Source organism: Vipera berus (assembly GCF_964194415.1).
Source record: "Vipera berus genome assembly, chromosome: 8".
In the NCBI taxonomy this organism is placed as follows: Eukaryota; Metazoa; Chordata; class Lepidosauria; order Squamata; family Viperidae; genus Vipera; species Vipera berus.
In genome coordinates this window covers 18,250,544-18,529,037 of record NC_138211.1, presented here as the reverse complement: position 1 = coordinate 18,529,037, position 278,494 = coordinate 18,250,544, and the positions used below count along the sequence as shown (strand labels likewise).

Sequence of the window (278,494 nt, the reverse complement as noted above, 5' to 3'; positions counted from 1 at the left end):
TCACCACTTCGTGCAGGTGCTCAAATCCAAGCCAATCTGGGCTTTGACGCAACGAATGGCTGTGCGGATCAGGACCGTGGGGCTTGTAGCTGGGTCAGGACCATCCAGAGAGGGGGACCACTCTCCTCCCAGAAGCACCAGCTCATCTGCCTTCTTTTCCAGCAGGAACTGAGGAAAGAGAAAACTGTTCAGGAAAAAGACCAACCAGCCCTCTGCTTTAGATTTCAAGTGGGGGGGTTGGGGGGAGCTCCCAGGGAAGACAGAACTGCAAAGATAACACTGCTCTGCCTATTAAACCCTGAGACAGGGAAGTGACTGGAAGACACTGCTTTTCACAAGGATGGTCTTGATATCCACCCGTCCCAATGCAAAACGTGGATCCGGTGAAAAAGTTGGCCAACAAAACAATTCTGCGTGGAAGACCACCCCAAGGTGATTCTACATCCTTGCTTTTTTTAGACTGAAGGATGCGCTTGTATGATATCCTAGGGTCACACTCCAAACATGGAAGGGTCCCCTGGTTGACACCCATACTACTGATCGCTTTTTGGAAACGTATCTGGAATGAATTCTTGGTAGATGAACTTAAGAACTACTGAATTATGGACAGCAATGTCCTTCTCTAATGAAGAGACCTTCAACTTGATAGCTTAAGACTTCTTAGCTGCCTAAACTAAAGGACACGAAGGTGAACCCTACAAAACAAGAATGAAACTTAACTTCCAAACAACTGTAGTTCCCAGGAACACCCCCCCCCCGTTCTATCGATAACCGAGGTTTGGAGGTAACGCTGCATCTGGATACAAACGCAACTCATTGACGTTACATCCAGCTCATGTTGCTTACCTTAATTTGCTTTGTGGGATGTTCAGGAATTTCCCTCTGATCACTGGGCTCCTCAATATAAAGCAGACAATTGCGGTAGAATTCTTCAATGCCCGGAGAAGAAAGCAGCAGAGCCTATATCGGAGACGAGTTCCAGAGCAGTGTGAGTGCAGCTGCAACGCAGGCACAAAATTCCCAATAATCTATTACCAAAGCCTCAGACAAAAGAAGACGTCAGTGCCCCAGATCTCAGAGGGGCTTCCCAAGTTACAAAGGATGATGGGTGGATTTAATTATGACATTTTTTAAAAAAATACCATGTCTTTTGTTTCATCTGCAAAAGAGTAGGACCCAACAGTGAGTCTGCCTAGCCAAGTTAGATTGTCCACATTCTAGGTCTGTATTAAGGAGGTAATAAAACTCTTTCATACAACCATTTTCCTCGAATGATTCTATTCTTTGATTCTGAGATATTTTAAAAAATAGGCCTGCCTTGTTATCTAGAAGGGAGGGAGGGAGGGAGGGAGGGAGGGAGGGAGGAAGGAAGGAAGGAAGGAAGGAAGGAAGGAAGGAAGGAAGGAAGGAAGGAAGGAAGGAAGGAAGGAAGGACTTATAATCAATAAAATAGGCAAGATTTCACTAATCCAGGCTTCTGAACATTTTATTGGTGCTCCCTAAAAGGAATCTGGCAGAATTGTTTGCAAACAACATATAAAGCACCTACCCATTTATTTCCTCGCTATTGTACTTTGAATATTTTAAAAGGAAGGCTAAACAGAAAGGGATTTTAAATGGATTTAAACAAATAAAATGAAGAACCACTATAGCAGAGGCCTTGATCACCCAACAAACTCAACCACAGGATAAATTTATACAGCAGAATTTGTTGAGAAGAGGGTACGAAGCATCAAGAGAAACTACAGTGATTTCACGTGCTTCTAATTCCTGCCCAACACCCCTGCAGAATTCAGCTCAGCTCAGCTCACTGAAACCATATGCACCTCCTCTCGGTCAGCTGTTAACACCCTGCGGTTGAGCAGCAGAGGGTCCCAACTGTTCACCTTGGCACTGAAGGCAGGATTTGCATCCTCCGGCTCAGCCTCCTGCCTTGTATCCTCTTCGGTCTGAGACAATTCTTCAGCAGGACTGGTCACTTGGATACGACTAGGATGCTTCAGAGTCAACGGCTGGCTAAGAGGGAAGGTGTCCAGCCAGCTGAGGCGGACATGGTAGAATTCTTTGGGCAGCTGGATGCTGCAGTAGCGCCTCAAGATTTCCATGGCATCACAGAAGGGGCTGGCGAGACACAAGAGACCAAAACAAAAGATCCCCTTTTGTAGGACATCAACACTCCTAGGGCGTCTTATTCGGAGCCGGAGGAAGCGCGAGTTTGCTCATTCATTCCAGCACTAAATCAACACACATAAGTCAATGTTGACTAGGCTTTATGTATTTGTTCTCCGTATCTAAACCAAACAGATCCCAAGCATTTAACAAGCATCTGCCCAACAACAGCACCATTTCCTCTCTTTTATAAGAGGCCAAACCAGACATCTGCTTTGTTACCTATCTTCAAAAAAAACTTGACCTTAAGGCCTAACAGCGAAATAATGCATTGCTCTCATCTTGACCAATGTTGAACTTTCCTCAATTTAGCTCCTCCAAAGTTCTGATCCTGAGGATTGTGGGAGTTGCGGGCCCTTCCTGTCCGGCAGTGGGGATATTGGGGGAAAGAGTGTCTGGGGTAGACGCTTGTCCTCATATATGTCACTGAAAGCAGCAATATCTTTCTTTCTGCCTCACCTTTGTGGCAAGTCACACGGCTCCTGTTGGCTCTTACCTATTCACAGTATAGCAGGCCAACTGGACTCGGTACTGGGGTGGCTCGTGACGAGGCTTCTTGGCCCCCCAGGGCTCATTACCCTTCTGCTTCCTCTTCTTGGAGTCAAAGTCATCCCTACAAGGAAGAACAACTCAGTCGCATCAGCCACAGTTACACGCTGCACTGAAATCTTAGGTTTTTCCAGCTTGGTTCTCGCCAAACACAACCTCCACTACAACTCGGAAGAGAGCCGACACAGTGGAACTAGCAACTAGTTTGCTATAAAGTAAACACTCTCTCTTTTTTGGGGAAAGCAATCATGCAGGAGCTGTACCAACCACACACACACACACACACACACACCGAAAGTGTCATTTTTGGTCAGAATGCACGCTTTTTCTGGGCTTGAGATTCCCCCCCACCCCCGCGAATGGCTTTTCTGAGACTTGTTTCCTATTGGAGGGGTCTCCCACTCAGCATTGAGCCAAAGGGAGCTTTTGCTCAGTTGCCGAGGCAGTTTCAAAGAAGATGAGAACCAAAGCCCAACCCTGGTGGACCGTTCCACGAAGTCTAGCTTGTGCAGCATGATGTGTTAGCTGTGGCCATCTGTAAAGCTGGCAGGTAGACGTGGATTTCAACAGGCCCTCCTTAAGTCTTTGTCGCCCTACCCATCCCCTTTGTGGAATCCGCTCGTCCACTGCCTGGGGAGCCTGTGTGGCAATCATCGCTGTGTGGCAGGGGTCCTCAAACTTAGCCACTTTTAAGTCTTGTGAACTTTAGCTCCCAGAATTCCCCAAGTCTTAAAGTGGCCAGGTTGGAGGACCCCCTGCTAGTATGGGGAAAAACAAGGAATGTACAGAACCCCAGGTGAAGCAGGGAAAGCATGGGGAAATCTTACAAGGAGCCTTCTGCTCCTCCTGCACCACCACAAAGCGGGTGGAAAGGAGCAGAGAAACGCCACGGAGAAAAAGAGAAGCTTGGGCCATGCGAAACAAGGAACCTGAGCCCAGGAGCCAAGAATATGCACTGTATATATAAAAGAGCCCAGGCCGGGCCTCTTACATTTCCATTCAAATGCACGGGGTCAGCAACGCGACAAGGCAGACAGGACTGCCAGAGCGCCTGGATTGCCGCTAAGAAAAGCAGACCGCCTTGCCCTCACGACGGACAAAGATTCTCCCCCTGGAAATAGGGAAGGTGGCTAGATTTGGATGGAGAGATTTTCTGCTCAGTAGCAAAGGTCAGCTGAGTAAGAGAAAGCCGAGACCCTTAACACTAGATTGAGAGACTAGCCGAAAAGGGAAACCATGCTCCTGAATTGGGGGGGAAGGGGGGGGACCAACAAATGCTCCTTGGGAAAGTGGGAGCTCACACTATTTGGTGCAACTGGAAGGATGCTGTGGCCACACAAAATGATCCGTTGCGATTCTTACCATCTGCCTGACTCCTGCCTGCCTTTAGGACCTCGACCAGCGTATCTCCCAAGGTGGCCCAAGTGGAGTGATGGAGATGTCTGGAAGAGGCTCATTGCTGGAGAAGAAAAATATTGATTTTTTTTTCCTCCCGAGGACAACCCATTTGCTTCTTGAACTAGGCCTTACATCAATCCAGATCAGCTACAGCTAGTTCCAGGTTAAACCAGGGTGACAAAATCACACATGTCCCAAAATGCCATTTGATTTCTTCTTTCTTTCTCTCTTTCTCTCTTTCTCTCTTTCTCTCTTTCTTTCTCTTTCTTTCTTTCTTTCTTTTCTTTCTTTCTTTCTTTCTTTCCTACTATGACGCCCAAATAACACCACAGCCCCATCTAGATAATTTACCAGGATTACAGATTTTTCTCATGGCCTAGAAAAGCTGTTTACATTATTCCCTTCCATAAATCAAAATGAATAGGGGGAGAAAAACTATTTCCCTCTGGTTTCCAAAAGAGTTTGTCTCTCTAGCTTCCTCAGAGTGTAATGAATCTCAGGTTCAAGATTTTTAACAATGCTCCACCTACGATCGGATTTCTTCCCCATCAGATCCTGTCTCGCTAGCACAACACGAAGTAATACTTACGTTTCTGGGGAAAGAGAGGTGGGATCCGGTGTGGCTGGAAGAGCAGCTGGGGCTGAGCTCCCAAAATGCCTTGCTTCTGTCCCAAAGAAGCTACATGGAGCAGAGGAGTGGGGGGCTTCAGAAGGGGCTGGAAAAAATATATATATATTAATGAGGAATTCATAACAAAAGTAACTTTTCTTACTGAAAAACGTCTAAATCACAAGAGAACAAAGTTCATAAATAAAAAGATGGTGTTGGACTTGCCACAACTTACAAGCTCTAAATAGAAATGATCCTTGGCTCCACTTGTTGAGAAAAGTGTACTAGAGATCCAAGTGTATTGCAGAATTGCATAGCCAGAACTGAGAATCATGCGCCAAACTCTCTAACTTCTACTTTCCCCTCTCTTAACTGTCTCTCATTGCCCACCCTGGTGTAACCAATCAGCTTCCGGCAAGTTGATTTCATAACAGATGGTCCAGGCACCGTTTGGTATGTGGCCCCCTCCTCCTTCCAGTTGGGTGACTTTGAGGCAGCCTCTCAAGAAGGCATAGCATTTACTTTCAATTTCCCAAGCATTCCCCCCCTTCATTCCCCCTCCCAATTCATGGCAGTCTGTCACCACATGGCAGCGAAGCACAAGAAAGTGTATGGTGGCAGCTGACATGTGGGTTTATTAGACTACTCTGTCTTACCCACAATAACATTCCCCCTCCCATCTGATTTCTCTGCCATATTAACTATGGTAACTTCCACTGCTTTGCCCCAAGTCACGGCAAAATGCTAAATAAAGGTGTGATGCACAATGTAATAGATTAGCCCCATGACAGAAATCAAAGCCCAAGTATCAAGAATGATACATGGAGAGCAAAACTAACCGCTACCTGATTTGATAATGTCTGGACCTTCAAAGCATTCCAGGGCACGGACTGACTGGGGTTGTAAACAGCTTTCACCAGCACTTTCTCACCAATTTGTGGAATCCGGCCTTTAACAACGCTTAAAGAAAGACAAGACAGCAGGGAAAGTTCATCACTTCTGTGGGCACAGTCTCCGAGAAGCATCACAGTACTACTTCATAAGAAACTGCTTAGGCTTCAGTATTGATTTGCCTTCTCCAACTGGCGCTAGTCCTGCATTAGGTATGCTTCCTTCACAAACACACAAGGAAGTGGGGAAAAAAATCACATTTCAATGTCCGAAAGCTTTGCAAGTAGAAGCTGGCACAGGAAAAGCTTAGCTAAAAAACGTTTTTCCAAGTAAGACTGCCATTTTTCTAGCAGGATATAGAACGATCTGTAGTGTAACAGATTATACAACCCTAATGCTTATACAAATTCTGCTGCCTTCCAACAGCAGAAGCAGCAGCTATAAGCGGCCAGGTTTGGCTGATCTACAAACCTGAGAAGCATCCCCTTTACTGCTCTTCCAGGGCACGCCAAAGGTTGAAGAGTGGCAAAATCTATACTGTCCTCAAGCAGCCGTTTGCTGCCCACTGCAGTCTCTGCTGCAGCTCGGCAACCCTCTACTCACCTTAATTGGAAAAAAACTTCATCATCCACCACGCCAAAATAATCGTGAAGACTGGTGACAATGCCAGTAAAAACGCGCTGCTTCTCTCCTCCCTAAAAGCAAGGAAAAATCACTGTAATTACTTTGCGCAGGGTAAGCTCAAACGACTCTCATCTGATAATTACCATACTGTCCGCAGTCAACAAGTACATTCATTAATGCTGCAGATGTTACCTTTGTATGAGCCTAGTTCACTTTATCGTTCTTTGGAACTCTGAACCATCCAGCGGGCTATTTTAGGTGGAGACTACCCCAGGCAACTTACCCACTTGCTATGTAATGATCACTACCTAATGCACTCTGCATCTTCTCTTTTAATACTGGATCTAAATGCTATGGACAATTAAATGCTAAGTCACTACTGAGATATACAACTGTTCCTTTTAGGGTTGAATGACCCAACTTCTAACTTCCTTTTTCTGTCACGCTTGAAGAAAATTAAGCAGGTTAAGCGTAAACATGCACCTTCTCCAACAATGTGCATGAAGATCTGCACAATGAGTCTTGCAAAAGCCTTGGGAGAGAAATAAAACACACAAAATGAAGAGCTCAGTTCATATATTTGGGCCGCTTCACCTTTGCTGTTGCTGCAGCTTCTCCCTAAAGCTAAAATCCTCCTGCATCATCTGTGGCTCCACTTTTATCAAAGCCAGCAGGCATTAAAGCCACGTGCCTGAAATATCAGATGAGCTATGGCGATTTCCAGTGGGTTTTCACCTCACCTCTGGTTGAGATTCAGAACAGAACAGGAATTGCTGTCCTGTTTCCAAAATATAGAGTTCTTGACACATTATCAGAAGTGATCAGAATCACTTTGCAACTTGAATAGTTTATAAAATCCTTTTGTTGACGTACAAGTCCCAAATTGTCCCATATCAAGAGAAGGAAGAACATAGGAATATCACCACCAGGCAACTAACCATAAGAGAAAACCAATAATTCTCTACCTGAAGATGGCGTGCTGCTTGAATGATATCTGCTGAAATAGGAGGATTTAATAGGCCTGGTGCAGGCCCCAGAAGAGAGGCTGGCTGTGTTCCTAGGAAAAAGGACCAGGTGTCAACATCATTCAGATCCAGTTGAAAGGAAGTATTAGGAGGCAATGGATACATTCTATTTACCAACAAACAGTACTCTGTAACTATTCTAGCCACATTCTTTTCGATACAACTACAACTTCATCCTTGTTATATTTCTTTCCCAGGGAAGTAACAGAAGCCTGGATATAGGGATCAGCCTACATAACTTTCAAATATCTGACCACAGATCCAACTCTATGTAGTAATTGCTGACTCCACATTGGTAGTTGCAGTCACATGAAATAAGTCCCTGCTTATAGTGCAGTTTAGCAAACATATGTTAGACTACTCCTCACAATGTATTTTATTTTATTTTTTATTTTTTTATTACATTTATATCCCGCCCTTCTCCGAAGACTCAGGGCGGCTTACAAGCTTAGCAGTAGCCTTCATTCTATGTATATGCCTGCTTGTTAGGGCTTTCACACACACACCCAAGCGGCATTATTACAAAGTCAGCTTATTGCCCCCAAAAATCTGGGTCCTCATTTTACCTACCTCGGAAGGATGGAAGACTGAGTCAACCTTGAGCCTGGTGGGATGCGAACCTGCACTAATTGCAGGCAGCTGGTGTTACTTAAGGAGGCATTAGCCCTCTGCTACACCAATTGTCTCATTTGTAGGAGTTTGACTCACAAATGATAGCCAGCTTGGTCTAGTAGTTAAAGCATCAGGCTAAAAAGCAAAAGATCGTGAGTTCAAGTCCCACCTTACCCATGAAAGCCAGCAGGGTAACCTTGGGCCACTGGCTCTCTCTCAGCCCAACTCATTTCACAGGGTTGTTGTTGTGGGGAAAACAGGAGGAGGAAGGTGTGTTGGATATTTTCACCAGCTTGAGTTACAGGTAGTCCTCACAACCATTCATTAATGACCATTCTAAGTGACTTATGATCAGTTTTTACATTTACAATCTTTGCAGCATCCCCAAGGTCATGTGATCAAAATTCAGGTACTTGCAACTGGCATGTATTTATGACAATTTCACTCTCCCAGGATCATGTGGCTTCCAACAAGCAAAGTCAATGGGCAAAGCCAAATTCACTTAACAACTACAGTGATTAACAACTATGGAAAAAAACATCCTAAAATGGGGCAAAACTCACTTAACTGTCTTGCTTAGCAACAGAAATTTTGGGGTCACTGTGGTCATAAGTCAAGAACTATCTGCATTTGTAAAAATAACAAAGGTGGAATAATCAAATAAATAAAAATAAAAAGCATACTTTAAACCACTCTTCCCAATATATTGCCTCATTTGGGAATCCTAAGAGTTGACATTCATATCTGAAGGGCAGCAGTAAAAGAAGTGCTTTAGACAATGAGTGTCTTGAATTCCTGTTTCTTTTAGCTCCATGTCACCTCTTAATCACAGTTCATAGGAATTGCTGGAGTTATGTTTTGTTACTTCAATATGAGAAACACAGTATAAATTCACACCACTAAAACAAACTTAAAGAACGCTTCTAAAACTCCAATCCAAACGCCCAGGAAGTAGAACAGAATGTCCATTTCACCGACTATGCATATCTCTGGCCTCCACTAAGAAGACCTCAAAAGGTTGCTCACCCTGCTTTACTGGTTGCAAACTAAAGGAAACGAAAGAAAAAGCACCAGGCATTCTTTAAAAAGAAGGCAACTTCTATAATTTTGCACAGCAGCTTGAGCAGAACCTACAACTGGCAGCTTAAAAACCAACAAAGCATCAGTACTTAAATAGGAGGAGAGGAGGAGGAGGAGGAGGAGGAGAGGAAGAGGAAGAGGAAGGCCGATCAGCAACTAGGAAGTGATGAAACAAATGCTGCCCTACAGGTGGGGGAAAAGGTGCTTCTTTTGGCTCCGAATCGGACCAACCTGAAAACGACCGGGCTCCCTGAAGGCTACTGGTTCGCAATGGCTTCTGGCGCTTGAACTGTGCCATTCTGAGAGTGTGATCTGTTTGTTGAACACATTTTCAAAAAGTTACACAAAGATTCCTCCTCCCCGCCCATTCCCCCATATCAGCTCCACAAGCTCTGCCCAAGAGGAGGAGGGGAGGGAGCTGAGCCCGTCTAGATGTCCTCAAGCACCCACCCACCCACCCTGCCCAGGTGCTGCAAGGGGGGGGGGGCTCTTCCTGCTCCCAAGGCCAGCCGGGCAGACGACCCAGCGAGCCCGATGCTGCTGGAGGGAGGAGGAGGAGAAGCAGAAGAGCAGGAAGCTCGGGAGAGCGACGTGTCTTTAACCGGGACTCCTTAATCCCCTTGCCTTGCCCGGGGGACGGGGAGGGGCGGGCAGGCTGGCCTACACTGCGGGGTCGTCGTCACCCTTCCGCCACCTCGGTCCCTGCCACGCACAGACACAGACACCCTGGCGGTACTGGCCGGGAGGGCTTCACCCTTCGCCTCCGACGGCTTAACGGGCTAGGAAGGCGGCGGCGGCGGCGGCCAACGGACGCTGAGGGGGCGGAGAGGCGGGTTCCGAGCGCTCGAGAGAGCCAGGCCGCGGGGGGGAGGGGCGAGGGGGCGAGGGGCCGTTGGAGGGCGCCGGCGAGGCCGCTCGCGAGGCGGCTTCCAACCCACCTGAGGGGAGCGGAGAGCGCCCGGCTGCGACGCCAGCAGGGACAAAGGAACCCGGAAAAGCCTACCGGATGTGCGCCTGGCCGGAAGCTGCCCCCGAGCTGAGGGAGAGCGGAAAGGCGCTCTGCCCGGAGTAAAGCGCCACCGGAAGTGAATGCCAAAGCGCCGAGGGAGGCTCGGTCCTCCCAGCGGGGAAAGAGCGTCGCTGGCCGAAGTGGCGATCCTTTCGCGGGGGGGGGGGGGGAGGGAGGGAGGATGGCTCTCCAAGGTGTGGCTGCGGGCTGCTCGGGGCGGGAGTTGAGCGCCGCCGGGCAGGACGGAGACTCCCCGCGGGCTGGCTGAAGCCCCTCGCAGCGACAGAGCGCCTCCCAGAAGTCCCAGCTCCTGGGCGACCTCGCTAGGGATTCTGGGAGTTGTGGTCCAAGCCCTCTGGATGCACCTGCTAGCCCAGGGGTAGGCAACCTTGGCTCTTTTGTGACTCGTGGACTTCAACTCCCAGAATTCCTGAGCCAGCTTGGCTCAGCTTGGAAACCTCTCTCTTTCCCCTCAGCATGGCTGGCTCAGGAATTCTGGGAGTTGAAGTCCACGAGTCATAAAAGAGCCAAGGTTGTCTAGGGTCGCGCTAGATGTGATTTGGGGAGGTTTAGGGCGGGGGGGAAGCGTCAAGCTTTGTGAAATACTCCAGAATTTAGTATTTGTTGAAACTATATGGACAAAATCCCGTATTTTAAGGAAGTGGAGAATAAATCGCAGGCTCCCAACTCTGGACATAAGAAGCTGACAAATTCCAAGCAGCTGGCACAGTTCACTTAATTCCGTTTAAAAGGGTGTGTTTTGCCGCCCAGTGGCAAGTTTGAGAACTATTTTGAGCATTTTTCTTTTCCGGCCCCAGGTTTGTACACTTGCAGGCGTACTTTGCTGACTTTTTTATATGCTGCTTCTCAGCATGCAGTTGAAAGTGATCAGAGGCGAGTGGATCACTTTGATTGTTTAATGTAGGAATCACTAAGCCACAGTAAATTAAGAGCTGCTGGGCATCCTGGTTACTTAGACTTTCTCTATCCTCTGCATTATTCATTGACCTGCTCTTGGTTTTGATGAAAGTTGGTAGTTCAGCTGGCTGCCCAAGATGGGCAGCCTACATCCTTCCCCGTTGCACTCTTTTGTCCCAGGCTTCTTAGATCATGCACAGCTCTTGAAATAAATACACACACCGATACTTCCTCTCACAAACTCCCATCCTCATTACAGGGAGAATAGAAATCCATGTACTCCCTTTTCCACTTCACAATGTATATCTTAAATCACACTCTCAGTACAAAGGCTATTTTAAATCCCTGGGTTTTTTAATCAGAGTTGCAATCCAGCCTCATTTGGATTACAGCTTTCTAGTTTTAAGAAGCACGTTCTCTTTCTCTGCAGAATGTGATGCGCAGCCAAAAGGGAGCACGGCAGACACTTTTCCAGCTACACAAACTATCACCTGCGCCCACCAGCAAAAACTAATTATTTTTCCATCTTGAATTCATTGATCCATTACTCCTAAAACTCCTATGGATGCATCCACAATCGTTTGTTCTCCACTCTAAATCCCAAGGCGTGAAGGGGAAGCATCCCAATTACAAGCAGAAACAGGATTACATTCTAAATGTTTGGGACTCTGGATTTTCCTAAAGACCTTCTACCTTAGCAGGCTGTCATAACAGAGCTGCTCCCCAAATCCGGGGCTTGCCTTGACTAGACGGATGGCCATACCCCAGCAACTGACTTTATTTTATTTAGGAATCAGAATGCTGGTCTTCATGGCACCAAGGAGCTCAGGGTTTGCCCTTCCAACATTTAAGCCATGGTAAATTAGGTTTTCAGGATAGCCAAGGGGATCTGTCATACACTGGAGTCAGGTCCTTCAGCACTAATGACTGAGAATTCCAATGTATCTTGAGCAGCATCAGATTCTGGGAAGCTCTATCGCTTTTCTCAATTTATGCAATTAAAAACATTGATACAAGCTTCCTAGTTTATGCAATTGAAAGTTTTAAAAGGTAAAGGTTCCCCCGCACATGCGTGCTAGTTGTTTCCGACTCTAGGGGCCGGCGCTCATCTCCATTTCAAAGCCGAAGACCCAGCGCTTGTCCGAGGACATCTCCGTAGTCATGTGGCCGGCATGACTAGATGCCAAAGGCGCACGGAACGCTGTTACCTTCCCACCGTAGTGGTCCCTATTTTTCTACTTGCATTTTTACGTGCTTTCGAACTGCTAGATTGGCACTCACTGTGCTACGCGGCACTTGGGATTTGACCTGCCAAACTGCCGACCTTCTGATTGACAAGCTCAGCATCCTAACCCACTGAGCCACCGCGTCCCTCAAATTGGAAGTTAGCTGCTCCCAAATTCAACCACTGGAAAAAGGGGTGGGAGGTTAGATGGATCCCTGGTATGATCCAACAGGTCTCTGTTTGACTGATGACATGCTACTTCTCTACAGCAAAGGATTCCATGTATTTCCAGAAGTGGTTTTTCAAACATGCATCCTTCCTTGTGGCATGAAATAATACATCCCTGGAAAGCTCTGGTACCACGTTCCACTGAATTTAGCTTTTACAAACAATTTTTATCTACTATCAGGTTCAGATTTTTAAAAGCCTGCAAAATGTTTTATTTTACTTCTTTAAATACATTAAATACATTAAATACATTTAACCCCCCCAGCCCTCTATATAGTTAACTGTTAAATCATATAAAAATACAGTTTCATCTGTGAAATTATACAGTTGCATGCACCAAAGGGGGGAGGGGAAAGGGAAGGGGAAAGGGGGAAAAACCCAAGAAAGCATCAGATTTAATTTAAACAATTGAACAATTAAACACACTAAAAAGAAGACCAACAAGACATTTCATAGTCTGCAATGCATGGATTTCCCTATGGACACAAGGGAACGGAAGAGAATTCTCTTTGCACCATTTTCTCTTCCTGCAAAATACTGAATTATTTTAACTGTCCTAAGCAACCAATGAAGCCATAGCCTCAGACCTCAAGAGAAAGGCCATTATGGAGAGACACACAGTAACAGAGTGCCAAGTGAATTTTGGAGATCAGTGTGCCTGTTACAGCATAAAATTAGTTTTCTCCAGAGGACCAGCCCCGAACACAGAACACTAAAACCAGTTTTCTTTGGAGAATCAGCCAGTGTGTGCAAAAAAGTGAAACTGGTGAGGACTGCAAAAAAAGGAAAAAAAACAACCCTGTGCTAATCTAATACTGCTATTTCTTTCAAAAACAGTGAACTCAACTGAAGATACTGCTAAGCCTATAAACTCTAATCATTAACAAGCCATTTTCTGGCATAACAACTGTGGTTGGCAATCCAGTTTGAACTATGGTTTGCATTACTGCATTGCTCCATTGTGTGAAATCTCTGTTAATATTAGGAAGGAACAGGGAAAATTATTTCATAAATAAGAAAGTTCCCATCTTGCAAGGGCTAATTTGTGCAAGATGGCAGCACTGCGCTCACAAAAGGATCAAAAAAGATTCATGGGAATGAATATGTTAGCAATATCTGGCTTTTTTTTCCTACCCTCCTTTTTGCTAGGAAGAATCCCAAGGCCTTTCATTTCAGTTCGATTCCAAGAAAACAAAAGCAGGTCTCATTTGCCTCGCTTCGTCCCTGAACATCTCTTGCGCCTCGGCAATGTTCTGCTGAAGAACATTCAGATCCCATGACTCTTAGTGAACCTGGTGGTGACGTTGGTGGACTCAGACAAACATGTGAGGAAGGGGACAAACAGTTATTGGCACGACAGTATCAAATCCGAACTTGCAGATCCGCCGTGCCTCCAGAAGGACCTCTAGTTCATCCCATGGAAACGTGTTTTGACCGATGTATCTTCACCATCAGATTGGGCAGAAAACGCCGCCTTGGGCACGATCCTTCTTGGTCTAATTCAGTGTCTGCTCTGTAAAGGGGAAAGTAAAGAAGGACATTCAGTCTGGGGCCTTTTCAATTCAGTGGCTGCACCATCCCATGCATCGGAAGTGTTTCCAGCGTGTTTGAGTGAAGCTACTGTAAGGTTTTACGCTTAGCCTCACAATTGCCCCAGCATTACTCAGCAATTTAAAAGAGCCAAAAGAAACTCCAGAGCCGAGGTTTCAGCAAGCAAACATCTTTTATTTTGATCAAAATAGAGTTGGGTGGCCACATCTCTCTTCGTGGCTGGTAGAGAGATGAAGGCAACAACCAGGAAAGATGTCTTCCACCTTTTATACCTTTCCAGAACAAAGAGATCTGGTCTCGGTACTGGGAACCAAAAGGTACAGAAAAATAATTCCTAGATGATGACTCATACACAACAACCTAAGCTCCACCATAACTCCTTCTCCCCCTCCCCTCACCATGCTCTTTTCATGTAAGCAATCCCCTGTACCTAAAGCATGAAACATTTGCTTTTATAGAACTAATTTCCCAATATAAAGCACCTACAAAGCTGCTTGCACATAAACAAAGATGATTACAAAGTGCCACTACTAATATCAATATTACTAACATCAACCTTAAGCATAATAAAATCCCTTCACTACAAACCCAGACTACATATCCCACCCACCCCACCCAAATATAATATAATGTTTCCAAGCCTCGGAAGAACAATCTGCTATTTCTCCCTCCTGATGAATTTTTTTTTCCCGGAGGGGGAGGGGAAGTGACAGTGCTGGAAGAAAGACTGGGCTGCAAACTATTGCTTTTAGGGACTTTGAACTGATCAAACCCCCTCAAACTTTAAAGAGCTGCACAGGCAGCCTTCCATTGCTGAATGAAATAAGTACCCCTTTCAATTCTGCTGTAAGAAGCAGCAAGCCTTGAACAATTTTCGTGGTGCCTTCATGTCAGCGTTAACCCCCGGCAATTGCCCTGAAGTTTTCTGGGCAAGATTTTTTTTTCAAAGTGCTTTGCCATTGCTCCGTCCTAAGGCTGAGGGGGAAGTGACTGGCCCAAGGTCATCCAGCCGGCTTTTCTTCCTAAGGCAGGGAACAAACCTCATGGGCTCCTGATTTCTAGGTTGATGTTAGAAGCTGTGCACCAAACTTAGGCCGAAACCTTTATTTTTCATTGCATCGGTCAACTGCAAAGAGAAGCATCCTCGAATCCTTTCAGCAACGCATGCTGGGGAAAAAACCTTAAAATGCTTACAGCATAAAAAGGGGGAGGGAAGGAAGGACTTCTGGTTCTCATGTTATAAAATTAACCACCAAAAGAGCCTCTTTCCAGCTGCTCTTGTTTACTTCTTCTCCTATCTAGGCCAAGGAGAACAAGCAAACCCAAAAGGGGAGAAGCGAGGCCACGTAGCCTTTCAAGGTTGACTAGCTGACTTTTCTTCCCAAACAATCAGCTCCCACATTGAAAATCCTTGGTCCTTCTTTCACGACCGGTGGGAGCATCTGCACGGATAATTGTTGAACAATTCCATCTCGGAATGAAATCAGCTCGCCTGCTTTATAAACAGACTTCCAAGATAGTTATATTTCTTTTCCTTCATTAGTGCTTTTGATGGTATGTTTTTGTCGCATTTTGCTACTTCTTGTCTATTTACAGTTCAAAACTGCTTTTTTTTTGCTGTTATCGTTTGTACTGACTCTCAGCAAAACACAAAGCCACCTTTACATCCGAGAGGAAAAGCAGATGTGAGAAAGAGAAGTAACAGATACAAAACTGTATCATACAAGGTCTATTTTTCAGAACGTTGCAACAATCACCTAGATCGGTGACGACTGAGCAAAATTGTGCAACCTCCTTGGATATAAAGTGATTACCCCCCCCACACACACACACACAATATATGCACTTATTGTGCTTTTTTAATGTAGCAATGAGCAGCTGTATTAAACCAAAGGCTTGGCTCTACCGTTTCTATTTCCTTTAATTGTCACAACCGCACACTCTTAACCCAGTGTTTCAATTTTGGCAACTTTAAGATGCACGGACTTCAATTTTCAGAATTCCCCAGCCAGCAAGTTGGGTAATAATAATAATAATAATAATAATAATAATAATAATAATAATAATAATAATAATAATAACAACAACAACAACAACAACAACAACAATAACAACAACAACAACAACAATAACAATAATAATAACAACAACAATAATGAAGTAGTAGTAGTAGTAGTTGGAAGGGACCTTGGAGGTCATCTAGTCCAACCCCCTGCTCAGGCAGGAAACCCTACACCATTTCAGGCAAATGGCTGTCCAGTCTCTTCTTAAAAACTTCCAGTGTTGGAACATTCGCCACTTCTGGAGGCAGGTTGTTCCACTGGTTAATTGTTCTAACTGTCAGGAAGTTTCTCCTTAGTTCTAGGTTGCTTCTCTCCTTGACTAGTTTCCATCCGTTGCTTCTTGTCCTGCTTTCAGGTGCTTTGGAGAATAGCTTGACTCCCTCTTCTTTGGGGCAGCCCCTGAGATATTGGAACACTGCTATCATGTCACCCCTCACCCTTCTCTTCGTTAAAATAGACATACCCAATTCCAGCAACCGTTCCTCATATGTTTTAGCCTCCAGTCCCCCAATCATCTTCGTTGCTCTTCTCTGTACTCTTTCTAGAGTCTCGACATCTAGATAGATAGTGGCTAAGGTACCAGGTAGATCCCAGGAGACTGGAAAATCTAGTCCCGCCCTTGGCATGAAAGCCAACTGAGTGGCATCCTCCCTCATCCCAAACCCTCACAGGTTGTTGTTGTGGGGAGGAGGACAAAGACGTATTAGGTATATGTCTGCCACCTTGACTTATTCATAAAAATAATAAAGGCAGGATATAAGTAAATAAATACACAAATAAGCAAGCAAGCTTTTTTTTTCCCCCTGCAGTAACAGGTAGAGCCATGCGGTTAGATTGTCTAGGACAGGGATGTCAAGCTCACAATGTCACGTGACGTGTGATGACGTATCGCAACTTTTTTTTTCCATTGCCAGCAATGGGGTGGGCACGGTTTCAGCATGACGCATCCGGCCAGCGGGCCGGCAGTTTGATACCCCTGGTCTAGAAAGATGATTCCTATTGTATTCATTCATATTGTACCTGAACTGAGATTGTAGAGATAAAAGGACTCTCATTGATCTCACATCTATGAGGACCAGGAACAGACCCCCCCACATTCCTTCGGTGGTCAGTATCCAAGGCTCAACGCTCCGTCCTGTATCTGAATAATCCCAGCATCATGTTCCTAAAGCCGAAACTTACCGACGGTGCCTGCTTCTGGTTGTGGTATCACTAGAAGGGATCACTTCACTGGTCTTTGAAGACCTCCTTCTAATCCTGTTCAACAGCCCCTTCACTCTACCCCAGCGGGATCGGTCAGTCTGGAGGAGAGAGAGAGAGAGAGACAGTGAGAGAGGATGCAGCTGCGAGGAAATGACAGCTGGGACACAATTTTCCCCTTAGTCACTAAGGTCTCATCTCAGAACAGCCTCCTCCAACTTGGTGATCCTCAGAGGGGCTGTGACTTTGAGACGCAGAATTCCAAGCCTGCCAATTGGGAATTCCGAGACTGGCGGTCAAATCCCAGAAAGAAAACCAGCACTAGTCTTAACGGAAAGTCAAGCACAAACAGAAAGTACTTGGTCCAGCACAACACGCAAGATTCATTTCAGACATTCTCTCTCTGCCTGTTGCTATGGAACCAATAGCTGCTTCCCCAGCCCTACTTTGAGGTCTTCGGAAAGCGAAGCAGTGATGGGAATCAAGTTTATGAAATAATACATGGCCTTCCTATCTGTCTCAAAAAGTTGAAACTCTCTGAACCCTCCAATATTTACATTAAAAACCTCTGTACATATTTGCGGGATCAGATCCGAGCTCCTTTCCGTGGGTAATTCACCAGCCACAAACATCGTCTTCTGGGCCTCATTCAGTCCAGAAGTCACACACACACCCCGGCCCCCCAGCACTTGTATCTGGTTTAGGCTACAACTCTCATCATCTCTTCCCACTGATCACACTAGCTGGAGCAAATACAGGTAGGTAGTCCTTGACTTACAAGCACAATTGAGCCCAAAAGGTCTGTGGTTAAGTGAGAAATGTGTTAAGGAAGTTTTTCCCCATTTTATTTATTTATTTATTTATTTAGATTTATATACCGCCCTTTCCCGAAGGACTCAGGGCGGTTTACAGGGCATTTAAAAGAAAGTCAATACAAACGTTAAAACAAATTAAAAAAGATTAAATAGAACCCTGAGAAAATTAAAACCCAGTTAAAATTAAGATTAAAAAATTCTCAGCCTGGGCCAGAGAGCTCGAAGAGCCAGGTCTTCAGGTCCCGGCAGAATGAACGGAGGTTGGGGGCAGTCCTAAGCTCCGCAGGCAGCTGGTTCCACAGGGCAGGCGCACCCACTGAGAAGGCCCTACCCCTGGGTGTTACCCGCCGGCAGTCTTTAACCGGCGGCACCCTGAGGAGACCCTCCCTGTGGGAGCGCACTGGACGAAGGGAACTTGATGCTGGCAGCAGGTGTTCCCTCAAATATCCCGGACCCTCGCCATTTAGGGCTTTATAGGTCATCACCAGCACCTTGAATCTCACCTTTCTTGCCACAGTCCCTTACAGTTGTTAAGCTAGCAATGCGGTTAAGTGGATCTGGCTTCCCCCACTGACTTTGCTTGCCAGAAGATGGCTAAAGCTGATCACGTGACCCTGGGACACTGCACCCGTCGTAAATATGAACCAGTTGCCAAGCACTGGAATTTTGATCCATGTGACCGTGGGGATGCCACAACGGTCGTGTGAAAAACGGTCATAAGTCACTTTTTTCAGCGCCGTTGTAACTTTGAACAGTCTCTAAAGAGACTGTTGAAGACTACTTGTATAAATTAGTCCAGTTTATTGGGACAGCACCCCAATTGTACAGTTTTTCCAAACAGAAGTGGCTGAAGGACATAGATCAACGCACTGACTGTTCACAGTAAACCAAAATTCTTTCAGGTCTGGCTTAAAGGATTGTATGAATATCTTCCTCTTAAAGCAGGGGTCCCCAACCCCGGGTCCGTGGACCGGTACCAGGCCACAGCATGCCAGCAACCAGTCCACACAAACAAGCAAAGCCCCATCCGCAGGATGCAGGCAGCAAACAAAACCACGCACTTTCCAGTCTATGGAAAAACCTCTCTCCGCGGAACCGGTCCCTGGTGCCCAACAGGTTGGGGGCCTGTGTCTTAAAGCATCATAACTTCTCTTTCCAGACTGAGCTCTAATTTGCCCTCAGTCTCGGTACCGACACCCTGCTAACTTCCAGCTCACCTTCACCTTCTGACCGGATGGCCAAGTATGAAAGCCGCTGTCTAGTCGTTCCACTAAGCTGGGTGAACTGGCAGAGTGAATGGCTGACATCATAGAACGATCAATCTTGTTTCCTGCAAAGATGAAAGAGCTTGCAGAAATCCACTTTTTTTAGGAACAATAGAAATCATCTTATTCACAAATCCAGGCTATTTGTAAAGCTAGCCAATTCTAGCGGGAAAATCAGTGGAGCCTGTTTAATGTGGCTTCTACATGACAATCAAACCCAAGAAATGGGGGCTACGGTTAGCACAGGGTGACCACCAGGTACTCACCCAGATGATGGGTTTGTCTCTGCAACATGTGTGTGTCTGAAGCAGAACGAGCCCGGAAGCTATGCGGATGCCAAGAGTCCACTAAATCGGGATATTTGTCTTCATTTGCGGGATTTCCTTCTTCCTCTTTTTCAGTCTCCATGGCTTCTGGATCACCCGGCTGGGGATCCATTTGAGACTGCTTAGGCTCCTCTGTGATTTGTTCAAAAAAGCACTTCTGCCAGACGGAGAGAATTTGCGTTGGAGAACAATCACAGCCAAAATCCCATTTGGGGGGTTTAATTTTCATAGAGGGACAGGATAAGCAGGTGAAACATTCTCTGATTTCAAAGGTCTGGTTTACTAGCCTCTCTCAATCCCCCCACCTCAACTCTATTCTGTCCTTCCAATGGTGACCATTGTCTATAAATTACAATTCATTAGCTATAGCCTTTTCCTACCTTCTCCTGTTGAAGCGTGCAGACCTGGCACTCCAAGGCCCGGACTCGGCACTCCAGTATTTGACGCTCATGCTGGAGTTGCGTGTTGGCTTTCTGCAGTTGGCTAACTTTCTCCATCAGTTGGCAGAGGTTCTCCAGGCAGCGTATACCCGGTCCTGGTATGGGGAGGGATGCTGGCTGTTGTGCCTAGCAAATGAACGTCAGGCACAATTGTAGAATCAGCACGCTCCACAAATAATATTTTGTCTGACCCTCACATAATGTGCAGGAAAACCAATTAAACTGTCCAGCTTCTTCCGCATCTCCAGAGATGGGAAACTCACAACCTTATTTGGCAGACTTCTGCCCTGTTGGAAAACTCACCATCTTGGTTGGTAGACTCTTGCCTTGTTGCACAGATCTTACCACTGCAAATATTTGCTTTTATTTAAGCCAGGTTTAGGTAGCTGCCACTTAGGCTATTATTCCCGTGGCAATGGAAAATCATTCTTGTTGTACCTTTTGGGGGGTTTTCCTGTCTGTTCTTGAACATGGCCATTATCCATCATACATACATCATACGTAGAGTGAACATGAAGCCTGGATGAACAGTTCAGCCTCTGCAAATATCCCATGAACATCTAAGGAGCTTAGCTGGATTCATGCATTGCAGTAAGACATGGTTTACTGAACAAGCCATTAATGGCCTGCTTTGCACAATGGTAACCAGGATTGGCAATGTAGAAATTGGACTATAAACTCTTAACAAAGTAACCAAAAATAAGAGAGATAGAATTACTGTGGAAAGAAAACAAGACTTGAAATACTCTATCTGAAGCTATTTACGACAGTGAACTTTATCAGTCGTGTTCGAACAGCAAATTTAAACCCAATGCTTTACAAGTATAAGAAGCAGCACTTATTGTAGAATCAAAAACTCCACTTTTTAAGTACGAAAATCAAAAGCAATTATTTGCTAAATACTTGCAGGATTTCGTCAGCAAATAACCAGGATTCCCCAAGAAACCTGAAGTTATATTTCCTTCCTAGCCCAAGGAATCTTTTGCTTATGACTAATTAATCAACCTTTTATCCTGCCGCTCCCCCATCAATTCAAAATATGGCCAGAGATGGGAGGAAATTCAGTTTGTGACACACGCAGATGAAATATGAGGATGCAGCTCAACAGCTACGCAGAACAGGAACACACATTCCAACGCAGAGCTTGCATTTCTCCATACCGTGTTTCCCCCCAAATAAGAGCCACTCTTATTATTTTTTGCCTCCAAAAAAGGCACCAGGTCTCAATTTGGTGGTGGTGGGTGTCTTTTCCACTCACCTCCAGCACCGACAGCCTTGCCCAGCAGGCCCACTTCTTCTGCGGCTGAATGAGCAGCTTCAACCTGCGGCTAGGAATGGAGCTCCGGCTGGCATTTTGCAGTGAGGCCTTTCCGGAAGGCCTCTGCAGCCAAGAACCATTGTCGGCTTTAGAGGCCTTGTAGAACCTTCCGGAAAGGCCTCTGACTGTGAAATGGCAGCCTGGGGACGCCGCCGAAGAAAAGCTGGGCTTGCTGGGTGAGGCAGGTGTCGATTCATGGGAGACCTGACTGCAACGGTAAGTGGGTGCAGGGGCGGGCAGATCCACACCCCCACCCCTGCCTGAGTTTAGGCATGCACCTCGCCTCAAAACTAGCGCTTATTTTTGCAGTAGGGCTTATATTAGGTCCACCCTCATAAATCAAGCCAGGGCTTATTTCCGGGGTAGGCCTTACTTTCAGGGGAAATGCTGGTGTGTAATTTTGGATCAGGCTGGAATTTAGCTCCCCACATTTAATATTACTTTGAGCGTTTCATTCTCTCTCCAGCACTTTCCTGACTGCCAAATATTAAGTCGCTCCTGGAACTTTGCGTTGCATTTTGCTACGGACAAATACTTTAGTTTGGACAGGAGCTGCTGGCTGCGTTTAGTCGATCGATTCCTGTTCCAGGCAGCTGAGAGTAACCAAAGCAGAGCAACAGACTTTGAGGAAGGCAAGCAAAGATCCCCATGACGGCTGCACTCTTCTTTTTTGTGACCTTCTGACAAGCAAAGTTAATGGGGAAGCCAGATTCACTTAACAACCCTGATAGTAACTTAGCTGGAGTGGTTCACTTAACAGCTGTGGCAAGAAAGGTCGTCAAATGCTGCAAAACTCACTTAACAACTGTCTCACTTAGCAACAGAAATTTTGGGCTCAGTCACTACCTGGAGATTTTTCAGGGAATCAAGCCTTTTAAGGACGTGCCAATTCATTCGCACTCTTAAGCAGTGATGTTTTTGCACATCTCTTTTGGAAAGAAACTATGCTAATTTAATTAGGTTTATTGTGTAATTACAAATTATGGGTGTGGCCTTTTAGCCGGTGTAGTGCAGCAATAATGATATAATGACGTTTTCATAGGCTTCACAAGCTGCAGTGCTGAACCTGCAATCACAGGCCTGTTAAAAAAAGAAAAGCAGTCACACACAAAGCAGAATGAGATTTCGTTGGGGTACAAAGGACGACCGACTCCAACATCGGTATAAATCAGGGTTAGGTGTAAAGCAGCCCATTCCGTTTGCTTAGCCCACTGGGGCGAAAACAAATCACAATTTGCCTTCCGTGTTGTCTGTGGGGACTCCTGAGCCCCTATTCTGAATAACAGTGACCAGGTAGATTAATAAAAAGCAAAGCCCAGGTGAGTCAGGTGCCAGAGGAAGATCAGCTCCTCCCTGCTGCAAACTAGGTCAGCAGAGAAAGAGTCGCTTACCTGCAGGGATTATGAAAGGTGAAGACATGGGGACATTCTAGCAAGAGGCAATTATGCAAGACATCAACCCAGGGTGGAATCTAAGAGCATTTCCCTACGAAACTAACCTACGTAGCTACTGGATGGAAGCCATAGCTAATAATGATCCTTGGCTCTCTGATCACATCACCAAGAATGCACCTGCAAAGCCCCTCCATTTTCAGTCCCTCTGCCAGCAGCTGCCCCTGCTCGATCACAGCAGTTTCAGAAGATTCCTCAGGTCAACTTGGACCAACCGGCATCTTTCCAACACTCACCTTTTTTTCTGTTTTCTCCTCCTCAAGGGTGCTGCGGCCTGATGTAGTTTGACTGTATCCTCCAGAAGCCTCATCCAGAAGCCCGTCAACACTCACTGGCCGGTGGGGATAGCGAGATTTCAACTCCTCCAAATCTACCAGACTTTGACGCCTCTGGATGAGCTTGTTGGGTGTACGGACATACAAGTGGTTCTTCTGGGACCTCTGACCCATCTCGGTGAACTTCCTTTTGACACAAAGATCCTGCCAGTAGGCATGATCCAGAACAGGCAGCAGTTCTTGTGGCCTATCGTCTTTGGAGCAACCCTCCCGAGGGGCCGGAGCAGATTCATCTTCTCCTGCCATCTGGAAACCATCTTGGTAATCCAAAGAAAAGCTTTTTTCGGATTCCACCGGAGTCAAAGGGGCGTGATCGCCACTGGCCATCTCCACGCCAGAATCTTCCGATTCAGATTTCATAAGCCGTCCACTCATGGGCAAGAAACCCAGATGATGGGGAACAAGATCAGTTGGAGATCCAGCCTCAGCCCATCTATCACTCTCTATGGTCATTTGGTCTTCAAGAACCAGGCTGAGCCGAGACTGGGGTTGAGGGATCTGCAGCTTCCAGCCGCGGGACATGACTGATGTTAACACCACACGGTTCTCAGCTGGTCTCCAGACACTATCTGCAAATTGAGAATGAAGTGTAATGAGTAGAAGCCACTCCCAAGAATGGACTGAAACTATGTAAATCAGGCGGCTGGCCAGGTAATGGCTCCGCCCCAGCTCCTTCCCTCGCTAATGATCCCCAAGAGCTTTGGATCAGCACCTGAAGAAACCTCCTTGCAACATTTGCATTCCAAAAATATTCCTCACAGGTACATGACTCAGGCAGCAGCCAGGTCTGGCCAGAAGAGTGGAGAAGGCAACCTGGAGAGGCTCCCGAGAAATTATCTCTGGGAAAGTGCTTGTTCGCAAAGATAATTGCATCAGATCCCAAGAGTGCAAAGGATTCTAGCTCTCCTCTTTCCACATGACCATTTGGCCTCTCAAACAGGGATGAAGGGAAAAAAGGCGGGGAAAATATAGGGAAAATAGCTTCTTTCTTTCTGGCTGTTCGGGCATTTTGATAAGGAAACTGCAGCGTGGCTTAGTAGATACAGGTAGTCCTCGAGTTACGAATGGAATGGAGCCTGCCCATTCCATTCGTAACTCGAAAACTCGTGGGAGTGAATCTCGTAGCTCGAAAGAGATCACTTCCTTGCTCGTTAAGATGCACGTGGCTCGTTAAGTGAACATGAGGTACTTCAGGGTGGGGAAGGCCATGGAGGGCCTATTATTGGAACAAGCTCCTAAGGCCTCCCTGACCCATGCTTCTCCCTCACTTCCTGCTGCATCGGACTCACTTTGAAAGGATCCATCTCCTCTCTGCCGTCCGGATCTGAGGCTGGGGAACGCTTCCGCGGGCCTCCGGAGGCCAGTTTTGGGCGTCTTGAGTCCTTTTCCAGGCTGCTGCCGCCCGGAAGCAAGGCTGGGGGATGCTTCCGTGGCCCTCCAGAGGCTAGACCCAGCCTCTGGAGGCCTTTTCCAGGCTGCTGCCACCCGTGTCTGAGGCTGGAAGATGCTTCTGCAGCCCTCTGAAGGCTGGATCCGGTCGGGTGATCTTGCGTTACTTTAGGCCTCCATTCTCCATTCTCCATTCTCATCGAAGGCCTGGAGCAGCCAAGCAAGCGAAGGATCACGATCTTCACAGGGTGATTATTGGAGGCCTGGTACTTAGGGGAACCCGGGCTGGGGGTGGGGAGGGAGGGAATAACCAGGGTGAATGTTGCAGTGTCATTGCGGTCGCTCATAAGGGTGAACAACTGCAGTGACGCAGCAACGTTCGTAATTTCAGGACTTGCTTGTAAAAACTAAGGAGACGCTTAACACGAACTTTGAACATTCGCTAAGCAAACTTGCGCAACTCGGGGATTACCTGTATTGTGTGAGCCCTGCTGATGGTGGCTTATTAAATAAGTCGATGAAACCCATGATTTAAGTACAATATGCTTCTTAAATCTTTCTTCCGCTCCGTTTTTCCCCCCTTCTACTCTGCAGAATGGGTTATTAAGGAGGAACAGAATTCTTCATTCAGTCTCTGCCTACAGGATGTTTTCTAAATTAGGACTAGGAATTAAGGGCTGTGGGCTGCTGAGTGTTTAAAATATAGATGTGATGGTTATGAGAAGATGGGTCCTGTACAAACTTTCCAGTGCAACAATCCCAGTGAAATATTGAGACTTCTCTCCTAGACACACACTCAATTTAAGGCATTCCCCCTACCCAATTATTTCAGTCTACTGGTGTTATCTTTTTTAGCTCCTTGGAAATCACGCATTACTGTTAACCTGCAGATGCTATCATTCAAAACATTTTCAAGGTCTTGAAACTTGGAAGCAGGCCTTGAAATAAACCCAGTTAGAAATACCCTACGATCTTTAAGAGCTGTTTCACAACCTTGGCAATGGCTAGCTGGGGAATTCTGGGAGTTGAATTCCACACATCCTCAAGTTGAGAATCACTGCTCTAAACTATCCTAGTCCACCTTCCACCTCCCCTGCTTTAAAATTATTTCAATCCTTTTTCTACTCAGCTCAGTTTTAGACACTTCTGCCTGTTTCTTTTGTTCTTGAATACTTCCTTTCTGGCAATCCAGATCTGGGAGTCATTTCTAAGATAAACGATGTGAATCATAAAGTCCCATCAGACTAGAGCACAGTCTGTTCTACAAATGTTATCTAAATGATCCTCAAAACTACTTAGATATTTCCCAGGTATGACAGATAAATTGAGAACAGAATCTCCTAGAAAGGTGAGGAAGCCCCTTTACCACACAAACATCTTTAGACTGGATCTAAAATAAGTGCCCTCACTGAGAAAGCAGGCAGAAAAGTCAACCTCCCCCCTCCCCCCAAAAAAATCCTTTTCACTATGACTTTAGAATTCTTCATAAATTCAAATTCTGCAAGAGTTAGAACAAAATCAAGATCATGAGCAAAGAGTATAATTCTTCTGATTACAAGAATTATCCTACAGCAGTGTTTCTCAACCTTGGCAACTTTAAGAAGTGTGGACTTCAAATCCCAAAATTCCCCAGCCAGCCTGCTGGTTAGGGAATTCTGGGAGTTGAAGTCCACACATTTAATGTTGTCACAGTTGAGAAGATGGCCTTACAGCAGAGGTCTCCAAAGTTGGTAACTTTAAGATGCCTGGACTTCAACTCACACCATTTCATGCTGGCTGGGGAATTCTGGGAGTTGAAGTCCACAAGTCTTAAAAGTTGCCAACTTTGGAGAACCCTGCTTTATAGTATTAGCCAGCCTGCAAGATAGGAGAGGTGGAAGGACAATGGCTTTGGAAGTCCCCCTTGGCTTCCCATCTGAACTTGGAGCCAGATTTATCCAGATTTCTTGACAGCACCGCAGGCTGCAGGTCCCATGGCTGGAGATCCAGTCACAAGGGTCTTCTCAAAACTTCGGTTACCTCCCACCACTTTTTCCTCTTCCCACAAACTGTTTTGAAAAGGGTGCTTCTTTCCATGCTAGATAATGAAGCAAATGTTTAGATTCCAGTTTAAAAAAACAAAACAAAACCAGATGTAATTTTCCAGCAAAAAAAAAACTGGCAGGAAAAATATGCCATTAATTTATTTATTTTTATTTATTTATTTAGTTATATTTATATACCGCCCTTTCCCTGAGGACTCAGGGCGGTTTACAGGGAATTAAAAAATCCAACATACAAAAGTTAAAACCGAATAAAAAAATATTAAATTGACCCTGTACACAATTAAAACCCCAATTAAAATTTCTCCTCAGCCTTGGCCCGAGAGCTCAAAGAGCCAGGTCTTCAGGCCCCGGCGGAATGATCAGAGGTCGGGGGCAGTTCTCAGCTCCACCGGCAGCTGGTTCCAGAGGGCAGGCGCTCCCACTGAGAAGGCCCTATCCCTGGGTGTCACCCGCCGGCAATCTCTCACCGGCGGAACCCTGAGCAGACCCTCCCTGTGGGAGCGCACTGGACGAAGGGCATTTGATGCCGGCAGCAGGTGTTCCCTCAAGTAACCCGGACCCAGGCCATGTAGGGCTTTATAGGTAATAACCAGCACCTTGAATTTCACCCGGAGGGCAACCGGAAGCCAATGCAGCTCGCGGAGTAGAGGTGTTACATGGGAGTATCGGGAGACTCCCATTACAACTCGCGCGGCCGCATTCTGCACCAGTTGAAGCCTCCGTGTGGTCTTCAAGGGCAGCCCCATGTAGAGAGCATTGCAGTAGTCCAAGCGGGAGGTCACAAGCGCATGAGTAACTGTGCGTAGGGCGTCTCGGTCCAGATAGGGACGCAACTGGCGCACCAGGCAAACCTGTGCAAAAGCCCCCCTGGTCACGGCTCCTATATGGTCTTCAAAATTGAGCCGTGAATCCAGGAGAACGCCCAGGTTGCGAGCCCTATCAACGGGGGGTAACACCTCACCCCCCATCATTAAGGATGGAATAACTTGGTTAACCCGAGATGCCGATATGCACAGCCACTCAGTCTTGGCAGGATTGAGACGAAGCCTGTTTCTCCCCATCCAGACCTGAACCGCATCCAGGCACCGGGACATCACGGAGAGGGCATCACTGGGTTGGTCCGGGGTGGAAAGAAAAAGTTGGGTATCATCAGCGTACTGGTGATACCCCACCCCAAAACCACGAATGATCTCGCCCAGCGGCTTCATATAGATGTTGAACAGGAGGGGCGAGAGAACCGACCCCTGAGGAACTCCACAAATGAGAGACCTCGGGGCGGATCTCTGCCCTCCTGTCAACACCGACTGCGAGCGGCCCTGGAGGTAGGAGGAGAACCACCGTAAAACGGTGCCTCCCACTCCCAGCCCCCTGAGACGCCGCAGCAAGATACCATGGTCGATGGTATCGAACGCCGCTGAGAGATCTAATAGGACCAGGACAGAGGAGCAACCCCTGTCCCTGGCCCTCCAGAGATCATTCACCAGCGCGACCAATGCCGTCTCCGTGCTGTGTCCGGGCCTGAAGCCCGATTGGTACGGGTCCAGATAATCAGTTTCCTCCAGGAACAGAGGGAGCTGATGCGCCACCACACTCTCAACAACCTTCGCCAGAAAGCGAAGGTTGGAGACTGGACGATAGTTGTTTAAAACAGCCGGGTCCAAAGCAGGCTTCTTGAGAAGGGGTCTCACCACCGCCTCCTTCAAGGCGGCAGGAAAGACACCCTCCTTCAAAGAAGCAGTTATTACTGCATGGAACCAGCCTCGTGTTCCCTCCCGAGCCGCATAAGCTAGCCAGGAGGGGCACGGATCCAACAAACAGGTGGTGGTGCTCAGTCTCCCCATGATCCTGTCCACATCATCAGGGGAAACAGGGTCGAACTCAGTCCAGATAACGTGCTCAAGACCGCCTGATTCCTCCACCTCAGACTCTGCCCAGTCAGAGTCCAAGCCGGTCCGGATCCGAGCGATTTTGTCCGCCAGATGATGACTAAACTCCTCGGCTCGTCCCTGCAAGGGATCCTCTCTCACCTCCTGGTTAAGGAGGGAGCGAGTCACCCTAAACAGGGCGGCCGGGCGATTATCTGCGGACGCGATAAGGGCGGCAAAGTAGTTAGACTTCGCCGTCCTTATCGCCGCAAGATAAGACCTTATAAAGGTTCTTAACTGCAATCGGTCGGATTCGGATCGGCTGGACCTCCAACCGCTCTCTAGACCTCGTCTCCGACGCTTCATCTCCCGGAGCTCCACAGAGAACCATGGGGCCCAGCAGGATCTGCGACGGGTCAGAGGTCGCATGGGTACAACACAGTCGAGTGCCCTGGCGGCAGCCGTTTCCCAGGCCTCCACCAGAGCATCGACTGGGCTGTGGGTAAGGGTGATAGGTATAGGCCCAAGCGCCCTCTGGAACCGGTCCGGGTCCATTAATCCGGGTCCATTAATCCTACCTGTCAAAGAGATACAGGAAAAGAACCAACCACATTTGACACCTATGATTTGATCTCAAGGTAATCCTTTTGCACGCCATTCTTGGAAGGTCATCTACCAAGACTTCCACAAATCTCCATTCCAGAACATCTGACCCGCTGATGTTTTAAACTAGGCTGTATTCTTAATTTTGTTAGCCGCTGGGGCAAAAAAAGAAAAAAACCAAAAAAAAAACACTTTTTAACTAATCCACTTGAAGATTGCCAAGGCCGGCAGCCCAGGTGCCTCAATCTGCTTTTCCCGACCCCTATTATTATCCCACCCAATAATTTGCTGCTGATTGAAAATGGAAACAGTTGCAAGCCAAGGTCTCCGGAAGAGGCACATTTGCGCCGTTGCCTTAGCCGTCTCTCCCCCGCTTCTTGCACCGGTCTGCACGTAACGGCCTTCCCACAAGAGCATGACTTTACAGTATTCGGTTATTAAATATTCCGTGCGGCTCTCGGCAAGAGAAAAGCAGGCAAAAAACGGACACGAAAACGTTAAGAAAAGACTAGCGGTCCACTTTACAGAGAAATCGGGTCCCTTAGGAACCAGACACGGGGTTGCAACCCGGGTGGGCAGGCAACACTTTCCCTCCACGGGGACCGACGGTTTAAAGCGCCTGGGCGGGAAGGGAGCCGCCCCGGGCGCGCTGCACGGACCGATCCCAGGGCGCCCGGCTCCGAGGGAGGCAGGAGAGCCGGGCTCCTGCAGGCAAGGGAGGAAAAGACGCCCCCCACCCCCCACCCCAAGACAAACCCGAACTCACCTCCGGGCTTGTAAAGAGGCAACGAGAAGGCTCCTCGTTTGCGGTACATCTCCGAAACGAGGCACGCGCCGCCACCAACGCGCCTCGGCGACCGCTCCGACTCCACCACCAATGCGCCTCGGCGACCGCTTCCACTCCGCTACCAATGCGCCTCGGCGAGCGCTCCGACTCCGCCACCAATGCGCCTCGGCGAGCGCTCCGACTCCGCCACCAATGCGCCTCGGCGAGCGCTTCCTTCCACTCCTCTACCAATGCGCCTCGGCGAGCGCTCCGACTCCGCCACCCATGCGCCTCGGCGAGCGCTTCCTTCCACTCCTCTACCAATGCGCCTCGGCGAGCGCTCCGACTCCGCCACCCATGCGCCTCGGCGAGCGCTCCGACTCCGCCACCAATGCGCCTCGGCGAGCGCTTCCTTCCACTCCTCTACCAATGCGCCTCGGCGAGCGCTCCGACTCCGCCACCCATGCGCCTCGGCGACCGCTTCCAAGTCGGAAACGAGCCACGCGCCGCCCCGCTCAGCCGCCTCCTCGCCGCGCGGAACGCGGAGCCTTTTATACAGGGAGGGGCTCCGATGACGCCGCGGAGGCTGCTCCGGGGGCTGCGGGAAGCCGCCCCCCCCGCCCTGGCGGAATCCAAGCCGGGCGGGGCGGGGGGGCGGGAGCTCGGGCAGGACGCCCCCGCCGCGGTCCGGGACCTCCTCTCCTCCGGCGCTGAGCCAAGCCCGAGAGTGCTTCTTCCCTCCGCCGCTTTGCCTGGCCTTGACCCCCCCCATTTTTTTTTCCTTGTGTCGGGAAAGTATCCCAAGCCGCCGCCGCCGCCCGGAGCGAAGACGCCCCACCTTGCGAGGCTTTGGAGAGGAGAGCCCGGCAGGCATTTGCAAAGGAGGAGAAGTGCTAAGCTGGAGTATCTGTTGGAAGTTTCAATCAGAGTAAAGCTGGAAAGGGACCTCGAAAGGTCGTCTAGTCCAACCCCCGCGCTCAAGCAGGAGACCCTACCATTTCAGACGAGTGGCCGTCCAGGCTCTTTTTAAAAAACCCTCCGGTGATGAAGCGCCCACAACGTCTGAAGGCGACGCCTTCCGCTTTCTGAAGATGGCAGCGTCCTTTGCAAAGGATACACTCACTTAAAAATATTCTTAGGTTATTTGGCGTTCCCGTGTTCCACATTTCCTGCCTCATTCTGCCTTTCCCCGAAAGTAGCTTTGACGCAATCCGACATCCTCCGGTTTTGCTGACTATAATCTCCATTGTCCGCAGCTAAAGTTGGGAAGTGAAAGGCGGTGATTGAGACACGTAGCCTTCCGTACTGGGGGAAGGAACTACAGCCCTTCTTCCTGTCCACCTTCAGCAGAACTGGTGGAACTCCAACTCCCATTCCAAGGCAGTTAACCAGGCTAGAAACTAGGAAACTGAGTTCTAATCCTGCCTTAGGCATGAAAGCTGGCTGCGTGACTTTGGGCCACTCGTTCTTTCTCAGCTCAATTCATCTTATGGGGTGGTTGTGGGGAAAATGGGAGAAAAGAGGAGCATTAGGTATGTTTGCCACCTGGGGTTATTTATAAAAATAATAAAGGCAAGATTCTTTCTCTCTCACCCCCCCCCCCCAAACAGACCATCTTTAAGCTTGAGTTGTTCTACTTCCCTCTCCATCTGGTAAGTTTAGCATTAATGTGCCCTGCACATCCAACAATTCATGGATAAGCCTGTTGTGTGAACATTGCCAATGTTTTCATTACTATTAAGTCAAAGGAAAGCACTCATATGCAACCCACTCTTCTTCCACTCAATTAAGCCCAACATTACACTACACACAAAGCCCAATCCTTAAAGTAAAATGCCAGTGAACTTACTCTAAGAGTATTATACTCCTTAAATTTGCTCAACGGAGCCGATCATCCCCCTTTGCAAAGCGCTGCCCCTCTCTTTCCAACAGAACCATCCCTATTTTAATGCAGACAAGCAGGAAGACTGCACGCACGCCTCAGTTACAGGGATGAAGTCAAGTAAAACTGGGTCTTTGTGATTCTGCAGCACCCATTTGGGATCAGATATTTCCATCTGGGAAGATTTCTCTGTAGCTGATCTACAAAAGTTGAACCTATGTTTCCATTAATGCTTTTACCTGCTGATTTCCAAGCTTTGGGACTGCTTTAAAGGGATCAGAACCCACCAGATCCTTTTAATAGGATTGCTCCTAAAAATGCTCCTTGGCTGCTTTTTTGCAGAAAAAGCCTATTGGTTTTCCTGATCTGACTCCTGTGTAATTTATTTGGCCTTGTTCTGTAGCGACAGGCAGGATCTGAATACAAAGGAGACTAGCTTCAAAAGTCTGCTTGGTTACAGAGCTTTCCTTGACTAAGTCCATACACAAAAATGAGGCTTGTTTGGAGTTTAGTGTCTTGAGAAAACCCAGAGAAATGGGGAGATTGTAACAGCCCCATCTGTGAAATCCGACAATGAGAATCAGAGGGTAATATACTACTGCTGATTAATTTCCTCTACACAATTATTACCAGATTAAAAATGGGAAGGAAAGTGATAAGGGCCATAAATATGCATATTTAGTTCCTGCTGCCCTATAACAGGACAACTGGATGACCTTTGCCAAGCACAAAGGAGGAAAAAAGAGTTTTCTTCATGAGGGCCTCGGAAGATTAACATGAAAATGCCAAATAAAAGGGCCCAGAGCTCTGTATGAGCTCTTCCTTTGCAGTCTTGAGTTCAACATCTGTCTCCAGGAAAGACTGGGTTGCAAGACACCAGATGTGGCCAAAAATATCTTTTTGTTTCTCCTGGAATGTTAGCAATCCAGTCCTCCAAGGAAAGGCTCCCATTTTAAAGCCACAGCAGCCAATTCTGACCTGGATCGAATGGCAACCTGATGTAGTATAAGGAAGCAACCCACCCCACAAAGTCAACAGCAGTTACGGGATAATAAGTGAAATTAAAATCCTTTACTGCATGTTGTGCAGTGGTGGCGCAGTGGTTAGAATGCAGTATGGCAGGCTAACTGCCGACTGCCAGCTGTTCGATTCTAACCAGCTCAAAGCTGACACAGCCTTCCATCCTTCCGAGGTCGGTAAAATGAGGACCCAGATTGTTGGGGGCAAAGATGCTGACTCTGTAAACTGCTTAGAGAGGGGCTGTAAAACACCACGAAGTGGTATGCAAGTCTAAGTGCTATTGCTTTTGAGATGGTAGACAAGTCAGAGATTGTCCAAAGGTGCTTCCCCCCCCCCCCCCAAAGGTAACTGCACTTCCTTGGTTTTTATTTTTTCTTTGAAAACATTTCGCTTCTCATCCAAAAAGCTCCTTCAGTTCAAAAACAAACAAACAAACAAGGAAGTCCACTTGCCCTTTGGAAAAAAGCACCTTTGGGACAACCATGACCTGAATGATTGAGAATCTCCATGGACATAGATTAAGAGAGTTTCTGTCTTTGCAAAGGCACCTGTCTTGTCTACCTGCCTGCATGGCTCAATTAGCTGGGCCTGTGGCACAGTATAAGCAAGAATTAGCACTGCAAATATTTTAATAGTTGGCATGGCTGATTTAGAGCCAGTTTATGCAGTGGTTAAGGCATCCAGTTAGTAACTGGAAGACTGTGAGGCCTACTCCTGCTTCAGGCTCAAAGCCAGCTGTGACCTTCAGCCAGCCCTTCTCTCTCAGCCCTAGGAAGGAGGCAATGGCAAACTACTTCCGAAAAATCTTACTAAGAAAACTGCAGGGTTTTTTTTTCCAGCTAATCACTAGGAATCAACACTCCAAGGCAAACACAAAAAGGGCTTACGTTCAGGATTGTACAAGAGCCATTTTTCAGCAAAACAATTCTGTGAGGTAGATTGGACTGAGAGTCAGTGCAAAATCATCCAGACATGCTGTGCAAATCCCACTGGGATTTTCTTCTTGCCAAATAAGAGAATTGCAAACATAAGCTGTTGAAGGAGATACAGGACAGGAAAGACAGGACTGAGCAGAGAGTTGATTGGGATCCAGTGTTTCTTTTCTGCTCTTACGGGTTTCTGAGACCTAAAAGTGTTACAGAAAAAGAATGCTTGAGGGTGAACTAAGGATGATTCTTATCCCCCCCAAAAAATACATAGTAGTACATACAGGTAGGCCTCGACTTAGAACACTTCGTTTAGTGACTGTTCAAAGTTATAACAGCACACTGAAAAAAGTGACCTATGATTAATTGCTCACAGTTATGACCAGGGCAGCATTCCCATGGTCATGTGATCAAAATTCAGATGCTTGGCAACTGACTTGTATTTGGGACGGTTGCAGTGTCCCAGGGTCACGTGATCACCTTTTGCGTAGTAGTATATGTATTGCTAGTCCATGTGTATACTATGCCATACGCTAAATAAATAAATAACATAGTTCCATTATCAACCACAATCCCTGAACACAGGATGCCCGCAGAGGCACGTAAGCTCTGCTTCCCTACTTCACCCTCTATTTTGCCCTGGGTGTTAGTTGCTGATTTACTTGGTCTAATCAAAGACAAAGTACATCTTGCAAGTCTGAAGTCTATTTGCTCCTAGCCCATAAATGCAAGTCTGTATGGCTGAGATCTCCTAATGCAATCTGTACACAAGACTGTTTAGCCTTGCCTGGTGAACTGAAGGAAAGGGGCGACGACGGGGCAGAAGTTGGAAGTGATTGTACCTGGGGAAAAAAAGATATTCTAAATGAACGTAGGGACATCCGCTCTTCCTTTGAAGGGCAGGAAGTCAGAGCATCTGACACCTGGCCATGTGGAGATAAAAGGGGATTAGAAATTTAAATTATCTCTAGCAAACCTGCCACCTTAACATTGCTCCTCCCCCGCCTCCCAGCTTAATCCTCTGCCCAACAGAGATGAGCACATTCAAACGGAGAAAATCAATTGTGTTCCCTGGCCAAAAAAATCTACACTTGATTATACTATAGGTCCAGTTTGTGGGCCTCCTGCAAGGAAGTAGATCCTCCTCAGATCAGTTGTTTTATTGCTCTACAGAATTATCTCTCTTCTTTCCTCAGCCACCCACCCATTCATTGCATTACTTTACATGTGACTCTGTGCCCTCACCCTGAACCCTCATTCTTGTATTTCAGTAGAATTATCTGCAAGTTGTTAAGGTCCCTTGATTTTTATTTTTTATTTTTTTTTAAAAAAAATCAGGTTTGTTTTTCCCCTCGTGGCTAGGGAAAATAGTCAGCAAGGAAGCAAACCTGTGATTATCCACCATCTGCATTCTTTCTTCCAACCCTGCTATTTTAACTTGAAGAATACCGTGTCACAGGCAGTCTCTTTTAATAGCAACCTCCAGACATCCGTAAGCGAGACAAACTTGCTGGAATTATTTGGCCTGCCATGTTTGGTTAGCTGCAGCACCAAATGTAAGATGAGGCCTGTTTAATACCATTTGTTGATGAGTAGAAAGGACTTTCCAAATTGTACCACATTGGTTTGAAAAAGCCGTTTGGAGGTAAGAAAAAATAATTAAAATCTATGAGCTTGGGAATGGCCTACTTTGCAAGCTTTTGGATGCTCTTGAACTCTTCGCCAGGTGATATGTTACGAAAAGGAGGAGATGGAGAAGAAGCAAGAAAGCAAAACGACAAAAAAAGTCCAGGTATCTCCAGCATGAAGCGGCAATTTAAAGTGAATCTCAAGGTGCATCTAGGTCAGGGGTAGGCAACCTTGACTCTCTTATGACTCGTGGACTTCAACTCCCAGAATTCCTGAGCCAGCATGGCTCAGCTTGGAAACCTCTCCCTTTTCCCTCAGTATGGGTGGCTCAGGAATTCTGGGAGTTGAAGTCCACGAGTCATAAAAGAGCCAAGGTTGCCTACCCCTGGACTAGACCAGGGGTGTCAAACTGATGGCCCGTGGGCCGAATGCATCACGTGCAGGCCATGCCCACCCCTGTTCCGCAAGGGCAAAAAACGTCACGATGCATCACGTGACACGATCGAGTTTGACACCCGTGACCTAGACTGAATGAATTTGTTAATGGCAGATGATCTCTGTTGAAGAATTCTTCTAAGCATCACAAATTCTTTTGTATGGATCGCTATCCTCTTAAACCTATCCATAGATTGTACAGGTAGTCCTCAATTTAACGACAATTGCGCCCAACATTTCTGTTGCTAAGTCAATCGTTTGTTAAGTGAGTTTTGCCCCATTTTATGATTTTTCTTGCCGCAGTTGTTAAGTGGATCACTGCATTTTTCAGTTACTAACCCAGTTGTTATGTGAATCTGGCCTCCCCATTGGCTTTTCTTGTCAGAAGGTCTCAAGAGATGATCAGATGACCCCGGGACCCTGCAACCGTCATAAGTATGAGTCAGTTGCCAAGCGTTTGAATTTTGATCATGTGACCATGAGGATGCTGCAACAGTCGTAAGTGTGAAAAACGGTCTTAAGTTACTTTTTTTTAGTGACATCGTATCTTTGAGCCGTTACTAAATGAGCTATTGTAAGTCAATCAATTGATTCCTAGACTGCAGCCTTCTCAGATTGTGTACCAATCTGGCATTCAACCTCCAGACCTTGAGTGACTGGAAGATGTCAAGTGGAGAAAGTGGAGGCCACGTTATAAAGTGGTTTGATGCAATATGATATTCATTCAATCTGGATGCTCCATTTTTTTAGTTTGGCTTGGCTGGCTCACAGAACATCTTGTAAGCATGCTCACTGTGAAGTCTCTCTTAATTCACTTGTACTTCCTCTTTCCTGAAAGCCAGCCGAACAATTCATCAACGTTCATTACATGCCTTTCACCCAGAAGCAAGCCCATGGCTGGATTCACACAACATAAAGAGCCACACTTTTTTTTAATTTAGCACTGTGGACCTACATAACCTTTCAGTTACTAGTTAGAGTCATCATACTTGCCTACGGCCTGTAGGCTTCCATACCTAAATTTAACTTCTCCCATTAAGCCCCAGAGCAGGAACATGATTTGAAGGCTAGAACAGAAAGAAAAAGAACTGACCATCCTGCCTGGTCACTTAACTGCCCAAAATTTCAATGCCAAAAGATAATCCATTTCTACACACATTGTACTTTTAAAGTCATTTTAATCCCCAGGTTTAACACCCAAAGAGCAGATGGAGATAAGAACTTGTGGTTGAGCTAAAAACATTTTAGTTAAATGTTCTTAATTAGTTAAGTAGCCCCCATAAACCATTTATCAGGAAATACTGATAGTTTTTGACTCTTTCAGGGTCTCCTGCTTGAGCATGGGGTTGGACTAGAAGACCTCCAAGGTCCCTTCCGGCTCTAACACCAATTGATCCCTTGAAGTTACAACAGCACTGGGAAAAGGGACTTATGACCATTTTTCACCCACACGATCGTTGCAGAGCGTTACGGTTATTTCCCACGATCACGTAACCAAAATTCAGACACTTGCCAACTGACTCATATTGATGACGTTTATACCGTCCCGGGATCACATGATCCCCTTTTGCGACCTTCTGACAAGCAAAGTCAATGGGGAAACCAGATTCACTTAACAAACTGTGTTACTAACTTAACAACTGCAGCAATTCCCTCGACAACTGTGGGAAGACAGATCGTAAAATGGGGCAAGACTCACTTAGCAAATGTTTCGCTAGGAACAGAAATTGTGGTCGTAAGTTGAGGACTACCTGCTATAACCCACTAAAGCCGTTTCGGCATCCAGAAGGCCTTTTTAAGCATTTCTCTAGCCTGTTGAACATTTCAGTGGATACACAATATTTTCATAATGGACTCAGGGAACATCCTAAGAATATCCAGGTTGTTGTTGTTAGTTGCAAAGTCGTGTCTGACCCATCACAACCCCATGGACAACGTTCCTGAAGGCCTTCCTGTCCTCTACCATCTTCTGGAATCCATTTAGGTTCACACCTCCTGCTTCAGTGACTCCATCCAGCCACCTCCTTCTCTGTCGTCCCCTTCTTCTCTTGCCCTCCACCTTTCCCAGCATGAGGCTCTTCTCCAGCGAGTCCTTCCTTCTCATTAGGTGGCCAAAGGATTTGAGTTTCCACTTCAGGATCTGGCCTTCTAAAGAGCAGTCAGGATTGATCTCCTCTAGGACTGACCGGTTTGATCGCCTTGCAGTCCAATTTTGCTGAAGAAGGGATCAAAGCTATGAGAAAGAGTAGCTCAGATTGGACCAAAAATTTAATAATAATAAATGAGTGACAATCTCATTCTCTTTTGCTTTGACAAACAGCCTGAAACTCTGACATCATGTCTGAAGCAGCCCAAAGTTTAAGGACGGTCCAAAGTTTAAGGTTTTTTTTTTAAAAAAAGACATGATGGACTGAATTCTTAACTACATACCTAAAGAAACGAAACTTGCAGGGCTGCAAAAGGACTTGTAAATAAATCAAGGCAGGGATTAACCTGTCAAGAAGATGCAAACAAGGCATGTATCATAAGCAGAGGGGGAGGACCACAAAGAAAAGGTTGAACTCCTTTTGCCATGATTTCCTGAATCCTTTTTGAATGGAACCTGCAAATGTGGCTTAATCTCAACTCGGTTCTGCCACATTTGATGCATTAGACCAGCAGTGTCCAACCTTGACAACTTTAACACTTCTGGACTTCAACTTCCAGAATTTTTGAAGTCTAAGAGTCTTGAAGTTGCTAAGGTTAGACATCCCTTCATTACAGATTTCTGACTTCTAAATGATTGAAGGAGATTGGTTGCCTAGAAACATGGAAGATAGATGATAGATAGATAGATAGATAGATAGATAGATAGATAGATAGATAGATAGATAGATAGATAGATAGATAGATATAGACAGACAGACAGACAGATATACAGATAATAAAATTAATGAGTCAGTCAGCTGAACAAGTGACTTCAACATGTAATCAAAAATTAGGTATTTTTTCAACTTACTGTAATCAGTCCTTTGTGCCCAGAAAAAGTGGGGAGCAGAGGGAGGGAAAGATTCCACTCTTATAAACAATAATTAAAAATCAGATTTGCGCATTAGGGCCCAAAAGTTAAAAATAAAACTTGGGATGACTATTGCCACAAACTGGATTAACTAATGGTTAAAATGTCCAGGAAGCCAGTGGTTTTAAACCTTCTCCCCCGCCCTACCTCAATAGCTTTAATCACTTTCTAAAACCTACTGAACTAGTAACCGTAACCACCTTTTGCCCCAGCAAATTATAGATTGTGGTCAAAACTGAGCTTTGGCCAATACTTTCAAGAGTGGCCTCTGATTATCCACACCGCATTTACTTCCTTCCTTTTTCCATTCCTGCTGTTCTATTTATACGGGCATTGTTTTTCTGCTTAGACTTTTACAAGGGCTATGCAATTTGGAATTGTTGAGCGCAGCCTCTGGCCCTGGGGACAGAGCAGGGTATTTACGTAAAGCAACTACTATAGGGCATCTCTGGATCTTCAAACATTGCTAACCTAGGACTGCAAGCAGCATAGTCAGATGGATGACATGCCAGGCCTTGGGAGTGGGGGGTGGGGTGGGTTGTTGCAACACTACCCAAGCATCTGGAGGGCCACCAGAGACCCCCTCCTTGAAAGGACACAATCACGAGAAGAGGCACACGCAACTTTTTCCAGTCTTGCATTTTGGTATTTGAAGGGAGACCCAAAGTTCTGAAGAAGCTTCTTGGATGAGAAGCGAAATGTTTTCAAGGGGAAGAATAAAAACCCCAAGAAAGTCCAGTTGCCTTTTGAAAAACACCTTTGGGACAACCGTGACCTGGATGGTTGAGAATCTCCATAAAATATTTGCAGGGAGAATTTAAGGATAGGAATGGGACAAACTCAGGGAGAGACTCCCTTGCTCCCTTTTCTCTCCTCAAAAAAATATGCTGGGCGAAGGAGCTCCTTCAGTCTGGCCATTCTGCCCCCACATTCAACAGCTTCAAATTTTAGGATTTGAGCGAGCGCCCTATCGTCCATCTGCTGTTAAAAAGAAAGGAGACACACACACTGACAGACACACACCGCCCCCAGAAATCCACCCTAATAAAACTGCAGGACAGTTGCTCCATTCTGAAAAGGAAACCCAGGATGTCTATCCTGAAATAGGCTTAAAAGCATGTTTTTTTAAAAAAAAAATCTCTCCCCTCCCCACAAAACAAAAGAAAAACCCACAAACAAAAAAAGAACTAAACCAGAAAATCCTGTTCTCTCCTTAAGTAGGACCTCACCGATTTGGTATCTCTGCTTTGAATTCTCCAGCCCCTGACTGTCTCCCTGCACATGTTAAATATGACTGCCCAAGGGGTACCTGAGAGCCAATTTGGTCTAGTGCAGGGATAGGCAACCTTGGCTCTTTTATGACTCGTGGGCTTCAACTCCCAGAATTCCTGAGCCAGCTTGGCTGGCTCAGGAATTCTGGGAGTTGAAGTCCACGAGTCATAAAAGAGCCAAGGTTGCCTACCCCTGGTCTAGTGCTTAAGCTCTAGGCTAGAAAACAGGAGGCCATGAGTTCAAGTCCTGCCTTAGCCACGAAAGCCAGCTGGGTGACCTTGGGCCAGTTGTCGTGTCTCAGCCCAACTCGCCTCAGCGCGTTCTTGTTGTGGAGAAAATAGGAGAAGGAAGAGGTGTGGATGTGTCCTCTGCCTTGAATTATTTGTGAAAGTAATAAAGGTGGGAAATGAATGAATGAATGAATGATCATATCCAATACCCATTCACTCTGGGACCTTGGGCAGGGCACTGTGGTAGTGTGCCTTAATTCCCCATCTGTAAAAGGTAAAGACTAACATTCAGTAATGTAGAACCAAGATAAAGACAATCCTTTCTTTGCTTGATCTACCCAAACTTTCCACTATAACTTCTCGAACAGTTTCACTCAGCTAGATGTGAAAGAAGACAGCATAATTTTCTGTCCCACCAGAACTGCAAACTGACTCAGGAATGCCACACACACACACACACCCTTTGCTTCACAATTCACACCCTTGAGGGGTCGTATTGCAATTTAAGTGCTATCTATCTTGCTACAGGCAGCATCTTGGTTTCTTTCCTTTTATTAGGGTTCCTCACACAGTCAGCCAGATGTTCAGACTGGATTTGGCATTTCTATCCACCTATCAAGTCCTTCCGAAGGACCTAGGCTAGGCAAATGTTTTGTGGTGCTAGAGGTATTGTTGCAGGATGTAAGCTATTATGTCGTATGACGTGGGCTCTGATGAGCAGGAACGAGAACACACAGATGAGTACAGACAAACTCATACTTTATTTAAGCAGAAACTATACTGAGAGTCACCCTGCTTCAATATATAGCCAGGCCCTATGGTATCAACCAATCGGATTAAAGCTATACTTGCCACCCAAAGTTGACCAATGGCAGGACCAGAGACATCCTGTCTGAGCTGCTGGAGAACCGTTAGTTCTCCAGCCATGCACGCGGTGATATTCCAAAAGCCCAGTACATAACATAAGCTGTTCCGAGTAAAATTGCCTTTTGCAATTGACTGCTCAATTATTTAAGATTTAATATTCAATTCGATTCATAGCCTGGGACTGGTGCCAGTTCAAGGACCTAAGAGCTGTTAAAGTAACATCTGAGTATACAGGCAATTCTGAGTAAAAAGGTGGTGGTTTTTTTGGGCAAAGTCAGAATACGAATGAGGATAATATGAATATGATGAATTATCATTGTTTATTTCGGTATTCTATTCCTTCCTAACCGTACACCAAGCTAAACCCTCAATAGAGACCAGCTTTAAAAATCAGGCAGAAAACCATAAAGAGCAAAAAAAAAAGGTCAAAGGAGTTAAGGAGAGAAAGCACAGGGGAAAAAAAGAACTCAAGATTAACAAATTTCTCAGCTGTTCCAATGGAGGCCTATTTTTGATGGTGGTTTGCTTATTTATATTTTAAGCAACATGGAGCTCTTTCGGGAGCCTGGAAAGGGCCAGGAGGAGCCCTGGATTTTTTCAGTCTTCTGTTTAGCAAATGTTTCAAAGAAAGATAGTGGGGAGGGGAGACAGACCGGCAGATAAGATAAGGGGGGGAAGACGTGCTGGAATCCACCTGCTTTGCCTTCTCTGGCCAGCTCTGACAAACAGGAATCTGCTCCAGGCAGAAAAAGAGGCTGAGATAGAGAAGAAGATCTGGAAGCTTCATTTTTTAGCTACTTGGAGTAAAGTTTCAGGATTCAAAAGCCATCCTCCACCTCTGGAGCACTGCCTGGATTAAACCTTTCCTTCTGTCATGCTGACCCAACCACCAGGCTTTCTAAACCATGGTTTGTGTTGTGCAAAGGAAACCAATGCTGGTGTATTCAACGTCTGAGGTTCACAACCAGTGTTTCCATTAAAGACCACGGGGAAAGAACCGAACCACTGGCTTTTAATTTATTTTTATTTAAGGATCTCTTTCCTTTTCCTTTCAAAGGCAATAAAAGAGAATATTTGTAGCCAAAATGAGGGGTCCTTGGTGCTCTCTTGAGCTTGGTTGTTTTCTCACAGACGTTTTAATGCACAAACTAGGCAACACTATCAATGGTATGGCAAACCCCACTCCTTACTAGCACTGATGATGTTACCTAGTTTGGGTAACGAAATATCAGCAAGCAAACAACGAAGCTCAAAGAGCAGCAAAAAACTCCCGGAACAAGAGGGATTTAGGCAAAGAAGTCAGCTGGGCTTCAGCTATGAAAGCCCTCTGCACACTGGTGGGGATTTTCTGCTGCTACACAGTTAGGCACTCCTGCTCTAAAAAGAACCCTATTTTTTTTTTTAAAAAAGGGAGTTCCAGGTACCCAATGCAATCACCTATATGCCCTCTTCCCCTTTCTGGTGATCTGGGTTGATTGCATTTGCATTTCTAAAGATTGCCTTAACGCTTCTTCACAATGGCTTAGATCAGTATTGAGATTATAAATGACAATAACAAGGAACACCTCAGCTCCTTGAGTACCTTTACATTAGAATGATTTCAAGATGTTGGAAGTAAACCAGTTGGGATTACTTTTGAAGCTTTCATTATTTTGCAGTGCCCTGAAAGAAGGCACGTCTCACACACACTCTTCCTTTTGTTTTTGGCAATTAATAAATCCTCTCTTCCATCCCTCGTTATACTACCTACTCCTACACCATGGCTATTGTGGGATGATCCTGCACCAATCTTAGCCATATCATCATCTGTATCTGTGTTGCAGCAGCTCAAGGAAGCTGATATTAAGTAGAATATTAAGTGGAAGAAATGCTCCTCAGTTTTTAACATCATGGTTACATCTTCCTATTGTTTTCCTCTAAGTGCAGGATCCACCTTTTTTGGGGATTAACTGAGTGTTGTTGATCCATTGGTTTAGACAGGAATTGACCAACCAGGTTGCCTAAAGCAGGATTAGAACTCACAATCTCCTGTCTCAAAGGAACTTTTCAAAAGGCAACTGGACTTAGTTTTTTCCCTTGAAAACATTTTGCTTCTCATGTGAGAAGCTTCTTCAGTTCTAGTTCCGAACTGAAGGAGCTTTGGATGAGAGAAGCTAAATGTTTTTTAAGGAAAAAAAAATTAAAAAGTCCAGTTGTTTTTTGAAATGCACCTTTGGAACAACCATGACCTGGATGATTGAGAATCATAGACAGAATAGACAGTCACAATATCCTTTATTTCTAGCCTGCTGCATTAACCACTAGGCCAGAGGTCCCCAACCTTTTGGGCACCAGGGACGGGTTCCGTGGAGAGGTTTTTCCACGGACCGGAGGGGGCCTGGTTTTGTGTGCTGTCTGCATCCCTCGGATGGGGCTTTGCTTGTTTGTGTAAACCGGTTGCTGGCATGCTGCGGCCCAGTACTGGTCCACGGACTGGGGGTTGGGGACTCCTGCACTAGACCAAACTAGCTCTCATACCATGGCTAGATACATTTACTGTTGGTAAACATGTCACCTAGAAGTTTGTCTAAGTGAGTTTGTCTTTCTGCAAATGGGAAAGATGGACTTCATTCCATTGAAGTGGCTTAATGCAAACCTAATAAAGCAGTTTGCAAAGGGGGAAGAGTCTCAAGGCCTTAAGGTAAATCGGCAATCCACACTGCGCCTCCTGTGTAAACAGAATGTAGCTACTTTGAAAGCAACACATGATAAAGCATTCTCTTGGGTTGTCAGAAGAGTGCAATTGTCCTTACCTCCTATTCATTACAAAGCCCACCATTCCTCATTAACAGCTCCCCAGGGATAAGGGGCAGTCCAGGAGGAGCCTGGGAATCCTGCCATATAATAACAATCCATCATAAAGGCGGGTCATCACCTCTGAAGAAGCCTCCTATTCTTAACAGCTCCTTGGATTATTGAAAGGCCACCTTTATAACCACCTGCGGTTCCTTCTTGTAGCCTTGATGAAAGAGAGAGCCCCAATCCCCCCACTACCTTTGATTCCATGGAGAGAGGGGAAAAAAAGAGGGAAATGGCTATACTGGTCCAGGGAATGAGGATTAAGCAGTACTGTATTTTTATTAAGCCATTAGAATGGCTCCAAAATGCATCAGATGTCTTTGCTTCACCAGAGTACTAGTTAAAGAGATTCATACTTCTTAAAAGTGGCCAAGATTAAAAACGCTGATCTAACTCAATACCTATAGGTTACAACTTCCACTATATTTTAGGTGGGATAGCAAATCCCAAGTTCCAATTCGCAGGCAGCCCAAAAGCCAGGACTCAGCACACTACTGCTGTATCCCTCAAATTCTGAATTTCCCTCTTTTGCCAAGAGGGAAAATATTTTACATATACCTTCGGCAACAGATCTCAATGGAAGGTAATACAATAAAGGATATTGAATGGTGTGTTAAATGTGATTGGTGGGCATTTGGCAAGCTAAGTGTAATTTTCAAGAACCAACTCTCCCTATTCCTGAAAAGTTTTCAATCAGTGTGTGCTACCTGCTCTAATATGTGCTGGCGAAAGATGGACACACACCTCACAATCTATACAAAAGCTACGAGTAGAAAGAGACAATGTCGGCATCACGAGACAAAATAGAAAGATCTGCATATGGATTAGAGAACAAACGAAAGTATATGATACTATCAAGAGAGTAAAAGAATGGAAATGGACGGCCACAAAGCAAGAAGAGCTGATGGCAGGTGGACCAAGGCAGTAATAGAATGGATCCCACTCGATCAAAAGCATCCATGAAAGAGACCTAAAACATGAGGGGCTGTATCTGAGGAGCTGCCACAAGGCAGAGGGGGTCAGGTTGTTCACCAAAGCACCAGAGGGAAGGATGAGAAACAATGATTGCAAACTGATCAGAGAGAGAGAAGCAACCTGGAATTAAGGAGCAACCTCCTGACAGTGAGAACAATCAACCAGTAAAACAGCTTACCCCCAGAAATCGTGGGTGCTCCATCGCTGGAGATTTTCAAGAAGAGACAGGACGTTCATCTGTCTGAGATGGTATAGGCTCTCCTGCTTGAGCAGAGGGCTGGACTAGAAGACCTCCAAGGTCCCTTCCAACTCAACTCTACTCTACTCTACTCTACTCTACTCTACTCTACTCTACTCTACTCTACTATGGATTGATGACATCAGCAAGTATTGTGGGCCCAATTGGCAAAAGAAAACTCAGGACCATATGCGGAAGAGGCCTTCATTCTGCAGTGGATAGACAATGGCTAGAATGATGATGATGATAAAAAAACTCATTCACATATAATCTTAGGAATGCTCAAAAGCAGCTCTCAAGGAACCAATAAAGTACAGGTGTGCTTAGAAGATCACAGAGGTTTGGGCTATGGGTATTTCACGAGTGGGTTTACTTTGCCCATGTGCTGAAATGTGGCCATGACAACTACCACTGCACACAACAGTGCGTGACAGTAGCCAAGACAGCCAATGCAATTCTAGATTGCATTTAATAGAGGGATAGAATCAAGATCATGGGAAGTACTAGTACCGCTCTACAAAGCACTGGTAAGGCCACACTTAGAATACTGCATCCAGTTTTGGTCACCACCACCACAATACAAAAAAGATGTTGAGGCTTTGGAAAGAGTGCAGAGAAGAGCAACAAAAATGATTAGAGGCCTGGAAGCTAAAACATACGAGGAACGGTTGCAGGAATTGAGGATACCTAGTCTAGTGAAAAGAAGGACCAGGGGTGACATGATGGTAGTCTTCCAGTACTCGAAGGGCTGCCACAAAGAACAGGGGGGCAACTTATTTACTAAAGCAGGGGTCCCCAACCTGTGGGCCACAGCCGTTTGGCCACTGGGCCATGTGAAGGGATGGTCAGTGCACGCACACGCGCACATGCACTCACACCCACCCACACTCATGCTAGCAGCGAGCATCCCGCCGGTGCTACGGCCACCCCTCCCGAGTGGGGCAGTACATGAAACCATATCCCCTCCGGTCCGCAGAAAAAATGCTCTCCATGGAACCGGTCCCTGGTGCTCAAAAGGTTGGGGACCTCTGTACTAAAGCACCTGTAGGCAGGACAAGAAACAATGGATAGAAACTCGCCAAGGAGAGAAGCAACCTAGAACCCAGAAGAAAATTTCCAACAGTGAGAACAATTAACCCGTGGAACAAATTGCCTTCGGAAATTGTGGATGCCCCAACACTGGAGGCTTTTGAGAGAAGTCTGGACAGCCATCTGTCAGAAATAGCAGAGGTCTCCGGCAAAAGCAGGGGGTTGGATTAGATGATCTCCAAGGTTCCTTCCAACTCTGTTACTGTTACCTTCCCTTGATAGGTTGGTTCATCTTGGTTCACGTTGCTTATCACAGATTTTTCCACCCCAGATTTAGTCGGAACTGTAGTTCTTTAAGGACTGAGGCGACATGCACAAAGTCTTAAAACAACAGACTGCACTCACCAACTCCACCTCCTAGGATGGTTTGAGAGCAAGTCATGAGATCAGCCTTGGTACAGATACGGTGGTCTTTCCAAAGGCTATGATTAAACTGTAGTTGTGCAAGCCGAGACAGCTGGTACCATTCACACTGCTGAACTCCGGTCTCTCCCTTTTGCTTGCAAACTTTGAATGCCGTGAATGTGCCGGCTGCATTCCAAAACATGCTGGGCTGCCCGTTTCTGTGGTGACTTCATGGCAGGAATGCTGCTCAGAAGAGGAAGTTGGGCGGTACCCAGGCCTTCCTAGGTTCCAGCCTTTGTTTGTGTGGCTCAGAAAAGGATGGATACCCCTTTTTGTCTTTTCCAGGCAGTGAGGACTCCCACCCACTCCATTTCTGATCCTCCCAAAACATTCCAGACATGCCAAAGACCTCAAAGCAGGGATGAATGGGCTGGGAAAGCAGCCAGGGGCTTGTCAAGATTGTTAGGCCACCTCCAAGAAAAGGCCAGTCTTAAAAGCTTCCACTTCTTACATGAATTCCTCCACCCAGGAATGAAAGGGAGGGGAAGAACAGGAACGAGATAGCCTCGAAAAACAGGACCACAAGTTTGTATCAAGACTTCAGGAAAACGCAACAGCTTATCTTTCCTTCAGAAGTGAGAGTACAGGTCGCCCTCGACTGTTTAGTGACTGTTCAAAGTTACCACGGCACTAGAAAAAAAAAGTGACAGGACCATTTTTTCACTCTTATGACCGTTGCAGCATCCCCAGGGTCACCTGATCAAAATTCGGATGCTTGACAGCTGGTTCATATTTATGACGGTTGTGGTGTCCACGTGTCCAGTTTTTGTGACCTTCTGACAAGCAAAGTCAATGGGGAAGCCAAATTCATTTACAACCAGGTTACTAATTTAACCACTGCAAGGATTTACTTAACAACTGTGGCAAAAAAAGTCGTAACATGAAGCAAAGCTCACTTAACAAATGTCTCGCTTAGCAACAGAAATTTTGGGCCCAGTTGTGGTGGTAAGTCAAGGACTGCCTCTACATACAAGAATATGCTCTTTCAGTAGCATTCATGGGGTGTGCTGTACCCGAAGACTCACCTGGCCTGAGGCTGCTCTCTTCGGGGGCTGGGGGGGGACTTACTCAGTGGCTAGTTCCCTCCCCTCCTGCAGCCTTATCCATCCTGGCTCTTTCCACTGCAGCAAATTTGAAAGGCAAATAGAAACAGGAATTTCCTGCAAACTCACACTCAAGTGTTGCTGTGGGTTTTTATTTGGAAGAAGGGCCTTCAACGGAATGCAGGTAGTCTCGACTTACTGTATAACCACGGGTTTAGCAACTGAAAAAAAAAGTTGACTTTATGACTAGTCTTCAGACCATAGCAGCATCCCCGAAGTCACGGGATCAAAATTCAGGCACCTGGCAAGCCACACACCTTTACGAAGGTTGCAGCTTCCTAGGCCAACTTTCCCCTAAGAGCTTCCAATAAGCCGTGTCAATGGGGAAAGCCAGCTTTGCTCAATGCCCCCATGACTTGTTGAGACTATTGCAGTGATGGCAAAAGAAGTCATAAAACTCAGGCGTCACCGGACAAAACGCCTTGCTTAGCAGTTGAAATTTGGGACCCCAATCGCGGCCATAAGTCAAAGACTATCTGTATATTTCAGACTGACGTGATCTTGTTTCTTGGTAGGATTTAAAAACGGCTGGGTCCTGGACTTCGAATAGAGGTGGTGTCTCCTCAAGGTCCCCTTATCATTTTGCCCCTTCGGAGAGGGGCGGTATATAAATCCAATAAATAATAATAATAATAATAATAATAATAATAATAATAATAATAATAATAATAATAATAATAATAATAATAAATAATAATAATAATAATAATAATAATAATAATAATAATAATAATAATAATAATAATAATACAGGGAAGAAAGAACTTGGAGGGATGCAAGAGACCCGTGATTCAACCCTAATGGAGCCATGTACTCGTCCAAGAGGCCCACTCAGCTGTCTCATGATCTGTAGAGGCAGTCCTCAACTTACAACTGTAGAGGCAGTCCTCAACTTACAACTGTAGAGGCAGTCCTCAACTTACAACTGTTTCATTGACCAAAGCCACGGCGGCACTGAAAAAAAGCCATTTATGACTGCTTCTCATACTTAACGACCTTTGCGGCATTCCCCAGGATCATGTGATCAAAATTCAGATGCTGGGCATCTGACTCATACTTACGACCTGTGCTGTATCCTGGGGTCATGTGATCCCCTTTTGCAACCTTTTGACAAGCCAACGGGGAAGCCAGGTGCATTTAACACCCAGGTTACTAACTTATCAACTGCCATGATTCACTTAACAGCTGTAGCAAGGAAGGTTGTAAAATGGGGCAAAGCTCGCTTGACAAATGTCTCACTTAACAACAGAAAATGTGGGCTCAATTGTGGTCGCAAGTCGTGGGCTACCTGTAGTCCTTTCAGAAAAATGGAATAAGCCGACTAGAGAATCCATGGAATCTGTGCATCAGACTCAGAAAGGGAAAAGTAGTAGATTTTAAAGGCAGTGCTTCCCAATTTTTTTTTCCATTAACCAAAATTGCTTATCAAAAAGTCCTCGTTTAAAGGTCCCTGTTGTGGCTGGGTAATGAGTTCATGGGTCATTACCCCAAGGAAAAAATTACCCAATTTCGGATAATTTACCCAAGTTTAGGAAGTCCTACTTGAAGGTGACTTGCAACCTCATAAAGCACACAGAGAAAGCTTTTTTCTGAGTACCTTGGAAATGCTCGGCATAATAGTGGATGGGATAATGCAAAGGTAATTTTCACCGGCCACAGCCGTGGAGTTCTCCGTCCTGAAACTGTCAGTCACCGTGAGAATTCTCCTTCCAGGGTGTCAGCAGGGCTTGGAATCCAGGATTCAGGCTAACTCTGCTCACACTGCCAGGAGTTCGATTCCTCCGATCCTGACCGGCTGGAGGTTGACTCGGCCTTCCATCCTTCCGAGGTCAGTAAAATGAGGACCCAGATTGTTGGAGGGGGGGTGTCAATATGCTGACTCTGTAAACCGCTAAGAGAGGGCTGTAAAGCACTGTGAAGCGGTATTTAAGTCTTAAGTGCCATTGCTATCAGGAACTCATTCCCAAGTGTGCTACAAAACCAGGTTTATCACTGTCAAGGCCTTAAAGTAGATCTGTATCTAGACCAGGTGAATTAAGCCCTAGTATCTTCTCGGTGCATGCTAAATTCCAGGATATCCCACATGCTCTGTGATGGTGTGCAGCAGGCCAATGAGATTAATAGAAGACCCCTTGGTCCTTCAGATTATGCAAACTGACTCCCGAACCTTGCTGACAATAGAACATCCTAATAGCTCATTCCAAAACACATTCCTAATATTGCTGAATGAGTATTTAAGAGCAAGCCCTCTGTTCTGCATTGATCGACCAGGATCCAAAAGCGAAGCGAAGGAATCTGCTGAAATATTACAGCCATGGGACCTGCAAAAAAAAACAAAAAACCCAACCCAACGCCAAGTGCACGATTCTTGTTTGTGACGAGCGCCCTCTACTGGCTAATTGTATATGCTACGTTGGAAATGAATGTTCTGTAACCAACTTTGCTTAAGGCACTTACTTATTCATCCGCGGTTAAAACCAACTTTCTGATCCTATTCCAGTGCAGATTTTTAAGTTGTTTTTTGGTGTACAAAGCGCCATAGCATACGTGTGGCCCTTTTGATGGTTTTCTTTTCTTTAAAGTATATACATTCTGCAACCTCACCATGACACATTAGTAATGTCATATTTTTTTGTCTTGTTTTTAGATCTAGATGCATAGGAAGCGCTGGGACCCATTGCTACTATTCTGAATTATAATTCGTCAGTCTTTGATTGCTACTGTAGATTCAGGGTGGGTTTCATTGTATGACAAGATCTAGAGCACAGAAAAAAAGCAACAAAGTTGATTAGGAGCCTAGAGACATAAAACACATGAAGCACAGTTGCAGGAACTGGGTATATCTAATCTAGTGAAAAGAAGGTCTAGGGGTGACTTGATAAGAGTGTTCCAATATTTGAGGGGCTACCACAAAGAAGAGGGGGTCAATCTATTCTCCAAAGCACCTGAGGGCAGGACAAGAAGCAACGGATGGAAACTAATCAAGGAGAGAAGCAACCTAGAACTAAGGAGAAACTTCCTGACAGTTAGAACAATTAACCAGTGGAACAACCTGCCTCCAGAAGCTGTGAATGCTCCAACACTGGAGGCTTTTAAAGAGAGACTGGACAACTATTTGAAATGCTATAGGTCTCCTGCTTGAGCAGAGTGTTAGAAGATCTCCAAGTCTCTTACAACTCTATTGTACTGTTACTCTGACCTGGGAGTTGTGCCTGTGGTCTGTCTTGGACCCCTGAATCTGTTAAATTGACTTTTAGCTACAGTCAATTTACGTGGCAATGAAAGAGGCCTCGGAGAAAGCATTAGGAGCAATAACCACCGCTCACAGCACATAGTGCAATTGGCACAACAGAAAATCACGATATGTTTTAACCAGCACAAGAGCAGCTGTTCTCCAAAAACTGCTTGGAATACCTCAATGCCTCTGGAAATGGCATTCGGCCCCACAAGGGAGAGGAAGCATGCCAGCTCTTGGATGTATTAAATCAAAGGAAATACAACCTCAAAGCCCCACTGAACTCCTGTGACGAAAATCTGCACGTCAATGCCAGAAAGTGAACCCTGCAACCCAGCCTGACACAGGTGAGGTTCTCTCACTATTCCAGCAGGTGACAGAAATACAGCAGCACTTACTGTGCTGAGCCTCCAACTGGCTAAGTCAGGGGTAGGCAACCTTGGCTGTGCTGCCACCACGTGGCTGTTTGGGGGAATTACAATGTGGGCAGCCAGACCCCTCCTATCCTGTGATGTATTTCCTCTCCCCTCCCCTTTTCTGGGATGGACTTCCTCCTTCTTCATCCCTGGAGATGTTCATTCTCCGTTACCGGCAAACATGTGATAACCAGCAGACATGTGCTCCAGATCCACGTGCAGACGCTGGGAATTATTACCATCTTCTGACCTTGAAAATACTGTTCAGACATCATCTTAATGCACCCCACCTGCTGTATTCTACTCTACATGCAATAAAGGTATTTCTAGATGATAAAGGTGTTTCCACGAGTTCAGCTATCTGGAAGGAGCAGTTAATGGTAATGGCATCTGCTTATATAGACCATAGAAGTCTTAACATGGGATTAATTACAGTACAACGGCTTTGTTCCAGAATATTGGCTCTTTTATGACTCGTGGACTTCAACTCTCAGAATTCCTGAGCCAGCCATACTGGCTCAGGAATTCTGGGGGTTGAACTCCACGAGTCATAAAAGAACCAAGGTTGCCTACCCCTGGGCTAAGTGTTTTACTGAAACCACACCTCCAATACCATCCCCACAATTATTTTTTAAAAGCCAGCCTCCTCATAACCTCCCACACACACCCTGGGACCTGTATAAATACAGGTAGTCCTTGATTTACGACCAGTCACTTAGCAAGAGTTTGACCCCTCCCCCTAAAAAGGTACTTGCAAATCAAATTCACAGTTCTGACAGTTGTGAGATAGCTTTTGGGGTGCTTGGCAACTGCCCCGCATTTAAGGCCCTTTCCAGAGTTCTGCGGTCATATGACCACAATTTTATGATGGTTTTTGCCCCCAAAATGTCCACTGGGTACACAACAGGCTTGTGTAACCACTACGGGGTTTTAACAGCTGTTGCAAAAAAAAGGTTCTAAAATTGTGTATGGTCATTTGGAGACCTACTAAACAAGTGGCAGAACTTCCTACCATAATTCCTGGCCCAATTTTAGCTGTAAGTCAAAGACGACCTCTGTGCAATTCCCTTTTCTGCCAAGTCTGCTCATCATTGCCTCAAGTGATAGGGGAACAAGTACATGTCTCTCTTGCATGATATCCATGTGAAGCAGTTATTAAAGTAGCTTGCAGCCAAACCTACTTCATACGATTATTAAATAGAAAAGACGGTTTGTTTGTTGTTGTGTTTTTTTTTTAAAAAACCCTGATGGGCCATTTACCTGTGCTAGAAATTCCAAAAACTCTTTCCTAACCTGAGAGAGAAGAGAGCAACATGGTTGCCAGAAGGCAAAGAGCAAAGGCACGCGTGGGGAGATTGTTTTATCCATCCTTATCCATATACACATATATATTATATTTCATTCACATAGAGATCTGGCTTAATATCTTAAGAGAGGCATCACAGGGAAAGGCAGCATTCAAAGCTGAATCCATGCCATCCAGGACCCGGAGATTCCAACTTCCCTTCAGTCTTAGATTTGCGTCGCGGGGTAGGGAGAGGCTGGCCACAGGGGCAAAGCAGAAGTGCTTCAGCCACAGAACCAAATAATTTAAGAGACTCCCATTGCTTCTGGGAGCTGCTGGCTGCAGATCGGGATTAATACGGGCACAGCGATCGCATTCCAAAGTCCAGGCGCCAAGGCCTACTTGGCACGGTGGGAAGCTCAGCCAAGCCATCATTTCTGGAGATGCCAAAAGACAAATGTCCGTGCCAGCAAGCATTTGTTCCTTGAAGAGTGATGCCCCAAACCTGCCTAAACTAGTTTAAAAAAAAAGCCATTTGCCTTGAGGAACCCCATTCCCTCCCTCAACACCTTCCCCAAAGGTCCCTGCATGGCATTCGGAGTTGAGATGGTGGTGGTGGCCCTGGCCGTCTTGCACCAGAGGCCTCCTTTCCTGCAGATGTCTTTAAGAGCTGGATCGTGTTGGGTGAAAAGCAGCTTTGCTTAGATCCCTGGCAGAAACCTCCCTCTGACTGCAGTCCCGTTCAGCTTCCTGTGCTGCCCTCTCATCTAAGACTGGGGATAGACAGCCAGGATGGTGCCGTCCTCTGCTGGGCTCTGGTAGCGCTGGCGGGCGTGTTTCTCGCAGTACATCTCTTCCCCAACCCAGAAATGGCCACGCATCTTCAGGTTGAGCCCACAGTCGGTGCAAACGTAGCAAGACGGGTGGCGGTAGCGGTTCTCTTGGATTTTCACAGCCTGGTATCTGGGGAAGACAGAGCAGAAGAGAGTCTGTGAAAAGGACTAGCATCTACAGCAGGTGGCTCACTGGGTTAGGACGCTGAGCTTGTCGATCAGAAGGTCGGCAGTTTGGCGGGTCGAATCCCGAGTGCCGCGTAACAGAGTGAGCGCCTGTTACTCGTCCCAGCTTCTGCCAACCTAGCAGTTCGAAAGCATGTAAAAAATGCAAGTAGAAAAATAGGGACCACTACGGTGGAAAGGTAACAGCGTTCCATGCACCTTTGGCATCTAGTCATGCCGGCCACATGACCACGGAGACATCCTTGGACAAGCGCTGGCTCTTCAGCTTTGAAACGGAGATGAGCACCAGCCCCTAGAGTCGGAAACAACTAGCACGCATGTGCGGGGGAACCTTTACCTTTACCTTTACCTACAGCAGGGGTGGGTCAAGCTCGGCAAGAGTTGTAGACTTCAACTTCCAGAAATCTCCAGCCAGCAGTCCACAAGTCAAAGTCCACAACTCTTAAATTGGCCAAGGTTGGATACCCCTGATTTACAGCAAGCCAACCACCATCACCCAAGTGTCACCAACCCTCTGACATGCTTGCTTAACCAAGCATTCTCAACGGTAAGCAAAGAGTTGCAGCCTGCGCTAAAGCCCACTGAGAGTCATTATGCTTTTTGCCATCTCAGTCTTTGAAGTGACTCTGCAATGAAACAAAATAAATACATTCCCGCAGATGTAATCCAGATAATCCAGGGTAGCAATTTTCTTTCTGGGCATTCCACTCACTATGCAAACTTCTTTTTGCACAGATTGTTTCTGTTGCCTCCAAGAGTGTTGATGGCCTCTTCAAAGGAGAGTGTGGAGTGATGGCTGGATTCAGCTGCTCCACCTCTTTTTGGAAACAAGCAAGCATTCAACAGTCAAGCTGGTATTTAGGGGCTGTATCGCTCATGTATACCCCAGCTCCAACTATCCAGACAAGTACATTCCAGCTAGTTGGATCTCAACTTCCATAGTTCTCAGCAGTGGCCATGCTGGCTGAGATTTCTGGGAGTTGACATTCTCACACCTGGAAGTTACCCAGGTTGGGAAACATCAATCTAAACACAGGTCTGGGTTTCTGAAGTCAACAGACAGCGCCACGGAGCACCACTCAATGGCCACCACATTTTAGAGGTACAGTATTTCCGCATCAGGCCTCTAAAACTGGATTTCCTTTCTTAAAAATAAGTCCTTTTCAAACATTTTACAAAGAACGTAAGAACTAATACAAACTAATAAAGAGGAAAAGCAGAAAAGGAAAGATAGAAGAAAGCAAAAGTCCAGAAAGAAAGAATAAAAAGAAATAGAGGAGCCTTCTGATTTCCTTCCCAGCAAATATAAGTACCATTACGAAGTTATTTCAACAATTCAATTTCTTTTCTATTATCCACTTTCTTTTACAATGACAACTTGCCTCCAGAAATTGTGGGTGCTTCAAAACTGGAGGTCTCTAAGAAGAGGTTGGATAGATATTTGTCCGGAATGGTATACAGAATCTCCTGCTTGGGACGGGGGTGGGTCTAGAAGACCTCCAAGGTCCCTTTCAACTCTGTTATTCTCTTATTTTGTTTATTTTTAAAAAGCTTTACTTAAAACTGAAATGCTGATCTGATACCCCCCTACACAGTATCATTCACTGCACTTTTATGTTGAATACTTTGGGGGGACCCATTGCCCCCATCTCAGGCATGCAGAAATGATAAAAGCAGGTGGCCGCTATTCTGCAAACCCAATGGAAATGTTAAAATTTTTTTGAAACTTTGACCATGTTTCCACATTAAGGTAAAGGTTCCCCCGCACATGCGTGTTAGTCGTTTCCGACAAGCTCAGTGTCCTAACCCACTGAGCCACCGCGCCCCTGTTTCCACATTACTATCCTCCAAAGCAAGGGTCTTCAAATTTGGCCACTTTTAAGACTTGTGGACTTCAACTCCCAGAATTCCTCAGCCAGCATGGGAGTTGAAGTCCACAAGTCTTAAAAGTTTCCAGGTTTGAAGACCCCTGCTCCAAACAATCAGCAATGGGCTTTCCTGAGCTAACAAAAGCAAAATGTCGGACATTTTATTATGTGAGGGTTCAAGATGTTCTCAACATACGGCTACAGTTTGGGGCCAGAAATTTCATTGCTAACTAAGCCAGGCGGTTGTTAAGAAAGTCACTTTTCGATTTTATGACCTTTTTTTGGATAAACAAAGAGAAGAACATGGGGCAATTTGGACGGGCTGGACTACAGCACCATGTGGCTGGTCCAATAAAGGTAATCCTCACTTCATGGCCATTCATTTAGCAATCATTTAAGATTTTGACACCATTGAAAGTCATTTACAACCAATTCCTGACCTAGGACCAGTGGTGGGATTTAGCTGGTTCGCTCCGCAGAGCCGGTAGCTAATTTTTGGTTGCCCGGGCCCAGAATGGACTTCCGGAAGCGGCATCCACACAGAGAACCGGCTGTTCCCATGTTTGAATCCCACCACTGCTTAGGACCATAGCTGTGGGGATAAGCACAAGAAGTGGTTGTAAGTCAATTTTTTTCAACACAGCTGTAACTTCGAGTGATCACCAAATGAATGGTCGTTAAGTGGAAGACCACCTGTATTATCGAAGGGACTATGTCCGACTACTCATTGGCTACTCTTAGCACGCTTCATCTTCATCCGCTTCTCTTTCCATTTTCCAGCCTGGCAGGTTGCACCGCCATTTCCAGTTGTGGGTTGCAAAATCACAGCCATGGAACCAGCCCTTTAATCCTGCAATTACCAGCACCATCCCCAGCTCTTATTCAAACAAAAAACAAAACAAACCACCAAGGTTTGGGTGCTCTTCAGGCACAAAGCTGTCCCGAGTGCTTAGCCCTTGCCCCACCTCTGGGGTCAGCCCTTCCCAAGGATTCCTTTGAAGATGAAAAGGATGAGCAACAACTGTCCTGGAGGAAATTAGGTTCATTGTCCTCGCCCTCTTTTTATCTTTTTTTTTTATTGACTTTATCGCAGTTCCTTCCTTGCGAGCTGCCCAAGAGTCTCTCAGTTAGGAGGCATACATGTTTAATAAACTAGCTATGGAGATTCCTAATTGTGCAGGTCACAGTGGTCCCAAAGCTGGGGTGTTTTGTTTTGCTTTTTCCCCAAAAGAAAACTGCACTTTCTTGTTTGTTTGTTTTTCTTTGAAAACATTTCAAAGAAGTGAAGAGGCTTCTTGGATGAAAAATGAAATGTTTTCAAAGAAAAAAACACCAAGAAAGTCCAGTCGCCTTTTGAAAAATAGTTTGTTTAATAAATGATTAATACAAAAAAAAGCCCCAAAGAAAAATGCATGCGTACATCACCACTTCAGGGCCTCAATCACTGCTCCTCTGCTTGCTAGTGCAAAATACACCCTTCCCCTGACCGAACCATCCCTACCCACTTCCTTTCTCTCTGTGTGTGTTTTTTTAAATGAAAGTTTCCTGCTAGAAATTCATTCTACATTGTCAGGGCATGCTGGCACTTCACTCTCTGTAAACAGCCGCTGGGATCTCTACCCACCAGACGGCTATAAATTACAAACCCTTTGCCCCCCTTGAAGGGTGTAAGTAAGTAGCAGGCCCTCCTCCCCAGACTCGAATCCAAACTTCCTGCAACCTGAAATAGCTCCCGTATATACAGGGAGTCCTCAGTTTATGACCACAATAAAGAGGCTGGTAAAATTCACTAAGCGATGTGATCATTAAGTGAGGTGTCCTGTGGTTGCAGCTGATTTTATGGCCCTTTTTGATGTCATTAAGCGAGACATCACACGTCTGTGCCTTGCAACCTCCTGCCAGTTTCCCCTTTGTTTCTCGGAAGCTGACTGGGAAGGTGGCAAAGGATGATCCTGCGAGGGCAGGAGGATGTAATTGTCGTAAGTGTGAGCCCGTGGCCATGCGCCTGGATTGTGATCACATGACCTCAGGGATGTTGTGATGGTCATAAGTAGAGGACCGATCGTAAGTCACTTCTTTCAGTGAAGCCAAAATTTTGAACGGTCTCTAAATGAATGGTTGCTAAGTGAGGACTACCTGCATTGGACCAAGCTAGCATAATGCCCAGCCACATGGTGCTATAATCCAATCCACCAAATTGCCCCATGCCCTTCTCTTTGCTTAGAAGAATAACAGAGTTGGTAGGAACCTTGGAGGTCTTCTAGTCCAACCCCCTGCTCCAGCAGGAGACCCTGTGCCATTCCAGACCAGTGGCTTCCCAGTCTCTTCTTAAAAGCCTCCAGTGATGGAGCACCCACAACGTCTGGAGGCAAGTCAGCCCACTTACTAACTGTTCTGACTGTCAGGAATTTTCTCCTTAGTTCTAGGTTGATAAGTTTCCATCCATTGCTTTTTTCTCCAGCCTTCAGGTGCTTTGGAGAAGAGGCTGACTACCACCCCCTCTTCTACATGGCAGCCCCTTCCCCTCTATTCCCCCCTATTCCAGTGCCTTTGGTACCAACCCGACTTAAGGATTAGCCATACTCACGTGATGGGGCTGTCACATTTCTCACAGATGTGCAGCTTCTGACTGCTCCCTGCCACAGCAGTGCTGACCGGCTTGTGCAAACTGGGGGAGAGCTGGCTGGGGAAATGGGTTGCCATTCCCTCTGTCAAAGCCATAAGCAAACCGTAATTAAAAAACATCACTGGTTTTAAAGAACGTACAATCCTATGTGTGCTAAATTTTTGGATTGTTAACAGAGTTAAAGGGGGACTGGGATAGCTATTTCAAGCTTATTAGCTCTCATCAGCCAGCCACACCCTTCAGAGATTCCAACGGGGCTGCTTGCACTAGGCAGCTGTGTTGACCCCTAGGCCACAGGCTCTCTCTCACTTTGTCAGCTGTCAATCACTTTGTCAATCCTATGTATATTGACCCAGAAATGAAGTGGGGGGTTTTTTCCCCCCCTTCTCAGTGAAAATCACATCTGCAGCCTCAAAAGAATCATTTCATCGAATTAACTTTTCTTCTTTCAATTTCAGTATTAACAGCAATTTCAGGAGTGCACATTTAGCAGGCAAATGTATCTACATAGGTTTAATTTTCTCGTTTATTTCCTTTCCTATGAAGACAAAGTGGCATCCATCAGAAACGTCCGTGCCCTTACCCTCTTAGAATTACCAATTAAAGAAAAATAGGGACCACTACTGTGGGAAGGTGACAGCGTTCCGTGCGCCTTTGGCGTCTAGTCATGCCGGCCACATGACCACGGAGACGTCCTCGGACAAGCGTTGGCTCTTCAGCTTTGAAACTGAGATGAGCACCGGCCCCTAGGAAACGACTAGCACGCATGTGCGGGGGAACCTTTACCTTTTATTTCCATAACCCACGTAATAAAAAAAAATTACTACAACAGAAAATGCTGGATTGGAACACGTTTGGATTAAAATGCAAAGCCAATTTGTACCATCGTCTTCCTTCCTTATATTCATAGATAAAACGCCCTCTCCATATTCTGCCTCTTTCACCTTTTTCATCCAATTCCAGAGCCACCTGGAGCAAGCGAAAAGTGCTGGATTGCCGTGGTGCAGCTCTTGTTTCACGGTTTTCTTGCATCAGCTTGTAGACCTCCGAGTCTCCTTCCAAATGGTACATGGTTGGCTCCGTATCCAAGCTAGAGAGAGACAAAACAGGTACAGTCAGGCTCGGGATGAAGAACAAAATGCCTCAAGGAGGACAGGACAAACTAGTATTTCACCCTTTCACAGTGCCTGAAAGAAAAGGGATGGTTGGGGCAGACCAAAGTAGGGTCTGGGGGCAATCCTTGTAGGCTGCTCTTAAGCTGCAGGTCTCTAGAGGAACAGATGTTATCATGAAGCCACTTCTTTGACAATGGAACTCATGTAGGACTTTCCCTGCTCCAGACAGAACAAGATTTCAGAAAGTGACTGTTCTCTATCCTGGCTTAAAGTCAGAAAAATGTTGCTTCCTGCCCTTTCAATGATAAAGAAAATATCTCCAGTACTTCTGCTCGCTATGGTTTTCCTCTCTGAGAGAGGAGATGAACCGCAACCAGCAGAAGAAGTCAATGAAGATCCAGGACACTCCTTGAGACAGGTCAATGAGATGCTAGCAGAGGGGGTCTCCCATTAGCTGAACCAAAGAGAAAAACTTCTCCCATCCAGATGTGTCCTTCAAAGCTCTTCCAGATACCTCACCCAAAGGAAATGGAACATTCTGTAGAAGCAGCCGTGTAAGGCAGCACCTGTACCGCTTCCTTCTGCCAGAACCAGCCCCCAGAGTGTAACCAGGTTTAGGAAGGCTGAGAGTTAACCCTCCTAGCAATAGCTAATTTGGTTGCCCTCTCACCACAATTCTTTTTTTTTTCTTCCTCCTTTCTTCAGAGTTGCCCAGAGTCGGAGAGTCTTGCTGTCTCTCCCGTTCTGAAAGAACAGGCAGAACACTCCCTCAACACACAATCCTTAAGACCTGCCCCGTCTCGACCTGACCTTCGTCAGCAGCTCTGACGAAGTGTGATTAACCCTCACATTTCCTGGCCCAATAAAGTAACTGATGCTTAGAAAGCGCACTTTGCTGATGTGGAAGGCTTAGACACAGTAATAAAAGAAGAGGATTTCCTAGCAGGAAGGGAATTTTTCCCTAGCACCAAAATGAGTAAAACTCCTGGATGGAAAGAGGTTGTCTTCTTTTGCCCATCTCCAGCAAAAGACCCCGTGGGAGATCCACGGCCAGCCTCCCTGAGCAATTAGCAACATTTCACCTCATCTGTTCTGGTGCTCCAACTGCTTGGTGATTCAGAAATTGTGTTTTAAATCTCTCCTGAAATAACAGTTGGGCTGGGGAGGGGTTTTTTGCGGGGTGTTGGTGGTGGTATTTATTTTGGGGTGGTGGAAATCAATCTAAAATGGAGGCCACGATTTCAGAGATAAGATGCCTATTCTTGGTTCTCAGGTAGCAAAACTGAGGTTTTGAGGGGTTTTTTTTGGGGGGGGGGAGGGGAAATCATCTGAGGTACATTTTCTGTTCAGATAGTCGTGGCTTCCTGTAAATTGTAAGTTTTCTTGAACAATTAAGAGCCAGCATGTCATAGCTAAGAAAGATCATCAGCAGAACAGAAACAAAGCACGGGGCACTATCAAGGGTGCTCAGCTTTTCCTGCTGCTATAAAGACTTTTAGAATAATAATAATAATAATAATAATAATAATAATAATAATAATAATAATAATAATAATAATAATGATGATGATGATGATGATGATGGTGATGATGATGGTGGTGGTGGTGGTGGTGGTGGTGGAAGGGACCTTGGAGGTCATCTAGTCCAACCCCTGTTCAGGCAGGAAACCCTATACCATTTCGGACAAATAGCTGTCCAGTCTCTTCTTAAAAGAGAAGAAGGTTTTAAAAAGTATAAGTGGAATTGTCACCTTCCTTTTTCCTTCTTTAGGAGTCTAATTAAAAGAAAAACACATCCGTATAACTGCTAGTGCAAACTGCAGATGTAAAACGAGGCAAATGTTTCAATGCAACCTCCAATGATCCACTGGCTCTTTTTGTTTTCCCAGTAATTTTGCTAAGGTTTTTTTTTTAGAAAGAATAAAAAATAAGCAAGTAAGCAAGCAGGTAAAGAATGAAGGAAAGAAGGAAGGAAAGGAAATAAGAGAGAGGGAGGAGAGGGAGGAAGGTAAAGGAGGAAGGAAGGAAGGGAGATAAAAAGAACCCCATTTAAGAAAATAAGATTCGGATTTTTTGCCGTCATTTCATTTTTTTAAAAAATTCCATTTATATCCCGCCCTTCTCCGAAGACTCAGGGCGGCTTTACAAACTTAGCAGTAGCCTTTTAACATGAAAACACCACAATTCATACATATTAGGTAACACAAAATGCGGGAAGCTGCCTTAGACTGGCAGATCATTTGTCTCTATCCCATTGGCACCAGCCTTCCAGTTCCTAAGGCAGATAGTCTTTACTATCATTGTTTGTGAGCAGGTGTTCTATCCCTGAATAATGGCAGGAGTGGGTTGCCACTTTTCTGTTTTGAATGGGTAGTGAGGATTTGGAAAACCCTTCTCTAGAAAAGCCACTGAAACAAGCCAGTGCTGAAGAATGAAACACTGCCCCCCCCCACACACACACCAGGACCTGCATCTTTGGTCATCTGAAAACATACGATATAGACTTAGGTAGAAGCTGAAAAACATTTAACGAAAGACAAGTCACAGTGGACCAGCATGGTAGATCCTGGTCCATAAGCTTCAATGAAAAGGCCTTCATCTTGCGGTGGGCTCACTTGGACTGGGCATATAAGAATACTATTACATCAGTGTACAAACTGCACTCTGACAATGACTACGCTCCTATATTTAGCTCAAGGCAGTCACACCCAAACTCTGTCAATCGTTTTTTATACTGCTTCTTGAAGAGACTTGTATCAATAATAAAAAAAGAGAAAGACACACATGCCCTTCCTTTTATCAATAAGGAAGAGAATACACACACAAAGGAAGGGTGTGGTTTGGTGGTGCAAAGATGGAAGTGGTAAATTCAACAATTCGGTTCAAAGTAGAGTTACCTTGACTGAGAGAATGGAGTGGAGTGGAGTGGAGTGGAGTGGAGTGGAGTGGAGTGGAGTGGAATGGAATGGAATAGAATAGAATAGAATAGAATAGAATAGAATAGAATAGAATAGAATAGAATAGAATAGAATAGAATAGAATAGAATAGAATAGAATAGAATAGAATCTGGAAGGGACCTTGGAGGTCTTCTAGTCCAGCCCCCTGCTCAAGCAGGAGGACCTATACCATCTCAGACAGGTGACTATCTAGCCTCTTCTTAAAAACCTCCAGTGATGGAGCGCCCACGACTTCTGGTGGCAAGCTGTTCCATTGATTGATTGACCTCACTGTTAGGAAGTTTCTCCTTAATTCCAGGTTGCTTCTCTCTCTGGCAAGTTTCCAACCATTGTTTCTCGTCCTTCCCTCTGGTGCTCTGGTGAATAACCTGGCCCCTTCTGCCTTGTGGCAGCCCCTCAGATACTGGAACACTGCTCTCCTATTTCTTCTTTTCTTTAGACTAGCCAAACCCAAGTCCTGTAACCGTTCTTTGTATGTTTTATTCTCCAGGCCTTTGATCATCTTTGTTGCTCTTTTTATCTTTTTTGTGATATGGTGATCAAAATTGGCTGCAGTATTCCAGGTGTGGTCTTACTAGGGGTTTTATAAAGCGATACTAATGCTAGTACTGCTTTATAATACTTGTGGCTAACACTGTCTCTTTAATCTATTGGCTAATAAATGGGGCCAGATAGCTTCCCTTAACCAGGAACACACCCCCCCCCAAAAATATTGGATTCCTACTCTCCAGATCTACCTTGTTGCCAGGGGACAAGGAATGGAAGATGGGAGGGGCCAAATCTGAGCGGTCAGGGGCCACGCCTACAATTCATTTGTGGATTTGGCCTGTGGACAAGTGTTTCATCCATCATACCAGGAGGATGAAACACTTGTCCACAGGCAAAATCCACAAATGAATTGTAGGCACGGACCCCCAAGACCTACATTCTTCTATCGGACAGCAAAGATCTAAAAACAGCCCATGACTTCTGCATCCTCAAGACAATTTCTAGATTTCAAGTTGACCACTTAAGAGTCATTTGTAGAAGAGCTTTTTTTTTGTTGTTGTTTTTACAAATAGACTATTTTCTGAACCCCTGTGAAGCAATTCCTTTTTTCAAAAAAGAATTCTGGCTTGCCAGTACCTGGAAGAAAGTGGATTCACGTGCATGTGTATTCAAGTAGTCCTTGACTTACAATCATTTGTTTAGTGACTGTCCAAGTTACAATGGGACTGAAAAAAATGACTTACAACCAGTCTTCACATCCCCGGCCACGGCAGCATCCCCAGCGTCATGTAATCAAGATGCAGGCGCTTGGCAACCACCGTGTATTCACGATGGTTGCAGCATTCCAGTGTCATGTAATTGCTGGCTTCCGATGTGCAAAGTCAATGGGCGAAGCCAGATTTGTTTAATGACTGCGATATTCGCTTAAGAACTGCAGCCTTTTGCTTAAGAATTGTAGGAGAAAAGGTCACATCAGGTGCAATTCATTTAGCAACCGCCCTGCTTAATCATGGAAATTCTGATCCCAACTGCGGTCATAATTTGAGAACTATTGGCATGGACAAAACTGCCAGTCATTGATCCACTGAATTTGGTCAGAAAAGTCAAGATGGCAATCACAACAGTGTAATTAAAGCTCCACCTGTTTCTCTCTCTGTGTCTCTCCCTCTGTGTACATGTACATTCCTGATTGCTTTGCAGGTCCAGAGTTAATGATGGAGCCTGAATACCTGGCACTAACCATCAGAATGATGAGATTCTTCCTAAGACTTTAGAAGGCTGAATACAATCAGACCAGACAATCAAAGTAAATAAATCACTGGTTTGACTCCAGGAGCAAAATCAGATCCAGATGCGGCTGATCCCCAACTGCATCCCCTCACAACTTGCTCCTACTTCAAAACTAATTTGAAAGCTGGAAAGGGGAAAATCTTTAACCTTTCTTTCACTCCGTCTCTCTGAACATATTCTCTCCTCTGGCTCATCAATAAAGAGACACTGTTGGGAAAAAATTAGTTAAAATAATTCATCCGTTCATTTCTCCCACTTCTCCATGGAACTTGGAAAGGCAATTTAAGTCTTTTTTTTTAAAAAAAACCAACTACTACTACAACTACTTTAAAGTAAAGTAAAAAGTGTTGGAAGATCTACAGACAGAATCTGAATGTCACCTTTGGTGATCCCTTCCTTATCTTAAATAATTATTATGGCCATTCAGTGCTAAGCCAGCATCATTTCTATTCGGCAGAAGAGAGAAAAAAACTTGTTAGGAGCTTCCAAACAAACTACAGTATACTGTGTTTTGAACAAGTACCCCCTAGGGCAGGGGTGTCAAATTCGCAACGTCACCTGACATGTCGCAACGTATTGCGACTTTTTTTCCATTGCAGGCAATGGGGTGGGCGCGGTTTTGCTATGACACATCCGGCCCGCGGGCCGGCAGTCTGACACCCCTGTCCTAGGGCAAAGGTGTCCAAACCTGGTAACTTTAAGACTTGTGGACTTCCAATACCCAGAATTCCCCCAGCCAGTCATGAAAGTCCACGTGTCTTAAAAGTTGCCAAGGTTGGAAATCTCTCTCTTAGATTCTCCTACTTAATCCATTAGAAACCAGGCAAAGCCAGCAGCGTTTGGCTTTGAGTGTTGAAAAATGCTGGAGTGTCACCCAAAATGTCATGGTGTGTCACCTTTGGACGCAAGTCATCACTGTCCTAGACCAGGGGTAGGCAACCTCGGCTCTTTTATGACTCATGGACTTCAATTCCCAGAATTCCTGAGTCAGCTGACTCAGGAATTCTGGGAGTTGAAGTCCATGAGTCATAAAAGAGCCGAGGTTGCCTACCCCTGTCCTAGACCCTAATTAGAAACAAAAGATACTTAAGGCTAGGCTTAAGCAAACAATCCAAATTCTGCATCAAGAAAAGACACGCCCCTGTCCTAGGGCAAAGGTGTCCAACCCTGGCAACTTTAAGACTTGTGGACTTCAATACCCAGAATTCCCCCAGCCAGTCATGAAAGTCCACGAGTCTTAAAAGTTGCCAAGGTTGGAAATCTCTCTCTTAGATTCTCCTACTTTAATCCATTAGAAACCAGGCAAAGCCAGTTACCTGTAACTGCGATTATGGGAAGAGGGACCTCTTTCCTGGTCCTTCCTGATCTCCCACGGGTTGGAGTATGAGTATCCACCAGGAGATGGAGAGCCATTTAATGGAGGCAGCACTGTCACTGGAGACCCCCTGGAATGGGTGGAGTTCCTTTGTTCTTGTATCTGACGTAATGGAAAAGAGACAGTAGTAGGATGACAACACATAGAAAAGGCCACCAAGATGGCCAAGAAAGAGGACGGCCACAATCAATCACAAAAGTACAGTACTTTGCAAATATAACTTTTTATAACAGATAGAGCTAAACTCGTATCATTCATTCATTCATTCATTCATTCATTCATTCATTCATTCATTCATTCATTCATTCATATCCCACCTTTATTATTTTTACAAATAACTCAAGACAGCAAACATACCTACCGCTCTTTCTCCCTGTTTTCCCCACAACAACAACAACAACAACTCTGTGAGGGGGGATTAGGCTGAGAGAGTGACTGGCCCAAAGTCACCCAGCTGGCTTTCATGCCTAAGGCAGGATTTGAACTCAGAGTTGCTCAACTTGCTACAGCATAGAAACTCCCCAATTACAGGTATTCAGTTTTGCAAACTTTCATTATTAACATCCAGGGACCAACCTGTTTTGTCTTTTTTAGGAGGGAGGCTAAACAATGGTGACAAATTCTAGTAATATAGGCACGAGGCTAAAAGGCAGATTGATCCCTGTGCATTTCAGCAGTCAGTCCTACAAAAATATACAATAATCTCACAACCCACATATTCTCCTAGAATCTAGACCAGGGGTAGGCAACCGTGGCTCTTTTATGACTCATGGACTTCAACTCCCAGAATTCCTGGCTCAGGAATTCTGGGAGTTGAAGTCCACAAGTCATAAAAGAGCCACGGTTGCCTACCCTTGGTCTAGACCATGGATAGGCAACCTCGGCTCTTTTATGACTCATGGACTTCAACTCCCAGAATTCCTGAGCCAGCTATGGTCTAGTGCAGGGGTAGGCAACCTTGGCTCTTTTATGACTCGTGGACTTCAACACCCAGAATTCCTGAGCCAGCCATGCTGAGGAGAAAGGGAGAGGTTTCCATGCTGAGCCATGCCGGCTCAGGAATTCTGGGAGTTGGAAGTCCATGAGTCATGAATGGGGCCAAAGTTTCCCTCATGCTGGCTCAGGAATTCTGGGAGTTGAAGTCCATGAGTCATAAAAGAGCCGAGGTTGCCTACCCCTGGTCTAGACCAATGATAGTGAACCTTTACAACCTTTAGAAAATGCCTAATTGATTCTGCTTGCGTGTATGTGTGTGTGTATGTGTGTCTTACACACACATACACACACACACACACACACACACGGACAAAAGAGAAACAATTCTCTATATCTCTCCCATATCTAGGCCACCTGAACAGCAGCATTTGGCTCTGAGTGTTGAAAAATGCTGGAGTGTCACCCAAAATGTCATGGTGTGTCACCTATGAACGGGGACCACCTGCTGCCGGCGTCGACTCCCCTCCGCCCCGTGCGTTCCCACAGAGAGGGCCTCCTCAGGGTGCCTCCAGTCAGAGAATGTCGGCTGGTGGCCCCCAGGGGGAGGGCCTTCTCTGTGGGCGCTCCGGCTTTGTGGAACCAGCTGCCGGCTGAGCTCCGGATGGCACCGGATCTCCGCTCCTTCCGGCGCGGGTTAAAGACCCATTTATTTGAACAAGCTGGCCTGGCCTGATGGGGAATCACTTAGGGTTTTAATATTTATATATATATATATTTATTGTTTTTATTGTGGGCAATAATTTAATTCTTTTTTAACTTTTGTACTTTTGTAGTTTTAAGATATGCCCTGTTCACCGCCCTGAGTCCTTCGGGAGAAGGGCGGTATAAAAATTTAATAAATACAATACAAATACAAATACAAGTCATCACTGTCCTTGACCCTAATTAGAAACAAAAGATACTTAAGGCCAGGCTTAACCAAACAATCCAAATTCTACATCAAGAAGAGACAAGATTTGGCAACCTAAATAAATGATGCCAGGATTAGATAAATAACCACACAGAAGGAAGGAAAACGGGACAATTAAAAGGGATGGGGTAAAATGTCTCACCCCCAAAACCACAGGAATGCAATCTGGCCAACTGGCTGTTTAGATTTCAGCAGGCATTGCCAGCAATCTTTCAAATAAATCTTCTCAACCAGCCACGGAAGCTAGAAATATGTTTTTGCAAAACATTACAAAACCCTGCAAGTCTCAGGAGGCCAAACTGCATATCCAAATATCCCTGGCTTTTCTGCACCCTTGTAACTGTTATGCACACACAACCAACACAGATGGTCAAGTTCTATCAAGTCTAAATGTTCCTCATAGAACCACTACTTCACCCTTACCCTGCAAGCCTCTGATAAGCCAAAGTCTTTCTTGCAGGGCAGAATGCAAACTTGTTATGAGTACAATAGTTATTGGGGGTTTTGGGACGTGAAATCTTTTAAAAAAAAACTTTTATCACAAATCAGAAGGAGATCCTCATCAATGCTGTTTTTAAAACTATTAAAAGTTTTTAAAAGCATGTATTTGAGAAAGAAGGGTACCAAAGATATTGGCTTACACCAGCTTATTATCCATGGTTTATTAAGACTAGCCAAAGGGAAAAATCTTGGGAATTCTGTACACTCCCACCATGGACCTTGCGGGATTCCGAACATTTATTTCACAGCCAAATGCAATCAAGCATATAGGGAAGACTGTCATGCAAGAGACCTCTACCTCAAAGACACATCTTTGCTACAAACTTTGTGTAGACTTTGGAATGTGCTCCTATTTCGGTCTCAGTTCCCTCCTGTAGAATGCCAACTGATGGAAGAGTATCACACAACAATGACTGCTAGACACTGTTCAAAGTTAGAAATGGCAGTCGAGACCCCATCACAGCACCACAAAGTCAACTACAACGAGACTTCCCAGGGGTTCCATCACAGCACCACAAAGTCAACTACAACAAGACTTCCCAGGGGTTCCATCACAGCACCACAAAGTCAACTACAACGAGACTTCCCAGGGGTTCCATCACAGCACCACAAAGTCAACTACAATGAGACTTCCCAGGGGTTCCATCACAGCAACACAAAGTCAACTACAACGAGACTTCCCAGGGGCTTCCATGGGCTTTAGAACGCATGCATTACCTCACCAGAAGAACATGTGGCATTCATTGAGAAGGTCTTTGAAACAAGCTACATTAGATAGTATTATCGGAACAAAGACAGCCACTTGTGCTAGGGAGTATTCAGATTGGCTCTTGAATAGTTCTAAAATTAAACGTGTAACCCACACTGAACTCATTTCCTGAAAGGGTGCATGTGTGTGTGTGTGTGTGTGCAGGGTGGGGGGGAGCACATTCTTGGATAGATACTCATTCTTCAGCTCCAACAGTTAATCCTTGCCCTGAAGCCTTGGGTGGATGATGGGGTAACATTTAGTACAAAAGTCAACCTGCTAGGACTTTCCTTCACTCCTGACCAGAAGAGGGCACTCACATTTTTGAAAGAATTTTTCCAGGGCTGATGAGAACATCATGATAGTCAAATTAGAAAAGGCTGCAGGGGAAGAAGAAAAAGGGAGGGTGAAAAGTCTGACCCACTGAATCTGGGTGGCCACCAAGTATGCTAATCGGAGAAGGTAGCGTAGGCAATATTAAAGACGGTGTTGACAACAGCTTCCAGGAAGATGGTATTTAAGATGGGAAGCATCAGCAGGATTGAGGAAAGTTGGTTAAAGTTTTGCAAGTATGAACCCGGCAAAGGATCTCCCATCATTGTTTGCTGGAGTCCCCAAAATCTGAATGTTGTCTCTCCCTCCACCCTCCAGTTCCTTTTAACCCCTATTTCAATCTCCCATCTTGTATAACTGCAGTCAATTTGCCTTAGCAAGAACTATAAATTACGTTCACTCTCTTAGAAATTTGTATCAAATTGATACCTGAAGCTTTGGTCGGTCGGTCGGTCTGCCTGTCTATCAAAAGCAATTTCCTTAAAATGCACCACTACTAAAAGGAGCTGGTATACTGAATTTCCTGATCGCGTCCCACAAGTCCAACTTATTTTCCTTGGCTAGCCTGGGTGCCACAAAAGATACAATATCCTTTGCGCCAAGTAGCCCAAGGCCATCAACGCGGTCAGCAAGACTGTAGCTCAGTAGCGAAGTTCTGCATGCTGAGCAATCTCAGGTGGGATCCTCAGCATCTTCCAGAGAGCAGATGATGGAAAATATCTTCACTTGAGATCTTGGAGAGTCTAATTTGAGTCATCTATGTTCAATACCAATTTTACTCATCTCTTTCCATTCCATCTTAGAGAAGCTGTAGAGGTTTGGATTCTAATGTCGAAAATATTAAATTGAAAGTAGGCAAGATAAAATCACTCCTGATTAGGCAAATAGCTCATAGCAAAACGAGTAGTTTCACAGTTTCGCTAATGACTCAACATTTTTAAAAGTTCTAACAGGGAAACTAGAATGCTTTGGTGACTGCTGGGTGGCTATAGGTTCCTTGCCTTAATTTGTGCCAACCCCACCCATTTCTAGCAAAAAAAAAGAGGTGGTGCCATAGTTATATCGTGACTGAATTATTAGAAGTTGCTCCGTGTGGAGCTGCCTTTGAAATACATCCAGGAATTCCCAAGGTCCTATAATGCTGCAACCTGATTCTTAACTGGAATGAGTCATTATGGACACGCAACTCCTCTGGCTCAGCGTTCATGATTTACTTTGGGTCCAATAAAGAACGCTTGTCAGGTTCCAATGGCTTAAGGGTGGGGCTACTGAAAGGACGGTCTCCTCCCATGTAAGCTCCTTGGCTCATTAAGATGTTCTGGAAATGCAGAATGAGCATTGTTTTCACAAGACAAAACATCTGGATGGAAGCAGAGAGACCCCCAGAGATCTGACTAAGGCTGGTTGACAAGGCCAGAGGGTTTGCACTATGACTTGCAGTAGGGGGTCCTGCTGGGATATTTTAAAAACATTTCTTTGGTATTGTGCAGAAAATGGCACAACTGTGGTTTTGTTTTTGTTTTTTGATGATAACATCTGCTTAATTTCAGCAACATAATTGGCAAGAGCAGAAAAGAAATCGCTTTGGGGCTACATTTTCCCCTCCCGTCCTGTAAACCATTATGTGCTTGAAGAACTCTGATGAATGAGGATTGTCTGCAAGTGTCTAGGATGGAGCCTTTGAGAAGATAATTCCCTCTCTCCTTTTTAAGCCATAAAGGTCTATCATAGGTATGTGGAAGAGTCACGTTAGTGGACTTGTTTGCAAAGTACACAGGATGGAGTCAGGCCTACATTCCTGCCTTGTGTTTTCACTGCTCCCTAATCCAGTTGGCTAACCCATCCAAGACACCAAGGAATTGCAGCTTATTATTATTCTCCCCTTATTCCTTTCAACTGTCAGAACAGTTTTGGATGGAAAAAAGGGTGAATGATTTGCTAAGTGGGGATCTGATAATCTAGTGTAATTCCATGATACCACACTGGCTCATTTATCTTCTAATATCAGCTTTGGGACTTGAGTTACCCCCAAATCAGACACTCCTCAATTACAGTCACAAAGCTCCAATCTTATTTTCTTCAGTATTTACATTTTTGGGGTTTCAGACCAGCCTGTACTTCTCCCGGCTCCTGATTTGAGCTGTTTCTTAGCTAAATACCCCCCACCAGCAAATTTGCTTGCCAATAGAAGCTAGAAGCATTGTGATCTGGGCCAGCTGGCAGCCAACCACATCCATTTTAACTACCCACATCAGCCTCAACAAAGCTTTCACATATGTTTGAGATTCAGCTGGCTGCTGTAGAGGATTTATTCCAGCATCAAACAAAAGGGACCACTGGAGGCCTACCAGTGAATGCATAATATCCATCGCAGCTCTTAAGGTGATAGCTTATTCTCTCCAGTCCTGTGTTAGCCTTAGTAAAAAGCCTGAAAGGTACTCTTGGAAGAATCCACCTGAATGAAAGTTCTGTACTCAGGTAAACCCAGAATACAGAATAACTGAAGTTGGAAGGGACCTTGGAAGTCTTTTGGTCCGATGCCCTGTTCAAGCAAGAGACCCTGTACCATGCTGGACAATTGGCAGTCCAAGCTCTTCTTTAAAATCTCCAGTGATAGAACATGCACAACATCTGTTACTTCTTGTCCTGCCCTCAGGTGCTTTCGAAAGTAAGTCAACACCCTCTTCTCTGTGAACCCCTTCACATACTGGAAGACTGGTATCTGGTATCAGGTCAGCCCAATCCTTCTCTTAGGTAGGCTAGACATAAGTTTCCTCAGATGCATTTTATATGGTGCTCACCCTTTTCTGACATGCCCCTTTCTGACATGCTTCAGGTCTTATTGGGCTGCTCTGCCCCTTCTCTTTCCAACCTCTAGCAGCTTCTTAATCCAAAGACGTATTTTTTTCGCTAGACAAACAGTAAATCCTCCTCGGCACTCCAGCTGCTCCTGCTTAAAAACCTCGGAGACAGAAGGAAAAGAAGAAAGCCCTTCCTAAACAGAAGCAAATGTTTCTGGGAACGGCAGACGGCAGGAGACTTGACAGAATTGCACTCATCAGCAATGCACGTGATCTCCTTTAGCCGCCTCCACCCAAGAAACAAAGGAATCTGTAAGAATAGACATTTTCAGAAGAGACCGTCTAGTCCAGGGGTAGGCAACCTCGGCTCTTTTATGACTCATGGACTTCAACTCCCAGAATTCCTAAGCCAGCAGCTGGCTCAGGAATTCTGGGAGTTGAAGTTCATGAGTCATAAAAGAGCCGAGGTTGCCTACCCCTGGTCTAGTCTAGCCTTCCCTAACCTGGTACACTCTGATCTGTTAGGTCAGAAATCCCATCAAGCTGTTCCCCCCGAGTGGCCTCCTTTTCCTCTCTAATGAGTACCTCTGAGTCTTTGATCCCAACATACCTACCTCTCTTGCACACCTATAAAGCTAGCTTCAGCTTAACCCTCTTTCATCAAACTTTTCATATCGATCTGTGAGCTTTTGTTAAATCATTTCCATTTTCTTAAGAGACCTGTAGAAAAACTATATCATTCTCTGGAATGCAACACATCTTCCGACTTTTCCACAGCAACTCCTCTAGCAACTGTTTTGGAGACAGTCTTACGTTTGCTGCCCTTTTTATAACCTATTCTGAACTAGAAGATGATAGTTTAACTGGTCAGACAAGGAAAGGACAGGAGAGCTACCAATCTAATAATACTACCATGTTTTGTTGAATTATGCCGGCAAAATTAAGCTGTCAGTAAAGACAATAACCCCCTGGTGTATCCACATTCGAGATACTGTTCAATGAAGGTTATCCCATCTTAGAAAGGGATAAATGTACAGCAATATGGAGCACGGTGGCTCCTATGTTAGGAAGCTCAGTTGACAATAAACAAGCCCATGTTTGGGACCCAAATGCTGCTGTGTGACGGGTGAGCTCTCGTCATTCGCTCCAGCTCCTGCTGACCTAGCAGTTTGAAAGTGAGTAGATAAATAGGTACCAGTTTTATGGGCTCATCAACACAGACATGATGCCGCAACTGGGCATCCCCGGGGCAACAGTGATGTCACAGGCCGATCCTTTCAACCCGGAAGTGCTTGGCTGCTTCTAACCCGAACGCAAGCGACTATACTGGAAGAGATACGCACACTTTCCTTATGAAGAACTGTCAGGGCTTTAGTAGACTTTAGGATCTTTTAACAGCCCAAGGATGCATCTAACATTTTGGGAGACTGAAGATTTCAAAGTAGATGGGGCAACCTTACCCCATATGCAGTCGGGAATGCTTTTGGAGAGGCAGTGATATGCCTATTTTTGAGAATACACTGTAATGTTTCATTTATTTCTCATCCTCAAATGAGAAAGAAATGCTGCCTCCAATTTCAGTAATCCTGGTTAGAACGGCTTTCAAAGACCACATAGAGAGGAATGGACAAGGAATCTGTTTTCCATTTCCCATATTGCTTTAATATATGGTCACTCAAGAAAGCAAATTGGCAATTGATTCAATACAGTCAAAATAAATCTTCACATAAACCTCAAATCATGTATGGAATATTTTGCCACGGAAACAAAACGGCTACTGACTTGGAGGCCTAGTTCTTTTCTTGTTCCCCACCCCCACCCCTCCTTCTTTCTTATTTGCTTTCCTTTAATGTTATTTTTTAAGATCATAAGCCCAACAGTGGGCTTTCTACATTATATTTTCAACCCTTCTTCAGGCTTTCCTTTCGGCTGAAGGGGCTGAAAAAAATGATTCTGAATAAATAACAACAAATTCACAAAGGAAGCATGGTTTCTCACTTGCTACATGGAACCTCATGTTTGCTAAATGTCACTCAGTCAAGACCACCAGCTGTGAATGCCTTTAGTTCAATCCTGGATTAAATGAATCTTACATTCCCCCATGTATCTCTCTAGGCACCCAAACTATCTGAATATTATGAGGAAAAAAAGGGCCATCTATAGCAGGGGTCTTCAAACTCGGCCCTTTTATGACTTGTGGACGTCAGCTCCCAGAATTCCTCAGCCAGGCACACGTGGCTGAAAGAGGTTCCTCCTTGTTCTGAAACTCAAGCTGAACAGACCATTCTAGAAGTAACATCAATTCCCATGATCTCCCTTTCTGCAAAGTTGCCCCGTTAAGGAATTTTCTGGAGAAAGTAAGATAAAGGAGAACCAGCCAGGCCCAAGCATCAGCTCATTAGCCTCCAACCCTCAAAATCTGAGCCCTCAGGAGAAGGCAACTGCTGGGTTGGGAGGTGGTCAACCAAAACAGGGCCAAGAACAAAAGCAAATAAATACTGGAAGGGAAAGAAAATGATGAGGAGAAAGCAAGACCTTGTAGAGCTGGGATGAGTAAGATGCCAGCTGGCAAGCAGTGTGTTTTGGGCCAACGTCTCCTCCCAAAAATTTGGGCTTGAAAAACAGCCCCAGAATATATCAAAAACACAGACAGACCAGTCTCTGGAGCCAAAGCAAGCAAACAAACAAGAGCTCCAGCCCAAGAGCAACAGCTGAGGGAAATGCCAGGACACATGGGCATGGAGACAAGACCTCAAAGACTATAGGAGGAGAGACAGAAAAAGTTCCTTAGGAGGGCAGAAGCATTCCAGAAGATCGCCCTGGGAAGTTGGCTTACAAACTCCGAAAATGCCCAGTACAATTGCAGGGGAAAGTGCAGCCAAGCAGTACATCTGTAGTGTGGAAATAATCATCATGATAATCATAACTACAGTCAACAACAATTAAGAGCTTTCAATGGTTCTGAGAGTTCCACATTCATTAACTCATCATTTTCACAAAAAGACATTTAATGACTTCTCTTATCTTCCCCCTTAGTGCAGGTGAGAGACTGAAGCTGAGAACGTGCCTAAGGCCACCAAAGTCAGTTCACAGCCACGTTAAGATTCAAAATGGAGTTCAAAGCTCAGTCCTGCAGCCATAACACCCCATGAACTTACACTCTCATTTAAATATTGTCCCCTAAACAATCTTCATGTTTCCATTTCTGGACACATTCTGGCAAGAAAAAAGGAGCAGCATTGCAGGATGAACATTCTTGAGAATCCAGATTGAACAACATACAAAAGCATTAAGTCCAACCAGTTTGATGTGTCCTTCAGGGCTCAGGATTACATTGACTAAGGGTGGAGAAAAATGTTGAGTTGAATATTTTTGTAAGATTATAGTTTCACAGGGCAGGGCACTATCTTTAGCTTCTCACATCTGCTTAAAGCCTTCAGGATGTAAGCAATTCATTTATGGATTTAACTGAACTATTGATTTGAATAAACCAATGCAGTAAAATCTGCTTCCCATACCAAAATGCAGCCAATGAAATTGTACAAGTGAAACAGATTTGTTTCAGTGGATTTAAAATGAATACTTCATTTCAGGATTACACAATATCCAATTGTGTTAACCCTTTTGTTTTTCCACCAGTGGAGACTGGAACTGATTTTGATCAAACATAAGAAGTTAGGGGGGGGGGAAGTAAGATAGAGTGACTAAAAGTTTTCTCATGGGAAAACACTTCAGTCTAGTTATCAAAGTGGTCCTGATTTCCAAGAAACTAATAGTAGATATACATTTTTAAAGCTTCATGGCGTCCAGTCTAGAGAATAGGGCTAGGATGACATGATAGTGGTTTCTAAGAAGACACTGGACAGCTGCTTGTCTGGAATATTATAGGGTCTTCTGCTTGAGCAAGGGGTTGGACTAGAAGACCTCCAACGCATCTTCAAACTCTGTCATTCTGTTCCGTTTATCATAGGGGAGCTTAGCAATTTCCATAGAGATAACTTGATTCTCTCTTAGACGTTTAATTCTATTAATTATTACAGCCATGGACACCCCACTCACATCTGCATCAATATCCTTCAAGTCCCATCCCATCCTCATTATCAAATAAAAGCAAACCAATATTGCTTTTAACTGAATAAGAAAGAGAACCTTTTCTTTTCTTTCTTTCCTTTTTTTTAGAAATAAGTGATTGAGAAATACATTCAAACGAAGACAGCAGGATGCAGGGATGGGCAACCTTTGGCCAGTCAAAGGCATTACTTAATATTTCTGATGGCATAAAAAAGCGAAGTGAGCAAGAAAGCAATACGAGATGAGTGGGGCCAGATCATGTATGTGGACAGAAGCAATATTTTCCCTTTATTTTCCAAGATGTTTGGATAGTGATGTAGGTTGCCTCCAATTTGAAAGTGTGCAAAGGCTATTTTAAGAGTTATGGTATAGCCATTGTATTGAATATGGCCACTGAATTTTTCAGAAGGCTCTGAGAATTGTAAAACTGAGGGCAAGGGACCTTGGTCTAGACCAGGGGTAGGCAACCTGGGCTCTTTTATGACTCGTGGACATTGCCTACCCCTGGTCTAGATGATGACAAAGCACGGTTATTTACACTACTTGTAAATAAGAGTGGAGGGGGTGGAGAAGAAATATAACCTGATACAATTCTTGAGAGCTAAGATCTTCTCAGGTGACTGCTAATATCACTGAAAAGCTTAGCTGTTTAACTTCGAGTTCTCTAGACTTTGTGCTGCACTTCGAAGCATCATGAGAGGCTGCAAAGTCGCACCAGGGGTTCCCTCATGAACTACCTGAACAGGTCTCTTTGGCTGAGGCAATTGTGGATTTGCTTGCAGAAGACACTTTAATAGGCCTCAGGAGGAAGGACTTCAACCTGCCCCTTGTGTAAAAGATGCAAGCAGCATCTCCCCAAACTGGTTCTGCCTCCCTGGATCCCATTTGTTGCTTGGAGACATCCGGCAGAAACAAGCAAAAGTCCTCAGCCAGCCAGGTGTGCTGTGGGCTGCAGAGACATGTGCAGGAGAGCATCCAGTTCAAAGCAACAAGATCACAACAGCTGAGACATAGGCCTAAAGGGCCAACAGAGGCTAGAGAAGTCCCTTGGCTAGCTGAGAGCAATGGAGATGAATGACTTGGAAGCCGTCAGCTTAGAGTTGATAATACAAGTTCTATAAAAGGGAAAGAGGATAGCAGGTCGAACCATTGTTAATTTTTTTTCACCTTTGATCACATTACACAAATATTAGCTGACTATGCTTCCGTGGGCATATGGCTCCTGTTATGATGGTCCCTGCTGCTAAAGCTATTAAAGAAACAGAAAATTCAGCCAAGTACGGGGGTTTAACTGCATTTCTTACAAGGTCCCCCCTGTACCGTTTTTTTCCATGCTCCTCCTGGTCTTTCCCCACAGTCAAATTGTTTCCTATAAATCACCTGTGACACAAATATGCTTTTTTCCAGAACAAAGTGCTCAGGGTAGCTATACTTAAGTATCATCTAACCAAGATTCCAGGGAATCCCAAAAATAGTTTGAGCTCCCACACTTTACCTGTCTGTTGCTTGACTCCTGCTGACTCTGAAGTGAAGTCCCCATTGACTGGAAGCTAAAAGAGAGAGAGAGAGAGAGAGAACAGAAACATGGAAACAGGTGTGCTTATTATGGATAAGAAAGAGGAAGAAGTATGTGCTTAGGGCAGTTTTCTCAATCGTAACGATTTTAAGATGTGTGGACTTCAACTTCAGAGTTCCCCAGCCAGCTATGTTGGCTGGGGAATTCTGGAGTTTTAATCCCATTTATATCCCACCCTTCTCCGAAGACTCAGGGCGGCTTACACTCTAAGCACAAATCAACGTGCTTAGCAATAGCCTTCATTCTATGTATATGCCTGCTTATTAGGGCTTTCACACACACCCCAAGCGGCATTATTACAAAGTCAGCTTAATTGCCCCCAACAACCTGGGTCCTCATTTTACCTACCTCGGAAGGATGGAAGGCTGAGTCAACCTTGAGCCTGGTGGGATGCGAACCTGCACTAATTGCAGGCAGCTGGTGTTACTTAAGGAGGCATTAGCCCACTGCTCCACCAAGGTTGATATTCACACATCTTAAAATGACTAAAGTTGAGAAACGCTGGTGTAGAGCATGAAGAGATAATGTTGGGAGACCAACAAAATCCATCAGCTCCAAGTATAATGTCCTGTTAAGGCATCTAAGACAGCTTACTCCTTACCCCAAACACATCTAACCTCCAAGCTTAAAATAATCTATCGGGGCTACCTTCTAAAAACCAGGTAGACAACTAAAAATCGAAAAGCAGGGTCAGAAAATCAAATCTTGCCGAACTGCTATAGCAGAATCCAAATCAAAATGACACTTAGATTAGAAAAGGGAGGACTGGAGACCGTAATGAGTGGCTAGTGAGCATCGTGTCACATTATTTTTAAAAGGCAGGAGAGCTTTTGTTTACAAGTACAGTAGAAGCCTGGCCTGCATGATGAAGAGATGTTTGAAAGGCTGGCCAAACAAAAGGCAAGTTATGGGAAGCAATGCAAAACATTACAGATTAGACTGAAATAATAGCACCTGCTGGTTCATATTAAAACCAGCTCACGTTTCATTTAGGCACACCAGAAAGCAGATACCGGTCCACTGCATTATTTCATGGCAAAATCCTTAAACAGATTACTGTTAAACAAAGTTTATGTGCCTGGATCAGGAGCCTTAAGGCTCTGGCAAGTTATCTCTGCAAAATGTTGGCAAAAGGAGTCATTTGTAGCTTGATCAGCAGCCTACTGAGCCAAGGGGAACGGGAGAGCGAGCGTGAACAAGGAGCAGCAGAACAAGAAAAAAAAAGATGCTTGACACACACCTGGCACCCTCAACCACATTTTCCTTGATTAAAAATAAAGGTTTTTCACTCCCAATTTAGGTAAGAATGAACGTGCGTACACATGGACACACAGATGGTCCTCGACTTTCGAGTAACAATTGTTCAAAGTTACAATGGCTTAGGAGTTGACTTATGGCTCATCCTCAAAGTTGTGTCTGTCACACCGGTCCCACACACACATTATTGCAATTCAGGTCACTGGCAACTGGCTCAAGTTTACGACGGGGGCAACATCCCATGGTTAGCTGATCGCGATTTGGGATGTTTCCAGCCAATTTCTAACAAGCCATGATCATGGGATTCACTTAATGACTATGGCCATAAAATTGAGCTGGATCATATGAGGGCTTGCTTTATGACTGCACTAACGTATGCCAGTCCCAATTGTAGTGTAAGTTAAGGACCATCTGTATACACATTAAATAACAATACAATAGAGACTTTAATGTTAAATAATTAGTTCCAAGGCTGAACCTTATAACTAATATGTATCTTGATGCAAATTGTAATGGTTCTTTTTTAAAAAAAAATCTTATACTCAACTTTGGATGAAAAGTTAAATAATTTTATGCCTGTAACCCTGACATTCTCAATGGCAATTAATTTTTTTAAAAAAAATCTGCTATTTTCAATACTTTAAGCAATGTTTTAAACATAATAGAACAAGTATATTATGGATATACTTCATATACTATTATTTCTGGAAGACCACCATTAACCCCGATTTCCCAGTTAAACATATATTTATTTATTGCATTTACATCCTGCCTTTTCTTCTGAAAATTGAAAGAGGCTTTTTAGGTAGTGGTGGTGGGTGGGTATCCTTCCCTCCCATTCAAGCAATTCTGTAAAAAAGACATGGCTGGTGCAATATGCCTTAGTGAGCAATACTTTCTCTTTCAGCATGGTTCTCATTTCTCATTTCCTCATTTCCAGTCCAGCTCATTCAAAACTACAGTTCTTCATGAATGCATCTTCAACCAAAGGGGTTCATTATAATGAGGTGCGGGATCGGATAAGATATTTACATGCAAGTTCCTCCTGATCTAAGGAAGTGTATTTTTCACCCTATCTTTCAGTGGAAGAATGCCAAAGATGTTGTTCTCCATGTCTTTCTTTTGACATTTCTGTGGGTAGACTCAATAGACTTTTGATCTGATTAAGTTCCTAAAGGTGTCATCTACCTGCGGCTGTTTATCACAGGCTCCCCTCTGACCTCAGTGGACAGACTGGGTCTCATTGGGCTGTATGGGCTGCCAGGTCTATACCCAGGAGAGGAAGGACTGTAGGGGCTGGTGGGCCGTGGACTGATGGAGGCTGGACTTGAGTAGGAAGATCTCACTGAATTCTGACCATTGTCTCTAGTTCTCACCACATCCTGTTGGGAAAGGCAAACATAATTAAAAAAAAACAAGTTCAGAAGAATAGGCTGTATACAGAAAATCAAAGCGACATCAGCCACAGTGGCACAAATTAATGCTAGCTGCTCTTTGATAGCATCCCCACATTGGATGACTAAGATCACTCTTCGTCCCTAACCATAAAAGGAGCCCTACCCTGACTGGCCTCTTCCCACATATTGTTAACTTTGGAAGAAAAGTCATGTTACCAAAAGTCATGTTACCCAGGCAGTACTGGTGGTACCCAGATAGCTCCTCCTCCACACACAGGGAAAACAAAGTTGTTGCGAGCAGCGGCGTAATCTTTGGCTCACTTAATGAAATTGGATTGATTCTCGTCAGCCCCATCTAGCAAGCTGCAATGAAGCAAAGGGATCCTTACCTGAAATCGTATGGCCAACATCTCTGGGGAACTTTCGCCATTAGTCTGGCTGGGAGAAAACTGCTGTGACCTGAGGCAAGACGAGAGGACAAAGGCAGATAGTTAAGAACCAAAGTATCTTAAGCAATCAGTTGACTGACAGGTTCACCGACCCACTTATGAAATAAGGAAACTTCTATTTTTAAAAAAAACGCCACCAAAAATATTGAAATTGATGAGTTCTGCCAATTTCCCCTTCTAGTTCAAGTGAGAAGAAGACAAATAGCATTGTGGAGACTATGAAGGGTGAGAAGGCATAGGTCCAAGGAGGACATTGTCAAGAGAGGGGCTCAGACCTCCCATTGGAAACAAGGTCTCCTCCAAGACCAGCTGATGGAAAATATGAAGTCCTTGATGCCCTCTGAGCTTCAGGAATGAAGGCAAATAGATGTGTCTCAGGATAACGTTGCAAGATCGAATCTGGACCGGTCACTGGGACCAGAGATTTATTCTTCAGAGCTAAAGGTCACTGGGCCCCTTGTCAGTCAACAGAAGTGCTAATTTACCACCAGTTTATGAAGTATTTGGGAGCCAAGGGCTTGGCAGCACAGGGAAAACAGCCAATCGCCAGCCGTCAACACACCAATCAACCAATAGGAACGCACCGCATAAATACAAGTCACAGAATAGCCCAAAGCACATATTGCAGTAGACAAAAGTAGAGCGAAGGTGGGCTTCAGTACAAATCCAAAAGCTTAGAAGACTAAATCTCTCGTTCCAGTGACCGACCCAGATTCGATCTCTCTGAGCTTGGTCGTTTTCTTGTAGACATCTCATTAGCCAACAACTACCCAACTTTCATTACCTAGTTTGGAAACGAAATATCTGTAAGAAAACAAGCAAGTTCAGAGAGTACCAAGGACCTCACAGTTCAAGACAGAGCTACAAATAGTCTCTTCTATTGGGAAAGGAAAAGCAATTGGTGCTTGCTTCCTTGGCACAAGTAAGAGGGATCTAAAGCAAGAGAAGGCACTTGGCCAACATCATTGCCAAAGCCAAACCTGGCCTGGAATCTGCTCAGCCATTCCTCAATCCAGCTTCACTTCCAGCCGGTTTCTGCATGGGAGAAAAACTTGCCACATGGAAGACCCCTTAGGTACTCTTTCATCTCACACCAACACCCCACCATAAATAAATAATCCTTTCTTAACCAAGACAGTTTGCCTTTCCCACAGGGTGTTCACTCTAAGGCCTTTAAATGAGCCACAGATGGCACACTCTTAGTGCTTCCATAACGGCTCTTTGCTCCAGCCAAGATGCAACAGAGACGGGCTTCTTAACCAGGGATTAAAAGAGGGTTCTGCCACTCCCAATTACCTTACATCAGAAGAGATGCTGACTCCAGCCACAGAACAAGGGGAGGTTTGGGATACCTCCCCGCCCCCAACCCCAGACACTAAAATTGGGAGCAGGGAGTGGGTGAGGGGACTGAGTGGTTCCTTTTATATTCTCTCTACAAGAATGCACTTTGATGTAGCTGAGAGCTGGAATTCATTAAAGGGAATTAAATTATGGAGTGGGGGGAAAAGAGAAAGAACCAAAAGGCAGTAAGAAGGAGAAGAGGGCAGACTGGAGAGCCGGGATGTCCAACCTTAAGGCTTGTGGACTTCATTTCTGACTTCAGTTGCTGAGTTGCCCCTTCTCCTAGCACAGGGGTCTTCAAACTTGGTCCTTTGATGACTTGTGGACTTCAACTCCCAGAATTCCTTAGCTAGGCACGCTGACTGAGGAATTCTGGGAGCTGAAGTCCACAAGTCATCAAAGGGCCAAGTTTGAAGACCCCTGTCCTAGCAGAACAGGCTGGGCCAACACCTTGCAGATCAAGCTACCACCTCTCGTTTCATGCAAAGTGATAGAAAGAAGACAAAATCTCACTAGCAAAAGCCAAACCTTTAAGTCAATCATCAATAGAACCTCTACACCACAGGATCCAACCTTGAAAACTTTAAGGCTCGTGGACTTCGACTCCCAGAATTTCCCAACCAGCCTTGCTCCTTAGTCAAAGTCTTAGTCCTTAGTTTAATGCTGTTGATGGGCAGCCTTGAAAGTGTGTAAGCTAAGCCTACTAATCTAAGCATATTCTTGGAGGCGAGTCAGGTTACTACGGTGACTAGGAACAGAGTGGGATAGGGACCAAGCAATGCAATTAGCCTCTTTCATATTGTACTTGTATCAGCCCTGTAGAATGTTCCTTGTGGGGTGTTAGAGGATTCAGACTTTCTCCCTTTGGCATCTGGCACTGCTAGAAATACACAAAGTCAGTCTTCCAAGTCTGAAGCTCTCGCATTCCTTTTTTCTTCTGGAATTAAATTTTGGTGAGGACTCAAGCTGCCCCAAGTGAGGAGGAAGGTGTGGAGGGCAGATTTAGGCTAAATGTTGCCAGATGAGACCCTTGTTTAACAGCAAGGCTTTATAACAGCATAATTATACAAGGATGGGCTCAACTTTATATGGAATAACTGACAAAGCAGGAATGTTACCTCAATTATAGCTACTCTGGCAACCTGAACAAGAGGCTAGACAACCATTGATCTGGGAGATTTAAACTGGCTGATTGGACTTGGAATCCCAACTACCAGAATCTATGAAACAAACAAATCCAAGACCTACACTTTAAAAGGAGATATAATAAAGGGGGGAGGAATGCTCAGCTTGACAAAGAAAAGAAATACAAAAGGAGAATGCTTGTTTTTTCTAAGCTTTGCTTGTTTATAAAAAGCTATATATACAGTGAAAGATATCTCCGAAGGCATAAGGTGCATGTAATCCTAGAAGAAAAATGAAATCTCTGCTAGCAGCTTCAAAACCAACATTTCAGGTGCCAGAACACTCTTGTTTTTGCAGCAAGAGATAATATCACTACCATTTTGAAAAGCGTTGTGTCATTTGTTTATAGAACTGGCATAACGTCAAGTAGTCTGATCAGTTCATATACACCATGCAATCAGTTCAAACATGCTTAAGCTTCCTAAAAAAATAGAGTAAAAATATAAAGGTTGAATTGAAAGGCAGAACATAAACAATTTGAGTGGAATACACAAAGCCAGATGTTAACCTCTAAAAGGTTGTTTAGAAAAGCCAGATCTGAACGGTTTTCTTGAAGATGACAAGAGAAAGGAACCTCTGAACCAGGGGTCTTCAAACTTGGCCCTTTTATGACTTGTGGACTTCAATTCCCAGAATTCCTCAACCAGGCACACATGCCTGGCTAAGGAATTCTGGGAGTTGAAGTCCACAAGTCATAAAAGGGCCATGTTTGAAGAGCCCTGCTCTGAACCTTGAGATGCAGCAAGCTTGTTCCAAAGAGTCAGAACAGCAAAAGTCAAGAGTTGACCCACTGTGGATTTCAGCCTTTCCAAATCCAGATGAGCTGCAATTAAAACTCATGGAATCCCAACTGTCTTGGCTGGGAATTATGGGAATTGTAACCAGAAGAGATTCCAGCTAAGGGAAGACTGCTCTGTTCTATACAGTATCAAATGCTTGTCCAGATAGCCTGTTAGGCAAATAATTGCATTGACTTTGGAAGACACAGGTTATTTTCAGGGTCTTTACGCTTCCTTGTAAAGTGGGCTCTAATAAGGCTGCCAGATAGTTGCTAGTCAATGCAGAAGCAAATTAACAGGGAGAAAACAGCTTTAAAAAAGTGAGATTAAGGCTAAGGACATATCTGAAAAACCAGTAAAATAGTTATACATGAAGAGAAATGGTCAGAAAACATGGTCAGAAAATACATTATTTTTAATCTAAGGGTTGCACAACATATTCATTTCCAGGTTACAAAACTCACAGCCCTGAAAGATAAAAACTAAGTGAAACCAAAGAATTTGAAATCACCATTCCACTTCCTGGTTACCTTTAACCCTATTTCTTCTGCCTGGAACCGACATGAGACATATGCAGAAATGCAGCATTTTATTCTGTGACTGACCATCACCAAAACAAAATCAAAATCATGCTACAACTTAGAAACCCATTGTCTTTACTACCGTCAGATTTGGATGGTGGGGGAACGTGCTTACTCTTAAATCCTGAATTTGTCTTGTTTTCTATATTGCAATTTTTAATTTGCGAGGAGTTCTCCATCTCCATGAGCAACCACCCATCCCTCCAAAGCCAGGTCATCTAGGCAACCTAAGAATTTATTGCTAAGCACAAGTTTAAATTTTTATCTTGCATTTCAAAGTGGCATTTCATAAGAAGTTGGACATAAATAGCAGGAGTCTAAAGAAGAATAGAGCAAAACACGTCAAAAGCGGAGGGGAAGTTATTAATGAAATACCAATGTACATTTTTAAAAATGTGCAGTCCATCCTGTTAGGAGAAAAGATCTAGCCAAGGCCAAGAATTTGATTGCATAACTTCCTTTTTTACCCATAACGCAGACATGACTACTCTAAATGGCAGCTGTTTACTTAATCTATGCCTCACCATATGACAAGTTACCGGTATATTGTTTGCTACTAGTTTTACAATCCTGTTATGGCCTATAGCCAAGATGGAAATAAATGTCACCTAGACCAAATCTCCATACACCCATTTTAGACCCAGCTATAACTAAGCTAATATTATTGAGGTATGTCTGTCGACTAGATAGATAGGTAGGTAGGTAGGTAGGTAGGTACAGACAAGACAGACAGATGTAGATAAACAGATCAATCCATCCACCTATTCTATCTGCTCTATGTATTTACTGCATGTATTTTGTCTATATCATCTATCTATCTATCTATCTATCTATCTATCTATCTATCTATCTATCTATCCATCCATCCATCCATCCATCCATCCATCCATCCATCATCTATCCATCCATCATCTATCTATCTATCTATCTATCTATCTATCTATCTATCTATCTATCTATCTATCTATCTATCATCTAGTACTCTAGGACAGGAGTCGTCAATCTTGGCAACTTTAAGACTTGTGGACCCCTGCTTTAGGAGGATTGGGAAACAAGATAAAATAAGGAAAAGTAGCAGGAAACACTTCATGGACTGGGCATATTAACACATTAAAAATCCTAAGGCCTGGTGTCTATGGGGCTTCTCAATCATCCAGGTTATGATTGTCCCAAAAGGCAACTGGACTTTGTTTTTCCTTTGAAAATGTTTTGCTTCTCATCCAAAAAGCTTCTTCAGTTCTCAAGGGTCTTCAGTTCTAAGGGCTGGTGGTGACTTCTTAGTAAAAGGCAGAACCTAAGACTGTGGTTTTTGTAAAAAAAATCTCAGCTGAGGTCTATTACGTGAAGACTCCTGGAAACCAGTCAAGAATAATAAGTAGAGAACAAGATTGGTGTTCTCCAGCTTAAACTTTGTCTTGGACCTCTTCCACATTTTCTTAATGGATGTGCTAGGTATCCACATGTACAATTTTTAGAATACCATAGCATGTAAAAAAAATTGCTTTTAAAAGAACCTGGTGATATTCTTATCTTATACCAAACCAAGACATGGCATATACTAACTAGTTCAAGAGTGACACACAAGAAATGTGTTAATACAACTTTTTCACCTGGGTGTCCTCCAGATGTATGAAGGGCCACTGCTTGAAGTTTCTCAGGCTGAGGTACTTGATGGGAACCAAAGGTATTCTTGCTAAAATTGTCTAATAATTAAGTAGGATAATCCTCAAGGATTAAGAAGAAAGGTGTATGCACATTAATTAGAATAAAGCACTAAAGTGCGCACAATAAATTCCAATCAGGATTACTGGTATGGAGAATTCTGAACCAGAAAAATCAGCCTCATAACAGCTGAAGAAGTCAACCAACTAAAAACATTGAGCCAACTCACAAAGCTTCAAGTGCCCCAGGACAAGTGTGGGTTGGGAGCAGGAGACAATCAGCATGTTCAAAGGAGGGGAGGAGAGGAAGAGGAGAGGATGAGCTGAAAGTCCCGGAATGAGAGGAATGTTGCTTGTTGAACTGCTCAAGTTCAGTCTGTCAGTTTTGGAATGGTGCCAAGATGCCATTAGGGCTTTCCAAGGTGATCTTGCATCTACCATACAACAGAAGATGACACGAAAAGAAGGCACAGCAATGAACAAAGATGATAGGACCTTGGTTGGCTAGGCAGCTGTGGACAGATGGCAATAACACATCTAGATTTTCCACTACGTACACACAGCACTCCAGTGCACACACAAATACTGCTGCATACCAAACATGCAAGCCAGAGCATGCAATGAAAGAGCGCAACAAGATCCTGCCGAGGCTCACACAGCAGATGCAAAGTAGTACATCTCAGCTCCAATAATTCCAGCAGAAGAGAAAGTTGAGTTAAGGATTTCCCTAGGATTCCCTTCACTGGTCTCATCTCGATCATCTGAGGCATCTGACCAACATCCAGTTGAGGGTGTGGAAAGAGAATTTCTGAATCATGCCAGTAAATGCCACACCCTGCATTGTGAGCTGCTCGTAAAGGCATAGTCCATTTTGCTCAAACCAGAAAAGTCCAGGCCTTGCCTTTCGCTGAAGACAATAACCCTGTTTTCTTCTCCACCTTACATGATTCTGCCAGTCTTTTCTCCTGTCCAATGGCCGATGAGCTACTTCACCAAAGGGTAGCCTTCCCATCCCATTTAGAACATAGAACAATAGAGTCGGAAGGGACCTTGGAGGTCTTCTAGTCCAACCCCTTGATCAAGCAGGAGGCCCTATACCATTTCAGACAAATGTTTGTTTAGACTCATATGGGATCACAGAGCTTATGCAAGAGGCCCAGGAAAACTCAGACCGCAGTCCCAACCGTGTTTTGTTAATCAGAAGTTCTCCTGGCCTACCTCTCCTAAAAAGGCCCCATGAGAAAGAGGGGAAAACTTGGCTCTTTCAGTCCTTTCTCCAAAACAAATACCAACCGCCGTCACGGAGACCTTGAAGGAGGACATTCAGTGTCAGCAACCAGAGCGTTGGCAAGCAGAGATTCGGGTGTTGATTTGGCCTGTGGCTCTACAACCTAGAAGACCTTGCCCAACAACTTCCCAGAAGAATACACCCTGTCCTGGTGAAAGAGGTTCTCACACATCCTTAAAAGAAGAGAAATGGGTTGCATAAGCCAACAATTAGATATTTCTGATTAACTGGGGGAGAAGGGAGGGTAAGTAAGGGGGGGGGGAAAGGGGGCTTCTTTGCTTTTTAAAACTCGGAGCCCACCCTCAACACTATTTCAAGTGTGCATACATGGAAACAAGTTAAGCTTTAGGAATGCCATCCGATCCTTTTGGAAAGTGCACGGATATTCTCACAATGCACAAAAAACAACTGAGATTAGGAAGGAGACTCGAAAGCAAATCATGTTTTGATGAGGATTCCCCCCCCTTTTTTTTTTGCTTTTCTCTTAATAAAAATCATCCAGTACGAACAACTAAGCAGAGCTCAGCGTTATTCTGGATAAAAACACTGAAATAAATACAGCACAGCACACAACATACTGTAGAGTGGCATACAACCATTTCAGGGAACGTATTTGGATTTCTTTGGCACAACAACATCTGTGGACAAGTGTTTGCATATGAAAGATCCTAAACAAGGAGACGAAGCTGTTTCACTGATCTTGTAAGGACCTTTCCCATCTGTAGGCCGTTCCCAGCAACAGTTCCCAAGTCCTCAACCCCCAACAACAACAAGAATAAACAAGAGCACAAGCATTGGAACCAGCTGGAGGGAAAAAAATCTGCAAAATTGCTTCTCCTTCCAGTTAGCCCATCGTGGTTCAGCTGCTTGCTGCTTTCCAAACCGCCAACAGGCTCTCACAGCCAACAAAGCAGCTTAGGAACACTGCGGAAGAGAAACCAACCGTCTGACAAACAACAATGCAAAAAAGATGCTGAGACCCATAGGAAAGAGTGCAGAGAAGAGCAACAAAGAAGATAAAGGGGCTGGAGGCTCAACTGTATGATACAGGGTCGAGGGAGCGAGGTATGTCTAGCTAGCCTATCGAAGAGAAGGACTAGTGGGGACACGATGGCAGTCTTTCAGTCCTTGAGGGGCTATCGCAGAAAAGAGAGGATTGACCAGGGGACAGAACAAGAAGCAATGGATGGAACATAATCAAGGAGAGAAGCAACCTAGAACGAAGAAGGAATTTCCTGACAGTGAGAACAATTAACCAGTGGAATGCTGTTGCCTTCAGAAGTTGTGACTGCTCCATCCGCCGGAGGTTTTTAAGAAGAGACTGGACAACCATTTGTCTGGAATGGTATAGGGCAGGGGTAGGCAACCTCGGCTCTTTTATGACTCGTGGACTTCAACTCCCAGAATTCCTGAGTCGCTGACTCAGGAATTCTGGGAGTTGGAAGTCTACGAGTCATAAAAGAGCCGAGGTTGCCTACCCGTGGTATAGGGTTTCTGCTTGAGCAGAGGGCTGGATTGGAAGACTTCTAAAGTTCTTCCAACCTGTTATTCTATGTCCTAACTCCACTATCCACTTCCACCCTCAGGGCCTTCAAGCCAGGGATCTTCTCTGTCTTTCTCCGGATCTAAATGTGCAAATCATCATGCTATGCTGCCTATTAAAATTGTGGACTTTTTGAATGGAATTTGTTGTCCTGAAACTTTTGATTCTTCCAGTCCTAGCACACAGAAAGCAGTCAATAGCCAGCAACCTTACAGAGAAAGGGGTCTTAAGTGCCCATTGCTTATAAGTCTGGAAATACCTCCCAACTAATGCCAAATAGCAAAACACGGTGCATTAGGTTTTATTATCAGTATTAAAGGTAAAGGTAAAGGTTCCCCCGCACATGCGTGCTAGTCGTTTCCAACTCTAGGGGCTGGTGCTCATCTCCGTTTCAAAGTCGAAGAACCAGCGCTTGTCCGAGGATGACTCCGTGGTCATGTGGCCGGCATGACTAGATGCCAAAGGCGCACGGAACGCTGTTACCTTCCCACCGTAGTGGTCCCTATTTTTCTACTTGCATTTTTACGTGCTTTCAAACTGCTAGGTTGGCAGAAGCTGGGACGAGTAACAGGCACTCACTCTGTTACGCGGCACTCGGGATTCGACCCACCAAACTGCCGACCCACTGAGCCACCGCGTCCCTGTATTAGTATTAGGCAATGCTAAAAACATTGATGCTTTTTAAGATGCTAAAAAAATATGCAAAGATTATGTGCCTGTCACCTCAGGGGTCTCAGAATGTCCTGAACTGGCAATGAGATGACACTTACTCAGTTGGAAAAGAAAATTTAGGAAAAAAATTCCCAAGTCTGTAGACATTTCCTATTACACAAGCTGTGCACTCGCATACACAGAGTTAAATATTCACAATTTCTGCTTCAGTTTGTCACCATCTTTCCATGAGCCTGGCATAAGAGATCTACGCTGTCCCATATTATCTAGCTTTGCACTTCATTGATGCTTTTGTTAAGCGTTCATACCTGAAGCAAGTTTACAGTAAGCTTAAATAAAGAATATTTGTAGCTCAAGGTTGAAATGAGGGTTCCTTGGTGTTCTGTGATCTTGTTTGTTTTCTTACAGATGTTTCATTACCTAAACTAGCTAATATCATCAACACTCATGATGTTACCTAATTTGAGTAGTGAAACATCTGCAAGAAAACAAACCACCTCAGAGGGTACCAAGGACCCCTCAGATCACTAAATTCACTAAAATGAATTCCTCCTCATGGCCTGTGAATAAGGTCCGCCATTTTGGATGTCAAAACACATACAGTTTTCAAGGCAACATTGATGAGACCTTGAGAAGATGAGGTCATGGAGGGTTTTCCCCTCATTTTATTCCCACAATAATTATTTAATAAATTGGGCTGATGGATAAGAACTGCATCCCCCATCCCCCAATTCTAAGATCGTATGAGGACCTAATCAGGGTTTCTCCAACCTTTGTGCAATACTTTAACCACTGAGAGTCTTCCAAGCATAGGGGAAAAAATGTATTTGCTTTAGGAGGTACTTCTGGCACTTGCACGGCTTTACTTGAGAGTATGCCTCAAGCAACCAAACCCTTCAGCTTTACGCTACTGGCATTGCCAAAAACAAAGTTCTTTTCTCTTGTGTCTACCTGCATCAAAAGGGACATGTAGGCCTCCTGACCAGCCATTAGAGAGATGACTCTCCACCATGTCCTATCTCCTAAGTGAAAATAAAAGCAGAGACACCATTGAGTTGCGTTGAGTTGCTCCTGGTGACAAGTTCATTGAGGTTTTTCAGCAAACAGTACCTAAATTATTGGTACTGGCTTTCCTCCAGGATGTCTCTCAATTAATTTCCCAATCTAGCCTCCACCTTTGAGATTCCTTGCTGTCTCTCATCCAAGAACTAATCAAGCCAGATAGCTCAGTTTCCAAGCCCAGAAAACTTCAATGATGTTCTGAAGCCTGCTGAGGCCTGCCTTCCATTCACTGGATTTCAACCACAGCAATGGGAACGCCAGGGAGATCAGCGGGCCAAGTCTGTTTTTCATTGGAAATGGCTACCTAATCATACTATAACATAATATTGCACAAATGATACCTCTGAGGTTGAGTTGCTCCTAAGGTTACCTGTGGGAAAGAGTACCTGAGCACATAGCTAGGTGGATGACTTTGTCTTCACTTAGATAAACTCACCTGTCCACTTGCAACTGCAGCTGCCCAGGGCTCTGCTTTATCTTGTTCTGTGCCTCCACATTAAGCATCTCAGAAGTACTCTCCCCATTGATGGAAATTATGACATCTCCGGTTCGAAGGTCACCTAGAGCTGCTTTGCCATGCTCTATCACCTGTGTGTAGCACAAAGCAAAGCAAAGACATCTGCAACTGAAATGTGTTTGTTGGAAAATACATTCCTATTTTCTTAGCCATACTAAGGCGGAATCTTAGAATGTAAGGACAATATCATATTTTCCAATAGCCCAGTGTTTCTCAACCTTAGCGACTTTAAGCCTTGTGGACTTCAATTCCCAGAATTCCTCATCCAGCTTGCTTGTTGGCTGAGAAATTCTGAGAGTTGAGGTCCACATATAAAGTCATTAAAGTTGACAAACATTATTATAATTAAGAGAAACAGAAAATTCACATTTTTTTTAACCTCTCCACCATCCAAAACAAGGATAGCCTTCCTCCGGTACCCAGACAAAGATCTGCATTAAGTATTTCTCAGGATTAATTAGTAATGTGTGCTAAATTAACTCCTTCAAGGGTCTGTCAATGAACTCAATTGTCCAAGCTCAATCATCCAATCTTGTTAACAAAGATTGGTCCACAGTTGCCACGAATCAACTTTTAGACTCCTTCAAGAATCCCTCCACTTGAACCTATTAATTGGTTCGCAACACTATGTTTAATTATAAACGCTAATTATTTCTGACTGACTCCCTCCAAAAACCTCTAGAATTAAATTTGCAAAAGATAAAACAAGAGCTCCTTTTGAAGGACTACTTATTCCTCCTGGCAATTTTTTTAATGCAAGTTTTTCTTCTCTACATTGCCCAGTAATGTAAGGAGAAACCAGTAGTAGACCACGCATTCATATCTGGAACCGAGAATGTGGTGCCCATATGTGCATGGCCTCTAGCTTGAAATTCTATGAGCTGTGTAGACTATCAAGAGGAGAGTAGATTGGACTTCATACAAAGCTGCTCTGTTCCTTAATATAAAGATCAGCCTTCAAGCCAGAAACAGAAAATTTTAATCGCCAGGTCAAGTAGCCTGGAGTGAGTTAGACCTAACTCACTTGAACCTCTAAGCGACCTCCACACGCAAAAAGCATTTCGGAGACAACAATGAGCAGGAAGTAGAAAAGTTGTGTTGTTTTTTTAAAGTGTGGTCTCCTCTCTCTTTGCTGGTTTCTAGACAAATAAGTGTGTGAGCAGAAGCAGACTGAAACTTTTATGCAAAACTGTTGGTTAAAATGCAGAGTTTCGTCCTCCAAACAACTGTAATTTAAAGCACCACAAGGGAAGGGATGTGGCAAGGAAAGCACAATCTTTGAAATCACCCCAGGCATGTAAAGAAGTCCTTGCCACCATCCCTAATAGAAAAATGAAAAGACTACAGCCAACCATTTCAGAAAGCTTTTTATACTGCCTATGTTTAATTTATAAACTCAAAAGAAAGGGCAGAAAGAATTAGCTTGAAGAAGGAGAGAAAGAGCCGCATCCAAGGAAACGGTCAGATAAAGGAAACCTGCGTTTGGGCCAGGACTGCAACCCAAGAAAGCGTCTCATATAAAACCCTCCCTAGTTCTTACAAAGATAGGGTGGGGGGCAAGGCGCATTCAGACTTAAAAGATTCCATTACTTTTCCTTATAATAAAAGTAGTACTAGCATGCAGAGCTTTGGTTTTCTAATCTTTGAACAGCTGACAAATCAAAGCAGCAGTGAGAGGGTTCCCCAGACAGATGTTGACTTGGACCACAACTTTCCTTCAGCATCTTCTGCCAATAGTTTCTGGCATTATTGTTTTCTGAACTTGATATCTATTTACACTTAAATAGGAATGCTATAAATGAGTCTCCATTTCCCCTATGCTCTACCCAGGAAGTTCAAGATACATGAGTGGAACGAGTAGTATTGCCAGTGGTAAGGGGGCTTAGACCTCCAAGCAAAGTACAGTATTTCCTGCTATGTGTGTGTCTTTCTTCTTTCCTGAGGAAGCATAGGAGCAGAAAGGAGGAAAGAAGAGCCTGCCAATCAGCGAGGGGAAGAGTTTTGCAAACAATAAAAAGGTAAAGGTAAAGGTTCCCCCGCACATGCGTGCTAGTCGTTTCCGACTCTAGGGGCCGGTGCTCATCTCCGTTTCAAAGCCGAAGAGCCAGTGCTTGTCCGAGGACGTCTCCGTGGTCATGTGGCCGGCATGACTAGAAGCCAAAGGCGCACGGAACGCTGTTACCTTCCCACTGTAGTGGTCCCTATTTTTCTACTTGCATTTTTTACGTGCTAGGTTAGCGGAAGCTGGGATGAGTAACAGGCGCTCACTCTGTTACGCGGCACTCGGGATTCGACCCACCAAACTGCCGACCTTCTGATCGACAAGCTCAGCGTCCTAACCCACTGAGCCACCGCGTCCCTATAATAAAAAGGTATACAATATTAAATTTGAGGGTACCTTCAGGTATGGGGCCCTGGGCTTGCACCTAGGTCTTCAGTATTAGTAGACCAACTAGGAGGCACATCTACTCTAGGATCCTTTCAACTGAGCTCCCTGGATCAACCCCAAAGACAAGACTGAGAAAAACATCTCTGAAACTCCTCTTGCCTGCGTACCCACACTCTTGAGTCCATTCCCAGAAGAGGACTTCTCACTTAAAGGAAGGTGAACAGGGTCTGTTCTCTCCATTAGACTGAAAGGTCATGCTTGGCTCAACGCCCAGCAAAACAGACCTCTTTGACAGCCTTTGGCCCAACCAAACCTGGAATCCCTGGAGACACAAGCAATGTGCAGCATTCCAGGATGTCCTGCACAAATCCCACAAACATTCAGTGCAGGAACTGCCAAGCTAGTCAAGCTCTTCTTGTTCACCTCTCGGTAGGAAATTCCATTCAGAGCGCCTAGCAAAAGAATGTTGTTGGTTGGAGAGAATAGGACAGCCCTGTCTTGGATTAAGCTTCACTACAGCTTCAAACTGCAATTTCAACCAAAATCTAGGTCTGTGAGTAATGACACCAAAACATATGCACTCATCAATTCTATCATTTATTTATTTATTTATGCTTTAACCACATACACGTTTGGTTTACGTATCATGATTGTCCATAATGCAACGTATTTAGTTTGGGCTTAACATGTTGCGTAGATCCAGCCATTATAGTTGGAAATCAAGGCTTCTAGCTAGCTTACTGCGATTTCTTAGCCCAGAAATAGCATAGTTGGCTCAGTGTGCAAACTATGATTCCATGGCTTAGCTGATGTGTGAACCCAGCCAACTGTGGCTTACTTAGCAAATCTGGTTTGAAGAAACCTCAGCTGAGAGTGCTATGTCAATGCTGAAACAAATATTCCAGACCTCTTCCATTTCATTTCTGGACCAGATTAGTCATCTATCCTAGCTAGTATAAGTAGCACAAGGTGCAAACCAGCAGGACCATCTTTAATGGTGGAGAAGACCAACTCCCAACCTTTGCTGGATATATAAGAAAAGATGGAATCGCTGTAACTTCTCAATCAGAGCACTAGATGTGCCAGGATTGCAATGTTCAGAATTTTCCAGCAGGAAATTCATGGATCTTCAGTCAAAATATCTGGAAGTCCAGAGGCTGAAGAAGGTTGCCCCAAACCTTATGAGAAACAAGGACTACACTGCAGTAGCAATAGCACTTATATACTTCATAGTGCTTCTCAGCCCTCTCTAATCGGTTTACAGAGTCAGCATCTTGCCCCCCAACAATCTGGGTCCTCATTTTACTGACCTCAGAAGGATGCAAAGCTGAGTCAACCTTGAGCCAGGGAGAATCGAACTGCCAAACTGCTGGCAGCTTGCAGTCAACAGAAGTAGCCTGCAGTTCTGCATTCCAGCCACTGCACCACCACGGCTCATTCTCAAACTTGTCAAATTTCAGATATGTGGACTTCAACTCCTATAATTTCCCAGCCACCACAATTGTATGGCTGGCTGGGGAATTCTGGAGGCTGGTGTCCACACTTCTTATTTTGGCAGGAAGCCAAGGGAGCTGTAGTGTGCTACAGCTGGGTAGAAAGCTTCTTACTTCCTTTTAGTCTGGGGCACGTCATAGAGAGTGGGGGGAACAGACACACTGACTATGGAAGACGTGAATTTTCAGACAAAAGTGCATCGAGTTGAAGAATGAGTCAAAGCCTGGTGCGAACCCAGAAAACGGGTTGATTAAGTTTATGTGGCCAGAATTTCCCCATAAAGGATATTTCTCAGAAAGCTACAATTCTGCCACATAATATGGACGGCCAGCAGGAGAACAGCACGAACCCTCATTAGATTTCTAATGAACATCAGAATTCCATTTGTCCCCCCCAAAATTACATACTCAGACCTTTATGATGTTGACCATAGGGTTGGTTTGCTTACCTTAGACACTATGATGGGTTTTCTGAAGTCTCTTCCTCCTGTAATGCGGAAGCCCCAAGGTGCTGGTCCGGTCAGATTCACACTCACCGACATGGCCGCTCCACTAGAGGCAAGGTGTCCACAGCACCCTGAAGGAAGACAGGAAGAGACAGGAACTTAAGGTAGGAGAATATTTCTATGAAAAGCATGCAATAAAAGAAGTGGACAATTATGAGAGCTGCCCAGGGAAGACCCAGATGTATTTATGCCAAAGCAGTTTCTTTTTTCCATAGGTACAATGTGGTACTGTGTATTGGAGTTGGGAAACCATAGGCCCCCACATCAGGGGTCTTCAAACTTGGCAACTTTAAGACTTGTGGACTTCAAACTCCCAGAATTCCTCAGCCAGCCCTGAGGGCTGGCTGAGGAATTCTGGGAGTTTGAAGTCCACAAGTCTTAAAGTTGCCAAGTCTGAAGACCCCTGCCCTACATAATACATTTTCTCCAAAATCAAAAGACAGCAGAAGCCATGAGCAATTATACTTCTCACGAGATCAAAGCCCTCTCAGAGTGAACAAATTTAGCCAAGAGTACAGATCAAAACTGGATCTACTTTGCAAGCAGTTTGAACAAGCCAAACAGAACAAAAAGAAGTTCAAATCAAATCAATTCTCCCCGCCAGTTTGTTGCATCAAATATTGGAAAAATGCCTTCCAAAACCTCCTTTCTGCTTATAAATTCTTCATTTTTTTCAGATTTTTCCCCTTCTTCCGCAAGACATTAACTCAATGAACAAAATATTGGTTCTGGTAAAAGAAGGAAGCAACGGGCCAAGAGAATTGGAAGAGTTACAGGCAAAGCTCTTTCCTTCGTTTAATTATCAGAAAATTACTTTTTAAGGTTTTAAAAAATGCACCAAAAACTCTCCGTCCTTTGGAAGTATTAAAATTGTGGGATGTGGAAAGGATTTCACAACATATTTTCTAGTGGTGATGAAGTGTTCTAACAATCCAAGAAGAATTTTTCCCCACTCCCCTCCCAAAAAAGAAAAAAAAATCCTTCAGCTGTTTTTTTCTCCCAAAAAATGTTCAGATAGCATTTTTGAAAGCATTATCTAGCTCTTAATAAAATACACAAATCTAATCTTAGATTTAGCCATCATGAAACTCTGCATTTTCTCACAAGGACAGAACCGTTAAATCTATTCAGTCACATTCGGCGGACGGTCTGAGACACCCCCCCCCAAATCCCAGTCTTACCTTTACAATCCCCCCCAAACACTAAGAAGCACAGATATTTCAAGTATCTCTAGAGAATGTTGTGAAGCCTGACTAGCGTCTTGCATGGACTACTTAGAGTGCCTCAAAAAGGGAACTAGAAAATGAGATGGGTCCTATTGAGCCACATGGTGTGACAAACATTTGCCTTCCTGTCATAGATTCACGTCTACCAATCAACAAAGGCTGCAAGTTCCTTTTTGCTAGCCACAATCACCCAACCAGGAAACAAGCTCACTGCAAGTAAGTCCCAAGCTCTCTGCAACCCTAATCAGATTAAAAAAAACACCCTCAGGACCACACCCTTGCGATGTGGTCTGTCCAATTTGCACTGTATCTCATTGGAACCTAACAGATTAGGGGCATGAAAGCAAAGTCGGAAGGTATTTTGGAAAGGTAAGTCAAGACCCACCCTTGATTTAGAGACACTGGAGGTCCAGAGTATCTCATTTGGGAACTCTCGACACCTCATCCAGCTAGGGACCTACCTCAGATTTTCTAACATAGGATCATCTGGATATATTGGGCTCCTAGAATTGTGGAAAGCAAAACTTCGGAGTGTTCTGGAAACTTTTCTTCCCAAAGTCGGCGACGGCTGATGTATATAACAGCTTTAGAGAAAGCACTCCTTATTTTGCAGATTGTGTGAGAAGCCATTGTTCATTTTAATTAGGCTTACTGAATATGCCACTGGCTAGCCACCATGCATGACATGCTGACCCATTGTAGCTAACCACATTTTGGTTTAGCTCAGCCCATGAGGTTGTTTATAGTTCAATATGTCATGCAAATCCAGAAAAGTGGATTGACTTAAACCATGACGGAGTTAATCAGAGATAGCATATTTAATTTAATTTTAATTTAATTTATTAATATTTCTATACCGCCCTTCTCCCGAAGGACTCAGGGCGGTGTACAGGGCAAGAATAAAACACAGAGTTACAAAAATTAAAAGATAATTAAATACATGCCCATAAAAACAGTTGGTACATTAATAAAAACCCCAATAAAATGATAGTAAAAAACCCCACCAATCCCCCCTCAGGCCAGGCCGGCTTGTTCGAACAGGTATGTTTTCAGATCGCGGCGAAAGGAGCGAAGATCGGGCGCCGTCCGGAGCTCAACCGGTAACTGGTTCCATAGCTCCGGGGCGCCCACAGAGAAAGATCTCCCCCTGGGGGCCACCAATCTACATTCTCTGACCGGTGGCACCCTGAGGAGTCCCTCTCTGTGGGAACGCACAGGGCGGAGGGAAGTTGACGCCGGCAGCAGGTGTTCCCTAAGGTACTCCGGACCCCTGCCATGTACTCCGGACCCCTGCCATATCACGTAGCCACAACCATTTAATTCACCCAACGGGCTAAGCCAGTTTGTTTTGACCATGATCTCAACAAACCACAAAGGTCTGGTTCATACATAATGTTTGACTATTACCCTGATTTACAAAGCCACAGAGACTGGGTTCATGTGACCACTGTCAATATTTCAGCCTAAAAAGCTTCGTAGGGCAGCATCAAATATAAGTGCGATGTACACTGCAGCCTTACATTAAGTTTTGCTTTGAGCAATGTTTCTCAAATTTGGCAACTTTAAGATGCATGGACTTCGGTTCCCAGAATTCCCCAACCAGCCAAACCACCATGCAGACTGGGGCATCCTGGATATTGAAGTCCATGCCTCTTAAACATGCTAAGGTGGAGAAACGTTGGCTTAGAGGCACAGAAAAGTTCTCTAAACAACGAGCGACAAAATCTTAGCCAATATACTTTTTCAACATACCATGAGCAGCTTTCACTGACTACAGAAATAAGCAGCAGCATGCTGTGATATTTCACAATGGAATTAGATTTTTGGATGGATTAAGGAACGCTTACCACTCAGGGAACAATTCTTCTGAAATATAACAGTGTTTAGCAAATGTGGGTAGGTGGTTCCGGTCTGCCTCTTTCTCTATATAATATTTAGCTATGCACACATAGGATACTTCGTTATTTCACAGGAAGTCTAAAGCAAAAACCAGCAACCACGATGCCACTCTGCCTTGGAGCAGGGGTCTTCAAACTTGGCCCTTTGATGACATGTGGACTTCAACTCCCAGAATTCCTGAGCAGGGCACATGTGCCCGGCTGAGGAATTCTGGTAATTGAAGTCCACTAGTCATCAAAGGGCCAAGTTTGAAGACCCCTGCCTTGGAGCAACTGTCTTCAGAAGAGGAAGGGGAGATAAGACCTGTACTCCAGCCAGGGTGCTAGAATCCCACCCTTCCTCTCCCGTTGTCTGAATGAGGGTGGTTTATTATCTAAGCTCTGCCTTGGGCAGGATCATCTCCGATTCTGAGCTACCAGGAGGTGGAGAACAACATGGGCATGAGATTTTTAGGAAGATGCATGAGATAGGAAAGCAGAGAAAGGACAACGGTGAGCCCCCCCTTCATTCCAATAATGGCAATCCTAATTGCTCAACTGCAATAAATAGCGTTCCAATCAGAAGCCCAATGGCTGCATAAACAGACACGCCCCTGCCCAACTCATCAAGCAAAAGCGATGGCTACATCATACTGGCTTGGTTAAAAGCCTTGGGCAATGCAAGACATGCCCTTTTTGGAGGTTCATCCATTCAATTTTTCTACAGAACCTTCAGCAACTAGACGTGAACTCATCTCTCCAACATACTTTGAATCTGAAGTCACAGCACCGGTTCCTCCAACGGTATAATACAAAAGCGTTTTTTGTTTTTGTTTTCCAAATTTGCAATTGAAGTTCACACATACCACTCAATGCAGCGATTTAGCAACAAGCATGTAGACCATTCATAAGGCAGCCAAAGCATTCATACAGTCTGCTTCATCAAAAGCAAAGTACTTTTAATTTGGTCTCTAAACTTGACTGATCGTACAGTAAGGGCACCCTGGAGAAGATAAGATTCTTTAAGATTTTAAAACCCGGTTTTGAAAGTTTGTGCCGGGGGGGGGGGGAACGTCTTCATGAACTGATCAACACATGTGCAGTACTAAGCCTACCAAATACTTAATGCAACTGTTAAAACAAAATTGAAGACTATCTGTAAGTTTCATATCCAAAGCAGAAGATCCAGATTCAGTTAATACTGGTCCATACAGAAGAGGTCCCCAACCCCAGGTCTGTGGACCAGCACCAGGCCACGGCATGCCAGAAACTGGTCCGTGCAAACAAGCGAAGCCCCATCCATGGGATGCAGGCAGTACATGAAACCATGTCTCCTCCAGTCCACAGAAAAACCTCTCTCCACGGAACCGGTCCCTTGTGCCCATAAGGTTGGGGACCTTTGCCAGACAGTTTTAACCTTGTGAACTCTAAAGCTTCCTCCTTCCTTTATGTATTCAAGATGGACAGTGATTAATATTTATATGTTACTTATGTGTAAGGGTGTAGGTCTATACCAGGGGTAGGCAACCTCGGCTCTTTTATGACTCATGGACTTCAACTCCCAGAATTCCTGAGTCAGTATAGCTGACTCAGTAGGGCCGAGGTTGCCTACCCCTGGTCTATACATATGTTCTATATAGTAGTTTTAAATGTGTGTTAGGTATGTGTACACTTTGAGAGCAAGCAACTAAATTTCATTTTTAATGTGTGCCATTGTGCCCATAGTAAAAAAATGACAATAAAGGTTCTCTTATCTATCTATACTTGTGAAAAACAAAGATGCCTTCACCAACACCCTCCTTCCATTATGCACCTTAGCAACATTCACTGAGATTCTCAATATCCCAACAGCCAGGCAGGGAGAAACACCCCCCCCCTCAAATAGGCTGAAGTGTAGGGATGGGAAATCACGCCTAAGGATACCCCTCTGCCAAATTTCAATTTCAAGCTTGAATCAAGGGGTTGTCTACTCCCATAGAAAAAGACGCAGCAGGAATTGTCTGGCCAAAAAAAATGCATCTAAGAAGATCCAACATTTTCCAAGAATCTGGAATATCAGCAAAGAGCAAGAATGGTTAAAGATTTTTTTATTTTTTATTTTTAGTTAGAAGAGCAAAGAAGGGACTCATTGAAAGACACAGAAGTTACTGGTTCAGGGAGGGGAAGTGAGGTCTCTAGAGACACGTCAGCACCAGACATTCGGTGCCCTAGGCCATCTCCTAGGATTTCCCGCTCATCAGGAAGATATTTTTTGGGGGGGTTAGGGTTAGAAAAGATAGACAAAAGCTCAAAAGTAGTGCAGGAAGTCCACAGCTACACACTTGATGTCTACATTCGTTTTGCAACTCAGTGTGAAAGATTTGCTCAGCTACCCCATTCTCCCAGGAGACTAGGCTGGGCTGGCACCTTGCAGATCAAGCTACACCTATCCATTTCATGAAAACAAGGTAAAAAAATCTTAAAGCCGGACCTTTTAAGTCAACCATCAATAGAGCCCGGGGTGTCCAACCATGGCAATTGTAAGACTTGTGGACTTCAATTCCCAGAATTCCTCAGAATTCTAGGAGATGGAAGTCCACACGCCTTACAGTGCCCAAGGTTACACATGCCTGCTCTACACCCTGGAGTTGAATCTTAGCGTCCTGAAAGCAAAGCGGAGATTAGCCATTTTACTTTTATTTCTGCATTTATCCTCCAGTGAGTTGTAATGTTTTGACACTAGAAACCACCTGCAGGTAAGTTGATTAGATGGAAATTAAGGACACCAACAGGCAGCTTTAAACAGAGGAAGCCAGATAAGAAAATGCCCAATGTCCTTTAGATATGTGGGAGTTCCTGAATCTGATGAAGTGGAGGACACATTTTCTAAGAAGGGGTCGGTCTTCAAGGTACTGCAAATTGCTTGGTTGTTATTTTTGTTTTGTTTTGGGTTTTTTTTGTTTTTGTTTTTTGGAGAAAAGAGCAACAGAGCAATTTCCACCAAACTGTTTCCAGCTGCAGGATCTCTCCCGTAACAGCCAACCAGAAATAAACTTTACACAAAGACAGCCTTCAAGGGAGAATTTCCTGAAGTTACATGTTTTCTGCCAGCAGGAAACTATCCTCCAGTCCAGCCAAGAATACAAATAACCTCTGTTTCTAATAGACGGGGGGGGGGGGGGGGGGAAGAAAGAGGAATATCTCCCCCACAAACCTGATGGGACTGGGGGGGGACAAAAACAGGAGAGCAAATGATGGACAAAGTACATTTGTGTTCCAGTCTCTGTGGTCATAAAGAACTCCTCCTCCAGTTGAAGACCAAACACTGACTTGAAGACCTCACACTCAAGAGATACACTTGAATTGGTGCGCACACATCTACAATAGCTTATTCATTTAGAAGTATCCCAGCGTTGTTATAAGCAGATTTATGAATAGCACTAAAGTCAAGTAGATGCCTCAGAAAAATCCTGGCAAGGACACCAAGAACTGGTTGCTCACATTTTTCACCGTTACAATGTCACCTTTTGCGCCCTTCTGACAAGCAAAGTCAACGAGGGCACCAGATTCACTTAACAACCATGTTACTAATTTAACGACTGCAGTGATTCACTTAACAAATGGGGCAAGAGCAGTCATAAAATGGGGCAAAACGCACTTAGCAAATTTCTCACTTAACAGAACATAAATTTTGGGCTCAATTGTGGTTGCACTGTAGCATGCGTGAGTGCAGCTAATTTATTTATTTATTTTAATTCCATTTATATCCCGCCCTTCTCCGAAGACTCAGGGCGGCTTACAAGCTTAGCAGTAGCCTTCATTCTATGCATACAGTATGCCTGCTTGTTAGGGCTTTCACACACACCCCCAAGCGGCATTATTACAAAGTCAGCTTAATTGCCCCCAACAATCTGGGTCCTCATTTTACCTACCTCGGAAGGATGGAAGGCTGAGTCAACCTTGTTTGAAAGGAACCATGTTTGAAAGGAAAATGTGTGCCTGCAGTGATTTGAAGTAACACAGAAAGTGGCAGCTCTACTTCCCAATTATGTGCTGCATTCTCATTATCCCAACCAGGAAGGCTAAGAATGGCCATTAAAAAGTTTCTAACTAGAGGTGCATATTCCATTTAAATTTGCTTGGCTTTTTTTACCCACTAGAATAATCAAAGGTGAATGTCTGGTGGGGAGAAGGGTGCCTTTGAGTCAATCTCGATTCTTGGGGGCTACATGAAAACTGCCCCTGCAGTTTTCTTGGCAAGATTTTGGAAGTGATTTGCCATTGCTTTTCTCCCAGGGCTGAAAGCGTGTGACTGGCTCTAAGTCACCCAGATGGCGTCATGCCAAAGACAGGACTAGAATTCAGTCTCCAATTTCTAGCCTGATGCTTTAACCACTACACCAAATTGGCAGGTGAACTGAATTATACTATAGCTGAAAGATGTACCTTGATGCACACCACACATGAACTTGCTTAACCATGGTTATTGAACAAGCCACCATAAGTTAAATTCACACACTGCAAGTCAAACCAACAGTGAACCATGGGGATTAAGCAGAGGTGAGACGAAAGATAGGAACTGGTGAACAAACGGGTGGCAGAGTTGGTTTTTTCCCACCTACTTCCTCTTTACAAAACTAAATGTTAGATGTGTTTGGCTTTATCCCTACAGCATCCTCCAGTTGAATCAAGTCCTGGGAACGGCCCCTCTTTGCTTCACAAAACTCTTTCCTGGCAGAATGAGCACAGACTCCCACCTCACTGATAGGGTTACCTGGAGCTAGTCCCAACTGTGTCTCAAATAGGAAGTTTCCAATTTTTTGAAGACTCTCAGGGTTGCCTAATTAACCTTGTCTGGAAGGAAGTAGGTTTGGTTTTTTTAATCCCATTTATATCCCGCCCTTCTTCGAAGACTCAAGGCGGCTTACAATCTAAGAAGCACAAATCAATGTGCTTAGCAATAGCCTTCATTCTATGTATATGCCTGCTTATTAGGGCTTTCGGGGGGGCCCCAAGCGGCATTTTTACAAAGTCAGCTTATTGCCCCCAACAATCTGGGTCCTCATTTTACCTACCTCGGAAGGATGGAAGGCTGAGTCAACCTTGAGCCTGGTGGGACTCGAACTTTGGTCAATTATGCCACCAATGCAAAACTTGTAATGGATGCTGCAAGAAATTTACTCCTTGTTTGGTAGGGTGGGAGGACTCCCCAAGTCTTAGTCTTAGGCTAAATGAAGCAATAATTAGATTTTGCACTTCCCTTGTTACTTTGGGTCAAAAATGCTGCCTTTGTATCTTCCGTGGTAGCCAGTCCACAGTTAAATTTCTCCCTATTCTGGGGTGTGCCGGGTTTTTTTTTCCAAAGCACAGATAAGGACAAATTGAACAAAGGAGGAGGGTGGATGAAGAGGCACTGGATAGACTCCTGTAATCACTCAGAGAAAGAGAAGAATTCTGAAACTGAAAGTCACAAGAATTTAGGATATCTTTCACTCATCTGCTTATTCTGCATAATTCAGACTGCTTTAACAGCATCCGAGGTGAGACAAAGAATTTTGCAAGGCCTTGAGCACTCATCATTTGATTAAAGTGTGTGTGGGGGGGTGTCTTCAAACATGGCCCTTTTATGACTTGTGGACTTCAACTCCCAGAATTCCTCAGCCAGGAATTCTGGGAGTTGAAGTCCACAAGTCATAAAAGGGCCAAGTTTGAAGACCCCTAGATTAAAGCAACATTTTGGCAACAGGCCACATTTTGGTGGTTAATGATTTTAGACAGTTCTTTGTACCCCTTAAGTTTTTCTAAAAAGCTAAGCCTACAAAGTTCAATTTGCACTGCAGGAGGCATGCAACACCTGGAAGGTATGGTTAAGTCCAAATGGCAGCTGCAAAGTGTTTGGAACTCTGCCACCAGCTTGATCTTTTCAACCGTACCCTGTGGATACTTTCTGTTAGAAGTACAAAACTTTCAGCTCAACTGCCCCACAACTGATGCAAGAGCAGAACTGTCAAAATATATGATCTCTCAGAAGGAAGGGTGGAATTGAATATGGCCTTCAGAGAATAATCATTTAACTATTTAACTTTAATGAGATGCAAATGAAGTCAAATCAAAACTTGCTTTGGCATTGGTGCATTCCATTACTTTTGCTTTACTTTTACCTAGTTCTCATTTAGCAATGCTAGGTTTAAGTTTTTAAGCAAAGCAGGTGCTAAGTGAGACTGCAGCTGTGCCTATAAGCTTATTTCTACTTTCTTTTGCTCTGCAGACTTGCAAAGGCCGAAAATGCGAGGATTGATTGTAAAGTTATATTTTTCAACACAATTGTAACTACCGGTACAATTGATTGCTAAATAAGGACTACTTGGAGTCCTCAATTGCTCCTAAAGCTACACAATCCCACTTTGATAACTGACCTTCACTAGTGTACCTGGAAGAGAGAGACCAGGAACACAAAGGTCTACTTTGGAGCTGACGGACGACTATCCCGAACAAGATGAAGGCACTACAAGCCAATGTTTGCAACAGGAAGTGTTGTGTATGCCACCATAACACCAGGTGGCATTGGTCAGGCGGCCTGATTGGTCAACCTGTCCAGCGGGAAATATAGGACACCGGGTTGGGTGTCACCTGGCCGGCGGGAACACGGAGCAACCGGGTTGGCTGACTTCAGGGGCATCAGTAACATATAAGGGGCACCAGGGGTGGGGGCAGTTTAGTTCCAGCATGTAATCAATAAAGGCATTACGTATTATGCTGTCTCCTCATTGTTTCCACGCGGTTGCCCACGCTACAACAGGAAGAGTTTTAACATTCTTCAGAGCAGGGTTCCTTTCTTGTTAAGTGCAACCTTAGACCGCTTGAGGACAAACCCAAAAGAGAAACAAGGAACAATGAACTAGTGTCCACAAATGGGAGCTTCTTGGAGGCATCAGCCTGGCTGAATTTTTTTACCCAACTGGCAGGAAAAATTTACACCCTTATCTTTAACCAGCCCTGAACTCTGAAGCAGGCAAGTAAACCTGCCGCATACGCTTCTGACTGGAAAAAAACTGGTGGGGTTCCGAGGGCTGCCAGAAACACACCCTGGGTGTGTGTGAACCGAGGCACGTGCAGCAGAATCTTCAACCTCCCCACCCTCGAAGGGAGCTGGCAGCACCCCAAAATGCCGTCTCTCCCAAGCGCACCATGGCTCTAGCCTTTATCCTCCCTTGCCACAATGCCCATCCTGTCAAGCTCCGGACTCCTGTCATTACCTCACAGCATAAAGATCAGTGTGTGATGATCAAGCATGGGGGCTAGTCTCAAAATCAAAGGTAACCGGACTTGGGAACGGTTCCTTAATAGCCTGTTGTCTTTCACAAGAACCCGTACTTATTTCCAAAGTAAGTTTTTTGTTTGGTGATGCAGGCTCTCGTTACCTATCATTAGGCAGGAGGAGAGTGAGAGGGGGTGCTCTCCACATATACTCCAAAGTAGACCTAGGCACAATGAAAACTCCAAAGCAAGAGGAAACCTCACTTACTTAGATTTCTGAAGTCAGCTTTCGCCTAAAATGGTCACTTCTTATGGTCTAGCCCCTTGCTGAAGAAACACGGAGTCTTGTAAGACAAAACATGGCATAACCTCACAGGGTTGTTGTTGGGAGGGGGGGAAATTGGAGGAGGAAGGAGTTTTAGGTATGTTCACTGCCTGACTTATAAAGTAACCAAGGTGGGATAAGTGATTAATTCATTAAATTAAATAAATTAAAATAAAGGACAGAAATCACAAGGGACATTCCTTACCCCAATAGTAACCAGTGAGTAAATCAGAAAGGTGCAGAAAATGGTAAAAAAAGAATCATGAACCTAGGCAAACTTCACCTTTTCTCTCTAAATCGGTATCAACTGGCATGTGTTTTAACTTTCAAGCAAAATCATCGTCTAGTAGTCGTTTGAAGATAATTTGCAGCGGCAGCAGCTCCCTAAAAGATTTGATAGCAAGAAAAACTCACGAGTAAAACACGAGTCTAAATGCAAGCCGAGAAGCGATCGACGAGCAACCAAGAAAAAAGCCTGGCAATTAAAGTCAGAGCATCGGAAGCAGACCAGGTGCAAAAATACAGCTGGCTTCAGCCACGGGCTCCTGAAAGCAAGAGGGAAAAGCTTAAGTTTTCTCCCAAGTTAAAAAGTTTGTTCCTTCCCATCCCCGAGAGATGCTCTGTGTTCCGACGACCAAGAGTTACTATCAAGCGAGAACGCAGAGCCTGAATGAATTTCGTGCGTTTGGAAAGGCGGAGGAAAGGAAGCCAGCCCTACCTGGCCGTTACTCTTTCCTATTGAATGCCACAAGCGGGCTTAAAAAAAACCGCAGGCAGCAGACGCAAGCGGGGTTGGGAGAAGAGAGGAGAAACTTTCTCTTCTCTTTCAAACTTGGAAATACAACCCCTAAAGTGGTCCGGCTGGAGTCAAGCCCCCTACTCCGACAAGTCCCGAAAGAGTAAAAGCCGCTCTGCCCAGACCCAGACGGGCAGATAGCCCTCCCCGTCGCTTCCTTCCAATCCTCCCGCAAAGACAGCGAGAGAAGACACTTACTCCGCCGAAATCCCGAGGCTGCCTCTGGGCTACTCCGAAGTTACTCCTGAGAGGCGGGGGGGGAGGCTCGCAGAGGCGCGCGGAGATTCCGCCGGCAACGCGGAGGACGGAGCTTCTCCGCTGCTTCTCAGCCAGCGCAGCGCTGGTCCTATAAACTTAGTCTTCACCACCCTCACCCTCCTCCTCCTCCTCCTCCTAAGGGGCCGGCGATTCCCTCGTAGGGTTCTTATAGGCTCAGCCTGGGACAGCGAGGCGGCGCCCGAGCGCCCCCTGCAGGCTCAACGGCGCCCCTCCGCAGCCAGAGGGATTCACCGCCGCCTCCTGGTCCCCTCCCCGCACCTGCGGGGCTTTTCGCTGCTGCTCGGGTGGCAAAACAGGGGAGGGGAAGGGGGCGCGTCGCTCGACCCAGCCAGCCCGGAGGGTTAGGGGTGGTTTGGGCGTGTTAGCCAGTGGCGTAGCGTGGGGGGTGCAGGGGGGCCCGGCCGCACCAGGTGCAACATCTGGGGGGGCGCATTAGATGCATTTTACTTTAATTACATCAGTATTTTCATAACAAACAATACATGTGCTTAGGGGGTAAGGGTTTCTTTAACTAATCTAGTGGAAGAGACTCGAGTGCTAAAATCCACGGGTTAGGGGGTGCAAATTCCGTGCCTTGCCCCGGGTGCTGACAACCCACGCTACGCCACTGGTGTTAGGTGCGCCCAGAGAATCGGTCCAGTTAACTGGCTCGCATGGCGAAGGCAGCCAGCGGTTCTCAGCAAAGTTAAGAAGTCTGCGCTTCAACTCAGACGAGGAGGGGAATTCAGCACACCTTACCGTTGCAAGACACTGCTGGAAGGATGCCAGTTTATTGCCGTGCAAGTCCTTCAAAGGGTTTAACAGGGTTTCTTATTTCTCCTAACACGGGCAAGTCCTCCATCTAGGTCCACAGCTGAGCCCAAAATTTCTGTTGTTCAGTGAGACGTTTGTTAAGTGAGTTTCTTTTTTAAAAAATCCCATTTATATCCCGCCCTTCTCCGAAGACTCAGGGCGGCTTACAATCGAAAGCACAAATCAATGTGCTTAGCAATAGTTTTGCCCCCATGGAACAACTTAAGTGAATCCCCGCAGTTATTAAATTAGTAATATAGGAGGGATGCGGTGGCTCAGTGGCTTAGGACGCTGAGCTTGTCGATCAGAAGGTCGGCAGTTTGGCGGGTCGAATCCCGAGTGCCGCGTAGCAGAGTGAGCGCCTGTTACTCGTCCCAGCTTCTGCCAACCTAGCAGTTCGAAAGCACGTAAAAATGCAAGTAGAAAAATAGGGACCACTGCAGTGGGAAGGTAACAGCGTTCCGTGAGCCTTTGGCGTCTAGTCATGCCGGCTACATGACCACGGAGATGTCCTCGGACAAGCGCTGGCTCTTCGGCTTTGAAACAGAGATGAGCACCGGCCCCTAGAGTCGGAAACGACCAGCACGCATGTGCGGGGGAACCTTTACCTTTACCTTATGGCTGTTAAGTGAATCTGGCTTCCCCATTGACTTTGCTTGTCAGGAAGGGGATCACGTGATCCCGGGCCACTGCAACCACCATAAATGTGAGCTGTTCGCCAAGAATCTGAATTTTGATCACATGACCATGGGGATGCTGAAATGGTTGTAAGTGTGAAAAATGGTCATAAGTCACTTTTTTCAGTCTTGTTGTAACTTCAAACAGTCACTAAATGAACTGTTGTAAGTTAGTCAATAAATAAACAGTAACAGCAAAAGGGGGCAGGCGGGGGGGGAGAGAGACAGAGCGAGTGAGAGACCTTCTGATGAAGTGGATCCTATAGATCCGTGGTGGCGAACCTATGGCACACGTGCTACAGGTGGCACGCAGAGCCCTCTCTGTGGGCATGTGCGCCGTCGCCCCAGTCCCAGGCCTTCAGCTGCGTTTTATAAAACCTTTTCACTTTAGGCCTCCGCCGCCATGTGCAAAAAAAAAAAGGTTCAATCAATCAATTTCAATTTCTCATGGGGAAAAAAAGATCTTGCAAAATTGGAATTGATTGATTGAACTTTTTAGTCCCACCCAGTCTGCCGTTACCACTGCAGCCATGCCCCCCCAATGGGCCACGCCCACCCAGAAGGCCACGCCCACTCAGCGGGCCACGCACACCTGGCACCCAATGATACATAACTGAGTTTTGGGTTGCAGTTTGGGCAGTCTCTAAAAGGTTCACCATCACTGCTATAGATTATGATGGAATGGCAGTTTGACCCCAGGATGGAAGCCCATTGCCACTAACCAAGACTTTCACCAACCGGCTGAAGTTACATCTTCCCCAATTCCCAGACAATGCAGGGACTGCATTCACACAATAGAAGAGTGAGTAGACACCCCCACTGTGATCTTGCCTTTTGTGCCCTTTATCAAAGGCTTAGAATGGCCATGACATCAAAATGGCCACCATTTGAGGTTTACACAAACCACAAGGTATAAATGGAAGTACTGTATAACGTCCGGTAGGTGTCTGTAAATCCAACAGAATACCCACTCAGTGTTCATGTAACTGAATAAATGTAAGACTTTAGCTGTGTTGATATATCACGACTAACCCATTTTCAAGTAAAACAAAATTTTCTGACCTCTGTGGTTTATTGAACCTATGGTTTACAACAAGCTCAACTATAAACTAACCATACGGCACCACAAAGTAGCTGACCACACTTTAGCCTGTTGTATGCAACTAATTTTTGTTTAAAGTACAGCTAGACAACCTTTTTAGGCTGTGACCACAATGGTCTTTTCTGCAGAACCAGCTTGATGAGTGAAGCTGAGGAGGACTTTGAAGCAACCCCTCTGGAGTTAGGATACTCTTAAGGGTGGGAGTGGGAGAGCTTGTCTGATGGAGCCTTGTATTTAAATTGTTACCTTAAATTTTATAGTTTTTGACAAGCAAAACCTACAAACTGCACATCTTCCAGATGTATTAGAGCAGGGGTTCTCAACCTTGGCAACTTTAAGACTTGTGGACTTCAACTTCAAAGCTGGGAGTTGAAGTCTACAAGTCTTAAAGTGGCCAAGGTTGGAGATCCCTGTATTAGACTTCAGGTGGTCCTTGAATGACAACCACAACTGAGAACGTTACTGATGTGAAGCAAGGCTGTTCTTTAGCGAATCCTGCCCAATTTTACCACCTTGTTTGCCAGTTAATGGAATCCCCGCAGTTAAATTTCTCATGTGGGCATTAAGCAAATCTGGCTTCCCCCTTTGACTTTGCTCTTTGGAAGCTGGCTGGCGAAGTTGCAAATGGCCATTGTGTGGCTCTGGAACTCTGCAACACTCATAAACCCATGGCAATTATCAAGCACCTGAATTTTGATCATGTGGGGATGCTGTGAAGGTGGTAAGTGCAAGGACCTGTCCTAGGTCACTTTCTTTGTACTGTAAGTGGTCGCTAAATGAATGATAGTCAAGGTTGAATGATACTCAGAATGATACTCTTTTAATTTGTTTTAACGTTTGTATTGACTGTTTTTTAAATGCCCTGTAAACTGCCCTGAGTCCTTTGGGAAAGGGCAGTATATAAATCTAAATAAATAAAATAAATAGAACAACAGGAATTAGAGTCCAACACATCCAAAGGACTGGATGTTGTGAAAGTTGGATGTGATCAGCAAACTTAAGAAGGAGCAATGAAGGTAAGATAATCCAGGAACTGGCAGAGGGCCCTCAGATAGAACAGGTGCCAATTCTGGATACAAGCCCTTTTCCATTAGGTACAGGTAGTTAATAATAATAAAGTTGGAGGGGACCTTGGAGGTCATCTAGTCCAACCCCCTGCTCAGGCAGGAAACCCTATACCACTTCAGACAAGTGGGTATCCAATCTCTTCTTAAAGACTTCCAGTGTTGGAGCATTCAATGCTTCTGGAGGCAGGTTGTTCCACTGGTTAGTTGTTCTAACTGTCAGGAAGTTTCTCCTTAGTTCTAGGTTGCTTCTCTCCTTGACTAGTTTCCATCCGTTGCTTCTTGTCCTGCTTTCAGGCGCTTTGGAGAATAGCTTGACTCCTCTTCTTTGGGGCAGCCCCTGAGATATTGGAACACTGCTATCATGTCACCCCTCACCCTTCTCTTCATTAATTGAAGAGATTGATTGTGCTTAGATTGTAAGCCGCCCTGAGTCTTCGGAGAAGGGCGGGATATAAATGGGATTAAAATAAAATAAAATAAAAAATAAATTAAACCACACATACCCAATTCCAGCAATCGTTCCTTATACATTTTAGCCTCCAATCCCCTAATCATCTTTGTTGCTCTTCTCTGTACTCTTTCTAGAGTCTCAACATCTCTTTTACATCATGGTGACCAAAACTGGTTATAGGTTCTCAACTTATAACCACAATTTAGGCCAAACCTTATCTTGCTAAGTGAGACATTTGTGAAGTGAGTTTTGCCCCATTTTACAGCTTTTCTTACCACAGTTGTTGGTAACACAGTTGTTAGCAAAACTCAATTGGGGAGCCAGATTTACTTACCAGATCGCAAAAGGGGATCACGTGACCCCAGGACACTGCAGCCATGATAAATATGAGCCAGTTGCCAAGCATCTGAATTTTGATCATGTGACCCTGGGGATAGTGCAACAGTCATCAAGTGTGAAAAATCATCATGACTCACTTTTTTCAAGTGCCGTTGTAACTTTGAATGCTCACTAAATGAACGGTCATTAGCTGAGAGTAGTTTCACTTGGTGGAATTTGCTTCCAAAGAAATGCAGAAACTCATACTACAGTTGGCTTGCAAAGTCATCCTTCACCAAGCTTATCCTCCATTAATTTTGTCTTACAAGACTTCTAACACTGTGTAAAGTAAGCAAGAGAAATTAGGTTGCTTGACCTGAAGCATCTTCTCAAAAGATGTGTGTCTTTTGTGAGTCAGTAGGTAGCACTAACCTCAGAGGATCTTAAGGCATCTTAAAGACTAATAATATATTGTTGCTGGTTATTAGTGGTGCTTGCTTCCTTGTACGTTTTCAGCAATGCAGTTTTAGAAATTCCCTGAAAGATTGAAGTAGAGAGAATTAGAGAATGTATTTTGCCTCCTACTAAATTTAATCACTTACTGCAATGTTAAAATGCTTGCCTGTTACAAATTAAGGTGTAAATCTTATTATATGTATTTGATGCCCCCACTTTGAAATCCATTAAGCCTAACAAATAGGATTGTCAAGTTTCAGAGGGTAAAAAGAGTGTGGGTGTTCACTATTAAGAATCACAAGATTTTTAGCACCAGCTGATGTCCCATATTTTCCTTTTGCAAATGCAGGGCTTGAAGTGACATTAATGGTGTCCTTTGCAAAACTGATTTTTATCTACTAAAGAAATATCATTGCAGCATTTTAAGTGTAGGAAAGCAACTGTGTATGGACTTTAACATTTACATGGTTTTGTTTATATATGTTTGGAAATTAACCTGGAATGTACTTCCAGCCAAGAGGGGCCAGAGCTGATGATGGTGAAAGAGCCAAGTTAAAAATTCAATGGATTAAATGGACTTGAAATTTTCAAATGGAAAATGAATCAGGGCTATGCTGATCATATTAACGTTTAAAGAAGACCTGCTCTTCTTAATGGGATTTTCTTCCACGGAAGAATTCTTAAAGTTGCAGCTTTCCATTTAAAAGAAGCAAGGATACAGGATCTGATTCAAAAGGTTGAAGAATGCTAAAATTTTATCCATTGGGTATATGTTAACACAATCGCAGCACGAATATGGGGTTTCTACACATCAAAGCACAGATGTCTCCATTTAAAGATAGCAAGAGAACACGATGGCTTTCACTTTTACAGTCATCTAGAATCAAGTCTGGTTCAAGTTGAACCAGACTTGATTCTAGATGACTGTAAAAGTGTGCCTGACTCAGGATCTTAAATTTTAAAAATTTTAAATTTTAGTATGTGTTTATTGTTTAGGGCTATTTGATTTAATCTCATTTTAATTTTTATACATTATGTGTTGTTTATAGTGTTTTAATTGCCCTGTACACCGCCCCGAGTCCTTTCGGAGAGGAGCGGTATATAAATCCAAATAAATGAAATCAATGAAAAATTCTGGGAGCTGAAGTCCACAAGTCATAAAAGGGCCAGGTTTGAAGACCCCTGGTCTAGTGATTAAGGCACCAGGTTGGAAGCCAGGAGGCTGTGAGTTCTAGTCCCACCTTAGGCATGAAAGCCAGCTGGGTGACTTTGAGCCAGTCAGTCTCAGCCCAACTCACCTCACAGGGTTGTTGTTGTGGGAACAAAGGAGGAAGGTGTGATGGATATGATTGCCACCTTGAGTTATTTGTAAACAGGTTGTTTAAATAAGCTTTTCCTGAGTTGCTTTTCACTAAAAAAAATACAATAGAGAAAAAAAACATTTACACAATAACAAAAAAGCCCAACTTTAAAACATCAGATCCCAATGCAAGAAAAATTCTAGTAAGACTGTCTCAGGTCAGAGAATAAGGGGGGGGGAACCCACATCTACACAATAACAAAAAAAGCTCAACTCTCAAACATTAGATCCCAATGCAAATTTTTTTTTAATACAACTCAGGTGGGAGAAGCAGCTGTCAATAAGATGCCAAAATAACATCATGTACAAGAGGCACATTGTTTATTTATTAAATTGCCAGCATCTCATTATCCAAAGCAACTCCTGGCAGAATTTCCCATTGAGGTACCCTGCTCTCAACCACAGTTTTTCCTTCCCAGGCTTTAAGACAATGAGGGAGGGACCTCTTCCTGGTCTTTACTGGTCAACAGTGAAGGTGATGGGTTCAAAATGATTTGCACCTGAAAGCAGGACAAGAAGCAAGGGATGGAAACTAGTCAAGGAGAGAAGCAACCTAGAACTAAGGAGAAACTTCCTGACAGTTAGAAAAACTAACCAGTGGAACAACCTGCCTCCAGAAGTGGTGAATGCTCCAACACTGGAAGTTTTTAAGAAGAGACTGGACAGCCATTTGTCTGAAATGGTATAGGGTTTCCTGCCTGAGCAGGGGGTTGGACTAGATGACCTCCAAGGTCCCTTCCAACTTCTTCTTCTTCTTCTTCTTCTTCTTCTTCTTCTTCTTCTTCTTCTTCTTCTTCTTCTTCTTCTTCTTCTTCTTCTTCTTCTTCTTCTTCTTCTTCTTCTTCTTCTTCTTCTTATTATTATTATTATTATTATTATTATTATTATTATTATTATTAATTATTATTATTATTATTGCCTTGTCTTTTTTCCATTAGCCATTTTGGCTAGCAGGGCCTTTCCACTGTCATGGTGTTTTCTTGAAAAATTTCCAAAATCAGGCTCTAAGCTGCATTTGTAAGAAACACATGGAGATGATGTTGACTGCGGAAAGGTTGAAAGCAAAATAAAGCCAGGATGGGATTCGCTGACCATTTGTAACTTGTCCCACTCAAACCAAAGAACCTTTTTCTTCCCCCTCCCCATTTAGGGATTTTCTTGCCAATTAAAAAAAAATCTGCCTTATTCTTTGCAAAATGAACATAAAGGTAAAGGTAAAGATTCCCCCACACATGGGTGCTAGTTGTTTCCGACTCTAGGGGCCAGTGCTCATCTCCGTTTCAAAGCCGAAGAGCCAGGGCTTGTCCGAGGATGTCTCCGTGGTCATGTGGCCGGCATGACTAGACGCCAAAGGCGCACGGAACGCTGTTACCTTCCCACCGTAGTGGTCCCTATTTTTCTACTTGCATTTTTACGTGCTTTCGAACTGCTAGGTTGGCAGAAGCTGGGACGAGTAACGCGCTCACTCTGTTACGCGGCACTCAGGATTCGACCCAACAAACTGCCGATCTTCTGATCGACAAGCTCAGCATCCTAACCCACTGAGCCACCGTGTCCCTCATAAAATGAACATACAAGGGCATAAATGGCAAAAGTCAGTTGAGAGGTATATAGCTTAGCGTGTCTTGGGTGCAAAATCCATGAGCAAGGCCAACCGTAAGAACATTTCTGAGAAATAAAGAAATGGACATCTTTATTTATGTGGGGCAGTACTCTCAGAAATAGAGCAGACCACCTTTCCGAATAAGGATTTGAGTGATGGGAGGAGTGGGGCAGGAAAGGACATATATACAACTGAAGGCAAATTGTTTGTGCAGGGCTGAAGTCAAACTCCATCTGTGTCTTAGAGTTGGCCAATCAAGGTCTGTAAAACTCTGCAGTGACAAGAGCTCAGGCACATCGGCTGAAAGGAAGGCAGCCAAGCCCAGGTGTGTTGTTCTGGCTCTTTGTGTGCTAAGCTCTGTGTACATTCTGCTTCTGAAAAACAAGCCTTTGGTTTTGTTTGGGATCAGGGAGGACATCAGATTGATGAAACCTGAAGAGGGTTCTCTTGCTTTGATTCTGGAAAACCACCGTGGAAAAAGAAAACACAACTGAAAAAAGGAAGGCAGCATTTGAGAAAGTCAGCTCAGTTTGCAGCGTATTTGCAGTCCTAATTGCAATTTAATAAGAAACAGGGGAGCTTTTTCCATTCCTTCCAAGGACACATCAGCCTGTCTAAAGGGGCAGGAAAAGAATCGGATGTCAATTATGCCACAACATAAATATAAACACTGATTTTTCCCCCCTTTCCTGATAAAGACTTTGCTCTCTTCACCATGTTTACCTTTCCCTATTTAATTTCTTTCACAGCACAATTTATTTTTCCGGTTTTTTCCCTCTGAGGTACTGTGCACCCGAAACAGGACAAATGGTGAAAAGTCCAAATAAATTGCAGCGATCTGCAATTTTAACTGCCATATTCTTGTACCTTGTGGCAGAATTTCTCCTTCCCTGATCCAACAGCCCTAGGCAGATTGTGTAAAAAGAGATGTTTGGTCATCCTTGGGAGATAATGTGGCAGTTTGATCTTAAAGCTGCAGACAATGTTCAAGGCTTGACAGAGCCTTCCTTGAATGACTTCCAAAGATCCAAGGGCAGAGATTTGGTCTTGTCCCTGTTGATAAGGATATTTCAGCTCTCCTGTTTCAAACCCTAGTGAGAGGTGAAGAGAGATTTCATGCTGGCACCTGACATAGGGAATCCAGCTTATAGGTAGGCTTACAACTTACAACCAATCATTTAGCAACTGTTTGACGTTACAACAGCACAGAAAAAATGACCGCTTACAAAACCCGGCCCTTGGATTTAACGACTGTCACGGCATCCTCAGAGCCACATGGTCAAAATTTGGACTCTTGGCAACTGGCAAGTATTTACGATGGTTGCAATGTTCTGGGGTCATGTGATCACCACTGGCAACTTTCTCAGATGGCTTCCAACAAGCAAAGCCAATGGGGGAAGCCGGATTTGCTTAATGACTGCATGATTTGCTTAACAACTGCAGCCAAAAAAGGCATAAAATCTGGTGTGACTCAATTTACAACGATCTTGCTTACCAATGGAAATTCTGGACCGAGTTATAATTGTATAAGCTGAGCACTGCCTGTACTGTGCTCCAAAAATTAGCACATGCACACCCAATTCCACAGAAGATTTCTACTGTGCCACTGCAATAAACAGGAGCGGCATTGTTGTGTAAGAGAATTCCCTGTGGCTTTGTACATCAGAAGTCTGCCTACCTCCTACCCAGCACAGCCACAATAGGCAACCATTTCTTCAGGATTTGTGGCACCGTCACTCTTTGTGGGCTCTTGAAACTGTGCATGTTCAAGGGCAAGAAAAGTAAATGCCACACTGGATGGCAGCTTTAGCTCGTGAGAATTTTATTGGCAGGACAAATCATATGGACAATTGTAGATACGGACCTCTTTTTTTCCAGAGTTAACACTAAAACACCCTTTTGAACAACTCTAGTGAAGCTAGGCAGTTTCAGAATAACACATCCTGCAAAATATGTCAAGCTAGGGACTCCCAGTTTTTATTGAATAGGCTTAATCAGTAGCTTTCGAACCAGGAAAAACCAATGTCTACTTACAAATATGTTAGTGAATGTGGGCAAGATAAATCTTCCCATAACAAAGCTTGCTTGCCATTTTAATCTCTCCCTCACAAATGAGCAGTCTGAGTGGGTCTGTCATAGAAATGACAGACCCACTCAGGTTTTCCTCCACTCAATCTGAGCAAGCTGACATGGATTCTGGGTGATTGATGCAGCTGAGAAAACACACTTAGCACCATTCACACGGAGTCCAAAGCAAACTTACCTTACCTTTTTATTACTCTGCGTAAGCTGAGGATTGCTGACTATAAAAATGTGGTGAAAAGCAACAGAACCTCGAAGGAAAGGGGTCTACTGAGGTAGGATGCTAAGCCTGAAATGGCAAGATACTCCTAGGCTGTTACCAACAAAGGACAATTTCAACTGTTTACATCAGGAAGAGAAACTGGCTTATATTGGATTGGTTCCAATGTTCACATTTTGACTCCAGGGCATGAGATTGGGTCTATTCACACAACAGCACTGCTATAAGACACTGAGGTTGGAGGAGGCATAAATGTCTCAGTATCCTGACACAGTCCTCCACCCCTTCCTTTTTACCACAACTTTGCATCCTGATGTAATCAGTTTTCTGAGTAATCGGAGCAGAAGGGCTTGGAGAAATATCATCTCTAGATGTTCCTTGGATCTTGGCTGTTCCCTCTGGAGGTGAAAGATAATGCTGGATTTGGAAGAGTTGGGAGTTGAAGACTGAAAATTAGAAATATCTAGGGAGGCCACAATTATCTATGACAGGAGATGCCGCCGCCAACACTGTTTTGGTCCCTTATTTCTGGTTCTGGAGATAGGAACAAGATTTTGGAGAACATGGACCTTAATGCAAAAAGAGAACAAGGAATTGCTGCTACCCTTTTTGATACGAGGTATGATCAGGAACAATAGTTTAAACCCATATAGTGAGTACAGGTAGTCCTCGACTTACAACAGTTCATTTAGTGGCTGTTTGAAGTTACAATGGCACTGAAAAAAATGACTTATGGCTGTTTTTACAGTTACGACCATTGCAACGTCCTCATGATCACATGATCAAAATTCAGATACTTTGTAACTGATTCCTACATATGACCGTTGCGGTGTCCTGACGTCATCTGATCCCTTTTTGTGACCTCCTGAGAAGCAAAGTCAATGGGAAAGCCAGATTCACTTAACAACCGTGTTACTAACTGCAGTGATCCACTTTACAACTTTGGCAAGAAAGGTCATAAATGGGACAAAACTTCACTTAACAACATTTTCTCTCAGCAACAGAAATTTTGGGCTCGTAATTTTGGGGTCATAAATCAAGGACTACCTTTACTCAAATTTTGATTGAACCTTTCAAGCAGGAAGGGAGAGAGCGCTGACTCTGTGGCCCAGACAGGAAGAGCCCGATCCACTCTCTTCACTCTTCAACCGATTGCCCTTAGCTTGCATCACCCAAAACCCACAGAAAGTGCATCTGCCTGCAGGGTTGAGCATGAAAGAGGACGGTGGTTAAGTCATTTAGATCAAAGTTCTACATGAGTCTTTGGATGGTAGAATTATTTAGATCAAAGTTCAGCAACAAAGCTTTTGAGAGAGGTTAAGCAAGATACAAAAACGTTAATTCTGGTAACCCTCCAGCTTATCTGCCTGAATTAAGTAAATTCAGTCAGAACTGAAGAAGCTTCTTGGATGAGAAGCGAAACGTCTTCAAGGAGGAAAAAAAAAAGGAAAGTCCAGTTGCCATTTGAAAAAGCACCTTTGGGACAACCATGACTTGGATGACATTAAGGGCACAATCTCCTGGTGGAAAGGCCCAGATTCCTATGGGGCCACACACTGAGGTTGCGTACTTAGGTAAGCCAGTCAGCTCATCTGTTGTCTGGGATTTTGGGTTGATAGGCCAAGTCTTCAAACAATGGTACTTTCAAGAAAAGTGGATTTTTCTGGAGGGAAGAATTAGTATAGGCTCAGCTGTAGGGACTGATCGTCTCTACCTTCAAATTGCTGTTATGAGAACTGGCAAACATAAGGAGTCCAGGGTTAAGAGAAAACTTAGCTGAAGCACGGACAAGAGTCCAGAACACTCTGTTCAACCAAACCCGCATCTGTCATAGGAATGCTGGAATTAGTGATGCTTCATAAATGCTGGAAAAAGAAGCTAGGTTGTAGCCATCCTTTCCAAGGAAGCCAAGGTGCAGAAGTAAAAGATAACCGTCACGGAATACAGACTCCAGCTGGCAAACAAGATATATCTTGGGGGGCCAATATTAGTTTTTACATCGTGTCTTTTACTCTGTGTCCATTGATTGTGGGCACTTCTCCAGGGAGGCAAGATCCTAGAGCAGATTATGCTGATTCAGTTGCCACATCAGATGGAAGAGACTGCTGGTCACACAGGGGCAACGTAATTGCCAGGGAAAGTGCCAAATTTCTGCGTCCTTCTAGAGACCCCTAGTGCAGAAACAAAAACACAGGAGAGAGCCATGAAGAAACCAGAGGTTTGAGGTTCAAAAGTTACATTTTTTTTCTGGAAGATTCTGGACAAGCCTCTTGAAATAAATAATGGATCTGTAAAAAAATATCTGACTCTGCTACTTCTTATGCCCCAGCTTCAAAGTTTTGGACAATATTCCTCTCTCATCTATATTGCCTACAGACTTTATACGTACATTTGCTTTGCTGGTCTGTGACTGTAATAAAGATTGACTGATATGCTGATGTTTTATTTAAATTTATATTGGGGTTTTTTAATGTATAATGAGTTTTATTAGGGCTGTGTATCGGTGATTGCACGACCTCTGTAGATGACATATATGCTAAATAAATAATAAAATCTGTTTGAGTGGTTTTTCGTGTGGTAAAATTGCTACTCAGGGCATGATCCAGATGACGGGAGATCTTCTCCGTTCATTCAGATCCTGGATCAGAAATAGGCAGCCTAGTAAAGAGGGGCACCAATTAGTTTACAACTATCCCTTTTGGAGACTGCCACCTACTATTACTGACCACACCTACCTTTTAATACTATTCTTAAGATGCCTTCAATTAAAACTAAGTGCAAAATTGGCCAGTGGCCAGCCTTCAAAAGTCTGCTCTAGAACTTCTCCACCGACACTGGAGGTTTTTAAGAACAGATTGGACAACCGCTTGTCTGAAATGGTATAGGGCAGAGGTAGGCAACCTCGGCTCTTTTATGACTCATGGACTTCAACTCCCAGAATTCCTGAGTCAGCTGACTCAGGAATTCTGGGAGTTGAAGTCCACGAGTCATAAAAGAGCCGAGGTTGCCTACCCCTGGACTAGAACATCTCCAAGGTCCCTCCCAGCTTTGTTATTCTGTTAAATAAGGCAGAGGTGCCTCACCTGAAGCTACAGGATATGTGTGGACCTCAAAAGCCTTGGATACAGCCCTAGAAACCCTCAGACGTTACTAAAGTCTTACTGTAAAGAAAACACACCACTGGAGGATAACCATATGCATTACGTCTAATTTTAGTCAAACTGGAATGAAAATCAAATGTAGATTCTATGCCAGTCCTGCCCGCTGCTTTTGGGAGTGCAGTTCTGTCTCCAAAGGCAACTCAAGGTGTGGGGGGAAAAATTGCAAGCTACTAAAATCTGCCACCGCCCTGCTTTGAAGTGTCCGTCTCCACAAATCTAGACATACCCACAAACCAGCCATCATCACACTGTTGCATCACATCCACCCGGTCACCTTCCTGAAGTTCCAATTCGTCTTCATTCTGAGGTCTGTAATGGTAGATAGCCTGGTACCTGGAACATGCAAGCTACGGATGAGGACGTCTCCTTCTCATTTATTTAACAACATACAAGGAGTCCTTAACTTATTAACTTAACTTAGTGACCATTAGAACCGCCCAAAAAGTACAGTGGTACTCAGGTGATTTGAAACTCATCAGATTTGGTACTCAACGCATTTTGATGCAAAGATTTTGTCCCGGTACTCAACACACAACTAGTTTGGTACCCAACGCACAACTAGAATCTGTCGGTGCCGGCTGCCTTGTGACTCACTGCATTATTCTTTATGGGAAAAATTTGTTTGGTGCTCTTCATTTTTGGCACTCGTCGTGCCTCCCGGAACCAATTAACGACGAGTACCAAGGCACCACCATATTTACAACCCAGTTCCGAAGTTCTGATGGCCATCCCCCAACCCCTACGCCCACGTGACTGCATTTTGGTGATTAACATCTGCAGTGTTCGCTTAACGATCACCACAAAAAAAAAAGATCATAAAACGGGGTCAGTCAGGTGATGACCCGCTTTACAACCATCACGACTTACGATATTATGGTCATAAATCGAGGACTCCCTGTACATACATACTAGTTTTTCCCTGTACCTGAATCAAAACATTTTTTTCCCCTCAAGGGAAATAAACTCTAAGTCCCTTCTGCAGGCAAGAGAGATGAGAGGCACTGCACTGTGTTTCATGCGTGGAAATGTGCAGAGGTGAGCAATCTGCCTGCCCTCCTACCCAAATATTCAGAGTGGGGGAAAGAGGTGGACACACACACACACACACACACACACACACACACACACTGCAGCTTGGAAACCTTGATCTTCTCTCAGCCTTTTGAGCAGGCATTTGCAATACTTGGCACCGGTAAAGCAGCCCGCGGCTTCTGTTCCCCTAGGCGCTGAGCAAGCCCCTCTGAAAAAGGGCCCTTGTTTTGAACAATCCAGACACTGTCCAAGCCTGGCACTCCAGGGGGTTGTCTACAGCCAGCCCCCCTCCTTCTCCCCCTCCCTATGGGTCACTTCACAGGGACGGTGGGGCTGGCCAGCTGCCAGCAGGAGCCCAGCTTTCCCTTCCCACCACTGCGAATCTGCTCGACTTACGGAGTCCACTGGATGCCGGAGGGGGAGTCTCTGGCGGCGTGTCGGGGACTCTGTGGCTTTGAAGTCGGGGAAAATACTGTCTCGAGGGCTGAATTCTGCAGTCACAAGAAAGCAAGAAAAAGGAATGAGAACGTGGCACACCAGAGAGTAATAACCAGAGGTGGGAGGAAAGGAAGATTTAACTAAATCCTGGCAGACGTGTCCAAGAAAATTCAATGCAGGATATAGGTAGTCCTCAGGTTAGGACCACAATTGAGCCAGACATTTCTGTTGCTAAGCAAGACAGTTGTTAAGTGAATTTTACCCCATTGTACGACTTTTCTTGCAATGATTCACCTTTGTTAAGTGAATCACTGCAGTTGATGAGTTAGTGACACGGTCGTTAAGCGGATCTGGCCTCCCCTATTGACTTTGCTTGTGGGAAGGTCCCAAAAGGGGATCATATGACCCTGGGGCAGGACAACCGTCATAGATATGAGTTAGTTGCCAAGTGTCCGAATTTTGATCTGGGGGCCATGAGGATGCTTCAACGGTCGTGTGAAAAACGGTCATGTCACTTTTTTTCAGTGCTGTTGCAACTTTGAACCGTCACTAAACAAATTGTTGTAAGTCGAGGACATACCACCTGCATGTAAGTGACTCTAGGTGGCTTCCAATAAAAGGCATTTTTATGCAGATACTCCTCAACTTATGGCCACAACTCAGCCCAATATTTATGTTGCTAAGTGAGAAATGTATTAATTGATTTTTTCCCCATTTTACAACTTTGCTTGCCACCGTTGTTAAGTGAACCACTGCAGTTGTTAAATTAGCAAAAGGGTTGTTAAATGAATCTGGCTTCCCCATTGACTTTGCTGGTCAGAAGGTCGCAAAAGGGGAACACGTGTCATAAATGTGAACCAGGTGTCAAGCATCCAAATGTAAATCATGTGACTATGGGGATGCGGCAATGGTCATAAGTGTGAAAAATGGTCATAAATCGCTTTTCCCCCCAGTGCCGTTGTAACTTTGAACCGTCACTCGAGGAACTGTTGCAAATTGAGAACTACCTATATAAAAGCATAAATAAGAACCAAGGTTAAAAAAAAAACCAAGAATTTAAAGGTAGGGTGAAAAGTGAAAAGTTAATGAGGTGGAGAGAACAACTGTTGCAACGTCCCCGTGGTCACATGATCCAAATTCAGACGCTTGGCAACTGACTCGTATTTATGATGGTTGCAGTCTCCTGGACTCATGAGAAGCAAAGTCAGTGAGGGAGCCAGATTCGCCTAACAAGCGTGTTACCAACTTAACAACTGCAGCTTCACAATGGTGGCAAGAAAAGTTGTACAATGAGGCAAAACTTACTTAACAACTGTCTCACTTAGCAACTGAAATTTTGTGCTCAGTTTTGGTCATCGGTTGAGGATTACCTGTATAGATACTAAGCATGGCTATCCTCCTAATTTCCCTTAGCCATTTCAAGGCAGAACTGGCATCTTTTTCGGATTAGCCGGGGCTTTCCTAGGGCAGAGGCTCACACCCACGTCCACCGAAAGGAATGCAAACTTTATCCCCTGCTAAGGTTTGTTGTTGCTGGTTTTTCTTTTGTTCACTTTTCTCATTGCTTTGGGGTTGCTGCCAAGCCCTGCAACAGGATATCATTTTAATTTCCCGCGTGCTCTAAAGTGATGCTGTATCGAGGATATTCCTACCATTGTAATGAATTAAGCCTGTGGCAGTGGGATCCACCGAGTAGGGAGAAAAGAGAAGCAGACTCCCTCTTTCTATATGCATTGTTATTTTGCATGCACGCCCCACATTACGAAAGCGGCAACTCTGCTTTTGTAATTCAGAGGAGAATGCTAAACGAAAGGAGGGACACATGCTGGCAAGTAGCCCCTTAAGCCTTGGGATAGCAAATTATGCTTGGTCTCTACTTACACCATACATGAGAAATGGGGGGAAACAGCATCTCACCTGCGGCAGGGTGGAAGTCTGTGCTTGGGAAGTCAATACAGGCGGAACAGGTCGTGGTGGGTCCTTCATCTGGAAAGATGTGAGGGGCTGGGGGCTGCCACTGGACATTTTTCCCGGGCTTTGACTCTGGGGACTGAAAGAGCCAGCTTTGGCTGCCTCCTGGATTCTGTGAGTCGTGGTCTCAGGGTTTTCAAATTTGGGAGACACGGGAAATGTGAATCCAGAGGGGGTGGAGGAGGAGGAGGAGGAGGAGGAGGAGAGCAGGTCTGGAGCCAGAGTGTTTGGCAGGCTTGAAGGGGAAGCCTCAGACTGCCCCCTACTGCCCAGACTGGGTGCATGTGCCTGGGGGGATGAGCTGGCAAGGGTTGGGAGGCCTGGAGAGGAAGGATAGTCCTCCGAATTCTTCACCCTTGGCTCTTTCACCACCTGGACATAGTTGGCTGGGAAAATACCCTGGCGGCTTGTGCCAGAGATGCGACCTTCATACCAGTTCTCGTCTACTCTGCGGACAAGGCAGATACGTTCACCCTGGCAACAGAAGGAAGAAAAGTTAGCATGCCGTGGGAGTATGTAAGAGCGCCCCGGGGCTGAAATACACACCCAAGAAGGAATTGTCTGTCCTTCTCAGCAACCACTTTGAAGCTAAAGGCCACCCATCTTGTTCCAGGCACAATAGGTCCATATTGGTGTGTGTGTGTGTGTGTGTGTGTGTGTGTGTGTGTGTGTGTGTGTGTGTGTTTACAGGACCTCCCATATCAGCAGTGGGATATAGGATGTAAGATGGGAACAGCATCTTACAGAAGTAACTCTGGGTGGTGCACAACATTAAAGCAACAACAACTCCATAATTCAAACCACAACATCCTGACATCTGAAAGATCTCTGCACTTGGCCACCTGTTATCCTACCTTACCTGTCCATATGGCTCCTTGCCTGGTAGAGTAACAGCAGCCAGTTTATTTATTTACTTTTTTGCCTTTTCTTTTTTCCAAAAGGTCAACAATTGCCCAGATCCCCAGAGGAAGAGAATGCCCCTCTGAAATATTACTGCTATAATATCCTTAAAGTTTATAAAATTGTAAGTTTTGTGGAGGGGAATATTGGTTCAGCAACCAAACCACCGACTTGACTTTACAAATGTATGTCCTCTTCTTTCTCCAGAAGCCACTATATGTTACGTCTCTCTCTTTATAAATCAACGATGAATTCAGAACAAAGCGTTTAAATTGAGCAAGTGCAATGCCCAATTGAGCTCAAACAAAGCAACAAAAATGAATTGTAATCTCCAGAGGAGTGGAGCTGCCTTGTCTATTATCCCTGTCCACCAAACAGATGGATTAATGCATAGGAGAGCTGAACAGTAATCCAAAACATCTGCAAGGCCCATCTTTCTCTCTTTAGCAAAATAAATATTTCTGGTGCAGACTTTTCCAAGAGCGATGAGATGGTACATAATGATCAACTCAGCAAAGCTGGTTCTCTCTATTGGCTCAGTACAACCCCTCCTCTTTCAGGTGGCACTTTTCAGCACTGCTGTTCAAAAGTGGAAGTACATTATTTTCATCACCACAGGAGGTGCCCTTCGCATTTTTCCTAGAGGGACTAAAATATTATTGGCTGCCTCAGAGCTTCCATTTATGAGAAGCAGACAGCGCCAACCAACCCAACATCTGTTGGAGAGGAATGAACTGGTCTGGAGCCCAGATGGGCCACGGAAGGAGAGGCTGAAGCCTTTGTGTTGCTGGTTCCACTCTGGGCTAGAATGTATGTTTCTGCTAATAAGTGGACTTTGATACCTTTCGAAAAGACAGCTCTACTGCCAAGTCTCCCTTGAAGTTGTACTGGGCCACGGCTTCCCCATACTCCAAGACTTGGATGGAGGGCGTTTTGATGGGCTTGGGAATTTCGGTTGGAGACAGGACCTGTGTTGGAAAGGAAGCAGCAGCATAGCAGGGTTATGGCTTTAACCTGGAATACGGATTCGTAAAGAAAGCGTTTACCTGAACACCAGGCATCTTTACTGGAACACATCCTCGGCAGTGAGGGCATGAAGGAGGGAAATGCTTGGGTTTGCCACACTCTTGTCCTCTGCTCCAATTCTCTCCCTGAACGTCAGAACAATGCCCCTTTTCTTTGTTAGCCAATACTAATCATGGCCTTTAAAGATGCTAGAACACTAGATGTCAGACATTATCTGGGCCCTACAAGTAGTCCTTGACTTGTGACTGCCATTGAGCCCGGAATTACGTGATCACGCCCCTTTTTATAACCATTTTGCAGCACTCATGAAACAAACATGGTGGTCGAAAAGTGAATGCTGTGACCGCTAAGCAAATGCTACAATCCATTTTCTGGAATGGGGTTTTTGTTCCCCCCCCTCCCAGAAATCAGAAGTAAACGTCTCTTTCCTGCAAAAAGCATTGTAAATTGCAGTCACATAACCACAAGATGCTACGAACAGCATAAATCTTGAGGACCCAAAATGTGATCATGTCATCAGAGGACGGGGGCACCCATTAGAACTTCAAATCCAGGTCGTAGGTAGTCTTGCGGAGGTCCATTTTAACTTCATATGGTCACTAAGTGACCGGTCATAAGTCAGGGACTACTTGTGTAAAGAACACTGAAACACACTGCCTACTTGTCATTTCTTCTTTCGGCTTCTCCAGTTTTACAGAATGCACACACTCTGAACACGGCTATCTTTTTTTTAAAACCACAGCTGAAAACATTACTCCTCTTTGAAGCTGTTGGCCACCTCTTAAGAGCTTACCCCATCTAGGTACACCTACTCAGAGAGAGTAGAAATACTGTGTGTGCAAAAGCCCCTGTTTTCAGATGTTCCCTAGTGCAAAAACTTGTCTGAATCCTTGGAGAGAAGCTACTAGTTGCTGTAAACAAGGTGAATCAATGCTCTGACTCAGAAGGAGTTCCCTTTTGCTTTCGTAGTTTTTGGAACAGCATTTGCTCCCATACACCCCTTCTTTCTCTCTCCTTTCTTCAGTCCCTGCTAGGGACGTCTAGAAGGAGACCCATAATCTCTAACATGATTATCCAGCACAAAATAGTGGTGGTACATATGTTGGGAAACTTCCAGCCAGGCTGGAAGGAGTGGTTAAGTGGGGAACTAGCCTTGAGTCCGAGAGACAAAAGCCAGGCCACCCCGCAAGATCCACAAAACCTTATTTGTTTATTGCCAGGGGAAGGCAAGCAGTCTGGGAAGATTCTTGTAGCTTTTGTGCCTGACCACGTTTGCCACCCTCATTGCCAACCTTTAACATGCCTCTAGGCCATCTGGTCTGAGTCACTGCTGGACTCTGCTGACCTGATTTGCCTTATCTCGTTACACGTAAGATTTGGTTGTTTCCATTCCCTTTCATCATCTCTCTAGCCAGGGGTGGGAAAATCAGTCACCAATCAGAGCACTGTAGAAGGAAGGCAGAGTCTGAGTTTGGGACTTTGGTTGGATTTGGTGTTGGCTGGTTTGTCTGCCTTTCCTCCCATATCCATTTAAGCAGCTCCCAAGTTAAAACAATGTATAAGAAAGCAACATATGCAAAGTTACCAGACCTGAAACAGATCCAAAAAGAAGCAAGAGAATAAATAAAATGCTAATGGAGAGGACCAAGGCTGAGAAACACTTGAGCAATACCTAAAGAAGAGGGAAACATCTGTATCTCAAAACACTCGCCACATCTGCTACTGGTGCTCTGCCTTTGTCTCATGCTAATGGTTGATAGAGGGATAATTGAACCATGGTTAAATGCAATTGGGTCAAGGCCCACATTCAAATAGCAAGCCTTAATGAAAGGATCTTTCATTTGCTATGCATATATATGCCAGTGATGCAAAATGAATGAAATCTCCCTAAATTTTTTTGAGTACCATTTGAGGTCACCCAAAGTTTTCACTGAATTGTATTTCAGAAGGAGAAAACTATTTTCAAAACATGGGCTAATCAAAACAATTATTTCATGCCGTTAACTAATTTTATCACGTCTAAATGAAATCACACTTATCATTTGTCCTGTCCCAGCTTATTCAGACTATCGGTGGCCCTTGGCTCTACAATCCATGACACAACAGTGCTACTCATAAAGAGACCGCAACAATGCAAATTAACAGCTCCAGAGTTGATAACAACCCTTCAATTCCAAAGTAACTGCAATATTCATAATGTCTTAAAAAGATCTAGAAAAATAATAGAACTGAAAAATAAAAGTACGTTTGTCAATGTCCAGCATGGCACAATAAAGCAAATTTACTACTAATTTTGCCCTTTAGCAAGTGGGGATCCTGAACTCTTAAAAGTTACCCCCTGCCTCAATTTCTGCTATCTCCTTTCTCTTCAGCATAGGGATACAAAATCTATTTAATTTTTCTTGGGCAGCCAAAAAAATCCCAATGGCACCAGAAGCTTACCTCCACATAATTAGCAGGGAAAATGCCCACCCTGCCATGGTGTTCTCCTTCAAGCCAGTTTTTGTCTACTTCTTTGTGGATGTAAACAATGTCACCTTTCTGCAAAGTCAATTCTCTGAAAAAGAAACAGGTAACATAAGGACCACTGTTAAAAAATTCTTTCAGAGCAAATTCCCTTCAAGGGTCTCTTCAAGTCACTCACTGAGTTTGTACAAGCCACCTCCTGTTCAGGTTAATGGCTTAATGCCACGACTGAGACAAATTGAGCCTTTTGCGTTGATACTTTCGCTGGGTCCAAAGAATGTCGTTGTGGTTTTCAAGCTACGTTGCTGCAGGAAATATTCTGCGGGGGAGAGCGGGTGTGTTCTAGGATACATTCTCCACTCAAGCAGCAAAACTGTGAGATGTGGAGGACCTGGGCTAAGCTTCACACAAGCAGATCATGTGGCCTAGAATGGGGTGAGGAATCTTGTTGCATTTGGAAAGCACACTGGCTTTTTCCATTTGGTTTATTTGGTTTCAATCCTGCCTTTCTATTCTGAGTTGCTAATGCCATTTAAAAAAAACTAAACTTTTAAATATTGCTTCTGTTTTTCAAATCGTGTTATCTGCTTCCAGTACTTGTAGAAAGGCAGGATTCACATTCAAGTCAGGCTAAATTCTTTTGCCAATTAAGAGCCTGTAAAAAAAAAGAGACAGAGGCTGAGAATGCAGGACATAAAGTCTATGGAGATACTCAGTCATCCAGGTCGTGGTCGTGCTTTTTCAAAAGGCAAAAGGATGTCCTGACTGACAGTTCTGGCTCAGTTCTGATCAGTCAGAACTGAAAAAGCTTCTTGGATGAGAAGTGAAACATCTTCTTCCTCAAGGAAAAAACACAGTCCAGTTGCGTTTCGAAAAAGCACCTTTGAAACAGGAATATAAGGACAACTCTCACAGAACGGCATTCTCTAGGATGGAAGCAATCCTACATACTAGATAGATGGACTCTGATAACAAAGCTTCTTCAGAGGAGCTTTCTTGCAAATCCTAATAGCTGCATAATCCATATCAGGAAAGAGTCCTGATTATAACTTTAAAGGACAATAACAAATTGCATTCAGTAGCCAACAGCAACAAGTATAGTTCATTCAGTACAATCATTATAGAGACCTGTAACTCTATGTGGAGTTTGCACTGATTGGCAAGCTAGCTGCTTCAATTTCCACCAGCTTCAACTTCCAAACATTTCTGAAGGGAGCTACAATAATTAAAATGGGATGAAACCAAGCCAGGGTTAAATTCAGTGGATGCAATGGATCAAGAAGGTCACAGCTGGTGAGCCAAGCGTATTTTGGTTGAGCTGCTTTGGAGCAAGTCACTATGACACTACCTAGGTTTTCAATCCATGGTATAACAAGAGTTAACATTCTAAATGGCAAAGCATTCCATATGTAGGTTAGAGGCCGTATGTTCCAATAGTACAGCAGATGTTTTGCATTCTAAAGTTGCTAACTCCATTTATGGCATTTCCAGTGAAAAGGAGATGTCTTGAGACATCCAAAAATTCTGGCACTTGTAATCTGGAAGAGCCAAGTTGGGAAAGGCTAGCAAAGATAATATGAGGCTAAATATATTATCGTATCTGAACATTATCGACAGCACTTGAATTTCCTTTCACGAATATGCACAATACGTGTGTAGACCAGAACATAGTCTAAAGACGCCTGGTGTGGTCATTTTGCTGAAGCAAACTATCTTTGGGTGTAGTCAGTAGTTGTTGGGGAAACTACTGAGGTAATTGGTTGAGTTTCATCATGGAAAAAAAAGATACGGTAGATGTATTGCAAAATCAGTAACAAAATATTTGTATAGGTCTCTACTCACTGTCACCCTGTCAACAAAAGTGCATACAGTCAAGGCTATGGTCTTTCCAGTTGCAATGTGTGGCTGTGAATGTTGAACCATAAGAAAGGCTGAGCGCCAAAGAATTGAGGCCTTTGAACTCTGGTGCTGGAGAAGACTCCTGCGAGTCCCTTGGACTGCAAGGCGATTAAACCGGTCAGTCCTAGAGGAGATCAACCCTGACTGCTCTTTAGAAGGCCAGATCCTGAAGTGGAAACTCAAATACTTTGGCTGCCTAATGAGAAGGAAGGACTCACTGGAGAAAAGCCTAATGCTGGGAAAGGTTGAGGGCAATAGAAGAAGGGGACGACAGAGAATGAGGTGCCTGGATGGAGTCACTGAAGCAGTAGGCGTGAGCCTAAATGGACTCCAGAAGATGGTAGAGGACAGGAAGGCCTGGAAGAACGTTGTCCATGGGGTTGCAATGGGTGGGACACGACTTCGCAGCTAACAACAACTACTACTCACTGTGGGTTAATAGGTTTTACTCTTGAGCAAACAAACAAACAGAAAGTATAGGAGCCGCTGAGTATCTCAATTCCCTTCATCACTCAAAAGACTGCCCTGCCAGGATTTTGATCTCTTTGATGTTGATTCGGGCATATCCAGATGTAGTCACATTTGGAACAAGATACACTAAGTCTAACATGCATGATATTTCTGCTAGATTTCATATAGTAAGTAGGGTGTGCCACTGATGTACCACTACCTGACTGTGAGGAGAGAATGCAGGCTTTGCAGGAGAAGTGTGGTAAGGAGGAGGAACAAGCTCACTTGACACTAACAGAATAACAGAGTGGGAAGGGACCTTGGAGGTCTTCTAGTCCAACCCCCTGCTCAAGCAGGAGACCATTATACCATTCCAGGCAAGGGGCTGTCGACTGTCTTCTTAATTTAAACTTTTCTCAATTTAAAGTCTCTCAGTAGAGGTCACCTCTTCCTCTCTCTGCATCTCAGTTTTCAGAACTCGTATTTTCCTTATGTTAATCCTTACCAGTAAATGAAGCTTTATTGAGGCAAGTATGCTACCTCACACTGCATGAATGTTTTGGACTTCAGCTCCCTTAAGTTCTGGCCAACAGCAAGAACTGGTGAGAGATGGTTTGAGCTGTAACATCAGGAGGACACCAAGTTGCTCAGGCCCACCTTAGTATCACAGCCTACATGTGTTTATATTGACTATTGTTTCTCCCTTTCTTCTTTTTTCTCTCCTCAGATTTGCTATCCCCCATCATTTTTTTAATTGAAAAGTTTTACAGTACATTTTAAGTATACTCCATCCCTCCCCCTCCCCCCCTCCCCCCCCTCCCCCCTCCCCCCCCCCGACTTCCCAGAGCTGAAAGCAGGGTTAGGGTTAGGGTTAGGGTTAGGGTTAGGGTTAGGGTTAGGGTTAGGGTTAGGGTTAACCCTAACCCTAACCCTCTAACAAGCTTAAACTAAAATATGCTAACCAACTGTGAATACACTTTAAATCCTATCGCACTTTAACTCCCCTTATACATAGGTAAATAATAATACATCTTACAATTCTAATATTCATTCATATGCTAAATGAAATTTTTTAGTCCCATATTTATTCTGAATATATTCAATACATCTTCTCCATTCCAAAATATATCTCTGTTGCGATTGTTCTTTCAGCTATGCTGAAATTTTTGCCATTTCTGCCAAGTTTGAAACTTTTAAAGCCCACTCTTCGATAGTAGGCAGTTCCTCCTTCTTCCAATATTGCGAAACCAAAAGTCTTGCTGCCGTTATTAAATTCAACTATCCCCCATCTTTATTTATAGGTTTAAGAACATGTACATAACTCCCCAGTGACGCTGGGCAGCTTACAAAAATAAAAACTGCATCTGCAATGCCCCAAGTAGTTCAATCACTGTGATACAACACAATGCATTTCCTGGCAAAGGGCCATCGTTGACCATAACAAGCATTGCCAGGGGCCACCTTCCAAGAAGCGGTAGGTGGAGCAGAACAAAAGACATTGACTTCATTTACAGGTATTAAATTTCAGTATAATTCATAGTGTTCAGTCCTATATTTAAAAGCTATATCCAATTATATCAAACACTATAATTTAGTGACCACCTTTAGAAATCTCTTGTGGCCATGCCATAGGCCAGGGGTCTTCAAACTTGGCCCTTTTATGACTTTCGGACTTCAACTCCCAGAATTGGGAGGAATTCTGGGAGTTGAAGTCTGCAAGTCATAAAAGGGCCAAGTTTGAAGACCCCGGCCATAGGCTTTCAAGAGCTCAGTGCGACCTTGGGCCTCAATTCTGCGCTACAACAATCACAATTCACCAGCGTGGCGGCAACAGTGCCAAGACACTGAAGTGCTCAAGGCTGCCAAATATTGCTACTTACTTTGGCGATTCTGCTTGGAAATCAAATTTGAGGCGAGCAGCTTTCATCTGGCAGGAGGAAGAAAAATAAGTTAAAAGCGGACACAAAGTCCAAAACCTGATTAAAGGGCGCTCAATTATAAAGAGAAACTGGGCTCTTTGCCAGTATAATAAAACCTAAAAAGAAAATACCAACAATGAACACAACTACAGGTAGTCCTTGACTTATAACCACAACGGAGCCCAAAATTTCCGTTGCTAAGTGGAAGAGTTTGCTCCATTTTACGATCTTTCCTGCCACAGTTGTTAAAAAGTTGTTCAAAAAGTAACAAAAAGTTGTTAAGTGAATCTGGCTTCCTTAATGACTTTGCTAGTAAGACGGTCGCAAAAGGGGATCCCAGGACACTGCAACCGTTATAAATACGAGTCAGTTGCCAAGCACCCAAATTTTGATCATGTGACTATGGGGATGCTGCTATGGTCATAAGTGTGAACAACAGTCATAAGTTACTTTTTTTCAGTGCTGTAACTTCGAACAGTCACTAAATGAACTGTTGTAAATCAAGGACTACCTCTATTAAGCATGCTGGTATGGCCTATACTAGAATACTGGAAGTGAAATAGATACCTTAAGCAATGGAAAATCCAATCTAAGCTCTTTTCTAACGTTTAATTCACACCCTAACCTCACCTATTCTGGATATGCTGACAAACACTCAATGATGCAAGAGAGGTTTTGTGTTTGCCAAATTCCTGCAGAAAGTTTTACAATTCCTCTCCAAGACATAAAGTTATCCTATCAATCAGGGACAGAGAGAAACACTTGTATTCTGGCAAACTGGCAACATATGGAAAGGAAAAAATCTGGACTGGAAGTTTCTCATCAATTTACTTTTCCTTTCAGTGAGAGCAGAAAAATTAAAGCAGATTAACTGGAGGCACGAATATGGCTTATTTATTATTTGGCTCATGATAATAAAACATTCTAGACAAGATTGGAAAATCCGTGGCCTTTCAGATGTTGAACGGTTTTCCACCTCAGATATTAGAAGTTGTTCCAATGTATCTAAAAAAGGGATCTCCAAATTTGGCAACCTTAAGACCTGTGGAGTTCAACTCAACTTCATGCTGGCTGGGGAATTCTGGGAGTTGAAGTCCACAAGTCTTAAGGTTGCCAAGTTTGGAGACGCCTGATCTAGAAGAAGCCAGGTTGAGAAACACTGACAGCCCACAACAATCCAATCCAAAGCAAATCTGCCTCCTTTTGATAGAAATTGCATCTCACCTTCTTCTCATCTCTCTTGGGAGGAGTATCTAGAACGATTTCTGAAGAATCAAGAAAGGGACTTTGCTCAGGAAGTCTCAGAGGATCTGGATGAAGAAAATAAGAGAAAGAGTGAACCTTTTGAATTGAAAGGAAAAAGTAGAGCTAACTTTGAGCCAATCACATAAACCAAATTTCAATAGACTTTGCAAGGAACAGCAAATCCACGTTATGCTGAGTAGAGATATTCATCTCCAACCCTCTACAATACTTCCCTTGGAGCGAATTATTCCTCTTATTTTACATATTTTAATTTGAACTCATACACACACTCAAACAACACAATATCCCAAGTGAGCAAAATTAAGATTGACGGCTGGCTCATTTCTTTCTTTGGAAGTGTATCCATTGGTCCAGAAAAGGGAAAAATCTGGAAGTAAAATGAAACAGAACAGAGCATGTTGGCGGCACCCAAAAGGACCGCTTGCCGGTCGAACTCCGGATGGCCCCCGACCTTCGCTCCTTCCGGCGGGATCTAAAAACTTATTTATTTGAGCAATCCGGCCTGGTTTGATTGGTTAAGGGTTGGGGTTTTAACATGGTTTTTAATTACTGTTTATATCGGGCATAATATTTAATTGTTTTTTAACTTTTGTACTTCGTTTTTAATATTTATTGCCCTGTACACCGCCCTGAGTCCTTCGGGAGAAGGGCGGTATAAAAATTTAATAAATATAAATATAATATATAATTGGGAGCAATTCCACTATATGATTTCTGAAAGATGAGTGACTTGAGATTGGCTACAGCTCCAACAAAAACCAACAGAAAAGGAGTACATATGATTGCCCTTCAAAAAAACCACTTGGTTCACCAGCATCGAAAAGATTATCCATTTGCTCAAAATGTTTCTGTGTCACTACACTCCATCTATATTAAGGAGTAAAGGAAAGCATTTTAGAAGAAGCTTCACTGTTTTCATCTTTCTTAACAAGAATTATCCACAAAGCAACCAAATAGCTGACCACCCACTATATTATGGCAAATTTCCAGAGTTGGATGTTTCAGCCCGTCTGTTTGCTGACTTAGCTGTAATTTGCATCATATTAGCATTAATATGTGAGTCAAACTGTAAGGAGGAGGTGGTGATGGAAGGAACAATTTTCAGCCCAAAAAGGAAAAAAGGGCTTATTCTTACATATATTTAAAGAAATACAGTTCCATATCTATATCTCTAAAGAGATTGCAGCTCGTAGAAAGATGTAAATATATTGTGTTGGTTTTGAATGGAGATGAAGCATACAACTATACATGTGCACAGACTTTTTTTTTTTAAAAAAAACATACAGTAAGAAACCTAGCAAGAAAGATTGTAAAGTCGTTTTCATTGTCCACTTACATAGATGGGGTCTAACTCTCACTGAGTCTTTTTTCTGTCCAGAAAACACGGAGCATCAACCATTCCACCAATCTGGACAATACACTTCCTCTATGAGATCTGAGAAGATCCATTTTACCTGAAGGCTTTTCTAGAGACTCTTTCTTTGAGATTTGCATTTGGTTACAGGAGACAGCAAAGCAAGCTCACTTTCCAGAGAATATATATTCATCCCCTTCAATTGTTGCATTGAATTACATGCCCGCATTGGTCCACGTAAACCCCGAGCCATACCGTTCCTGGGTAGAGAGTTGCTCCTGGTGCTTCTGGTGACACCCGGACTTCCTTTCTCCATTCTTGGGCTGGCTGGTGTGGGGCCCTGGGCTAAAGGATGGACACCAGAGCCAGGCAATGGGCTGCTGAATAAGAGAAGATGAGAGCACAGTGGAAGCGAGCTCAACCCAGCCAATGTAGGCAGTAAAAATCAGACCTGCTTCATGACCAACTCACTGAGACTTGACTTACAAACCGTACCTTGGACACCACCATCTCTCTGCACATTCCATACCACAATCTGACTAGGACCAGCCTCACTTGTGCTCCATACAATCTTATCACACCCTTTCAGTAAAAGGAGAAGCCTGCCGTTTGGAAAAGAGATCTTTGCATCTTGGAGATGGGAATACAATCGATCAATAATTAATCCACGAAGAAGCAGCTGCTCACAGGGATCCTCTTCCGTACTGAAAGATTCCACCTTCCTCTGCTTCCAATCTCCTCTATTTCTAGACTAGCTTCGATCCATCCAAACCACCTTCCCTTATCCTTGAGGAATCAAAGCTCAGACGTTGAGCAGGTTGCATCTCCAGCTCTCCTCCTTTCCACAAATAAGTAGTGGGCCTCTCTGAAATCCTTATCCAAACCAGGGATAAGGAGAGGAATGAGGTATCTTAGCAAGCTAAGGTCAGGCTGAACAGGAAGTGTTGAAGCAACAAGAAAACTTGGCAAGCAGCAACTATTTTGCTGATGTACAACTTCAGCTCTTTCAAATATTTTAATGCAGGGTTGTCCAACCTTGGCAACTTTAAGTCTTGTGGACTTCAACTCCTGGCTGGGAAATTCTGGGAGTTGGAAGTCCACAAGTCTTAAAATTACCAAGTTTGGACAACCCTGTTTTAATACTTAAAGGGACAACATCCCCTTTCCATGCAAAGTAAGCCATGTTTTAGCTAGCATTAGACTAAGCCAACCCTCAATCTTTAAATAGCCTTCCCTCCAAGCTACCCTTAAAAATATATAGAGTTGCTGAAATTGGGAACATCCTAGTCGCCTCAATTGTGAATCCCTTATTTGGCTTAGGACTTTTTCCCAGCGATACTTTTAAGATGCAGATAATGTTGGTCTACTTTATATGACTACCATAGGGATTATTGAGATAATGTCCATGAATACTCTGAACACTCCAAAAGTCTATTTACCTATGAAATTCTTAAAAGGGTAAAAAAACCCTATTTGTCACATACAAATATTTCTGCAGAAACATGACCCTCAGCTACAAAAGAATTAAAGAAACAAAAACTAAATAGATATCAAGAGAAAAGATATCAGGAAGGAAGGAAGGAAGGAAGGAAGGAAGGAAGGAAGGAAGGAAGGAAGGAAGGAAGGAAGGAAGGAAGGAAGGAAGGAAGGTCCTGCAAAAAAAATTTTTTTTGAAAGTTTTGGCTAGAGGATTTAAAAAGCTGTCCCATTTTCCCAAAATGCTGTAGAATAAGGAATGAATGCCAAAATCTACATCTAAGTGAAATCCTAGATGCATCCCATTAATTCCATCTTTCAAGACCCATTTATTCAGTACGTGTGAGCAAGAACAGCAAAATCCTTGTTTTCCACCTCTGATTGATATTGCAACTTTGGAAAGATAAATACACGTCCCTTTTCACTAAGTGGAGGACTTGATTGCTGTTGCCATATACAGGTAGTCTGCCTAGAATCCTAGGGCTGGAAGGAACACTGGAGGCTTTCTAGTTCAATCCCCTGTCCAGACCAAGAGTCCTTAATTTTATTCTAGACAAATAGTTGTCAGATCTTTTCTTGAAAACCTCAGTGATGTATGGACTTTGCATGGGCAAATATAATGAAACAAGGGAGTCATTTATACAAAATAAGGTAAAGGTTCCCCTGCACATGCGTGCTAGTCGTTTCCAACTCTAGGGGCCGGTGCTCATCTCCGTTTCAAAGCCGAAGAGCCAGCGCTTGTCCGAGGACGTCTCCGTGGTCATGTGGCCGGCATGACTAGACGCCAAAGGCGCACGGAACGCTGTTACCTTCCCACCGTAGTGGTCCCTATTTTTCTACTTGCATTTTTACGTGCTTTCAAACTGCTAGGTTGGCAGAAGCTGGGACGAGGAACAGGTGCTCACTCTGTTACGCGGCACTCGGCCCGCCAAAGTGCCGACCTTCTGATCGACAAGCTCAGCGTCTTAACCCACTGAGCCACCGCGTCCCTTTATACAGAATACACTATGTTAAAAAACCATGATAATTATATCAACATACTAGAAATGTATATGTACTTTAATAACAATTAGACAAGCATATAGAATTGTAATTATCTATTGTTAAATATATATACTTGTTTTTCTTTTTCCTTAGTTATATCTTTTTCATTTTCTTTTAAAAACACACTCTATGTGAGTTTTTCTTCCTTTGACAATGTATTTTTAACTTTGTGGGGGGGGGTCCATTTCTTTCTTTTTGTCACTATCTTGAAAGCAATAGAAAGAATAAATACATTTTTAAAAGATCCTTGTTTTTTCCATTTCAGGCATCAGAAATTTCTCCAGAATTTCTCTGCTCATTGCCACTGTTGTTGGATGACTTTATAATGGGTAAACAGGTCATGAAATGTTCTGTATATACAAATAGTATCTCTTATTACTGCTCACTGCTCACTTTGTAAATGTCTCAAAGATTTGAGCCTTGAATGTATTTCAAAACAGGCATCATGTCTAGAACGGAATATTTGGACAGAAAGATACTTTTACTGAGTTTTATATCCTGTGATGAGGCATGCACCAAAATTGCCCATTTTTGGAGGCTGACTTGCTAGTTTTGTGCAAGAGATTAATAAGAATACAACCCGGAAGGAGGGCAGCAGCTGAGCTTCAGTGCTCAGTCATTTTATTTCTGCACCACCATAAAACAATTGCTCACTTCATGCGTCTAAAAAGTACCACAGTCTGATGGTTAAGTTTTGGCTCAGAAAGTTGTATGAATGCCACACTGTGGGTTGCATGTTATGGTGTACATCTGAGTGTTGCTATGTAAACCTGGCCACTAGATTAGTCAACAAGCCATTATTAAAACAAACGTGTAATCCAGCCTATACACACACATACACACACCCAGAGACGATACAGTTTCGACAATGAATTTATCAGTATTTCATCTTTCATAATCGTAAGATGTTATTGAGTTTTCATGGAATGAAACTTGTGGGGGAGGGGAGCACGGAATCTAAAATACAAATCCCTGCTTAACTATGAAACACTTAAAGTGATCTTCTACGGCTTAAGTGGCTTAGTGAAGGAGGCCAGTTGCCTAAGCTTACAAAAAAAATTTTGCAAAGAACTACCCCAGCTGGGTCACATTATAGTTACCAACAGTGCTTTTTTTGTAAAAGAAAAAGATGCCGGAACTCACACATGTTATACAACCCACCTTGCCTACCCTACAAGGTTCCATCCAAAAAAGGTGCCGGAACTCCATTCTGAGCGTTCTATGACAAAAAAAGCCCTGGTTACCAAACCACATTTTAGTCTAGAGCAGAAGTCCCCAACCTTTTGGGCACCAGGGACTGGTTCCGTGGAAAGAGGTTTTTCTATGGACCGGAGAGTCTGTGGTTTTCTGTGCTACCTGCATCCCACAGATGGGGCTTTGCTTGTTTGTGCAGACCAGTTGCTGGCATGCTGCAGCCTGATACCGGTCCACGGACCGGGGTTTGAGGACCCCTGGTCTAAAGCAGCATTTCTCAACCTTGGCACTAGACGATGTGTGGACAACTCCCAGAATTCCCCAGCCAGCAAATGCCAGGGAATTCTGGGAACTGAAGTCCATATATCTTCAAGCAGCCACGGTTGAGAAACACCGCTCAAGAGTGTCCTGTCAACAGCCACTGCCTCTCAACTTGAATTATTTTTCAGGATTATCAGACAGACAAAAAAGGGGTATTCTGTCCTAAAGCCGTCATATGAGAGTTAGTAACTCTCTCAACAACGAATCTGGAAAATATTCAAGATGAAGGAGTTGCAGTAGCAAAATATTAATTTTAGGATATGGTACAAATTGATATAGTAATATTTTATACAGATGGTCCTTGAGTTACAACCATTCATTTAGTGACCATTTGAAGTGAATTGTTGAACAGCGCTGAAAAAAGGGATTTATGACTCTTTTCCTATGATCAACTTTTGCAATCTCCATTGAGCAAAGTCAATGGAGAAGTCAGAATCACTTAACAACCGTGTTACTTACTTAACAACTGCAGTGATTCAACTGCAGTGTGGCAAGAAAGCTTGTAAAATTGGGCAAAATTTACTTAATAACTTTCTCACTCAGCCACTTAGTGGCTGTAAGTCAAGGACTATCAGTGAGAAAATTAATTAGTGAAACGGCTTGCCTCCAGAAGTTGTGGATGCTCCATCACTGGAGGTTTTTAAGAAGAGACTGGACATTCATTTTTCCAGAATGCTAGAGGGTCTCCTGCTCAAGGAGATTGGATTAGAAGACCTCCAAGGTCTTCCAAAATTGTTATTCTGTATTCTGTAATGATATTCCAGTATTCTTTACTGTTAGGTTTGCATGATATTCTGATCCATGTTTTGTTTAATCCTAGTTGGGTGAAAAAAATCACAGTGAGCTACTACATAGAACATGCTAAATCATAGACCCAAGTTTACAAACCATAATGATGGGGTCCATTCAACATGCTGAAGCTAAACCAAAACCAAAGCAACTGCATTATAGTTTAGGGCCATGCCTGAATTAATTTTGGAGCTCCAAGATCTGGTCTGGAACTTTCCCCACTATTCTTTCCATGTCAGAACCAGTTCCAGAAGACAAGATTCAGCCAGCTATCCAAGATGGGCATCAAAAGTTAGAATTTTGACTCACGTTCCCCTAACACATTTCCTCTTCTGCTCTCTCCATAGCCCCAGACAGCCATTTTTCTCTGTCGATGACCCTAAACAGTTCTTGCTTGCTTTCTGTTTGCGTGTGAGAGGCAGGATGTGCAAAACAGGATGAGTCCTGATAAGAACAGCCTTGCTGCTTCAGACCTAAAGGTCCACAGAGTTCTCTGTCTTACCAAATACTTCACTGTTTCTCAACTTTAGCAACTTTAAGAAGTGTGTGAAGTCCACGCTTCTTAAGCTAAAGTTGAGAAACACTGGAATAGTTTTTTTGGACCAGATCCCCACTGCTCTACTCAGCTAATGCAATTAGTCATGCCCTGCACTTCACTGCCACCCTCTGCCACCCCAAACCTTCCCAGATACATTGCTTCAAGACCTGGAAGCTTTTTCTGGCAGGAGTCTGAAAAGCCGCACACAACGGGGAGATGCTTCAGTTCAGCAGGCAAAGAATTCAACTCATCTCTTAACACATACACCCACGGGCACACAAACACACACACACACCCTCCCTCCTTGCCAAGGGAAGGGAGCAACACTTCTGAATGAAACCTTTCTACCCCCTCAAACTTTTTCCTCTTTCAACCCTCCAGTTACAACAAACTTTCTCCAAGGCCGCTGCCTGCAGAAGGGAAATGCAGTCGGACGCATCTGGAGACCACCGCGTCCTGGAGACCACCGCTTAGGGATGGAAAGCTGCCCTCCTCCCCTCTCCCTCCAGCATGCTGCTCCCCCTTGCCGTGCCGTGCCTTGCCTTGCACACACCCCAATTCCTCCCCCCACAACCCCCACCCCCACCCGCAAACTTTTTTCCAGGCAGGCTTGCAACAGATCCACCCGAGATGCTTTTGGGATGACGCTACCCTTGCGAGCCAAGGTGTGGCCGGCTGGCAGCTGCAAGGAAGCAGCAAGCGGCAAGCCGGGCACCCTGCATGCCAGCGCCTAAGAGTTGTGCCAGTCTCTCCCCCCTCCACCCCACCCCCCCACCCAATCCCACATACTCACCAGCCGGCAGGGAAGGCCAGGGAAGAGGCACAGACAGAGGAACCAGCCTGGGGACTCTGTGTAGAGAGAGGGGGGAAAAAAGAGAGCTGACACGGAGAGTGGCGCGGGGAGAGTCTGAATTCGTCTTGCGGGCGGAAACCAGCCAGCAACAAAATAGTTAGCCAGCAGAGAGGGAGGGAGGGAGGAGGGAGGGAGGGAAGCAAGTCCCAGGCAGGGTGCTGGGAAAACCAGGGGGGGGGAGAGCAGGCAGGCGGGCAGGCAGGACACAACAGGGTCCTAAAGGCCAACTGGTCTAGAGCAGAACGGATACCCAGCCAGGCATTTATTTGGAAGAGGCAGACAAACATCTGCAATGTTTTTTTTTAAAAAAAAAACATTAAAAACATGTTGTTTTTAAAAAAACATTAAAAACATGTTGTTGTTTTTTAAAAAAAAAACAACTAATCAGGTCTAATGTCCAGTGACAAAAACCATTTGAAAATAATCTATTGGGAATTTCCTGACCGTGAGAACAATTGATCGGTGGAATGGCTTTGGCTCCGGAAGCTGTGGGTGCTCCATCCCCGGAGGTTTTCGAGAAAGAGACCCACCGGACGGCCATTGGTCCGGAATAAGTAAAGGGGGTTAGACTAGAAGACCTCCAAGGCGCCTTCCTACTCTGTTGTTCTGTTACTGTTATTGAATTCTGTTTCATTTATGGTTCGTGTTTCTAATGTTAATGCTTGACGTTTTAATGTTTCTAACTTGTCCACTTGCCGATATTTTATTGATTTGATTCCCATTTTGTTATTTTTACAAATAACTCGAGGAAGCAAAGATATGCAACGCACATAATACTCCTTCCTCCCCCTATTTTCCCCACAACAACTCTGTGAGGTGGGCTGAGCTGAGAGATTGGCTCAAGGTCACCTCACCTGGCTAACACCGGTCCTTCCTTCCTTCCTTCCTTCCTTCCTTCCTTCCTTCCTTCCTTCCTTCCTTCCTTCCTTCCTTCCTTCCTTCCTCTTCCTTCCTTCCTTCTCTTTCTTTCTTTCTTTCTTTCTTTCTTTCTTTCTTTCTTTCTTTCTTTCTTTCTTTCTTTCTTTCTTCTTTCTTTCTTTCTTTCCTTCCCCCCTCCCTTCCTTCCTTCCTTCCTTTTTCTTTCTTTTCTTTCTTTCTTTCTCTTTCTTTCTTTCTTTCTTTCTTTTTCTTTCTTTCTTTTTCTTTCTTTCTTTCCTTCCTTCCTTCCTTCCTTCCTTCCTTCCTTCCTTCCTTCCTTTTTCTTTCTTTTCTTTCTTTCTTTCTTTCTTTCTTTCTTTCTTTCTTTCTTTCTTTCTTTCTTTCTTTCTTTCTTTCCTTCCCCCCTCCCTCCCTTCCTTCCTTCCTTCCTTTTTCTTTCTTTTCTTTCTTTCTCTTTCTTTCTTTCTTTCTTTCCTTCCTTCCTTCCTTCCTTCCTTTTTCTTTCTTTTCTTTCTTTCTTTCTTTCTTTCTTTCTTTCTTTCTTTCTTTCTTTCTTTCTTTCTTTCTTTCTTTCTTTCTTTCCTTCCTTCCTTTTTCTTTCTTTCTTTCTTTCTTTCTTTCTTTCTTTCTTTCTTTCTCTTTCTTTCTTTCTTTCTTTCTTTTTTTCTTTCTTTCCTTCCTTTTTCTTTTCTTTCTTTCTTTCTTTCTTTCTTTCTTTCTTTCTTTCTTTCTTTCCTTCCTTTTTCTTTTCTTTTCTTTTCTTTCTTTCTTTCTTTCTTTCTTTCTTTCTTTCTTTTTCTTTCTTTCTTTCTTTCTTTCTTTTTCTTTCTTTCTTTCTTTCTTTCTTTCTTTCTTTCTTTCTTTCTTTCTTTCTTTCTTTCTTTCTTTCTTTCTTTCTTTCTTTCTTTCTTTCTTTCTTTCTTTCTTTCTTTCTTTCTTTCTTTTATAATTAATGTAAGATGCCCAGACTTGCTTGATAGTGAGATGGCATATAAATTTAATAAATAAATAAAATAATAAAATCCTATCCATAAATAACAACAACAATCTAGCTTGTTTCCAATCTGCTTTAATTTGGGGGATTTTTTTTTAATTCTGCTTCATTGGATGTCATTTAGAGAGTCTCCTGGGATGGTGAGAAGGCCATTATAGAAATCTAATAGTAAATTAAAAATAAATTAATTTCACATGTGGTAACAAGGGTAAGCAAGCCCCACTGAATACACGTTCACAGTGTGTCAACCAACCACTGATTAATTGTCCTTACGTGACTAAATCGACCCAACTGCTTGGGTTCCCCCTGTACAAATATAGAGAAGTTTTGTTTATTATTTACTCGCTTATTAAATGTACAGGGTTGTCCAGTTCTGTCATAATTCTGGGACAGCATGAAACAATCGAAAACAATAGAATACAAAGCAATATTAAAGCAAACATCTTAGAAAAAGAGTGCCAGTTTGGTCTAGCGGTTAAAGCATCAGGCTTCAAAGCCAGAGACTCTGAGTTCGAGTTCCGTCTTAGCCATGAAAGCCAGCTGGGTGACTTTGGTCCAGTCCCCCTCTCTCAACCCAACCACCTCACAGGGTTGTTGTTGTAGGGAAAATAAGAAGGGGAAGGGGAATTGTGTATGTTTGCTGCCTTGATTTATTGATAAAAATATTAAAGGTGGGATACAAATAAGTATAATATATATACAAATATATTTGCAGAGCAAACGTTCCCTAACCAGTCCATCACCTACTCTGTCCCAAGGCTGGGAGAACAGCCAGTTGTAAGGGTTTGTTTGAAAAGGGTTGTGGGGGGGAGCATACAAACATCAGGGAGGGGGTTGTCCCAGCCACTGAGATCTTGATTAATTGATGGGACTCTGATCTTATAAAATACAACAAATCAGCCAACCACGTTTTTATTGTACTGTGCTGTGCAAACACTACCACTCAGAATTACTTCCCAGCAAACACTACTGGATCTTATTTTATTTTTATTTGTTCAATCTCAATTATAGTGCTAGAAAAGACTGCAGGTATTGCTCAACTTACAACCATTCATTTAGTGGCTGTTTGAAGTTACAACGGCAGCGGGGAAAAGTGGCTTGTTGTGGCTGTTTTTCACACTTAGGACTGTTGCAGCAACCCTGTGGGTCATGTGATCAAAATTCAGACGCTTGGCAACTGGCTCACATTTTATGACCGTTGCAGTGTCCCGGGGTTATGACCGTTGCAGTGTCCCGGGGTCATGCGATCCCCTTTTGCAACCTTCTGACAAACAAAGTCAACGGGGAAGCCAGATTCACTAAACAATCCTGCTACTAATTTAAGAACAGCAGTGATTCACTTAACAACCATGGCAGGAAAGATCTTAAACAAGGCAAAACTCACTTAACAACTGTCTAACTTAGCAATGGAAATGTTGGACTCAATTGTGGTCGTAAATTGAGGACTACCTGTCCTGAGAATACCAATGGATAGCCAATAAAACATACAACATACAGCATGCTGGCTGGAGAATTCTGGGAGTTGAAGTTCACGCATCTGGAAATGGACATGTTTGAAAAATGGTGATATAGAAGCTACTGTGTAAAAATCCATTAATAAAAACAATACACAAGAAACCACAACGGTCTGGTTTCTGTTTATTCCTTCCTTGAATGTTACCACCCCTATGAACTGATTGTTTCTGATCCTTCTCTGCTGTGGCTGTGGAATACTGAAGAAACATCCAGATTTGAATTGCATTACACAAGCGCAAGTGGAGAGACACAAAGAGGAGACTACATCAACGGAAGGCTATAAATACCTACGGCTGTCAACCTTTTACTTCAGGACTATGTTATGCTTATGTGTGTCCTAAAATAACTTCATTTGTTTCCTTTATCCTTTTACATGCAGAGTTAAACCAATCATTTCAGGTACAGGCATGCCAGAATGTGCCCAGGATAAGACTTTTTGGGTAGACTCCAGCACTTAAGACTTACATAATGCTTCACAGTACTGTACAGCTCTCTCTCAGCAGTTTTCAGAGTCAGCCTATTGTCCCCAACAACCCAAATCCTCGTTTTACCGACCGCGGAAGGACGAAAGGCTGAATCAACCTTGAGCTGGTCAGAATCGAACTCCCGGAGTGAGCAGTGAGTTAGCTTGCAGTACTGCGTTCTAACTACGGCTCTTTTAGATGGTGTGATTTTTAGCTTACAACAGTTCATTTAGTGACCGGTCAAAGTTACAACAGGACGGAAAAAAATAACTGATGATCGTTTTTCACACTTAGAGCCGTTGCAGCATTCCCACGGTCATGTGATCAAAAGTTGAATGCTTGGCAACTGGTTCATATTTATGACGGTCGCAGTGTCCCGAGATCATGTGATTCCCCTTTGCGACCTTCTGGCAAGCAAAGTCAACGGGGAAGCCGGATTCACTTAACAACCAGGTTACTAATTTAACAACTGCAGTGATTCACTTAACAACTGTGGCAAGAAGGGTCATAAAATGAGCCAAAAGTCCCTTAACAACTGTCTCACTTAGCAACAGAAATTTTGGGCTCAGCTGTGGTCATAAGTCGAGGACTACCTATATATTTGAGTACTGCGGGTCCTCTAAAGTCAATCATAATCTGAAATGAAACAGATAAATTTGGAAAGTGCTGAGAGCGAGTAGGAAGACTCAAGCGGATCCCTTGCTCAGCACAGGATCACAAGGGAGATGCCATCCTAACCCTGTGTTTGTATTAGTAAGGCCTACACAAACAAAAACTGAATTTTTCAAATTTCAATTATTTAATAAAACATATTGAAAACTAGGATTCCACCCTTGCATTTAATAATGTTCTTTTCTTCTTTTTTTAAAAAAAATTTCAACAATATTTGGGAGAGATCTGAAGGCCACACTGGAGGTTATTGGTTCTGAGGCCAAGCCACCTTAGAAATGCATGCCTGGGCGATGCCAACGGGGGAGGAAGCAAATGGGAAAACAACAGGCTTACCTTGCGGATAAGTTGCTGTTGCTCAAGGTTTCTAATATCGTTGTCCAACTCTTCGCTGAGCTGCTGTAGTTCCTTCTCCAGTTGCTCCTGGCAGAGAAGAAAGAAATAGGCCGCTTTAGGCACAACTGTCGGTGCCGGGCGGCGGAGACCACAGTGAGAGAGCAAAAAAAGCCCAGGGCTGTTTGGTTGAGACAAGAACGTGAAGCTGACTTGTGCCCACTGCAGTGCCAGAGGGCCAGGCTCTGGTCATGCCAGCATGGGTGGAGTCAAGGTGTAGTCACTGCTACCCGAACAGTTCAGTTGCACAATACAATCAACCTGATACCCTGATTACACAAGTCCCCTTTAGGTTGGAAGGGCAACCAGTTAAAGAGCCCACATGAACGCAGGCTCAAGGCTATAATTCAGGGACTGCAAGAGAGGTGTCACTTTCCTTTGGAATGTAAAACTGCAAGTCAGTTCATAGATGTGCAGTCGCAACTAAATGTGTGTGTTTGTAAAAAAAACAACACACCACTCTAGACATTTGTCTGAAGCATACTGTTTTTTACATGTTGGAATCTTTTCCAGTAGGTAAGAGAGAGCTCTTACGTACTGGAAAAGATTCCAACATGTAAAAAACAGTATGCTTCAGACAAATGTCTAGAGTGGTGTGTTTTTTTTACACACACACACACACACACCCTTTCCTGGAATATTTTCTATATGCAGAGTGCTTTTTCATGGAGAAACATTCAGTTAGGGTGCAGCCTAAAGCCTTTATGTTTGTTTATATTTATGGTTTGCTTTTATTAGTTACTGCAACACAAGGCTCTAGTTTCCACAAGGATATTTCCAAAGGAAGGGCAAAAACTGATAAAGGCCACACTTGACCAAATTTTGAGGCACAATATCTATTCCAGGAAATTAAGCTAACTGGATTTTATAAAAATGAACACATTTTATTGAGAATTGTGGGAATTCGCCCAAGGGGAGGGAGGGAGGGAGGGAGGGAGGGAGGGAAGGAAGGAAGGAAGGAAGGAAGGAAGGAAGGAAGGAAGGAAGGAAGGAAGGGAAGGAGAGAAGGAAGAAAGGGAGAAGGAAGGAAGGAAGGAAGGAAGGAAGGAAGGAAGGAAGGAAGGAAGGAAGGAAGGAAGGAAGGAAGGAAGGCAAAGATACCAGTGCACATGCCAGGGACTGAGAGAACAAGAGAGTTGTAGCAGGAAAGTGTCTTGAAATCAATCAGAATAGAGCTGGAAGAGACCATGGAGGTCTTCTAGTCCAGCCCCTTGCTCAAGCAGGAGACCCTATATGTTTCAGACAAATAGTTGTCCGATCTCCTTTTGAAAGTCTCCAGTGATGGAGCACCCACAACTTCTGACAGCAAGCTGTTCCACTAGTTAATTGTCTCATTGTTAGGAAGTTTCTCCTTAATTCCAGGTTGCTTCTCTCCTTGATCAGTTTCCATCCGTTGTTTCTTGTCTGTGGTCCTCCCAAAGGACACCTTGTTTGAGGGCTTCTCTTCCTGGCAGCACCACTTAGGTCACGGGTCTTCAAACTTTGGCCCTTTTATGACTTGTGGACTTCAGTTCCCAGAATTCCTCCCAATTCTGGGTGTTGAAGTCCACAAGTCATAAAAGGGCCAAGGTTTGAAGACCCCTGACTTAGGTTAACTCAGGACTTTCTGGAAATGGCACTGATATCGGAGTTTTGGAATTCGGTGGAAGAGACCTCAGAGAAGCCGAAACATATTTTTTTTTAATGCATTACATACATGCCTTTTCCTTCGGTGGTTCCATTTTGAATTTAATCAGGTTAGGCTGCAGCTGTTCATTATATGAATTACACAATCCTGCTTACTGGTTTATAGTGCAATATGGAGGGGGCTGAGAGCCAGTTGGTGCAGTGGTTAAAGGAAGCAGCCCAAAAACTGGGAGACCTGAATTCTAGCCCTGCCTTGCAAAGCCTGCTGGGTGACCGTGGACCAGTTCTGCTTTATCACTGGAGGTTTTCAAGAAGCGCTTTGACAGCAGGGGGTTGGACTAGAAGACCTCCAAGGTCCCTTCCAATTCTGTTATTTTGCTCTGTGTTCTCTCTCAGCCCTCTCAGGAAGAGGGCTGAGAGAGCAAACCACATCCAAAAATCTGAAGGAAGGAAGGAAGGAAGGAAGGAAGGAAGGAAGGAAGGAAGGAAGGAAGGAAGGAAGGAAGGAAGGAAGGAAGTTAAAGCATTACCTTGATGTGGGAGGCATCAAATATTTTCAAACTAACCTTGGAAAGTATGGGATAATTTGATGAGTCTATAAAAAGATTCATTATTCTGGAATCTGTACTGGCTAGAATTTAAGTTCTCTGGAAGCATTTTAATTTATAACCATTCTTTTAGTCTTTCATAGTCTTTTTTTCCCCCGGCATCAGAAAAATATGAGACCCTACTAGAAATCATTTGTGGAGACACCAATATCATGTCTAGCATCTGTTATTCATTATATTGCAGGCAGGAGTTAGAAAAACAGAGCAGCTGGGGTAAATAAGGGAAAGCTTTATATTTACACTGAAGTTAAGATTACAGTGAAGTTGATAATTTCAGAAACAGAAATTATAACGCTTCAATGGCACAGGGTATTATCATGCATAGTTCAGCGACAGTGCAGCATGATAATGAATACCAAATTCAACTTTTCAAAATCCTATTTAAAAAATTCTAGTCGAAGGTAGATTTTCAAAGTGAAGGATCATAATTAACAATGGAAACTGGCTTTTCCTGAATTGTATGGGCACGGACTATTTTTTTTTTAAAAAGAGAGCGGACACATGATCTTAACCCTAGCATAAAAAGGGCACCTGGCTTTGTTGAATCATAGATAGTACATTATCCCATCCGCTCTAAACCCTGACCCAGTGCATTCTTGACTGCAACTCTGGGCAGCTTACTTGCTTTGTGTAGCACAATTTTTAAGGCAGAGGAGGAGGGGAGAGGAAATAACAAAGAATCCTGCTCCATGGAAGCCAGTAAACACAGCTGCACTTCAGGCGTCTTGGGAGAACCATTCCCTCTCGCTGGCTACATTAACCGCCCAATCCTCAATTTTTTCAAGGAAGTTGATAGCATGTGTTTGGCTGTGTCTACTTACATTGCCAGAGGCCAAGTGCGCTTTTCCCTTGCTTTTCAGAAAGGACTCACCTCAATTGGCAGACAGGGTGATGGGCATCGTGCCGAAGATGGTGTGAAGGACTTCTTAGCCTGTAATGGGCAAATTAAAACGTCAATGAAAAGAATGCTGAGTTAGAAACAATTCATATTTGGGACAATGGTCCTTGGCCTTGGAGTAGGAGGATGCAGAACAGGGTGGGACTTCCCACTCCAGAGGCCAATTTCCCATATGGTGTTACAACTATTGTTCATCTGTTTTCCCTTATATTCAGTTTGAGCTCAGTAACTTGTGAGCATGTGTGGCATCCTTTAATGCCTCTTGAGGTCAAGGGGGTTTACTTGCCAGAAGAATGCACAAGATCACTATTTCCATATTCCACTGTACTGTACTTCCATTAATTGGCAATACACCAAATCTGCTTCAGATATTAGCTGGGCCTACTAATTGTTCTATCAGTGAATATTCCACTCAAAACTAGGGATCTACTTACCAGAGTAGGATTATCAAGGATGGATGACTTTCCAGGTTCGTAATCAAAAATGCTTCTGGGCTCGTTGCTGGAGGCATCTGCAGTTTCCCAACTTCTCCTGCAAAAGAAAGGTAGGAGACCCTCAAGTGCTCTGCATGATGTGCGTTGTCTCCCCTTTGACCCCAATGACTTCCTTCCTTGTATTGGCAAAGATCCACTTTAGCAGGGACCATTCCCAGCATCAAAGGATTGTTTCAATAGTCTACGAGCCATTTTTGAGCGTTGGCCACTACATTCCCTCCCTAAAGTATCTTCAGGTAGTATCAGTGCATCCACATTTCTTGGTAAGTGGTAGACCGAGGTTGATGTTGCATGTTGTGAAATGGCGAAGCTGAAACCATCACACAGGGACCTCCCATTGTCACCTGATAACCCTTCAAACACAAGCAAAGCAATGCACATCTTCAGCTGAAATTGACTGAGACATAAGTCATCGAGATAATAGCAAGGGCACATTTATACAGTACATGTATAAATTTATAGATGAATCCATTTCATGTTGAAATCTCACATCTCCCTCTAGTGTCACAGATGGGCACTGGAGCAGGCATGCATTCAAACTGATGAATTATCCCAATAATGGACCAATTTTGGACAGTCTAATTAGTTTTTCGGTCCGTTGTCCAGAGCCAGCTGTAAAACACTAAGTCAGAAAAGAACACACAGAATCTGGGAACAAGGATGCCTCCAATATCTCAGGAAGCATTTTGTTTACTTTCCTCAAAGCCTGTTGAATGCTTCTTAAATGCTTCCCCAAAATACTTAAGACTCAAATTCACTTGTACTAAAGTCCCACTAACTGAAATGGACCTCTCTTCTGAATAAGTGCATGAGATTGAGTTGCAAATAAGCTTACATTTATAATGTAAATATATCAGGAAAGTGCAGAATCTCATAAGTTTACATTCAACCCCATATTTTTTCTGATGTTCATATGGCTTTGCCACTTCTCTGTATGTTGATTGGTTGTCCTCCTTCACTGGAGAGAACCACATCTTCCACGTTTCTACTCACCAATCCAAGCCATTCTTTTGGCGAGAGGAACTGTTTGAGATCATCCCTGGAGGCTGGTTCTTCATGAGCCCTGGAGGGTCATGATCTGGAGGAGACAAAATGATGACTGTCTGAGGCAGACAATCCTTTTCAAATGGAACCATGGATGATCTCTTTGCTCTCTTCCCAAAACTCCACACACGCACACACACACACACACACACATACACACACTCCGTTTAGAAATTCTCTTAGGCCACCGATGGACAAACTAAAGCCTTAGTGTTGGAACAAGTCAAGAATTGTCTTTTTGCTATCTCAGAAGTCCACGTGACCATTCAGCTGAATTTGGATGGTACAGTTTGTGGTTGATGTTCAGAGATTTGAACATTAACAGTACAGCTAACTGCTATTTTTAATTGGGATTTAAAATAGCTTCGTTTCTTTAAAAGAAACAAAGAAGTCTCTCTCCAAACCTTGCCTTGAATACCAGAAAACCCCAGCATTAATCACACCTGGAACCTGGTTCCTCTTATTCTACCTATAAAAAGGTAAAGGTTCCCCCACACGTGCGTGCTAGTCGTTTCCAACTCTAGGGGCCGGTGCTCATCTTCGTTTCAAAGCCAAAGAGCCAGCGCTTGTCCGAGGACGTCTCCGGGGTCATGTGGCCAGCATGATTAGACACCAAAGGGGCACCTTAGGTTACCTTTCTACTTGCATTTTTACGTGCTTTCGAACTGCTAGGTTGGCAGAAGCTGGGACGAGTAACAGGTGCTCACTCTGTTATGCGGCAATCGGGATTTGACCTGCCAAAGTGCCGACCTTCTGATCGACAAGCTCAGTGTACTAACCCACTGAGCCACCGCATCCCCATATTCTACCTATGCCCTCCTGTAAAAACATTATGGTTCCTACCACTTAAATCTTGCCTACCGTTGTACTAGGCACTTTCCTAGTGGGAGGGAAATCCCTCCGTTACATTTTTCAGGCTGGGAAGACCACCATTTCCTAATATAGCCTATTCACAGGCAGAAGTCCAACCAAATGAGAATTTCTCATTAAGAAGTCTCTGTGAAGCCATGTCTCATGTCTTCAGGCCCTTCATTTGGGTGCTGGGGGCCTTTTAAGCATTGTCCCAGCCAAGCAAGTATTATTCCCACATCAGTCACTTCCACAAAGTCAGGAGAAAATATTACAGGGTCAAGAACAAAGCCCAGGTGTACTATAGTATTTGCTCTTTACGCAGATAGCAGTTTTCAACCCCACACTGTTGCTTCTACAATATAGATCTAACACAAGACGCTCTGAACATTTTATTGGTGTAGTAGAATGACCCCAAGATCCATTCTGGCAGGCTTTTGCTTCCTTCTTGGTACAAATTCTTGTCCCATAAATGAAACATCTTGAACCTCTTCTACTATGCTTTCTCTCAACACTAGAACCCCACAGTTTGCTGTTACTGTGTCATTCCTGGGAAACCAAACATTTCCACACAGCTAGGGAGCATGTTCAAAAGCAGAAAACAATATCTACCTCTTGACTTGTAGGGATCGCAATCCAGGTCTGATTCTGAAAGAGAAGAGAGATGTCCATGGGAAGTGGGCTCTATATGAGAGGACTAAAGCTAACGGATTCCCTACCATACTTCCTTCATGGCTTACAAAGATGCAGTGCTCCGAGCAGTAGGAAATTGCTGGGTTTAAAACCCCTAGGTAAAGGTAAAGGTTCCCCCGCACATGTGTGCTAGTCGTTTCCGACTCTAGGGGCCGGTGCTCATCTCCGTTTCATAGCCGAAGAGCCAGCGTTTGTCCGAGGACGTCTCCGTGGTCATGTGGCCGGCATGACTAGACGCCAAAGGCGCACGGAACGCTGTTACCTTCCCACCGGAGTGGTCCCTATTTTTCTACTTGCATTTTTACGTGCTTTCGAACTGCTAGGTTGGCAGAAGCTGGGACAAGTAACAGGCGCTCACTCTGTTACGCGGCACTCGGGATTCGACCCGCCAAACTGCCGACCTTCCGATCGACAAGCTCAGCGTCCTAACCCACTGAGCCACCGCGTCCCTTTAAAACCCCTATTAAGCTCCAAATTAAATTAATTTCCTAACGTACTGCCAGGTTGGGCAAATCTGGCTGGATCTATTTAGAGTGTTGTCCAGACAAAAAAAAAAGAATCACAAGAGTCCTAAACCTGCTATTAGCTGTGACTCCATCATGGCCTATTAGTTGCTCAAGGATACCAGTTGCTAACACCAGCCCTTATGTTAAGTACAAATCGGAGGATGCAAAAATCAGAACCCAGAATGTTGGTGATTATTGTCAAAGAACATGGAGTAAAAAGCAAAGAAAAGGATGGTCAGCTTTATCAAGATATGAGCTAGGGACATCTGAACCTCCAGGAGATATGTACATCAAGGAATGTAGCAGGCGGATCTCAGATTCTCACCTTACAATTTGAGAGTTATGACTTGCTTTGACTAAAATCAACAGGCATGTTCACGGTTGAGCCAGGTTTGCATCCTGCTTACTACAGACCTTTATTGTTTTTTTCTAAAAAAGTACAGGTAGCCCTTGACTTACAATGGTTTGTTTAGTGACCATTCAAAGTTACAATAACACTGAAAAAGGTGACTTATGACCATTTTTCACAGTTACAGCCTTTGCAGCATTCCCATGATCCTATGATCAAAATTCAGATGCTTGGCAACTAATTCAGATTTTATAACCGTTGCTGTGTCCTGCAGTTATATGATCCCCTTTTGCGACCTTCTGACAAGCAAAGTCAACGGAGAAGCCAGGTGCACTTAACAAGCACCTTACTAACTTAACAGCACCTTACTAACTTAACAACTGCAGTGATTCACTTAACAACAGTGGCAAGAAAGATCGTAAAATGGGGCAAAAGTCACTTAACAAATGTCTCACTTAACAGAAATTTCAGGCTCAATTGGGGTTGTAAATCGAGGACTAAGTTGTAAGTTGAGAACTACCTGTATTGTATATCTCCAACAACACACTACAAGGCTGTTTCTGGCCACAACACAATGCATCTGACTCACTGTTAATAAGAAAATGAAGAGGAAAAGCAGTAGGAGATTGCTACCTTAAGAGTGAGTTGCAGATCATATGAATAGCAGTGTGGCAGGAAACAAAACCATGTTTCAGATGCATAAATAGGGAGGTGACAAGAGTGGGCACCTCTCTTTAGGTCTAAGCTTCATCTGGCAGACAAAATAGATTATGATGTGGGGAAATTCCCAGAAAAGCCATGGCAGTATAGAAACAGAATGGTAATTGCTATCCACTAGAGGACGCTCAAAAATTGTAGTGTTCCTTGCTGTTTTTATCTCTCTCTAGGGCGGTCAATCTCCAGGCTATGGTTTCCAAAGCCACTTTCTCGTTATTGAGTTAAATGCAATCCATATCAATATGTATCAGCAAAAAAAAAGGCATAAGAAAATTAGCTGTACACATTGCACGTTCCTGACCTTTCCTGCCTCTGTTGTGATTCTCTGTCAAATTTTACTGGGATTATTGGCCTGAAATAGATGAAAGAGTGCAGAGAAGAGCAACAACGATGATAAGGGATCTGGAAGTTAATTCGTGTGATGAATGATTGAGGGAATTAGGCATGTCTAGCATATCAAAGAGAAGGATTGGGGGGCACATGATAACTGTCTTCCAGTATTTGAGGGGCTGTCACAAAGAAGAGGAGGTTGACCTACTCTCCAAAGCACCAGAGGGCTGGACAAGAAGTAATGAGTGGAAGTTTGTTAGAGAGAGATCCAACCTAGAATTGAGGAGAAATTTCCTGACAGCGAGAACAATGAATCAGTGGAACAGCTTCCTCCAGAGGTTGAGGCTGCTCCATCACTGGACATCTTCAAGAAGAGACTTCCATTTGACCAAAATGGAAAGTCACCTGCCTTCAGCAGGGGGTTGGACTAGAAGACCTCCAAAAACAAGGTGGAATAATGTGATTCAAGAGGGAAAGACTATTTTTGTCCTGGTATATAACATGAAGAAACCGTGGGGGTTTAATGTGTGAAACAAGAATGAAATGAGGTGAACATCATGCAGGGGAGAAAATTGAAGTAGTCAGGGCATTGCTATGTTGCTTTAAACTGCAAATGGAGAGAGAGTCTGAAATGATTGGGATGGTTTTTGGATCTAAATTGCTGTTTCTCAGCCTTTCAAACGTGTGGACTTCAACTCCCAGAATTCTCCAGCTGCTGTGCTGGCTGGGGAATTCTGGGAATTGAAACACTGATCTAAATTAACACAACGCTCTGAAAAAGTCCATACCTGGAGGTTTACTGTGGATTTGCTGGAACATGCTGCGATACCAGTCCTTAGGGCTGTCTACACTCTGCAATGCAAAACAAACATGTAAACTCAGTAACAGAAAAGGGAAGATGGAACAAAGATACACATACCACGAAGGACTAGGCGACATCTTTGCATGGAATTAGACAATTCTGTAACACAAAAGGAAAGTAAGATTCTCACAGCAGTGCAAGAAGATGTTGCATTCAGTAATACACAATGCATAGACTACTAGGAATCCCGCTTTCTTGTCTCTGTGCACAGAGCAAACAGGCAAGTAAATGATGAACTCTGAGGATGTGTAGAGGGAGGAAGTAAACGTTATACAAATGTAAGGTACCTTGCAAATGGGAAGACCAGCCCTCTTTTAGCTTCCTTCTTTAAAGTTAAATAAGAGAATGTAAGAGAATAAGAGCTCTGATGCAAATACAAAATCTATTATCAAGGCTAAGAGACCTAGAAAGAGATCCCCTGGGCAGTAATGGGTAACTGGCAAAGATCACTTATTCCTAAGATTGGCTTTCAATTTGTAAACTTCAGTTTATATTAACCCAGCATTAGATTTTCACTCTCTTATATTAACCCAGCATTAGATTTGTATGCCAACTCTTGCAAGGAAAGTATTTTCATGTCAGTGACATCACAGAAACCACTCAATGTCAGAACAACATTTGGATAATTTTAAATCCCGGGTGTCAAACCTATAGCTTCCCAGATATCGTTGAACTACAATTCTTAGCAGCTTCAGCCATGGGCCAATGCTAAAAGATGCTTAGAATGGTAATTCATAGACATCTGGAAAGCCACATTTTTTTCCCATTCCTGCACAGATGGCTCTCATTTAACTGCCAAATCAGCCCCAGGTTTTCATGGCTTGGGATTTAATCCAGGAGGTCGCCAGCCTGTGACAGCTTGGCAGTGGATAGTATTTTTAAAAAGAAGAAGGGTGGAATTCTGTATCTGCTTGATTATCTAGAAAGGAATTAAAAAGACCAGAACTCATCCTTTCCAGTAGCCAACACCTAGATAAACAGGGATTAGCACCAGACAAACAATCAAGCAGAAACAGTAGCTTAACCAAAGGAGACATACCATCAAACAAACAATCAGGCAGTAAACAAGGGACTACCAAGCAATACAGCGTACCCCCACCAACACTGGCAGGGCAAGCAACTGTATATAAACAGGGAGCAAACCCCACATTCATTAGCATTGAAGGAGGGCCTTCTCAGGATACCGCCGGTTAGGGAATGCCAGCGGGTTATTCCTAGGGGAAGAGCGTTCTCTGTGGGCGCGCCTGCCCTCTGGAATGACTTGCCCGTGGAACTTAGGACCGCCCCCAATCTGTTCGTTTCGCCGGGACCTGAAAACCTGGTTTTTCAATCTATCAGGCCTGGACTGAAGGGGTTTTAGCTTTTTAAATGTTGTTTTAATTGGGCTTAATTAATTTAATGTATTTTAACTCTATATTATTTTTATATTGTATTTTATGCTGCCCTGTAAACCGCCCTGAGTCCTTCGGGAATAGGGTGGTATAGAAATCTAATAAATAAATAAATAAATAAATAAATAAATAAATAAATAAATAAAATAAATTACCTAGTTGGGTAATGAAATTCTCTTCTATTGGTACCAAAAATTATACGCATTGCACCAATTTTGACCAAATAATAATAATTTTGGCTCAGTGGGTTAGGACGCTGAGCTTGTCGATCAGAAGGTCGGCAGTTTGGCGGGTCAAATCCCGAGTGCCGCGTAACAGAGTGAGCGCCTGTTACTTGTCCCAGCTTCTGCCAACCTAGCAGTTCGAAAGCACGTAAAAATGCAAGTAGAAAAATAGGAACCACTACAGTGGGAAGGTAACAGCGTTCTGTGCGCCTTTGGCGTCTAGTCATGCCGGCCACATGACCACGGAGACGTCCTCGGACAAGCGCTGGCTCTTCGGCTTTGAAACGGAGATGAGCACCGGCCCCTAGAGTTGGAAACAACTAGCACACATGTGCGGGGGAACCTTTACCTTTTTATACTCTTAATTTCAAACAGAAATGTTATCTGTCAAAAACGAAGGGGAAAGCATCACACTAGGGGTTCTGAAGGCACACTCTGAACAGAATGGGACAACCTGCCACCACCAAACTTGTTGCGGGAACAACTCACCGTGGCTAACTTGCCATGGGACAACTCTACGTGGGACAATTTAACAATTTAATTATTTAAAATAAATAAATTATTTTAATTTTTTTGTCATTCACATTTTATTCTGTCCCTCCTTTTGCATCCTTTCTTTAATTATTCCATTTCACCATTTCTTTGATATTAGTGTAACTCTTGTCCCACAGCGAATTGTCCCACAGTGAGTTGACCATGGCAAGTTGTTCCATGGCAAGTTGGCCATGATGATTTGGCCCTGGCGAATTGTCTTAGACCCCGCTATGAATTCATTAACATGATTAACAGTTCAACCCTGAGCTCCATAATGCTCTCTTCTAGAGAAGAAGGATACTGAAAAGGGGACTTTTCCATCCTGCTTACAATTACTTTGAGGACTCACCGATCGAGAAGCAAGAGGCATCCCAGACTCATCTACTGGCCCGATCCCATCGTACTTCACCCAGCGCTTCTCCTTCCTCTTGCCATCTTTCGTCCAAGTCGCTGACCAGCCCGGTTGTGCTAAGCCACTCACAGTTGCGTGATTGACTGAATTAGCCAAGTAAGGAGGAGCAGCAGCTTCAGTTCTCAGTGGTCTAATTTCTTTAGCAGGCCAGGTTGGGTACCAATTATTCGCTGCCAAGAGATACAGTCAGATCATAATGAGAGGAAGATCTAATTGAGCATCGTGTCCTATCCCTGTCTCCACTGACTCTCCCAATGCTACCTTTAGAACAATCAAATTGCTGCACTTCCCAGATAAGATTGCAAAAACATTATTTGGCAATTTTACGTGGGTTGGCTTTAAAAATCATTTAAGATGGCCTGAATTATCATGGAAACAGATTAAGTGGTACTTGGACCAGCCCAAAAGAGGTTCTAGTGACTATTTCCGATGAGGTGGCTGGTTCTGTTCTGCACATCACTGATAAAATATAGGTTATGGTAAGAATTGGTGTCCTGATTTCCAAGCACAGGTGGTCCTCAATGTATGACAATTGAGACCAAAATTTCTGTTGCTAAGTGAGACAATTGTTAAGTGAATTTTGCCACATTTTACAACCTTTCTTGCCACAGTGGTTAAGTGAATCACTGCAGTTGTTAAATTAGTCACATGGTTGTTAAGTGAATTTGGCTTCCCCGTTGAGTTTGCTTGTCAGAATGTCGCAAAAGGTGACCCCAGGACATGGCAACTGTCATAAATATGAACCAGTTGCCATCACATGACCATGGGGATGCCGCAATGGTCATCAGTGTGAAAAATGATCGTAGGGTCACTTTTTTCAGGGCTGTTGCAACTTTCAACAGCTACTAAATGAACTGTTGTAAGTCAAGGACTAACTGTATTGTGTATTTCATGTCCTTTCCATTAAAAAAAACCCAAGGCCAGGATAAGCATTTGCTCTTTTCCATCCACATCAAGGGTGCATTGGAGATATCAATATTTTATCCTATCTAATTACTTCCTAAAAGGGAGGCAGGGATGAAAGAGAGAGAATGGGAGTGTTGGCTTTAGACACGCTGCTGAATTTAAACACTGTCTTTTACTGAAAGATCTGCTGTCAAAAAGGACCATCAAAGGCTCTCAGCTCTTCCCCCAACAGGAGGACCATAAAGCTTGCTGAGCTTTAGAAGTGAGTCTAGTTGTAACTTAAAAGATCAAACACAAGTGGATAACAGGAAGATAAGACAGCAAGGACTACAAAGTGTTCTGTGCAGCTTGCCAAGGAAATCTGTAATCACTTCCATTCTTGGCTGGAGTTACCTGAACTCTGCTGAGTTGTTTTCCATGGCTGGGATATCCCGTTGTACACTCGGCGGGGAGTTGTATCGTGGAATTCAAAATTGAGGGTATTAGACCCACAGTTGCGAATCACAGGAATCTTTATGCAAGACAGATTAAAAAAGAGGATCATCCATTAGTAAGCCAACTTCTGCTCTCTTTCAAAAACCCCTAAGTTGTAAAAAGGGAAACATATTTGTCGTTGCTCAATTGTGCATCACAGGAACATTACTAATCACAATCTGAGGCACGCCTTCTGCCTATATTGTATATACCTTTTACATGAGGAAAGTTCCTCGGGCTGAAGATCGGTAAAATGCTTTTATTCTTATCATTTTGCGAGAGTGAACATTTATTCCATTGCTTTTTCTTTGTTCTTTGTTCATTGAGAACAATAAGACTTTATTTCAAATTTACCAGTGTAAATTCTTTAGTAATTCTTCCTAAAAACATCAATATTATTTTGTAACATTATTTTAACTAGTTTCTCATACTGGATTCTAATGAAGTGAGCTATGCAATAGTGTGGACAAACAGCATGCAAATTTCCAATCTTTTCTGAAGGCAATTTACTCTCTCTCTCTCCCTCCCTCCCTCCCTTTGATCTTTCTGGATAGATTTATATGGTTTGCCTTGAAAATTACTTTCTCAGTCCAGACTGGTGAACACCTAATTATATTGTATAGATTTCTGTGTAATTTTCTCAATAGTTTTCCTTGGAATTGATAAGCAACAGCCACTGAATGTTGCAATCGAGGAACTGAGGAAGGATGAAGGGTGAGCAAATATGCAACTTCTGCACATTTTTATGCTGTGAAGACTAATTTGACCAAGCAGAGAGAGCAGCTTGTTATCACTGGGGGACAATTTTAATGAAACATTGTCCTCAGAGTTGAGTAGAAATATGCAAAAATGTGTGCTTAATTCAATTCACATAATTAACTTAGTCTGACTCTTAAACTTTATCTAATCTGGCCTCTTATTCTATTTTTCTCCCCTTACTTTTGATAGGGAAAAACACCTTGTTTTTATTTTTATCCCGCCTTTTATTATTTTCACAAATAATTCAAGGCAGTGAACATCTCCAACATATCTTCCTCCTCCTATTTTCCCCTCAGCTTGAACTGAGAGTGACTGGCTCCAAGTCACCCAGCTGGCATTCATGGCTGAGGTGGGACTTGAACTCACGGTCTCCTGCTTTCTAGCCTGGTACATTAACCACTAAACCAAACTGGCTCTCATCTTTTCACTTATGAAGAGGAAAAAGAGTCAGCAAATCCAAAGACCTGATATTATAAAGCTGATCGCGTCCTCCCCATCTACCTGTCCTCACCAAAGCTTCCAAAAGTCAGTCTTCACATTAATAAAGAGTCATCAGTAAATTAAATTGAACTGGCTATAAAGTACAGTTTAAGCAAATCCTCTGAATTTATCAGATCCCAGCTCAACCAATATCTCAGGTTTGTTGTCAGGAAAATAAAAGAGTGCAGTGTAGACCTTTACTTCCCAGAAACTAGGCTATGAACCTAAGAGATAAATCGAAGAAGAAAAAATTCATTTACAGAAGACAATTTGGTATAGTTAAACCAGGGGTCTTCAAACACGTGCCTGGCTGAGGAATTCTGGGAGTTGAAGTCCACAAGTCATAAAAGAGCCAAGTTTGAAGACCCCTGAGTTAAACAAATAAAACCAGTCAGTTACTGGGAGGAAATGGGGAGATGACAAAATGTATGTGATGACAGTCACACAGATGATGTGATTTATCTGCGTGCAGTCAGGCTTTACAACATTATTACATAAGCATGGCAATGGCAAGATGACATGCACCTTCGTTTTGACATTGCCACAGCTTGTTTGGAACACCTGGGCATGTTGAGGGCCTGACCTTCTTGGAGAAAAAGCAATCTTCACAAGTAACTCATCAGACCCCAGTCTTCCCATCAGCTTGGTTCAAGGAAGGAACACTCACTCTATAATATGTGGGGTTCCGTTTACTCTGCGGAGTGGACGTGGCCCGTGGAGAGGTGAGACTCCCACTATGGATAGTTGGGCTCTTCTGGAGGTGTGATATGAAAAAGTCATCCTGCCTAAGACCCAGAACTTCTGCAGAGACTCCGGCTCTTGAGTGATGTGGAGGAGATGTGTAACTGGATCCACTTGAGGCAGGTGAAGGATGTTCTCCACCATCATGAAAATGCTGCTCGGCATATGGCAAGCCCTGCAGGGGGTGGGGGGAAAGAAAGGTGTTCAAGCCTCTTGATCTGCAAAATGTTGATGTCCAGGTTTTGTTTTGTATTCCCAGTATTCTCTCTGCCGTCATTCCAGATCTAGATCTAGATCTCCTGGTTATAACTAGAAGGACTTTCCCACCCTCTGCTATTGACCTTTTGGTTGGGAATGCCCCAATTTCTAACTGGGATTTCCTGCATGCAGAAAATTTTTTGTCTGTTGATCATTAGTTCCTATTTCGTAGGCTCTTCCTGGAAATCATGAGCAAGCAGTAGTAGCGCTTCCAACCTGCCCACGCCTTTGTTTTGGAGATCAAATCATCCCAAACATATCAGCGTTCCTTCCGTGGGAAGCTGAGACGGGAATGACTACTTTTGACTCTGGACATGCCTATCTAGAAGGGCCGGTGCTGGATTATAGCAGTGCCATTATTTATCAGAAGCCTCAATGGCTCCTCTGGGATCTATATTCCACATCCCTGACATCAGCTCAGAAAAGATTTCCTGTTATTTTTAAGGATCGCTACGCATTACACACTATCAACACTAATAATACCATGGCAAGTTTAAGCACAGAAACTCACATTTGGGGAACGGAGCATTCCAGATCCGGAGTTGTCAACCACCATCAAAACTTGTTTGGTGCAAATCTTCCACCTTGAACAGGAGGATCAGCTGAGGGTGGTGTCTCCTGAGTAAACAGAGAATGAACCTGTTGTATGAAAAGGGCTTTGACCTACACCAAGAGATCACACTTTCTGCACTCTCGATTCAGAACATCCTCCTCCCTAACTATAAAGGATCTCCCATCAGAAAACCATCGTATGTGAGGATGTTCACTTAGCAAATGTGGAAGACAGAATAACAGAGTTGGAAGGGACCTTGAAGGTCTTCCAGTCTGCTCAAGCAGGAGATCCTATACCATTCAGGACAAATGGCTGTGCAGTCTCTTCTTGAAAAATTCCAGGGATAGAGCACTCATAATTTCTGGAGGCAAGTGGCTCCACTGATTAATTGTTCTCATTGTCAGGAAATTTCTTCTGACTTTTAGGTTGGATCACTCTGTAATAATCTTCCACCCGTTACTTCCCCTCCTGCTTTGGTGCTTTGGAGAACAGGTTGACTCTTTCTTCTCTGTGACAGCCCCTCAAGTACTGGAAGACTGCTATGATATCACCCCTAGTCCTCAAGAATATCAAAGGATATCAAGAATCCTATCCCTGTTCTGTTTTGTTTTCTTGGAACTCAAGGACGGTCTTCAGAACACGAAAGCTGGACAATCTCTCCCTTCCTCTGTCTCATGTAATTACTCGTCAGCTGCTAGCCAACTTTCCAGAACATCACAATAATGAATCGTTACTATTAGCACTTAAAGGAACTTGTGCGTTAGTCACCCTTGCCAAAATCTTTGCTGAACTGTGCATTTAAAGAGTGACTGACATAATGAAACACCAATTAGCCAACCTCATGTAGCTTAATGCATTCTGTGAGCAGTGATTAGTTTACAGCTCAGCTTGCCTTCCAAAAAAAGAAAAATTGGGTTAAATCATTCACTATGGTTAGCTTCAAAACAAATACATGTAGCATGCATAAAGATGGAATCAGACCACTCCCCATGAGGTCCTTTCCTTATCACCACCTGTTATGTACTGGGCTCTTGCTGGAGCAGCTAACGGCTCTCTAGCAACCCAGACTTTAAGTCTCCTGTGCTGCAATTGGCTATCTCCAGGCGGCAAGGCTTAATTCAAACCTATTGGCTGCCGCCTAGACTATATATTGCAGCTAGTTGCAGACATTTCCCCAGTACAGTTCCAGCACGAAATAAACAATGAGTTATCCCGTACTCTGTTCCGCGTCTTCATTCCTGCACCAAAGAACCCGCTATTTAACACCACCCATCTCACCTCAAATGGAAAGTGCAAACAAAAGATGTCCCAGATAAGAGCTAGTTTGAGCAGCAGGAGGAACAGCCAGCATGCACACTATATTCTTTGCAAAGCTTTCGTTCTCTCTGATCCAGGGACTTACTGGAGCAGGGCATCTCGGCTATTCTTGGTTTCTGACACTACTGGGCACTGGGCAAACAAAGCTGCCTTTCTACTGTTGGTCCCATGCCCAGAGCAAGGTCAGTGTCTTGTTCAGTCTGCCAGCACATCCAGGAGGGAAGTGAGGATTGACTTTTGTTGCAACAGTGACTATGCAAATCATTCGATATTAATAATTCAGCCCCAAACAACATGCTACAGTTTGCTTCAGTGCATGCCCAGATTCTTGTGAGGGTGTAAAGAAAATTGGCACAGTGGGACAGGAGGAAGCCAAAGTTTATGAGTGGGAGGCATCTTGCAGAGCTAAAAGCTTGACGTGGTCAGAAGCAGAGGCAGGAAATGGAGGGGTTGTAGTTTGGTGGTAGAACACAGGGATGCTGGGTTGGAACTTAAGAGATTCAATTTGCAGCATCTCCAAGTTGGACTGAGAAACCCCAGGCACGGCACTAGCTGTAGGCCGAAACAAGAGAACAAAACTAAGGAAGGTTTGTTCCAGGCAATACAGGTAGTCCTCGACTTAGAATAGTTCATTTAGTGATTGTTCAAAGTTACAATGGCCCCAAAAAGGGTGACTTATGACCGTTTTTCACACTTATGACCATGGCAGCATCCCCCATGCTCTCATGATCAAAATTCAGATGCCTGGCAACTGGTTCATATTTATGATGGTTGCAGTGTCCCACAAAGGTCCCTTTTTGCGACCTTCTGACAAGCAAAGTCAACGGGGAAGCCCGATTCACTCAACAAACAGGTTACTAACGTATCAACTACCAGGCAAGAAAGGTTGTAAAATGGGGCAAAATTCACTTAACAAATGTCTCACTTAGCAATAGAAATGTTGGGCTCAATTGCGGTCGTAAGTTGGGGACTACCTGTAGCAGATTAGACAGATTTCTGTCTGATTCAGTATACAGGTAATCCTCAATTTACAACCATAGGTTTAGTCACTGATTGAAGTTACAATGGTTTACAATCTTTGCAGCATCCTGGTGTGATGTGATCACCATTTGCGAACTTCCCATCTGGCTCCCAATAAGGAAAGTCAATGGGGCAACCCAGATTGGCTTAACCACACAATTCATTTAACAACCAAGTTAAAAAAGGTAATACAATTAGGTGCAACTTATTTAACAACCACCTTGCTTAGCAACGCAAATTGTCGTTGTAAATTGAGAACTGTCTGTGACGCAGCTTCTTTTAACCTGTTCTGGGCAGAACCCAGTAATATAATATTGCAGAAAGAGGATGGACTAATTTGGAGCTTCATAGCAATTAAGCCTTTGCTGCAAACAAGTTCTTTGTTCAATGTTTATTCATTTTTAAGACAGCATACGAAACCTCATAGACCCACATGTACTCTTCCCCCTCTCCTCCCTGCAGCTGTGGATCAAAGACCCTTTAAAATTGCTCTAAATGCCATTTGAAAAACAACAAAGAATTAAAATTGCTAAGTATGTAGGACTCTGACCATTATAAATCAGAAAATATTCTGGTTTTTGAGAATCAATTGGAGGTTGTTCATAAAAATTATTCTTTATTCCTCTTTTAAATCACACCCATGTGCTGCAATTTTATATGAATTTTGCTAAATCCTACGGTTGCAAATAAAATGTTTCAAAATTAAAATAATCAAGTCAAGATTCCCCAAAAGCTAAAGAAAAACAATTCAATACCAGATTTGGTAGAAATGTAGCACGTACACTGCCTAGGTTACACACAGCAGAACTCTGCGTTTAAAAGAAAATAATTCAGGCCAACTCAACATTCCTGTATGTGGAAAAAGTTTATATTTGTGAAACTACAGGCTACAAGACTGGGTTCCAATAAAGAAGAATATTTGTAGCTCAGGGTTGAAATGAACAGGGGCCCTTGGTGCTCTCTGAGCTTGCTTGTTTTCTTGCAGACATTTCATTACCCAAACTAGGTAACATCATCAGTGCTCAGTGATCAGAAGCACTGATGATGTTACCTAGTTTGGATAATGAGATGTCTGCAAGAAAACAACCAAGCTCAAAGAGTACCGAGGACCTGTCACAGACTAGGTTTTTGCATATTGTACATATGACACTTGATTTACATTTATTGTGATGAGTTGTCTGGTTTCTGCAGTTCCAACACAAGCCTAGAGATCAATCTGATTTGGGGTTGGCAGAAGTCAACTTTGCCCTGGTCGACTCTGCTGGTCGAAAGCCCAAGCAAGGACTTGCTCTTGTTCCTATCCTTGTTGAGTTACCCACATAACAAACAGAAGAATTCTCATGAAATGTGGATATTAATATGGATATCCATCCTTTTCATCAATTTGCTGTAATTGAAATGAGAAGTCCGTAGTCCTATTCTTTAGTTCACTTCACCTTGGCAACTTTAAGACTTGTGGACTTCAACTCCCAGAATTCCCTAGCCAACCATGCACAATTCCCTAGGCTGGCTGGGGAATTCTGGAAGTTGAAGTCCACAAGTCTTAAAGTTGCCAAGGTTGAACAGCACTGCTTTAGTTCAATCAAGAGAGTCTGCCAGAAATCTAAATGCTTACACCTATGAGATTACAGTAGTCTCACATGGAACCAGGTTTACACACTGCACTAAGCCATGGTTTCCTTAACCATGCTTTGTGAGTAAATCCCAATTGTGTGGGCACACCATGCTGAAATCAATACCAAATAATATCAAATAAACCACTTTACAACAGTGCGAAGTTAAAAGAAATTTTGCAAGAGTTTGTCTATATTTATGGCTTAATTTTTGCATAAGCCACAATAGATCTCATACTAAACTGTAAGTGACTGACAATTATTCAATTCATGATGTATTGGAGCCTGCCCATCACAGTTGTAAGTTGTGACAGTCGTTTAACTAGATCGGTCACATTTTATTACCTTTTTTTGCAATGATCATTATGTGGCGGTTGTCAAGTGAAGCAATGGTTTTCTATGGGAGTGGTTTTCCTGAAAACCATAAGTAAATTCCAATTTTTGGCAAAACTGTCATAAACTGAAGTCACATGACTGGGATAAATGGCTTTAAATAAATGCAGCCCAGTTGCCAAAGGCCCGAAATTCAGTCACATGACTGCAGGAGGCGTCCATCGTAATTTCAAATCTGAGTTGTAAGTAATTCCAAAGTACTGGAATTGTTATAAGTCCAAATTCCATCAGAACGGTTGCTAAGTCGAGGACCACCTAAGGCTTAGAGCCTTAGAATAACGTGTGAACCCAGCTGAACAGTTTTGCAAAGAATATCACTAGGCAATACATGTATTTAAACAAAATTATCCTCCCAACCTAACATTTTTCTTGTAATGTGACCCAAAATAGAATATATTATTTTGTTCTCCCCAATTAGATTGGAGAGTGCAGACATATTGTCTGTAGGGTCCTAGAATTACTCAAAGACCAAAGGAGGGCTTTTCCCCCCATCTCTGGAGAAAGCTGTTATTAGAAGAACAGGTCAGCTGAATGAAATAAATCCATAATTTACATGAAATCTAGGGGGGAAGAGGCATGTCAATCAGCTACAGCTAAAAGAAAGATTTTAGAACAGCTTTGAAATACCAGCAAATATATCACAGAACCAGCTTTTACAGTACTCAAAAGCTAAAAACACAGTTAAGTGCGTGATCCTTTGGCAAGATCAAAAATGTTACTATTAGTAAATTGATAAATGTTCATAAAAATACAGAAGAAATGTGATACTCATAGAACAAGAAAATTAAAATATATATGCATATTGCATTTGAAGGGAGAAAAAAAAGAAGCCAAAAAAAATCCCAATTAGATTCTGAGACGTTATTTTTTTTTCATCTAGAATTTAAAAATATGGAGCATAATTAAACAATATTTTCATCCTTCTTCCTTCCCCTGCTGTTTCCTCATTTTAAACCACATTTTCACAAAAGTTGCTACTTGCTATACTGTGTGGAGGGGAAAAAGAACACAGAATACAGAATAATAGGATTGAAAGGAACCTTGGAGATCTTCTGTGTACTAAACCCCCTGCACAAGCAAGAAACCCTACACCAGGGGTAGGCAACCTTGGCTCTTTTATGACTCGTGGACTTCAACTCCCAGAATTCCTGAGCCAGCCACGCTGAGGGGAAAGGGAGAGTTTCCAAGTTGAGCCATGCCGGCTCAGGAATTCTGGGAGTTGAAGTCCACCAGTCATGAGGGGGCCATAGTTCCTTCATGCTGGCTCAGGAATTCTGGGAGTTGACGTCTACCAGTCATGAAGGGGCCATAGTTCCCTCATGCTGGCTCAGGAATTCCAGGAGTTGAAGTCCACGAGTCATAAAAGAGCCAAGGTTGCCTACCGTTGCCCTACACCATTCTAGACAAATGGCTGAGCAGTCTCTTCTTGAAAACCTCCACTGATGAAGCACCTACAACTTCCAGAAGTAAGCTTTTCCACTGTTTAATTGTTCTCACCATCAGGAAATTTCTCCTTAGTTCCAGGTTGGATCTCTCATTAATGATCTTTCACCTATTCTTGTCCTGTTGTCAGGTGCTTTGGGGAACAAGTCAACCCCCTCTTCTCTGTGACAGCCCCTCAAGTACTGGAAAACTGCTATCGTATCACCCCAGTCCTTCTCTTCATTAGACTAGACATATCCAGTTCTCTCAATTGCTCATCGTACGGGTTTAGCCTCCAGAACCCTTATCCTCTTTCTTGCTCTTCTCTGCACTCTTTCTACATTGAATTTGGTGTCCCCATTTTCTCCACAACAGCCGATAATATCTTCTGAAGAAGGAAATTTCATGCAGAAAGGCTACACATAAACTGCACAGCTTAATCCCATTTCTAAACTCAATTTTTCTCTCTATAAAGCTACCTCCATTTCTTTTTTTAAAAAAGAAGAAGAAGGAAAGCCACATATTTTTTTGCCAAGGGTGTGTTTCTCACCCTTGGCAAAGTTATGTGGACTTCATGTGTTTAGCTGAGAAAAATAAGTGATAAACATCAGTCGGTGGTGAAGCTTTTTTTCATTAAAAGATTTTTTTTGTTTTAAAGTTAAAACCTTTTTGTATTTTTCAGCGCTGTAAAGGGATGTTAAGTTTCTTTGATTATATAGTATAAGCCTTTTTTTTCCCCTGCTGCAAATCATTAGAAAATCATGCCTCTCCATTTGCTGCTACGTTTTGATCATCCTCTTTCTTGGGACATTATGAACAGTCAGGACCTGGAAATTGCCTTTTTTTAAAGAAGAAAAAAACTGAAGATACTACTCTGGCCCTGAGTCAGGGATTTCCTGTATAAAACTGATGTTTTTTGCCAAGAAGGTGAAAAATTACAGCACACACATCCCAAGTTACACAATGTGGCTGACAGTGCTTCTTGTACCCAACTTTTTCCAACTTTTCTGACCTTGCTCTTTTTAAAATGCTATCTGGTCCATCTTTCCCTCCTGCTGCATCTAACTTCTTTCCACAAAAATTCTTGGATGAAATTCTGATCATCTGACACCCAAATGGATGGAGATGTTTACAACTGTATGAGGCAGAAATACCTCAGCTGTAGTTAAAACCGCTTCAACACATTTCGAGTCTCACCGGCTCAAGATTGACTCAGCCTTCCATCCTTCTGAGGCTAAAAGGAGGACCCAGATTGTTGGGGGCAATATGCTGACTCTGTAAACTGCTTAGAAAGGGCTGTAAAAGCACTATGAAGCGGTATATAAGTCTGTGCTATTGCTATTTGTGGACTTTTATTTTGCAAGAGCAAAATAACCTTCTTTCTTCCATGAGATTTGAAGTCTAACATGCGTAGAGGGCACCTAGTTGGCGAAGACTGTCCTAACCTATTTACTATTATTGTGAAAAAGTGAGACATGCTCTAAGAAATATACAAAGATTAAACCATGGTCAGATGGAAAGAATGGAATGCATGGAAATTAATCAAGGAGAGATCTAACCTAGAACTAAGAATAAATTTCCTAACAGTGAGAACAATTAACCAGTGGAACGACTTGTCTTCAGAAGATTGGATGCTCCAACCATCGCTGGAGGTTTCTAAGAAGAGGTTGGACAGTCATTTGTCTAGAATGGTCTAGGCCAGGGTCTTCTGCTTGAGCAGGGGGGTTGACTAGAAGACCTCCAAGGTCCCTTCCAATTCTATTATTCTGTATTCTGGTTTGAAAATACTTTGACCTGTATGCATTTGTGTGTCCATGGTGTGTACACGCATGTGCAAACAGCTGTTATACAATTTTCAGCCCTGCAATCAGTTAATGTTTACTGACTAGAAGATAATTACTGCTATGAACAAAGGGAGGCTGTGTTTGCATTTCCATACAACTTTGCTCTGTTTATCAGAAAAATCTTAAACGTTATGAAAATGAAGTGCCTACACTTGTCCTGTGTAATTCCTATGGCCATAGTCCAATAGAGAATATTCAGTATAAGTAAAACAGTAAATTTGGGGGCCAAAATGTAATAGAATCCAGGAACTCCCATTTCTTTTGTTAGGACAACCTGGCCTGTCTTCGCATGTTTAATATTATCTAGACTGTTGGTTACCTGGTAAAGATGAAATGGTCACCCTTCATGGAAAAGTTTGGATTAAATTAAAAGCAGGCAAATGTTACATTGCCAGGTGCTATTTCAACAGAATAACCACTATATTCTAATGTTTAATATTTTCATTAAAAAAAGATAAAGGTTTCCCCTGTCCAGTCATGTCCGACTCTAGGGGATAAATTCATTCATTCATTCATTCATTCATTCATTCATTCATTCCATCCATCCATCCATCCATCCATCCATCCATCCATCTATCTACAGTATGACAGTGCTTTTTTTGTAAAAAAAAAAAAAAAGGTGCCAGAACTCACACATGTCATACAACCGACCTTACCTACCCTACAAGGTTCAATCCAAAAAAGGTGCTGGAACTCCATTCTGGGCATTCTATGACAAAAAAACCATCTATCTATCTATCTATCTATCTATCTATCTATCTATCTATCTATCTATCTACCATTTATAAGCCACCCATCTCACTTTTAAGCAGCTCTGATATATCAACTCTCAACCAAAGATTTTTAGAAAAGGTGTGAAACAGGAGATATTGCTATGTTTAGATATAAAATAAATTTGGTTTAGTATGACAGTTGAGTCATCCTCATGTACTTAATGTTTTTCCCCTCTTCCGTTTCATTAAAATTACAACTTGGTGACAGTTTCTGAAAGAGTTTAGGAGCCTCAAGAGTGTATATGCTCGGTTTAAAATGGATTTCCTATGTAAGCATGAAGACCAGGCATCCAATTAACTGATACGTGTGGACAGAGCACGCATAATTCTGCTGTCTAATCAGAGAACAAGAGGACCCTTCTTTATTCTATGGTAGTGGGCTGGCCGCCAGATCCTACTTCCAAAATGGTGATCATTCCCAAATAGGTATTTCTGCTAGTCTTCTGCAGCAAGAAAAAATAAGTGTGTATTGTTTGAACAGGTTAAACATTCATAGCCTTTCGATTTTTGTGGATGCAGTTCACCGTACCTGAGGTTAGCAAGCTTGTGATGATTAATAAGTTTCCATCATGGATTCTCAGGAATTTTCTCAGAAAAGTACTTAGGGCTTTGCATCCACAGAACCTCGAGTGGTACCAATTGACACGGAATGGTCCTGCTTTCTAGAAAGGTCCATCCTGTGCAATGATTCTGGGGCCAGAAAATCATTCCTGGAAAGGAATCTCTGATGGGCAAAATTTTGAAAACAGTCCGCTATAGGTAACAGTTTGAATGGCTGAAAAAACTACAATTGAGCCCAAAATTTCAGTTGATAAGAAAGCCATTGAGCGAGTGAGTTGAGTTTTGCCCCATTTTATGACCTTTTTTTGCCACAGTTGCTAAGTTGGTAACACAGCTGTTAAATGAATCTAGTTACTCTATTCGGTTTACTTGTCGGAAGGTTGCAAAAGGTGATCACACGACCTCAAGGCACTGCAACTGTCATAAATACATGCCAGTTGCCAAGCATCTGAATTTTGGACACATGACCATGGGGATGCCGCAATGGTTCTAAATGTGAAAAACAATCACAAGCCACTTTTTCAGTGCAGTTGTGACTTCAAAATCACTAAACAAATGGTAGTAAGTCAAGAATTACCCGCAGAAGAAAAAAAAAACTCAAGTACCTTTTTATTTTTAATCTAGGTTGTAAATTCTTTACCAGCCCCAAGAAAAGAAAAAAAGACAGATGGCTTAGCTTTGCCAGCTGAATTGGCACCAAGGCTGACCCATTTTTTTCCTGACTCCCAAAGTGCCACAGAAACAGGGAAGAAATTATCCGGCACCAGCAAACATCTGAAGCGGGCTTAAACATGGCCACAGAATCTCCTGAACATTTTTTGTCACCCATTCACCATCCAGAATTGCCAGAAGCGTGATGAACGACGTGCAACGATGTCTACAGTGAACACTTTGGAAGATTTTCAGCTCAGAAAAGTTTGAGCAGTATTTCCTTTAGTCTCATGACAGGAAAGAGAAAAATTTTTTTAAACGAAGTTAAGTCCAAAGAAGCATAATTCATGATTTATAACTACACATTTTCTTGGCAGGGAAATTGCCTCACTGTATCTAAGAGCAGACATGAGGCTCTAGCAGCCACTCCTCCAGATACTGCCAGACTACAGCACCCAACAGCCCCAGCCAGCCTCGCCCCTGGAGAAAAAAAAAATACTGTGAATGTGTAATTCAACAGCTTTCCTGCAAATTCAGAATCCGTGCTGCAGAGGAGTGATGTCATCCGCTGGTAATTTCAAATGCTAATTGTACAGGAAGGAAAATAGAACTCTTAATTCTAAGTAGCTAGTCCCTTGCAGCTGTTCCAAAAGAAAACAACGTGGCCTTGTTCAGCAGCGTTTTTTCTTGGCCTTAGGGCTTCATGTTTCTTTTTTGAAAAGGCAGGTAGTAAAAGGGATGGCATTAATTAGCACAGGTAGCACAAGAGCTGGCCTTCGTAATAACCCAATGTAAAAAAGAGTGAACTAGGGCGCTTTCCTCCTTTGCAACCTGGCATAGTAGCTGGGAACCCAATTTTTAAGTATGCTCCTGTTCTTTATTTAATGAATGGCATCTGAGAATCATAAGTGCCTATGTGTGCCAACATGCAAACATTTCCACACCCTTAAGGGAACACATGTAATAGGAAGGCAGGTCAGAGAGGGGAAAAAATGGGCTGAGGGTAAGGAGGCTGAAAGGAAGGGAAGGGAAGGGAAGGGAAGGGAAGGGAAGGGAAGGGAAGGGAAGAGAAAGGAAGGGAAGGGAAGAGAAAGGAAGGGAAGGGAAGGGAAGGGAAGGGAAGGGAAGGGAAGGGAAGGGAAGGGAAGGGAAGGGAAGGGAAGGGAAGGGAAGAGAAAGGAAGGGAAGGGAAGGGAAGGGAAGGGAAGGGAAGGGAAGGGAAGGGAAAGGAAGGGAAGGGAAGGGAAGGGAAGGGAAGAGGGAAGGGAAGGGAAGGGAAGAGAAAGGAAGGGAAGGGAAGGGAAGAGAAAGGAAGGGAAGGGAAGGGAAGGGAAGAGAAAGGAAGGGAAGGGAAGGGAAGAGAAAGGAAGGGAAGGGAAGGGAAGGGAAGGGAAGGGAAGGGAAGGGAAGGGAAGGGAAGGGAAGAGAAAGGAAGAAAGGGGCAACGGAAGGGGCACGAGGCAAGGAGACCCACCTGCTTGGAATCTGATCTGGGGGTGCTATTACAAGATGGCAGGGCACAGCACTCAGAAGACTATATGTTATTTATAAACCAAATAAAAAGCAGCGTGTCCTAACAGCACCTTCACTTGCAAGTGTGAGAGGATACCAAACCAAGGGATTGCTGCCCTTTATTTATTTTACTTCTTCACACAACTCTTGGTTAGAGATTTAAATTTCACAGATGACTGTAAATTGGCTGTCTCTGAAACTGAGAGTGTCTAACTTTGCAGAAGTGAATGAAGGCCTGACAGCTTTTTCAGCTACTTTTAAGCCAAAGAACGGGCTGGAAAAATAAGGAAGCTGGCTTGATGCATTCACTATGTTGCATCAGTTTGTTTCGCCACGGTTTAACGAATAAATCACAACTCACGGCATCCACTCAACACACCAAGCTTTAAAGTGAAGTTTACAAGCTGTAATCATTGGAATTGCTCAATGTACTAAGTCAAAAATTAGCCAACTGTAATAGGGACGCGGTGGCTCAGTGGGTTAGGATGCTGAGCTTGTTGATCAGAAGATCTGCAGTTTGGCGGGTCGAATCCCGAGTGCCGCGTAACAGAGTGAGCGCCTGTTACTCATCCCAGCTTCTGCCAACCTAGCAGTTCGAAAGCACGTAAAAATGCAAGTAGAAAAATAGGGACCACTACGGTGGGAAGGTAACAGCATTCCGTGTGCCTTTGGTGTCTAGTCATGCCGGCCACCTGACCACGGAGACGTCCTCGGACAAGCGCTGGCTCTTCGGCTTTGAAACGGAGATGAGCACCGGCCCCTAGAGTTGGAAACGACTAGCACGCATGTGCGGGGAACCTTTACCTTTACCTTTAATATTGTTTACAATAATGTTTGAACCAGACCATTTGGACCAGTCCTACATACAACTGTAACTACAATTAAGGGTCTGTGTTTAGGACCCATACATAGTTATAGACCCAAAATACATAACTAAACTCAGTGTAAATATGGAAGGCAGCTTCTAGGTGCCACTTTCCTCTCCTGAGTTCAAGTTGAGTGAGGAAGTATTACATTCACACAGTTCAGTGATCTGGAGACTAAAGGCTGAAATGCCTCTTTTAAGAGACCAATGACTTCAAAGAGATTAAACCAGAGGTCTCCAACCTTTCTCAGTTGGTGGAACGGAGGGAAAGGGAGGGGGAAGCATTTTATGCACACATGCACATAAACTGGCCCAGAGCACACGTGACACAAACAGGGTGGGTCCTACTGCCCACATGACACTCACTAGCACCGCCTTGTTTTAGCCGTGCAGGTGCTAGTGCCACATTTTTGCCACGTGGTGCCTTGTTTTTGCCATGTGGCACCCCGTATGCATAGCAGCGGCGCTAGCACAAGTGGGGGTGATTGCGGGCACGTGTGTGTGTGCGCACTGGCCAGCCTGTCCCGTGTCCCGGTGGCCAGCAGACCATGGCCCAGTAGTGGACCGCGGCCCTTAAGTTGAGGACCCCTGGATTAAACCATCTACCTAGTTGGGACTTTTGTTGGGATTTCAACTCTCAGGATCCTAGGTCCTTTTAAGCGTTTTAAGCATCTAAGATGGAAAAAGCTGAACTACAGAATGGGGTAAACAAAGATCCTATACTAAAGGGAATGATTCTGAGGCTGAGGCTCTGGATTATTCAAAACAATATAAAGATAGAATGAATATACTGCTTCTTTCATTGCCCTTTGTACTTTTCCGATACTAATTATGTCATATTGCAGACAAAGAACAATGCAGGAGCAGAATGAAAAGTTCCTGCTTAAGAGGAGATAAAAGAGTCTTGTCTGCTGTACAAATTAACCTTTTTTCCTCTGGCTTTTCAGCTGCTGCTACTGAAAAGGAAGTGATCTGAGGCAGCAAATAATAGAATGAGTAGTGAACTAAGATTCAAAGCTCTTCAAAATTCTCTCAGCAGTGGCTCTTTAAGTTGCTGTCATGCCCTACAGACCTATAGTACTGAGGTTGAATTTGCTTCCTGGTGTCATCACTACCCATTCTGACTTCTTCTGTCACTGTCACAAAAGCTGGCTTCTATTTTTTTTGGAACAAGTAAATGTATAAGGATGGTCTTGAAAGTGTGTGTGTGTGTGTGTGTGTGTGTGTGTGTGTGTGTGTGTTCAAGTCAGCCTTGATTTCTAGCAACTACCTGGACATGTCCTGCAATTTTCTTGGCAACATTTTGGAAGTGGTTTGCCATTGCCTGCTTTCTAGGACTGAGAGTGACTGGCCCAAGGTCACTCACTGGTTTTGTGCCTATGGGGAGACTGAATTTGTGATCTCCTGGTTTGCAGTCTGGTACTTTATCAGACTGGTTCTCATAAGGATGCTTAAAGAAAGGTGGCTAACATCTATATTTGATGTCTTTATGTCTGTCTGTCTGTCTGTCTGTCTGTCTGTCTACCTACCTACCTACCTACCTACCTACCTATCTAATCAAAATTGTAAATTTTACAAAAAGTGGACAAAAGGATGTCTGTCTGTCTGTCTGTCTGTCTGTCTGTCTGTCTATCTATCTATCTATCTATCTATCTATCTATCTATCTATCTATCTATCTATCTATCTATCTACCTACCTACCTACCTACCTACCTATCTAATCAAAATTGTAAATTTTACAAAAAGTGGACAAAAGGATGTCTGTCTGTCTGTCTGTCTGTCTGTCTCTATGTCTGTCTATCTATCTATCTATCTATCTATCTATCTATCTATCTATCTATCTATCTATCTATCTATCTATCTATCTACCTACCTACCTACCTATCTAATCAAAATTGTAAATTTTACAAAAAGTGGACAAAAGGCCTAGATGAAGGAATATTCCACAACTTACTTCCTTGACTCAGTTAAACTGATGGCAAAAACTGTTTGGGTCTCTTTCTCAGACATATGTAGGCTTTTGATTTTTGTGTCATTGGCTCAGGTCATCTGGCTCATATCATCCAACATGGGCAAGGTCAGGCAAATTTCTGCCCCCATGAATTGCTTTTATTTTGAACAGAGGTGAATGTGAAAACTACTATCAATGCATCATTACCACCAAACCTTCTACCATGGAGCTCCAGTCCTTTACTGTATAGAAAAATAGGGATTATTTGGGCTGACCACAAATTACTCTCGCTCTCTGGAGGAACATGAGGAAGCCATAGAACTATTGAAGATAAAAGACAATTATTTGACAGCAGGAGCATCACCAGAAGAGTTGCTACAGTTTGTCCTTTCTGCCAAATCCATTTTAGGCAAACAAGGCAAGAAAATTTTACAATTTTGGTTCTCAACCTGTGGTCTGTGGACACTTGGGGGGGGGCTGTGATGTTGTCACAGGAGGTTCATGAAGGCTTGAAAAAAAGCTATGATTTAAATCTCGAGTTAAGTCCTGGGAGTCCATGACCATAGTCCATGGTCACAAACGGTATTTAAAGGGGATCTGTGGTGAAGAAAAGGTCAAGAACCACCTTTTTACAACAGAGTTTCAATCCTGACAACGGCAGAAGAGAAAGCATACAAGGATCTGTTATTTATAAGTATTCCTTAAAAGGAATTGAATTCAAAGGATTTCCTTATGTACTGTGTAAATCTCGCTCCTGGGGGTAGATTCACAAAACCATGATGATGTGTGAATCCAAGTAGGGTCATTTCTCCCAAGCCATCTAATAAGTCAAAGTCAGGGTCACAGCATGATCCCAGACCCCAAGTTTGGTTGTCCACTGTGCCAAACTTTGCTCAGGAGGAGGGGAAAGGGAGGAGAGGAACAGCAGTGTTGACACAGTTTGCTTCTTTTTTTTTTTTTTAGTATTGTGAAGATTTTTATTTGGAAGGACTTTGGCCAGATACTCATGGTATCACTCTGTGCCAAATCCCTGTGCCAAATTCCATGCCGGACTGCCACGTTCTCCTGTCTCTTCAGCTGAGATTCAAAGCTCGTTCTTGGCCTCCCAGAATTGCTTAGTGTTGGGGGTTACAAAGAGAGGGAATTACTCAACAGCGAATGTCAGTAAATATACCACCACCTATTGTTTTCCCTGTTCCTAATCTAATGAAGTTTCTTTCTGGTACGGGACATTTTTAAAGTGGAGGGGGGAATCTGGATTTCATTACCTGGCACAGCCAATTCATTGGTTGTTTCCTTGAACTTTCCATGTAAACATTTCCATTCCCCGCCCAAAGGTTTCTCTCCCTTTGCCAATTTGTAGTGCTCATGTGAATCCTTGGGCAACGGGAACAATTGTCCACGGAGGCTTCATCTGGAAAAAAGGAAGCTTCTTTCTGTACGTTGCCAATTCGAAACAGGCTGAGAGATTTGGGAGGGAGAGGGAGGGAAAGTCTGAGAAACCATCCTGACATTAACAATATCAATGTGTTTAGCCTTGCTGAAGTCACAGGACAGATTTCTTTCCCCAACCCGGTGCTCTTTTAGAATGTCCATTGGATGTCCATTGGGTGGACATGTTGAGAAGAGTTTATTTTATTTATTTATTTTATTTTATTATATTATATTTATATACCGCCCTTTCCCGAAGGACTCAGGGCGGTTTACAGGGTGATTAAAACAAAAAATACAAAAGTTAAAAACAGATTTAAAAAAAAATTATATCCGTCCCTGAACAAATAAAACCCCAGTTAAAATTAAAATTAAAATTCTCAGCCTGGGCCAGAGAGCTCGAAGAGCCAGGTCTTTAGGTCCCGGCGGAACGAACGGAGGTCGGGGGCAGTCCTCAGCTCCACGGGCAGCTGGTTCCAAAGGGCAGGCGCCCCCACTGGGAAGGCCCTATCCCTGGGTGTTGTCCACCGGCAATCTCTTACCGGCGGTACCCTGAGGAGGCCCTCCCTGTGGGAGCGCACTGGACGAAGGGAACTTGATGCTGGCAGCAGGTGTTCCCTCAGATATCCCGGACCCAAGCCATTTAGGGCTTTATAGGTCATCACCAGCACCTTGAATCTCACCCGGAGGGCAACCGGGAGCCAATGCAGCTCGCGGAGTAGAGGTGTTACATGGGAGTATCGGGAAACCTTACGTTCACATTTTCTCCGAGTGTCAAGAAATTCCAGAGGTATGGAACTAGTTCAGCGTAGGTAGGTAGGTAGGTAGGTAGGAAGGACGTGGAAGCCCAAAGCAAACTCTCTCAGAGAAAGCTGAAGTTCATTCACAAGGAAGGTACAAGCCCTCTAAAACTTCAAGGAGGCAGATTGGTCTAGTGGTTAAGGAACCAGGCTAGAAATCAGGAGATGGTGGGTTGTAGCCTCACCTTAGGCATGAAAGCTGGCTGGGTGGCTTTGGGCCAGTCACTCCCTCTCAGCCCAACCCACCTCACAGGGTTGCTGTGGTGGGGCATTGTGTGTATTCACTGCCTTGAGTTATTTATATAAAAAACAAGATATGTATATAAAACAAATAAATAATGATTTGCACCAGCTCTGTCTGAATTTTAAGACTCAAACTTCAGCATATTCTAGGTAGTCCTCAACTTACAATAGTTCATTTGGTGACCATTCAAAGTTACAACGGCACTGGAAAAGTGACATGACTATTTTTCACACTTGGGACCATCGCAACATCCCCATGGTCACGTGAACAAAATTCGGATGCTTGGCAACTGATTCATACTTATGACGGACGGTTGCAGTAACCCAGAGTCATGTGATCAACTTTTATGACCTTCTGACAAGCAGAGTCAAGGGGGGAAGCCAGATTCATTTAACAACTGTGTTGCTAAGTTAACAACTGCAGTGAGTGATTCACTTAACAACTGTGGCAAGATGGGTGGTAAAGTGAGACAAAATTCACTTAACAAATGTTTTGCTTAACAACAGAAATTTCAGGCTCAATTGCATTCCTTTTACATACAAGCCTAGTTCCCCCATTATGCCAAATCATGCTTTCATTAACTATGGTTTGTGGAATAAACTACAATTGCCAGAGTTTACACAAAATGCTAAACTGTAAATTACAGTTTTTGGGTCACAACAGCTCAATTTGTAGAACATTAATCCAGAAACACAGACACAGACACACAGCAAGAAGTGATAGGTGGGTTTATTCAACATGCAAAACTATAGTTTATTTAACCATGATTTGTTGACAGAGCCACAGCTCACTAGACAAATACAATACATTTCATAATCATGATCTATGAAGCATAATGGCCAGATTCATAGAGCATCCTAAGTCAAAATCAAACCAGTCACAATATGGCTAAAGTCAGTCTTTCACACAACTGTTATGTTGGCAACTCTGAGTTCTAAGCCAGTCTTGAGAACCAACCACTTCACACAACAGTGCCTTGAAGAGGGGATGTTAGCGAGTCTTAACAGTGGGATTATCTAAAACCCTGGTAACACTGTGAGTGGAAAACTGAGCAATTAGACCCCCAAAAAACATTATCTGGAAGCAACCCTTTCACATTGCTGATGCTGTTCGGGCTCTATAATTCTGAAAAAGTCAGCATTTGCTGCCTTGGCACAACACTTGGCTTTAAACCATGGTTTTAAAAACCTGAATTCACACAAGCATACTAAGCATCTGCCCAATCCAAAAAACAACAACACACAATGATATTGTAGCACTATGTTGCTCTGAGTTTTAGGGCACTAGCTAAGTGGCACAGAATGAAGATTCAGCTCAAGGATAATTCCCAGCAGTGCAATAAATAGGTAAAATAACAGCCTCCCCAATCTGGTGCTCATCTGATCTTTGGGGATTAGAGCTTTCAGAATCACCTGTTGGCATGGCAACTGGAAATTTAGGAAGTTGTCATCCAAAATCAACTGAAGAATACGGGTGATATATGAGGTGTCTTAAAAATCAATAGGCAATGTTTCTTTTTTTTTAAAGAAGTGAACAGCATATACTGTAACACTTCAAATAAAGCTAATAATGCCAACGCAGTAAGTCCCACAGTCCCACTTCAGTTGTAGGTGCTTTATAGAGCAGTTAAAAGTGCTTAAATTACCATTTAGTTAACAAAAGTATCGGATAGTTCCTGTTTCAGACAGAATAACAGGCAAACCTAAAATTAAACTAGAAGCAAAAACCAGCCAATTTGGGTCTGTAGTATTCTTTCTTCTATACAGGTAATCTTTGACCTACAATAGTTTAGCAACTATTCAAAGTTACACAGCCCTGAAAAAAGGGACTTATGATTGCTCCTTGCAGTTACAACTGTCACAGCATCTCTATATGATCAAAATTTGGGTGCTTGGCAACCAGCATGCATTTATGACGGTTGCACTAACAATCTTGGGATTGTTATTTCCAGCCAGCTTTCAACAAGCAAACTCAATGGAGGAAGCTAGATTTGTTTAATGAGTGCATGATTCGCTTAACAATTGTAGTGATTTGTTTAACAACCTTGGCAAAAAGGTTGTAAAATTGGGCCCAATTCACTTAATAGCTGCCTTAGCAACAGACATTCTAGTCCCAACTGTAGTTCTAATGCAAGGACTCTTTGTAATAGAAAATATAGGGTTCTGTTCATTAGATTCTTTCCCTATCCTTACCACTTTCTACAGAGGGACGATCGAGAGCATCCTGTCATACAGCATCCCTGCTTCAGACAGGAAGGCGAGGCAGAGAGTGGTGAGGATGGCTGAAAAGATCATTGGCAGGTCCCTGCCTTCCATCCAGGACATAGCACAGAAGCGTTGCTTGAGCAGGGTCTGCAAGATTGTCTGGGACACCACACATCCTCTTCACGACCGTTTTCCTTGTTACCTTCTGGGAGGAGGGGGCTCCGTGGTATCCAAAGCAGAACATCCAGATTCAGTCAGTGTTTTGTGCCAAACAGAATTAACCTTGTGAACTCTAAAGCTTCCTCCTTCCATTATGTATTCAAGATGGCAGTGATTAATATTTATATGTTACTTATATGTAAGGGTGTAGGTCTATACATATGTTGCATATAGTATGTTTAAATGTGTTCTGTATGTGTACACTTTGAGAGCAAGCAACTAAATTTCATTTTTAATGTGTGCTGTTGTGCCCACAGTAAAAATGATAATAAAGGTTATCCATCTATCTATCTATCTATCTATCTATCTATCTATCTATCTATCTATCTATCTATCTATCTGTTGTTCAGCCAGTGGGGGTTCCTGATTTTCTCACACTCAACTGTAAACCATTTAAAAGAAAATGGAGGGAGCCACTTCTTTCTTATGGACTGATCAAGATTTCTTGTCCTCTGTCTTCAGAGCAGCCCAGAAAGTCAGGCAGCAAAACACAGACGGCAGAAAACTCCCACCCACAGAGAAGAGTTTGGAAGGAAAAGCGGGACTTGTGACATCTAATCAAAACCAAACTCCCCCAGAAAGCATGAAAATTGCTCCACTTTTAGACAAGTCCCATGACCTTTTCAGCAAACAAGCTGCACTGACAAATTGCAGAAAAATCTGGGAAGGGAGAACCAGAAACACACACACACACACACACACACACACACACACGCCGCTCTTAAGAAAGAAAAAGGAGAAAAGAACATCATTTTAAAGCAGTTCGGGAAGGGAAAAGGACCCAGCTTGGAACATGCTGATAATTTCCAAATACTGAATAGGCACAGCAAGCAGAGAAAACAATTACTCACTGCAATTGCCTAGAGCAAAGTTTCTCAACCTCAATAAATTCAAGATGGGTGGACTTCAACTTCCAGAATTCCCCAGCCAGCATGCTGGCTAGGGAATTCTAGGACTTGAAGTCCACATATCATGAAGTTGTTGAGATTGAGAAACACTGGTCTAGAGAATGAAAGCTATTTTAGAGAAAGAAAGAAAAAAGTATTTCAAGCGTCCTATCCTAGGATACATTTAGGAAGTGTGTGCTTAAATTGTAGAGAATAAGGAAATGTTATCACTACCTGTGTGGACCACCAGATCATCTAGAAATTCAGCACTTGAGAAATCAGCTGCTGGCATTGATTGAAAGGTTGGTGGCGCAGAACAACTTATCACCATCAGAAAAGAGGTCAAGGTGATGTTTGCCCCAGGGAATTCACACTCTCTTACCACTGTACTAGTTAGCAGGGAATTTCCCAGTATGGTGTTCTCCAGATCCACCAGCAAACATTTGTTATTTCAGTGGGGAATAGAAATCCCAGATGTGTTAAGCACACATGGTTAAATCAAACTGTGTTTCCATACTGACTGGGAAATTATAAAAAAATGAAGTCCAACATATCTAGGGAAATAAAACAAATAGAAGATCCTCCAACTAGGTAACACTTTGCGTTGAGATATACTGGTGTCTCTACTGCATGCTCGTCTAATGAACTGCCGGTGGAACTTTGGACTGCCCCGGACCTTTGCTCGTTTTGCCGGGACCTGAAAACTTGGTTATTTGATCTTTCTGGCCTGGACTGAGGGGGTTTTAATTTAATTTTAAATTTTAATTTGTTTTAATCGTGGACTAGTCTTAATTTAATTCTTTTTAATTGTATTTATTTGTATTGTTTAATTCGCCCTGTAAACCGCCCTGAGTCCTTCGGGAATAGGGCAGTATATAAAATAAATAAATAAGTAAGTAAGTAAGTAAATAAATAAATAAATAAAACATAGAAAAATAGAATATTGTTGGCAGACATCTTCCATCTAAATTATCAAGTAGATGGTCTACAATTCTTATGGGACATGTCTGGGATACATGATACTCTAGCAGATTAGATCAGAATGAATGTATTGGTTTTTAAAATATTCCAGAACTAACTTCATATGTTTAATATACAGATATAAATTGATACGGTGCTTAAGTTAAAAAGTTTTTTAAAAGTAAAAATGCAGAGTTGGAAGGGACATAAACCCGTCAGGTCTAACTCTATCTTGTGCAGGAGTCTAAATTAAAGATTTAAGAGCCAGTTTGGTCCAGTGACTAAGGCAGTAGTCTAGAAAGTGAGAGCATTAATTCAAGCCCTGCCTTGGCCTGGAAAGCCAGCTGGGTGACTTTGGGCCAGTCATTCTCTCTCTCTCAGGGCAACCTATCTTAGGAGGCTCTTGCTTGGGGAAAACAGAAGGAGGAGAGTGTGTTGCATATGTTTGCTGCCTTATTTGTAAAAAGAGGAAGAAAAAGGGGAAGGAGAAGGGAAAATTGAAAGGAAAGGAAGCAGTCTATAGGGAGGGAGCTCACCACCTTCCTGGAGGTTTGATTCCATAGTTGAATTATCCCGATTGGATGCTTTTCTCACATTTAACTGAAATCTGCCCTCCTGTAAACTGAATATGTAATTCCATTTTCTGCACTCTAGGACAACGGATAATATACTGCATTGTGATTTTGTCCTTTGTGAAATTCTTCCAGGTATTTGGCAAGTGCTATCCTATCCCTTCTCATGCCTAAACATTTCCATTTCTTTGCTTTCTCTGCCCAGATCCTCCCTGTTCATCTCTGATTCTGCCTCAGCCAATTCCTTCTTTAATGTACTGTCCAGAATTGGTTATTACTTAACTGGGGTCTAAACAATACAGAACAAAGTGATAGAACTCCTGTGATTTATTAAGTATGTTTCAACAGCATAAACTTGTGTTGCCTTTTTGGCAGTTGACTCATATAAAAAGCAACTATGACAATTTGCATGGTTACTTTTGCTAATTGTATTTGTACAAGTATTTAAATACTTTTTTTGTTTGTCTCTGTTGGTCAGCCTGGTTTCAAGCTTCTTTTGAATTTATTCTTAGGGCATTAACTAGCTAGCCATCTATAAAGATTTTCTCTACATTTTCACCCAAGTTACAAACAAAACAGTTGGAAGAATACAGTACAAGGCAGAGGAATTAGTTTCATGAATGAATGAATGAATTTAATTTCACCTAAGTGTGGATCCAAGGTTTGCAAAATAGTTGAAGGAATGAACTGGGTCTTCACAGCTGTCTCCTCATGCCTTCTACTGCCTTGCAAACAGCAAAACCTCTACAGACCCAAGAAATCTAGTTCCAGTCTGTATAGTCTTAGCAACTCAAGCGAAAAAGCATTTTCCCCTAAGTTATGGAAACGGCATGCTGCAATCGTGATTTTTCAATTTATGCCAAGTGCAATCTCTCTTGCTTGCAACCTAAGACTCATCCTCATCTGCTCCACCTCTTAGGATTTACTCCCTTCCGTTATAGAAATGTCAATTGTACAGACCGCGTCTTTCCATTTTCACCCTGCCCAGCCCTTCTCCCTTCCCTTGTCCACACCGTAAAGAATACGGCTGCTTGGCTGATGCCTTCGCCATGCAAGACAGCGCCGAATGGCTGCTCGCTATTTACACAGCGAACGCTAATCTTACGCAGCAAACAAACCTGACAACCGAGTGAAGAGTAGCAGAAGAGGAAAGGCAGAACGGCGGAACACAAATGCACCCACGTACAGAATACAGGATTAGTTGCCAAAATAAATAAATAAATAAATAAATCAGGCTATACTTTTCACACATCGCAGAAAAATAATTTTGCAGCTATCTTATCCACCCACTCATCCCTTCCAACTCAACTTACTCTGAACTTCTGTTTCTAGCCTTGGGGAGCTGTTGGAAGGAAGGAGGGCGAATCTCCATGATTTTTAATTCCCTCCAAATGTGGGCCTTGTAAAAAAAAAAAAAAGAAAAGGGGGGGGGGGGAAGGGAAACCCTCTTTCCTTTTTCCCTGCAGCCAAACGATCGCCCCTTCCCCAGTCTTGCGCAACGCGAGGCGGGTTCAGGTGCCTTCCCAGCCGCCGGGGCCACCCCGTTCAGGGCAGGGAAAGCAGCGCTTACCTTTCTGGGCTCCCGCCTCAGCTCCGGGACGCAGGAAGGCTGCTTCGCAGAAGGACGCCGATGCAGGTCAGGAGGCACCTGACTTGAACGACGCACCTTTCCCACTTCCAAACAGGTGGTTCCCCCCCCCCCGCCGCCCAGCCCGACTGCAAAGGAGTCCCGGAGCAATTGCCACTTCCCAGCGAAGGCCTGATGGCAGCTCCAGGAAGGAAGGAAGGAAGGAAGGAAGGAAGGAAGGAAGGAAGGAAGGAAGGAAGGAAGGAAGGAAGGAAGGAAGGAAGGAAAGCTGCAGGCGACGTTTTTGCGCTCTTTCTTCCCGACGAGCTCCAGAGACCCGGGAGTGGCGCACGCCCCCCCTCTCCTCCAACTCCGAGGGCACCGGGGCTTGCTAGGCGCAGAGAGGCGGAGGAAGACTCCGCCGTTCCGGACGGGAAGCGCCGGTGTGAGCCTGCGGCTACGGTCTTCCCGCTGCCAGCTGCAGGGGGAGCAAATCAGAGGAGCAGCGCGGCGGGGGGAGGAGGAGGAGGAGAAGAACCCCCCCCCAAACCTTAAAATCAGCCAGCCAAAAGCCGCGGGTGTGGGGGAGAGCGGGGAGGGCGAACTGCGGAGCAGGAGTCGTGGATCCCTGCCGCCGCCTCCTCCTCCTCTCGCGGAGCCTGGCCCGGCTGGGCAGCTTTCACACGACCTCCTGGGCGCCTTGGCTTAGGCGAGGGCGAGGCCGCGCGACCCGCAAGGGAAAGGGGGCCACAGATGCCCTTCGCTCCGGAGTCTTCGCCCGGGCAGTTTCCCTCGGAAAGTCGCGTCAGCTGCCCCCGAAACCCCGAAGTTCCCATCCCAAAGACCAGCCCAGCGTAAGCCGAGGAAGAGTTCGAGGCAAAAGAGTAACTAAGGTTAAGGGAAGAGGTTTCTTCCCGATCACTTACGTTTTACTTTTACTTTAAAGGCAAAGACTGGGCGCTGGATTGCGTCCTCGAGTAACCAACAGTGACAACCATCAGCGGGACGTGTCGCCTTCAGAAGTCGTGGGTGCTTCCGTCACTGGAGGTTTTTAAGAAGAGCCCGGACAGCCTTCTTGTCTGAAATGGTATGTTGCTTCAGCAGCGGGGGTTGGACTAGAAGACCTCTAAGGTCCCTTCCAGCCCTATTCGGGTTGGTTGAACTACGGGCAACACATTCGGCAAGTTGCAAATGGGCTTTCCTGGCATTATTCACTTTGGGGGTTAAGAGGAGGGGGGTCCTGACTTCAGAAGCTGCTTAGGGCAAGAGGCTGCATCTCCTGCAGGTTCTCTCACTTCAAGCACGGATAGCCCAACTGCAGTGTGGAATTTCACCAACCGACTCTGCAATCTTCCAAGACAAGCCAACCAGTTGCAACAGTGGAAGGAAGCCGAAAGGCCCAGGGCTGTTCCAATAGAAGCACCCCATGGACGCTAACACCCCAATGCCCTCCAGATGTGAGGGATACTATCTCCAAGCAATGTAGGGTGGCTGGTTAATCTGAGACGTATGATCTCATAACTGTGCCTTGGGATAGAGGAGGCTGCTCCAAAAACAGCTGGACAGCATCTGCTGGGGCTTCTAGCAGCATTTGCCCTTGTGAAGCTGCTTGCTTTGTCAGGGTCCAAGTTTGCAGAGCTTCACACACAGGTTAAAACCAACCCATGGGCTGCGGAAAGTCTCTTGGATTTTCCAGGGACACGGCCAGAGTGGGGGAGCGAGGCCGAGTTCCAGGAACCAAGGCACCAAGCCAAAACATTGAAATCATTAACCGGGGAGTTGCACAAATTCACACTCTCACATACTTCATTCTGCCAGATTACAAAACAGCCGTTTGGGAGGCCTGGCAGTCAGAGAGAGAGAGCAATGGAGTTTGAAAAAGTTGTCCTGGATTTGGACACAAAGAAACAGCTACAGCCATGTGCACAAAGTGATGAAGGCAAACGTGTATGACATAGGGGAGGTAATGCAAGAACTGAGTCACCCGAAGAGGCAAATCTCCAGAGAGAATCACCATTATTTGTAAACACACAGAACCACTCAAGGGTATGGAAAAACAGTGTGCATGTGTACAGGTAGTACTTGAATTATGACCACAACTGAACCCAAAATTTCTGTTGCTAAGTGAGACAGTTAAGTGAATTTTAACCCATATTATGACCTTTCTTGCCATAGTTATTAAGTGAATCCCAGCAGTTGACACGTTAAGTGACTCGGTTGTAAAGTGAATCTGGCTTCCCCATTGACTTTTGATCGTCAGAAGGCCGCAAAAGGTGGTCATATGACCCTGGGACACTGCAACCGTCATAAATACACGTACATTGCATCCCGTACGGCTTGGAATTTTTGATTATCTCAGAGATTCCTTTTTTAAAATGTCAATTTGAGAGGCATTGTCTCAGCTCCAAATGTTGGAAACTGCATTGCTAATGTTCAGCAGTTCTGCTGAGGGATTCCAGAGAAGGGCTATGACAAAGGCTGGGGATTAGAGCCACAGGAGCTCCTGGCTTGCCTGCCCTGATATGTGAGACTCATTCAACGTGAAGGCATGGGCATCAATTATGCAACTCTTGGCAGGCATCTGGTTAGTGCGAGATCCCGTATCTCTCTTGTACAAAAAAGCATCTCCTTCTGCTAATAATGGGCAGGAGTTCTCGCCCTCACTTCTGGATGTGTTCCATCCGGATTGTAATCCAGGCTTTCAGTCAAGCCAGTGGCCCAGGTGGTTACACTGGCTGATTTCAAGGAATCTGTTCCCAGCATACCACCACCCTCCCTGTATAGTTTCGCCCACCCGCTTTGCTGTCCCAGCTAAAAAGTTTGCCAGGTTGTGTGCATGGAACAAATGAAGCAACGGAACAGGAATGGCCCAGCATGACTTTCCAGGGCTATTATACAAGGCTTGTACTCTTTCCCTTCAGTTCTCACTCCAGCTCATCCCTGGCCTTCAAACAGGGAGAGGAAGGAGAAAAGGGGTGACAGCAGACTATCCCACCTAAATACCGTATTTTCCGGCGTATGACTTTTTAACCCCTGAAAATCTTCTCAAAAGTTGGGGGGTCGTCTTATACGCCAGGTCGTCTTATACGCCGGAAAAAAAACAAATCAGTCGAGCGTCCCCGTTCTTGCAAAGCCGGGCCGCCCCGCGCAACTGAGCTAACTCCGGCGCGGCTCCGGGACACGGCTGGGCGGGAGCGTCGGGCGGCTCTCCCCACGCGAAGGTGGCGCTGCCTGTTGGCTCTTGGCCCGAGGGGAGGGCCTCGCGCCCGCCAGACTCACCTGTCACCAGCACCGCTCTCCCCTGTGCGGGGATGCGCTTCCGCCGGGCGGTGCTGTCGGAGACGAGCCAGCCTGGTGGCCGGGATCGGAGCTGCGCGCCGGACTAAGAGGCCGTTTCGTGAGGTGAGAGGGCGGCGGGAGGGGGGAAGGAGGAGGAGGAGTCCCCAGACGTGGCAGCTCTTCCCGCCGCCCGTGGAGCGAGGTCGGTGTCCTCATCAGCCGCCTTTGCCTTGGCCAGAGGGATGCAGGGTGGGCACTTTAAGAGGCAGGCAGGCACGGCGTCCCAGGTGGGGCGTGGGCGCGGCAGTCGCTCTCCCGGTTTGGCAAGTTTCCCGGCGGGTGACCGAAGAGCAGCCTCTGCCAGCGCTTACTCCAATGCGCTGCAACTAGGAGTGAGAGCCGCCGAGGACGGGAGAAGCAGAGCCAGCAGGCAGCCCCCATTAGCGCGGCGCTGAGGGGCAGCGGCAAAACGGCCAGCAGCCCCATGCGCAGCAGCAGCCGCCGGCTCAGCAACAGGTCTGAGCGCAGGAGCCGCACCGCCAGGCTGCCCAGGAAAAGCAGCCACAAACCCGAAGGTAACAGGTTGCGCGCACAGTGGCCGCACAGATCGCTCTGCCAACGTGCCGGTGCTCGCTCGTGTGTCTACGCACGCCCTTGCTGTTGCAGTCGGTTCTTCTCAGGATGCGCGTCCTTCGAGGGCGGCTTGCAATCAGCGCACCGTCGAGCCCATCCTATTTCTCCCCCACCCCCCTTTTTGAAACGAGGCTGCAAAAATAGGCAGCAGGGTGCACATGCGCACGCCCTCTCTTCCCCCTTTCTAAACTCCTCGTCCAAGCGCCTCTTAAGTTGCCGGGCGTGCCCTGGCTTCTTTTTGCGTGGGAAAAGGCTACGGCACTATATCTTTGCAAGCACGCATCTTCAGCCGCGCCAACACGAATTTGCGCCCAGGAAAAGCAGCCACACCGAGAGGCTGCACGCCCAGTCCAGCTCCATGAGGGGCAGGGCGGGAAGCCGGCCGGGAAGAGGGACCGGGAGCCCGGGCCGAGCACGCCTCGGCCGACAGTGAGAGGGAAGCGCACGAGTTCTAAAAAAGAGGCTGTGGGCGGAGCTGCCCCGCCCTGCGCCCAATGGGAGAAGTTCAAGGCCTGGGGGGGGGAAGCAGAAGGGGCGCCGGCCGTGGCGGGGTGGCGGCTGCCCTCCGGCGCTGCCTGCCGCCTGGGAAACGCTGCGCCTCGGGGGATGGCAGAAGCGCGGGAGCAGCGGGAGGGCCGGCGGGGCCAGTCGGGCCTTCGCCTCCTCTGCGACGGGCAGGGCATGTAAGTATTTTCCGGCGTATAAGACAAAACCTTCAAAATCTTCTTAAAAGTAGGGGGTCGTCTTATACGCCGGGTCGTCTTATACGCCGGAAAATACGGTATCTGTGAAGAACTGAGACTTTGTTCAGGCTACACTGCTGTCTGCCATGTATTACTGTCTGCTCTTGGCAAAGTTTCATAGATGGTTCCCGACGGTCTTTAGACATGACTCGTCTCCACAAGTCTTGGAAAGGTTACCTAAACTACCAAGACAGCTTTCCATTGCATCAAGAACGTCAGTTAAAGGGCTAACAGGGAATTGAGACCCGAACAATGAATTTCAATCATGAGTTCCTGGACAAGCTCAAGCCTACAGAGCAGCAACCTGCTTTTACAAGTTATGGCAAAGATTATCGAGGTGATATGAGATGCTTTGAGCATTAACAAACAACACTTCCATAAGCAAAGAAATTTGAATGTCTCGTTACTGAGGTCCGCTGGATATCCACAAACACAGCAGAAAGTGGCAGAACTAAGGTACAAGTTAAAAGCAGGGAGTATGTAAGTTGTCAGAATGCATCAGTGGATTTGCGACTGAGAAGTGATTTTGAAGCAGACAACCTGGCTCACTGCTCTAGCCTGAAAAGTAAAACCAGGTGTTGCGCACAGCACTGTGTAGATTTTCTATAGACATATTTTACCAATTTTGAATGATTAAAGGAGGAGGAAAGACTATCCTATAGTCTTTTCCCTTCCACCCAAGTTCCTTTTCTTGTCTCTGTAGAGAATTGGCATTTGGGGGAAATGTTATGTTTTGTTATGTTTCTATATCTGCATATTCTTCCCAGTGAAACCTCCTGAGGCTGATTTTCATTGAAAACAAAGAAAATTAGTGAGTTTTCACTTGGCAAACTCTTGTTTAATCCTTTGCTAACGATGAATAAAGCCAAAAATGCAGGGGGGAAAGCTCAACAGTGGCTAGGCACATTTTAAAGATTGCACCATCAACTTTGGGGATTTCATCTACAATATATTAATCATTCTAGTATGGAACTAGATGTTTTTTCACGCATTGCAGCATCCGGTGGTCAGGTGATCAAAATTTGGTTGCTTAGTAACCGGCATCTATGATGGTTGCAGGGTCCCGGGTCACGTGATCACATTTTCTGACTTCCTGACCAGCAAAGTCAATGGCAAAGCCAGATTCACTTAACGGTGTTACTACTAACTTAATAACTGCCATGATTTACTTAACAACTTATAAAATGGGGCAAAACTCACTTAACAACATTCTTGCTTAGGAACAGAATCTTTGAGTTTAATTGTGGTCATAAGTCGAGGAATGCCTGTAATGACTTAAAATATTATTTACTGGGAAAGGCAAGGATTTTGGAGACACTGCATACCTGAACAAGGCATCGGGAACTGTTTTCTGAGGGATTGTCTAAACCAGGGGTAGGCAACCTCGGCTCTTTTATGACTCATGGACTTCAACTCCCAGAATTCCTGAGCCAGCCATGCTGAGGGGAAAGGGAGAGGTTTCCAAGCTGAACCATGCTGGCTCAGGAATTCTGGGAGTTGAAGTCCATGAGTCATAAAAGAGCCAAGGTTGCCTACCCCTGGTCTAAACCGTGCTCTGTGCTCATCAAACTAAGAAGCCCCTTTTAACAGCATTTATGTTACAGATCACTTAAGAAAATGTGTTAATGCTGGTACAAGTTATGGTTAAATTAAATAGATTCAGATCAGGGTTCTGAAAGCAAGATTTGGGGAATGACATAACTTTGAAAAGCTGCACTTTAGTATCAGTATCACGTCTAACATAGTTATATGAACCACAGAAACCAAGTTCCATTCTTCCTTAAGTCACCAAGAGTACAATTTTATTGCAGTCAATGACTGGCCAGTCTTAAGTCCATATTTCCATATTTAACATGCACACAGGCGGTCTCTCATGGTGATTCCTATACAAGATTCCTTTACCAATCACTCTATAAGATATTTTGGTGACTCAAGATGAAAATCCAAACTCTGAGTAATCAGCATAGTGCGTAGCCTGCCAAAAGCTTCACACAGAAGATTTGATAAGATTTGGAAGGATTTTCTGATGGATTCCTGTGTGATTCATGGAGTACATCTGTACGCGTTCTGCATTATGTCCAATTTTTAAAACTTTTTCTTAAAAAGCCATCTCCCAATGAATCCATGAGTGTGTGAGTGCGTGTGTGCATGTACCAGCTCCTTTTCCCTTCTCTATTTCTTCTGTATCCCTGCAATTTAGCCACACACACACACACACACACACACACACACACACACACCCTCTCCTTTGGATAGCTTTGGCTGAGAGTGTGTTAAAGGATTCCCAATATGATTTAGACTAAACATAGATCTGAACTCAAGTCTCCCTCCTCAAAATCCAGAACATTAGCCATTACTTCCATTTCATCTTTCCCAAAACACATCAATGCTTTATGGGCCTGATCTATAAGAGAAACAGGTCTCTTTTAGACTCTTGTGTTTCTGTGTTAAATGGATAAATCAACATCCTGCAGATATTCAATATTTGTATTGAATATTTCCTCCAGTGAAACAATGCTAAACTTGCTGCAGTATTTGATTGTCCCAAAGATATTATCATTTATTCTCTATTTTTAAAAAGTCTGTAAGTTGATTGCAAAAATGAATTCTCCCTTATCAGATCAGTATGATTCAGACTCTGAATGTAGCTAAATTTTATTATAATGCTACATGTCAAGTTAGGCAGACTTAATTGATGAACCCATCACCAATTGTAATACACAGTCCTCAACTTACAACAGTTCATTTACTGACCATTCAAAGTTACAACAGCACTGAAAAAAATGTTTTATGACCATTTTTCACACTTACGACTTTTGCAGCATCCCCTTGGTCATGTGATCAAAATTTGGATGCTTGGCAACTGGCTCATATTTATGACGGTCGCAGTGTCCCAGGGTCATGTGATCACCTTTTGCAGTCCTTCTGACAAGCAAAGTCAATGGGGAAGCCAGATTCACTGAACAACCGTGCTATTAACTGCAGTGATTCACTTAACAACTGTGGCAAGAAAGGCTGTGAAATGGGACAAAATTCAACACGTCTCGCTTAGCAACACAAAGTTGGGGCTCAACCGTGGTTGTTAAGTTGAGAACTACTGTATTTCATCTTGTTTTGTTTTTACTTTATTTGTAATGTGCTTGTTTGCAATTCTCATCACTGACTAATAAAAATATTCATTCATACTTCCTTATGATAAGGGAGTTAACATTTCCATAACTTAAACACTGTAGATTAGCCACAAGTCATCTGTAATGACTTCCCCGCACCAAGTTCTCTTTGCCAGGTAAGTATCCTTCACAACATTATTTTTTTTTGTGATGTCTCATCAACATTATGCTGGAGGCTAAACCCCTTCTTTTCTCATACATTGTGCTTTTGGATTTTCCCTTGAAATCCTAAGTGGGAATATTGCCAGGAAATGCCTGCTAACAATAAGTGCTTTCAATGATCAAATTTTAAAAAAAGAGCCCCAGAGCTTTGTGCAGCTTTAACCAAATCATGAATCCTGTAAGTGCCTAATACATACTTTAAAAATAAAGTATAGACCGCAGTAGGCACATTTCACATGGACATGCTGTGCTTACTAAAAGAGGCAAACTACTGCTGCATCTTATCTTCAGTCCCTCCCCTCTCTCTCTCTTTCTGTGTTTGTGTGTGTGTGTGTGTGTGAGAGAGAGAGAGAGATGGACATTTTATTTATTTATTTATTTATTTAATTAAATTTTTATACCGCCCTATTCCCGAAGGACTCAGGGCGGTTTACAGGGCAACATAAAATACAATATAAAAATAGTATAAAATTAAAATAGATTAAATTAATTAAGCCCAACAATTAAAACAATATTAAAAGCTAAAACCCCTTCAGTCCAGGCCTGATAGATCAAAAAACCAGGTTTTCAGGTCCCAGCGAAATGAACGCAGATCGGGGGCGGTCCGAAGTTCCGACATTAGGTAATGAGAATAATTGAAAATTGAAACGCTATTGTTTACCTCTTTTCAATTATATGAAGAAAATACAGACAAAATTATTTTCCACCAAAGAGTAACAAAAAAGGAAAACCACATCCACCAAAGAGAGATATTCTCCAAGACCATTAAATGGCTCAGAATGAAATTGAAAGAAGGGTGGATGCTTCCCTGTTTTTAAAGCAAGTTTTGTTTTCTGGGTATTGCGATTTTTGCCTGATAAATAAGGAAACTGGGTATTCCCCAGTCTGACGAAGGAAGGGTTTACATGGCTGCCAAGTAGTCATCTGTTCTAAGAGCTCAGTTCCTTTGCTCGTGTCATCCTAGCTACACACAAACACACACACACACACACACACACACACACATCGGTTACCAAGTGACAACACAGTGTGCTAAGGCCAGATGGACGATTATGTTTCCTTCGTGTGAGCTATTGAAACTCAGAAGAGCACACGAGGACTGATCTGTTCCCCTATAGTAGTTAACAAGGTGTCTGCATTGGAGGGTAAGATGAGAAGGCAACTCTCTGCCTCCTGGCTATGATCTCTAGGTCAGCAAAACTACAGGGACTTTATGCTAAAAGACCTGCAGGAGGTTTGGGAAATGAGCTAGAGCAGGTTGAAGAACAAAAGAAATCTCTGTACGAGGTAATATTTGTTTTGTTCAGAAGGCATATAGATTAAGCACAAGCTCTTCCTGATTGAGCTTCCGTCATGGGGCTGCAGCCAACTTTTATCTATAAAAGCTCTAGTATCCTTAAGTACGTGCTGAGTATTTCTGGCCATTTATTTTCCTCTTGAACATACGCAATGCGTTTTAAGTTTCATGGGGACAAAAGCTCCTTCCAACTGTTTTGAAAGCATCTCATCCTGTTGAGAAATTTTGCCCTGATCACCTTCTCAATTGGCTTGTGAGTTGATCTAGAATGGCCAGGTAGCCCTTGACTTACAACAGTTTGCTTAGTGACTGAAGTTACAACACCACTGAAAAAAGTGACTTATGACAATTTTGCACACTTATGACCGTTGCAGCACACACACACCCAGGGTCACATGATTTGCATTCAGATGCTTGACAACTGGTTCTTGAGGGTTGCAGTGTCCTGGGGTTATCTGATCATATTTTGTGATATATATTTTTTTGACAAGCAAAATCAATGGGGAAGCCAGATTCATTTAACAACCTGTGTTACTAACTGAACAAGTGCAGTGATTCACTTAACAACTGTGGCAAGAAAAGTCATAAAACGGGGCAAAACTCACTTAACAAATTTCTCACTTAGCAACAGAGTTTTGGGCTCAATTGTAGTCCTAACTCAGGGACTAGCTGTTGTCAAGGTAAGGCTTTCCTGTTTGTTTTGATAGGCCTTTCCTTTTCTGCGTCTCCAGAATCTTAGAAAAAGAGAAAAAAAGGTAACTGTGTCCTTCCAGATATTGTTTCTAGGCAAAATGCAGGAAATTGGATCCCCACAGGCCACGTACGGTTTCTATCTGGCCAGTAACTTCCTTCTTGACCAGCAATAGGTTTGAAAACTGCAATTGGTTTGTTTTATGCTATGACAATGGCCAGGATCTCACGACAGGCTGAACCAATCAGTTATAAACTAGTGTAGTCTGACATACAATCTGTTGTCTCAGCAAGTGGGTCCAAGGGAAAATGTAGCCCTCAAGAATTAAAACCAACATAACTACGTCACCACTCTTTTTTTTTTTTATTCCATTTATATCCCGCCCTTCTCCGAAGACTCAGGGCGGCTTACAATCTAAGCACAAATCAACGTGCTTAGCAATAGCCTTCATTCTATGTATATGCCTGCTTATTAGGGCTTTCAGCCCCCCCCCCCAGCTGCATTTTACAAAGTCAGCTTATTGCCCCCAAAAATCTGGGTCCTCATTTTACCTACCTCGGAAGGATGGAAGGCTGAGTCAACCTTGAGCCTGGTGGGATGCGAACCTGCACTAATTGCAGGCAGCTGGTGTTACTTAAGGAGGCATTAGCCCACTGCTGCACCAAGGCTTGCTGCATGGTTTTGATTTTTTTGGAAAAATAAATGCAAAGTAAAAATAAAACCTCACAGTTAGAGGGGATTAGATCCCACACTATAACATAGAAGCATTTTGGAGAGGTGATCAGGGGAGTCCACTCCCTAATTCTCTTCCAGTTGCTTCTCAAATTTGCTTCGGTAAGCAGTGATCCCAAGATGCACCTGAAACACGCCTTCATGTTCAATCCGATCCCCGCCTTTCACTGGTATGATGATTTTTTTTGTTTCCTGCTTCTTCCCCAGAACTTGTAATGTGACTCATTTGGACTTTAGCCTTTGTACAAATTGCAAGCAAAGCCAGCACCAGTTGAGTGAGGCTGAGCCAAGAACTGCTGAACAGGCATGAAAACAAGAATGTGTTACATAGCTGGCGAAACGGCTCGAGTGTCAATTTTTTTACATTTACTGCAAGGCTGTTGTTAACGTTCCCACAGATGAAGAACACGGGAGAATTTGTGCCATCAGAAGATGTCTGTCTCTGAAGAATGAATTAGACATTTATTCTCTAATTTAGAAATTTCTTCGGAAGCCTTAGAAAGTAGGAGCTGCCCAGTGAAATGTCTGCAATAACAGAAAAATCTGAAACTTCCCTGATTGCTCGGCCACTGTTGCACCATTCTTTTTTTTAATTTTATTTTAATTCCATTTATATCCCGCCCTTCTCCGAAGACTCAGGGCGGCTTACAAGCTTAGCAGTAGCCTTCATTCTATGTATATGCCTGCTTATTAGGGCTTTCACACACACCCCAAGCGGCATTATTACAAAGTCAGCTTAATTGCCCCCAACAATCTGGGTCCTCATTTTACCTACCTCGGAAGGATGGAAGGCTGAGTCAACCTTGAGCCTGGTGGGATGCGAACCTGCACTAATTGCAGGCAGCTTGGTATACTGTGGTCCTGCTTGGATATACTGTATATCTGCTTTTCTTTCAGAACTCATAGCAGTGCACATAAAGCATTCAACTTTTCTCTACAGCAAACTCTCAGGTAATTGGCTTGAGAAATGGGGAATGACCCACAGTCCCCTTGAGAAGCCTCGGTGGCTGAGGGTGGACCAGAACCCAGGTCTCTCTGCTCGTAATCCATCACCTTAATCACGACAGTACATTGACTCGGAAGTCACTGGGGTTATATTTAATTCACATAGAGGATAGGTTTGCACAAGTAGCCTGGGTTAAAATTGAGTTGTTTAATTTGTGCTATTATATGTTGCTGGAGCTCAACCACCATATTGTAGGAGAAGGGATGGCAGAAGCTGGGGGTGAACTGAAAAGGGGATCAACCTAGAATCCCTACAAGAGGACTAAGCCCCATCCTCCTGAATGCCGTTGACCCTTACCTAAATAGATGCCGACAGTTAGTTGAGAAGATTCCTGTGCATAGGAGTTTAGCAATAAATAGGTTTAACTGAACCTTCAGGTGTCAAGCTGCCTTTCACACCAGACACATATTAAGTTATAATATGGTTTGTCTGAGCAAGACATGCTCTGTGAACACAACCGTTTTTGATTAATCCACATGTAGGGGTTTGGTGCGTTAGGCAAACCAAGTTAGTGTATACTCATGATGTAGTAGTTATAACCTAGTGGTTATAACATACAGTAATTGAATCCTGTTTCAGTACATGTGTGATAGCAAGGGTTTTAGAAAATGCATGACAAACCATGATTGAACTGGGTGGAAAAGCAGGACAAGGGAAGAAATAGAGGGCTTCAGCTTCGGCCAAAACAATGAAAACAATTGAAAAGAAGCAGGAAAGTTTCAAGCTAGGAAGTTGTGGCATTGCCAAGTTGTAGACTGCAATTTCCCTCTTCCCCTAACTTTGGCCATGCTTACTAGTGCTCACAAGAGCTAGTATTCTACAACATCTGGAGGACTCCCATTATTGGATGTCTATGGCAGGATTTCCCTCATTTTCTTCTGCTGGTTGGATTGGAAGCAAGAAACACAGTTTTGACTGTACACAGGTTGTATAAAAGCACTTTTTTTTTTAGCATGGGTCAGACTATTTGTCCATTTTATCGCAAAGATGCACGTTTTCAAGCAAAAGCCCTTCAGGGATTTTTGTCTCAGTTTTTTGGATAATCCACGTTGAAGGTGCAGCTCTGTGGCTGAGATGGGACTTTGTCTTCCAGTTACAATGGTCGGGAATACTGTAAGTTGGAGTACCAATTCATCAGGGAGTGCCAGTTTGGAAAAGGCTGCTTAATACCAGGGACAATTCATCCCAACCTACCTAATAATTTCAGTGACATGTATAATCAATGCACATAAACCACCTCAATCCATCCTAGTTGCTTTACAGCAAGGATGTCCAACCCCCAGACTGGTATAGATCCATGGCCCGTTAGAGGAACCAGGCCATGCAAGCAGTGGGTGAGCAAGTGAAGCTTCATCTGCACATGCACAGGATCTAGGCTGTGTGCGAAACCATCCACCCCGCCCCACCCCCATCCATGGAAAAAAACGGTCTTCCAAGAAACTGGTTCCTGGTGCCAGAAAGGTTGGGGATGCTGCTTTACAGTATCAAGTTAAAACTATAATCAGACTTCATCTACAAAGCAGCAGTACCCCCTGCTGGTAAAATAAAACAAAGCTGTGTCAGCTCCAAGAACTTTGCCTGCTCCTGAAAAAAGTTCTCATTAGCTACCCTTGCATCTTCCCACTACAATGTAGATAGTAAATCAATAAATTAGACAGGTGTAATATATTCGCTCCTTTCACTTACCTTGGGGCCCCACACTCAATTTATCCCACTTTGGATCTATTATGCGAAGACCTAGCTCCCTAGAGAAGCCTGTCACATTTATATATTAATTTATTAATTCAATTTGTATACCGCCCTATTCCCGAAGGACACATGGGGAAAGGTGGAAGAAAGGACAACCAGCAACAAGGTGGAGAAACTCGGCTTCAGTGGCGGTGGGGACACCGTCGAAAGACCTGAAAGACCACGTTAAAATTTGTCATGGAGAAATCTGTTATGTGGTTGCTTGGAGCTGACAACTTGATGCTACATAATCAATCAATCAGTCAATCACTTGGACCCCAAGTATAATGCAGGGGGATGAAAACCAGTCCTGGGTCTGTAGAGAAGCCACACAGAAGTTCATCATGAGCAATTTCTAAAAAGGAACCATGGGGCTCAGAAACCATGCAAAGTCAGGCCTGCTTGGATATAAATGGCAGACCATCATTCACCACGATATGCCATGGCTGGATGCTCAAGTGGAAGGAAAGATTTGGAAAGGGTGATAGGAAACCATTTCCATTGCCAAGGAAACAAGCCCTCAGATGGATTAACCACATCCATGTCCTTTGATAGCGTGGCTGAACTGACATATACTAATCATTGCTCTGGATGAGAAATAAGCACTACAGACTTGGCATTATCTGTGCCTTTATGAACATGCATGTCTTGTAAGCTACTCTAAGCTCCAGAGCAGAGAAGACAGTTCTGGAAATAAACTAAAAGGCCCCACTTCTCTGCTGTGCATTTCCAGATCTGGAATGAGGAGACAGATGTGCATATAGCAAACCCAGGTAAAATCTTCAAGTCCTCTATAAAATTACTGGGATTATCCTATGCGTCCTTTGGCTAACTTGCGTATGCTGTTGATGACTAAAAGATACTGAAGTCAACCAGGGTAATGCCATTAAAGGATGGACATGGGCCGAAGGCAGTTGAGTTGTTCCCTCTTCTGAGTGGCCACAAAGAAGCCTTGGTTTCTAAGGCTAATTTACTTCACGTGATTGCTGGATTCCAAAAAAGTGGCAAGAGCCGAATTCACATCTTGGCCCATCAAGCTACCCTTTGTTGGAACTTGTAAACCAACTAAGCTGTAAACCTCAGTTGATAAACAATGGCTAGCTTCACACAACAGCAAAGCCAAAACCAATTAACCACTACACAAACATTAGCGAAACAGGAGAAAACTAAAAAGCCTCAAGGCTGCCTTATGTTAGCGAGGGTGCTGGCAGCGTACTGTGGAAAGTCTGTATCCCTCAAAAAGATCAAATTTATATGCTGCTCATCTCATTATCCAAAGCAACAGCAATGCCCTTTGCAACCTGGCCTTCCTATCTTCAAGAAGGCATCGGCTTTTAAAATTTCAGGCCCGTAGCCTTCCAGCAAACCAATGTACCAAACGGCCAAAGTCCAAGTCTATCTAAAATATGGAAGCAAAGTTCTCAACTAAATTATACAAATTATAAATTGTAGAACTACATTATAGAAGGGAATCTCACTAAATGTTGGGTTGCTTTCCTTTTAAGAACCTTTAGGCCCGGTCAATTTCCATCTTTTACCTCAGCCATATTTTTGGCCTGAAGCTCCTGGTAAAGGGTCCAGCCACAGCCTTTTGCATCAACCCTCCACTCTCTGTATTTAGGCCTACCTAATGATTGGCTTTTTTTCTTTGCGGAGGTTTGACAATTCTAGGTGAGCCTTGAATGTGTCATTTTTCGGAAAGGGGGGGGGAACCCACCTCTCAATAATGCCCTGACTAGGCTGCAATGCAAGTGTGTTAAATTTTATATCCAGCTTTTTGTTTAGAAACTCAACAGAGTCTGCAGTGCTCCCTCTTCTCCTCACAACAATCCTGTGAAGTATGTTGGGCTGAGAAAGAGGCAGAAATAATTCCTGATATAACTCAGCATTTCTCAAGCTTTAAATGGTGTGCAAGCCTGATCATACCGTACCTTGCACTTTTTAGATTTATTAAAGACACAGCCAATTTTAAATCCACTTTTGTCCACCAGCAAATTTCTGCTTTTCTTTGGTCCTGGCCTCACCCTGTTTCAGCCATTGGATTCAGGACAGTTTCTCTAGAGAATCACAACCATTTCCAAAAAATTCTCCAATAAAACTTCTGAAAATCCTTCTGGAATTTACTCCCAAGAGAACTCCCCAAGGTTTGACAGACCTCAAATCTGTTTTAAGTATTAACTATTTTCTGATGTCTTAATTGTGAGCAATTATTAATAATATAGAACAGGGGTCTCCAACCTTGGCAACTTTAAGACTTGTGGACTTCAACTCCCAGAATTCTTCAGCCAGCCAAGTTGGCTGAGGAATTCTGGGATTTGAAGTCCACAAGTCTTAAAGTTGCCAAGCTTGGGGACCTCTGATACTAGAATTTTCTGATATACCCTCCTCCAGCAGCTTCCATATAGTGACACTGAAGTGGCTCAGTTTATCATTTTTTTTAATGAATCCAGTGCTAAGAGTGACCAATGTCCACCCCAAAATGATCCTTTCATTATTACCGCTCTTTCCCTGTTATGTCCACTCTAGGAACCTAATGTTTCTGTTGGGGGTCTAGGACAATTTGCTGCAGCCAACTAGCCGCAGGACAATCCATGTTGGCTAACGTGAAGTTATCCACCACTGTTTCTTCTACATTATTTGCATTTTTTTGTCAATGGAAATAATGTTCAAAGAAATGGTGGCAGATAATATTTACCACGTTGAGCGATCCCCCGTGGAGCTGTCCCGTGGTGAGTTTGCCGTGACAAGACAGCCACGCCAGATTGGCTGAGGCAAGATGGCTGAGGTGAACTGGCTGCAGAGAGGCGGTCTCGGTGAGTTGTCCCATTCCGCTGTGTTGGTTCAGAGACACATTTGTGGATATGTATGGAATTTGGCCTTAATTTACCCAGCATGAATATAATGTCTAAGGAGTGTGTCCAGAAGTCCTCAATAACATTTAGATGAAGTTCTTCCAAAGAATGACGAAGAAATTATGTGGGGTGAGGTAGAAAAATCATGATTCATGCTACATTATCTTTACTTCTCAACCATGGCTAGCCACTTTCTTAGACTAAGGTTAGGATTCTGCCATAACAAATTCTTTCAAAGCATTCTCCCCGCAAAACAATCCTAACCTCACTTTCAATATTCAGCGCTATTCAGCAACTCTTCCCAACTGAAATAATAAACACACACAAAAAATAGTTGCACAATAGTTGACTGAATGTAGCACTTGGCTATTTTACCGGTAGCAACCACTTATTTTTGAGCTGCATCACTACGTTTTTTTTTAATCACTTGACTTCCAAACAAAGAGGTGAGATATCAAGGCTTTTTCCTGTTGACCAGGAAAAGGCAGGAAAACAAAGAGTCTTAACTCTGAGCTATTTGCTCAAGCAGTGTGAAAAATGACACCGGAGCCAAACAACTGTCATTTAATTTTTAAGGTTTTTTTTCTCTTAAAGATGACTTTCCAATTTACATTAAGACAGTTCTAACAAAGTCATTCCTTTTTTTCACAAAAAAAGAAATTATATTAAATAATTTCCGCCAATAAATAACATTTGTCACCATTCTTTTTTAAACATAGCTAAAAAGACAGCAAGAAAGGAGGCAGTCTTCAGGCAATGGGCAAACATCACTTCAGAACCAGGAACCCCAGTCCTTGCCACACATTCCCAGGATTTGTGATTGTTTGGGATGAGGAAAAACGGCAAGGTGCTCCGTGAAGCAGTGGATTAGCTAAATCAGGGAGAGGTGAGCGGGCTGCCACTCCACAGCAGACCAAGATCTCTTGTAGGAGGTGAAAGCACCTTTGTTCCTGAAGTTTGGAAGACCCATTGTGGACTACCCTCCTTAGTACATGCGCCTTGCTTTTTATCATGCAAGATAAAAATTAAAATAATTTTTAAAAAGGGCTGCTGCTAGGCAGCCTCACGGGTAAGGGGGGGCAGTGTGCACAGCCTCTGATTCGTTTGAATCCCCTGGGCTGGAGGGCTGTTCCTTAGCTTCTCACCATTTCAAAATTGATTTTGCTGCTTTGTTGCTCAAGATGAAGGTCAAGATTGTCCCTGGAATTAGGAAAAAAAAATACACACACCCGCGCGTGTGACAAGAGATTAGAGAAGACCGGGTGGAGAAAGAAACAGGTATTTTACAGATTCAAGATAAATTAATGACTTTCCCCCCCCCCCCCAGAAAGTGGGATTGGGCAGGCAGCCCAAGTGCGATTCCCCATCATTCATCTGTGTTGGGAAATAAGACCATGTGATAGGAAAGGATCCCAACCCAACAATACTCTACAAGAAAATGTTCCACATTTCATTGCTAAAGTAGAGAAGAGCCACGTGCTAATCTGGCATGTAACCTGATGCAACTAATGACCATTCGTTTTGGAACACCCAGGTTAAAGCTATCACTTGCATTGTGCTCTTCACCCAGAAACAGGAACCAACCAGGTCTTCCCTTTTTGCCCACATAACCAAATTTATATGTAAGCAATTCATGCCCCCTTCCAGAGTTTGAGACGAGCTCCTGGCTTTAACCTTTGCCCACTTCAAAATTTGGGTCAAGAGATCAGGAAGTATCTAGTTGCCCTAAAACTTAAGAAGCTGTTGGTCCAGCAACATGCCATGCCAGGAAAAGACCGCTGCAGGTGGCCCTCTCTTTTACAGGTGACAGGAAAAACAGGGCAAGGGAAGTCTTGAGAATTGAGCACTGAATACTGGAAACAGGTTTCAATACTGCCTTTCTGACCACTTGCTAAAATGGTGGGAGAAGCAGGGGGAAACAAAGGGAAGGTTATCACTGTCCAGGGCTTGTCTCTTGCCGCACACATCCTTGCGTCCTTGTTCTCACAGTATTAGGAATTTAACCCACTGTTAATGGAGAAAGACAAAGCCAACAGGGAGCAAGCAACCACATGTAAGTTGTCTAACTAGAGCAGGGGTGGGGGACGACTTGAACTCCCAGAATTCCTGAGCCAGCCATGCTCACGTGAAGTCCACAAGTCAAAAGGGGCCACGGTTCCCCACCTCTGAACTAGAGTCCGAAAACCAAATCCTTTCACCCCAAATCATACTATTTCGCCACACTGTCACACACCCCCAAACACTATGCCAAATTTCAAGGAATCTAAAGCAGTCTCTCTTTTGCCAATTATCTTGAAGGTGAAAGGAGAAGAACAGCTCTAGCTGGTGGAAATTTAAGGCCCCTCCTGAACAGCCATCCTATTAGACTTCAAGACTTCTCTTTCTTAACAGAATTGGGGGGGGGGAGTCAGTAGATGCAGTAACTTAATCCAATTGGGCAAAATACTGCAAGCAGCTTTATTAGCTTTAACTTCATAATGTTACTCACACGGAGGAGGGAAAGGAAGCTGGGGGAGGGGGGGGGAGAAGTAGAGCAGTATTAGCCATTCAAAAGTACAGAAATTTAGGACTGAAATGTTTTTACCATTTCCTAAATCAGTAGCCCATGTTACAATGATTTCTAGTAGGCAAAAAAAAGGGCACAGACACTGCTGCCAAGAATTATAATCTCTCAAAGGCGAGAGAACAAAGTTGGCACTACATTTCAGACACTAAGGTTTTTTTTTTAAAGACCAGCTTTATTTTATAAACATTATTACTGTTGCATGAGAAGATCCAAATGTATGTGGTTCAGGCTGTCATAGTCTAAATGGTACCTTTGACACCGATTCCTTGGATATATGAAGATTTTCATCCATATGGCTGAAGTTAGCAAATGAATAATGCCTCCCTACATAGGAGGCTCATCACTTGAATCTTATCCAATTCTGAAGAAGAAAAAAAAAAGCTGGATGGAAACACACAATGGAGATGACATGGCAGAGACTAAACCAAGTCACTCAAGATTTATGCAATTAAATAAAGCCCTTTCTGAGTGACCTGCAAAAATCTGTACCTTTCAGGTAAGTATCCCTACCAAGGCTGTATCGTATTCTAGCGACAGTAAAGGGTGATCTAGTTCACGAAGGAAGGAATTCCGAGCAGCCTTCTGTAAAAATGAGATGCCATGGTCAACCTAAGCAAAAGCTGTTGAGAGGCCTGCTTAAGTGAATATGTAGTTCTCCATCTTCAAGAGGATCAGTGACACTATTTAGGTGGATGTTCATGGAAAAAGGACAGCGATAAAAGTACAAACACCCTCAGCTGCATCCATTCTAAAATGCAGAAAGAAAACTAATTCCTTGATTCTCAAGAGGAAGGTTTAAGAAGTGGGCAAAGCCTATGGCTGTAACCTGGAGTGAGGAATCCATCACAGAGCAAATAAGAGGTATATATATATATATATATTTAAGGATAGACCTACGGTGGCCGATTGTACTGTTTGTTTAAGCCACTAATATTAAGAAGAGTTGCCTGAGGAACACTGGCTCAAAAACATATCGCAGACAGAGCCAGGAAGGAGCAAGAGGTAATTAACTGGGTCCTGTCGTTGCTTCCCCCGCCCCAACTCTTATTTTCTTTCTTTTCTTCTTTTCTCAATGAATGATCAAAGTTGCAGTTTTTACAAAAGAAACCACTACCAAGGCTTGGTTTCTACAACAGACCAAGCTAAGAATATACTCAACAAAGGATCCCATTTCCAAAATAACAACATCGACGGTTTAGTTGTTGCTTTTTGGCACATTGTAACACAAAGCTTCCGATTCTGTCTGAAACTAAAATGTTTACTCTGCTTTTCCTGCAAAGGTTTTTCTTATCAATGCCTTTAACTACATGTTCTTAAAAGAATTTTCATCCCTCTCGTTTTTCTTCCCTTGCCAGCACCCTCCATCGTGGGGAAAATCGTATTTCTTCCCTCGTGAGATAAGCGGGCCTTCACTACCATCCGTACATCCTTTAAGGGCAAGGGGAAAGGATTTTTATTTTTTCCCTGTGCTTGTTGGAGTTTTGGAGCTCTTTACAAAGAAGAGGGTTGAGATATTCCCTTAAGTAAATATATAGTTGGAGAAATGTGAAATATGTACTGTTCTGAGGAAAGCAAACTCCAGAAACCCAGAGCCAATGCACAATTTATCAGTTAACTGCATTTGCCACAGCCCTGCGTTTCCTACAGCAAGAAATCCCAAAATACAGATGTGCATCCGAGATATGAACCCGTAAAAGAATTTTAGGGTATAGACCTACTTAGCTGTGTACAGTAGAGTGAGTAGAACAGCTTGCCTACAAACATATTTTTCAGGATTGGGGTAGCCCTCATTAGAGGAATAAAAAGGAAGCATTGCTGTTTCCAGAGGCCTAACTTTCAAAGTCCAATTTGGAAAAGATGCACTATTGAACAGACAATGGAAGGCAGCAATTTTATGGGGTAATGTTGATTTGAGGATATTGATATTCGGTCTACATATGTTGTACAAATTCTGATTTCACATCAATGATCATTTTTCTAGTTACAGAGGCTGGAGAATCATACTTTCACCCTTGAAATTACTGAGAAGCTTTTTAGATTCAAGCAGAGCGCATTCTGTCAGTTATATACAGAAAAAAAAGAATGAAATTTCTGGCCTCTTTCTGCTCCTTCAGCCCAAAGATGACCCCCCTCAACCAGTATCCCTCCACAGGCAACTAGAATATCCACCTGTCTACAATGAACAGGCATAATATACTTGGTACATCTGGACAAGAGAACTGCTCGGTTGTGTATTCAGAATTCTACATAAATTATTCTCCCTAGATGTCACAGTATTCATTCATTCATGTTGAACCTGAAAGCAGAAGGCCCTCCTGTATACAAGGCAGATATATCTTGTGCTGGGGCTCTTATCACGGGAGACACTGTAGCGCAGCTTATGGGATGTGTTGGATGTGGTAAGAAGGAAAAAGTAGTCCTTCTCAATTTACATTAAGATCGTGACTGCTAAACAATCTTGTGAAGCTGTTTGTGGTTCAGACAAACCATATAAATCCCTTATGTGTAAGGCTGATGCAAGTCAAACAGGGTTAAACTCATAGAAAATAGCAGCCTCCAGCTGGATTAGCTCGCAAGAATGATGTTTTTGGATGAATGGAGATCCCTGAATCACATTCATCAAAACCGACCTAATGGTTTATTCCAAGAGATTTTCTCTACTGAAGTTGGGATTTCTGAAAGAAAAACGATGGGTATGCTTGAGGAGATGGGGGAGGAAAAGGGCGGAACAGGATAACTCACCACAGCCAACTCGCTGCGGCCAACTCGCCATGGGACAATCCAGCATGACAACTCGCTATGGGACAAGAGTTACTCTAATATCCAAGAAACAGTTGAACAGAATCATTAAAGAGGAGAGACAAATGAAATGTGAATGGCAAAAATTTAAATATTTTTTTAACCATTTAAAATAATTAAATTGAATTGATGAATTGTCCAGCAGTGAGTTGTCTTGTGGCTGGTTGGCCATGGTGAGTTGGCTGTGGCGAACTGGCCTCTGCAAGATGGCCGTGGCGAGTTGTCATAGACCTGGAAAAGGGAGATTCCCATTATAGATATCTAGCAACTTCTCCTGTGCTGGTTTTCTGTATTTACGTCTGAATTTACTTCTGACACAGGGTTCCACAAAGGAAAAAGTTTACCAATTGCCCTAAGCAAGCACGCCTTCAATGAAAGTCAAATGCTGGACCATCAGATGTGGTGAGAAACAGAAGAATTTTTTTTTTAAAAAAAAATGAAGACCAAATGTGGGAAGGAAAATGTGTTCAAATCGAAGATGCCACTTTTTTTAAAAAAAAAAAACCCCGCTAATTTAAAATGGTTCCAATAAATCAGATACGGTACTTGAACTAGGCTGCTTTGGCTTCCCTTCCCCCCCACCCCCCATCAACACAGGGCCCTTTCCCCTCAGCAGGGGTATCTATCTGTACAGAACACTTTATATATGTACTAGATTTTAGACCCATTCTAAATTTAAAAAAAAGATGACTTTATATATTGAACATAAAATTTAAAAAACTTACAAAATGGTCACCTCTCTTACAGAATGGATGCAAACTGGATTATGGATGTGCCTCCAGGCTAACTTGGTTTCTCCCACCCCCCCGCCCCCACCCCTTCATAATAAATAAATAGAATTCATTAAGTTTTGGATGCTTTAGTGATATGGAACTGTTACTGGGCTTTCTTCCCTGTCCCATTCTTGTCCGCAGAGTTTGTTGAGGTTAAATTCACTGGACCGTCAGGATGCTTTGAATCCTTGCGTGGCGGCATACGCTCATTGACGCGATCCAGACCTCTGGCTTCTTCAAAACTGCGGATCTTGTGTTGCGGTGAAAACCCACGGATGGCTAGAGGGAGGGAAAACGAGCAATTGGAGGCGTTTGCAAAGTAGGTTGTTAATACTTGCCACTCTGCTATCAAGCAGAGGTTGTGTGTACAGAGCATGCATCTGACTTTTTCAATTCACTGTATGTTGCAAGCTACCTTGTTTCTGGCAGTTCTAGAAGCTATGTGAGCTATTTCCCCTCAAAATATAAAAAAGATTTATTATTTCTGGTTGTGCAGTATTTCCACATTTGGGCTTCTAATAGCAATTGCACTTAGACTTATATACCGCTTCATAATGCTGTACAGCCTTCTCTAAGCGGTTTACAGAATCTGAGTCAACTGACTTGTTTTCATCTTTAATGCTTTAAAAATCCTGTAGGCTATGATCATGGGGTCAAAATAAATAAATACAAAAATAATAATAATACAAGAGATTTCTCTCCAACTGCTTTCATCTCTGTTTTTTTTTAAGTTTGTTTCTAGCCTAAATAATTTTTAGGCAAAACTGTTAATGAGGGCATTTTTTTTCACCTAATAACATTTCAAACCTAATCTGAAGAAGTTAGGAAGTCAGACAGATGCTCAGCACGGGAAGCAACGGTGCAGTGAAAATAACGGCATTCTTTTCAAAGCTGGGAAACGTAAAATCAAAATCACTGAGTACTAAATTAAAGTCATAGTCTTCAGCACAGCAGAACATGGCACACAAACGTAGAGATTTAAAAAAAAAAACACCATACCACAAAAAGGGAAAAATGAACCCATATTTAAATGAAAAAGTCTTGCATGACCAGGAACTGGATGCAGAGAAAAGCTTCAGCTACGGCAAACCCTCTTCAACCACTTGGCACAGCCTAACACTTTCCCTCAAACCCAGGGCTGAGCAAAAACTCTTTTTCCGAGAGAGAACAAAGCACTAGCTAGATACACAATTAGCTCTTTTGGTGCCAAGTAGAAATCCTTCTAAAGATTGTGATCTCCGGACACCACTGACTTTGGCCATGCATTGAAAATGACACAGCAATACAATTTGGCGAGTTCAGTATTCCTGTTAAAAAGCTCATCCAAAAAAAATAAAATAAAATAAAATAAATGGCAATATCGAGGAGAGCAAGGACCAGGTTCTCTAGACTTCTTCTGAAAGTCTGCTTATTTCCTTAAGAGTGTTCTGAATAGAACAGGTTTGGCGTACACACCTAGCACCTATGGAGCACGGGCTTAACTACATGCTCTGCAAGCACACAGATCCGAGGCTCAATTCTGACATTTCCTGTGTAAAGAATGGGTAATTACATTCTGAGATTGGTAACTCATTGCCAGTTTGAGGAGATAATGCAAGGCTAAATAAGTGCTCTCTCAGTTTAAGGTGGTGGTGGTCTCTAAAGACCATTTCAATAGAGGCAGGACCGCAATACTCTCCGGATCATTTGAAGAAATACCATTTGAAAAGCAGAAGGGTTTTTTTTTTTGAGGGGCGTGCCTGTTTCACATTTGACAATTTAAAGGTCGGAAGGGCAGCAAAAAGCCTTGGAGAAGCAAACCAACCCCATCTCTAGGCACAAAACCTTAAAAAACAATATTTTGGGGGTATGAAAATGATCAGAACTTAGGAGCTACTTGGCAAAGGTTTAAAATATCTCCAGGCTTTACTGGGGGGAAAATGCAGCAAATGGGCTGCCATGAGCAATAGGCAGTCCGTTGGTATCTTCATGAATGTGCACTCCCATACTTTACATAGAAGCCACCCCAGGTTCTCATAAAAACTAAGATTTTATGCTGCTGTTATTCCTACTGGTGATTTATATATCCTTAGCAATGGCCCATCCCATTTCGCACTGCAGCATTGTGTCCTCTCAGAAGGACTCACAGAAGCCCTAAAATCAATAGTCCTTACAACAGTTCATTTACTGACCTATGTCCATTTCCCACACTTAACATTGCAGCATCCCCAAGGGCATGTGATCAAAATCCAGATCAGGGGGTCTTCAAACTTGGCAACTTTAAGACTTGTGGGCTGCAACTCCCACAATTCCTCAGCCAGCCAGGGCTGGCTGAGGAATTCTGGGAGTTGAAGTCCACAAGTCTTAAAATTGCCAAGTTTGAAGACCCCCGATCCAGAAGCTTGGCAACTGGTTCATATTTATGACAGCTGCAATGTCCCAGGGTCATGTGATCAACTTTTGCAACCTTCCCACAAGCAAAGCCAAGGGGGAAGACGGATTCACTTAACAACTGGGTTACTAACCTAACAACTGCAATGATTTACTTAATAACTGTGGCAAGAGAAGTCGTAAAATGCGGCAAAAGTCACTTAAGGAATGTCTAACTTTGCAACATAAATTTTGGGCTCGTAAATCAAGGACTACCTGTACAGAATTCTTCTATGGGGTTGCACAGGCTTACACTGAATAAAATGGAAAACCAAAATACAGATTATTACACTTACTGTGGCTATTGAAACTTAGCACCTTCTGCTTCCCAGAGCTACAAGGAAAGCCAGATAGTTGAAGTAGGGCAGAGACAAGAGAACGCCTTTGTGCTCTTACTTAGGTGGACAATAAGGGCGGAGGACGTGCCAAGCCAGTGCTTTTCTCCTTCAGCAGCTCTCTACTTCTGGTCATGCAAGAATATAATTTTTTTTGTAATGCTGACAATAAAACTCTTGGATGGGGGAAAAAAAAGATTAACAAATACACAAACCATCTTGGATGGGGGAGGGGGGAAAGATTAGCAAGTACACAAACCATCTTGGATGGGGAAAAAAAAAGATTAGCAAATACACAAACCATCTTGCAAGATTCTAGCCATACCTTCCCGTGCCTCTACTGCTTCTACTGTGGCTGTAATACAGAAGGAACAGTGGCATGCAAAAATAAAGACAGAAGAGAGTGAGTGAACTTAACATCACTACGGTCGCTTGAGACTTAGAACCCACCCAATCCCAACAAGAGGGTGACGATAACCGGGCAGCGGAGAAGGATGGCAAGAGGGCAAAGATGTGAAAGGGCGCTGGGTCACTGTGTCAAGAGGCCCACGACAACAGATCAGAAAATGGCTCAGCTTCCAGGAGAGCAGAAATCTAACCATTTGCTTGTAATCAACTTTGCTATGAGTGGGTGGGTGGGGACAAGCTAAGCAACCGCTTTTGAAAACATTTCTACATGAAAGGCTGCTTGTTTTAGATTGCGTTAGGCCGATTATTGTATCAGGACAAGGGATGTTCCAGAGGGAAGGTGACGATGGACAGCAGCAATTAAATCTGAAACAACTAAAGGAGACTCTGGGCTGTTGGAGATGGTTCTCCTACTCCAGGGGTGTCAAACTCACAACGTGAGTATCGTTCCTTGTTTCCATTGCCAGCAATGGGGTGGGCACGGTTTCGGCATGACGCATCCGGCCCATGGGCCAGCAGTTTGACACCCCTGTTCTACTCCTTACAATCTACTACAGACAGAAAATGTTAACGTGGGCCCATTTAATTTCCAAAATGGATACTACTACCGAGCAGTAACCATGAATGTGAATGGAGGCAGTCCTTGGGGTAAGAAAAAACTGGCATTCTCCTTCCTCGAGCTGATCAAAAGGGCAGCTTCACAGGTTCATAAAAACATCGTGCAGCTTCAGCAGGTTTGTCTGCTGGAGAAAGGAGAATGTTGTCCGCCATTTTTTAATAAGAGTTTGTCAATGAGTTGCCCATAAGTTGGATATTCTTCACCTGAGGACTGCCTGTAATGACTCTCGGCTTTTTGCCGATCGTGAACATACACCACCTCTTTATCGTTTCATGCCGAGAAAAGCATTCTGAAACTATTTTCACAGTGTGAAAAATGCTTCTTTGTCGGGGGCCTGTCTGACAATCTACCTGTCTGATATCCTTGAAAATGCCCCAGAAACAAAAGCAGCACCATCCATGGTGGGCAGCCTTTCTACGGCTCCTTAAAGGAGAAGGGTCTTTTCCTGGTTTCCTCAGCCGAAAGGGGCATCAAATCTTAAAGAGCAATTTGCTACTCTTTTGGACCACGTAACGCTCTTGCTATAACAGAGCCTTGGTGGAGCAGTGGGCTAATGCCTCCTTAAGTAACACCAGCTGCCTGCAATTAGTGCAGGTTCGCATCCCACCAGGCTCAAGGTTGACTCAGCCTTCCATCCTTCCAAGGTAGGTAAAATGAGGACCCAGATTGTTGGGGGCAATTAAGCTGACTTTGTAATAATGCCGCTTGGGGTGTGTGTGTGTGAAAGCCCTAATAAGCAGGCATATACATAGAATGAAGGCTACTGCTAAGCTTGTAAGCCGCCCTGAGTCTTCGGAGAAGGGCGGGATATAAATGGAATTAAAATAAAAAAATAAAAAATAAAAAAAATAACGAGCCTTCTTCACACGGAGATGAGGAGGTAATCAAAGCAAACCGTGAGAGGAAATCATTGTTCACGGTATAACTAAGAACTCCTCCAACGTTAATAGGAAGGAGATCAAGCTGGTTTGAAACTTGATTCAAATGCTGGCAGTAGAAAAGGATGAATATACAGATATATTACTATAGGTCATTTCCTGGGGCAAATCAGTTACTGCTGTCCAATCTATTGTCTCTCACTGTGAGATCATGTAATGTAACATAACACTTTTTAGTAAGTTGATATTTTTACTATATGTAATGGTTGCAGAAGAGCATTTGTGTGTGTGTGTGTATGTGTGTGTGTGAGAGAGAGAGAGAGAGAGGAGAGAGGGGGGGAGGGAGGGAGGGATAGCAGCATCAGCCATGATTTGTACATAAATCTATTTTCACTTAGAAAAAAAAAGGAGACAAAATAGAAGTTTGCAATATTATGTGTGAAGTGGAAATTTAGATTCAGTGGTTCCCCCACCCCCACCCCCACCAAAGCTGAATGTTGGTGGATTCAGGACAAGTTAAGTATCATGTACATAGAGCTGCTGTCTCAACACATCTGGGAGGCACCAAAATGTGCAGTTTTGGATTATCCCTATTAAATGCTGGGGGGAAATACTGCCCTTACGTTCTTTTGTACATTTCCAGGTGGCGTTTGTTCAGTTACAGTGGGATGGACTAGAGGGGATTTGGACCTCACACAGCGAATCTCACATTTGTTCTTAATGAAAAAGGTGCAAGAAGCCATAATTTGCTAAAACATCAAATTTTCTTAAATCCCACATTTAAGAAAATTTGATTTATTGGAATATCTTGATTTAGTTTATAAATACTACAATTTGATTTGATTTATTGGAATATGTTGATTTAGTTTATAAATACTACATGCTCTTCGAAGGAAATCTTTAGAACAAGGAAGGAAAATGGAGGCAATGTTTGTGGTTTTACTGGCCAATCCGAGCTACTAGAAGTGAGCAGCATATGGTTTGATGTAGAGAAGCACAGAGATGGCCTATTCTTATATAAACCTCAGCTAAGCCCCGAAGGGGAGGATTGGGTAAGAAATAACTCCGAACTGATCTGCCTAGGTCCTCTTTAGAATAAGAAGGGAGAGAAAGAATCTCTGACAGAACTTATTATAGCTTTAACAAACAGCAGAGTACCAACAGATCATGGGATGTCTGTTTCTTTACTAGGTCCTTACTACCTCAAAAGACTGACACCCATCTTATGTTGATACATAGCAACTTCCATCATCCTTATGTCAACTAAAGCAATCATCCAGGCCTGAAGTATTTAAAAAAGATTAAATCATGGCAGCTGGATCAAACTTTGGTCCAGTTGTCATTGATTTAACCTTTTTTAGACATTTCAACATCCTTCCTTACTACCTATATTGCTGTAGCTCAGGGCTCTTCAAACTTGGCAACTTTAAGACTTGTGGACTTCCAACTCCCAGAATTCCTTGTTCGCTGAGGAATTCTGGGAGTTGAAGTCCACATGTCTTAAAGTTGCCAAGTTTGAAGACCCCAGCTGTAGCTGGTAGAAGAAAAAAATTGGTCTAGAGGACTACAGTTTAATTTAATCTGTGCAATCGCATTTATTATTTTATGCAAGCCATCCTGAGCGCCCTTTTAGGATGAACAGCATATTTAAATAGATACATAAACAAATAGCAGACCATTTCATTAGATGCTGCTTTTCCTGCTTTTTCTATATTCTATATGAATGGCTATATTCTGGAGGATATAAAATAATACTTTGCAACTAGAAATTGTTTAGTTATGTTACGTTACGTTTGCTACCTGACCCTGAATGGCACTCAATGTTATGAAATATGGCATAAAAATGTGGGATTAAAACTGTGCAATGTTTATGCTTTGCTTATTTTTCTCAATCAAGGTTGAATTTTTGATACAGGGAATATATAAGAGCCATCTCAAGATCCATGAAGGATGGTCAAAAAACATAAATGCAAGGGAAAGCAGAACAATTTGTCCGCAGCCCCTTAGTTTCAGATAGCTGATTGAATTGGAAATTCAACTGGACATTCAAAGGTCTTTTATTCCTACTCAAAACATTTTCTGTATGACCTAGCTTAACTAGTCTGAAACACACAGAATGCCACACAAAAGCTTCAGACTGGTTTCCGTTTAGCATCAACAGGGTAACGTAATGCAAAAACTAGGAGGAAATCTCAAATCTCCAACTATCGTTTTCAATATTACCACTAAGAACAGATGGGTCAAGAATAAACCAATGGCAGTTATGTATGCTCTTTTCCTGGCAGCAGAAGCCTAATTATTATTAGAGGGAAGCTCTAGAATGCTTTAAGTTTCTGAGTCCAGCAGATGTTACATACGTGTCTTGGAAATGATCTTTCTGTTTCAGCTTTTTTGCTGGGTTTCTATTAAACTAAATGAGGGGCCTCAACCTTAATTTTCTACCAAGTAAACGTGGTTTATTGTGTCTTTCAGATTTTATTCACACACCATCTTGAAACACCAGATTTGGAAACCTGGGATATGCTAGACAATCCATGGTGACCTGTGCAATTCATCTTTTTTTGTGACAAAAACCTAGACGTCGTGGTTGGAAGGAAAAAGTGGCGCTGAGAAAACCTGGATAACCTCTTTGCTGCAAAGTCCAGTGCTTTTCGCAAGACACATTCGTAAGCTAAACTCCCATTACTCTCCTTCGAATCCCGCATGGAAGGACTTCCCTTGTCTACTTACCTGTCTGTAGAGTTTGCTTCCCCCCCGAGAGGACCCCCAGGGGCAGAGTGCCTGTGGGGGTCAGGCCTTTGAGCGTCAGCACACTCTCACTCTCCTCTCTGAAAGCAGAAGTAAGGGGACCAATTCATACACGAGCAAACACATAAAAGCACATCAGTTCTTGGTACTTGAAATTCTGCAAAGCAGCGTTTCCCAACCTCAGCAACTTACAGGCTTCCTTTGAGGGAGATGGATGATTTAGAAAAATGAAATACAAATTAAGTAGCCGGGGCTGGGAAACATCACTATAGAAAGAATATCTAAACACCCAGCGGAAAGGATAAGACCCCTGATGTAGATCAATCCCATTTGCCCAGATGGGGGTCAGTGGGTACTATCCAATGTTATTATGCCACCATGTTGCCAACCTCCGCTTTAACCAGGGTGTGGAATTAAGCAGAGCTTTCTTGGCTCTATCTAGATGCAAGACTGCCTAGGATTCACATCCACCCTGCTTTCAATTTCAAGGAAAAAGAAAGTGGGACATATTGGGTATGTGGGACAAAGAAACAGCTGATACTCCTTAAAAGCTTCACTATGGGAGATGCTTTTTTGAAGTATTCACACTTTTTTTAAAAAAATCCACAACTACCTCGATAAGATACGTCTTGGGAAAATGCTGGTTCCAGAAAGAATGACCCACACAGTTGATCTATATAACCGACCTTTGTGCTTGAGGATTTTCAATCCTCTGAAACTTTTGTACTTTTCCCAAATGGGGCTCATGGTGAGCATCTTTGAAGTGTGCTGATATAACAGAGGCAGGTCTGGCAAAACGATTAAGCAACTTTATCTTCCCTTTCTGACCAAGATTCCCAAGAAAGAGCAAGCTTACCGAAGAACTGAAAAGACTCGCGCCATCTTCCCAATGGCCCTGATCTTATTCCTGATGATCTCTTTACGGGCATTTGTGCCTCCTTAGGAAAGAAGAATCAAAAAGGTTTTTTTTTTTAAAAAAAAAAGGATGAGGTACAATAATGCTTTAGGTCAGTTGATGCCAGTATGCAGCATCTACTTGATTCCAGGAAAGAGAAACCAGATTACAACTTTACAGCTAAATCGCATTAGTCGGTTATGGAAAAGTCATGATCAGAATGAGAAAGGAGAGCAGGTGACAGACAAGGTGACGCACAGAAAGTCCAAAATGGGAGGAGAAATGACCACAAGAAGAAATAAGCCAAGTGTTATTCAGAGCAACAGACCTCTCTGCTTCCCACCAGTGGGTCTGACCACACAACACAAGGGAAGTAACATAAATGACACAGAGACACAGCTTGGCAATGCGTGGACACAATGACAAGACCAAGTGAAGGTGAAAAGGATTCTGGGCTTGCAGAAGGGAGAGTGGTCACACAAGCACGCTCTTCAGATGCGGAAGAGGAGTGGCTAGAACTTTTGCGGCTTCGTTCAAGCTCTCGTTTAATACAGCATCTTAGGGATAAGCCCACTCCCTTTCACTACACAGACCAAACATGGATTGAAAAGAACGGAAACTTGGGGGAGACAGGATTCAACCATAAACTGAACGGCAAATACATCTTCTCCGAACTGAGATCTTATTTTGCTTGTTGGTTATGACCCAACTAGGCATTAAGAACAGGAGAAGCCAAACTGGAGATCTGACATGCGCCAATGGATCCAGCCATGCATAAGGTGGCTGCATTCAAAAGTCAAGAGAAATGTGACCCCACCACACACCGTTCAGGTTCCTGAAGGAACAAAGCAGGGTTAAAAAAAAGAAAGAAACAAAGAAACAAATCAAACACACCACGTTCATGTTAAAACTGAAGGGGAGAAGGAAAATGGGAAAATGGCGAGGCTGTCCAACTAGTCAGCTATTCAAAATCCACTCCAAGGAAATCTGGTGGCACAGGCAGTGAGAATTAAGCTTTTAGCAAATTCTAGCTGGGTACCTTTCGGATAGCTTGAAATGTAGTTATCTTCAGGGAGAGGAGACACCAAGTATACAAGGAGATGAAGATAGAGATAGAAGAAACAAATTTAATTTCCATGGGAGGGAGCGAAGAACATTTAAAAAAACAACGCAACGGGGCAAGGAAGTAGTTTTCTTTTGCACTTCTGCTAAGCCTTCCTCTCTTTCACTAAAACCTTATTCGACAAACTCTGGGATGACAATCAACTTGAGTTCTGTTTTCCACATGTTATCACCTAAGTATTACTAAGGCCCAAAAAGATGAGGTTGATTTTATTCCTGAAGAGTACGCAGAAATGACAGATAAAGCTCTTTAATGATCAATAACTAAAAAAGCCTTGCTTCAACAATCTTTTTCATCTTTTAACAGCATTTGAACTAGTCGACAAACAATGTTTATGTTCTTAGCAAAATATTTTCGAGCTACATGAGGAAGAGCCAAAACAAGTTCTCAGAACAATCCACAATATTGCCAGGCATGCGACTTACACACACATTTTGTCTTAAATTGTTTTAGGCACGAATAGGATAGTGTTTACCACTGTAAACTTCATGGTCCCATCCTGCCCAGAATATGTCTGGAGTGTTGGGTGTTTTAAAAGAACATGTAAGATGTGATAAACAAGCACCCTTTACCTTAAATATGTCATTGATTGGATCAGATGTTGATGACTATCTGATCATTTCAATTTCATCCACAACTCCATCAACTTATCCTGGGAACAGGAATGGGAGCAACACACGCAAAGAGCAGTAAACATTCAAGCTTTCTACCTTGATCAGGCTTCTTCTGTTTACATCTCCCTTTCTGTTCTCACAATTTTGATAAAAATAGCAAGCTGAGGATGATAGATCAAAGATAAAGCCACGATAGTAGAGTGGTGGATGGGGAGAGGGGTTAGTAGTTCTTTATGCCCAAAGTAACAGCTGTCTATAAACCAGCCAAAGATAGATAGCAAGCTTAAATTATGAATTGAAAAGATGGCCACAAAATGGTGCTAAGAAAAAGGCTGCATATTCGAGATTAAAACAACCCCACCCCCGTCTCTCCGGATTTACTCGAAACCACCCAAGACCCTGAAAATGTCGCAAAAGGGTTGTTACCGTCCAATATTTCATCTCCATCTGAAATCAGCTCATCATCGGAGCAGATGTTGAGGATGTTAACCAGCATCTCTGTAACTGCAGGAGGTAGAGAGAAAAAGTGATGAAGCATCACCATCCAACAGGGGCTGGATCTAGGTCCCAAAGTTGTTTGCTTGCCTGTTAAAGTAGCTTTGGGACAGCCTTCTCAACCCGCCCCCCTCCAAAATAACCACCCCCGTATCTGATCTGTTTGTGCTAAATTGTATGCACAATCCATCCACACCAAGAGGTAGAGAGGTCAGTGGGACCCAGAAAAGGCCTTCCAGTGAGGCCTTCTTCCCCTTCTTCCGGGAGCCAGATCAGCAACAGCTATGATATTTCAAAAAGCAGCCCAAATTGAGTTATTCTATAAAGCCTTTGAAAGCTGATATCATCTCCTGTGGCTGACTGAACAAGGGTTAAAACTATTTTAACTTTTTAAAAGCTGTAGATTTATTATGCTTTTATCTCATGCTGTTTTTTTTCTATATTATTATTGTCATAAACCACCAGGAATATTTTGGTCTTGGGGACACATAATAACTCCAGTAGAAAACCGAAGTCGTGCTTTTTTTTAACAAATGACACACAGTTTAAAATTGAATTGCAGGAACTGTAAGAAGCAAGCGATGTAATCTGCCAAATTAGATGCAGAAGCCATATATGAGCCAGACCCCAAGCACTTGGACCACGATCACATGACTGTTGGGATGCAGGGATGGCTGGAACTGTGAGGACCACTCCCAAGTTCTCCTCATTCAGCACTGTCGTAAGTTTGACTGGTTGCTATACAAGTGGTTGTGACTCAGGGATTACCAGTATTTCTCAGTTGGACAGACACACTACAAAATTTGACTTTCCTTTAATCTAATCTATCAGAAGATGCAATTGGACAATTCCAGTACAGTGTTTGGTGCCATTTCTTAAACATAAGATGCTCCAGGATCTGTGTGAGGTGATGTTATTCTTGAAGTAAGCTCTTCCTTGTGTTTCTCATAGATTGTGTCCTTTTGAACTACCTGTGGCTTTATGCTGAACTGGCAATTAAGGAAATTCTGTAACTTTTAGAACTGTGGAGAGTTTTAAGGCTATTGAGAATGGCAGCGAAATATAGAGCCTTTAAAGATTGGTATAAGACTTTGCAATGATTATTACTCTTTCAATTCTCAAAATTCCCAGGGCATTCTCTCTCTCTCTCTCTCTCTCTCACACACACACACACACACACACACAGAGAGAGAGAGAGAGAGAGAGAGAGAGAGAGAGAGAGAGAGAGAGAGAGAGAGAGAGAGAGAAGGGACTAAGCATAAAATGTAGTAATACTGTCAATGTATTTTAGGACTATAATAGGAGTTTTAGGAATAAGAACCAAGTCTATAAAATGAAGATTAAATTAGCTCCAGAAGAAAGGGTATCTTAGAGAGAGAGAAAAACCAGCAAGAAAAGGATAATTCAAACAAATAAGCTTTGATTATTGAAGAACGGGGGCCTATAAGGGTTGTGCCTACTTTGCCAACAGAAATATTTAATCACAGCTTCCATCATGTATTTTCCAAAACAGAAAATGCTGGTTTTGTTCATACTGTTCTTCAATCTGTTACAAATTTAGTCTAGACTCCCCACTACAGTGATACCAGCCAGTGGCCTGCTGATTTTTTAAAGGTTAAGTTGCTCTGAAAGCCACATTTTGCATAGCTTCATCAAAATAAGAGTGCTTTAGAAAGCAAAGGTTTAGAGGGCAGGGCCTACATCTAGCCCAGGCTAACCAATCCTGTTGTTCCAGAGGACTTTTTCCTCCACTTCTCGGTTAACCCCTTTTGCTACTGGGAACTGTTGACCCCTTACCCTTTTCTCCCACAAAAGGCAGAGACCATGTGAAAACATCCATGAAATTTGGAAGCCAGTACGGGTGCGGAGAGCAGTTGAACTGTCTGATATTCATGACATTATTTTCATATTTTAAAACAGCAGCTAGAAGAAAACAAAAGAGGATGAGGACTGACTTACACCTTCCTTCCAAGGTTTACAGGGCTCTGAAAATACAGTTCTGTTATTAGGTAAGACAGCCACTAACCAAAATGAAACATCCCACCTGAGACAAAAACATTAGATAAAAATTATTGCTGCTAGAGGCCAACCGCTGAAAACTGAAAAGAAGAGGAGTAACGCCACGTCCAAACGTATTTCCGTGCTCTCTGTTATTGTTGTGATTCAGGGTCAGCCTGTGGGTTCGGCAGTTGGGTCGGACGACTCGGAGGAGGAGGAGGGGGGTGTTGAAGAGCTTGCTGATGATGGCCTTGAGGCTCCGCAGAGCCCTCAGCCGGGCCCCTCCCACCTGGTCACGACAGAGACCCAGCTGTGTGAGCCTGACAGCGTGGATGAAGATGACCCACAGCTGGCCCTGTTCAAGGACGCCCGACGCAGAAGGCAGTCAATCAGGAGTAAACAGAGGAAGGCAATGGGGCACCTCGGAAGGAGGCAGAGAGAAGCCACGCCCTGAACTGTATAAAAGGGGAATGCGTGGGAGGGCTGGTTTGCTGAAGGCAACCGCTTGAATAGTTCCTGTTTCATAGCTCCTGTTTCATGGTTGGTGTCTTGTTTTGCTCTGTTTTATGTTAATAAATTTGGCAGGCTTTATTCCAGCCTCTTGCCGTTTGTAAAGGGGTTGTCCCTGCTTTTTCTGCAGGGCCGGTTAGCAGGCTGGTACAGAACAGTTATGGACTTACATGCTCTCTTCCTCTAGCCCAGTGATGGCGAACCTTTTAGAGACTGAGTGCCCAAAAACTGCCCCCCCACCTGCCTGTGGAGCCACCCACCGCCTCCACGGCCCACCGCGGATCACCCATGCGGCCCAGCAGTGCCATGGCAGTGGCAGCTGTGCCCTCTGCCCGCGCCCCGCAACATCAACTGCTTGCAATGGGTACGAGGGTGGAGTCTTGTCCCCACTGCTCGGCTGCCATGTCCTTGGCTGTGCTGCTCCATGCGGGCTACGCTCGGGGGCGACTCTCCTCTGGGGGGACTGCTGGTGAGGAGGGGGCCATGGGGGAGGTGGGTCTGGGGCAATGGCATGCGTGCCCACAGAGAGATCTCTGAGTGCTGCCTCTTGCACCCGTGCCACAGTTTCACCACCACTGCTCTAGCCTGACTGCAAAGAGTCATTGGCTTCATTTTTTTCAATGGCAGAGATTACAGTTGTTGATTTACAACAGTTTGTTTAGTGATCGCTCAAAATTAAAATGTGACTTATGACTGTTTTTCATACTTACAACCACTGCAGCATTCCCCATTTGTCACGTGATTAAAATCCAGATGTTTGGCAACTGACTCGTATTTATGACGGTTGCAGAGTCCCGGGGTCATGTGATCACCTTTTGCGACCTTCTTTCAAGCAAAGTCAATGGGGGAAGCTAGATTCACTTTAACAACTGTGAATATTAACTTAACAACTGCAGTGATTCACTTAACAACTGGGGTAAGAGAGGTCCTAAAATGGGGCAAAGTTCACTTAATACGATTCACTTCGTAACAGAAATGTTGGGACTACCTGTACTGCTATGTCCGCAGCAGAAACAACAGAGATAGCGTGAACAATGGTTTGTCCTAACCAGCCAGTTTCAAATGATGGTTTTACAAGATTGATTGTTCGGATGAACTGAATGTATTACCAACTAATTCTTGGTTCAGACACAATAAGTCATATAACTGGTCGAACAGCAAAAGAACTGATTTCTATCTCCTCTTTATAGCGATATTAGAGGACGGGGCAACCAAATACCAAAATCATTAACCCCAAATTTCAAGCTGCATCTTGATAAGGACAAGCATTTCCACAGGAACAGCATCCAACAGATTCTGACATTCAGTTAATATTTGTTAATCAGATTAGCTTTCCACCTGTTCCAAAGAGTTTTGGACTGTCCTCACATCAACCCTGTGAAATGAGGCTACTTGTATAATGTCGGCTGAGCAAACAACTCCCTGTTCCACAGTCCCAAACCTTCCCGTGATTACATAAATTCTGCACATGGCCAGGAGAACTGGAAATGAAACCATCCCAAAACATCAAATTTGGTTCATTCAGGATGACAAGGAAAGTCAAGCTGGGCCAGCAAAATGTGGTAAGTTCACACATATTGCAGACCAAGCTCAGGATCACAAAGGATGCTGTCCAATTGGAACAAAAAGCGCCAGAGTGAAAACTGAAACAATTCAGGGGGAACATTTAAGATTCCAAATGACAAGAGAAAATTTCTTCATAACCACAGATAGTCCTCAACGTACAAACACAAATTTCTGTTGCCAAGCATCAGTTTCGCCCCATTTGATGACCTTTCTTGCCACAGTTGTTAAAACAAATCGCTGTAGTTTTTTCAGTTCCTAATACGGTTTGTTAAAGTGAATCTGGCTTCCACATGGACTTTGCTTGTCGGAAGGTCACAAAAGGTGATCATGTGACTCCGGAATAATGCAAATATGAGTTAGTTGCCAAGCATCTGAATTTTGATCAGGTGACCATGGGGATGCTGCAATGGTCGTAAGTGTGAAAAACGGTCATAAGTCTTTTTTTTCCAGTGCGGTTGTAAGTTTGAACAGTCATTAAATGAAGTGGTGTAAGTCAAGGATTGCCTTTATTCCACTCCCCTCTTTCATAATAATCTTCAGGCTAGGGAGAATTCCAACAATGGGAAAAGAGGAAGAAGAAACAAATGAAGTGAGGGATGTTTTTATGTTCTTCTAATATAGAATGAACACATGGTCATAACATTCCCAGCAAAACAATGACAAAACAAAAATCAGACAGATGGTGTACTTTTTTTTAGAAATCTACAATAATCCAATTTAGGCACCCCTCCCATACATTCAACAACTTACCCTTGTTGTTATAGACGTCTAGGTAATTTGGTGCAGAAAAGATGGTGATGAGCGATGGAAACCCTGTGGTTTGGCTCTTTCTGTACATTCGGTACCTGGAAAAGCAGGCAAAGGCTGAGCAGCCTCTTTTGATAAACCATCTTAACCAAGAAAGTTGTTCAACGTAACTTGTTACAAACCTACCCTGCATCCTGGGCTTCGTGTGCTCGGATCACGGATAACAAATTATTGTTTTGCAAAAATTCACAAATTGCAGGGTAACTGAAAGATAAGATTTTAGAGACATGTTAGTATGTGCTGAACCAATTATCTTTAATGAGAAGCTACCTGGGAATTTACACAGATGGGCTTTATCACACAGATAAAAATGTTGGTGAAATCTTATAAACACTTAGGAAGGTTCCGCTATTGCAATAAAAATTTCATGAAAAAATTAGAAGTAAAATGCAATAGTCAGTTTGAGAATTACAGATTCCAGAACATTTTCAAGGATGTGTTTAGGTTCAAAGAAAAAATATGAAAAGGATGAGATCTTGCATAAGATTGCCCTATCTGACTGAACAATTATTTCATCCCCGAAGAATACTAGATGCATGTTATAGTTACACAGTTCCCATTATTCACTTTAATTTTTGGCCAGAGGTGATAGCTAATAAGAATGCTGCCTTCTGCATAAGAACTCACAAGTAAGTCACGTTTATAAAATGTGAAGATTTCTCACAATTTTGAAGACTGCCATATAAGGAATCTCGGTGATGGATTACGCTCATTACCCTCAATTCAAGGTACGTTCCTGCACTAAATTCCTTTACAATTCTCTGTAGCCCTTATAAACTTGTTCCAAAAATGCTCTTGTTACTATTTAGATCTTGCAAATTATCTCAGTAAACAGTAAGCAACATTAAGGTCTTGCAGATATCTAAATTATTGGTAACTGAGCGGCAAATCTTTATTGTGTTATTTTAGAGTGAAACATTTTAACTCTCCTATAAACAAAATGTTGCTGAGTTCCAAATACCCAGAGGCCTGGGCCCTGCAGCCTCATGCCATTCCCTTTTCATTTTTAGGTACGTTGTTTGAACGCTGACTCACCTGTAGAAATAGGAGCAACCTCGAACAGTGTTGTGAGTAAAGTGCTCCAGGGTCTTCTCATTGCCATAATCTTCCGATGGATCGGACCACAGTAGGTCACACATTGGACCAAAGGCTGGAGGCTCCTTAAACCTGTCTAACTGAAAGACAAATACACGCCAAAAAAAGAGAGGCAGTTATGAATGCGAATATTCTTAAGATAATAAAAACACATTATTAAGACATGCAAAACAGGCCAGGTGCAGAAAAGGCATCAATAAAATAGCAATGCCCATTATGACAGAGTACCCCAACCTTTCCAGCTTTGTGGAGCGGGGGGAGGAGAGGAGATGGTTCTGTGCAAGGGGCAGGCAAGCGTGCATGCGCACTCACCTCATGCAAGAGGGGATGTGCATGCGCACTTGCCTGCCGCTTTGGGCGACCCGGTTTTAAACAGCCGAGGGCCTGGTAATGGGCTGAAGGCCAGGGATTGGGGACTTTTGTATTGAGAGATATTTTGGAAATAAATACCTAACATGTTATCGATACTGATTTCCATGGAAGGAATATCTACTCCATGGAAAGTAGGCCTAAGCCAGGGGTACGCAACCTTGGCTCTTTTATGACTCGTGGACTTCCAACTCCCAGAATTCCTGAGCCAGCCATGCTGAGGGGAAAGGGAGAGGTTTCCAAGCTGAGCCACGTTGGCTCAGGAATTCTGGGAGTTGAAGTCCACGAGGCATAAAAGAGCCAAAATTGCCTACCCCTGGCCTATACCATTTCAGACCAAAGAACCATTCTGGCTGAGGAATTCTGGGAGCTGAAGTCCACAAGTCATGAAGGGGTTATAGTTCCCCCTGCTGGCTCAGGAATTCCAGGAGTTGAAGTCCACGAGTCATAAAAGAACCAAGGTTGCCTAACCCTGGCCTAAGCAATGGAAAGTCACTTTAAATAAAATCAAGAAAAAAAAATGGTTTGGCTTAATAGTTTCTCTGAAAGGATTAAAAATACATTTTTTAAAAATCCTCGCTTCAGTTTTGAGGGAGAAGACATGGCTGCTGATTACTTGCTGAATTGTTATACAATCTTGTATACAAGTTTTAGGAAACTTCAAAAGAAAAAAAAATGAATTTCTGGACTGGTAATTTTGTAAAAAAGTAAAACCCAGTCATAGATGGTAAAATAATCTGTTTAATGGGGTGGAGAGTAGAAAGAGAAAGAAGAAAGACCACTTACTCTCCTAATGTCATCTAGACACGTGATTTCAGGAGACAGCCCTCCGTGCACACACAGAAATTGTTGATTCAAGAGGGCCGCAAGAGGAAGACAGTCGAATGTATCCATGCATGCATCATATACCTGCTCTGAGTACTTGATTCGACCTACAGCAAGCAGAAGTGAGAAGGAAAAAAAATTACAGCCGTTGTAAAGGCTGCAGGTTTGCAAAGTTTCGGCCTAGGCAATAGCTGATCTACGGGCCCAAAGATATTCACACTTTCGACATTTGGAGACTTTTAACATCAGCTTGTCTAACAATAAATCCTAGAAATCTCTCACCAGCCCCTTGTGTGTTTCAGAAGCTTCTCAGTTGTGTTTTTTTTTAAAAGAAGTACACACAGCTCATGCAGGGTGTTGGGCAAGAAAGTTGAGTTACACCACTTCATCCTGAGTGCAGTGGAGGAATGAATTTCAGAGTTCCTTGCGGTGGCATCTTGGAGAAGATTGGCGCAGTAATGAACACTTTCCGTTTCACCCCAGACTGATTTTCTTACTGAGGAATGACTGATAATTCTCTATGGAAGAGTCTGAGTGCCACTGCTCTCAGCCTTTTCATTTAAAATCATTCGTTCGTTCATTTACAAGAGGGGTCTTCAAACTTGGCCCTTTTATGACTTGTGGACTGCAACTCCCAGAATTCCTCAGCCAGGCATGCTGGGAGTTGAAGTCCACAAGTCATAAAAGGGCCAGGTTTGAAGACCCCTGATTTAGAACCAAGCCTGTGGAGGCAGTTTCATAAAGCTCCCCTCAGTTGGGTGGTAAAGCATCATTCACACAGTCCATTGAGGGTAGTGGTTAAGTGCTGGTCTAGAAACCAGGAGACTGTGAGTTCTAGCTCTGCCGTAAGCATGAAAGTCAGCTGGGTGACTTTAGGACAGTCACTCTCTCTTAGCCCAACCAACCTCACAGGGCTGTTGTTGTGGGGAAAAGAGGAGGAGGAGGAAGGAGTATTAGGTATGTTTGCCGCCTTGAGTTATATATTAAAATGGCAGCATAAAAATTTAATAATAATTACTTTACCTTTTCAAAATCATCAAAGTGCAATGTATTTTCTAAATTCAAAATGAAATTCTGCCAGGACCAAAGCCACATACTAATGTTTTACTGAAAGGAGCATGGACGCTGTCATTGCAAGTTATAAGAAAGGGGAAAATGAATTTAATCACAAAGAACCTCGTTAATTTGTACGCCATACAATTACTGGCAGGACTGATAGGTTTATTCTCGCAGTAGAAAAATAATGAAGAGTATACATCCAGATGCTTATAACCTTGCATCTTCCACATGCCATGTCACTGACTTAAAAACTGCATTGCTGTTTTCAACAGCAACAAAAAGGAATGAGGACAAAAATGATTCACTGTCTTCATTTCCAGAATATGAATGGACTCCATCCACATATTATTTGTTTAGTTAATTATATCCTGGTTTTATTATTTTTTCAAATAACTCGAGGTGGTGAGCACACCCAATTTATTTTTATTTTAATTCCATTTATATCCCGCCCTTCTCCGAAGACTCAGGGCGGCTTACAAGCTTAGCAGTAGCCTTCATTCTATGCATATGCCTGCTTATTAGGGCTTTCACACACACCCCAAGCGGCATTATTACAAAGTCAGCTTAATTGCCCCCAACAATCTGGGTCCTCATTTTACCTACCTCAGAAGGATGGAAGGCTGAGTCAACCTTGAGCCTGGTGGGACTCGAACCTGCACTAATTGCAGGCAGCTGGTGTTACTTAAGGAGGCATTAGCCCACTGCTCCACCAAGGCTCCAATACACCTTCCTCCTCCTATTTTACCCCCAACAACCACCCAGTGAGTTGGGTTGGGCTGAGCGTGATTGGCCCAAGGTCACCTAGCTGGCTTTCCTGGCTGAAGTAAAACTAGAACTCTTTCTAGCCTTGTGCCTTACTTAACTACTAGACCACATGGAGACTGCCTTTTATTTTTGTGGAATGCGTGTAAATTGGGGAAGGTGAAAAAGAAACAGGCACCAATCAGGTGTTATAAGCCAGGCCAAGACTGACAGCAGCTGATGGTTAATCTATCAGCACTCCCTTCGTTTCCTTCTCATTGGGGTTTGTGGGTTGCCGGAATCAAACAGACTGGGGGAAATTTAAAGTGTCTCATGGGATCTTACGTTCCAAAGCAAGGCTAGGTTGAATTCCAAGCAGGAGAACAAGAAGGTGCAACGTTCATGAGTTTCTACAGCACAAGGTGGTTTTGGGCAAAGCAGAGAAAGAGTTGTATTGGAGGGAGGCTGAGACACAAGGAGACACTTAAAAGGTTTTAAGCTAATATGCTTGGGGTGTGTGTGAAAGCCCTAATAAGCAGGCATATACATAGAATGAAGGCTACTGCTAAGCTTGTAAGCCGCCCTGAGTCTTCGGAGAAGGGCGGGATATAAATGGAATTAAAATAAAAAATAAATAAATAAAAAATAAATATGCTAAGCCAGAGAACTAATATTGAAATATGCAAGGAGAAGGAAAAAAAAAAAGAACTGCAGCCACGGAATGAGAAAGGGAGGAGGGAACTGAGCAAATTTTATCTGTGGGATTTTGAAACTAATCAAAAAGAGAACGGTACTGGGTTTCCCTCCCCAAACTTTTATTCAGATTGTTTTTTTTATTTTATTTTCACCAGATGGAGGGATGGATAGATTAGATAGATAGAAGCAGTGAAGAATCCGCATTAAAGGGGAAGCCTTCAATTTCCCTCTGATTCTCATACCAGCTGCACAATCTGGAACTGAAAGCTCTTGGCAATAATTACAGGCTGCGGGGTCCCTAAAGCGGTGGGAGTGGGAGGGACAGCTTGCATGGAGTCAGACTGTCAGGAAAACAGTAAGTCAGGAGCAGCTCTCTCAGTCTCTCTTGAAACGCCCCTTCTATGCATGGGGGGGGGGGAAGAGGGGAGGCTGGAGCATTTATGCAGCCTCATCAACATTCACCACCTTCTCTTGTCACAAGCAGCCCATCCGTCCGTCTTTTACTTACACTCTTGTTTGAAGGTGAAGTATTCTGTGAGGTGCCTGCACTCATGGTTCCCTCGGAGCAGGAAAAGTGTTTTGGGGAAGTTGATCTTTAAACTCCATAAATACAGCACACACTGCAAAGAGAGAGAGAGAGATTGAAGGCAGAAGGTGAGAAAAATGTGGTTTGCTTTTTTTCCCCCCAGGGAACTTTGCTTTGAAACGTTTGGAAGACGTGTAGAAATCTGGTTCCAAAAAATACCCCAGTCAAAGGTAACAGGACTGGAATACTAGAAAGCATTTCAGTCCAGCAGCGTGTCCTCTGACTTGCAATGACTCGCTGGGTGTCCTGGGCAGAAAGTGGTAAGTTTCCATCACTTGTTACTTAACCGAGAAATCAAGGATTTGAACCTGGAACCTTTTGCATAAAATAATGTGATTCTTGCTTAAAAGACTCAAACGGAGTGCCCAAGGCAGCAACAGCGTGATACAAGAAAATCATTGCCCCGGTCTAAAGTGCCATGAGGTCGGTAAAGCAAAGAAGCACAGGTATGGCAAACAGGACAGTGTAACTATGTTAGTGAGACCTCTACCCTAGCTGGCCACAAATGACTGTTATTCTGTGCTTAATTTTATTTCGTCACGTTAGCCACTCTTTGTATTATTTTTTTTAAAGCCCACGCAAGGAGACCCTTGAACTGTTATATTAAAACATTAAGGGACATTTTGTGGAAACTGCATCCAGCAGCATTAGTTTGAAAATCTTAAAAGGTATCGTCACATGGAATTGGAACAGGAAAAGAAAAAGTACCAGTTAAGTGCCAAATACATTATTATAGTCAGAGGCTAAAAATGGAGACAAGAGAAGATTGTCGTGAGAATTCTACCGGGAAAATTAAAACCTTCAACAGGAGCTAACTATCTTTTTCACACGTTTCTCCGGATCCATACAAATTTACATTTTTCCAAAAGCAGGCCTAGGAGTTTTTTTCATGCAGCTTCCTTGCATGATACTATTAAGATTTAACAACTATTGGCTAGAAGCATTGAACATCACTATCTTCACTGAGTATTTTCTGGTTTTATTTCCAGCAAATGATTGCCAAAACACTTCTGCCTTTAGTGCTTTTCTCTCAGCACAAATAGCCAAATGCTCATACAACAAAGCAAAATCAAATGTAAAGAAAATGCCAAAAAATGCCAAAATATTAGGTTGGAATATAAATTTCAAATTAGTATAAAACATGTTTTTATTGTTTTTAATTTTAAAATAAAAAACCCCAATAACATTGTCAATTTAACAAAGACAATTTAAGCGACTTGCACGAAAAAGATCTTTTTTTAAAAAAAATTCTGTCTTGTAAAGATTTCTAAAGAACCTGAAAGAAGGGTAAGATAAACATAGAATAAACAGACTGCTGGCTTAGTTAGGATACAGGAATGACACACTAGAGAGATTTAGAAATATTCAGCTCTTGATGATTTACAAAGGGATGACTTACAAAGGGATGTTTTATCCAATTCAATACTACAATTCTCAACTACACATTTATAATTACCAGATTTTTCATTTTTCCCCTTTAGTAAGTGTACAATACAAAGGACCTTTATGAAGGAAGACAAACATAAGTAAATAAATTTGAACTGACTGATGATAAACTAATCCAAATATATTGAGACAAACTAAAGTTATGATGGTGGCTAGGAAGTCTTAGGTTTTCCTAGAGTTGCAGCCCAAAAGTAGTAGGACAGAGAAATCATCAACACTATATTTAAGAAGTGTTCTGTCAACTCAATAATAAATTTTAGTGCCTGGTTGGGATGTTCTACACTACAGAGTATTTTTAATGTACAACACAAATACACAGATAAATCTGAGATTCATTTCAACAGTGCCCTGGGGACTCATGGGGGAAAAAAAGAATTATCTGCTTTAGTAAACTTAATACTTTGATATAGTAGATGTATACTAGGGATAATATTTCCCAATGGTGACTCAATTCAGTTTGTTATGTTGTTGTATCTTATATTGTTAATTTGTTCATTCCTGTGAATGATTGAATATGAGTGTATGTACCTAAAGGTAAGGGGAATATATGAAATAAAAATAACTAATGAAAGATCTTGGGCTATCGAAAATATGGTCATTGGTCAATGACTAACATTTGAAAAAAAATATACCACATTAAAATCAAGTAGATGAGATAAAATACTAATACAACAAAGATAAACAAATCAAAATGTAAGACACTGTTCATTACTATAAATACCTGTGCCAGTGTAGATCTAAAATATTACAATCCGTGAAATAAAATAAATATCACATTAAAAAAATTAAAAATAGTATGCATTAAACCTAAAGTGATAAATAAAACAAAACTGGTGATTTCTGTGATCAGTTATGCCTTATTTTCATTGTGGCCATATAGAATTTGACTACTGAACAAGTGATAAAGGATTGTGAACCTTCCAGAAGATGGTTTGCATAGAAATTGTCTAGTCTTTCTGAAAATTTGGATATTAATATAGGCAGAATATAAGCAGACCTGATATGCCTGTAAAATCCACACTGTCACCACATATGTGAAAAGTTTCAATCTCCTTATCACCACATAGGTAGGCATGCTCAGTTAATGCAGTTTGGGAGTTTCTGTCTTGCAGCAGTGTGGAGGGTCAGATTATATGCCTGGGTTTGAAAAATTCTCAGCTTGGGGGAAATCAGATTTTGTAGATACTTTGCTAGTCCTCAAGTGTCCTTATTAATCTTTGGGTGAGCAGCTGTTTGGCTTGGTCGTATCTTAAAGAAATCAGAAATGGTAAGAAAGGCTATAGAATGCCAGTTCTGCTCTATTAACTATTCCAAGGGAGAAGGGAAAGGGAAAGAGCTTGTAACTTAAACCTACATTAGAACAAATAATGTATAGAAACCTCTGTGGTCTTTGAGGTTGTTTTCTTGCAAGCAAACACCCAAACAAGCACCAAGGACTCCAAGCAACAAATATTCTCTTTGACTGGTGTGTGTGTGTGTATGTGTATGCGTGTGTACTACACTACACTCTTTTGACCAATTAGATCTAGATAATTTTATATATTCAGAACATTGATTGCAGTATCAAATAGAATGTTATCTGCAAAAACAAAGGGGACAATGACACTAGTGTTATACAGGCACTATTTGAATTCATTAACATGATGACACATACGTAGTACCTATTTCATTTCTTCATTTGTATTCAGTCTTTCCAAGGAGCTCAAGATAGTATACATGAGCTAAGATAATTAACGTGAGATAAGCTAGTATGTTCAACATATATTGGCTGGCACACATATGCTAAACCATGAATTGTTAGCCATGGTAATCTTTATAACATGGTTTACAAATCATAACCAACTGAATATTGCTTAGCTCCATTCTGCACCCTGTTTGTCTCCCTGTCCACCACAATGCTAAATACCAGATTACAGGACTGTAAATGTTAGTCTCCTTGGTCCAGATCATCAATGCAGGTCAATGTTTTCTGCTCTAACAATGTTACACACTGGCCTTTGCTCCCAAAGGTTCCTGTTTCCTGCATCAAAATATAATTATAAAAATTACCTCTTCTATTTTGTTAAAAGGACATTAACAGAAACTGCTCTGGCAGTTCTCCCGAACATCCCCAACCCAAATGAAGAAATTGCTTTAATTCCAAGAGCCTTGGTTTCTTCCCATTCTTGAAAAGTGAAAGTGGCAGCTGGAAAAGGCCAAACACAAAAGAAATTCCTGAAAATTGAGGAGCAAGATTTTTCTGCATCCAAGATTGCGTGGAATATTTTTCTTAATCATGCAGATAGCAACCTGCTGTTGTGAGCTTTGACAAACCTCATCAATATTTGAGCTGTGTTCCTTTATCTGTGCCAATTCACCTTCTCTCTTCCAAACCCACTGTCTGGCTTCCTTCTCCTTGTTCCCTGTGCTAAACACTCTGAAATGGACAAGTGTTGAAGCCAAAAAACACTATTTTATTGGGAGAAACAGGGATATCTCTGTTCATGCACCTTGGCAAAGCTTCCCAATTTTGTTTGATCAAGTGACATTTGCAGCGGCCCCCGCAGGTGCGAATCAAAGCCCGCCCTGCTTTTTGAAGGATGAATACCTGGCTTTGTAGAAAAGGAACAAATGTATCACGGTTCCCCTGCCACTGTAGATTGTGAGAAAGGAATCGAGAATAACATGAAAGGGGCGTCTTGCTGCCGCATACAAAAGATGGTAATTCCAAGCAACGCCCAAGTTTTGCAAATGCCAGGTTTTGCAGCGTGACCCTGTAATATTTTGGATGTGTTTCCTAGTACCACGTTGCACATAATTTTCTGAGCAGAACTTCAAACAATCATCTCAGCAGAATTTATGCCACCTTCCTCCACATCTCTTCAGATCAACCCAATTTTCTCCACCTTTCCCAATGGTTTCTTTTAAAAATCCATCCACGCTCACTTGAGTAGTGCAGAGGCAGAGGATATGCAGATCTCCAACAGGGCACCTTTGTGAAACCTACGTTTTTCTCGAAAATCAAGAATTCCAGCTTTTAACTCGACATCTCCCACACAAAAGTTCTAGATACCAGAATTAAGGCTGCCACTGAGGGGAATTTGAAACGCATTTCAATATTCTTTTTCAAGCAGAACAATGGAGGAATTTTAAAGAAAGGCAAAATTAATTTGATTCATGCAGATTGACGTGGGTTTTTGTCTCGAGTAAAATTAAAAAAATAATAATAATTCGGCGCATCCTCAAGTAAACCATTTAAGTGATTTTTAGCAAAGCAAAACGAGCTTTGTAAAAAAATAAATACTGAATGTTCTTAGGAGACTTTTTGATAGGTGCTCATCAGAGCATGTATGCAAATAAGCCAGGTTGCAGATTCAACCCATCTTCTTTGAAGGTGGATCTGGGTGTGTGTGTTCCCCCCCCCCCTGCAAGTTGTATTACAATGCGGTCCCTTGCTGGCTCTTCAGAGAAATTCCCTTCTTTGGTCAAGTAAACAAAAATAATAATAATGGGAAAGACTTCCATCCTAAAGGAATATTCATGGATTGCATTCAAATCATTAAGAAATGTGAGGTTTTAACTATGTTGCAACAGGAACGCTTCAAAATGTTAAAATCTATGCAATCAAGCAAGATGTCCCAAAAGCTGCTTTTCAAAAGGCAAACTGGACTTTCTTGCTTTTTTTTCTTTGAAAAGGTGTTTTTTTTTATCCAAGAAGCTTTTTCAGTTCTGGAAAAACGAAGAAAGTCCAGTTGCCTTTTGAAAAGCACCTTTGGGACAACCATGACCTGGATGATTGAGAATCTCCATAGACCAGACATGTCAAACACAAGGCCCAGGGGCCGGTTCTGGCCTGCGAAGTGGTTTCATGCGGCTCGTGAAGCCATCCCGGAAACAGTGAGGGAACGGCCCCCACTGCCTTGGCCCTGGCCCAGAGACCCTCCTTCTGCCCGAGACCCTCAGATCTGTCCCACTCCTGCCCAGGCCCCCATAGGCACCCTTGATGCGAACGATGTAGAGCTGGCCATGCCCACCCAGTAGGCCATGCGCGCACTAGCCACGCCCACCCAGTAAGCCACACCTACCCTGGCCATACCCACCCGGCCCCCTGAGGGCAACCGCAATGCTGATGCAGCCCTCAATGAAATTGAGTTTGACACCCCTGCCACAGACAATCAAGCAATATATACATTTTGAAAAATTAAACAAATTAAAGATTAAGATAACCTTTATTGTCATTTTTTACTGTGAGTGCACTGTTGTTGTTAGCTGCGAAGTCGTGTCCGACCCATCGCGACCCTATGGACAACGTTCCTCCAGGCCTTCCTGTCCTCTACCATCTTCTGGAGTCCATTTAAGCTCACGCCTACTGCTTCAGTCACTCCATCCAGCCACCTCTTCTCTGTCGTCCCCTTCTTCTCTTGCCCTCAACCTTTCCCAGCATTAGGCTCTTCTCCAGTGAGTCCTTCCTTCTCATTAGGTGGCCAAAGTATTTGAGTTTTAGCTTCAGGATCTGGCCTTCTAAAGAGCAGTCAGGGTTGATCTCCTCTAGGACTGACCGGTTTGATCGCCTTGCAGTCCAAGGGACTCGGAGTCTTCTCCAGCACCATAGTTCAAAGGCTTCAATTCTCTGGCGCTCAGCCTTTCTTATGGTCCAGCTTTCACTGCCATACAGTGAGCGCACTGGCACACGTTAAAAATGAAATTCTGTTGCCTGCTCTCAAAAGATAAATAAGGCACTTGTGAGTCTTTTCAGATCTGTCTCTGCTACCTTTTTAATAATCTCTGAGGTCATCCTGACTCCTTCAGTAATTTTTACTGATTTATCTGCCAGAGTTTATAATAAGAAAATCTGTGAATGTTAGCACATTACATACATTTTTTTAAAAAAATCCTTTGGAAAGCTAAAGACAATGAAGATACGAAATAGTAGATAGTTTTTGCCTTTTAGGATTGATGGCACAGACCATTATTTGGAATTCTGATGGAATTCCTGAACCTATAAAGATTAAAATCAGGCAGACTGTGGTTTTCCCTGTGAGCTTTATCGAAGTGAGAGTTGAACTCTGAAGAAAAGAAGATATAGATGCTTTTGAATTCTCAAAAGTATACCATGGATAGCCAAGAAAGCAACCAGGTTAATCCAGATTATTACACTTTGCAAAAAAGGAAAAAGAAAGGAAAATGGACAACAAGCAGCAAGGTTGAGGGACCCAATTAGAGTAGCAACGGGGAAGATCTGAAAGTGCAGATTAGAAGACAGATTATCGTGGAGAAGGTCTATCTTTGTGGTTGCTAAGAGAACATTGCCTTAATGGCAAATGATCCACTGGGAAACTAAACATCTCAATAAAGCATGTAAATAACAAAAATATAAAAGGCTCTGGTTTACCTTGATTGCCACCTGGCATTTTAGCTATATTCACTATTAGAATATTCCTATCTCAACTGGTTGTTACGGTATAAGAACCCATATCTTTAAGAATGTGCTTATTATTTTTTTTCTCCCCTGAAATTTCCTTGTGTCCTCTTGTGGGACGATAAACCAAAGGGCAGTGACTATTTCATATTGATGTTACATCATGAGCATCTTTATGGCAAAAAAGCATTCTTTATAGTTCTTCTGCACTTAGACTGAATCTCATTCTATTTGATTTCCTTTTATAATTGGAGTGAAATGGTTTCTGACATCCACTGTTCTACCTTTCTGAAACCTGGGTTGTGCGATCTCAAATTAGTCATAATGTTCTCCCATTTGTAAAGCATTAAACACTGCAGAACTACAAGGGTACCTCAGTACTTGACGGCTTAAAAACTCAACATATTTGGTACCTGACACATCTTGATGTGAAAATGTTGTCCCAGGACTTGGCCTTTATTTAGTACTCAACGCACTGCTTTAAAAAGAGGGGTACGGCTCTGGGCAACGGACAGGAAGTCAGCCAATGCTGGTAAGGTCGCTGACATAGGAAAAGGGACAGAAAGTCCTTCCCAGCCGAAGCAAAGGGTTACATGGTAAGTAATGTGGTTTGTTTGGAACTCATCCTCATGCCTCCCAGAACCAATTAACGCTAAGTACTGAGATCCCACTGTAATATACTTTGTAGAGAAGAGCAATTACATCTACTAATAAATTCAGTACCAATCTAACGTGACGTACCTCATTGGAGGATATGGTAAATAAACCTTAAGAGGGTTTATGATGGAGGAAAAAAATTCCTATCCATTTCTCTAACTGGACAACATGAAGACAACTACACTGAAAGCCACCAAACAGAGTAGTTAAATGCCAAAACTATTTCTATAAATTCACATTCTCTATTAGAGAATGTGTTGCAAAGAGTCACGAGGTCTAGCAAGTGACACCTGAAATAAAGAGGAACACACTTGATACTTTTTACAATTATCATTGTCACGACATGTATAGGGTAACACTCACATTGAGGGGAGATGGGTGCCAAATACTTTTAATAAGCAATAATGATGATAACAAGCTGATCTGAAAGCAAATGCAGTATGCATAAACCTGTTTTCCACCCCAGAGTCAAAGTTTACAAAACAAGGACAGATGGTTCTACAACTAGGCAGCCGAAAGAAACTACGAATGATACCATTTTTCTAATGCTTCTAGATATCAGCAACAACTGAACACTAGAATCAACAGCTCTTTCTTATACTGCAAAAAAAGGGGGGGAGGTCAACATGTAGAAGCTTATATGGCATTTATAATCTATCAGGCACCTTAAAACATGGAGTTGGAAAAGTGATGAGCAAGAAACTTTAGTATTAAAAGGAATTGGCTCTAATGAAACTGTTGAGATTCTTAAGATCTCACCTCTAGGTGAGATGGGGGGCACACAAACCAAATAGATGGATGGATATAGATAGATTTGTTGAATAAAAGACTTCAAAATATCACAACTGTTCTGCTTCGTTATTTCAGATGCAACTCAGAGCCAATGTTATATAAGCAATCTTCCCTCCCTGTAGCAGCAACTCCTGACAATAGCAGAAGATTAACTTTCTCCATCCAAACAAATAATAGAATAAATTAGTTGATCAATGAAGCATTCTTCCTTCCCCACTCCCGTTCAACTTCCCCTTCAATGAGAACTACATTAGGCAACTTGAGCCTCATGATTCCAGGACCAAAAAGCGGAGAGAAAATATTTATACCATTTCTAAATTCAAGGATAATTACTCACAAGCCAAATAACTGGTTGGCCCATTTTTCTGTGAAGCAGCAGCATGTTAGATAGAGCATCTCAACTCATTTGCTTCTCCTTTCATATGACAGGGTAAAATAATCCAGAAATGGATATCTTTTGTGTTGATGAGACTGAGAGGATCAATTGTTTGCAACCATCAAGAAGAATGACATGAACAAGCTTTCCATTTTTTGTTTGTTATTTGGGGAAAATAAACCATTTGCAGTAAACCAGGATAAACGCCTCTCCACATCATATGCATTCAAGCTATATTAAGTTTGAATATGTACATAACTGAACATTAGAAATGATCACAAAGGTTTTCAAATATTTACAGTTCAACTTGTTTCTCACTAGATTCTGTGCTAGGGTTTTTCCCAACCTTTAGATCAAAATGTGGCATGCATATTAATCTAAGTAAAAAGAAGCTGTTGAGGTCAATTTATCTATCACTGGTATTTGTAGAAACCAGTTGTCTATCTGTAGCTGCAAAATAGGAGGAGGGTGGGTGAGAATGAGAAAATGCTTTCATCTGGAGTGAGACTGTTTGACTGAGCCCATGATATCTTATACTGCAATCAAAGGACTCTGTCATTATTATTATTATTTTAGTGGATTACATTTGAGAGGATTAATTAAAAGAGAAGTCTTGAAACATTTCAAAATTGACCAGTCCCAAAGGCAGAGTACAAGAAAAATCAATGCTTCATTCACCCCCCAAAGGCTCAATTGAATTGTCACCTCTATACTGAAGTAGCCTCTGTCCACGTAGTCTCCCAAGAAGAGGTAGCGTGTGTTATTGGGTGATCCACCAACTTCAAACAATTTCATCAGGTCAAAGAACTGTCCATGAATGTCACCACACACTAGGGGAGGAATAATAGCAAAAACAAATTACACACTAAGAGGGGAAAAAAGTCACGACGCCAATTGGGCACACAGGTTCGTTCTAAATTCTGGAAGGTCCTACACTTTGTTTTCATGGTACAGAATCACTTCCTCTCTTCCAAAAGTTACCAAGTTTTCTAATAGGAAACACACTTTATCAGAACAAAGTATATTGGAAAACCTTCAGTTTTAGCAGTCAGCTAGATGACTCAGAAATGACTTCTAACCTGTGATTGGAGCTTCGACTTCAATCATTGTCTTCTCGTGTTTCAAGATGGCAGCTCCATCATTGATTATCTTCAGTGCTGCGTCCTCTTCCAGGCGCCCTTCTTTCACCAAATGGTTTTTTAAGATCTCTAACCGGGGCTTCCCATTCTCAAAAACTTCTTTCAGGGTGAGCCGCTGAGTTGGAGGGAAAGGAACAGCTGGAAAGAGAAACAGACAAAGAACATTAACAGAGCTTACTAGAACAGCAGTACTTCTAAAACAATAAATCTTCCCCTAAACTGGGGTAAGTGGAAATTAAGATGAATTTAGAAGTTAATGTCCCTCGCCAGAAGCACATACTAGCTTTTAGTGAATTTGTAGGGAGCTTATCACTATTTCCTCTAATGTATGTAATCAAAGCCCTAATAAGCAGGCATATACATAGAATGAAGGCTATTGCTAAGCACATTGTGCTTTAGATTGTAAGCCGCCCTGAGTCTTCAGAGAAGGGCGGGATATAAATGGGATTAAAATAAATAAATAAAAAAAATACCGTACAAGCATTGCCAGAGATCCTGAAAGGAGAACTATGAAAACCAAACAGCTATTTGCCCTTCCACATTGAAATGGTTCCTATATAGACCAACCATAATTCAGGTGTCAAAAAATATGGAAGAATACACAAAAATAGTGAAAGACACAATCATTTGGCAATGACTTTATCAAGAGATAGAAGCAAGTGAAGATTCCAGAGAAATTCCTATTTAACATAAAACTTGTTCTAGTTTTAACAAGTGTTTCCCCCCCCCCCCCCGCCATCTCTTGGATGGGAATATGGGAAGTAGGAAAAAGTTTGTTCACACAGACGTGAAAATTATATGATTCTTGGAGAAAGAATATTTCTACTACCGTTTGCTATTTACTAATTGTTAGCATGCGGAAAAAAAACCCAAACTTTTTTCAGCATTTCTGGAAATTTATTAGACAGAAGAACTTTGCCAACACACAAAAATTGAACTAAATAAAAAGTTTACCAATGTACCGTATATAAAAAATACAACACTGGCAGAGAAATGCTCTGATAGCAAGTGTAAAATGTGCTTTTTTATTCTTTAAGTTAAATTGATCAGTAATGCAATGATCTCCACTTCATTTCTAAGAGGGGGGGGCAATGGGTTAAGTTTAGTGAAATGTAATATTATATATATTAATAATCAGAAGACAACTGGACAAATATGAATATACATGGATTTCACTGGAAAATGAAGCGAGACAGGTTGTAAAATCACATTTCTTCCTAGTTCTACTACTGAAAGCCATAAAAGACATTATGAACGAGACTGACAAATGTCATATACTCATTTCCATGTAACTTGAAGCTTCATTTGTATCCTCCCGTTCTGTAATTAAAAAGAAATGCTTACATTTTTTTAAAAAAAATGTAAATATGTTTAGAAAAAAGTTGAGTATTTGATTGGAGAAATTCAATTAAGAATCATTAACATAAAATTTTATTTGTATTTTAATTTTTAGTTTTACAATACGGGTCAAAACTTTTTATTTTGCAGAGTTTAAATTTTTCTTTGCTCAATGATTAAACATTTTATGACTCTTCCAGAATGCCTACAACATTGTTACAGTGCGTTTTAGAATGCAATAATTGCAGGCAAACTCTGCCCACAGCCATGAATTCGATTCTAACTAGCTCAAGGTTGACTCAGCCTTCCATCCTACTGATTGTTGGGGGCAATATGCTGACACTGTGAATGGCCCAGAGAGTGCTATAAAGCACTATGAATGATCTATAAGTGCTATTGCTATCAATGTAAAGCTTTAGGAAATGGCTATCATTATTTTATATGCACCCTCTCTTCAATTCTAGATATGTCTTGTTATATTAATTTTTAAATATATTTCATCCCATATATTTATTTTACTCTATTATTGCAGGGGGGGGGGGTTCTAAATAATTTTTTATGACTTTTTATAAAATACTCAACCTTTTGTCTTTTCTTGATAAGTAATCAAGAATATTCCTTTTTTCTTGTACAGCCTGTTACGATTGGAAGACATAGAAACACTTACAAGAAGATTGAGAAAAATGTTTTACAGGTAGTCCTTCCTTAAAAACCTTTGGAAATTTATAAAATAAGACAAAGTAAGTAAAGATATCTCACTCTGAAAATACATACTTTTTTTCAACGAATAAAGCTCTAACTCATGCTTCTTCTTTAGATAGTCTTCAAATAATTGATTTTTAGTTTAAATAATTTGTTTGCTATTATAACACTATTTTGGCTGTCCTTTCCCTATAAATAGATGACAATTGGATTAGACTGTATTTTGAAAATACAGATAGATCTGGTGAACCCTGATTAACAAATATATTCTTTTATTATGGAATTTAAAGTGTTATGTGAAGCACTACTATTGTTTTCCTTATTAAGGTATTTTGATGACCAAAGAAACTTAAGGCACATAGCAGATGATGATGATGATGATAATAATAATGATGATGATGATGATGATGATGATGACAGTGCTGTGGGACTGTCTTATGTCTAAGAATATTTACCCATGTAATAGGGCTGTGTTGCTTATCCTTCTCAACTTTCCTATTTCCTTCTCCTATCTATTGCTATCTTATGATTATCTCATTTGGTTGTTTGTGCGTACACTGAGAACTTATGCACCAGAGAAAAATTCCTTGTGTGTCCAATCACACTTGGCCAATAAAGAATATTCTGTTCTGTTCTGCTATACTCTACTTTACTTAAAAACAGAAAAAGGAAGACATTTAACTTTTTATGTTACATTTAGTTTGGGTTTTTCTTATCTACAAGAAATCTACAGGGAAAAAATACAAACAGGAACAGTTTGGGAGGAACTAAGAAAAGAAAAAAAACTGGAAAAATTTAAGAAAACTGCGCACAACCTAAAGTTATCACACTGGTGCTAAATCCCAAAAGATGTATTTAATGAAAAAGGAATGGAAAAAGAATCAGGACAAACAAAAAAAATATATCTGTCAATGCTGCTAACATCGGATGTTCTTGCTTTGACAACAGATGAAAATGCAGCCATTTTCTCTGTGCTTTCAGAATTAGTTGGTGCTGGGAGGGGGGATTAGGATGAGAGTTCAGTTAGCCATAATAATAATAATAATAACAACAACAACTCTGCCCTGGGAATCCAAGGACAAACTGGGTCCTGAGCTGATAACGTTTTGACGGGCAGGAGAGCTGGGGAGAAAGCCCACGCTTCAAGTTAATTGGGGAATGTATGACTGTTTATTGGGGGTGGGAATTGTACTTTGTTACTTTGCATGCAGGGGAGGGGAATTTAGTTTTGGGGTTCAACTATGTAGTGCTGATACTATGTTTCCCGAATAAAAGTTTCTTTAAGGTAAACAAGGCCTGGAAGTTCTTTTGAAGGGTTTCATCTGTCGGAACCATGACAATATCTTTATACAATGTACAGCTAACTCAGGAATCTTGTGATGTCGCAATGTCCAAACAGAATGGCTTGAAACAGGATAAGAAGAATGAAGGAAGTATAATCAATAGCTACTAATCACAAGGACTGCATAATATTCCAGAATGAGACTACTCCAAAGAACAGGAGCTAGGGAACTTGCTCTTCTATCCTATTTATGTGCTTTTCAAAAGATCTGGCTGGCCAATGCAGGTACTCCTTGAATTGCAATAGTTCATTTAGTGATGGTTGGAAGTTACAATAACCCTGGAAAAAGTGACTTAGGACTGTTTTTCACACTTATGACCGTTGCAACATCCCCATGGCCACGTGATCAAAGTTCAGATGCTTGGTATTTTTGACATTTCCAGTGCCCCGGGGTTATGTGGTCTGACCTTCTGATGAGCAAAGTCAGTAGGGGAATGAGATTCACATAACAACCGTATTACTAACTTAACAAATGCAGTGATTCACTTAACAACTGTGGCAAGAAAGGTCGTAAACCGGGGCAAAATTCACTTAACAAATGTCTTGCTTAGCAACAAACATTTTGAGCTTGATTGTGGTTGTACGTCGAGGCCTACCTGTAGTGGCAAAGAGTTGACAGCTTTTGATCTGAGCAGCAGACTTTGCCTACATCATGTTCTTAGGGTGTTATTTTGTAATGAAGGTGTTGTGATTCAGGGTCAGCCTGTGGGTTCGGCAGTTGGGTCGGACGACTCAGAGGAGGAGGAGGGGGGTGTTGAAGACCTTGCTGAGGGGGTTGAAGATCTTGCTGATGAGAGCCCTCAGCCAGGCCCCTCCCACTTGGTCACCACGGAGACCCAGCTGTGTGAGACTGACAGCATGGATGAAGATGACCCACAGCTGGCCCTGTTCAAGGACGCCGGACGCAGAAGGCAGTCAATTAGGAGTAAACAGAGGAAGGCAATGGGGCTTCTCGGAAGGAGGCAGAGAGAAGCCACGCCCTGAACTCTATATAAGGGGAATGTGTGGGGAGGGCTGGTTTGCTGAAGGCAACCGCTTGGATAGTTCATGTTTCTTAAAGCTCCTGTTTCTTGGTTTGTCTTGTTCCGTTTGTTTTTGTGGTAATAAATTTGGCAGGCGTAATTCCAGCCTCTTGCCTTCTTGTAAAAGGGGTTGTCCCTGCCTTTTCTGCAGGGCCGGTAGCAGGCTGGTACAGAACAGAAGGCTGCAGTTATACCAAAACATATGTAGATGACTTAATCTACAGAGGCACTTTTTTCACATAAAAGATTTGTCAAATATTTTTGTTTGCATGATGTACTTTAGAAAAGACTATTTTTTTTAGAGCAACAGCAAGCTCTTTTCTGAAAACCATTCTTAAATATTCAAGAGAAGCAACTACATTTGATGGCTGATCTTGAAAAAAAGATACCGTACTTAAAAAAAAGCGCAAATCATTACACAGAACAGTACAAACCAAAAGACTGAGTCCAGAACTTTAAAAAGCCAAAAACAAAAGCATTGGAAAGATGAAGACCTGAAAGAGACCTTGGAGGTCTTCTAGTCCAACCCCCTCCCCAGGCTTCTGCCTTGCTTTATAATGATTAGTCTGTAAAATGGAAACTATTATTAATAGGCCAGATTTATGTTCTGAAACAGCCCCTTACACATTGATCAACAGAATGGCTTCTTGAAAGTACTTGATTAGCTACCACGGATGAGCAAAACTATTTTGCTGATTCAGATTGTTCCTCTTTCCCCTGAGGCAATTTCCTTCCCATGTCAACAATTTAAGAGGAAGTGCTATACAAAAGATTCAGAACAGCAATGAAAGTTAAACATTGGTTTGCCTATTTGGTGAAAGAATGCTGAGAAGCCATGCTTTGTTTGGTGGGTCTAAGGCAGGGGTAGGTAACCTCGGCTCTTTTATGACTCATGGACTTCAACTCCCAGAATTCCTGAGCCAGCTTGGCTGGCTCAGGAATTCTGGGAGTTGAAGTCCATGAGTCATAAAAGAGCCGAGGTTGCCTACCCCTGGTCTAAGGAATACCAACCAGCGAGTCAGCAGTCAGGATACTGATGATACAAGACTAGGAGAACAAAAATATCCTGCTTCGGCATTGCATCGATAGCTTTCTCAAAAATCCTGATTCCACTGAGAAAACTGTATTTTAGGACATTAAAGGGGATCTAGAAAATTACAACTTGCATGGCATCAACAATAAAATTGTACAGGGGAAAATTGCTAAGGACAGGCATTACCTAGCAAGATCAAAACAGCTAACGCTGGGGCAATTATAAGCATTTTAAAATCCACTAATGTTCAAACATCTAAGCATACATATACAAATTGTGATGAGTAGCAGAATCTCACAAATGCTCATATGAGAAAGCCTTCCTTTTTCTAATCCAGGTTACTTTTACAATCATACACAACTTGTAAAGGTAAAGGTTCCCCCGCACACGAGTGCTAGTCGTTTCCGACTCTAGGGGGCGGTACTCATCTCCGTTTCAAAGCCGAAGAGCCAGCGCTTGTCCGAGGACGTCTTTGTGGTCATGGGGCCGGCATGACTAGACGCCAAAGGCGCACGGAACGCTGTTACCTTCCCACTGTAGTGGTCCCTATTTTTCTACTTGCATTTTTACGTGCTTTCGAACTGCTAGGTTGGCAGAAGCTGGGACGAGTAACAGGTGCTCACTCTGAATCCTGCTCACTCAGGATTCGACCCGCCAAACTGCCGACCTTCTGATCGACAAGCTCAGCGTCCTAACCCACTGAGCCACCGCGTCCCTTATACAACTTGTACCACACCACAAATAAAAATCTTGTTTGCCTTCCAGCCAGTGAAATTTCCTGCAAGACTGGCTTTTGATCCTGGCTCACAATCCAAAGACTGACAAAAAGTCACAGCAAACTTTAAAGACTGAATCTGGAAACCGTTATTTACAATGAACTAGTAGAACTGAAGAGCTGCTGGTGGTTGACTAAGATTTTTGGCTTGTTTGTTCATCAAACACTTCAAAGTTAGGTCTCTGGATGAATAAGAAAGTGGTTTTTGTGCCCTAGTTTTCTTTCGGCAACTAACAAAATCCTTGCATTTCAATTAAGTTTACACCTCAATTTATTTATTTTGTCATTGCAGCACTTGGATCTATCTTAAATTGTTTATATATTAAACACTGTATATAAAAGAGGTCCAAGTATAAAGGAGAAAAAAAGTAACATGCATACTCAAAAATAAACTTCCCTGAAATTGATAGAAATGATTCCCAGTAAAAGGAGGAAAGGGCTATAGCCTAAATTTACAGAGTTGCAGATATAGAAAAAGAACCTGCAATAATATCCCTGCGAACAGCAGGTTCATCAAATAATAACTGTCATAATATTTAGAGAGAGCTAAAAGCTAACGCAGAACTTGAAACCATGCTAAGTTCTTTTTCTACTAGTGCCAGACTGAACAAAAGAATAAGTTGAACCCAGTCTGACCCTTAACATTTAAGCAGATTAGATTCAAACTTGTATTTAATTTGCTGCTGTATTTATAGCCAGAGTCCCCGATCCTAAGCATAATCTTTACCTTACGAAGCAACTGTTAGGTCATAATGCCTAAGATATGCATATACTTAACCGCATATACTTAAAAATGATTTGGAAGAAGCACTTCAGGCCTAACTAGAAAGCTGTAACTTCTTTAAGGAGACAATTCAAAATAGCCAGACCTTTGTTTTACAGACAGAAAAAAAAGAGCTGCTTTAATAAATTGCAGATGGGTGCTCTGCAAGAAATCCAAAGCAGATCTTCAAATCTTTTTCTGCAGCCTTAGTGCCTAATAAGGAGCTCTACTATATTTCGGGGAAGTGAAGAATGAATTAAGGGTTTACTTAATTTATGCACTGTGCTAAATTCTTACCTGAAAATCTAAGTTCTTATTTTCCCCAAAGCAGTATGTTATTTTGCAGTCATTCCCAATTTTTTTTTAAAGCGAACAGGAAAATTGTCCACCAGCCACGTTAGTGTGCATTAAAATATGCACAGTGCATATATTACCCTTCCATTAATATTTTACAGCATCAAGCAAGTACAAAATGTTTATTTTTTTTAAAAAAAGTTTAGAATCAAATGGTAGATCCAATATATCCCAGCCTACGGTGCTAATTCATATCTTGATATATGGAGAAAAGTCCATATGCTACTCCAGAAGGAAAATAAATTTAAAAAGATCTGGTCGGCCACAACAAAAACAAAAATTAGAATCAGAATCTAAGCAGCGAAAAGCAGGCTGCTCGTATCAGAATAAAACAGTCTAAATGGCAGAATAGAGACCATTTCCCCCACATCCAGAACACAGGAAAACAGGGTTGGAAAGGACCTTGCAGGTCTTCTACCTAGATCAACCTCCTGATCAGGAGAACCTGTATCAGGGGTGTCAAACTGCCGTCCCACGGGCCGGACGCGTCACTGGAAAACCACGCCCACCCCATTTCCGGCAATGGCAAAAAAAGCTCCACGCAACGTCACGTGATGTCGCGAGTTTGACATGTCTGCCCTATATCATTCCAGACAAAAGCTCTCCAATCTCATCTTGAAAGCCTCCAGTGATGGAACACCCGCAACTTTCAGAGGCTAGCTCTTCCACTGATTACCGTATTTATCGGCGTATAACACGCACCTCATTTTAAAAAGGAAATTTCAGGGAAAAAACTTAAATTATATCGGCGTATAACACGCACACATCATTTGCCCCCTATTTTCAGGAAGAAAAAGTGCGTGTTATACGCCGATAAATACGGTAATTGCCCTGATGTCAGGAAATTTTTGCCATATGCCATAATATTTTTACTATTCCTTACTCGTCATCAGTGCAGAGGGTCTGGTTTTGCTATCAGCTGTTCTTGTTATTTTGTATTCTGCTTGGTTTGCTCTGAGGTCATAATACTGTATTGTGATCATTTTTGAAGGTGTGAGACTACCCTGACAGCCTTAGCATTAGGTAACAGGCAAGATATTGATGCAAGAGAATCTTAATCCAGTACAGAAGTGTGTGAGGGAAGAATAAGAGAATAAGGAAAATACATATCATGGGCATTACATAGAGGTCAGATTACAGCAAATTCTAATCCATGTATGGGCTTTCAACAAGCACATTCCTCCTATTTTCCATCATTTAAATTAAAATTGTTTCCCACTATGTTCTACAACAAAACTGAAGAAGTATAATCAAAAAGCTGTCTTTTAAAACTCTTTATAACCAGAGTTACCCTTTCTGAAATCCAGAACAGGGCTTTTCGATCTTTTCACCCATCGTACCACTTTTAGGATAGGGCACCATCCGAGTACCACCAGTCGCCTAGCAAGGTGTCAAAAACTTGATGACCAAAAAAAAAAGAAAAAAAAAGGAAAAAAGTGATGAAGTACAGGTAGTCCTCGACTTACAACAGTTCGCTTAGTGACTGTTCCAAGTTACAATGGCACTGGAAAAAGTGCCCCCCCCCCAAGCCACAGCCAAGCAAGACACCTGCCTGCCTGCCCGGCGGCGCTCTTCCTGTCCGAGGTTGAGGATTGGCAGCGGGGGTGGGGTGGGGTGGGTGTTTGGTTTTTATTTCCCCCCCCCCTCTGCTGGGTGGTTGCAGCAGGTTTTGGTCACTTCAGATGACCCTGGGACATTGTGACCGTCATAAATATGAATCAGTTGCCAAGCATCTGAATGTAAATCACAAGACCCTGGAGATGCTGCAACATTCCAGCTAATCGGTGTTTCTTCTGGGCTCAGAAGCGCCAGGATCAGCGCCGATCTCCAGCTGGTGCTTCTCTCGCTCAGGCTTGTGCGGTGCTGCCACCGGTTCAGCTCATTCCCCTCCTCCGCTACCACTTTTCTAGGATGGTCGTGTACCACCTGCCAGGTGCCAATGTACCACGGGTGCTACCTGTACCACTGGTTGAAAAGCCCTGAATCTAGAAAATAGGACCGATGTCTTGATCTACAATAAAATAAACAGAGCGCTTCCCTATTTTCCATCAGGAAGTCATTGGATGGCATAATTAACCAGAAGATCCCATCTAGCACTATAAAACTGTGCCTCCTGACTTAGCTGGTCTGTCTGAGTAACATGTTACTTGGAGCACAGATGCTTTATCATCTGCCAGGCTAGTTAGGAAGCCTGCCCTGCGTGTATGGCAGCCGGTGAAACTATTCACAGCATTTGAAGGGAAGCAGGCTTCTCTGTCAGGTACTCTGTTCAGTCTGCTAAATTGCAGAACATATCCCGACTCTTTGCCTTATTTCCTATATATTTCCAGTTGCTATTTTGACCCTTCGGGACAAAGCCTTCTTTAAAAAGCGGTGTGGGTGTCTGTCAGTGCTAACATCTATTGCCACAAAAGCCTTGGCAGTGATCTTAAAATGCCACCTGCCTCAAATAAACAGCCAAAAGAAACCTGAACCGCAGCTTAAAAACAATTCTTGAGACAGCGCAAGTCCCGACACCTTTTCGCAGTTAAAAATACACAGGTTACTCTAGAACAATGACTCTGTGCCAAAGAGGTTCAGATCGGCCATTTCCCTTTCATCAGGTTGACCAGACTGGATATTTGCCCCAGCTCACTTTTCTAACTAGGGCGAAGAGGGGCAGGGCTAGAGACACAATGTCCAATGCCTACAGCTAACAGCTGCCCCGACGTTATAAATGGGAGCTAACTAAAGGAGGCAAGAGGGGATTCCTAGATGTCAGCAGGGAGGGAAACTTGCCACCTGTTTCCCTAAGGTTAGCAAGCTGACAGCTACCCAATAATAGAATGTGCACACAAAAACAGCAGTCTTTTGTTTGCCATAAATGAGTTTTCCCACCTGCTAGCAAATGTAATTCTGGCCCTTATAGCAGCTGGGCTGTGCAGTGGGAAGGAGAGAGCACATTTAGAAAAACAACAACTTTGAGTGAAGTTAATTTTGCACACAGTGTGCTTGTCATACAACCCACGGCACTTTAGAAGCTTATACTGACCTGTTCTGTACAAAGGACCTAAACAAAGTAATGATCGCTGGCACACACTTCAGAGAATGTGCCAATTGTTAAGAGAACCGATCAGCAAATTTGAAGCCAGTGTTATTTAGGGAAACCAACAAACTTTGGGGGGGGGGGTTTGGGGGGGAGGGAATAGATAACACCAATAAGTCAATTTCTCTTTTAATGTTGATTGTGTGTGAATCTTTACAGCCTGATTATGAGATAGCCAGGAATCAAGTTATTGAAAGAGTTGCTATATTAAAGAGATGACATCAAGCTCTGCATCCCTTGAACATCTTACGCAAGACTGATATTCTGGTGGTTGGCTGTTTAAACATTATTTTGCAGGTACAATATTGCCTATTTCCTTTCAAAATGTTCCCTGAGATTATCCGGCCATATTCCCTTCACACGCTAAAGCAGGGGTCTTCAAACTTGGCAACTTTTAAGACTTGTGGACTTCAATTCCCAGGAATTCTGAGGAATTCTGGGAGTTGAAGTCCACAAGTCTTAAAGTTGTCAAGTTTGAAGACCCCTGGGCTAAAGGATTCCTTTCTTTGCCATAATGCATGAGCACTTGGAGACTGAACTCATGAAATGTTTCTCTAAGTGTAAGAAAAAGAGGGAGAGAGAAATTTCTGCTCAGAAGCTCCAAATAAATCATCTGTCTCATACAGTTCCTCCTCAAAAGGACTCCCAGCTTGGGAAGTCAGTGGGCATGTTTCAAACATACATTATTACAACTACATGCTAAAGTAAAGTGAGAGTATCATTATTACTGTATACTACCTTCCTCAACACGTTCAGCAGATGATCAATCTTACTAATGTAAACACTTGTGTTACTTGTCAGAGTACTGTAGTAATTAACCAACAGATAAATAAATCTATTCAGGTCTAAACAGTGGCTAAATATGCAAAAAGGTGTTCTCATTTGAGCAATGTCATTTTTATTCAGTTGACTTTGTGCCTAAATCAGGACTAGAACTCATGATCCCACAGTTTTTAGCCAGTGCCTTAGCCACTACACCAAAATTGGCTCTCTCCCCAATTTAGAACCAGCTAATTGTGCCTTGTCTAATTTCCACACATTAAATTTGGTGAAAGCTGGAGATTCTTGGAGAAGAATTTACTATTGCATTAGCAAGTGACAGGCTGGGATACTTGTTTCAATTCTGCTTTAAGGGCAGCAGTTTCAGCCTGATTTTAACTGACCAGCTCCTGTTGTAGGTTGGTTGGTTCTTCGTCAAATTTCTAAAGCCACCCAATTCCATAACAATATTAAAAACAAAGAGACTATAACCAACAAAAAATAGATGTCTAAAGAAAGAGGGCAATATTTCTCTACATCCCACCAAACGTTCCCAAAGTCCCACTTCCCAACCCAGGGCCAGTGGAAAGAGTCAAATCTTCAACACGTGGGCCAGATTAGAATTGGAACCATTTGAATCACTGGTGGGATGCTGTCCTGGAAGGTGAGCACCGTGACGGAGAAAACCTGCTTCTCGGGGCTCATTCCACAAAATTGACAAATTACAGATGCTGTGTAAATCATTAAGCAGAGCTAATCAATCTAAGGCAGGGGTGTCAAACTGCTGGCCCACAAGCCAGTTTCATCATACTGAAGCCACACCCACCCCATTGCCGGCCATGGTGATAAAGCTCCGATACGTTGTGCGCCGTCACGAGTTTGACATGTCTGATCTAAGGTATTCTGGAGGCCTGCAATGAACAGGTGATCCTGCAAGTGCCAAGTGGGAAGAAGAAAATTGCTTTCGTATCTATTAGTTTAATTGCATTTCTTTAAAAGAGAAGCTTGGGGCGGCTGCAGTATCTGTCCAAGTCTGGTTTGCTCTCTTGTTTAGAACATAGTACAAACAATAATAAGGTTGGAAAGGTCCTTGGAGATCTCCGAGTCCAACCCCCTGATCAAGCAGACCACCTGATATTTTAGCAGAATAATAATTTAGAACAATAGTCACATCTTTCAGCAGAACAAGATCACAAGAACTCCAGTCACATTAGACCAAAACCGTCTAAGTTCAAGGATTATATTATTCATGCCACTGACTTGTCTTGTATGAAATCAGTGTAAAGCAGTGAACAATCAGGACAGTTTGTTGTTAAATTAATGTTTAGTGACAAGCAGTTTTATAAATTAACCACTGTAAGAGAGCCACTTATTCAACCTTGGGGGGAAAAATCAGGAGCCTGGCAGCTTTAGAGGTTTTCTGATTAACAATTTTTATTCAGAAGCAGAAATTTTATGAGTTACAGCTCATTTCATCAAATGTAGGTAGCTAGACTGTCACAGAATTTAAACTGAGGGGGATGGAGAGGAAAAGGAGGGGTAGAAAAATGCAGCCTCTAAAAGTTTATGCCTTTTAATTAGGCAGAAAAGCTACTGATAAATAAATCAGTATTTATATGGTGTAGTTATAGTTTATGATGGAACATTTCTCATTAACCTTATTTTTAGATTGTTAGATTGTTTCAAACCAAACAGAAAATTCTGTCACTGTTATATGATGTCACATTTTGGTTTTCCCTAGAGGCTCAGTGGGTTAGGACGCTGAGCTTGTCGATCAGAAGGTCGGCAGTTTGGCGGGTCGAATCCCGAGTGCCGCGTAACAGAGTGAGCGCCTGTTACTCGTCCCAGCTTCTGCCAACCTAGCAGTTCGAAAGCACGTAAAAATGCAAGTAGAAAAATAGGGACCACTACGGTGGGAAGGTAACAGCGTTCCGTGCCCCTTTGGCGTCTAGTCATGCCGGCCACATGACCACGGAGACGTCCTCGGACAAGCGCTGGCTCTTCGGCTTTGAAACGGAGATGAGCACCGGCCCCTAGAGTCGGAAACGACTAGCACACATGTGCGGGGGAACCTTTACCTTTACCTTAGAGGCCACTTCAAGTTTATGTTCATCAAATCAATTCTCCCAAATTACCACACTGAGCTAAAGAACTACTTTTATTTCTTTATTGTATTTACATAACAATTAACTTTTTCTTTAACTGCTATTTCTCATAATCTGTTCATGTCAGATTAAATAGTTCTGCCTTAGATTTTCAAACTAAGAAAATCAAGATACACAAAGGCCAGAACAGAGTTGTGAACTAAAAATGAACACTTTTTAATCTAATGAAGAACAGGGTGATATTCCCTTGCTGAAGTTCTTATAGGGACAGCAAATGACTGCCCTTTGCTAACTGGCTTGATGGATAAGACTGGAAAAATATTAATCTTTCTGGTCCCAGGGCAATTGTTCACCAGAGACAAATATGAAAGAAACCATATTCCTTCTTACAGCTGCTCCTTATTTGGCCGATAAGCAGGGCCAGATTTTCCTGATTTTATTCTGGGAAGACAGACAGATTTTCCAGGGGGCCTTCATCCACTTATGGGTGAAAAGTGTGATATCCTTATGCAATCCAGTGCCAAGGCAGCTCCAGGATTTCCACTGTTTTGCAAATACTTTGTCAAGGTATTGATTTACAGCTAAACCAGCTTATGTAATGTAAGATGTAAGATGCAATGTAATGATGGGAATGACTCAGCAGGGTTTGTGTCTCTTTAAGAGCATTTGTATAAACGGAAGGCTCTGCTGATATGTTCTCTCTCTTCCGTTTCCTTCTGCAATTGTGATTTATTGGATCCTGCTGTATTAGCACATGTATATTGTTCCTGGTGTATGATACTGTAGATAATGTAAGATAAACCACCATTTTATACAAGCCACTGTTTACTGTGTTTACTCCTTGGTTATCTCAGTGCAATAAGACTGTGCACGCTCTGACATAGTTTAAAGCTCAGTTCAACTACAGCAGGGGTAGGAAACCCTGGCTCTTTTATGACTCGTGTACTTCAACTCCCAGAATTCCTGAGCCAGCATAGAAACTTCTCCCTTTTCCCTCAGCACAGCTGGCTCAGAAATTCTGGGAGTTGAAGTCCAGGAGTCATAAAAGATCCAAGGTTGCCTACCCCTGAACTAGAGGGTGAAGTACAGTATCTACCTTACCCATGCCGTGGTTATCAGATCAAAGTACAGGACATCTTCACACATGATGAACACAGTCATGTCTTTATGGTATTGCTACAATCACCAACAAAGGTATCACATCCAAATAGTTATTTCCTTTTGATACTGCTAGCACAAACCTCAGCTGATATGAATAGCATCTCTTTGACAGAGAGATATCTTATTTAATCAATAGTGCTTTCATATAATGCTTCCTATATATTTTCTTGTCACAATCCTTAAGGCAAATCAGATAAGGAGTTGACGCTGAGAGGCTGTGACTTGTCTGTGGCAAACTAATCACAGCACAGTAAGATCAGGATTAGTGACTTCCAAATTCACCCCTCAGATTTAGCCACTATAACATTTCTTTTTTGCACAGGATTATAAAAAAAAATCTCAAAAAGAAGCATAGTCACAACAAAATAATATGCCATACTAATTATAATTAAAGTTTGCAACAGAATAGAAAATGAGATTCACTATTTAACTGTAGAGAGAAGGGACTTTACAGGTCTATTTTAGCAGAACTCCTGCTAAATGATCTCCATTGCAGAATGAATACTATGGCATACCGTCCAGACTATAAAACAGTACTTGGCTGTGGTGAAGGAAATAAAATCAGATCGATCTGATAATAACATTTTGAAATAAAACAAATCAGAACGACAAGTCCACAAGTCATAAAAGAGCCAAGTTTGAAGACCCCTGTCCTATAGCATCCAACTTGAGTTTTTGCTTCTAGATTAATGTAAATCATTAATGAGTATATGCTGACTATTTTGCATTGAAATTCTTACTACGGTAGATATTTGCTTATAGGAACATCATATATATACAAAAGATTAGAACTCTAATGAGATTGATTAGCAGTAAATTGAAAAAAAATGATAGAAAATATTTCTTCTACACAGAAATGTACCGGGGGGGGGGGGGCAGAAAAAGAACACACTGGATGTTTTCACCCAGACATTAGGAAGAAACATTATTTTTTATTCTGGTTTTTTTTCTTCTTCTGTGCTTTCTGTCTGGCCTCAATCTGTTACCAATTAATGTCTTACTATACTTGCTGCACCACAAGATGCAATGATACCCAGTAATAAATGGTCAAAAGGGATTTTGATAAATTCATGGGGAAGATGCCAAAGACTAATACTCACCCCAGATTCAATGGCAGTTGTCATTCATCCTAGCTGTCAGAAGACGAATGAAGTATGAAGAGGTGCCTTCTGCTTGGGGTCTTCTGGATGATCCCTGTTGAAGGCCTTCTCTGATACTCTTAGATATTTTAAAATATTCTGATTACTCTGACTACTTTGCAGTTGGACTTTGAATTTTCCTCAGTCCTTTTACGGTATATAACTTATTTCCAAAGGAATGCACAATGGCACACCACATGTCAAAAATGATTGTGATTACTTGAAAGATAATTTCATGCAAATAAAAGGAGAACAAGCTGTGGATTATAGAAGGATTCTTCACTTGAGCACATAACAGAAAGGTAGGGACTAAGTTAAGAGGCTTCTCTCTAAGCAAAATTAAGCCAATATTTAAGATGACTCGCATTGACTGCTGGAACTGGAGGAAATACACCAAGATACAGCAGAAAGCTAAAAGGTTATTGGATCCCATCAGGGAATTATTATCCTTTGGTGACTGAAAAATAGAAAATCCATCTAGACAGCACAAGAGACACTCCCGCCCCTTAGCTGTTACAGAATTTAAGAACAGCAAAGAAGCATTTTATCCTCCCCAACCGAACTTCTGCCACATCCTTCAGGATCTCTGCCTACATTAAATTACCTCCCATTCCTGCTTTTCATCAAATCATCCTACTAAGCTTTGACTTGCCTGCTAAAGTTCTCCACTGCTGCTAAGGAACACAAAACTCACCCCACCACTTCAGATTCCTAGCAATGTTCTTTCTCGTGGCTTTATTCACCGCACCGTACTCCGTATAAACCATGCTTTTAACGACATGGAAAATTGGGATAAACCTAGTTACTGCATATAAACAGGGAGCAAACCCATACTCACAAGTACCAATGGTATTACCTAGTCAGGTAATGAAACTGTCAGGCAAGCAAATAACCAACCTCAAGAGCACCAAGGAGTCCACAGTTCAACCCGGAGCTGCACATATTCCTACTGAAACCTAGGAATTTTACAGTACTGGCCTAACAGTTGGTAACTTTAAGCCAGTCTGTAACTTTAGACCTGCCGTTCAATTTATCAAAATAAGACAGCAGACTTCAGGTCCACAAGCCTTATTCCAATATTTGAAGGGGTGCCACAAAGAAGAGGGATTCAACCTATTTTCCAAAGAACTCGAAGACAGGACAAGAAACAATGGGTGGAAACTAATCAAGGAGAGAAGCAACCTAGAACTAAGGAGAAATTTCCTGACAGCGAGAACAATTAATCAGTGGAACAACTTGCCTTCATAAGTCAGGGGTGCTCCATCACTGGAGGCTTTTAAGAAGCACTGGACAGCCACCTGTCTGAAATGGTAGTCTCCTGACTGAGCAGGGGGTTGGACTAGAAGATCTTCAGGGTCCCTTCCAACTCTGATATTCTGTGTTTTATGTCTACTTTAAGCTACTCTCCCTAGTTCCCATAGGATCATTATCTAAAGCAGGAGCCTTCCTTCTTGCTCAGAACTGAAGAAGGTACACGAGAAGAGAAAATTATTCAATGCCCCTTTTTGTTCTCTGCTGCTTTTCCCACTAAACACTGGTGGCTGTTTGGTGTGGAAATGGGATGCATGAAAAGCATTTCAGAAACAAGATTTTAATTTCACCAAGTTTCCCTAACCAAGCTTTACTGACATTAAGCTGCTTTTTGTAATGGACCCATCTCACGGTGTCATCATCATTAAAAAAAATATCTCAATAGACCTGCTAAATTTTATGTTTAAAAAAGCGTTTTAAAAAATTCTCACGGACATTTTGTAAAGGGTTAATGTACATATTTTTAAAACACACACACACACACTCCCAAGTTAATGAAATTTCACTGGATACACTATGCTGCTGGAGATGTTTACAATACTATGCATGCTTTGTTCATGGTTTACAGTAGTAAAATTTATGTATCATACTGTAAACACATTTTAAGAAGTCTTTGCAATATTTTTGTGGGGTACGGATCCTTCAAATATGTTATCTTCTAATATTTCTTGATGCGTGTTAATTCACAGTACTGCAAAAAAATCATCTGAAAGAAGACTTCAAGAAGACTTCAAGAAGCCCAGGTGTGTGGTAGATCCAAAATGAAAAACGTTCAACTGCTACAAAATGGGACAATTGCTACCTTTCAAAGTATGAAAGATAATAATAATAATAATAATAATAATAATAATAATAATAATAATAAGTAGTAGTAGTAGTAGTAGTAGTAGTAGTAGTAGTAGTAGTAGTAGTTGGAAGGGACCTTGGAGGACATCTAGTCCAACCCGCTGCTCAGGCAGGAAACCCTATACCAGGGGTCAGCAACCTGAAACAGTGAAAGAGTCACTCGGAACCGGTTCCCTCACAAAAGGAAAAACGGGGAGCTGCAAAAAATGTGTGCGCATGCACGTACATGCACGCATGTGCAGAACAGGGTTTGACTGAAGAGTGGAGCAAGGCAAGATATGCACCTACCCTGCATATTTGAATTGATTGAACTTTTTTAGTCCCTTTTTTTTTGGACTGCACATGCCAGAGGACTGGGAGCCGCAGGAGACGGCTGAAAGAGCCGCATGCGGCTCTGGAGCCGCGGGTTGCAGACCTGTGCCCTATACCATTTCATACAAATGGCTATCCAGTCTCTTCTTAAAAACCGCTAGTGTTGGAGCATTCACAGCTTCTGGAGGCAGGTTGTTCCACCGGTTAATTGTTCTAATTGTCAGGAAGTTTCTCCTTAGTTCTAGGTTGCTTCTCTCCTTGACTAGTTTCCATCCGTTGCTTCTTGTCCTGCTTTCAGGTGCTTTGGAGAATAGCTTGACTCCCTCTTCTTTGGGGCAGCCCCTGAGATATTGGAACACTGCTATCATGTCATGTCAGCGATTGTGTTCTGTAGAACTATCAATAAATTCACAATATCAATACATTATCAATAGTATTCACAAAGCAACACTCAAGAAGATTTTTGTGGCAGTATTTCCGCCCACCTCACAAAGTCACGCATTTAGGTGTATAAATAGGATTTTAAGCTTTCACACACCTCCCCTTGCAATTCCACTGGCCGTGACAAACCAGTCATCTGAGGGCCTTTTTCATGCACCGAATGTCAGCTGACCTTTCCATTCTGCAGTAATATGCTTCAATTTCTTAGCCAGCTTTTCAGTAAAAAAGGAAATTATTCTTTTTGAAGCGGTTGGTAGCAAAAAGAAGACATCTCCAAACATTCGTGAGTCCCTGCAAAAACAGCAAGCTATTCTTACAGCTGTCGAGACAAATAGAACAAGAATCACAACTTTTCAACCTAAGCATCTAGTTGAGCCCGAACAGAGAAAACTACCTGCTGTTAATCTTTGACATTGGGCATACACTAATAAAACATAGATATGTGAGAAGTCACAATAAGAAATCCCATTAGTTGTATGGCTGCCTTCTCGCTTTAGGTGGCTTACAAAAAAGGATTAACACCCTTATTAATGTGTTTATTTAATCATAAAACTCTAGTATTTCCCAAAAGATTTTTTGAAGCTTGGCTCTAAAACCCTATACAAAATTACTTCTTTTACAGACGCTACTCTGTGCATTCTCTCCAAAGTTTACCCAAAAGCTATTAAATTCACTGCTGTCTAGCCAAGGGGGGGTGGGGGAAAATCAAAGATAGGTGCTTCAGGTAAAGTCAGAACCTGTCTGAGAAAGAAACATTTATTTTTATTCAACGAGAAACCACTTCAGCTTTGCTTGATTGTACCTCCGCATGCAAGGAACACTAGAATATGCTATTGGCTCCCTTCATACTTGGGTTTGCAATACCACTTATTGACTGCCCCAAAGACAGGCCATCATATAAATTGCAGGCGCAGAACAGTGAAACAGCTTTCTGTGTTCTGTCCTGGTTCTGTCAACTCTTGTTTCTCTTTTGCTGCCAAGCACCATCCGTAGCTGTTTGAGAAACCTGGTCTCTGCAGTACATTCCTTCCCTAACACCCCTTTGTGAGAGCACTCTAACACCGCAGTGTAACTAAAGCCTAACAAACATAGTTCCACCTTTGGTAGTTATACTACATAACTTTGCATGTAATTTCATGCCTTATTCTTCTGATTTACATTTTAGTTTTTCTTCTATTCTTTACTACAGTATTTCCTCCAACAATCAGGTACTTTGATTTTGGTATATTTCTCTGTGTATGTTTCAACTACTTAGCTGGTTTTCAAAGAATTTGTTGCATGTGCAGTTTACTAAGCACAAAAGAGTGCGCTTAAAAATGTAATCTGAGCTAGTCTTCTGGGAAGATGTGATTGTAACGAAAGTCTTGGCTCTTTAGAACTACAAAAAAAGTTTGCATTTTTATCTATAATCATGAGTATAGACTACTAGGGCCATAGTTATGGGAAGGAGGAAACACATGATTCTAGGTGAGCCTCAAAATTGTAACCAAATAATTTAACCAATTAATGAGAGCTACTGTATATGCATGGTATACATTAAAAGGAGATCAAACTGAGAGTTTCCAATGTTAGTTAACCTAAGTGAAACTTCTGACTTTAAGCTACGCCTAGTCATTTCAAGTATAGAGTTGAATGTCACTCTAGATTTTCTCAACCTAGTATAGGAAATTATGCCCTTTGGTAAGTGAATTTATGAGGATTAAATCTACTATATACTGGTATTTACTTTTATTTCAGACATAGTGCTTTTGGAAAACAGCTTGGGTATTTTCCCCCCTGAACTTGCTATAACTAAAGCCACAAAAGATACAATGGAAGAAGATCCAATTATTGCATTTCCAGTTTTTTTAATCCTTAAAAGCAACTGCAGGAAAAACCACTTTGCTGGAGGCTGTAGCAGTAGGAAAAAATTAACAGCTTTTGTCTCCTTTATGCTTTTCTAAAGTTATTTACTTGGGATGTGAAGTGAGGGCATATAAGATGCTAACCCAATGTAGGGGTCTTCAGGGATTCTTTTTAAGCTTTGAAAGATCTGGCACTGGGATAAACTATCAACCAATAATTTATAATCATGCTATCCAGATAAATGGATTTCAGGTTTTGCATCTTAAATCCTGTCAAGATAGAAACAGACAGAGCAGCACATATTTTCACAGAAGAACAAATATTTATAGGTAAAGTGTTATAATTATCAGTGTGGTAAATTGTAAGGAAAACAATTATAATATAGTACTAATATATAAGAATTATTTCATGTTTGTTTTAATGTCTTAATTATTTACCATAAGTGGCCATGTTGGGTCCCTGAGACTTAGCGCACAACTGAAGTGGCCTGTAAGCCTAACTAAGTAAAGACATCATTTGAAATACGGTAATGAGAACTAATTGGATTGAAGAGGCATTTACTACTGTAAACAGCAGTTTTGTCCTCTCAAGCCCAGCAAGACTGACAAACTCAGGAAATAATCATTTAGGTTTCTAGAAAGATCTTTCCTGCTGGTAAGCTAATGGAATAGAATACTGAAAGCCTTTTGAACTATTTCCCCAGATCAACTTATATCTAGCATTAAGACTCTGATTCTCTCTTTTCAGATTTCCCCCCTCTTCTGGAGCAAGGAACCTTTTCTCTAACAGTCCACTTCCCTCCTTTTGTTGACTGTAACAATGTTTATTGATTGATTTTGTATTCCATCTTTATTTTTTTACAAACTACCCAAGCCCTTCCAACATATCCAACACATCTTTCTCCCCCTATTTTCTTCACAACAATAATCCTGTGAGGTGGGTTAGGCTGAGAGAAAGTCCAAAGTCACCCAGTCGGCTTTAATCCTTCACGTTCCTGGATCTGTCAGACATTCCAGCACATCCACTTTGGCCAAACCAAACTATTTGTTGTTGTTAGTTGCAAAGTCGTGTCCGACCCATCGCGACCCCATGGACAACGTTCCTCCGGGCCTTCCTGTCCTCTACCATCTTCTGGAGTCCCTTTAAGCTCACGCCTACTGCTTCAGTGACTCCATCCAGCCACCTCCTTCTCTGTCGTCTCCTTCTTCTCTTGCCCTCAGCCTTTCCCAGCATTAGGCTCTTCTCCAGTGAGTCCTTCCTTCTCATTAGGTGGCCAAAGTATTTGAAACCAAACTATAAAACTAAATAATCCGAGAAAGAGAGCTAAGTAGTGTGGAATCTTATTCTATTTTGACTCCAAAGCCAGCACTGTTCATACGCCACTCCCATGCATGACTTCAAGAAACATTCTCTTGTAGTGTATGGTTTCCGTTACCTCAGCATACTTAAGCTGTCTACTCCACCCTCTCTTCCACACGCCTTTTCCTTGAGGAAGGGATTTAAGTCATGTGTCACCTAAATTACTTTTGTGTCGCATCAATGAGAAACCCTAGTCTAGTTGAACAACAGATGACAGATGAAGCCTTCCTATGCTTTGTTCTTTTTTCCAATAGTGGTATTAAGATGATAGCCTTGTGGAAGATGTGGCTGCTTTCATGATTCTGATGGGCACTTTGCCTTGCACACCCTAAAAACATACTCTATAGTAGAGAATGTGATGCACATGGCAACAGCTTAGCTAATGTACCAAACAAATAATTTAAGAAAAGCAGAATTCAAAAAGTTGTTTTCAGACTGATACTGATACTTTTAAGTAAGTTTATCTCCCATCACCAATTCATACAATCTTCTCATACAACAGCAATGTCACACTGCTGCATCACTGAGGCAAATACATAGCCACATCTGTTGTGCAAACAGTACTAATCAAGCATGCATGTCATTTCCTTTATGAACATCATTACTAATTGCTTTGTGTTTGATACTGAGAAGCAAAATTCATTATGAATAGAGACATTAATATAATATATGAAGCTAAGATTTGCCAAGTTGAGATCACTGAATAAAAAGCCACGTACCTAATTCTACCTTCCACAAACTAGGTTTTTACAGAATTTATACTCCAATATTGCAATTAGCATACTCTGTGTCAGGATGACAAAAGTCTAGGGAAGGCCTTTACATTGCTAAGCCATAATCTCCTTATTTATTGAAAACCCTCCAAACCAGTTAGATTCATATAAACATAAACCAACCAAACTCTCATACACTGTGGCTTCATGCAATATATAAATTCACATTTTCACCCAAGCCTTTCTACAGCTTGTCTATGAATTACACTACAGTAGTTATACTTCCCCATTGACTTTGCTTGTCAGAAAGCTGCAAAAGATGAACACATGACATCGGGACACTGCAACATTCATAAATATGAGTCAGTTACCAAGCATCTGAATTTTGATCACATGACCTTGGAGATGCTGCAATGGTTGTGTGAAAAATGGTCATAAATCAGTGCCGTTGTGACCTTGGTCACTAAATGAACAGTTGAAAGTTGAAGACTACCTGTGATAGTACTGGAACTTCTTATCCATTCCTCATAGTTCTTTTCCTCAGAGATTGCCTTTGTCCATAACCTTTATATAAAATATTTAAATGACATCTTTGCTCCAGCAGTTACAGAGACTTAGTATTCCATTACAATTGTCAGTCTACCTGCCTAAGAGTAAATAGAGCAAGGATACTGGGGTAAACTCACATCGAAGTTACTAGATAGTACTTCTAAAGTCTTGTAAATAGACTTTCATGGACTTCAATTTATCAGTAAAATTTTAAAAAAACCACCATTATATCTAGGTTTTTTTCCCATGGAGAATTTCTAATCTTTGCACTTTCTCTTCTTCTTAAGAGCTGATGGTTAGGGTGAGAGTTAGGGTTAAACAAATCACCTGTGATTTTAAACAAATCACAGATTACTGTACAGTCTTAGGGGCTTCTGCTGATATGTTTTTTCTAGGAAAAGTTAAATTGGAAACAATATTTCCTATATGATATCTCGGTACAAGTACAGATGCTGTTTTCAGGCCCAAGCCTCTCAAGATGGCAATTAAAATGCACTAAAAAGGACTTCCTGAGATCAGAGGCAAGTTGCGCTAAAGGTAGGAAGCTTCTGTGTACTGCACTTAAAAATAGTCCCCTTGGATGTTTTGTAATCAGACGGGAGAACTTTCTCCCTTTTGATATATGAATACTGTCCTAACATTTATTTATAAAAGCTAAATGTCTTTTAAGTTTACTTAAATATTATTGCACCCTATGTTAGAGATACAGATGTAAACTGTAACATGTTTTTTATCAACTGGAAAGCCAGTCATTTGAGTTTACGTATGCATACACACACATATTTCCCATTATTTGGTCTGAGAAACAACATCCCAACTCCCCCACTCCCAAATTTATGGAATTTTACATAACCGAGTAAGTCTTCCCCATGACAAACATCTTTTAAAAAGAAGATTTTAAAGAAGCAGTTTTCTTATACACCGTCAGACTTTACAACCTAGAAAAGTTTGCTGTTACTTTTTCTTAATTCCTGGCACTTTGAATTAGAATGTCTTGTTGAATTTGGGCCAGTAGATTCAGCATTTTCGTATCAGAAGAAAAGAAGAACTTTTAGAAATTGTAAGCCATGTATGTCAAAAGCAGGATAAATAAGCCATGCCAATATTTCCTTTGAAATCTCTTTGAAAGAAACATTTCGTCATCATTCTGAAAAGCTATTTTGTCCCCTTGAATCTCTTTCCATGGCTAGACTTCACAGTTCTTCATTTACTAGCTCTCTCTATCTGAATTTACTGCCACAAGATATACAGAAAACAGGTACCTTACTTCGAAGAACCACAATGGGCATGAGTCACGGGGATTCCTTCCAAGACACAATGGACAAATTCCAAAAAACTGTATTCCAGGCTCTGTGTATTAATTTATGATAGGCTTCTTCCGAGGACTTCTAGTTGAGGACATTAGGATTGTATAATTGAGCTGGATATTATCTTGGCAACTAAATCAGCATTTGCCAGGCTAACATATGCCAGGAGCAGAACATTTAAAGAGAAAATCGGCAGGCAAAGAAGGCTTGCTTTATCCTTGCAGATTCCTGATCATTCCACTATTTCTCTTTCAGAAAAAAAACCTAATACCTAGTTTTAGCCATTGGCATAAGAAAGAAAACACAGCAGTGTGCAGAAGTCACAGCACGGAACCCTAAAACGTCTCCTCCCACACACTGAGTCTCTCCTATGAGATTTTCTCTCTTGCCACATTAATTCCACAGTGATGGAATAAATAAGCCAGTAAGTAGCCCAAGGACATATGGCTTTCACACCTCAGCAGAGATCTGAACTCAAATCTTCCTGATTTACCATTCTCTAAAGCAAAACAATCCCGGGGGAAATCTATGTAGTCACAAACAACTTGAAGAGGGATAATCAATCAAACCAAATCACTGGAACTAGAAATTGCACCAAACTTACTCTGCAATAGCACTGGGATCTGTTGCTCTATGTCAGGGCTAGGCAACCTTGGCTCTTTTATGACTCATGGACTTCAACTCCCAGAATTCCTGAGCCAGCTTGGCTGGCTCAGGAATTCTGGGAGTTGAAGTCCATGAGTCATAAAAGAGCCAAGGTTGCCTACCCCTGCGTCTATGTTTTAAACAGCCTAATGATTGCATGCATGTCTTGATCACTTTACTTACATACTTCCTCTAGAGACTTTTAAAATCTTCATTCTAATATGCGATACTCATGGGAAGTTTGCAGGACTTTCACAACTTTCTAAATTATGAAGTAAGAACATTTTCCTTGCTTTCCTAGCATCTTGGATGTGCCTAGCACAACCACCAACCTCCTGACTTAGTCATCAACAGTGGGTTAAAAAAAAAAACCTTGCTGGTTATTTGAAATAATAAGAGAGGAAAGCTTGAAGTAGCTGATTGATAGAACCTACAGCAGTGATGGTGAACCTTTTAGAGACCGAGTGCCCAAACCGCAATTCAAAACCCACTTATTTATCGCAAAGTGCCAGGGGCACATCAGCATTGTGGTGCCCTCAGGGGGGCAGGGAGGCACCTCTGAGTGCTGCCTCTGGCACGCAAAAACCAGGGGTGGAAAAATGGGCCACCGTGCTGCAAGGAGTAAAAATGGTCGCCGTTGCGCCGCAGGGTGCAGATACAAGGCGCTGCACCACGCAAGAACGGGGCAGGGCTAGTGAGTATCACGCAGGCACTAGCCTTGCCCCATTTGCAGTGCATGCATACTCGCGGCCCCGTGCGCGCACGCATGCATGTCAAATGCTTTCCCCACCCTTTTCTTCCAGTCCACCAATCGACAATGGTTGGTGACCTCTGCTCTACCACCTCTACTTGAGCTGGCTAGTTGGCCACTTTGCCTCCTTTGTGCTGGGCAGGACTCCTGCTCCAGGCAACGGTGGTTGCCTGATGGACCTGCTGCTGGAGGCAGCGTGCGTGCCAACAGAGAGGGCTCTGAGTGCTGCCTCTGGCACACGTGCCATAGGTTCGCCACCACTGACCTACAGTATATCAGCACTTTATAAGCTACACTAATTATGCAGCATTCCAGATACAGTTTCTATAAACTACTTGTATTATATCCTGTACAATGAAGCCTCCCTGAAAGTCCTTCAAATTAGTAGTTTCTTCTGCAGCACCTGACATATTTCACCTAAAAAAGGGGAAGAGCCTAAAAATACTAATTTATGACATTGCAGCCATATACAGCAGCCAGATCTCTAAAACCAAATTACATATTCAAACACAGGAAGTGAGTGGTTAAAAAGAAAACATAGTAATGACAAAGAATCTTTTGTTTGGTTTTTTTAAAAAAAATACATAGCTCTCCTATTTTCTATAGGTAACTGAAGCCATTTGTAAAATATTTATATACTGTAGATTACGTGTGAAAACTGAACTGTGAATCAACTAATAAACCACAATGTAGTATTCTATGTCTTTATAAACATAACTGGTCATATAAAAAGTCATTTTAAAATGAGGCCACTTTACAGCACCTGCAGTGGAATAGAACATAAATAAAAGACTAATAATTTCCTTGCCATAAACCAGACAAATGACAGTTTTAAATTTCCAGTGTCCTACATCCTGTGCATACATTATTCCCCACCTGATGCCCTACAGATGTGTTAGGACAAACTATTAAAATGTTTATGCAGCAAGCCATTTGTTGAATGAAAAAATTTCTTCCTATGCATCATCAGATGCATCTGCCTAACCTAACCAAGAGAACTATAATTTTCCAAATAGAGAATTTACATTTACGCTTAACATTCCTTTTGCAAATTCTTCCCCATCACTGAAAAAAGCTAAACAAATGCATTCAAAAACATTCCTATCAGAACAATATTCAGAATAAAACTAAGCATCCCACAAATTTGCTCTATTTCCTGATAAATATGGACACAGCACTAAATTAGAGCTTTTAACTATCTTTCCACTGTTGAAATTCATTTTTTTTAACACTAAGCCTTTCCATCGCTGATGAGTAGGGGTTTGGATGAAAATTCCCAGAATTCTCAATGAATACCATCACTGAGAATCTGGGAGTTGCCGATACAACCCCTTGCTTGATACCAGCTTAGTGGACTATGACTTCACATCTGAAGCTTTAATGTCTTTTATACAATCCACAAATATTCCAAAACCAATTAACTAATTCATTATCATGCTTAATTCCTACTCTTTTACAAGGAGACACACATAGGACTGACTTTATTTTACAAGTAAATCCTCTGAAGTAGGTTAAGGCTTAGACTTATTGATTGGCACCATTCCCTGTCTCATCAGTTAAAGTGTCCTCCTACAGTTGCCCCAGATTTTCAGACATCTAATTCTAGGAAGCCTGCAAAGGAACATTTAAATTCAATCTGGGTATACAGGAGTGAGCATCATAGGCTAATGTAGCAAATTTCAGAATAAAAAATGATTGCTATGAACTGAAATCCAATTGCTTCATCATCTAAATGAGACAGGTGTTAATAAGGAAAGAATTATATTATAGGTTATTCAATTCTTAAAGTCTACAGTTTGGATGACATGATATGCTGCTAAGACTCTTTTGACCAGACTTTGTTCTGGAATATTTCCTGATTTCTATAGATACTCATGTTACTTTGGATTACATTCTATAATTTGGAAATTAAAAGATGAGGAAGTGCAATTTTTTAATTAGCAAAAATTATTAAAAATTATACGTTAGAAAGACACTCATACTGTATTATGCAACAGTCTGATGGACTTTGTATCAGTAGACATCTTGAAGAGCTATATAGAAAAATGTTTCTTAAAGTGATTTAAATTAATTTTGTGTACATGCACATGCATGTATATCTAGTAAAAATTAGTTTAGACTAGTATGGAAGGGAAATGTTTTTAATGAATTTCTTTATTTCTTCTTCCTTTCCTTTTCTCTTTGTATATAAAACAAAAAATAAACCTAGCAGCTGAAAAAGAAATACAGTAGCTTTGTCAATTTCCACTGCAGCTGGGTGTATTCATCTGATATTAGTTGTGATATTAGTGCTTTCTGCATTCATATTAAAATTATATTCAACTTTACAAATGAGTCTTTTCTGTTCCTGAATTTCTTCTGCTACAGACTACATACAGGTAACATCAAAACACTGCCTTCTATCTAATGTTTGGATTGCCAGATATTTTAGTGCCAAATTTATAAGAATTGTATGAAGGATGTGGAAGCAATTCTGTTTAAGAATTGCATTGCCAAGAATCCCCTTAAAGATGCTCTTTAAGGTAATTCATTGCTTTAAAAATGATGCCAACAAATTACTGCTTCTCAGTAAGTAAATGCAATGGTTGGCATGAATGATTGGTTCTAAGAATATTGGATGGATGTGAATGAGCAGTTTCAATAAAGATTATGAATAACACAATAATAATATTTAATATTTAATATTTAATAGCACAGATATATTTATTCAAATAGATTTTCCTCTAATCTCATATTGGCCATAGTATAGCAAATAAATACAGCAAATTATCTTAGAATTATTTAAGACAGGGGTGTCAAACTGCCGGCCTCAGGGCCAGATGCATCATAGCGAAACTGCCCCCACCCCATTGCCGGCAATGGCAAAAAAGTCGTGACACATCGCAACACATCACGTGACGTTGCAACTTTGACCCCTGATTTAAGAGAAGAAATCAAGCTCCAATTTCCAGTATAATGACTTGACTGAAATCACCTTGCTAATCAGTGGCAAAAGAGTAGAAGGGTCAGGAAACTAAGATTCATTTATAGCTGTTTCATACAGTGATATATTTATCTAGCAGAATTTCTCTCTACAATACCCTATTTTTTACACGAGAGGTATTAATAATTCATTTGCCAAATGCTTTTCTAAATTTGTTTTACCATATGCATTAAAATTATATTCCACAATTTATGAATTTTACAAATATAAAACAATCTACATGCATTGAAATAATGTATTTAACAATTTAGGAATTTTGTTTTCTTCATTTTTCTTTTGAAGAATCTGGAGCAATGAATAAGGTACCTTTCCCACATCCAGCTTGTGAATTTTCAAAAGTTAACTTGGTGGTGAGTTGGGGACTGCCCAAAATCTCCCAATGAATGGTTTTTTGGAGTTAGTGCTTCATAGGTCAATGTATCACTCCAGTATAGTGGATATATTATAGCTCAAAACTTTGTATCTAAACTCTTCCAAAAACAATGAACATAGCAATAAGTATTCTAGCACAGTATTAGCCATTGTAATATACACACACGTACACAAGGATCTCCAAAACTTCATATATTACTAAGCTATAACTTGTTCAACAATGGTTAACTGTATAAACTACAACTGCATTTAATTAAACCAAATATACTCCATCATACTTTATAAACTATACCAAGAGGCATCCTAAATAATTTAGTCAGCTTTTTAATTATGTTTTAACTATCTCTTTCTACATAATTAAGACAAATAAAAAGCAAGTTCAAAGCAGGTATTTCTCCCACATCTACTCTGAGCATTAATAACAAGAAGAGTATTAACCTTAATACTATTACTGAGAAACCACAAGCACAATTTTTCAAATATAAACACACATTGACGAAGGGAAATCAAAGAGAGAAATAAAATGTTCTAATTGAATGTAGAGGAATGGAAGAATGAAAAAATAATAATATAGTTTTGGAAGTCTTCTGTGACTTCAGAAAATCTCAAGGCCACGGAACCAGTGAATGGTTTCATATAATGAAGCTAAATCGTGTTTGGCTCAGAACATATTGCAATCCAATTACTGTTATTTATAAATTATGATTTGACTTAGCACAATACGTAAATCCAGCTACTGGGGACCACTTAAAAAAACATGGTAAAAAGCAAACTACAGTGCATCACAATATGAAAGCAGCAGAATTTTTCAATATACCATTCAGAAGACATATCCATATCAAGCTGCAAAGTACACAATACAATGTAACACTTCAGATTGGGAATACTGTAGAACAGGCATGTTAAACTGCCGGCCCACGGGCCGGATGCATCATACTGAAATCGCGCCCACCCCATTGCCAGCAATGAGGGAAAAGTCACGATACATCGTGCGACGTCATGTGACATCACGAGTTTGACATGCCTGCTGTAGAATAACAGAAAAAAATGGAGAACAGCTCTTACAAAGTAATTTGGCACATGTCTAGTAACACCTGCTGCAGAATAAAATGAAATAATTGATTGGTCATAATATATGAATCCATCCAATTTCTGAATTTCTGTAATTTAACTAGGTGCTGATTATCTAAACAAAATATGATGTATAGGTACAGTTAAATTCACAATCTAAGACTGGCAGAAACTCAATAATCCTAATTAAGGGTTTAAGAATTATTCAGGTAACATCTAAGAATATAGACAATCTCAAGAAGAGTGGGATTCTTTTGTAAAATTAGAGTTCAGGTCTGATAAATTAAATATTTCCAGATACTGAAGAAGTCCTTTAGGTATCGCTCCAAGGGCTCCCATTTTGCCTGGGTTTTAATAAGTGTTCAACTTCAATCTATGTCTCAATATTTTGTAATTTCTCCAATTGATTTTCCTGAATTCTAGCATCATCTGGAATAGGAACATCAATGAACCAGACTTTCTCCTTTTCATTATTATATCAAGCATGTAATGAAAAAGATGCCTGTTTGGATCTTAAAATCTCATAAAGTCTTTTATTCCCCGTTGACAACTATGTGAAGTCACAGCTTCCAGTGTTTTAACTGGTGTGTCCTTCAGACACATAAAGTTCTTCCCCCAAACCTATTGTGCTGTAATTTATTGGCATAGGATATGTGTAGCTCCAAGCAGTGTGGCCTTTTGGAATTGATAGATGGACATTTTGTCAATGCGCAGATTCCCTCAGTGCCATCTAAGATATTTGGATGGGATAAACCAATAATAATTAAATGTATAAGACAATTCATTCCCCAGTAACAAGTATGATATACTATAGCCAATAAGGTAAATCATCACTGCAAAAGCCTCTCCTTAAGCTAACATGTTCTCAGAATAACAGAGTTGGAAGGGACTTTGGAGATCTTCTAGTCCAAACCCCTGCTCAAGCAGGAGACCCTATACCAGGGGTAGGCAACCTCGGCTCTTTTATGACTCATGGACTTCAACTCCCAAAATTCCTGAGCCAGCATAGCTGGCTCAGGAATTCTGGGAGTTGAAGTCCATGAGTCATAAAAGAGCCGAGGTTGCCTACCCCTGCCCTATACCATTTCAGATGAATGGCTGTCCAGTCTCTTTCTAAAAGCCTCCAGTGATGGAGCACTCATAGCTTTTGAAGGACCAGCTTATTGTTCTGTCAGGAAATTTCTTAGTTCTAGATTGCTTCTCTTCTTGATTAGTTTCTAACCATTGCTTCTTCTCAATTAACTTGGAAACGTTCTTATTATTTCTACTATCTCCAGTTTTTTTTTAATGGTGCGTGCCCTTTCAGGTCCATAATATGACTGGGGAGGGGTGTTTTCCCTCAGCCATTAAATACACAATCCAAACAACCAAATCAGGAGTCAGAGACGACTTAGTTGTAGCATAACTTTAGGCCATAGTAAAGTCTTTGGGGATTGAGGGGTCTTGATCACACCATTCTCCCATACTGATCATCTGGTTAATTTCACTTCAGGAAGAGAGGAAAGACCCCAGATAGCCTACAAACACAATACCTCACACCTAACTTTCCCGTCAGCGGATATATGTTTCTCCCTTTCAAAATTCATACTTTGCTTAGTGCTACCCTACCTTCCTATATCACTTTAATCAGATTCACCAGGTTTCAATAGATGATTAACTGACTTCCTAAAGGAAACCCTTGCATACAACCTCTGAACAGCTCTAAGGGACCACCCACAAGAGAAGGTCAGGATCAATGTCACCTCTCAATGAGCTGTCACCCCCCAAGACGTTTCTGTTCTCCTATACAGAATTTTTACAGGGAGCCATTGACTCACAACAGATCGTTTGGTGACCGTTCCAAGTTAAGACAGCACCCCCAAAAAGTGACTTCTGACCGTTTTTCACACTAAATGACCATGGAAGCATCCCCATGGTCACCTGATCCAAATTCAGAGGCTTGGCAGCTGACTCATATTATGACAGCTGCTCTGTCCCAGGGTCACCTGAGCACCTTCTGTGACCTTCTGACAAGGTAAGAAAGTTGGGGAAGCCAGATCCCCTTAACAACCACGTTATGAACAGCTGCAGCGATTCCCTTAACAACCGTGGCAGGGAAAGTCGCCAATGAGGCAAAGCTCACTTAGCAAAGGTTTCACTTAGCAGCAGCAGCAGCATTGGGCTCCACTGTGGACGTAAGTGGAAGACTACCTGTACTTGAATTGCAGACGCTTTTGCACGGAATCCTCTCGTCCCCTCCTATCTACCACCCTTGCCACCACTGCCTAACTAAGCCAGGGGTCTTCAAACCTGGCCCTTTGATGACTTGTGGACTTCAACTCCCAGAATTTATTCTGGGAGTTGAAGTCCACAAGTCATCAAGGGGCCAGGTTTGAAGCCCCCTGGCCTAAGCCTATGAAAAAGGGCTCCCACCAAAGGGCCCCTGGAGATTCTCAGTCATCCAGGTCACGGCTGTCTTTCAGGCCTCTGAAACCCCCCTAGCAAAAGCACCAGAATCTCAGCAGCCTGGCTAACCCTCACCACCCTCTTAATCCGATCCAGGGACACTTCGCCATCCCATCCTCCCTTCTGGCTCCTCTCTTCCCTCCAGGAGGAGGAGGAGGAGGAGGAGGAGGGCAGGAGCATCTTTCCTTCCCCTTCCTCAAAATTACCGGCCACTTTCCACTCCCCACCCCACCCAACCCCACTATTTGGGGGGGCTGATTTCCCACCCCGGCCGGCCAGCCAGGCAGGCAGCAGCAGCATCCTTCCTTGCCCGACCACGAGAAGAGGCCAGAATTAGCTTCCCACCCCCACATCTGCGGGCTCGGTGGCTCCTGCAAATCCTCCCGGCCGCAGGAAAGAAGATCCGCCTGCCTTGCTCCCAACCCAGCCCCGCAGCCGCCCGGGATTCCAGAGGCCATCATCCCCAGCCGGCACGGGCGGCGCTGCTGCGGGAGGAAGGAGGAGGAGGAGGAGGAGGAAAGCTGCTGCTGGCTGCCCCGGCCCAAGGAGACGCTTCCGCCGCGGCGGGAGACCACGCGGTTGCCCCTCGCTGACGGGGAGGCCGCTCAGAAAACCGCCGCCTAAAATGGGGCCCGTCCGCCGCAGGGGGAGCCCCCCCTTCCCCCCCTCGCCCGGCTCACCTTTCACGAGGCGCTCCGTCGTGGACAGCTTGGTGCTCTGGCCGCGGCCGGACATGATCCGGCTGTCCCGTCGGCTCCCGGGACTTTCCTGCCTCCCCGCGGGAGGGGCCGGGACTCCAACGGCAGCAGGGGCTGAGCAGGCCCGGGCGGCGGGGATGGGGAGGGCCGCGGCGGAGGCGCAACAAGCGGGGGAATCCTCTCACGCAGCCCGGACGGCGGCGGCGGCGGCGGCGGCTCTCTCCACCCCAGCCCCCCCCCGCGCCTGGCCGCTACTGCGCCTGCGCCCGCGTCGTTCCGCGCTTCCCCCCACCCCCCCACCCCCTTCTACGGCACACAAGGCGCAAGCTGTCAAGGCCGCCGTCTCTGGGCTTCCAGGGCGCAGGCGCAAATCGCTCCCTTTACCCGGCTGAGCCGGTCTCCGCCCTCCCCCCCCGCCTTCGGCTTTGCGCTGGCGCCCGGGGAAGCTAGCTTTAGCCCGCCTTAAAGAGGCCGCCCCGCGCTTTCTGATTGGCTCCCGTCACGCCTGCGCGCGCCGAGGAGAAGACAAGCCCCAGGCGTCGACCGCCCCTCGCTTCGCTTCCCCTCGGTCACGTGCTCCATCTGCGGGCAATGGGGGTTCCCCGTCTCCTCTTTCCTCGCCGCCATTTTGATGGGGAAGGAGGGTTGCTAGGAGACGGGCAGGTAGTGCCTGATCTGGGCCGGCGAGAAGAAAGAGGCTGCCTCGCCGTCCGGGGACGGAGCGGAGGAGCCTCTTCTTGGGAGCGCTTCGCCTTCGCCTTCCCCGCCCCCCTTATGGCCTCAAGGGGGTCTGTCCTCGCCCAAAAAACTGGAGCGCGTCCCTGGGGTCCTGCTTTCCTGCCCCTCTGGATGCCACCCCCCCACACACTGCCTTCCCTCTCGCGCACAGACGGATCCAGAGCCCCCTCCACGTCACGGAGGCGTTGGAGTTGTAGGGCAGGGGTCCTCAAACTTGGCCACTTTTAAGACTTGTGGACTTCAACTCCCAGAATTCCCCAGCCGGGCTGGGGGATTTTGGGAGTTGAAATCCACAAGTCTTAAAGTGGCCAAGTTTGAGGACCCCTCTTGTAGAGGGTAGAGGGGCCCTGCGTGCTTCAGGGGCTGGCCATGGGCTTAGCATCAGGTTGAGAAGCCCCCCCCCCAGGGTGGCTTTTGCAATAACGATCTTAGGGTTGCCCATCTGGAAAAGGGCTGCCCTCCCCCCCCATCCCCATCTGTCCTTGCTGGCTGCCAGGTATAATTCCTAGCAACCCCACGGAAGTGGCATCTGCCCAAACGGGCGCTGGCTTAGCCGAAGCTTTCGCGCCTGCAGTAGATGCCAAGGCTTTGAGCCTGCAGTTGCTGCTGCTTTTCAGACCCTATCACCAGACCGTTATCTTCCCTTTCCAAAATGATCCACTGGAGCATCCCTAATGTCACTACTACTCAGTTCTGATATTATTTCTGATGCAATCTTTTTAACCTTTCAAATTTCCTCCATGCTTTCTCTGCAGAAGGTAGGGTTGCCCGTGGTTACAAGGATGAAAATGGAACCCTCCTCTCGTGGGTTGTCATTTTTATTTTATTTTTATTTTTTTAACCTTAGAACTGAGCATCTTTTTAGACTTTGCTGGGCCAGTCGCCTTGGAAGTCTATTGGCTTGATAAATGTAAGAAACGTTATAGGCAGAAATCCTACAAATCTGCTTGAAATCAGTTTTTTTTCTTTGTCAAAGAAGGAGAGGCTTCATATTTAAATTTAAGGAAAGCAGTCTATACTTTTACAAGAAGCAAAATGTTTTTGGGGAAAATCTATAATAGATATGTTTAATGCATTATACATGTACAGAAAACTTAAGAATCTGTGTCAAATTGACTGTCATTTCATAGGCTGCAGGCAGCAAGGTTTATTTTAAGACATTTTAAAATATATTTTGGGAAGTGCTGCTTTGAAAATAGATCTCAAACCCAGAAAATATATAGCCACTGACTGCATATTGTTGCATATCATTTATTAACTAGTTTGTGGAGTACTATATTGTATAAAATCAGTACACCAGCAGCTTATTCCATTTATCATATATAATCCACTGCTTAGGATATGAATGAGTTGTCCTTTTAGAGCTGGACACTGCAGTTCTTTAAGAGGGTGGCTTCAGAGTTCCAGGGGATGTAGCTGATGTTGCACATCTGAAGCACAAGCAAAAATTTTCTGTTCTTTAGATGGGGGTAATGATTACACAATATAGCCTAATATAGCCTGGAAATAGAAGGAAGGAGTGTTTAGATACATTCACTACCTTGCGTTATCTATAAAAATATTAAAGAAATAAAAAAGTGGGGAATTTGATAGTTGAAAATTGCCAATTTGCAGCTGAATTGGCAACATAAACCTGAGGCTTGTAAAACTGATACATCATTGTTTTGTTCGCAGATTGATCCTTACTTGTAACAAAGTAAACTGTTTCATTTTGCTTATCAGTGGAATGTGCTCAGAGACAGTAACCCAAGTGCAGCGAGGAGAGGAAAAATCCAGCAAAATGTTTTTGAGGTATTTAAGTTGTGGGCTTTAATATGTACGTGATGAATTGATTAATAATTCTCCTGTATATAAAATATTTGGAGACATTCTGATTAGTGCAGGTTCGAGTCCCACCAGGCTCAAGGTTGACTCAGCCTTCCATCCTTCCGAGGTAGGTAAAATGAGGACCCAGATTGTTGGGGGCAATTAAGCTGACTTTGTAATAATGCCGCTTGGGGTGTGTGTGAAAGCCCTAATAAGCAGGCATATACATAGAATGAAGGCTACTGCTAAGCACATTGATTTGTGCTTAGATTGTAAGCCGCCCTGAGTCTTCGAAGAAGGGCGGGATATAAATGGGATTAAAAAAAAAGTTTGCAAGCTTAACATCCTCATCTCAGCAAGCAGCAATACTTAGCCAAACTTGGATGATCTCAACAAACTAAACAGTATAATCTGGGTTAGTACTTGGACGTGATACTACTAGGGATTGAAGTCTAGGTAGGTAGTTGGAAAAAAAATGGAAGAAAGCAGTGACAAACCACTTCAATATTATTGCCCAACCACCAGGGCAGGTGTCTTCTGTTGGAGGAGTCAAGCTTGACTCAAAAGTGATTTTTTTTCCAGTTTTTCCAGGACCCATTGAACAGAAAAGGAGGATGTTCTTAATGTTGATGCCACAAGGTATGTTTTGTTCAGATGAAAAGTATCAGGAATCAGAAAGATCTTCAGGTTTAGAAGACTTAATTCTACTTTGGTAAAAGTAAAATAGTTTCAACCATATCATCCTCAAGGCAAAACTCACAGTATTTGAAAGTGGGAAACAGAAAGTAAAGTCTTTATGTAGATAAGTAAATAATTTAATATTTTGTTAACAGCTATTTTTTTTTTAAAAAATGTTTTATCTAGCAGCTGGAAAGCTTGAAGTATCAAAGGTAAAACCCCTGTATGAAGTTGCATAAAACAGGTACTTCTCACAAGCTTACTGGATTTTTCTCCATCTTTCCTGATGAAGACTTCCTGAAAAGTTTTGCACATTGTTTTCTAAACCTTCAGTCATTACTTTTGTATAATTTGAAAGGACGTGTAGTTCATTGAGAGAAAATTAAAAATCACTTAGAGCAAGTTGGCATTCGATGCACAATATTTTAACCAGTTTGATATAAAAAATGTTACTTTTCTTTTAAAAAAAATACATAGGTTTTAAATAATATACATGGCTGCCATCTTCTGTTTTAAAAGTAAAACTACATCTAAAGTTAAAAGGTCAATGTTGAACAAAGAAATAGACAATTAAACCGCCACTATATTGTTCAAACATTTACAACAAGGTTGCTTGTCCTTGGTTAGTCCTGAGTTCAAAGGGCTCCTGCTCCAGGATGCTCCTTGATTGCTCTTGTCCTCCTCCATGTTATCACTTTGTGTAATAGACTGCCTTTCCAGCTCTCTTCCCACATTACCTATCACCTAGCAATATTTTATTAAAAAAGCAAACCTGGGGATGCAAAAAACTGAAAGTGACCTTGCATTTAATTACTGTATGCATAATTATATGTATGGCATCAACCCACTGAGTAAACAAGGCCACCATCTAAGATTCTCACCCATGAATTCCACAGCTAATAGAGGGCACTGGGGTAGATAGAGACTAGGAAAAGAAGTCCTAGCCATTTGCCATTTAAACAATATCAAGTTTAAAGCTACTTATAGAATGCATTCCGTTTATTGCCTTTTGCTGTTTTACTGAATAATTGTATTTTTAATTACACATCTAACCCTCATGACACCTCTTAGACTAAAAGCAAATCGGAAAATACAATTTCTTACAGAACTTGTTTTGTTCAAGACTCTCTGCTCTGCTCTCTCAAAATAGATCACTACAGCATATTTTTTCCTTTGTAATAAAACTTTTTAAAAGGCGTCAAAACATGAAGGATATTTCCTTCCAGATTCATGCTGGGAGTAAAAAAATACAATTCAGTTGTCATAATAGAAGTTTATTTTTACAAATAACAAGTCACATGACATAATTTATATTCTTTGTTTCGACAAGTATTCTTACAACACCTGAATTATTTAAATACTGAGATAGGGGGGAAACCCCAATTTTCCAAGTGTCATAAATTAAAATCCAAAACAATATTTGCTTACAATTGGTCAGTTTTGCTTTTTCCTTGTCACTGGATAAGCACTTCTGGCATAAACTACAGAAATGGTATCTTCTTTGCACATTCTTACAAATATCCATAGTGCAGTTGCACACAGTGTAGTCCCCAACCTCCTTACAGCCTTTAATATGATGTCTACAAGCTTTGCCCACTGAATTCAGTAGACCCAACTGCACATCCAATCTGCCAGACACCATTTCAGATAACCGTTTGAACTGTCAAACTAAATTGATGCTCCTTTGTCTGAGTGAACTTAGCTCCACATCAAAAGGAAACTCATATTTAAGTACAGTAATTGTATTAAATAGCTAGATGCTTATTTAGAACAGGAATTTGTATCGCTGTAGTGAAGGTAATGGAAAAGACAACAGGAATCTCTCCTATTTACTTAATTTTATCTTCAAATTTTGAAGTGTAGACATTGATCTGGCTGTCAGAATTTAGAGCAGCTGCAGGAACGTTCCCTTGGCCAGAGATTCACCACCTCCTTATAATTCTGGGAAGACTGATGTATTCAAACAGCTAGTCCCTAAGCAGAAGTTAGGAAGTGATGCCACAAGAACTACATCATATTGCATCAATCTTCTTTCAAGTAAAAAACAAAATCACACAGTACAAGACTAGACTGTTCAATTTTGGCCTTTTTAGAAGCAAAGAAGAATCATTTTGATATATTTGTAACATGCTGAGGATGAAACTAGCCAAAGTAACACAAGAGCGAAATGGGGGATCCCCAGCTCAGGCTAATTTGGTCACAATTACATTTAAAAGCTTTTTCTATATGGACTGTTATTTATTTATTTACTAATTTATATAGCTGCTCATGTCACAAAACAAGTGACTCTGGGAGATGTAAAGCAAAACTAAATACCTAAAACAATTATCATTGTTAAAAATTTCAACAACAAAGCTTAAGAAAAATAGTAGGCAGGCAAAGAGATATTATTAATAATAACGGAGACGCCTCATTAGCTGACCAGTCTCCTGGGCTCCCCAGGCCTCCTGACAACCAAGTCTTGATGGAACATTGGAAGCTCAGAAATATGGAACCAACTTCATGCCAGGATGGACATTATGCCACCATATGTGCGCCACAGCAGAAAAGGTCCACCACCTATGGCAGGGTATGCCAACCTTGGCAACTTCTGAACTTCAAGCCATTGGGCTGGCTGGGCAATTCTGGGAGTTGAAGTCCCCAGGTCTTAAAGTTGGCCCTGGCCTGGGGCCTGCCAAATGCAGTTCCCAAGACAATGGAATCTCTAAATGCCCTCTCCGCTTCCTCTGCTGGGACAGACAGATGTAACTGAGGAGAGGTGGTCACGTGCCATGTAGGGCTTTAAAGGTCAACATCAGCACCTTGAATTGGACAACCTGGGAATCAGTGCGTCCTGTTAAGCAGAATATGTAATATGTGTCCTCCCAGAATATAGATAAGATGCTTTTAAGAATGATAATGCGGCAACAGAGAGAAAACTAAAGGTAACTACTGGACAAAGTGAACCAGGTGCCTGTCGGCAACGTAGACTAACTCAAGGTAACAGTGATGATTTGATCAAGCAGCATATTCAGCCTCTATTCAAAATAGCAATAAGGGTCATGCAGAGTAGTAAACATGGCAGTTTCTGTTTATCATAGCCATATTAGGTCAAATGAAAGATGCTACTGGGGCTCCTCTAAATGTAACACAGCACTTTACAATATAGTTTAGTGAGGAAATTCAATGCCTCTTTAGCAGCATTTCACTTTATGCATCTCACCTAAGGACCTCAAATTTCTAGGCGTGCTTAAAGATTGTTCTTTTACAGGACTTGCAGAAAAGGCTAAACAGTAGATTTTATAAGGTTATATTTGAAAAACTCCTGCACAACCATTTGAATGCACTGCATTTTGAAAACATCCATTGCATTAAATTGGAGGCTAATAGCTAGCTATCATCATTATATTCCATAGGGGCTTGAATTGCAAGCATCTCAGAGTGACTGATTCCTCTTATCTGAGCAGGCTACTGCAATCAACCATTTAAGAGCCAAAGTTAAGCAAAACATCCTAATTATTCACAATGGCATATATAATCTTATAAAATGGTGAGCAAGTGATATGGGTTGAGTTGGTAATCTGCACAAAGTTTAGCTTCATCCTCCACTGTTGCTCCAATGGGTCTCCCATCTTTTCCTTTTAAGAAGACTTGTGTATAAATCGAAATTATATGCATAGCATCCCTAAGCATAGCCCGAAGAAGCAACATGAAGACTGTGAAAACCACCAGCTGAATTTTCAGTAGGTTTAGGAGGTATAGATTAGACTTCCCAGAACAGCTTTCCACTTGATCCTTATCTTAAACCAATGAGAAAAAGATAGATCTGCCATACTCACACAATTAACTCAATCATAGCTGCCAATGCCAAGTTACATGGATCATCCTGAAGTACTACATACTTTTCTGTTACACTTTATTGAAAAGAGTAAACTAATTTATGTTAGGCAGATGTGGACCCCAGGTTGATGCAACCAGTTTTTTTTCATACAATCTATGAGAGAAGGAAGAGACACAGAAAGCTGAGAGCTTCTGAACAGATCAAATTTGATTATGCAAAAGAATGTCTTTGTGGATCCCACTCTAATTGCGAAGTATAGATAAAGAAATGTCTTTGGGATTTGCTACCTCCGTATTCAAGTCCCATCTGATGCTCCATTGGTGCTCCAAAGGAAAGGGGAATCTGTACAA

General features: G+C 43.0%; 4 protein-coding genes and 2 long non-coding RNA genes across 26 annotated transcripts in view; 2 read left to right on the top strand and 4 right to left on the bottom strand.

Moving 5' to 3' along the window:
- Nucleotides 1-9,964, bottom strand: part of CCAR2 (cell cycle and apoptosis regulator 2) — a 25,959-nt gene extending 15,995 nt beyond the window's left edge. For 4 of the 8 annotated variants that reach the window (XR_014027236.1, XR_014027237.1, XR_014027238.1 and 1 more), the window contains exons 1-9: nt 7,207-8,482; nt 6,221-6,312; nt 5,572-5,686; nt 4,706-4,832; nt 4,081-4,177; nt 2,666-2,782; nt 1,887-2,121; nt 847-960; nt 5-168 (exon numbers count right to left, since the gene is read on the bottom strand). Coding sequence is in view for 5 of the 8 variants with exons in the window: in XM_081333834.1 (XP_081189960.1) it covers nt 5-168; nt 847-960; nt 1,887-2,121; nt 2,666-2,782; nt 4,081-4,177; nt 4,706-4,832; nt 5,572-5,686; nt 6,221-6,312; nt 7,207-7,371 (1,226 nt within the window). In the remaining 3 variants the exon portion in view is untranslated. Of the gene's footprint in view, nt 1-4; nt 169-846; nt 961-1,886; nt 2,122-2,665; nt 2,783-4,080; nt 4,833-5,571; nt 5,839-6,220; nt 6,313-7,206; nt 8,483-9,189; nt 9,271-9,896 lie in introns of those variants that run through there. The other 4 variants (XM_081333835.1, XM_081333836.1, XM_081333838.1 and 1 more) reach the window with 4 other exon arrangements.
- A 42,778-nt stretch (nt 9,965-52,742) lies between these two features.
- PDLIM2 (PDZ and LIM domain 2) lies at nt 52,743-111,947 on the bottom strand. 2 transcript variants are annotated; one of them, XM_081333839.1, is made up of 10 exons: nt 111,774-111,947; nt 95,413-95,540; nt 91,001-91,152; nt 80,393-80,462; nt 79,795-79,988; nt 77,269-77,323; nt 65,355-65,515; nt 59,131-59,276; nt 58,148-58,268; nt 52,743-53,636 (listed from the first exon to the last, which is right to left on the bottom strand). In XM_081333839.1, the coding sequence occupies exons 2-10, from the start codon at nt 95,503-95,505 to the stop codon at nt 53,441-53,443; spliced, it is 1,188 nt and encodes a 395-aa protein (XP_081189965.1). In that variant the 5' UTR covers nt 95,506-95,540; nt 111,774-111,947; the 3' UTR covers nt 52,743-53,440. The 2 variants fall into 2 exon arrangements, with proteins under 2 accessions (XP_081189965.1, XP_081189966.1); XM_081333840.1 differs by lacking the exon at nt 111,774-111,947 and adding an exon at nt 96,651-96,721.
- A 7,338-nt stretch (nt 111,948-119,285) lies between these two features.
- On the bottom strand, nt 119,286-185,492 carry SORBS3 (sorbin and SH3 domain containing 3). 7 transcript variants are annotated; one of them, XM_081333480.1, is made up of 22 exons: nt 185,412-185,492; nt 162,014-162,120; nt 161,171-161,419; nt 159,184-159,301; nt 157,822-158,054; nt 155,250-155,313; nt 152,479-152,514; nt 150,967-151,051; nt 149,914-150,010; nt 149,453-149,512; nt 146,291-146,377; nt 144,802-144,843; nt 141,374-141,429; nt 135,474-135,598; nt 133,823-133,908; nt 132,560-132,606; nt 128,307-128,421; nt 125,681-125,806; nt 123,885-124,412; nt 121,926-122,020; nt 120,724-120,830; nt 119,286-119,507 (listed from the first exon to the last, which is right to left on the bottom strand). In XM_081333480.1, exons 2-22 carry the CDS (start codon nt 162,056-162,058, stop codon nt 119,446-119,448), a joined length of 2,463 nt encoding a protein of 820 aa, XP_081189606.1. In that variant the 5' UTR covers nt 162,059-162,120; nt 185,412-185,492; the 3' UTR covers nt 119,286-119,445. The 7 variants fall into 7 exon arrangements, with proteins under 7 accessions (XP_081189606.1, XP_081189603.1, XP_081189607.1 ...); XM_081333477.1 differs by lacking the exon at nt 185,412-185,492 and adding an exon at nt 184,865-185,074; XM_081333481.1 differs by lacking the exon at nt 185,412-185,492 and adding an exon at nt 184,865-185,074 and having other exon boundaries at nt 135,474-135,595.
- A 3-nt stretch (nt 185,493-185,495) lies between these two features.
- LOC308671355 lies at nt 185,496-196,138 on the top strand. The gene is made up of 3 exons (XR_014027176.1): nt 185,496-185,715; nt 185,808-185,948; nt 195,776-196,138. It is a non-coding gene; the product is annotated as an uncharacterized lncRNA (long non-coding RNA).
- A 5,571-nt stretch (nt 196,139-201,709) lies between these two features.
- On the bottom strand, nt 201,710-271,361 carry PPP3CC (protein phosphatase 3 catalytic subunit gamma). Of its 6 annotated transcripts, none has more exons than XM_081333486.1 (16): nt 271,085-271,360; nt 237,817-238,014; nt 237,443-237,567; nt 227,991-228,102; nt 224,948-225,093; nt 223,733-223,872; nt 222,824-222,901; nt 222,641-222,735; nt 219,614-219,739; nt 217,748-217,825; nt 215,546-215,627; nt 214,672-214,769; nt 210,362-210,391; nt 207,400-207,571; nt 203,914-204,081; nt 201,710-202,354 (listed from the first exon to the last, which is right to left on the bottom strand). In XM_081333486.1, exons 1-15 carry the CDS (start codon nt 271,137-271,139, stop codon nt 204,072-204,074), a joined length of 1,545 nt encoding a protein of 514 aa, XP_081189612.1. In that variant the 5' UTR covers nt 271,140-271,360; the 3' UTR covers nt 201,710-202,354; nt 203,914-204,071. The 6 variants fall into 6 exon arrangements, with proteins under 6 accessions (XP_081189612.1, XP_081189611.1, XP_081189615.1 ...); XM_081333485.1 differs by having other exon boundaries at nt 203,971-204,081; XM_081333489.1 differs by lacking the exon at nt 271,085-271,360 and adding an exon at nt 253,416-253,680 and having other exon boundaries at nt 203,971-204,081.
- An 867-nt stretch (nt 271,362-272,228) lies between these two features.
- LOC308671723 lies at nt 272,229-274,711 on the top strand. Of its 2 annotated transcripts, none has more exons than XR_014027282.1 (4): nt 272,229-272,750; nt 273,515-273,631; nt 274,229-274,285; nt 274,511-274,711. It is a non-coding gene; the product is annotated as an uncharacterized lncRNA (long non-coding RNA). The 2 variants fall into 2 exon arrangements; XR_014027283.1 differs by having other exon boundaries at nt 274,514-274,525.
- Nucleotides 274,712-278,494: the final 3,783 nt, after the last annotated feature.

What these genes read in the sequence shown, in the direction of transcription:
- SORBS3 (XM_081333480.1), bottom strand. Translation starts at nt 162,058, where the DNA reads ATGGTGGTTGACAACTCCGGATCTGGAATGCTCCGTTCCCCAAAT. An exon ending in CAAAAGAATGGCTTGGATTG is followed by an intron (nt 150,011 to 150,966) that starts GTGAGTAGAAAC and finishes TTTCTTTTGCAG; the next exon opens with GAGAAGTTGGGAAACTGCAG. An exon ending in CAACTCTCTACCCAGGAACG is followed by an intron (nt 133,909 to 135,473) that starts GTATGGCTCGGG and finishes TTCTTCATCCAG; the next exon opens with ATCCTCTGAGACTTCCTGAG.
- PDLIM2 (XM_081333839.1), bottom strand. Translation starts at nt 95,505, where the DNA reads ATGTCGGTGAGTGTGAATCTGACCGGACCAGCACCTTGGGGCTTCCGC. An exon ending in AACCCATCATAGTGTCTAAG is followed by an intron (nt 91,153 to 95,412) that starts GTAAGCAAACCA and finishes TGCTACACACAG; the next exon opens with GTGATAGAGCATGGCAAAGC. An exon ending in TGTTGGCCATACGATTTCAG is followed by an intron (nt 79,989 to 80,392) that starts GTAAGGATCCCT and finishes CTTTCCCAACAG; the next exon opens with GATGTGGTGAGAACTAGAGA.
- PPP3CC (XM_081333486.1), bottom strand. Translation starts at nt 271,139, where the DNA reads ATGTCCGGCCGCGGCCAGAGCACCAAGCTGTCCACGACGGAGCGCCTC. An exon ending in GGTTGCTCCTATTTCTACAG is followed by an intron (nt 222,902 to 223,732) that starts GTGAGTCAGCGT and finishes CTTATCTTTCAG; the next exon opens with TTACCCTGCAATTTGTGAAT. An exon ending in TGGAGATGAAATATTGGACG is followed by an intron (nt 215,628 to 217,747) that starts GTAACAACCCTT and finishes TTCTTTCCTAAG; the next exon opens with GAGGCACAAATGCCCGTAAA.